Genomic DNA, 285,594 nt, shown 5'->3' with positions numbered 1-285,594 from the left:
GATGCGGAGTTTAGCAGGAAACAGCATACTATAAGGGATTTCTTGTGCTCTGAGTCCAGCTTTCACGGCGTTAAAGGTTGCACGCAGTTTTTGGACCTCAAGAGAGAAGTCCTAGTAAATCGATACTTTAACACCATTCACAGAAAGATCTGGGGCAGATCTAGCTTTCTTTAGAATTTCAACTTTGTCTCTGTAATTGAGCAACTTTGCGAGCATTGGTCTCGGTGTAGCTCCTGGTTTAGGGGGACCTCCTGGGACTCTATGGGCACGCTCGATCGAGAAAGTATGGGAGAGTTCAAGATCTGGGATCGAGTCTTTTATCCAGTCCTCCAAAAACAACTCTGGGTTGGAACCCTCACTTTTCTCAGGGATACCCACAAAACGTAAATTTGATCTGCGGGAATGGTTTTCAAGATCGTCCATTTTAAGGGAGTGTTCCTGTGAGGTTTTAGTGGACTGTGATTGAGCAGCGCGCATGGGGTTAACTGTATCTTCCAGGTCACTTATCCTGCGTTCGGACTCAGATGTTCTGTCCTTGAGTTTGCTGAAATCAGCTTTGACAAATGATATTTCAGTTTGAATGCTGTCTAATCTGGTGGTTAGGGACAGCTGCAGGGCCTGTATGGCCGCCAGTAGCTCTGCTCTGGTGGGTTCGGGTGCAACCTCCCCTTCCATGTTCTGATCATGGCGTCTTGTGGGAAGCGTGAAGTCTGATCTAGCCCTCTGCTCTTTAGGGGGTTCCTCTAAGAAAGGCTTACCGGACAGTTTGTGCGACCCCTCCAGCGCCGCGTTATGAGTGGTGAGGGCGGCATCCTCCTCCGAGTCGGAAGAGACTAATGTGTGCTGCTTCAGGCCGGCGCCATCTTGCCTGTCCTGGCGCGCATACTTTGCCAGCTTCTCGGCGGTTTTTGCCTCCATCGGAGGGCCGTATTTAGGCATCCTTGGGTGTAGGGGGTTTTTAGGAACCAGTAGGACCAAGTCTGGGTCACGGGCAGGTATAATCCAGCGCGGGTCTGGCAGGATTCAGTCTCGAGCCGGGAGAATAACAGGCAGAGACGTCCTCACGCTCACATGGCTAGCCACGCCCCCCTCAGTCATCTTGTTTACAATTAAATCAAAGAGGCACTTGTAAGTCAGACAACTATAACATAACATTTATAATGAAATAACCACAAATGTCTTTTCTGTGCTCACATCATTATCAGTTTTATTCAACTCCCAAGTGACATTCATTCTTAGTACTTAGTACAACATCCTTTTCCAGCCATCCTCTGAGGCGCTTAATTTGAATCCTTGTGCAGATTGTTTGATACTCCTCCCTATATTGCCTGATGAAGCGGGGTTGAACCTGCGAAACGCGTTGCATTTCTTTTTGGAGTTCCTAATAAATGTGTTTGACTGTCTGAATCGCAGTCGTTGTCGTGTCTGCTTGAGGGAGGTAAGACCACCACTTCCTCCTTCAATTTTGCCATTTAAGTTGGTTTTTAAGCTCATTTAATCTAATCTTATACTTTTGGCGCCTCTGTTCATTGTATACATTCTTAAGCTTGCATTCTGCAACTGCTTTCTTTAAAGAGAAACGCCAACCTAGAATTGAACTTTATCCCAATCAGTAGCTGATACCCCCTTTTACACGAGAAATATAATGATTTTCACAAACAGACCATCAGGGGGCGCTGTGTGACTGATTTTGTGCTGAAACCCCTCCCACAAGAAGCTCTGAGTACCGCGGTACTCTGGGCAAACTGCCACAATGTAACAATGTTCACAGACAGGGAATAGCTGCTTACAGCTGTCTCTAACAGCCAAAACAGCTAGAAACAGCTACATAACCTGCCCACAGTAAAAATGTCACCATGTAATAAATGTCAGAATGCAAATCAGGGAGAGGAAAGATTTTACAATGAGCAAACACTGACTAAATCATTTATACATAATTATGGTAAAAAATGAAGCACTTTTTTTACTACATTATTTTCACTGGAGTTCCTCTTTAAAGAGACTCTGAAGCGAGAATAAATCTCGCTTCAGAGCTCATAAATAGCAGGGGCACGTGTGCCCCTGCTAAAACGCCGCTATCCCGCGGCTAAACGGGGGTCCCTTCACCCCCAACCCACCCCCCGCAAAAGTGTGTCGTGAAAAGGTCGCTGGCTGTCTCTTCCTGGAGGCAGGGCTAACGGCTGCAGCCCTGCCTCCAGTCGCGTCTGTCAGCGGCGCATCGCCGCCTCTCCCCCGCCCCTCTCAGTGAAGGAAGACTGAGAGGGGCGGGGGAGAGGCGGAGATACGCGCTGACAGACGCGCGTGGGGCAGGGCTGCGGCGGTTAGCCCTGCCCCAACCAGGAAGCGCTCCCCCGGTGTATCGAGGGGGATTTGGGGGTGAAGGGACCCCCGTTAAGCCGCGCTATAGCGGCGTTTTAGCAGGGGCACACGTGCCCCTGCTATTTATGAGGTCTGAAGCAAGATTTATTCTCGCTTCAGACTCTCTTTAAGTCCCACCAGAGGTTCTCAATCGGATTTAAAGGATACCCCAACTGAAATGTGACATAATAAGATAGACATGTGTATGTACAGTGCCTAGCACACAGATAAGCTGTGTTCCTTTTTTTCTTTCTCTGCCTGAAAGAGTTAAATATCAGGTATGTAAGTGGCTGACTCATTCCTGACTCAGACAGGAAGTGACTACAGTGTGACCCTCACTGATAAGAAATTCCCCTTTTTTACCCTTTTCTTGCTCTCAGAAGCCATTTTCTGCTAGGAAAGTGTTATATAGTTGGAATTTCTTATCAGTGCGGGCCACACTGTAGTCACTTCTTGTCTGAGTCAGGACTGAGTCAGCCACTTACATACCTTATATTTAACTCTTTCAGGCAGAAAAATAAAAAAAGGAACACAGCATAGTTATCTGTGTGCTAGGCACTGTACATACACATGTTTATCTCATTATGTCACATTTCAGTTGGGGTAAGTCTGGTGACTGGGATGGCCACTCCAAAAAGTTCCAGCCTTTAATCTGCAACCATGCTCTAGTGGACTTTGAGGTATGCTTGGGATCATTGTCCTGTTGAAAGGTCCAACGTCTCCCAAGCCTCCGATTTGTGACAGACTGCATCACATTTTCTTCCAATATCTCCTGGTACTGAAGAGAATTCATGGTACCTTGCACACGCTGAAGCTTGAACTTCCCTGTACCTGCAGAAGCAAAACAGCCCCAAAGCATGATTGTCTCCCCGCCATACTTCACAGTAGGCAAGGTGTTCTTTTCTTCATAGGCCTTGTTTCCCAAAACTTTTGTGGTAGTGTTCTGTGGACTGATAAAACAAAATTAGCACCAGACTAATAGAGGCAAATAGCGGGCAGGCCCCGGGCAGTGCGGGCTCACAGCTAAGTGGAGGAAATCAATCCTGCGCCCATCAATGACCTCACTGACCAGCGGCCAGAGGCTGTAGCCTTGCTAGCCTATGTGTCAGCCCGGCCCTGGTTGAGGAATTATATCAGGAGTCCCATTCAGCTCAAAGAATTCTATTAAGGCTTCTTTAAGTTGTTGCATATTGCCAGGATGGTTTAGAAATGATTTATTTAATCTCCAAGGGGGGAGATGGTTAGTTTTGTTGTCAGTATCAATATTGATAGAAATTGGGTTGTGATCTGAGCAAGTAATAGAGCCTATTTAGATAGAGAGATATTTTGCAAAATGTATTTGTTGGTTAATGCAAGGTCTATGCGAGAGTAAGATTGATGGGTATGGGAGAAATAAGTATAGTCTTTTTCGGAGGCGTGTTGACAATGCCAGATATCATAAAGGTTCTCACTGTGTAGATATTTTTGTAAAGTAGTCGATTCTTACATTTTTGGATTAGATGAATCTAAATGGATGTCTAGTACTGAGTTGAAGTTCCCAATTAGTAGTAGCATGTTTCTTTTTTGTACCTTGTTTGCTAATGTTAAGGTTTGCTTGATAAAGGGAGTTTAATTTTTGTTGGGTGCATATACGTTAATAAGTGTCATAGGTTTATTGTCAAATTCTGCTACCAAAATAAGAAATCTAGCCTGTGAGTCCAATATTTCCTTGATAGGATTACATGTGATATAATAGACCCAATTGCTATGTTTGTACCTTTTTTCTTTGTGTCTGCAGGAGCTTTGAAGATGTGGGGGGGATTTCAGATGAGAACATTTCGGAGAGTTTTTCTTTACTGAAATGCGACTCCTGTATACAGATTATGTTGACTTTTTTCCTTAAAAGTGTCTTGCCAAAGTCTCGACCTCTATTAAGGCCTTTGGCATTAATTTACCATATTTTCATAGTGGTTAGTCAATAGTAAAGGACAGGGCCGGCCCTAGACTTTTTGCCGCCTGAGGCAAATTTAGGAGGCAAATCGTGCGCTCCACTGACGTCACTTCCTGCATCGCCGTCCACTTACAATACAGTGGGCGGCGATGCAGGAAGTGACGTCAGTGGAGCGCTCGCTGGAACGCGGATACGGTGAGTCCTCACCGCCCGTTGCCTCTTACGATCTGCAAGCGTCTGCTTCCTAATTACAGCTGGAGGGGAGCGCAGATCGGGGGACCCAGGCAAGGGAGGGGGGGTCCGACACCCCTCCCCACCGCTAGGTCCAATACCCCCGACCTGCCTGCTACCCCTTCGGCTCGGCGGCGCCCCCCCCCCCCCCGGGCGGGTGCCGCCCCTAGAAGTTTGCCGCCTGAGGCAAATGTTTCACCCCGCCTCATGAGCGGACCGGCCCTGGTAAAGGAATAGCACTAATTCTAATATAAGTAATATATTAAGAGTGAGATCATCAAGCTGAGAAAAACCTGATGTGACAAGACAGTTATAATATGTAGGTTCTGGATCAAAAAAAAAAAACCAGATGAATTAACAGAACTGAACAAACATAAGTAGAACTGCAAAAACGCAGTTTAAAGGAGGCCATCAGTTGAGATCTAATGATTTGAACACACATCTACTATGCACTCAATAGAGATCTTGGATTGATGGGGTGGATTCTTATTAATCGAGGTGGAAACAGGTGAAAGAAATATTCAAATGGAACAAGTAAGAGCACTATACTGTACTCATATAATTTATTTATTTTGATTTATTTATTGTATTTATAAAGCGCCAACATACTACTCTGCGCTGGACATAAGTTTAGGTTACAGACATTATTTAGGGGTCACATACAGCAATATGACAATACAGGAATACAAGAAAGACCAGGTCACACAGCACAGTATGAGTACCAGGTAATGCTTAGACAGTCTCTGGATGGAGCATGGAGATTAGGCAAGTTTGGTTCACTCAGATGCATAGCATGGGTCACAGTAATGGAGGTGCATGATCAGGTAGGACACAAAAGGCGAAGTTCATTGGAAGAGCGGAGTGAGCGGCTTGGTGTGTATCTCTGAGTAAGATCAGAAATGTAGGTTGGACAGGTTTTGTGGACGGATTTGTAGGTCAGACCAGGGGCGTCGCTAGCCCTGTTTTGGGGGGGCACGGGCCCCCAAACTATCCTGGGGTGCCACGGATCTCTGCCCGGCCCCCTCTGGCAGCGGCTCCCTCCAGCCGCCGCCGCCACGTCACTCAGACCTCAGGATCAGGCGGCGAGCCGGCGACCAATCGTGCGGGCGCTAGGACCCAGCGCCCGCACTGATATGCGGAAGTGACATCACTTCCGCATATCGAGCGGGTGCGTCCAGCGCCCGCTCTTACTGGTCGGGTCGCCGCTGATCCTGAGGTCTGCTACAAGGTAAGGGGGGTGGGGGGAGCGGCGGCGGCGGAGGGGGGCCTCCCTGGCACTCATTCACTCCCTAAAGGGGCTCCCTGGCACTCACTCACTCACTCCCTAAAGGGGCTCCCTGACACTCACTCACTCCCTAAAGCGGCTCCCCTGGCACTCACTCACTCCCTAAAGGGGCTCCCTGGCACTCACTCACTCCCTAAAGGGGCTCCCTGGCACTCACTCACTCCCTAAAGGGGCTCCCCCTGGCACTCACTCACTCCCTAAAGGGGCTCCCTGGCACTCACTCACTCCCTAAAGGGGCTCCCCCTGGCACTCACTCACTCCCTAAAGGGGCTCCCTGGCACTCACTCACTCCCTAAAGGGGCTCCCCCTGGCACTCACTCACTCCCTAAAGGGGCTCCCTGGCACTCACTCACTCCCTAAAGGGGCTCCCTGGCACTCACTCACTCCCTAAAGGGGCTCCCCCTGGCACTCACTCACTCCCTAAAGGGGCTCCCTGGCACTCACTCACTCCCTAAAGGGGCTCCCCGGCACTCACTCACTCACTCCCTAAAGGGGCTCCCTGGCACTCACTCACTCCCTAAAGGGGCTCCCTGGCACTCACTCACTCCCTAAAGGGGCTCCCCCTGGCACTCACTCACTCCCTAAAGGGGCTCCCTGGCACTCACTCACTCCCTAAAGGGGCTCCCTGGCACTCACTCACTCACTCCCTAAAGGGGCTCCCCCTGGCACTCACTCACTCCCTAAAGGGGCTCCCTGGCACTCATTCACTCCCTAAAGGGGCTCCCTGGCACTCACTCACTCACTCACTCCCTAAAGGGGCTCCCTGGCACTCACTCACTGCCTGAAGGGGCTCCCTGGCACTCACTCACTGCCTGAAGGGGCTCCCTGGCACTCACTCACTGCCTGAAGGGGCTCCCTGGCACTCACTCACTGCCTGAAGGGGCTCCCTGGCACTCACTCACTGCCTGAAGGGGCTCCCTGGCACTCACTCACTGCCTGAAGGGGCTCCCTGGCACTCACTCACTGCCTGAAGGGGCTCCCTGGCACTCACTCACTGCCTGAAGGGGCTCCCTGTCACTCACTAGCTAACCTGGGGGTCCCTGTCACTCACTACCTAACGTGGGGGCTACCATATTAAGGGGGGATTCTGCCTATTTATGTGAAATGCTGTCTATTTATGTGCCTCATGACTGCTGAATTTGTATTGTTGGGAGCCTTATGATTTGTTGGGGGCCTCAAGATTGCTGAATTTGTCTTGTTGGGGGCCTCATGATTTGTTGGGGGCCTCATGATTGCTGAATTTCTTGTTGGGGGCCTCATGATTTGTTGGAGGCCTCATGATTGCTGAATTTGTCTTGTTGGGGGCCTCATGATTTGTTCGGGGCCTCATGATTGCTGAATTTGTCTTGTTTGGGGTCACATGATTGCTAACTGCGAGACTATGGGAAAAGCTGAATCCTTATCATATGAGACAATAGCATTAAACCTACTTTTTTAGCTTTTTAAAACAGAAAATAAAACTGGGAGGTTCTAAAAAATTGAATACATTTTTCAGGAGTAGGATGGATGGATGGATGGATCTTCACAGTTTATTTTCAACTTGGATTTTCCATAATGTTCATGTATGAGTTAAAACGTTTGTACAGTATTTAGTTTAAATTGCGGTTGCCACTTTGCGATAGATAAGTGACTTTTGGGTTGCAGTTTGGGCACTCGGCCTCCAAAAGGTTCGCCACCACTGTCATAATCTATTGTCCCACCATTGCTAGGTTCATGTAAATTTGTCTCCACCCGTTACCACACCTATATTCTGGTCCATGGCCCACCCATTTTTCGGTGCGGCGCGATAAGCACGCCGCACAACGTGATCGTCATATTTTTGGCACGCTAGCTGCAGTGTGCTGAATTCTGCTGCCTACAGTATGTACAGTATAGGCTGTTCTCTAGTGCCTGCACTGTGTGCTGATTTACCTCCAGTGTGTACAGTGTAAGGTGTTACTCTGTGCCTTTACTGATTGTAAACCAGCTATATTGTATGCTGATCCCTGCTACTTTCAGTTTGTACAGTATTAGCTGTAAAGCCTGGTACACACATACAATTTTGATTAGCCAATTTTAGCTCTGTTCATAAAATTCATTGTCTGTTGGCCCACTTACTGCACGGGGGTGGTAAAATTGGGGGTCAGTAATTGACCAATCAAAATTGTATGTGCGTATACATCTTTGATCTGTGCCTATACTGATTGTAAATTATCCAAATAAAGGACAGGGGGCTCCATCCAATATTTTGATGGGCAGGCCCGTTATCTGTAGCTTACACCGCTGCTAAGTTCATGTACATTTGGCCCCACCCATGGCCACGCTCACTCACCGCATGGCCACGCCCTGCGCGCGCCGCATATAACTCCCCGCCTGGTGCCCACAGGTGCCCCCGATCTCCAAGGACCCTAGAAACGCCCCTGGGTCAGACACAGTATCTTGAATCTGATTCTGGACTGGATAGGAAGCCAGTGGAGGGATTCAAGGAGGGGATCCGCCGTGGTGGAGCGATGGGAAGAGTGGATAATTCTGGCTGCTGCATTCATGATGGACTGCAGCGGGGCAATTTGGGTCATAGGGAGACCAGACAGCAGGGCATTGCAGTAGTCAATGTCAATGTAGTGGGCAGCACGGTGGCATAGTGGTTAGCTCTCTCGCCTTGCAGCGCTGGGTCCCTGGTTCGAATCCCAGCCAGGGCACTATCTGCAAAGAGTTTGTATGTTCTCTCCGTGTCTGCGTGGGTTTCCTCCGGGCACTCCAGTTTCCTCCCACATTCCAAAAACATACAGATAAGTGAATTGGCTCCCCCTAAAATTGGCCCTAGACTACAGTACTTACACTACATAATATAGACATATGGCAATGGTAGGGATTAGATTGTGAGCTCCTTTGAGGGACAGTTAGTGACAAGATATATATATACATTGTACAGCGCTGCGTAATATGTCGGCGCTATATAAATACTAAATAATAATAATAATAATAATAGTCAAGGTGGGAAATTATGAGGGCATGGATGAGGAGTTTGGTGGTGGCAGAGGTCAAGAAAGGGTGAATCTTACAGATGTTACGAAGGTGGAAGTTGCAGGACTTTGTGAGGTTTTGGATGTGGGGAGTGAAGGAGAGTGCGGAGTCCTGGGTGACACCCAGACAGCGGGCTTGAGAGGTAGGGCGAATGGTAGTGTGGTCAACAGTGACCTGCACATCTGGGAGGTTCAAGAATGGCTGGGGTGAAAAGATCATACATTCCATTTTGTCTAGATTTAGTTTCAGGAACCTAGCGGACATCCAGGAGGAGATGGCTGATAGGCAGGAGGAGACCTTGTGGATATGTCAGGGGTGTGGAGGTAGATCTGGGTGTCATCTGCATACAGATGATAGTTAAAACCCATGGAGGAGATAACCTTGCCAATGGAGAATGTGTATAGGGAGAACAGTAGGGGCCAAGGACCGAGCCTTGGGGGACTCCCACGAGAGGTGGTTGGGGGTGGATGAGGACTCATTGAAGGAAGTTGTGAAGGAGCGGTTGGAGAGGTAGGATGAAAGTCAGGTCAGGGCGAGGTCGTGAATGCCCATGGACTGGAGGGACTGGAGGAGTAGGGGATGATCTACTGTGTCAAAAGCTGTTGAAAGGTCAAGGTCCTTTAAATGAATACATTTCTTCATTTTCACATGTTAATATGAAGGAAAATGAACCAGGATAGAAAGTACCAGTGTGATTTGATTTATAAAATAACATATTTTTGTTTATCGATCATTTTTATTGATTTTTTTTTGTCTTTTTTTGAGCAAATAAAACAACATAATTCATCAACATTACAAATTAGTGCATCAGTCAACATAAGAAAAATGATACATAAAGGAGTCCAACTACAAAATAGAACAAGCTAAAATAATTTGCAGAGGATTAGCCCCCCAAAAAATATTTTTGTTATGAAATCTTTGTTGTGTGTGACTTGAGGTGTAGTGAGGGTGTGATTAGGGGTGTGGCAGGGGCATGGATTAAATGTACGCCTTTCTTATCCCAGGAAGTTTTGACTTGAGGTATGCACATCTAACACACACACTGCAGCTGCTCTCAACTGCTTGCTGCTGTCCTCCAAAACACACCCCACACTAGCCTCTCACCATGGCCCACTCCCGTTGCACTCCCAGTGTCGCCCAGAGCCTGCAACATGCCCACATGTTGCAGCTTAACCCTGCGATTTGGGCGCTGCCGAGTGTCAGTGTTACCACAGCAACAGGACACTGAAGTCGGCTGGCCGCTTTATGTAGCGCAGACTTCCGTGTTCTGTTGCCATGGCAAAACTGACAAGTGATGGCGCCCAGAACTGCAGGAGTAAGCGTCGGCAGTGTGTGTGGCCGTGATGCGCACTCTTGGCAGCATTGTTGGGGCGATCTGCCGGGCAGATTGAGTTGGCCGATTGCTGGCCAAGAACATTTTCTCTCCGCTCACCCCGTCGCCGCAACACGTTACTCCTGCGCTGCCCCCCCCCCCCCCCCCCCCCCAACTGCAAACTAGTGATGCATTGTACAGTATCGGCAGTGCAATGTCGCCACAGGGATCAAATAATAATCCCTCGTTGGTGACTTTTCTTGTAAGAGCTTACCTGCTGCTCACAGTGGCACTGGTGGGTGGTGGCACCGTGTGCTGCTGCTGTCCCTGGAACTCAGGTCCAGCTTGCCACAGGTGAGGTTGGGCACTGGCAGGCAGGTGACTGAGCCTGCGGTGAGGAATGAGGAGGCTGCGGCTCACAGGCTGGCAGCAGCAGAGCATTAGGGCTGGTTCACATGGACATTTGGCTGGCATTAAACGCGCAACTTTCAAAGTAACATTTTTAGGGATCGAGCGTTGTCCTATGCAAGTGAATGGGAGCAACTAGTACAAGCTTCTGCAGGCTTTCATGAAAGCCTTATAAATAAAAAAGCACTATCTGGCATATGTGGATCGCACGCCACCTTGAAATACAAATAGCATTATTGATACACAATTCAGACATAAATATCTAGTATACTAGATGAAAATGGGACATGACAATAAGGTTCACTCATTTAACATAGGCATAAAAGAGCTAATGTAGCCATCAGGGCAGTCATCAAAAAAAGAATGAAAACCTGGCAGTTGATCCCGGCGTCTCATCTCAAAAGCAACATGCAGCTTCTAGAAGGCGTCTGCAGTTGCTGGGGATGTATTTGAAAGCCAGCAAAAGCCACTGAAAGCCAACAAAAGCCTAGCCCTTTCAATACACTTACTGCAAAAGCCACCAAAAGCCCAGAAAAACACAACGCTCTCCTGAGAGCCATTAAAAGCCTTCAAAATCCATTTAAAGCTTAGCTGTTAAACACTGGAATTCTTGAAAATAAAAACCACAGTGTTTGAACGAGATGCTGAGCAGAAGCTCAGCAGAAGCCCGTGTGAACCAGCCCTTTTTCATTTCCTTCTGCTGCTCACTGAGTTCCCGCAGCTTCTCTCTCCCTTGAACTTCCCTTCACTCTGTGTGCCCCATTGCCCCCTCTCTTGATAGCTGGGACCAGCCAGGCAGGTGGGAAGAGGGCGGGGCTACACCCAGAGCCGTGCGGGATGGCTGGGACTATGTGTGGGGAGGGCAGAGCTAAGTGTGGGAGAGGTGGAACAGCATGCAGCGCTTTGAGGAGGGGCGGAGCCACAACCAGGGCTGGCCTTAGGTTTCACAGCGCCCTGAGCAAAACCTGATTTTTGTGCCCCCCCCCCCCCCCCCTTCATCCTTTTCCCATGTGCACATACACACATGCACGCACGTATACACACACACAGGCCCATATGCAATTTCCCTTTTCTCCTGAGACACAGTATAGGTAGGTAGCCAGGTATAGGTGCCCCCAGTATAGGATCTCATGTGTAGGTGCCCTTAATATAGGTTGCCAAGCATAGATGGCCCCAGTATAGGTCAGTTGAGGGTCTCCATCCCCCCATAAGTAGCCAGGCGTAGGTGCCTCCAGTATAGGTAGCCAGGTGTTGGAGCCCTTTGTAAAGGTAGCCAGCTATAGGTGCCCTCAGTATAGGAAATCAGGTGTAGGTGCCCTCAGTATAGGCAACCAGCTATAGGCGCCCCCTTGAAAGCCGGCGCCCTGAGCGACCGCTCCAGTCGCTCATATCAAAGGCCGGCTATGGCCACAACCAGCGCTGCTCATCTGTGTTTCGGGCCAGGCACTATGAAGTAAGTATCGGGGAAATGTGCACAGAGGCAACAGGTGGAAATAATCCCATTTCACATGCCAGCATCTCTGCAATGAGCGACAGAGAAATAGGGAGCCGGGGGGGTTCACTCTGGCAATCCTGGACGGGCCCTGGGCCTATGACTGAAAAAAAAGGCAGAAAATAAAAATAGGCAGCCGGCCAGGCGGGCCCCCTACAGTGGCAAAGCCCCTGATGATTTATTCGAGAAAAGGTAAAGATTTTTAATGGAAAAGAGGGTATCAGCTGCTGATTAGGATGAAGTTCAATTCTTGGTAACAGTTCCTCTTTAAACTCCTGGGGACCGGCAGCCTAACCTCCATTAAAGTCAATGTTACCCAAACTAAAAAAACAAAAGTCAAATACTTACCTAAGGAGAGGGAAGGATCTGAGTCCTTCCCTCTCAGTGGCGTATCTGGGTCAAAAAGCGCCTATGGCAAATACTGAAATTGCGCCATCCTTCCCCCCACCCCCACCCTCCCCCTTCCCCAAGCAAAATCTAATTTCCTTGTTAAAAAAAACAGACAGGTGCCTCAAGATAGAACATTTTAGGAGAATGTAATGTCGCCAACTACTTTCCTGGGGCCTCTTCCAGCCCCCTGAAGTCCTTCTGGTCCCTTGCTGTCATTCTGTGCTGCTCCATCAGCCGCTTTGCCCCTCCCAAAAGCTGCCTGTGTGGCCCTGGCCCCATGCCTCCTCCATTGCGCTCTCATGGCTGGGAGCATCATGCGCTTGCGCAGTAAGTAAAAATTGCTGCTGCCCATGTACAGAACACTCCCAGGCACAGGAGTGTGATCAAAGAGGCAAAGGGCAGGGGATGTGTGGTGGGCAGCGACTGGTGGACTCTGCTAGCTGTTAGATGGGTGGGTGGGTGAACGGAGCAGCTCGGAATGAGAGTGAGGGCACAGACAGAATTCAAGGGGCTGGAAGAATCCCTAGATAAGTTAAACTAGCCAAATTCATTCTACTTAAAAGTCCCTTTTAAGGGAGGGACAATAGATAGAAAGAGGAGGAGGGGGGGGGGGGGGGAAGTGAAGCAGAGACAGGAGAGAGTGGGATGGGGAAATGGAAGAGAGTAGAAAGTGTGGAAAGCAGAGGGTGGACACAAAAGAGAGGGTAAAAACACAGTAGAGATAAAGTAAAGCTAAAGAAGGGGGCAGATTAAGTGGAAGAAGAACAGGAGAGAAAGACTGAGTGGAAATGTAGGAATCTCTTCTGTCCCGTTTGGCAGAGACATGGCCGTGAGCTGGAGGGGGTAACAGCCAGGAAGGGAAAGCAGTTGACACTGCAGTGGGGAGAGGGTCAGACCCTCCCCTCTCACCTGGGTCCCGATTCCACTCCAGGTATTAGCGCTGTGTAGAAGTGCCAGGCAGCGGGCTGTGAAGCAATGACTCACCTACTTCCATTCCGGGTGCTGCATTCCACCACTCGTCACTTCCTGCAGTGCCGTTCAATATACTTACAGTGCATGGCATTGCAGGAAGTGACGAGTGGTGGAACGCAGCACCCGGAACAGAAGGAGGAGAGTCATCGCTTCCCCACCTGTTGTCTGACACATATACACAGTGCTAATAGGTGGAGGGGGAGTGCAGACCAGGGGGACCCAGGTAAGGGAGGGGGGGTCCAACATCACTCCCCACTGCTGTGACTGCTGCCCCCCCCACCCCTTAGTGGCTGCTACCCCCTCCAAGCCACCTCTACTGGGGGCAATTATATTACCTATACAGGGGGGAATTGTACTACCTATACTGGGGGCAACTATACTAGCTGCCTATAATGGGGCAGCTATACCTGGCTACCCTGTACAGGGGGCACCCATACCAGGCTACCTACCTATAGTGAGTGAAAATTTTTGGGTGATGTGCAATCGTTTCAAATCGGGGAGGTCATCTTCCCAAGTTTGCCTCAGGCAGCAAAAAGTCTACAACCAGCCCTGTCAGCTGGCGATCATAGTGATCATGTGATCAGTGATGTAGGAGGTGGCATAAATCCTACACCATCGGGCTTAGGCAGCCACAAGTGCGGTGTAGGATTTACTACGGCAGTCCTCAGGAGGTTAATGTCTCCAGTTATATAATGGATTGATGACAGTTATCTATCCATCTTTCTGTCTATATGTATCTGCAGGTGAAACTCAAAAAATTAAGATAGCGTGCAAAAGTTCATTTATTTCAGTAATTCAACTTAAAAGAAACGGATATGTGAAATAGTCTCATTACATGCAAAGCAAGATAGTTCAAGCCTTTATTTGTTATAATTTTCATGATTATGGCTTACAGCTTATCAGAAACCCACAATCAAAATCTCAGACCAGTAGAATATTGTGAAAAGGTTCAATATTCTCGGCTCAAAGTGTCAGACTCTAATCAGCGATTTAATCCAACACACCTGCAAAGGGCTCCTATTTCATATATTAACTTCCCCTTTTATATTGAATTACTGAAATAGATGGTATTCTGATATACGATATTCTATTCGATTCGATTTTGTATTGTTACCATGACAAAGGGGACACCACAGGGCTCCGAAACAATTTGTTGGCATTACAAATGGATCTCGATCACAATTGATTCATAAACAAGGAACTGTGTATGATGGAGTGTGCGGACATCTTGAATTATATATTTCTGCACTTCCTGTCTTGTCAGAAACTATGTAGGCTGAGGGGCGGACACATTAAATACATATAGACATAGGATCAAGTCACAGTACTTACTTCAAACATTAGGGATGTATGGCCAATGATTAAAGGATACCCGAAGTGACATGTGACATGATGAGATAGATATGTGTATGTACAGTGCCTAGCACACAAATAACTAGGCTGTCATCCTTTTTTTCTTTCTCTGCCTGAAAGAGTTAAATATCAGGTATGTAAGTGGCTGACTCAGTCCTGACTCAGACAGGAAGTGACTACAGTGTGACCCTCACTGATAAGAAATTCCCTTTTTTTACCCCTTTCTTGCTCTCAGAAGCCATTTTCTGCTAGGAAAGTGTTTTATAGTTGGAATTTCTTATCAATGAGGGTCACAGTGTAGTCACTTCCTTGAGTCAGGACTGAGACAACCACTTGCATACCTGATATTTAACGCTATCAGTTAGAGAAAGAAAAAAAGGAACACAGCACAGTTATTTGTGTGCTAGGCACTGTATATACATATGTCTATCTCATCATGTCACATGTCAGTTCGGGTATCCTTTAAATACTGGTATCAAGCTTTATGGGTATAAGAGGTGGGATGTCAGCAAGTTGTTAATATAGTTTACAAGTAGAGATGGCTCGAACCTCCGATTTTCGGTTCCCGAACCTCGAACGTGAACATGCGAAAAGTTCGGGTTGGCGTGAACTTTCGAACCGCAATAGACTTCAATGGGGAGGTGAACTTTGAAAACTAGAAACATTTATGCTGGCCACAAAAGTGATGGCAAAGATGTTTCAAGGGGTCTAACATCTGAGTTTTTGCATGGAGGAGTGGGATACATGCCAAAAGTCCCCGGGAAAAATCTGGATTTGACGCAAAGCAGCGTTCTAAGGGCAGAAATCACATTGCATGCTAAATTGGAGGCCTAAAGTGCTTTAAAACATCTTGTATGTGTATACATCAATCAGGGAGTGTAATTAGAGTACTGCTTCACACTGACAGACCAAACTCACTGTGTAATACACCGCAAACAGCGGTTTGTGTAGTGACGGCCGTACTGGACTGGTGCGCACCATGGTTTTCAAGCCCATATGGTCACCGGGCTGAGGTAGCTCAATGACAGAACAACAGTGACTGTCCAGCTGATCCAATTTGGTCTGTCCACAATGAAGCAAAAACCTTATTATCTTGGGTGTGGACCCTATTGGTGGTGGTGGAGAAGGCAGTCAAGCGGCCTGCAGGCAGAGGTGCTGTGTGGGGACCAACTTAGTCTTAGGGCAGGCAGTCACACGGCGTGCAGGCAGAGATACGGTGTGTGGGGACTGACTTAGTCTTCGGGAGAGCAGTAGCCCTCCGGGATCCATGCCTCATTCATTTTGATAAAGGTGAGGTACTGAACACTTTTTTGACTTAGGCGACTTCTCTTCTCAGGACGCTTGAGGCAGGACAAGACAGAAGTTGGATGGCAAATTGGGACAGCTCTGGCCACAGGTCAAGCCTGCGCACCCAGTAGTCCAAGGGTTCATCGCTGCTCACAGTGTCTACATCCACACTTAAGGCCAGGTAGTTGGCTACCTGCCGGTCGAGGCATTGGTGGAGGGTGGATCCAGAAGGGCTAAGTCGAGGCGTTGGACTAAAAATGTCCGCATGAAACGCACGGAAGGTATGTATCTGCCCGCTGCTGCCCGCTGCCCACACTCTAACTTAAGCTGGAGGGGAGTGCAGAGGGGAGAGCCCCGAGGGTCATTTCCTTGCCTTTCATGCACTGAGTGCCAACACATGATTAAGGGGTTCACATTTGGGGACAACTTCCAGATCAGACACTTCCTCATCTGCCAGAGCTCCTTTGTGGTGTACATGTTAACATGCCTTTGTGGCTTACGATATGTGGGGGAAATCACACAAAAAGTGCGGGACCGCATTTGCCAACACAGGAGCTCTGTCAGGGGAAGAACTTCTGATCTTCCAGTAGCCAGACATTGTAGATCCGTGGGCCACAGGGATACGGATCTTAAGTTCATGGTCATAGATCATATACCGAAACCCAGAAGGGGGGGGGGGGGGGACCGAGTTTTGCTCCTTAAAAGGAGAGAAGTTATGTGGATCCATAAATTGGGGTCCCTACACCCACATGGTTTGAATAGGGACTTTGACCTGCATTTATATTTATGACATATTACTGTATTTATGGCATTACAGATTGTGTATCTACATGAATTATTTGGATTGGACGACATGAACTTGATATAAGGACTGCCTTTGGGAAAGATAAGTGTGAATCAAACACTATCTGCTGTTTAGAATCTATTGTTTTGCTGTCAATATTGATGGGTGGATACCTAGTATGTCACTTCCTGCTTGGGCGGGTATATATTTGATGATTTCACATATACTTATTTGGCATTGAGGAAGGTTGGACACAACCGAAACGTCTGCCTGTATCTATTTTTGTTTGCTCAATAAAGAGCAGTGTGCTGCAACTCCTCATTTCTTTCTATATGCCTGTGGGGAATTGGGCTCCCCCAGTTGCGGGCATACACTTTCTGATACCTGTGCGAGCTGCTGACTCCCCTCGGACTCTGTACAACCTGCCCTGAGTCAGCGTGCTTCATGTTATACATGGAACCTGCACCTACCGTTCCTGTTGGTGGTGTCTTTTCCTACACAGAAGAAGAGACATCCAGGATTCACACGGAGGTCACTGGATCGCGTGACTTTCTCACGCAAAAAAACATCTACAGTTAATACCAGATCTTGGGAGATGCTGCTTAAACGACAACTAGCCTTGGAGCTACATTGTGTGACTTTGGCAGAGTACCACCGGGTATGCTACATTCCACGTGGCTTGCGAGTCCGATTGACTCCCACATTGTTCTCAGACTCTGAGGAATTTAAAACCCTCTTTGCGCAGATACTTAATAAGTGTTCTTTTGATCTCATCACACTTACTATCCAGCAGATCCAGAAGGAACTGCCCGTTCTACAGACCAAAGCTGCAGCAGTAGAGGCGGAGCTCCACAACACACTCACAGCGGAGGAATTTATCGCGACCAAGGAGCGTCTTGATAAGACTCTAGCGGACCTTCGGGTTACGCTGCAAGAGTGCAAGCGCACAAAGTTTGACCAGGACCAAGAAGATTACCGCCGGAACCAAGTGCATCACTGGAATTCCACAGGAGGACGCAATTGGTGCACGGACCGTGCACCGTCAACATCATCAGTCCCCACTTCCGGTTCTTCATCCTCACCAGCTGGTCGTTTTTTAGGCCGTGGACAGCAACAACAGCGACGCCGCCGCAAAACAAGAGATACTACCACCGAGCCGGGCAGAAACACCGCCGAACCCGCTTCAGTTCCACCTGCTCCGCGCGACCCTCCGGAACGCAGAGTAACACAGAGCCAACAACGCTAGGAGCCATTATGAACTTTTCGGCCACAGAACTTACGAATGATGAGGTACGTGTGCTTTACAGGGGACTGGGATTTAAGACTGTACAAGAAGTGGAATCCGCACGATGTCGGTAGAAACTGCAAATCTTTATTGGATCATAAAACACGACAGGCTAACCCAAAACCACATGCTGACATGTTTCGGGCGTCACACGCCCTTAATCATAGCATAGGCGTAGGCGGGAGAAAGTGACTCCTAAATAGAGTGAGGTTACACCCGAAGTCACATGCCTAGTTGGCTCCACCCACAAAGAAAGGTACATGATAAAAAGTGCATATATAAAAAAACCACAAGTGAAATATCCTTCAAAAACGTGTGATCTGACAGATAAAATCACGCTACAAATAAAATTGTAAATACATATGGTTATATTCACTTATTTATTTGTAGCGTGATTTTATCTGTCAGATCACACGTTTTTGAAGGATATTTCACTTGTGGTTTTTTTATATATGCACTTTTTATCATGCTGTGATTAAGGGCGTGTGACGCCCGAAACATGTCAGCATGTGGTTTTGGGTTAGCCTGTCGTGTTTTATGATCCAATAAAGATTTGCAGTTTCTACCGACATCGTGCGTATTCCACTTCTTGTACAGTCTTGGATCCGAGGTTTTGGCAGCCTGCTATCCTGCACTGTCGGTAGACGGAGGTTGTGAGCGGAGTTCCACTTTCCTTGGGACTGGGATTTACCCCTAGAACTGTACTTGATACATTTACTTTAAAACAAGATGTGTATAGATTGTTTCGGCAAATTAGAATAAAAGCACACTTCCTACTGAAACCGGCCGTTACCAAGCTAGTCACATCTTTGGCCCTGAGTAGTAAACAGTTTCAGCTGTTTCTGAAGAGTTGCTTTGTACCCCCCAGTTCATACACTGGAGTTGAAATGTTTATTAACAAAGTCTCAGGGGACATTGATCGGTTAATCAACTCAAGTGGCAAAGACTATTCTGGTAATAATTTAAGTCTGGGAGAGAGGAATGCTTTATTTAATCTCAGTAAAAGGAGAGACATTGTTTTGCAGCCTGCTGATAAGGGCGGGGCCCTGGTAGTCATGGACTACAAGGACTATGAGGCAGAGATTATGTCTCAACTTTCTGTCAGTGAAGTCTACAAACAACTACCAGGTAACCCCGCCTCACAGCTCAAGACTGCACTACGCAGCATTTTGGATAGAGCAGTATTTCAACAAGTGATTACCAGAGATCTGAGTGACTATCTGTATGTTGCACACCCTATTACCCCAGTATTGTACACTCTCCCTAAAGTACACAAAAACCTTGAGAACCCCCCGGGACTCCCGACAGTGGCTGGCATAGGGTCGATTTTTACCCCGTGTGCCACACTATTGGACAAGGTGTGTTGTCCCCACTCATGCAAACCACGCCGTCCTACACCCGTGACACTTCTGACTTTCTCACTAGAGTGTCATCTTTGAAGTTTAATCCAACAGATGAGATCTGGTTGGTCAGTTGGGACGTCTCGTCCCTTTATACATTCATTCCACAATCCGAGGGTATACTGGCATGTTTGGAGTTGATTGAATCATGTGGGACATACTAACATCCGCAATTGTCCTTTTTTTGATACTTTGTTACATTTTGTCTTGGAGAATAATTATTTTCTTTTTAAGGACAACTTTTACTTGCAATTGCGGGGGACAGCGATGGGGTCCAATGTGGCCCCGTCCTTTGCAGGGGCATTTATGCACCGTTTTGAGAATATATATGTCTACAACAATGAAGCGTACGCCAGACACTGTGGCATCTGGTGGCGCTTCATTGACGACATTTTTGCGGTGTGTCGGGGACATATTGGATCCCTGCTGTCCTTCCATGATGACCTCAACCGGTTTCATGCCAACATTAAATTTGAAATTACGTACGATCGTATGGAATTGAATTTCCTAGACACCAAGATCAGACGTTGTGGGAACAGTCTGGTATCAGATTTTTACCAGAAACCAACTGACCGCAAACAATTACTGCGCTACAAAAGTTTCCATCCATCCACCTGCTGTCTTCAAGTCGGTAGCAAGGAGCCAATTGCTCCACGTTGAGAGAATAGTGACTGACCGTCAGGTCCTTAACAATAGGAGACAGCGGATGGCTGATAAAGTCTCTCAGCGTGGGTATCCCTCCGACTTGATTCAGGAGGAATTGGATAAGATCGAGTCTGTTGGTGATCAAATTGGGACAGCTGGGAGAGATCAGCGTGTGCGACTACCCTTTGTGTGCCAGTTCCACAGTTTATCCAACAAAGTCATGGCATGTGTTAGGCGACACTGGCACATTTTGGGCAGCGCATACCCGGAGATTCCTAAATTTTGTACCCCTCCTATACCAGCCTATAGGCGTAACGAGACCATAGGCAGTAGGTTGGTCAGAGCTGATACTTTACCTACAGTTAGTGAGATTACTAGCTTTTTGGGTCCTAGACGGAAAGGGTCATTTCCCTGCCTTTCATGCACTGAGTGCCAACACATGATTAAGGGGTCCACATTTGGGGACAACTTCCAGATCAGACACTTCCTCACCTGCCAGAGCTCCTTTGTGGTGTACATGTTAACATGCCCTTGCGCCTTACGATATGTGGGGGAAACTACACAAAAAGTGCGGGACCGCATTTGCCAACACAGGAGCTCTATTAGGGGAGGAACTTCTGATCTTCCAGTAGCCAGACATTGTAGATCCGTTGGCCGCAGGGATACGGATCTTAAGTTCATGGTCATAGATCATATACCGAAACCCAGAAAAGGGGGGGACCGGGTTTTGCTCCTTAAAATGAGAGAAGTTATGTGGATTCATAAATTGGGGTCCCTACACCCACATGGTTTAAATAGGGACTTTGACCTGCATTTATATTTATGACATATTATTTATGGCATTACAGATTGTGTATCTAGCTACATGAATTATTTGGATCGGGCGACATGAATTGGATAAAGACACAGGAACTTGATATATGGACTGCCTTTGGGAAAGATAAGTGTGAATCAAACACAATCTGCTGTTTAGAATCTATTGTTTTGCTGTCAATATTGATGGGTTGATACCTAGTATGTCACTTCCTGCTTAGGCGGGTATATATTTGATGATGTCACATATACTTATTTGGCATTGAGGAAGGTTAGACACAACTGAAATGTCTGCCTGTATCTATTTTTGTTTGATATATATAATTATTCTTATACATTAGCCTACTCTGTATGATTTCTAAACACCCTGGGTGATATTACAACCACCCTTCTACATTTCCTCCTCTGTATCCTTAAAAATTCCATTGCATTAAAAGAAACCAGAGAAGAACGAAGCTTAAAAATGAAAAAAATATGTTATACATACCTGGGGCTTCCTCCAGCCCCATAAGCCTGGACCGCTCCCAAGCCGCCATCCTCCGCTGCCTCTATCGCCGGTAGCGGGTCCCGTCACTTCCGGCAGACGTGGCCGCATGCACAGGGGCTCCCTCCGGCTCTGTACACATGCGCCTGTGCAGTACGGAGGGAAAGCACTGCGCTTGCGTCGACTGGTCGAAACGACGGGACCCAGTACCGGCAGACAGAGGCAGCGGAGAAAGGCGGCGTGGGAGCAAATCAGGCTGATGGGGCTGGAGGAAGCCCCAGGTATGTATAAATCTCTAATGTTTGTCATCTCTGGTTCTCTTTAAGTTGAAAGGGCTCCATTTGTCACCTAAAATGCTACTGTGTAGAGCAAACTCGCCAGGTCTTTGATGGCGATAACAACATGTTATTTATCGCTTCCTTACTCCCCCTTTTTTTTCATGAATACACTTTATTCAGTTTACCGACACAAACGTTTTCATTATCGCACTATTACCGCATGCTGTAAAACATGCATTACGGTTTATGGATCCACTAACAACAACATACCATGTGATAATTTACTGCTTGGGCGATAACACATGCGGTTATGCTTTATGAATCGAGGCCTATGTGTTTATGAGAAAAACATGGGCTGATTTAACAAGATGGTACCAAACCTAACTCAAACTCCAGTATACAAAATGGAACATTAAATAACGGTGCTGGAAAGTTAATATTAATGTTTCGGATAAACCGAGGAACTCTTCACAAGGATTTATTGCTGGGAATCCTTGAAAAAGGGTCCCTCTGTTGATCCCCCAAAAATTGAAGTTATATTGTAGCATGATCATTAAATGTTCCATTGATTACAGTGAAGTGTGAGCTAGATTTTCAGTAACCGCCACTGTCATGTTTTTTTAGCTGATCGACTAACCAGCATGGTGGCTGACTACATGGGGTCATTCAGCAGGCTCAATGACACAGACAGCCCCGTGGACCCCTTGGAGTACTGGGTCAAGAGACATGGGGCATCTGGAGGGAGCTTGCCCAGTACGCCCTGGAACTCCTGTCCTGCCCTCCTTCCAGTGTCCTCTCTGACAGATGCTTCAGTGCGGCCGGTGGCGTGGTCACCGAGAAGTGCTCTCGTCTCTCCAATGCCTCTGTGGACAAACTCACCTTCCTGAAAATCAACCAGGCATTGGTGGAATGTGAGTTCCTGGCCCCTATTGTCAGACACAGGGGGACATTAAGTGGCTGCTGCAATGTGTTAACCATGCCTGCCTTTCTAAAGAAAGTTACTACCTTCCTACCTTGGTTCATTTTTCAGCTGTGGTACTACCTGTGAGTTGTCATGGTCCTTCTGTGCTGCCGAATTACCGTCCGCTTTGTCCTCCTGATTCAGCCGCAACTACACTCTGCGTTCACACTGCCCGGGTCCACTGACGCATGTAATTTTTTGGGCAGCACAATTACACTGTGGTACTACCAGTGAGTTGTCATGGTCCTTCTGTGCTGCCGAACTGACCGGTCGCTTTGTCCTCCTGACTCAGTCGCTACTACTACTACTGCTCTGTGTTCACTCTGCCCGGGTCATCGGACACATCTAATCTTTGGGGCAGCACTATTACACTGTGGTACTACCAGAGACTTGCCATGGTCCTTCTGTGCTGCCGCACTGACCGGACGCTTTGTCCTCCTGACTCAGTCGCTACTACACTCTGCGTTCACACTGCCCGGGTCCACTGACAACTCTGCTGTCATGTCATTGCTAATCGCTGCAAAAAAAAAAAAATTACAAAAACCTCTCTGGGCCTTTTTGGTGTCAGCCACTCATCCTCCTCCAGTGGTACCATCACCGCCAAGTGCCATTGGGACTCACCTTCACCTCTGTGATTGCTTAAGGTGTATTTCCCTGTTTAAAACCACTTATTACCAATTAATAGTCCCATTTAAAGTGTTGATTTCACTGTAAAATCCATTTTCTCAAAAACAACAAATTATTTTGGGAATTTCTTTTGTTTAAGTTGTAGCCCCTTATCACCTTGATAATCCATGCAATTTGGGGGAATGTAGCATGTATGGGGGCTTCGCTGTTAACGTTAAAAGAAAATCCAGGATCCGGCCGTGATTGCTTCATTCACGACTGAAAATCGGCGCCGTGGTGTGGACGCATTTCATAATACGGAACCAATCACGCCGGAGGCAGATTTTTTTTTTTTTTTTTTAACAACCACCGTGGTTGCCGAATTTGTGGATCGAGACATCCGAGCATCACTAAGTCAGAGCAATTTTGGGTACCTGGAGTCGGAGTGAGGAGTCGGAGTCAGATGATTTTGGTACTGACTCCACAGCAAGGAAGGAAGCGGTGTCTTGCATTCTGCCTCTGTTCCTGATAGGTCACCAGCTGCGGGGTGGTGTCTTGCCCCGTGTCCTGACAGTATCCAATTACCCATTAGATCTGCCACTGCTCTGTGGGCCGTGACTTGATGATGTATTCCATCCTGTGGCGCTGATTGGCTGGTGGTAGGAGGTCGGGGATGGGCAGCTTGTACTCCACACCTGGTTGCCACCACACACGTTTGACACCATCTGAACCAAATACGTTTATTTTGGTCTCATCAGACCACAGGACATGTGTCCAGTAATCCATGTCCTTACTCTGCTTGTCTTCAGGAAACTGTTTGCAGGCTTTCTTATGCATCATCTTTAAAAGAGGCTTCCGTCTAGGATGACAGCCATGCAGACCAATGTGATACAGTGTGCTGTGTATGATCTGAGCACAAACAGACTAACCTCCCATCCTTTCACCCTTTGCAGTAATGCTTCCAGCGCTCATACTGTATGTCTATTTGTAAGAGACATCCTCTGGATATCACACGGAACACGTACACTCAACTTCTTTGGTTGATCACGGTAAAGCCTGTTCTGAGTGGAACCTGTCCTGTTAAAGGGGTAAAAGACAAAGTGAGAAGAAGATGAAGGCTGTCATATTTATTTACTTTTAAACAATACAGGTTGCCTGGAAGCCCTGCTGATCTATTTGGCTGAAGTAGTGTCTGAATTACACCAGAAACAAGCATGCAGCTAATCTTTTCAGATCTAACAATGATGCCAGAAACACCTGATCTGCTGCATGCTTGTTCAGGGTCTCTGGCTAAAAGTATTAGAGGCAGAGGATCAGCAGGACTGCCAGGCAAATGATATTGCTTAAAAGGTAATAAATATGGCAGCCTCCATAACCCTCTTCTAGGGCGGCTCAAATCCAGATCCGGGAGACATCCGGATAGTTGCTATCTCCCAGTAAACCTGTGCGGGGTGGGTGGGGGAGTCAATCTTACCTGTTCGACGTCTTCTTCGTCCGCCCCTCGGTGCCTCCCACGATGCGTGTCACGTGATTACAAACACTTCCTCCTTCAACCCGGAAGGAGGAAGTGTTTGTAATCACGTGACCGCTGCTTGGACCGCATTGTGGGAGGCGCCGAGGGACGGACCGAAGAAGACGTCAGACAGGTAAGATTGACTCCCCCACCCACCCCGCACAGGCCATCTACTGTATAACTAGAGCAACAATTTTATTTTATTTTTATTTATTTTTTTAAAGATTGTCAGAGTGTCTTCTGCCAGTGGATGCCCTTTGGTACTTCAAACTGACAAGCATAAAAGAGTGTGAGTTTAGTGTTTTAGGAGTATTCCAGTTTCCCAGCCTTATTAGGATGTCACAAATAGCGTTATAAATGATTCATGTAATCCAAGGATTAGGCTGCTGAAGGGGACAGTCCCTGCAAAAACGTCCTACTTCCTCTTGGCACACGTCATTGTGGCTGGAGTACCGTACACTTATTACAAATCTCATGTAATTATACCGGCACACAAACTAGGATAACTTGTAATTTCTTTCTTATTATTGTAAACAGCTGCTGGATGGCGACTGTCAGGGGCACTTCTATCAATAGGCAGTACAAGCCACTGCCTGAGGCGCTGTGGGAGGAAAAGGCGCCCTTCCCCCTCTCCCCTGCCGCTGCTTCCATTACGCTGACCAGCCGTCATGTATTTTACTTATAAGCTGAGCAGTCCCACCAGCAGAAAGCAGCACTCGCACACTACCACCATGTGCTTCCGCTTTGATACACACACCCCCCTCCTCTCTCAGCCAATAGAGATGCAGAACAACACTGCTCTTCTCCAGGCCTCCTCCTCTAAAGCCAGGCTGTCTGTACAGTACATACAGGACCACATGGTTGCTGGAGGGAAGAGGCCCCGCCCCCTGCCCGCACAGTGAGGGAGACTTGCCGGGAGATTTGAAAGACAGGCAAGGAGGATCATGGCTGGGAGAAAGCCCTCTGCTGATCCGAGGCTGCCTTAGTGCTGGGACTTGGAGGGAGATCTGATTGCAAGGCAAGCTGCCCCCAGCATCTCCCCCTTTCTAGAGAGCATCTGATATCAATTCCCACCAGTAGAGATGTCCCGAACGGTTCACCGGGCGAACAGTTCCTGGCAAACTTCGGTGGTTCGCGTTCGCCTGCCAAAGGCGAACTTTTCCGGAAGTTCGATTCGCCCCATAATGCTCTATGGAGCAAAACTTTGACCCTCTACATCACAGTCAGCAGGCACATTATTGCCAATCAGACTGCACTCACTCTTGGAGCCCCCCCCCTTATACAAGGCAAGGTCCTTGAGCCATTTGACTCACTTGTCTGCCTACACTAATTAGTTAAGGGACAGCTGCTGACAGACTCTGCTAGGGAGATTTTAATTAGCCTCCTGTGGGCTCCCTCTTACCCTCTTCCCTCCGGGAGCGTCTCATCTGCCAGGGCATTACAGTATTTCAAAAAACAGCTATATACCATGGGTGGGATTTGAACCCAGGTCTCACTGTGTGGTGGGCAAGTACCTTAACCGCTGTACCACAGCAGTACTAACTGAAGCTGGCCTAGCATTTACCATTTATGCTCAATCCAAGAGAAAAATTAGACAAGACAAATAACATTTATATCACGCTTTTCTCCTGGCGGATTCAAAGCACCAGAGCTGCAGCCACTAGGGCACACTCTATAGGCAATAGCAGTGTTAGGAAGACTTGCCTAAGGTCTCCTGCTGAATAGGTGCTGGGTTACTGAACAGACAGAGCCGAGATTCAAACCCTGGTCTCCTGTGTCAGAGGCAGAGCCCTTAACCATTACACCATACAGCCACTGGATTTGTAGCTAGACATGGCCTTGCCTTGTGGGTTCAACAATTGTCAAGAGAAAAATTAGACAAGACAAAACATTTATATCACACTTTTCTCCTGGTGGACTCAAAGTACCAGTGCTGCAGCCACTAGGGCACACTCCAGCTGATCTCTGTGACTGCAATAGTGGCTGAATCACACCCTGAAATAAGCATACGGCTAATCCAGTCTAACTTCAGTCAGAGCACCTGATCTGCATGCTTGTTCAGGGGCTGTGGCTAAAAATATTAGAGACACAGGATCAGCAGGCATTCAGGCAACTGGTATTATTTTAAAAGGAAAAATCCATATCCTTCTCAGTTTAGGTTCCCTTTAAGGATTTGTAGTATAAAAGCCAACTCACATTGGCTGGGAATTGAACCTGGGTCTCTCTGTGTGGTGGGCAAGTACCTTAACCACTGTACCACAACAGTACTAACTAAAGCTGGCCTAGCATTTACCATTTATGCTCAATCCAAGAGAAAAATTAGACAAGACAAATAACATTTATATCACGCTTTTCTCCTGGCGGATTCAAAGCACCAGAGCTGCAGCCACTAGGGCACGCTCTATACGTGATATAAATGTTATTTGTCTTGTCACACAGTGAGACCCAGGTTCAATTCCCAGCCAATGTGACTTGGCTTTTATACTACAAATCCTTAAAGGGAACCTAAACTGAGAAGGATATGGATTTTTCCTTTTAAAATAATACCGGTTGCCTGAATCGCCTGCTGATCCTGTGTCTCTAATACTTTTAGCCACAGCCCCTGAACAAGCATGCAGATCAGGTGCTCTGACTGAAGTCAGACTGGATTAGCTGCATGCTTGTTTCAGGGTGTGATTCAGCCACTATTGCAGTCACAGAGATCAGCTGGAGTGTGCCCTAGTGGCTGCAGCACTGGTGCTTTGAGTCCGCCAGGAGAAAAGTGTGATATAAATGTTGTCTTGTCTAATTTTTCTCTTGACAACTGTTGAACCCACAAGGCAAGGCCATGCCTAGCTACAAATCCAGTGGCTGTATGGGGTAATGGTTAAGGGCTCTGCCTCTGACACAGGAGACTCAGCTCTGTCTGTTCAGTAAGCCAGCACCTATTCAGTAGGAGACCTTAGGCAAGTCTTCCTAACACTGCTACTGTCTATAGAGTGTGCCCTAGTGGCTGCAGCACTGGTGCTTTGAGTCTGCCATGAGAAAAGTGTGATATAAATGTTATTTGTCTTGTCTAATTTTTCTCTTGGATTGAGCATAAATGGTAAATGCTAGGCCAGCTTCAGTTAGTACTGCTGTGGTACAGCAGTTAAGGTACTTGCTCACCACACAGTGAGACCTGGGTTCAAATCCCACCCATGGTATGTAGCTGGTTTTTGAAATACTGTAATGCCCTGGCAGATGAGACCCTCCTCCCTCCGGTAGGAGGGAATAGGTAGAAGGGGAGGAGGGAGTTCCAGGTATTGGAACATGTTATATAACGTTTTTCTAGCCAGTAGAAATTTTTTAAAATTATGAAGTTCGCCTTCCCATTGAAGTCTATTGGGGTTCGCTAACTTTTTTGCGAACCAAACTTTTCGCTGAGGTACACGAACAGGGTTCGCGAACCAAAAATCGGAGGTTCGCGACATCTCTACCCACCAGCTCTCGGAGTCCCAGGACAAGCTGCTCAAGTGTGATCTTCCAGAGGTAGGGAACATATTCTCTCTCTCTCTGCTCTCCAGGGGCTCACATTGCTTCACTGTGCTTTACTGATTTACAACCCTTTAACAATAGCTGAAGTTAATTGTGTTGTTAAAGGGAAGGTTCAAGCAAAATAAAAAAATGAGTTTCACTTACCTGGTGCTTCTACCAGCCCCATGCAGCCATCCTGTGCCCTCCTAGTCACTCACTGCTGCTCCTCGGAGGTCGGCAAGCTGCCAGCGGGGGACTGGAGCAGCAGTGAGTGACTACGAGGGCACAGGATGGCTGCATGGGGCTGATAGTAGCAGAACTAGCTGGTGGCGGGGGACTGGAGCAGCAGTGAGTGACTACGAGGGCACAGGATGGCTGCATGGGGCTGGTAGAAGCAGAACTAGCTGGTGGCGGGGGACTGGAGCAGCAGTGAGTGACTAGGAGGGCACAGGATGGCTGCATGGGGCTGGTAGAAGCAGAACTAGCTGGTGGCGGGGGACTGGAGCAGCGGTGAGTGACTGCGAGGGCCAGGCGCGGAGCTAGGGGGGGGTCGGGGTAGGTCAAGTGCCCCCGGGCGCCGGGTCCCTAAGGGCGCCCAGCTGAGCTGATTTTTTTTTTTTTTTTTTTCTGCGGAGGGGAGCAGCGCAGAGAAGAGAAGAGGGAGAGCTATGCGGACGGTGGAGAAGGGGGCCATCTCCCCCCCTTCTCTCACCTTAGGGCTCTCCCTCCCTCCATCGCTGTCCCCTCCGTTATTGTCCGGGTGCTGGCGCAGCGGGCGGGACTCACCTCCATCTCGCTCCAGCGCCGGCCGGAAGTTCGGATCCCGCAGCCGCTGCTCTGGTCTGGACTAGACCAGAGTAGCGGCAGATCCATCCGCGCTGCGACGAGACGGAGGTAAGTTCCGCCCGCCGCTGCCAGCACCCGGACATTAATGGAGGGGACAGCGAGGGAGAGAGAGCAGCTCTCCCTCTTCTCTGCGCTGCTCCCCTCCTGCTGGGGAGGCAGGGAGGGGGACACCTGGCTACCTACTCTGGGCATATATACCCCTGGCTACATCTACTGGGCATATATACCCCCTGGCTACATCTACTGGGCATATATACCCCTGGCTACATCTACTGGGCACATATACCCCTGGCTACATCTACTGGGCACATATACCCCTGGCTACATCTACTGGGCACATATACCCCTGGCTACATCTACTGGGCACATATACCCCTGGCTACATCTACTGGGCATATATACCCCCTGGCTACATCTACTGGGCATATATACCCCTGGCTACATCTACTGGGCATATATACCCCTGGCTACATCTACTGGGCATATATACCCCTGGCTACATCTACTGGGCATATATACCCCTGGCTACATCTACTGGGCATATATACCCCTGGCTACATCTACTGGGCATATATACCCCTGGCTACATCTACTGGGCATATATACCCCCTGGCTACATCTACTGGGCATATATACCCCTGGCTACATCTACTGGACATATATACCCCTGGCTACATCTACTGGGCATATATACCCCTGGCTACATCTACTGGGCATATATACCCCCTGGCTACATCTACTGGGCATATATACCCCCTGGCTACATATACTGGGCATATATACCCCCTGGCTACATATACTGGGCATATATACCCACTGGCTACATCTACTGGGCATATAAACCCCTGGCTACATCTACTGGGCATATATACCCCTGGCTACATCTACTGGGCATATATACCCCCTGGCTACATCTACTGGGCATATATACCCCCTTGCTACATCTACTGGGCATATATACCCCCTGGCTACATCTACTGGGCATATATACCCCCTGGCTACATCTACTGGGCATATATACCCCCTGGCTACATCTACTGGGCATATATACCCCCTGGCTACATATACTGGGCATATATACCCCCTGGCTACATGGACTGGGCATATATACCCCCTGGCTACATATACTGGGCATATATACCCCTGGCTACATATACTGGGCATATATACCCCCTGGCTACATGGACTGGGCATATATACCCCCTGGCTACATGGACTGGGCATATATATACCCCCTGGCTACCTACTCTGGGCATATATACCCCTGGCTACATATACTGGGCATATATACCCCCTGGCTACATGGACTGGGCATATATACCCCCTGGCTACATGGACTGGGCATATATACCCCCTGGCTACATGGACTGGGCATATATACCCCCTGGCTACATATACTGGGCATATATACCCCCTGGCTACATATACTGGGCATATATACCCCCTGGCTACATATACTGGGCATATATACCCCTGGCTACATATACTGGGCATATATACCCCCTGGCTACATGGACTGGGCATATATACCCCCTGGCTACATGGACTGGGCATATATATACCCCCTGGCTACATATACTGGGCATATATACCCCTGGCTACCTACTCTGGGCATATATACCCCTGGCTACATATACTGGGCATATATACCCCCTGGCTACATGGACTGGGCATATATACCCCCTGGCTACATGGACTGGGCATATATACCCCCTGGCTACATATACTGGGCATATATACCCCCTGGCTACATATACTGGGCATATATACCCCCTGGCTACATATACTGGGCATATATACCCCTGGCTACATATACTGGGCATATATACCCCCTGGCTACATGGACTGGGCATATATACCCCCTGGCTACATATACTGGGCATATATACCCCTGGCTACCTACTCTGGGCATATATACCCCTGGCTACATATACTGGGCATATATACCCCCTGGCTACATATACTGGGCATATATACCCCCTGGCTACATATACTGGGCATATATACCCCCTGGCTACATATACTGGGCATATATACCCCCTGGCTACATGGACTGGGCATATATACCCCTGGCTACATATACTGGGCACATATACGCCTGACTATATATACCGGGCACATATTATTCTCCTGGCTACATATACTGGGCATATATACCCCTGGCTACATATACTGGGCACATATACCTCTGGCTACATATACTGGGCACACATATCCCTGCCTACATATACTGGGCACATATACCCCTGGCTACCTGTTCTGTGGACATCTCTACCCCTGGCCACCTATTCTGGGGACATCTATACCGCTGGCCACCTATTCTGGGGACATCTATACTGCTGGCCACCTATTCTGGGGACAACTATAGACCTGGGGCTACCTATTTTTGGGGAACCACGTCAGATTGAGTGTATTTTGGAGAACTGCTGCCAGGTGAGAGGTGTCTACCATATTAAGGGGGCATTCTACCTATTTATGTGAAATGCTGTCTATTTATGTGACTCATGACTGCTGAATTTGTCTTGTTGGGGGCCTCATGGTTACTGAATTTGTCTTGTTGGGGGCCTCATGATTTGTTGGGGGCCTCAAGATCGCTGAATTTGTCTTGTTGGGGGCCTCATGATTGCTGAATTTGTCTTGTTGGGGGCCTCATGGTTGCTAAATTTGTCTTGTTGGGGGCCTCATGATTGCTGAGTTGGTTATGTTGGGGGTCTCATGATTGCTGAATTTGTCTTGATGGGGGGGGCTCATGATTGCTGAATTTGTCTTGGAACATGCTGGAAGGTACATACTGAGGGAGGGTGGGTGAGCGTGAGCCTGCTAACCTCCATATACATTTGGCTCCACCCATAACCACACCCACATTTATTATGTGACCACGCCCCTTTTTGGCGCGCAACCTTGACTTTGGGGGGCGCATTAATAGTCTTTGTCCCCGGGCGCTGAAAACCCTAGCTACGCCTCTGGCGAGGGCACAGGATGGCTGCATGGGGCTGGTAGCTGGCGGCGGGGGACTGGAGCAGCAGTGAGTGACTACGAGGGCAGAGGATGGCTGCATGGGGCTGGTAAAAGCAGAACTAGCTGGTAGCGGGGGACTGGAGCAGCAGTGAGTAACTATGAGGGCACAGGATGGCTGCATGGGGCTGGTAGAAGCAGAACTAGCTGGTGGCGGGGGACTGGAGCAGCAGTGAGTGACTGCGAGGGCACAGGATGGCTGCATGGGGCTGGTAGAAGCAGAACTAGCTGGTGGCGGGGGACTGGAGCAGCAGTAAATGACTAGGAGGGCACAGGATGGCTGCATGGGGCTGGTAGAAGCAGAACTAGCTGGTGGCGGGGGACTGGAGCAGCAGTGAGTGACTAGGAGGGCACAGGATGGCTGCATGGGGCTGGTAGAAGCAGAACTAGCTGGTGGCGGGGGACTGGAGCACCAGTGAGTGACTAGGAGGTCACAGGATGGCTGCATGGGGCTGGTAGAAGCAGAACTAGCTGGTGGCGGGGGACTGGAGCAGCAGTGAGTGACTGTGAGGGCACAGGATGGCTGCATGGGGCTGGTAGAAGCAGAACTAGCTGGTGGCGGGGGACTGGAGCAGCAGTGAGTGACTAGGAGGGCACGGGATGGCTGCATGGGGCTGGTAGAAGCAGAACTAGCTGGTGGCGGGGGACTAGAGCAGCAGTGAGTGACTAGGAGGGCACAGGATGGCTGCATGGGGCTGGTAGAAGCAGAACTAGCTGGTGGCGGGGGACTGGAGCAGCAGTGAGTGACTAGGAAGGCACAGGATGGCTGCATGGGGCTGGTAGAAGCAGAACTAGCTGGTGGCGGGGGACTGGAGCAGCAGTGAGTGACTAGGAGGGCACGGGATGGCTGCATGGGGCTGGTAGAAGCAGAACTAGCTGGTGGCGGGGGACTGGAGCAGCAGTGAGTGACTAGGAGGGCACAGGATGGCTGCATGGGGCTGGTAGAAGCAGAACTAGCTGGTGGCGGGGGACTGGAGCAGCAGTGAGTGACTGCGAGGGCACAGGATGGCTGCATGGGGCTGGTAGAAGCAGAACTAGCTGGTGGCGGGGGACTGGAGCAGCAGTGAGTGACTGCGAGGGCCCAGGATGGCTGCATGGGGCTGGTAGAAGCAGAACTAGCTGGTGGCGGGGGACTGGAGCAGCAGTGAGTGACTACGAGGGCACGGGATGGCTGCATGGGGCTGGTAGAAGCAGAACTAGCTGGTGGCGGGGGACTGGAGCAGCAGTGAGTGACTACGAGGGCACAGGATGGCTGCAGGGGGCTGGTAGAAGCAGAACTAGCTGGTGGCGGGGGAATGGAGCAGCAGTGAGTGACTACAAGGGCACAGGATGGCTGCAGGGGGCTGGTAGAAGCAGAACTAGCTGGTGGCGGGGGACTGGAGCAGCATTGAGTGACTGCGAGGGCACAGGAAGGCTGCATGGGGCTGGTAGAAGCAGAACTAGCTGGCGGAGGGGGACTGGAGCAGCAGTGAGTGACTACGAGGGCACAGGATGGCTGCATGGGGCTGGTAGAAGCAGAACTAGCTGGTGGCGGGGGACTGGAGCAGCAGTGAGTGACTGCGAGGGCACAGGAAGGCTGCATGGGGCTGGTAGAAGCAGAACTAGCTGGCGGAGGGGGGCTGGAGCAGCAGTGAGTCACTACGAGGGCACAGGATGGCTGCATGGGGCTGGTAGAAGCAGAACTAGCTGGTAGCGGGGGACTGGAGCAGCAGTGAGTGACTGCGAGGGCACAGGATGGCTGCATGGGGCTGGTAGAAGCAGAACTAGCTGGTGGCGGGGGACTGGAGCAGCAGTGAGTGACTACGAGGGCACAGGATGGCTGCATGGGGCTGGTAGAAGCAGAACTAGCTGGTGGCGGGGGACTGGAGCAGCAGTGAGTGACTGCGAGGGCACAGGATGGCTGCATGGGGCTGGTAGAAGCAGAACTAGCTGGTAGCGGGGGACTGGAGCAGCAGTGAGTGACTACGAGGGCACAGGAAGGCTGCATGGGGCTGGTAGATTCCCCAGGTAAGTGAAAGTCATTTTTTTTATTTTGCTTGGACCTTCCCTTTTCTCTATATGCATTGGGCCTGGCTGTCAGTGTACTTTAACCCTTCCTAAGCTGGAAAAGTCTGTGCTTGTAGTGCTATGGTGGAGGGGGCAGATTTGTGCAGCCACTTTTCCATATTAGGTGCTGAGTGCTGTTTTTGATTTGTCTGCATAAGGGCTCCTTTCCACTATTGCGGTGCGGAATCGCCTGGATTCCACCACTGATGAAATCGCATGCGGATGCGATTCTGCATGCGGTTTTTGCCGCGAATTCGCATAGGTGAGGGTATATGCGATTTTAACCATGTCACTGCCTGTGTGAATTTACATTGGTACCTATGCGAATTCGCGGCAAAAAACGCATGGGGAAAACGCATGCGATTTCCCTATTAAATACATTGCATGCGATTCACATGCATTCCACTCGCAGGCGAATTCTCTTTTGTGCGTTTTTTCACCGCTGGAAAAAAACGCACCTCAACAACGCTACAGTGGAAACAGGCCCATCCACTTGCATTACATGCGTGAATCCGCATGCGTTGAACGCATGCGGATTCGCGATAGTGGAAACGAGCCCTAAGGGGAGGCTTTGTGTGGAGTACTTGTTCGCAGAGAGGCAAAATAGACTGCAAGTCCATCAGAGTAACCAAGCAGCTCAGGGTGACCCAAACCACTAGGAGTGTATAGGGGGATAAAAGAGACCTAAAACCCTCCTACTAAAAAGCAATGCTTGGTGAAATTTGCCTTCTTAAAACGGAAGGCTTGCAAGTCCTGTCAGTCCCCTCCTGCTGTCTATCAGTCTGCTTCCCGTGTGTGTAGAGAGCCAACCTGGTGCCTTGTTAGTGCTGGCTACCTCCCATATATTTAAGTATTTATATAACGGCGACATCTTCCGCAGCGCTGTACAGAGTATATATAGTCTTGTCACTGACTGTCCTCAGAGGAGCTCACAGTCTAATCCCTACCATAGTCATATGTCTATGTATGAATCGTGTGGTGCATATATCATAGTCTAGGGTCAATTTTAGGGGGAAGCCAATTAACTTATATGTATGTTTTTGGGATGTGGGAGGAAACCTGAGTGCCTGGAGGAATCCCACAAGGACACAAGGAGAACATACAAACTCCTTGCAGATGTTGACCTTATCAACTTATCTGTATGTTTTTGGGATGTGGGAGGAAACCGGAGTGCCCAGAGGAAACCCACGCAGACACGGGGAGAACATACAAACTCCTTGTAGATGTTGACCTGGCTGGGATTCAAACCAGCAACCCAGCGCTGCAAGGTGAGAGCGCTAACCATTATGCCACCGTGCTTCCCACTATTATTTCTAATCAGAAGCTCAGACTGGCAGGGTTTATTCATGTACATACATATAAATATTTTATTAATCTAGCTCAGTATTTAGTTTTTCTGTTTGAAAACAACATATGTCTGCACCTTGAGGTATTGCAAGTCTCACCCTTTCTCCCACCAGCACTCATTGGTACCCTCTGTACCCAGTAGTACTCAGTGTAACCCCCCCCCCCCCACCTCCTTCCAGCAGCACCCAGTGTCACATTCACCCCCCTCCTTTCCCAGCCACAGGCAGAGCAACCCAACCCCCTTTCCAGCAGCACCAGTGTGCCACCAACCCCCATCTACAGATATGATGCCCATCTACAGATATGATGCAGCGTGCTTCTCACGTTCCAGTTTTGGGATGTAAGAGGATACCAGAAGACCTGGAAATATCTGTATTTGTATGCCATTGATATACACCTGTTGGTGCCATAAGGGGGGGAGGGCGCCACAGGTTTTCTTGCCTGGAGTGACGAAAAGGCTAGAGGCGCCCCTGGCGACTGTTGGTAAAAAAAAAAGTCATGTAAGGGCAACACAGGCCAAAAATGAAAATAGACAATAGAAATAAACAATTATATATCGATACTCTTATTTCTACACAGGACTTTCCTGGAACTTTCTATGGACTTTTACCTTGGTTAACGCAAAGAACTGCCTTTGCGTTACAATGCAGTGAAGGGCTCCGATGTGAAAGAGATATTCTAAGACCAGTACAGAGGCTCCTTTGATCCCATTTACTAGTTTACTCCTCTTTAGTAAGAGGTTGTTTTCACAGCTTTCAGCCCCCCCCCCCCCCCCATGCAGTTTTATTTCTAGCATGCTCTGTTCAAGGGATACCGAACACCAAAAAAAAAAAAAAACCATTTGCACTTACCTGGGGTTTCCTCCAGGTACCATGAAGTAGCCAGAACAAGCCCCCGCCACGCATACTACGCGTCATCACGCCGGCCACTACGTGTCATCACAAATGATTGAGTGGTACAAGTGCAAAGGGTTGCTTACCTGGATAGTATGTTGTGGGCACAATTAAAGGAAAAGTGGCACCCTGGTGTACATAAAATGCATTAAAACCAGTTTAAAATTAAAAAAAGTGAGGTGGCTTACCTCAATAACAGAATTTTATTAAGCACAAGCAACACATTTCGCAGATCCAAGCCCGCTTCCTCAGGCCAATGGAATAAAAAGCCAGCAGCATAACGAGCCTCTTCAGAGAATGACCATTTTGAGGTCCGGCTGGACTACCCAGAGTGGAGTCGGATTTGTTGTCTCTTGCCTAGGGCCCCATTTTTTTTTTTTATCTTAATCCTTATCGGACTAGACTTAGTCCAGGCCTGACGAGGCAGCTGCACCATCAGGTGGGAACAAGCCTCTAGTATGGGTGCGTACCATGCAGGAATGGAAGAAGCTGGAAGTTCTGCACTAGAGTAGCTGAACAGTAAGAGACCATGGATCAAACATGTCCACCTTCCAATGGCTGCACCGTCTCTGAGGTCTGTTTGTGTTCATAAAAAGTAGGGTGTCTAACAGGGAAGTGGGGCGGAGAGATGCTGAATGAAGGACTGTTATTGTTGTTGGAAAACTGATTTTTTTTGGGGGGGAGCTGGTGAGAAGGCATTTGATATGTTGCTTATTTTTCAACAATAACATTTCTATACCGCTTTTCTCCCATAGGACTCAAAGCGCTTAGGCTCTCTCAGATTCAGTGGTTGGTAGTAGAATGAGGTATTTACACAACAAAAATTACATTTCTGCAAATGCCAACCTGAACAGGTGGGTTTTCAGTCTGGATTTAAACATGTCCAGAGATGGAGCTGTCCTGATCTGCTGAGGTAAGGAGTTCCATAATGTAGGAGCAGCATGACAGAAGGCTCTTGGACCAAAAGTTTTCAGGTGGACTCTGGGTATGACTAGATTATTAGAACTTGTGGATCTGAGATTACGGGGATCGCTACGCAGCTGCAACATTTCTTTGAAGTATCCAGGGCCCACATTATGTAGTGATTTAAATGTCAGAAGGCCGATCTTGAATACGATCCTTTATTTCATAGGTGGCCAGTGAAGGGAGTGCAGGACTGGCGTTATGTGGCAGTGACAGAGTTCGATGGTAAACAGTCTGGCAGCAAGATTCTATATTAGCTGTAGGTGGTACAAGTCCTTTTGTGGAGGCCGGTGTAGAGAGCATTACAATAGTCTAGTCAGGATGTAATGAAGGCATGGACTAAGGTTGGCAGATCTTCTGCTCCGGATTGTCTTGGTACTAGCAACACCTCTGTCTGGCTACATCCATATCAGAAAGCTTGCCTGTTTGCACAGCTGGGTATCAGCAGTACAAAGATGGGATGGGGCATTTGGCTGCTTTGTTTTCATGAACAGATGAATAAATTTAAAATACAAATCAGGAAAACAGAGATTATTTCTTGAGTGATAATTTTATTTTTTTTTTTAAAAAGGAAAAATATCCTAGAAAAATCACACAATTTTAGTTTCCACACAGCTCTGAATTGAGTGGGAACGTTTGGAACAACATTCCAAAGCAGAAGCTTTTAAACATTCCATTCTTGACACGAGAGATTGTATACTGAAATTTAGCCACAAGATGGCAGCACTCCAATACAAAATAATTTCTATTTTCATCAGCTTTCTTCCGCTAGCCTAAAAATGTTCAGTCATTTTCTCAATCTACAGAAAGCAAATTCCCATGGGCTGAACTGCATCTTGGAAAAGGGATAATCAGGTTCAGAAACAAATGATTGGGAACTGTCGATGAGATGCCAATAGTCCCAAGCTGATGCAAATTTTTTACAAACTTTATGGATAAATGTTTAAGCAGCTAGGAAATAAACACTGGCAAGATTAGTTACAGAAGAAAGGCCCAGTGTGATTGGAAGACTGATTGTACATTGCTTGCTCTCCATGGCGTCCCTGACTGGAGGCGTGATGACTGGGGATGAGCAGATCTCCTAAAAACAGCCGATTGTTCAGAGAGATGCCCATGAATGGTTTTTGCAAAACAAACAATATAAAACAATATGGGTGCTTGTCTAGCTTGGGGGAACCAGCAGGAAACTTCATAGGGAAATCCCACTAATGTGATTGGGTGGCCAGCACTCTCTCGAACTGCTAGATTTCATATAGGCAAAAATAAACTACACCCACACTTTCCAGCCAATCACAATGCTTCATGCCCAGAGGGTGCTGGGATTGGAGAACTGTTCCCTATAAGGTTTCCTGCTGGGTCCCCTAAACTAGACCAATAGGTAAATACGATCCTACTGTTAAAATTTACATAAGATACTAATAAGAATGCGTTCATTAAGTTCTATACAGTTAAGTTCCTCTTCAAAAGGATGTGGACCTCAAATGTGTTTATTGCCATCATGTGTTCCCCCCTGGAAACATACCCACCCCTTCATGTCCCTACAGGACAGGGTGCAATAATCATTTTCCATTTCTATTCAGAGAAAGAAAGATAACCAGAAAGACGTTCTCTGTAACAATTTGCAATTCCCCCTTTGGTCCATGGGGTGGATTCATTAAAGTGGACCAAAATTAAAAATACAAAATGTCAGAAATAAAATCTATTTTCTAAATTATAAATAGCAGCATTTTTTTCAGTTGCATGACGACAAATATAAAATATTTTACATTTATTGGAGGAACCCCTCCCTTTCTTTCATATTGCCGGGACAGAATCCGGCAAACTGGTGGAGTAGGAAGTGTCCGGCAAAGGAGGAATTGCTAATGGCTGCCACCTGTATAACCCTAGTTATGAAAAGAGAAGGGTGAAAAGCATGCACTGAAATGCTCATAGGCTTGAAGGAGTGTTTATCTTTGTATGTGTCAGAGTGGTGCAACTAAATATTTTGAATTAAAAAAATTTTTTGGTTTGGGTCCGCTTTAAGCTGTGCTGCCACTTAAATTTGAGAAAAACAAGTTAAAATCTCTGCATGCACAGCCCGTGTGGTAGTGCTACGTAGTGTGCGCTGGTAACTTACATGCACTCCTTTGAAATAATGGCTGCTCCTTTAATCCTGCCCTGAGCCCTGTCGGGTCCAGTGGCTTATTAGGACGTGATCCCCGCACTTTGATTGGCCCAATAGGTTGCCTGTCACTACCGTGCAGAGATTTTAACTTGTGTTGCTCAAATTAAGGGATTTTTTTTTGGGGGGGGGGGGGGGGGGGGGGTGAATAAACTGGGAAATGTGCATGCTAACTTGGATGGATGTTTTGTTTTTCAACCAAACTATGTCTAGATTGTAAGCCCACAAGGGCAGGGACCTCCTCCTAGTGTTTCTCATACTGCTGTTATTTTAACATATGTACATGTACCAACTACATATCAACTATGTATGTATCTGTATTTATTCTATTCAATGTCATGACTGTACAGTGTCTTGTATTTATGTATATTTGTTCCCCATTATTTGTTTGTATTATGTACAGCGCTACTGAAGATGCTGGCGCTATATAAATAAAAAAATAATAATAATAACCATTTATCTATTCTTAACCACTTAAGTACTAGCAGACTCTGGCCCCTTAAGGACCAGAGGCTGTAGGTACAAAAGCCAGGCTTCCCGACAACATGCTGCACGGACTCGCCGCTACCACCAATCACGCCACTCTCCAATCACTGAAGCTCTAGGAACAGATTTCATTGGCTCCTGACCCAGAGATCAAAGTGAGCCAATAAGGCTCAGTGATCACAATTTCACTGGCTCCTGACCGACTCACAGAGTTCTGCTCTCATATCGACAGCAGGGCGAGTGAGCTGCAGTGGTGCGATCCGTGGTAGCAGCAGGTCTGTGCGGAAGTTAAAATCTACACCCTGGCAGGCTTAGGCTGATATTTCAACCAAGCTTGTCCGAAAAGCGGTTAACAGAGACTGTGATATGAGAGTAAGGAGATCTACTTGATGATCAGATTCAACTTTCAGATAGTTGTAGGAATTGAAAGTGAAACAAAGATAAGAGAACACAGGTCTTGTGGAGAACTGATGTGCGTGTAGCATCCAGGGCAGAATGAGACAGGATAGAGTGTGGTGTTTGCATGGATGGGAAAAGCCAGCAACAAGCTTTAAAAAGTCCTGTCTATTCATTTGAATGGACAGCGCTTGAATGACGAACACCGCATTTAACACTCGTGTGTGGAGGTGGAGCCAAAAAAAAGGACACTGACACCATTTTTATTGAGATCATTGTGGAGTTTATTTTTTTGTCTAATATTTTATCATCATCCTGTACAAATCATGGAATGACATCACAGAGAATTAGATTTCTTAAATATTTCAAGACACAAAAATTACACAAAAGTCTACGTTACAAATGTACCAATATTTGGCAGAATTCAGTGCAATTCATCATCCCAGAAGAGACTCGCAGAGGACCTGTCACAGAGCAAGCGACGCCAGCCATCTTGTAGCAGACGCATTACCCTGTTTTTCTATTACCTGGGAATGCCTAGCAGCCAGAAGACTAGTAATAGTTTAATCACCTCACAAAACGCTTGCTTAAATTCAGTCAACAGGTATTCTTTAAAGTGAACCAAAGGTGAGAAAGATATGGAGGCTGCCATTTATGTATTTAATTATATTATTCATTTATTTACTGACTAGATTAGCTGCATGCTTGTTTCTGGTGAAATTCAGACACTACTGCGGCCAAATACAACAGCAGGGCTGCCTGGCAACTGGTAGTTTAAAAGGAAATAAATTTGGCAGCCTCCATATTACTCTCACCTCGGATTCATAAGATCCCTCTCCAGGTAATACTGTACTGTTCACCACCTCTCCATTTAAGTTGTTGTTAAGTGGCAGCTCAGCTACTCTCCCTCCAAGGGGGCTAATGACATAAAAAGTCACTTTAGCCGACAGTGGAAAAAAAAAATAAAGTGTTGACTGGAGAGAGTCTTTAAACGATTATCCTACCTAAAACTAACTAATTTCCCTGGACTGCAGCGCTAACATCTTCGTTCTTCAGTCTGAACTCCGCCCTCTCTGTTGGGAAGAGTTCTTTTGCTGTCGTTATGAATATCAAACAGAACCGACCAAGACGACTGAATACAAGTCCTCTGAATCCTGAGAAAAGGGGAACATAAAGCACTTAACCAAAGCTATATGCACCATTCATTATACCCCCTACTTCAGACACCGATTTATATGCACTTTCCTGGATGTTACCTTAAATTAAAAGCATAACTACTGCACAAGTTCAGAGACCCTCATCTGCTCTCCAATGGCCTCCAGACTGCAGAGAGCCTCATGTGATCTCCAGACTGACTTCATCAGTCAGTCTTAGGCCCGGTTCACATTAGCGGTGGCCCTCCGGAATCGCCGTGCCGGAGCCGCACCGCCTGCAGAACGGACGGAACGGACGCACGGCATAGCAATTAAAGCCTATGCGTCCGTTCACATGGGTCCGTTCTGCAGAACCGGAGCCGGACCGGATCCGGGCCGGATCCGGACTCCGGCCTCCGTTCCAACATGCGCTATTTTTTCATCCGGCCCCTCCGGCAGCCGTATCCGGGGCGGAGCCGGACTGCACCATCCGGCCAATACAAACAAATGGGAACCGGAGGCCGCACAACACACTGGCTGAGAAATCCGGATGTTCTACCCCACTTCCTATGCGGATTTTTGCGGCGATATTGGCTGGGGACACATGGGCAAGCATTTTGGAGTGGAGCAGCACAGCTGGATCCGGATCCGGAGATGTTGGCAGCATGTCGCAGGTGGAGGTGAGTGCTAAACAGCAGAGGGCCTGATTCCACAGGTCCCCCTTCTGCTGACCTCCCAGACCCCAACTTTTTTTTGGTGTTTTACGTTACTTCTGCCAAACGGATCCGGATCGCATCCTGATGGACACCTGATGCAACCTGACCGGATCCGGATCGGATCCGGATCAGAACCGTACGGTTCCGATCCGGATCCGGTCCGGATCCGGTCAGGTCATCCGGTCCGTTTGGCAGACAACCGCAAGTGTGAACCGGGCCTTCACCTTTAGTCACATGACTGCGCTATCGCCAGACACCACAGCTCCCTTTGGAATAAGAGTCCAAGGCCAGTCTCTACCAGAGAGGCGGGAACACAAAAGGTGGTGGTGGGTGGAATGGAAGCTGGAGGTCACTGAGAGCGGGATCTATAAATTAGTACAGTCGGCATTTTTTTTTTTTTTTGGTATGCTTTAAATTTAAAATAATCTTGTTAGGGAAACATTCGCTACAACTGTGCCTGGGCGGGGGTTTAAATTCTGGAACGTACAGCACAATTCCAGTCATAATACTCCACACAATATACAGAGATGTAATACACTGTTTGATTGTTATACTGAAGCAGAAAAGATCCTCCCCACATCTGATCACACAGAGGAGCAGATTTATCACAACCGATGCTTGGAAAAGTGGAGAAAAAGTGTGCCAAAAGAATGACCAATCAGAACTCTAGATTTTGGGGTATCGGCTCCAGTTTTCCACACAATGGTTGAGATCGATCTGACCCACAGATGCTGGAAGTGAATTTCCGACATATAAAGTTTTGGCACTGCCCTTCACCGGCTGCTAAGCAGACTTGTGCGAATTGAAGCGGCTTTGTTGGGAGTGTGAACCCACGAGATTTCCTCAAATCAGTCCACCCAGAACTCTTACAGTATTTTATATTTTCGGAGGTTGAGAGTTTGGCCAGTATACACAGTCTGTTGCCGTACATTTTACTACAGCGGACAAAATCGGACGTGCAGGAAGTAGCCACACGTTCTTGTAGACCCTCACACACGTCTGATGTGTTCTGCTAAGGAAGATGCAGAGCTGAATTATACTGAATATACAGAACATTTTGTTGCCATTCATCTGATAAATGGCACACATTTGCCCCAGCGGCAAATACCTTGTTAACAGTACAGGGCAAAAGGTACAATACTGTACAGCTCCAGCATGGAGAAAATCACTATGTGCTTAGTTTCCGATACCCATGAGAAATTAGGTCACCCCCCCCCCCCCCCCCCAATTGGAATCTATGCTTGGCATAAAGAGTGGAAGTATGCTACTGAAGAGTAGTAGCTCCCTACCTTGAATGGGAACAGAACCAACACAAAAAGAAGCCAGGGAGAATATGCAGGAACTACAACTCCCAGTCATCAAGGGATGCCTCTGCCACCACCTCCTAATCTGAAGAAATGATCCGCTATGGCCCCACATTACAGCTTATTAAGGGGTGTGATAAGATTACTCTTGATCAATATTTATTGTATCGGTGGTTAAGCAAGACCAGGTTAGAGTCAGATGTGGTTCGTGTTAGCTCTTAGGCAATTATTACAGACAGTTTAGGTTATTAGATTAGGGAAATCAAGCTTTAAAAATACAAATACTGGGCTTCTCTCCTGGTCATGTGATTAAGCACAACATATATTGCATGCCAAGATGCATGTTGGGAAACTTGCATCCATCTGCTTCAATAGCTTTCAAAAACTGAAAAAAAGGCTTGTTCCCCAAATCCTTTAGGTAGCACAGAAAAATCCCTGAAATTAACAGATGGTTAGTGTTTAGGAGGCCAATTAGAAAATGTATTTGCTTAGTTCACAATCTATACTGGCCTCAAAGAAAATCACCATAAGGTGAGATCAGGCCTGTTGCTAGGTTGGGCTTCAAGAGACTCTGTAACAAAATGTTCAGCCTTATTTCTTCTATCCTAGAAGTTCTTATACCTGTTCTAATGTGCGCTGTCTTACTGCAGCCTTCCCTAGTTGCACAGTGGCTGTATTATCTCTGTTATATAATCTAATCTTTCCTCTGACAGCTTTGTCAGGCTCAGGCAGGAATGTGCTGCTCTGCTTGTGATAGGATAGAAGTTATACACACCCTCTCCACACCCCCTGCAGGCTCTGTGTGAGTCAGACTGAGCTCCTCTAAGCCTATCACAAGCTGGTTAGCAGACATGTCTTGTTTGTAAACACTGCCAAAAACTGGCAATTACAAGCCAGGATTGCAGCAGGGAGTAGCAGAAACAGCACAGAGGGGCACAGGAGAAAATAAGGAATAGAATGGTATGCTTTTTACTGTAAGAATTTTAGAGTACAGATTCTCGTTAAATGAAAGGCCAGGTTCAGTGTTGGTGATAAATGCATTTGAGTGAGAGGAAGGTAAAGGGGTAGGTGTTGCCCTGTCGGGGGTTAAAGTTAATATTGAGAAAAATAGATCACGGAGATTAAGGCTAGTAAAAAAAATAAAAAAGACAAGCGGTATTGCATTATAGGATATTGGAGTTCCATATGTAGCCCTGGATGCACTGTACCTAAAAGTCACCGGGAAACTGAAATATCATTTAGAACCAAAATGATGCAGGTGGTGTGAAGAGAAAGGTCCAAGCTTACAACTACCCAACATCACACCACGCAGAGGTTCAATTCCCGGCTTGCTCTATCAGCAAGGAGATCAGGGACTGAGAAAGCAAGAGCAGAGGACTCCTTTACTTAGAAATGGCTGCAAATGGAAGGGAATTCCAGGGGCCATAGCAGGGAGGTCCTACTGTTGAAGTACTGAAGATACCTGAAGAGCCTAAGAGGTGTTGGCAAACTTTCCCCCAAGCAGCATCCAGTCAATAGTTTTGGGTGGACTGCAATTTTTAGAGATACCCGTGCAATTCAATACGGAAGGCACTACTCTAGGGAACAGGTGGCTCTGCCAGCATAGCAGATGGCCACCACTAGGCTCAGTTGGCCACATCACAGTCAACCAGTGGTAGCTTTCCCGAGGATGAACGGTTAAAAACATTACATTTTCGTAAATAAAAAAAAAAAAAAAAGCTTCAGACCTCATGCACTCTTCTACCCAACAGAATCAGAATCATTCTGATTATGTTGGGTAGAAGAGTGCATGAGGTCTGAAGCTTTTTTTTTTCAACATAATCTGATAATGTATAAATATAGCAAGTTTCTGAGCTCATAAGACCTGGCACTCCAACAAATGCTCACGTCCAAGTGCCATTGAGAGGCCAAAATTGTTATCATACGTGATTCCGGAGATTGGGTGTGCGATGACTCCATGCAGTTTAGAGAGCATTGGCGCCTCGGCCACCACCTAATTTAGGCATATGCTCTGCTAGGGCCCCACATTAATATGCAGTATATACAGGCCGGAGCTGGTGGTCCTGTTGAAACGGTTGATGAAGTGGACAAGCTATAAAAGATTTCACGTATCATAGAAACGCCTTTTTCTACGGGTATCAGCCTAAGAGACACCCTGAGACAAGAAACTCCTCAAGACTCAAATTACTCAAAAGGTAGATTACACCTTGATAGACTATGATCCATGGCGAAGTTAAAGAGACACTGAAGTGGGGAAAAAAATGATGATATAATGAATTGGTTGTGTAGTATGTATAATTACTAAAACAGTCGCAAAGAAAATATTCTCATTTTTATTTTCAGTGTTTTTGTTTTTTTTTATAACATTGCATCATTCTGTAATATTCGCAGTTTAAACACTAATCAGCATTCTAAATGATTTTACAGAGCAGACCAGTGAACTATTGACCTGTTCTCTGCAGAGAAAAATAAAATACTGTTGACTGACACTTGAGATAGCAAGCTTCAGAAGACAGAGCTCTCTGCGACTTTGAAAGTCCTGGAGCTCAATGGCTCTTTTGCATAGAAAACAACTGGAGTTTCTTAACTCTTCCTGTACTGGAAACAATATTAGACTCGTATCTCTGCTCCTAATGTTTTATTTCTTAGCTGTACTACACATACAAATATCAATTTTTTTGCGCTTCAGGGTCTCTTTAAACTTAATAAAAACTACAGTAGCGTCTAATTTATTGTGCACAGGTGGGTGGGGACTGCCAGATGCCGGATGTTCGTTTTCTTCAGTCCTGCAGCTCCCAGCTGCTTTGCTGCGTCACGTGACCTGATGCGGGTCAGGTGACATGGCGGGGAGCTGTACAAGAACGCAGCAAAGCAGCCGAGAGCTGCAGGACTGATAAAGCCCGACACCTGGAGGATTTGTGAATCATTTCCTGCTGTCTTCTGCAAACTTTGAAAGGATGTACTTCTGGAACTGGATTTTAAAGTGACTCAAAGTATCGTTTTATCCTGGATGTGCCTAACCGATTTTTCTACTTGTATTGATGGACTGACAGTCTTCTGTCAACTGAGGTCAAAAGTAATGCACTCATCTCAGGGCCCATTTCCACTATCGCGAATTCGCATGCGTTTTTCGCATGCAAATTCGCATAGCAATACAAGTGAATGGGACTGTTTCCACTTGTCAGGATTCCTTTGCGTTTTTCTGTGCAGAAAAAATTCGCATGGCAGAGCCATCAGAATTCGCATGCCGCTATGCGAATCGCATATAATGTATTTAATAGGAAATTTGCATGCGGTTTGGGTATGTGAATTTTTCATGCGAATTCGCATAGAAACAATAGAAAATCACACCGGCACTGCCATAGTTAAATTCGGATACATCGTCATTCATGCGAATTCGCATGAAAATTCGCATAGAACCGCATGCGAAATTAGCATCCGCATGCAAATTTTTACCGCAGCGATTCCCACCGCACAAGTGGAAATGCAGCCTCAAACAAGATAACTCTATTTAGGCTGCTAATTGGTTAAACCATGCCAGCTGATACTCATAAAAAAGGAGGCACCGGAGGAGGATAAAAGTAATCTCTACAAACGTTAATAGAAATGTAAAATCTTTTAAATACCAGGCCAGTCCTTAGTGAGTCCTTGACTTTTAGACCAGCACAGCGTAGAGTGTGACATCATTTACAGGACGGACCCTCAACCAAAACTCCTCATCGCTCCTTTTGCCATATGGGGACCCCACTACTTGACTGTTGTGTACTCACATATGAGTCACACATTTGTTGACACAGGAATATCACATTTATCAGGTACTGTGAGGTGCCACCACTCTGCAGAGGCCAGTATCTACAAAATGTAGTCCAAGGAAGGACCACTGGTGGACTGGCAACACGGGGTCAGTGTTCTCCTCTTTTAGCCAGGTGCTCCACCGGGCTAGTTTTGGTGAGCACCCGGTTGTCATCAGCTCACCTCCTCCTATTCTGTAAGTACAGTTGCTCACAGAAGCACCGGCCCTGCATTCTCTCATAGCGCCCCACCCGGCTACTATTTCATGCCATTTGGTTGGTAAAAAAATTCTGGGGAGAACACTAGGGGTCATGGGTGGCCAAGGCTCACTAATACAACTGTGGAGTGAAAGCTAACCTTTCAGGTCCAATCCTACCAAAAAGGTACTTGTAGCAAAAATTGATGAAAAATGTAATCCTGGTTACAGGAGAGAGGTGTCAAGACACACAATGCATTGCAGCACTCCCCAGTCCCCATGATGTCTCCATCATGGAAAAAGATGGCCTGGTCTGAAAAATCCCAATTTCTTTTGCCTCCAATTTACCACAGAAGTCAAGCTGACCTAACATCTCTGGGATGTGCTAATAAAGGGGGGAAAAAATGAAAGCCCAATACATGGGGACTACTGCTCACAGGGATTGGGACTCAATATCTTGAGTGGCAGTTTGGGGCAACATTAACCATTAGAGTTGCCATCTGCAGTACCACTTTTTATCAGAGTGTGACCACCCCTCCACCTAAGTGGAGACGGATTAATGTTTTCTACTTGCTTCACGTGGTTAGTTGCCCCCTACTGCAACATATCTTTGCGAGGATATTTCTTTCAACCCATTCCCTCCACATACAGCACTGTTGGGCTCTCTATCTGTTTTTTCAAGGTGCGCATCCCATCTCACCCTTCCCTTAGTTTGGGGAGGAGTTCTGTACACACGTGTGACCAGCCTAGAGATGCGTCTTCTGCTATGGTAGGAAGAGGAGGGATGACCGCTTCCTAGAATAAGCGAGTAGGAGAACAATGCATGGGTTTTGCAAGCTGGATCTTTAGGAGATGTTGGGGGGGGGGGGGGGTTTACTCCCATAGACATGCTAGGTTCTAGTCCAAGGTGGTCCTTAACAGCCTCCGCAAAGTTTAATCCAGCACGTGTACTTCACTTTGGAGGATTCAAAGGATCTTCGAGGCACCAAAGGAAACCATCAGAGGTCTTGTGGAGTCCAAACCTCGATGGGTCAAAACGGTTTCATCACAAGCGGGACCGTCACAATCTTCTTTTTAAGGTTTTGGCTGATCGGTGCACACATCTTAACAGGTTGTCAAGTGGAGACAAGCCACAGATTCTCTTTATACCTCTTGGGGGGGGGGGGGGGGGGCAAAGCAGATTTATGTTTTATACATAAACTTATTTTATTGCTAAAAGTTGAAAACCTCTTTGTATAAAAATCTCTTTTACAAGAAAACACATCATTAAGCATATACATTTCTGCACATACATCAACAGATTATATTCATTATTTTAATTTGTAGAGATCTCTCAATAAATTATTCTTATTGGTCGATATTTTCGCCATTGGATGTCTACAATATGTACATAAGAGCACGAACATAACACCGCGCATAGAAGGCACAGAAGCTACCAATAGAAGTCACAAAACAAGTGTCGACCGAGACAGGCACACATACCAGATACAGGCACAATAATACAGCCCACAGCTCACAACTGTAAAAGGACTAGACTATTGTAAAACAGTATCAACAGTACAAAACTAAAAATAATCAGAGGAGGAAAAAAAAAAAAGTAAAAATACAGGCATTTCTCATCTTTTATTAATAAAGTAACGCAGTGGCGTAGCTAAGGAGTTGTGGGCCCGATGCAAGTTTTACAATGGGGCCCCCCAAGCACTCTATACATAGCAATTGATACGGTGCACCAAAACCTGCCAATGGCAACTACAGTGTCTGAGGTGCAAGAAGGGGATGGGGAGCAGTGTGTTAATAATTACCACTATTCAATGTATCTAAAGATATAAGTTATAAGTATGAGCACAGGACCAATAGAGAGCTAATACTGTAGTTGAGGGAGGACCCATCAGGGCCCCTCTGGCCCAAGGGCCCCGATGCGGTGGCTACCTCTGCAACCCCTATTGCTACGCCCCTGAAGTAACGTAAAAATAATCAAAAGAATATTTATTTCACAGCAGAGCTAATGCTACAAGTGTAGCACTGGCCTGCAAATTTCAACAGTCCATAACGTAGTGATGTGTGCTGCCACCTACTGGCAATTTATAGACAGGCAAGACCGCTTTGCTGTAGCAATAAGTCTGAATTATGCAAAAAAATTAAAAACAAAACAGGTGCTAAGGAGGGAGGGTAGCAGGTCTCACAACAAAAATATTCCACTTTGAAAGGGGAGACAAGCAGGGCAGTGAATCTCACAGCACTTGACCTGCTATCATTATATAAATTTGACTTGAAAGGAGCTTGGAAGGGAATGGGATATGGAGGCTGCCATATTGACTTCCTTTTTAAACAATGCACACTGCATGGCTGTCCTGCTGTTCCTCTGCCGCTAATACTTTTAGCCGTAGACCCTGAACAAGCATGCAGCAGATCATGTTCTGAATGAAGCCTACATGATTAGCTGCATGCCTGTTTCGGGGTTGTAACTAAAGAGACACTACGGCAGCTAGATTAGCAGGGCTGGCCAGGCAACAGGTATTGTTTAAAAAGAAATAAATATGTCAGTCCCCATATCACTCTCACCTCAGGTTCACTTTAAGGAGCACAGATGAGAAACAAGATGGCCAGTCTCAGAAACGCGACGCAGGAGGGGGAAGGCAGGACCCGGACCCATATTGTGGCCTTTCTTGTGCTTCCTTGCAGTGGTGTTAATGACAGGATGTGAGGCAAACTTCATCAAGAGCAATAAAACCACAATGATCAACTTACTCTATCCCAGATTCAACACAATCGCAGCCAATTTATTTAGAGGCTAGCAAGTACTCCAGGTCAATTTATTATAGCACATTAGTACTGCTGTAATGTATGTATGGCTACTTGTCACTAGGGGGCAGAGTGAGACAATAACAGAGGACTTCTGCTTTCAGTTTCACGATTATCTGCTAAGAGAGAGAGATCAAAGCATTCCAAAAATTTACAACGCAACAGGTTCTGCCAATTGAGGTCAAAAGCAGCTCACTTATCTCAAACGATCTACAAATTATCTATTGAATCTGCTAATGGGGTGAAGCTGCTAATGGGGTGAAGCTGCTAATGGGGTGAAGCCACCCCAAAAAAAAACCCACTGAGAACAAATTACTTTAAGATTTGGTCAGAGTAGTGGTGTGGAAACAGCCCTACCCCCTTTTCCGTATATGCAGCAGGAAGGGGGGGGGGCACATATATCATGACTGTGTGATACGGAGCACCCAAGCCCACCACCCATGAATAGCCACAGTGAGGAAGGTATAAGCAGAGAACAGCTCGTTCGTGATTAGCACCATTTACATATTCACAATAGAGGTGATTATTAATACTACAGTACTGGGAAGCTAACAGAGGGGGCGATAGAGCCCTCACTCCGCTCTCTGGTCCTTGTGTACTCGTACCCCGGCTGCAACCCCATTACACCAAAAGGGTTAGAACCTGTGATTTGGCTAGGGTGCCTGCCCCCCATCCTGCCCCCCCCCTGCCCCCCCCCCCCACCAGTCACAATACAAAAAGTGGGCGCAAGCAGCAATAACAACGTTTCAGAAACATGGAACAGTTGGCTTTTAGTGCTGTGCGTCTCTATGGAGATCTTCCTCTCTGTCTAGGTGACATCACAGAGGGCAAGTAGTAAGGGGCTCTTCAACAGAGAGATCGACAAAAGTTGTACAAAAAAAAAAATAATCTAATCCTTCCTTATCCGGATAAAATAAACCATTTCTTGAGTTACTTATGGCGATTAGCGGTGCTGCCGAGACCGCCGGTGCCTCATGGGAACTGCTTGTACGTGAACAGACATGCAGCGCTAAACAACCCAATACACAATCATATTACATGAAGGAACGCAGAACACACCTGATTGGCTGCTATGGATAATCTCATCACAGCTCGTTTCACCAACACTCTAGCTTGACGACCGACTGTTCACACTAATGGTTTGTGTTGAGGTAAGAGGTTGACTGACCCGACGTTTGAAATGAATACAGACCACGAGTCCTATAAATGAAGTCTGTCATTTAAAGTGGCAATTACAGATGGTTTACAGTGGAGAGACAATTGTATGCAGCTTGAAAAGTGGACCAATCAGATTCTGCTGCCGCTTTCAATTGGTCCAATCTCAAGCTGCACACGTTTGCATAAACATTTTGAATTATTTGCATCTCATTGACCGTCCCTACTTTCAATCTTAACTTTCAACAAATGGCACTTCCATGGCTGTAAAGGCCGCCCCTTCCTGTGTGATGACAACAGCCATGGTTCACTGGTACAAGACCACACGGCTGAGACCATTGGTGGACAACGCCAGCGATAACATGCAGCCCCTCGGTGATGCAAATGGTTGAAGCTGAGGCCCTTTATGACTAGCAAGCTACAAAGCTCTGTCCTGGAGATAACCGGTGAATAATCATGACAGTGCTTACAAGGACAGTACGGTAAATATAGAGGGCAGCAGCAACTTACACGCGACACAAAGACATTGGAGGTTTGTCATGACACCAGGTGCCATTTTGTACACCAGGTGCCATTTTGTACAGGCCTCTCTTAAAGGGAACCTAAACTGAGAGGGATATGGAGGTTTCCTTTTAAACAATACCAGTTGCCTGACTCTCCTACTGATCTCTTTAGCTGCAGTAGTGGCTCAATCACACACCTGAAACAAGCATGCAGCTAATCCAGTCTGACTTCAGTCAGAGCACCTGATCTGCATGCTTGTTCAGGGGCTGCGGCTAAAAGTATTAGAGGCAGAGGATCAGCAAGACTGCCAGGCAACTGGTATTATTTTAAAATGAAAAATCTATATCCTCCTTGGTTTAGGTTCCCTTTAACCTCCCTGGCGGTAAGCCCGAGCTGAGCTCGGGCTATGCCGCGCAGGAGGAGATCTCAGCCCCTGGTGGGGCGATTTTCAACCTGTAAAGTGCTGTACGCGCAGCTAGCACTTTGCTAGCCGCGCGTACAGCTTGATCGCCGATCGCAGCGGCGCAAGAGGCCCCCCCCCCGCCAGAGCCCTGCGCTGCCCTGACCAATGAGTTCCGGGGCAGCGCTATGGGCTGGATCGCAGACGGCTGACGTCCATGACGTCATTCCGATCGTCGCCATGGCGACAGGAGAAGCCAAACAGGGGAGCGCGTTATATACGCGTTCCCCTGTTTGCTATTGTTGCCGGCGACGATCGAACTAGAGGGACACATGCGCCCTCTAGTGGAGTTTCATGTAGCTACCACTCTGGTAGCTTTACATGAAACATAAAAAAAAAAAAAATTAAAAAAAATTGGATTTCTGCAATTTTTGCAGAAAAAATTAACCGCCAAGGAGGTTAAGAGCAAAAATAGTGTAATTGGAATGAACAAAACAGAATGAAGGAACAGGTTTGTGTGAAATAGGAAGCAACCAAACTGTGACCACAATACACCGCATCAGCTTACGTGCAGATAACAACACAAAGAAATAGAATCTATGACCGTGGGTAGCCAAGCATGACATTTCACTGTACTGGAGGCTGCCACGAACTTCCTGAATGTGCCAAAACATGTTAGGCAAATTTACTCAATATGATTGCATTTGCCTGAAACTGGTTGATTCTTTCTGATCAATTTTTTAGGGAAAGACCTGATTGAAACGGTGATGACAGAGTGAATGAACGTCTCAGCAGAGAATGGATGGTTCTTTTCACTGAGCAGTAAAGCATGGCAAAGCTACAGGTCTAACCACCAGTTTATGAGAGCTTATTTCACCATCTGCAAGCATTAATAAATAAGTGGGGGGGGGGGGGTCCATATGTTCCTCATATGCCATAGCCTATCAACAAAGGAGAAGACGGTATAGATGGGGAAAAAATATATATTGACAATTTTTTCCCCTTTTGGTTTTCAGTAGAACAAAAACATAAAATTACACCGAGGAACACCTTGACTTCTGCAAAGAAGGCTTTGCCTGGTAGAGGAGTGGATCTTCTGCAAAGAACAGTGGTCCTCACTCACAGTGTACAATGGGTGGTCACTTTGGACAATCCCGAGTCCAGCTCAGGAACACACTGAAATATACAGACCATCACTGGTAACCATTCACATCATACAAGTCTCACAGCAGTCGTAACTCTACGTACAAGTGGATAACTCAGAGGTGATCCAAACCAACAATATAATTGCCATATCAGTAAGAGCTTTCAGCCCGCTAAATCAGAGTCCTGCTCATACATGGATAACTTAGAAGTGAGGCAGGATTCCAAATATGGTGGCGACTGAAACCCCACCAAGGAGAGGTTATTTTACTCAGATACATTTATGAAACAAACCATATCTATGGAGAGAATTGGGAGGAGCAGGCAGTTTCAACATCAGTCATCTAGATCAGGGCTTCCAAACCCTGTCCACAAGTACCACCAACAGTACTTGTTTTGCACAAAACCACAAACATACACAGGTGAGGTAATTAGTGTCTCAGCAGAGCTGATTATCCACCTCTGTGGATTTCCACATAACATGTACTGTTGGTGGCCCTTGTGGACAGGGTTGGGAAGCCCTGATCTAGATGAGAGGTCCTCCTCAACACAGAGTTGGTTGACAGAAAGAACACGGCCGACCATTTGTGCTTGGTTAGATATCTGTCATATTGTACATAGCTAAAACAACATGATTTTACTAGTACACAAAGCCACCCCACCTTGCTAGAAAGCTGCTGGAAGTTTTTTTTTTTTTTGGGGGGGGGGGGGGGGGCATTTAGGCCATCTTAAATGGCATTTTAACAGTTCTCTTATTCCCAAAACAGCTGGAAATGTGTAAAGAAAAGGTATGTGTGGAATTGTCTTTGTGAAGGGAAGTCACTTGCAGCTTTACTTACAAAAAAATGTGACTCAGTTCAGGTGCGCTTAAAGGCGGTAGTCTAGGTGAAGGGATCCAGCAGGAAACCTCATGGGCCAACGGGTGCTTCCTGCTCGTGGCAATATGGTCACCACCACTAATTTGTAAGAAATAGGGGGCCCCGTAGGGAATGCTATTCACACCACCACCTGAACAGGTTTAGTAAACTTGCACGAGTGGAGGCGGTAGCTGAAGCAAGTGCCATCACTGAAGCCCAACGGTCCAAGGGGAGGGTCCTGGTGTTCAAATTTAGAGTTTATTTAATGTTGATCCGAGATGAACTTTTACTCATTGCATAATTGTGTTCCTTTCCTATTGTTTATAAGGCATTCCTCAAGCCAAATACTTTTTTTGTTTTTGTTTTAATACTCTAATTCCCTATAAACTAAAAAAGCCCCACCCACAGTTTTTCAGAGAGCCTTGGCAGTAGCAAGGGCTCATGGGAGCTCAGTCTGGGCAGGAGGAGGGGGAGGTGTTACTAGCCAGAGATTTCAGAGGCAGAGGGGAGGAGGGGGATTAGGTTTTTTCACAGTCTGAGTGCTGATGGTGCAGATAAGCCTGCCTCTGTGTAATGTTTACAAAGAACATGGCTGCTGTCATTGTATCACAGGAAGAAATAATCATATTCTATTAAAGCTGTTTGCAGATAGATTTGCTGTGTAAACTATCTAAACTTTAGATAAGATATATAGACAAGTTACTTGTTATGGTTAGTTTTTCATCTTGGATCCGCTTTAATGGATAGTTTCCTGCTGGGTCCCCCATTTCTTACAAATTAATGGTCGCTACCTAAATCAATGGTTTAATAAGTGGATAAAGGGCTGAAGCAGAGAATTGGGCAGGAACACCCAAAACTAACATGGGTGGGAAGCAACATGAACCTTGAGATATTCTACGGAATAACGTTTTTACAAGCTGCCAAGAGCCCTCCTGGTGTTTAAAGGGACTCAGAGCGGATAAATTAAAAATATTTTATACATACCTGGGGGCTTCCTCCAGCCCCATCCGCTCTGATCGCTCCCACGTCACCGTCCTCCGCTGCCTGCAGCTTCGGGAACCGGGTCCAGTCACTGACATCAGTCGCAGCCAGCTATGCAGGAGAAGTGCGCGCTCTACGTATCTCTCGAGCAGCTGCTGGAGAGATACGCAAACATCACACTTCCCTTATGTGAGACTGGCTCCGACTGACGGAAGGGTGGGGACCGGTTCTTGAAGCTCCTGGAGGCAGCGTGGGAGGAGCGATCGGAGCAGATGGGACTGGAGGAAGCCCCAGGTATGTATAAAATCTTTTTAATTTATCAGCTCTGGTACACTTTAACTCACTTGGTTGAAGAGCGAAGGTGGGAGGCAACTGAGAATAGAGAGACAGGAACAGAACAAAATGTGCCGCAGCTACTGGATGAGCAAACGCTATACAAAGGACCATAATATTTTTAACACAAGACCAGGTCTTCATCCATCTGGAATGGGCCCCTGCAAAATTAGAAGAGGTATACGTAGGACATTGGCAGGTTAGTGCCTCGGATTGAGGGACAAATAGTCAGCACAGCAAACGGTCTCTTTCTATGCATCTTACACTTGAGGACCCACTAGCAGCAAATGTTGGCAAGGGCCTCCAGGTTCCCTCACCACACGGACCAGCCGGCAGTCGTTGGAGGACACATCCCTGGGCGTTTTATCAGAGAGAAGTCTCCTGGACAATGTACGAGTGTCCAACATCAGGTCGAGAAAATCCAGAATAATTCTCTTCCATGTCTTCTTTCTCGGTGGGCTTCAAAGTCCCATTCAGAAAACCATTAGAGGATTTCTCGTCTACTAAGGGCTTCGGAGAATGGTGTTCATCCTGTTAAGAGAGAGGGAATGCCCATGCTAGATTAAAGAGAAACTTCTGCCTAAACAAACATACTGTCATTAAGTTACATTAGTTATGTTAATTAAAATAGATAGATAATATAATCTCTTACCCACTGTTTTAAAAGAACAGGCAAATGTTTGATTTCAAGAGGGCAGCCATCTTTTTGGTTAAAAGGAGGTGAAAGGGAGCATGAGACACAGTTCCAACTGTCCTGTGTGCTGATCACCCCTCCCAGTTGCTAGGCAATGTGAACAACAACATAGGTAATCCCATCATGCTTTGCACAGCATCAGGGGAAAAAAAGCCTGGGCAGTTTTCTTTGATGGGTGGAGCTTAGCTAAAAATTCAGCTAATGATGCTTTGCTAAGAAAAACAAAGTTCTGATGCTGTGAAACTGTTAAACACCTAACCTTTTCAGTTCTGCTGAGTAGATTTTTAGTCCGGAGGTTCACTTTAAGCTTCCATGGCTCTGAATCACAAGAAGTTAGCTGCTAAAAAAAAATATTTCTCCTAAATGAGTGGAGCTCCAACCAAATTTTTATTGTTCTTTTAGCTTTCATAATGTGTGTATGAAGGGAGGGTGAATAAACACCCTGCAATGAAATACACAGAGACCACGGGAGCCCCAATAGTGTAAAGTGTAACACAAGGGTCAGAACAGTAGTGTAAGGAAAGGTGGTACTCACAAAGGGAGGTTGCAGGAGGGGCAACCAACCACAAGAGGCAGGTGGAGATGTGTAACGACTACAACTGGGCGTCCAGGGCAAACTCCTCATGTAAAAGAATCCACTGCTCCTGGTGATGGCAGAACCCCAACAGGGGCCAGAGAACACCCCTCTAATGGACTGTGAACAAGCACAAAAGGGAGGAGAAGAGATGCCCAATGGTATACTAAAAATAGGTTTAACACCAAATAAATGAGAAAAGGAATGAGGTGGCTTGCCCTCAATGAAGACAAAACTCGTATGATAAATGAACTTTATTACACACTGTTCATTTATCCTGAGTTTTGTCTTCATTGAGGTAAGCCATATCATTCCTTATCTCATTTGCTTTTTTTTTAGCTTAGTTGTATTATTGCTTATAGCCCTGGGCGCCTCTTCTCCTCTCTTGTTTTCATAGAGTGAGTTAGGACCTCTGTCAGCTCTGGTAGGATGTGCCCCAAGATGTAATACAACATCTAAAAACTGTTTAGAAGGTAAAAGCTGGCTTACCTCAAAGACGTCACCAACAGCATATTGACTGAAGTAAACAATATTTATTAGGAACGCTACAGACAACACATTTCACGGGCTAGATATCACTTCCTCGGGTCACCAATTAGTGTGTTATATGTACAAGCAGATAGCTTGAAGCGCCTGCAAAACATGTCTGTAGTGTTCCTAACAAATATTGTTTACTTAAGCCAATATGCAGTTGGTGATTTATTTGAGGTAAGCCACCTTTCATCTTTTAAACTGTTTTTAGAAGTTTTCTTACACCTGTGGCTCCTGCTCCCACCCCCTTTATGTTCTGACTCCTACAGTCTGAAGACAAGTTGTTTAGGTGATACTTTTAATATTTAAACTGTACAAGACTTCTTTGCAAGCTTTCAAAACTTTAAAGGGTACCAGAGATGTACACTAGCTGAAAAAAAACAAAAACTAAGCTTGCACTTCTCCTACACTGAGACTGGCTCAGACCGACGGAACAGCGGGGAACCGGTTCTCGTAGCTGCGGGCAGAGGAGGACAGCGGCGTGGGATCGATCAGCGCGTATGAGGCTGGAGGAATCCCCAGGTATGTATAAAATCTCTATTTTTTCAGCTCTGGTTCCCTTTAAATTTCTTCTTCAGGCAAATGCAGAACTGGGTCAGAACTGTAAAAAGCATACTTTGGTTGTCATCCAGTTTTGTCTCATGCCTGATGAATAAACGTAAAGTTACAAAGGCTTGCAAAGAAATCTTGTACAGTTAGTCATTGAGAGAACCAGAGGGCCTAAAAGTTATTTAGGCGATAGGGAGTTCCTTTCTCCACAGAAGCAGAACTGTGGTTGCCGTTGCAACCACCCAGATTTGTGAGTATCATCCTTGCACAATTGTCCCATTTATCTGACATAGTATAATATATAGGGCTCCTGGTGTCTCGGTTTTTTGTTCTCTCTGGACGGCACATGTAACTTCAGGTACCCCTATGTGATCCCTGCCTTGTTCACAGATATAATCAAGAGAGGATGTTACAAAATCTCACTAAATTGAGATAGATCGCACTAATAATAAAAACACAGAACAAAAACAATATGCATTAACTTAGCAAAGTGGGGAAACTCCAGAAAAAGTTGGAAAATGAATCAAGCAATCCACCCTGACCAAAATAATGCAGGCAGAGACAGCAATACAAACCTAAGAGAGGTTCCCTCCTGCTGTGGAGCTGAAAATGTTGCTTTTTATGGCCTTTGCTGCACCTACTGCTCCCTCCCTCCCCAATTCCCAAACCTAATGGAGGAACTGTAGTGAAAAGAACACACTGAATATTCACTATTTAGTGAGTGTTTGCCCATTGTAAAATCTTTCCTCTCCCAAATTTACAGTCTGAGGGCCCGTTTCCACTATAGCGTTACAAAATCGCCGGCGAATCACCGCAGGCAAATCGCATGCGGGTGCGATTCCGCATGCGTTTTTTGCCGCGATTTCGCATGCGATTTCGCATAGGTAAGGCTGTATGCGATTTTAACCATGTCACTGCCTGTGTGAATTAACATGGGTACCTATGCGAAATCGCATGCGAAATCGCGGCAAAAAACGCATGGGGAAACGCATGCGATTTCCCTATTAAATACATTGCGTGCGATTCGCCTGCATTCCACATGCAGGCGAATTCTGAGGCTCCTACCCTGCAGATTTTTTCTGCACAGAAAAACGTGCGGGGAAACGCACAAGTGGAAACAGTCCCATCCACTTGTACTGACTGTGCGAATCCGCATGCGTTGCCCGCATGCGGATTCGCGATAGTGGAAACGGGCCCTGAAATGTATCTATACGGAATGTTCGTTACTAACAGTTCTATGCACAGAGGGAGATGCTGCTTGCCTGGCAGTTGGTAATAGCTGTTATTTCCCACAATGCAACGAGGTTCACACACAGCAAACTGTCAGGACCTAGATGCTGACATCACACTGTGGGAGGGGTTTCACCACAATATCAGCCACACAGACCCCCCCTGATATGCTATTTGAGAACAGGATACGGTTTCTTGTAGGAAAGGGCGTATCAGCTACTAATTGGGATAAAGTTCAATCCTGGATTACAGGTTCTCTTTAAGGGGCAGCACCTCCGAAGCCTTTTGAGTCCGGCAGTAGAAAAGCACAATATAACCGTTTTGTTTCTTGTCTTGTCTAATTAAGGTGACCCACCAGGAAACCTCAGAGAAGTGCTGCTGCTAATAATTAATTACGGCAAACTCAAGGCAAACACAAGTTGAAAGCCCCAAACAAGTGTAACCATTCACTGAACATGTTCCCCTGATTTAACATCCAATCATTGTATTAATTTCCAATTACCAGCTGTAGCTCTGAGACTTGTACAGAAGGTGGGCGTGTCATACAAGTGGGTGTCGCATGCACGTCTCCAAAAGAGTTAAATTGTGACTATAGCCGGCGCTCAGTAATCTCCCCCTAACTTAATAATGCATAAAGCTTATCAAAAATTCCATAGAAACACTTCAGCTTTCTTTTGCTGCAACTCTTGGAAAGGTTTTGTGAGTCTGAACTTGTAAGGTTATTTACTGAAACCGTTAAAGGTGCCTGTAAATCTAGCGATTTACGGGCAGATCTGTTTCCGATTGGAAAGAGATCTGCTGGTTGCCCCATACACTGTGGGAAAATTCCCAATCTTTCAGCATGAAATCTCTTGGGAATTGGACTTATGACACTGCACCTGCCGCCTGGCCGTCTCTGTCCCTGTAAATGTAACCCAGTGACACCAGCAGAAACATAACACTTGTAATTGACATGTAATACATGAATACAGGACAGCTCAACACAGACAATACAATGTACCTTTAACAGGGTGGACTCGTCATGCTGCCCTACCTCTGGTTTGTGGGGCACCCCGAACCGCAGCTTCTCCCGGTAGCTCTCCGGCAGGAAGAACAGCAGCTTGGGAAGGACGAGGTACACCGTTCTGGGGTTCACATCCTTCCCCTTCATTGGGCCTGAGAAGTACAGAAACAACAGTTATACAAGGCGACATGTGACAAAAATAAAGAGGCTAGGAGCAAGTTCAGCACATATTTTATTAAAGTGGTACGAAACTCAATATTTCCTCTTTGTTCTAAAAGATTATTTACAGCATAAAACCTATTACCACAAAAAAAAAAAAAAAATATGTAGAACAACAGCATTCAAACAGTTAAACGTTTTGTTCTTCAGTGGAAAGCTGCTGGCTGCATCCAAAGAGGTGATAACATTATCTTTTTGTTTACATTCCTTTCTCAGATGCATTTAGTAAACATTAGCAAAGTGCAGAAACTGAGAAGTAGAAAGAGCTGAGAAGTACGCTCTAGATAGATTTTTAAATATACAAATACAGCTGCTTTGCAATAAAATGCAATGACAGCTTTCAGAGCAGATAAACTGTACTTTGGGACCTTGTAGTTTGTAGACAGACAATATTACTGGTGCACAAAATAAAATATGGCAACTGAATGGATAATAAGTAGAAAAACAGGTTCTTACTGAATGTTATGTCAGAGTTTTATCCCACTTTAAAACCGAATTGCTCGTTTAGTGTAATTTTAGTGCAGTGTAATGCATGAAAAGATTTTGTAAACAAAAAAAAAAAAAAAAAAAAAAAGTTTTGAAAAAATAAATAGAACACCTTGCTACAGCAATTCATTAACCTCCCTGGCGGTACAATAAATCCGCCAGGGGGCAGCGCAGCACATTTTTTTTAAAACATGTAACGGTAGCTAGCCTAGCGCTAGCTACATGCTTCCCCCCTCCCTTCGCTATCCCTCCCACCCCTCCGATCACCGCCGGCACTTTTACCCTGCAGGGAATCCCGTTCTGAACGGGATTCCCTGTATGGGCTTCCCCGTCGCCATGGTGACAATCACGATGACGTCACTGATGTCAGAGACGTCATCTGGCATTCCGATCCACCAATCAGCGCTGCCTGGCACTGATTGGCCAGGCAGTGAAAGGGGTCTGGGAGGGGGGGGGGGGGCGGCGCGGATAGCGGCGAATCGGCGGCGATCGTTATGCACACGCAGCTAGCAAAGTGCTAGCTGCGTGTAGCAAAAAAAAAAAAAAAAATGTAAAATCGGCCCAACAGGGCCTGAGAGGCACCCTCCGGCAGTTTACCCCGTGTCCAGCACGGGGTTACTGCTAAGGAGGTTAAAGGGGTTCTTTCGTGAATGAGGAAAAAAATAAAAAAGTTGTTGATGCATAAACCATTAAGCATCCTTCTAAAATAGTGTAAAACGGTTTGTTTGTTTTTGAAAAAATGAATGGTTTCATCAATACAACATGTAATGTAAACAGTGACGGATGACAGACTTGGAGGCTAATAAATTTGTTAGGGTTTTTTTATTTTTATTTTTTTTACTTTCTTTTCACAACCATAACTCCTGCCTAAGTAGTTTTCAGTGGTATAACCCACTTCTTGCAGGAATCGCTGTTATAGCCCTAACAGCTGAGCTGCTCAATATGTGTTTACATTGTTGCTAGGCAACCAGAGGCCGCTGCAGAGACTGGTTTGTGAAAAGAGTCATAAGCTGCTGGGAGAATCAGTCCCATCTAGATTGTAAGCATTTGGGCAGGGTCCTCCTCCTTTTGTGTCCTACCTGATCATGCACCTCCATTACTGTGAACCCATGCTATGCATCTGAGTGAACCTAACTTGCCGAATCTCCATGCTTCCCTCCAGTGACTGACTAAGCATTACCTGGTACTCATACTATGGTGTGTGATCTGGTTTTCTTGTATTCCTGTATTGTCATATTGCTGTGTCACCTCTAAATATTGTCTGTAACCTAAACTAATGTCCAGCGCTGCGTAATATGTTGGCGCTTTATAAATACAATAAATAATAATAATCTACACCATATGATTCTTTGTCAGATTCGATTCAACGCCTAACATAACAAATGGATTAGCTTCCAAGTCCACCATCTGTCACGGTTTACATTACATGTTGCATTGATGAAACCATTCATTTTTTATTTTTAAACTGTTTACACTATTTTAGAAGGATGTTTAATAGTTTATACATAAACCACTTTTTATTTTTTTTCCTTATTCGCTAAAGAACCCCTTTAAAGAACCACTATCGTGAAAAAAGTAGGCATTTAAGATCTGACAGAACCAACAGGTTTTGGGCCAGTCCATCTCCTCATGGGGGATTCTCAGAGTTTTCTTTGTTTTCAACAGCATTTCCTGAACAGCAGTTGCTAAAGTCTAACTGACAGAATAGTGTGCAAGTGTGTCGGGAGGCTGGCCGGTATCTTACTATTTTGGCAGTTAAACTGCTTTTCAGGAAAAGCTGTTAAAGAGAAACTGTGACCAAGAATTGAACTTTATCCCAATCAGTAGCTGATACCCCCCTTTACATGAGAAATCTATTTCTTTTCACAAACAGACCATCAGGGGGCGCTGTATGACTGATATTGTGGTGAAACCTCTCCCACAAGAAACTCTGTGTACATACTCTTGGCAGTTTCCTGTCTGAACCTTGCTGCATTGTGGGAAATAGCTGTTTACAGTTGTTTCCATCTGCCAAAAAAGCATGCAGCAGCTACATCACCTGCCAACAGTAAAAATGTCAGAATGTAAATCAGGGATTTAAAAGAGTTTACAATGGGCAAACACTGACTAAATCATTTATACATAATCATTGTAAAAATGAAGCACGTTTTATATTACATTATTTTCACTGCAGTTCCTCCAACGAAAACGCTGAGAATCCCCCATGAGGAGATGGACTGGCCCAAAACATGCCGATTTTGTCAGATTTTAACTGCCTACTTTTTTTCAAGCTAGCAGGCAGACATGGCTTTAGCTGACATAGCAATCAACCACTACTTACTCACCAGCCTATGCCATTAAAGAGGAAGGACTTCAGACTGACTAGGCCAGGAGTGTCAAACTCAAATAATCTAAGTGGCCAAAATGTAAAACATAGTGTAAGTCTCGGGCCAAATTGTTTATTAACCACTTCACCCCAAAGGGGTTTTTACCCTAACGGACAACAGCGATTTTGCCCTTTCCGTGCTCATCCCTTTCATTTGCCAATAGCTTAATCACTACTAATCACAATAAAATGATGTAGATCTTGTTTTTTTCACCACAAATTGGGCTTTTTTACGGTTATTTGCTTTCAGTAATTACTTTGTTTTCTATGCATTGTAAAAGGGAAAAACAAGGAAAAAATGAAAAAAAAAAAAACACACTATTTCTCCAATTTCATCCCCTATAGTTTTAATATAAACCCTGCTACTGTGCATAAAACCCACACATTTTATCTGCCCGTTTGTCCTGGTTATCACATGATTTTAATTATGTCCCAAGTACTAAGTATGGTGACAATATATTATTTGGAAATAAAGGTGTATTTTTTCCATGTTTTTTCCCCCCACAATTTTCACGTGCACGAGCGCAGGAACGCACGTGCCCACGCGGGAGCGTGCACATGCACAGCGGCAGCAGCTCCACTAGACTTATAAAATGTCCTGGAGCCAACAAGAGGCTCTAGCAGGATGTTTTTGTAAGTCAGCTTGCCATTAAGTGGTTAAGCTTTAACATTTATTGAACATTCTCAAGTAAAGTGGCGTATCAATAGCGACCGTGTGTGGGGAGGTAGCCTGGATGACTTCCCCTCCCCCTCCAGCAGAATAGCGCAGTGGAGCAGTGTAACATTTACCTGCCCCAGTGTTTTGGGTCCCCTCTGATCTTCCTCAGAGCCACAAGCTCTATGCTTCACACCTCTGGCTCCTCACGCATGTCATGTGATCGAGAGCTGGAGGTGTGGAAGTACAGAGCGTGCAGCTGCTGAAAAGAATGAAAGAAAAAACACAGCACTGGAGCAGGTAAATATTACACTGATCCGATGTGCTACTCTGCTGGAGGGGGAGGTGCAGGGATCCAGGCCACCTCCCCACACACGGTTGCTATTGTTACGCCACTGTACTTGAGACGGTTTACTGAGACTGCTCTATGTGGAAAGAGGATGCCGGGGATGGGGTGGAATGGGTGTGTGGTTGTGTATGTGTTACTAGCCACACGGGGGCTAGAAACACAGTCATCCTCTAGATGGGAAGGCAGTGCATGGTTCTTTTACTGGCTACAATGATGTACATTTGAAGCTCTTGAGGGCCACATAAAATGGCAAGGAGGGCCTATGGGCCTTGTGTTTGCCACCAGTGGACTAGGCAGTGAGCAGGGCGGAGTCAGTCACAGAGTATGAACTGACTGGTACAGAAAGTAAGTTTCCTTTTTATACAGAGGAAAAAACAGTTTGTTGGAGCTGTAGAAATGACCGATATCTCTCCCAGGAACTAGAGATTCTCAATGAGATGCAAACACTGGCTTGCATGCAAATTCAAAGCAGCCTGGAACTGGGCCAATCAAAAGGCACTTCCTGTTGATTCCGATTGGTCCATTTCTAAGAAGCAAAAAATTTGCATTAGATCTGCAAGCAAGCCAAAATTCTGAGCAGCTCATTGGCCAGGTATGTTTGCAGCTCTGTGGTGGGAGGAACTAAATAACCACATGGTTTCTTCTACAACGTACATGGGAGGAGCTTCTTCCCCCACCCCCCTTACCTGTCAGCAGGCTGACGATGATGCCAACAATGACGACGGTGGTGGAGTTGTGCGCACTGTACCACATGTACGACAGACTGTAAAACTTCTGCAGACCAGTCACACTGCAGGGAGGGAAAACACAAGAGGCATAAACCTTCTGCAGGATCAGGAAGGGGAGGAGTCCAGCAGGAAGGGGAGGAGTCCAGACCACTGTGCTGAATCAAACCTGCTGTAAGGGAATGCTAGAGGCCAACATACCGAACCTCCTCCTGAAATAGTTTCTGCTGGGCACCTCCATAGGCCGTAATGTGAATAACGGCTATAGCGACACTCAGTCACTTGGCCTCATTAAAAGATGGAGCCCAAATTACTTTAAAAACATCAAATTAACTTAAAAGACTCCGGAGTTAAGCAGCGCTACAGTTCCGGTGCTCCCCAGCGTCCCACTGGCTGCCTGCAAGTGTATTGCAGACCCAAGGGCGGGGTCAGCCTTTCTGCACATGTGGACACGTGCGGGCGCTCATCACTGGGTGTGTGCAGTACACATCCGTTGACATGGGCACATACACGCACAGGTCGGCAATCTTTACAGCTGCCCAGCAGAACACCGAGGAGGACCGGAGCTGCCACGAAGGAGTCAAATGATTTCTAGGGGCTGAAAGAAGTGCCAGGTAAGTAAAAATAGATTGTGCTGTTCACTTCAGGAGTCCTTTAAAATCAGCGTAATTCAACCACTAGCCAGAGCTGGCAGCTGAATTACATTTTTCCCCCTGGGTTAGTGGCAGCCTGGAGGGGGAATAGTAATTCATGCCGACCAAGACTTTTGCAGCAGTAGGGCGAGCAGTTTTTCAGCTTCACACTGTACCCATATTTCCAGGCCCTGTTTTTGTATTTAAGCGCCACTTACACCTACAGCTGTTTTAGTCTCCACACCCGTGTCTGCCAAGTAAGTATAAAAGGCATTAAGTACAAAGTTTTGGCTCAGTTTCAACTTTCTACTTAATTTGAAATATGACAGTAATTCAAAGTTGATGCAGAAATATGCAAATGTTACTGAAACTTGAAAATGGACCAGTGAAAAGCTTTCAAAGTATTTGATTAGTCCATTTTACAATAGATTTTCATAATTAGCATAATTCTGTATCATAATTTGCATAATTCTTAAAATGATTTTTACTTTAAGGCCCAGATACCGAGATTTGTCCTCGCACAATCCCCACAAAGATATACACCTTTGCTATACCATCTATCTATATAGAAAAAGTAGACAAGGAGGTGGGACTTTAACAGTAAGGGGAGGAGCAATGGAAGCCTGTGATGCGAGAAGTCCATCCTGGATTACTAGAAGTCCTGCCTACCTCCTTACTACTTTTGAGTAGACCGGAAGTGACATCACTGCCATCAGGAAATTCAAAGCCTTTTTTTGAATTACATGTACATGCAAGATTTGTAAAATGGAAAGTGAACCTTCTTCAATTTGCACAGGACAGTCTGAGGCTCAGAAGCTGCAAGCCGGAAAGGTCTATTTCTTTTATCGTCTCAAAACATACTGGTAAATTATGGTAACTGGTGTCCAGCCAAGCTAGTCCCAGGCACTTTGTGGGACTGTGGTAAGGCCATTCCATTGGGAACTTTGTTTTTTTTGCAGTAGTTTATGCCTCTGCTCCTTGCACAAGCAGTTACACGCCGAGGCTTCCGTTGGTTAAGCAGGGCACTTCCAAGCACTCTTAACCACTTGAGGACCGTGGGCTTTCTACCCCTTAAAGGGAAGGTCCAAGCAAAATAAAAAAAATGAGTTTCACTTACCTGGGGCTTCTACCAGCCCCATGCAGCCATCCTGTGCCCTCCTAGTCACTCACTGCTGCTCCAGTCCCACGCTGGCAGCTTGCCGACCTCGGAGGTCGGCGGGCCACATTGAGTACATTTTTATGCATTTCCGCTAGTGCAGGAACATTAACACATACATTTTTACGCGTTAGTGATGCAACGCGTAAAAATGTACGCATTAAACCAGTAATGCGTAAAAATGTATGTGTTAATGTTCCTGCACTAGGTCGGCAAGCTGCCAGCGGTGGACTGGAGCAGCAGTGAGTGACTACGAGGGCACAGGATGGCTGCATGGGGCTGGTAGAAGCCCCAGGTAAGTGAAACTCATTTTTTTTATTTTGCTTGGACCTTCCCTTTAAGGACCGGCCACTTTTTTTCCATTCAGACCACTGCAGCTTTCACGGTTTATTGCTCGCTCATACAACCTACCACCTACATGAATTTTGGCTCCTTTTCTTGTCACTAATAAAGCTTTCTTTTGGTGCTATTTGATTGCTCCTGCGATTTTTACTTTTTATTATATTCATCAAAAAAGACATGAATTTTGGCAAAAAAATGATTTTTTTAACTTTCTGTGCTGACATTTTTCAAATAAAGTAAAATTTCTGTATACATGCAGCGCGAAAAATGTGGACAAACATGTTTTTGATAAAAAAAAAACCCATTCAGTGTATATTTATTGGTTTGGGTAAAAGTTATAGCGTTTACAAACTATGGTGCAAAAAGTGAATTTTCCCATTTTAAAGCATCTCTGAGTTTTCTGACCCCCTGTCATGTTTCATGAGGGGCTAGAATTCCAGGATAGTATAAATACCCCCAAATGACCCCATTTTGGAAAGAAGACATCCCAAAGTATTCACTGAGAGGCATAGTGAGTTCATAGAAGATATTAATTTTTGTCACAAGTAAGCGGAAAATGACACTTTGTGAGAAAAAAAAAAAAGTTTCCATTTCTTCTAACTTGCGACAAAAAAAAATGAAATCTGCCACGGACTCACCATGCCCCTCTCTGAATACCTTGAAGGGTCTACTTTCCAAAATGGGGTCATTTGTGGGGTGTGTTTACTGTCCTGACATTTTGGGGGGTGCTAAATTGTAAGCACCCCTGTAAAGCCTAAAGGTGCTCATTGGACTTTGGACCCCTTAGCGCAGTTAGGCTGCAAAAAAGTGCCACACGTGGTATTGCCGTACTCAGGAGAAGTAGTATAATGTGTTTTGGGGTGTATTTTTACACATACCCATGCTGGGTGGGAGAAATATCTCTGTAAATGACAATTTGTTAATTTTTTTTTACACACAATTGTCCATTTACAGAGATCTTTCTCCCACTCAGCATGGGTATGTGTAAAAATACACCACAAAACACATTATACTACTTCTCCCGAGTACGGCGATACCACATGTGTGGCACTTTTTTGCACCCTAACTGCGCTAAAGGGCCCAAAGTCCAATGAGTACCTTTAGGATTTCACAGGTCATTTTGAGAAATTTCGTTTCAAGACTACTCCTCACGGTTTAGGGCCCCTAAAATGCCAGGGCAGTATAGGAACCCCACAAATGACCCCATTTTAGAAAGAAGACACCCCAAGGTATTTCGTTAGGAGTATGGCGAGTTCATAGAAGATTTTATTTTTTGTCAAAAGTTAGCGGAAAATGACACTTTGTGAAAAAACACAATTAAAATCAATTTCCGCTAACTTGTGACAAAAAAATAAAATCTTCTATGAACTCGCCATACTCCTAACGGAATACCTTGGGGTGTCTTCTTTCTAAAATGGGGTCATTTGTGGGGTTCCTATACTGCCCTGGCATTTTAGGGGCCCTAAACCGTGAGGAGTAGTCTTGAAACGAAATTTCTCAAAATGACCTGTGAAATCCTAAAGGTACTCATTGGACTTTGGGCCCTTTAGCGCAGTTAGGGTGCAAAAAAGTGCCACACATGTGGTATCGCCATACTCGGGAGAAGTAGTACAATGTGTTTTGGGGTGTATTTTTACACATACCCATGCTGGGTGGGAGAAATACCTCTGTAAATGGACAATTGAGTGTAAAAAAATCAAAAGATTGTCATTTACAGAGGTATTTCTCCCACCCAGCATGGGTATGTGTAAAAATACACCCCAAAACACATTATACTACTTCTCCCGAGTACAGCGATACCACATGTGTGGCACTTTTTTGCACCCTAACTGCACTAAGGGGCCCAAAGTCCAATGAGTACCTTTAGGATTTCACAGGTCATTTTTGTTTCAAGACTACTCCTCACGGTTTAGGGCCCCTAAAATGCCAGGGCAGTATAGGAACCCCACTAATGACCCCATTTTAGAAAGAAGACACCCCAAGGTATTCCGTTAGGAGTATGGTGAGTTCATAGAAGTTTTTTTTTTGTCACAAGTTAGCGGAAATTGATTTTAATTGTTTTTTTCACAAAGTGTCGTTTTCCGCTAACTTGTGACAAAAAATAAAATCTTCTATGAACTCACCATACTCCGTACGGAATACCTTTGGGTGTCTTCTTTCTAGAATGGGGTCATTTGTGGGGTTCCTATACTGCCCTGGCATTTTAGGGGCCCTAAACCGTGAGGAGTAGTCTTGAAACCAAATGTCGCAAAATGACCTGTGAAATCCTAAAGGTACTCATTGGACTTTGGGCCCCTTAGCGTACTTAGGGTGTAAAAAAGTGCCACACATGTGGTACCGCCGTACTCAGGAGAAGTAGTATAATGCGTTTTGGGGTGTATTTTTACACATACCCATGCTGAGTGGGAGAAATATCTCTGTAAATGACAATTGTTTGATTTTTTTTACACACAATTGTCCATTTACATAGAAATTTCTCCCACCCAGCATGGGTATGTGTAAAAATACACCCCAAAACACATTATACTACTTTTCCTGAGTACGGCGGTACCACATGTGTGACACTTTTTTGCAGCCTAGGTGTGCTAAGGGGCCCAACGTCCTATTCACAGGTCATTTTGAAGCATTTGTTTTCTAGACTACTCCTCGCGGTTTAGGGCCCCTAAAATGCCAGGGCAGTATAGGAACCCCACAAGTGACCCCATTTTAGAAAGAAGACACCCCAAGGTATTCCGTTAGGTGTATGGCGAGTTCATAGAAGATTTTATTTTTTGTCACAAGTTAGTGAAAAATGACACTTTGTGAAAAAAAAACCAATAAAAATTAATTTCCGCTAACTTTTGACAAAAAATAAAATCTTCTATGAACTCGTCATACACCTAACAGAATACCTTGGGGTGTCTTTTTCTAAAATGGGGTCACTTGTGGGGTTCCTATACCGCCCTGGCATTTTACAGGCCCAAAACCGTGAGTAGTCTGGAAACCAAATGTCTCAAAATGACTGTTCAGGGGTATAAGCATCTGCAAATTTTGATGACAGGTGGTCTATGAGGGGGCGAATTTTGTGGAACCGGTCATAAGCAGGGTGGCCTTTTAGATGACAGGTTGTATTGGGCCTGATCTGATGGATAGGAGTGCTAGGGGGGTGACAGGAGGTGATTGATGGGTGTCTCAGGGGGTGGTTAGAGGGGAAAATAGATGCAATCAATGCACTGGGGAGGTGATCAGAAGGGGGTCTGAGGGGGATCTGAGGGTTTGGCCGAGTGATCAGGAGCCCACACGGGGCAAATTGGGGCCTGATCTGATGGGTAGGTGTGCTAGGGGGTGACAGGAGGTGATTGATGGGTGTCTCAAGGTGTGATTAGAGGGGGGAATAGATGCAAGCAATGCACTGGCGAGGTGATCAGGGCTGGGGTCTGAGGGCATTCTGAGGGTGTGGGCGGGTGATTGAGTGCCCTAGGGGCAGATAGGGGTCTAATCTGATAGGTAGCAGTGACAGGGGGTGATTGATGGGTAATTAGTGGGTGTTTAGGGTAGAGAATAGATGGAAACACTGCGCTTGGGTGGTGATCTGATGTCGGATCTGCGGGCGATCTATTGGTGTGGGTGATCAGTTTGCCCACAAGGGGCAGGTTAGGGGCTGATTGTTGGGTGGCAGTGACAGGGGGTGATTGATGGGTGATAGGTGATTGGCAGGTGATTGACAGGTGATCAGTGGGTTATTACAGGGAAGGACAGATGTAAATATTGCACTGGCGAATTGATAAGGGGGGGTCTGAGGGCAATCTGAGCGTGTAGGCGGGTGATTGGGTGCCCGCAAGGGGCAGATTAGGGTCTGATCTGATAGGTAACAGTGACAGGTGGTGATAGGGGGTGATTGATGGGTGATTGATGGGTAATTAGTGGGTGTTTAGAGGAGAGAATAGATGTAAACAATGGATTTGGGAGGTGATCTGATGTCGGATCTGCGGGCGATCTATTGGTGTGGGGGGGTGATCAGATTGCCCGCAAGGGGCAGGTTAGGGGCTGATTGATGGGTGGCAGTGACAGGGGGTGATTGACGGGTGATTGACAGGTGATCAGGGGGGATAGATGCATACAGTACATGGGGGGGGGGGGGTCTGGGGAGAATCTGAGGGGTGGGGGGGTGATCAGGAGGGAGCAGGGGGCAGGGGGGGGGGGGGGATAAAAAAAAATAGCGTTGACAGTGACAGGGAGTGATTGATGGGTGATTAGGGGGGTGATTGGGTGCAAACAGGGGTCTGGGGGGTGGGCAGGGGGGGGTCTGATGGGTGCTGTGGGCGATCTGGGGCAGGGGGGGGGGGGAGAAATCAGTGTGCTTGGGTGCAGACTAGGGTGGCTGCAGCCTGCCCTGGTGGTCCCTCGGACACTGGGACCACCAGGGCAGGAGGCAGCCTGTATAATACACTTTGTAAACATTACAAAGTGTATTATACACTTTGTATGCGGCGATCGCGGGGTTAACATCCCGCCGGCGCTTCCGTATAGCCGGCGGGATGTTGCGGCGGGCGAGCGGTGACAGGCGCCGGCGGAGGATCGAGTCACGGATGACGCGATCGCTCCGCCCATGCCCTTAGAAGGACCGCCGCCTCTGTGGGTGAGCCGGTCCTTCAGGGCTCCACTTCCCGGCCGCCCCTGTGCGTTAGGCGGTCGGGAAGTGGTTAATTTGGGTAACCAGAGGTCTGAAAGGGAAATCTTGTCCCTGGGGGCCCCAGATGATATATAAAAAAACACTGTGTCAAACACTTTAAAAGTGCAACCGAGATGAAGGGAAGAAAAGCATTTTTACTTACCTGTGACCCCCTCCAGCCCACTGTTGTCTGTCCGCTCCCTCAATGTCTTCCTGGTCCCCTCTGTTGTGCCGTTTTTCAACCCTGGTAAAGTCGGCGACTTTGTAACTCTGCAGGCACATAATGCTCCCTGCTGCAGGAACATGGAGGCGGTGCAGTACCAGGACCAGCGCATGCGCACTGACCCGCTACTCAGCTGGATTCCAGAAGCACAGCAGATTGGAATGAGAGGACCTCCAGTGAGCAGACAACATACAGGGGGCGGAAGGAAGCCCCAGGCAATTAAAAATCCTTTTGTTCCCATTATCCCAGGTTTACTTTAAAACCGATCTCAACTTCTCAACTTCTGAAGAAAGACCACCGTTGTTAATGCAGAACAGGACACTGACTTTTGTATCTGCAAGGTGGTGAGCGCTGTATCGTTTTGGTGCAATGCAGGACGACTAACCTTTTAGTAGCGGCCCCAGAAGTCAGCAGTGTGGTCATCACAGCAGTGGTGAGGTTCCCCACCTCTGGCGTACTCGTGACATTAAGCAGCGGTGCAGAGGGAGTGGCCGACAATCTGCTCAAGAAACTTCCCAGGCCGATCCAAAAAGCCATGACCAGTCCGACGATCAGACCACTGATGGCTCCCTGAGGGGCAGGAGAGAGAGGGACAAGAGATAGACAATGTGATCAGGTGCCAACTGAAGAAACGTGACATCCTATAGTCACTAACAAACATTACTTTATATGCCCTATTTGCCCAAGGTACCTCTATTCCAGCACATTCCTTCTTCCATAGGATGGCTGCCCAATAAGGTTCAGCGAAAATGTTGCCATACTATAAGCTGAACCACCACAAGAAGGGTTAACTCACCTATGTCGCTGCTGAGCTGCACTCCATCTTCCCGACACTTCCGCCTTCACAGCCAGAAGTCGGAGGATGGAGAGCGGCATGCAGTGCAACAGTGAGAGGCGGCAACATATGCAAAATAACCCTCTGCCACACCATCAGTCATATATACTACAATTTGCTGATTTCCTACATGATGAAATAAAATGCCGTCAGAGAGTGAGGCATTAAAGGGTTATCTCTAAGGGACCCATTTATAAAGCTCCAGAAGGCCTCAGCAGAAATAACAGCAGAAAATGTTCCAAGGACTTAAAGTGTACCTGAGACCAATCAAACGCAATGATTTGTACTTAACTAGGGCTTCCTCCAGCCTCCTGTAGTTTGTGGTCTCTTCGTGTCCATCCAGACCCATCTGTTCTCCTGTTGTCACTACTGTGAGCCTCGTTGGCTCCTGTGCAGTTACAAGCCTTAACTCACCGCACAGAACACTCCGAGACACTAGAGGGAGACCAAGGAGGAACCTGGCCAGGGCAAGTGTGCACAGTAGTCCCCCAATACCGGGGCTGACAGCAGAAGAATGAAGGGGACCGGACAGACACAGAGGGAGCCATGGACTAAAGGGGGCTGGAGAAAGCCCCAGGTAAGTATAAATCCTTGTGTTGCCTTGGTCTCTGGTTTATTTTAAAGAGATCTAAGAGGATCTATTAACTCTTTGTAGTCACCAGATAACATTTGGAAAAAGCAGTAAGGGCCCTTTTCCACTAGCGGTGATTGCGATGCTGAATTGCAAATTAGCTAGCAATTTCTAAATCGCTAGGGTTTGCTAAATAACATAGGAATTGCGGTAGGTCTTTTCCACCACTGCAATTCAATTTTTACCAAAGCGCGATTCCGCCTTGGAGCGATTTTTACCACGATTTTGCTAGGGAGCAGGCTGGTGTTGTACTTTATACTGGTTGAACTCGATGGACGTATGTCTTTTTTCAACCAAAATAACTATGTAACTATGCAATCAATAGCAAAAATGGAAAAAAAAATGGGATTTGCTGAATCACAAGAGCTTAGTGCAAGCGCTAGCGATTGCTAGTGGAAAAGGGCCCTAAGTGTCCGCTGGTTGTGTACAGCCGCTTTATCGTGTGCCATGTCACAGCTGCCGATCAGTTACTCCAGTAACGTTACTGGTGCATTTGTTCAATCTGTAGGGTAACTACCAGTGGCGTAGCTAAGGAGCTGTGGGCCCTGGTGCAGGTTTTACATGCCCCCCCCCCCCCCCCAAGAACTTTATACATAACAATTGATACAGCGCACCAAAACTTGCCAAGTACAACCACAGTGTCAGAGGTGCAAGAAGGGGATTGGGAACAGTGTGTTAAGTATTACTACTATTCAAAGCATCTATAGAAGTGATTATTACCAGCACAGGACCAGTAGAGAGCTAATACTGTGATAGAGGGTGGACCCTTCGGGGCCCCTCTGGCCCAAGGGCCCCGGTGCGGTCGCTACCTCTGCACCCCCTATTGCTACGCCACTGGTAACTACAGTAAGTGAGGGAAATAGTGGCGGCCTCTGTATAAACTCAGCTCCTTTGTAAATCCCAAAAATCCTAGAAGGGGGAAACTGATTTTAAAGAGATATGAAGAAAGAACAGCTGATCTTTTAGCCAAAGTCACCGTTTTTACCAGTTCAGACACTCACAATGCTATTGGTGAAAGGAAAGAAAAATCCCAGGGAGAAGAGGCCGAGAAGGGGTCCTCCGACTATGCCAAATATACTCAGCGCAGCCTAGAAAAGAGCAAAGAGAAGAGGACAAGGTTATTCTTTAACTGCTTAATATTTTAGGATGTAGATTCTGCATCCTAATTAGTGCTGCTGTAGGTTTTAGAACCTACATCCTGCATTAAAAACCGCCACCCACTGCCGTGCGTGCACATGATCGTGCATGTTCCCGTGCACAGTCCTGTATTAAAGTGAATAAATACTGCTAGCAAATAGCAACGATCATTCAATAAAGTTAGGCAAAGAAAAAAAGTTTTGCAAGTTTAAAAAAATAAAAAAAACTAATATGTATGTCACGAGGGTATATTGCTGTTAATTTTTTGCAAATAAGGGCTTGTAATTAGTGATATAGTGTAAACTCAATACTGGAAAAAAAAAAAATATGACAACTTTACCTCCAAATTAACTATGGTCACCATACATTGTACTAAGGACATAATTAAAGCATTGTAATAGCAGGGAAAAATGGCCAAATAAAATGAGTGGGTTTTATAAACAGTAGCACATTTTATTTTAAAACTATAATAGCTGAAAAACTGAGAAATAATTCTTAGCAAAATGTACTGTACCACCCACAGAAAGCCTAACTGGTGGTGGAAAAAACAAAACAAAACAAGGTATAGATCATTTTGTTGTTATAAGTAGTGATAACATTATTGGCGATTGAAAGGGAGGAGAGATGAAATGTGAAAATTTCTCTGGTCCATAAGGGAAAAAAACACTTAGTGGTGAACTGGTTAACGTGTACCTGAGGGGGCCACAAGTTCTATTATACTTACCTGGAGCTTCTTCCAGACAACAGTTTAGATCCCCCAGTTTCCTCCTGGTCAGCTTATTTGAACCGCTGCCCCTCCAAGAGCTTGTTGGCTAGACCAGTTGCGAGCTACTGCGGATGTGCGACTCTAGGTGAGCCCCTCCTCTATTGCACCCCCGTTGCTGGGAGTGCTCAGCAAATGGGAAGTTTGTAGCCTCAGGTACATAATACAGAACTTATCCCCCCGTCTCAGGTTTACTTTAAAGAGGAAAAAGTGTAAAAAAAAAAAAAAAAAAAGCGTAAAAAAAAAAAAAAAAAAGTGTAAAAAAAAAAAAAAAGTGTAAAAAAAAAAAAACAAACAAACAAAAAAAAAAAAACAAACAAACAAAAAAACCTCTCATATCGTGGTACAAGCAGGATTGCAGATCAGGGAACTCCAGTGCAGCGCGTTTACCAGCAGAATCACCGAGAGACACAGGATGATACTTCAGGGTAGCCAAGTCTATAGATGGACTGTCCTCTTACGTTAGGAAGCAGCTGAAGATCAAAAGAGCCCTACTAATAAAAGCAGCCAACCTCACTGGGCCGGTAAAGGCTCATACACACATCAGACTATAGTCTTTGGAAAATGAAAGATCACAGACCAATCTTACCACCCTTCATGTAGTATGAGAGCCATACCTACACAGTCTATTCTATGGAGCTGAACTCCCCATCAGACAGAAATCTTTGCAAGATGCTGCACACAAAGATGCTGTACACATGCAACAGATCATTATCTGCAAAAGATCTGTTCCTGCAAAATATCCATTCCTGCAAAATGCATTCATAGTCTATGAGATCTGCAGATCATCATACACACCTTGTTTAACTGACATTCATCTGCAGATCAGATCCACCAGGATGGATTGTCAGATCTGCAGATGAATGTCAGTAAAACAAGGTGTGTATGAGGATCTGCAGATCTCATAGACTATGAATGCATTTTGCAGGAACAGATCTTTTGCAGATACCGATCTGTTGAATGTGTACAGCATCTTTGTGTGCAGCATAATGCAAAGATTTCTGTCTGATGGGGAGTTCAGCTCCATAGAATAGACTGTAGGTATGGCTCTCATACTACATGGAAGGGGGTAAGATTTCTGTCTGATGGGGAGTGCAGCTCCATAGAATAGACTGTGTAGGTGTGGCTCTCACACTACATGGAAGGGGGTAAGATTTCTGTCTGATGGGGAGTGCAGCTCCATAGAATAGACTGTGTAGGTGTGGCTCTCACACTACATGGAAGGGGGTAAGATTTCTGTCTGATGGGGAGTGCAGCTCCATAGAATAGACTGTGTAGGTGTGGCTCTCACACTACATGGAAGGGGGTAAGATTTCTGTCTGATGGGGAGTTCAGCTCCATAGAATAGACTGTGTAGAGTATGGCTCTCATACTACATGAAGGGTGGTAAGATTGGTCTGTGATCTTTCATTTTCAAAAGACTATGGTCTGATGTGTGTATGAGCCTTTAGGCTGCAGAGTCCAGAGAAACTTACCACCTGCAGGGTACTGCAGAGTGACCCATCAGCAGAATAACTTACAGAATGTCACAGGAGCAAGAGAGGATTTACCTGCAAAACAGAACCCATCAGAGAGGAGATGTAGGCCATTCCCAGGCAGACCAAACCATAGCCAAGAGCTGTGAACAGACAGACAGTTAATGACTGCATGGAAGATCAGACAAGGAAGTGATGAGAGGGTGAATGAATTCAGGCCTCTCTGCATAACATTATTCTAGGGTAACATCACCTAAGTTCACCATAAATGTAGGAAACATTTCAGCCCTCCGTACAATACTGAACAATGATGCCAGGTCTAACCGTCAAACATTGTCAAGTTGAAACTGGAAGAAATCACTTGTGGTGATATTGAATATACAAATGCTCTATAAATGGCTGTGATATGCGAAAACTTAAAGCAAAAGTTCAGCCTCCTGTTTTATTAGTGCATTATGTTGCTTAATATTCTGTGACCAAAGAAGGGGCATGACAATGACACCCAGTCTCCAAGCCCCCCCCCCCCCCCCCCAAAGCACCACCCCCACAGGCATATGCTTGTGTGTAGCTGACTGCAGACCTCAGCTACTTCACTCCGTTTCGCTACCTATACTGAGGGGGGGGGGGGGGGGGGGGAACGTCTCTAGCTACCTATAGCATACAGAACAGGGCCTCTCTGGCTACCAATACTTAGGGGGCGGACTCTCTGGCTACCTATATTGGGGAGGGGGGGGGGGTCTGGGGACTCTAGCTACCTATAGCATACAGGACAGGGCCTCTCTGGCTACCTATGCTTGGGGAGGGGGGGGGGGGGGGAGGTTTCTAAGGCCACCTATACTGAAGGCTCCTTCAGCTATCTAGGTGTTGGATGGCACCTCCGGTAACCACGTCACAACAGTGTGCCAAAGTCTGCAGTGGGGGAGGTGGGTCCTTTTTGAAGTTCGCCCTGGGTGCTTTTAAGCCTAGAAACTGCCCTGACCCTCTTTTCTCATGAATCCTCAGTATACTTCCCCCCCCCCCCCCCCCCCCAAAAAAAAAAACACACACGTAGGATTCTTTCTAGATCTCAAGAGTCTAAAAGCGCTGCTTTTTTTTTTAGCACGCTTTTAGACCCCAAAACTGGAAAAAAGAATCATGCTGCTAGAGAGATCGGCAGCAGCCCCAGCACTTACCTCCCTGGGATCCAGCGTTGCAGTTCTCCCTCTGTCCTCCGGGTGGCGCTGTTACCCTGTAGTGAGATCGCGGCTGTTATGACAACAAATGGTGATCTTACCAGGGGGATGTGGAGCCTACATAGACAGGAAGTAGAATGGCTGCTGGTGTCTGGATCCCAGGGGAGGCGAGTTAAACGCCCGCTGATCTTCCGGTGGCTACCATGAGTCAGGCTCGGTGTTGCCGCTCCTGGCTTCTTTTTTCCACCCAGAGTCTGACTTGTGATAACCGGCAAGGAGGATAAACTGCTGCTATTCTCACATGTTTGATTGCAGAGTCCCCAGACTTTTATACTTACCCTCAACAGTATAGAGTACTACCGCATCACGTGTGACTTCATAAGGCCCGGCTCACACGGACGAACGAAAAATTGATCCGTGTGAAAACGCATCCTTGGAACGCATTGGTTTTTAAAAGGCATCAGATTTCCATCAGTGACCTCCGTTCCAGTAGAACATGGTCAATGCGACAGATGCGTCAATCTGGAAAAAGCAATGCAAACCCAAACTTGGGGTCCGTTTGGTGGAACGCACCAAATGGATCCATTCTAACTGAGCCATGTAAACGGATCCTCCTATTGATTAACATAGGTTCCACTCACCTCCATTAGGATCGGTTTAGGGCCAAAGTGAACCGGGGCTTATACATAGTTTCTTTTGCCTCAATTACATGACATGAGCTCCAATCACATTTGCCCATTGTGTGCACCCTTCATGCACGCAGCTGCCACCATCTCCCAGCAGAGGCCAACATGGAAATTCAAAGTCAGAAGTAGAATTATCCGCTACCTGCACATTTACACACGGAGGGCTGGAAGGTTTGTGCGTTTTGGTTACACGGGGGATTATAAAACACTGCCAGGTCATTGAAGTGAGCACTGAGGAGAATGAGAACACAAATGGTGAAAGAAAACAAAATGTGACATCATGCGCCACCAAGAACTCATACCCAGAATCCAATGGGGCATCAGGATACCTCAAACTGTGCGGAGGGGTGAAATGTCCGCAGTAGGCCGGGGACCTGGGCGGGACATGAGAGTTTACCACACAGTTTAGAAAGTATACACTGCTCTTCTCCACAAGATGGGGAAGGGGGGGTGCAGAAATTAGCAGCTGTAATTTTTGCAGCACATTGATGAGAGAAATGGATGGAGTGGCACATAAACACAATACAAGAAAAATACCAACTGTTTTCCTTTACTGCTGACTAGGAAATAGATTTATGTCAAATGCTACAATTCTGATGATGGTTTACAATGAATAAAATATTCTTACCACATGCAAATCTCCGCTAACACGGAGCGGGAATTACATAGAGACAGTCAAAGCTCTTTGTTGCTGCTTCACTAAAGGGCAACTGAAGTGAGAGGGATATGGAGGCTGCCATATTTATTTTCTTTTAAACAATACCAGTTGCCTGGCAGCCCTGCTGATCTATTTGGCTGCAGTAGTGTGAATCATACACCAGGTACAAGCATGCAGCTAATCTTGGCAGATCTGACAAGGTTAGAAACATCTGATATGCTGTATGTATGCAATCCAAGGAGAGTGAAAGGTGTGTGCTTCTGACCAGTTTCACCTGACTTATATACTGGCTGCCTCAAGTCTAATGACTCATTCAAATTTAAACTGACTCTCGTCTAATTAAAATGGCAAAGCGTTGCAAGCTGCAATCGCCTACCAGATAGTGCAGGATCTAAGGCTACCTTCCTGACATTCCTGCAGGAGTTGGCCCACGCAAATTCTTGCATCTCAACAGGGGCGCCGCGTGTAGGCCTCCTTGTACCCCCAGGAAATGAGGGGCAGCGCAAGCACCCCCACAAAGCATCCACCGCCCGGGAGCGCCGCAACTGCCCCCCAAAAGGGGGCGGGGGAGCGAGAACACATGAACGGTGTACTCCCCAGACACGGCCTACGCCCGGAGAGAACCATCCATGCTGCTCCCCCAAAGGATAGATGCCCTATTTGCGTGGGCCAACTCCTGCAGGAATGTCACCTTAGATCCTGCACTATCTGGTAAGCGATTGCAGCTTGCAACGCTTTGCCATTTTAATTAGACGAGAGTCAGTTTAAATTTGAATGAGTCATTAGACTTGAGGCAGCCAGTATATAAGTCAGGTGAAACTGGTCAGAAGCACACACCTTACACTCTCCTTGGATTGCATATGCTGTATGTATGTTCAGGGTCTGTGGCTAAAAGTATCAGAGGCAGAGGATGAGCAGGATGCCAGGCAACTATTGCTTCAGGGCTCGTTTCCACTATCGCGAATCCGCATGCGTCCAACGCATGCGGATTCGCACATGTAATGCAAGTGGATGGGCCTGTTTCCACTGTAGCGTTGTTGAGGTGCGTTTTTTTCAGCGGTAAAAAAACGCACAAAAGAGCCAACGAATTCGCCTGCGAGTGGAATGCATGCGAATCGCCGCTAATGTATTTAATAGGAAATTCGCATGCGGCTATGGTATGCGAATTCGCATAGGTACCAATGTAATTCAAACAGGCAGTGACATGGTTAAATTCGCATATACCCTCACCTATGCGAATTCGCATGCGAATTCGCGGCAAAAAACGCGCAAAAATTCGCATCTGCATGCTATTTCATGGAATTTCAACAGCGGTGGAATCCAGGCGATTCTGCACCGCAATAGTGGAAACGAGCCCTAAAGAGACTTAAAAAAAATTATAAATAAATAAAAATAAATAAAAAGGTCCCCCTGGGGGGGGGGGGGGGGAAACTTATCTCGGGAGGGAGAATCCTCTGGATCCAATCGAGGCTTTCCCAGTCTCCCTCTGTCCCATGGCGATCTTGCTGGGCCCCTCCAAAACCCCAGCCGACAATTTGTCGTGCTGTGGAGCAGACGCAGTAACTCCTGCAATATTTACCTTCCCTGGCTCCAGTATCGGCTGCCCGATGGGCTGCGGCAGAAATAAGACTATCCCAATCGGGTCCGCTCTACTGCGCAGACGACTTGTGCCTGCGCAGACGACTTGTGCCTGCGCAGTAGAGCGGACCCGATTGGAACCGGCTATTTTTGCCTCAGCGCGAGCTGAGAGCCGCTACTGAGCCTGCGCTGGAGCCGAGAAGGTAGATATTTGCATGCCCGCCGTTTGGGGATATCTAGCGAGACCACCGTGGGACGGAGGAGGATGGAGGAAGCCTCGATAGGATCCAGAGGCTTCCCCCTCCCGAGGTAAGTATCCCCCCGGGGCACTTTTTTTTAGGTTACAAGTTCTCTTTAAAAGGAAATAAATATGGCAGCCTCCATATTCCTTTCGCTACAATTGTCCTTTTACCAGCTGCCAGCGAATTGCTAGACGGCTGGTATCGTTGCCAAGTTAAGGCATAACCTCCATGAGTCAGGGGACTGATACAGCAAACTCCGGTAAAGTTGGCAGCCACAGGGAGCGCACATCAATTTTATCCTTACTAGCACAGGGAGAGCACTGGCCACTAAATTGGTAACACAGGTGGCGCTAATGGGTTAACCAAGGCTGTGGAGTCGGAGTTGAGGAGTCGGAGCAATTTTTGGGTACCCGGAGTCGGAGGTTTCAATAAACTGAGGAGTCGGATGATTTTTTTTATCGACTCCACAGCCCTGGGGTTAAAGGGGAACTTCAGCCTAAACAAACATACTGTCATCAAGTTACATTAGTAATGTTAATTAGAATAGTAGTAATCTTACCCACACTGTTTTAAAAGAACAGGCAAATGTTTGTGATCTGCCATCTTTGTCATGGGGGCTGCCATTTTTGTCATGGGGGCTGCCATCTTTGTCATGGGTTAGCCATCTTTTTGGTTGAAAGGAGGTGACAAGGAGCAGGAGACACAGTTCGAACTGTCCTGTGTCCTGATAACCCCTCCCAGCTGCATGCACTAGGCTTCAAATGTCAAATTCAAAATATAAATTTTTTGCACCAAAACAGCAGAACGAGAACAAAATCAGAAATCCCATCATGCTTTGCACAGCATCAGGGGAAAAAAGCCCGGGCAGTTTTCTTCTGTGCAGCTAAAAAATGAGGCTTGTATAAGAGAAACAAAGTTCTGATGCTGTGAAACTTAAATGAACACAAAGCCTTTTCAGTGCTGCTGAGTCGATTTTTAGTCCGGAGGTTCACTTTAACGGCTTCCCCTGTGCTAGCTCCAGTAACATTGCCATGTGCAGGGAGCGCACAGCCAGTTTTTACCACCTCAGCGCCAAGATTCATTAGGATCCTTTTACACTGGCCACATTTCTGGATCGCCGTGATCTACTGATCACAAGGGCACCGTGTTAACATGGTAATCCTGGCAGCCTTCCTCTAGCAGTGTGCTTCAATATTCTCAGAAAAACGCTACATGCTGCATTTTTCCTGCGTTTGATAACGGTTTTATTTATTTTGCATTCCCGTTTCGAATCGTGGTAGTAAATGTGCTCGGAGTAAATAAAAATTGTGATAGCATCACAGCAGGTTTGTGAGGTGGATCATTATTTTAGGTGTAAACACCCCTGCATCAGTCAACATAAACTCACTGCCCATACAGTTCTATGGGCCTGTTCACAGTACTGCGTTGTAACTGATCGCGTTATTCTAACTCACTGCCTGCAGGCTTTGTATTAAAAATCGTAAAAAGGTTTTGAGGAGCGCTAGAGACTAGTGGAAGTGAACTGTCTGATCTTAACGAGACTTCCCCCCATCCTCCTCCGACCCTCCGTTCAATTACCAGACCCCTGAATAGCGGCAATGTAAATATTTACCCACCGCACTAGCGGCTCTCCATGCAGGTTAAGGAGGAAATAGCCGAACCCAATTGTATCCGCTCTACAGCGCAGGCGCAAAGGACTGATGCCTGCGCAGTAGAGTGGATACAATCGGGTTCGGCTATTTCCGCTTACCCCAATTAAGAGCCACTAGTGCGCCTGTGCTGGACCGCAGAGAGGTACGTCTATCATCCCTAGTCAAGCTTGTCGGGGAAGCCAGCACTGGATTCCTCTAAGCTTCAGTTGTCGGGGAAGCCAGCACTGGATTCCTCTAAGCTTCAGAGGTCAGGCAAGCCAGCGCTGGATTCCTCTAAGCTTCAGAGGTCGGGGAAGCCAGCACTGGATTCCTCTAAGCTTCAGAGGTCAGGCAAGCCAGCATTGGATTCCTCTAAGCTTCAGAGGTCGGGGAAGCCAGCACTGGATTCCTCTAAGCTTCAGAGGTCAGGCAAGCCAGCACTGGATTCCTCTAAGCTTTAGAGGTCAGGCAAGCCAGCACTGGATTCCTCTAAGCTTCAGAGGTCGGGGAAGCCAGCACTGGATTCCTCTAAGCTTCAAAGGTCGGGGAAGCCAGCACTGGATTCCTCTAAGCTTCAGAGGTCGGGGAAGCCAGCACTGGATTCCTCTAAGCTTCAGAGGTCAGGCAAGCCAGCACTGGATTCCTCTAAGCTTCAGAGGTCAGGCAAGCCAGCACTGGATTCCTCTAAGCTTCAGAGGTCGGGGAAGCCAGCACTGGATTCCTCTAAGCTTCAGAGGTCGGGGAAGCCTCATTGGGACCCTGAAGTATCCCCCAGAGGGTTTTTCTTTTTGGCTACAGGGTCTCTTTAAGGTATACACTTCTCTGTGTGCAGCAGCGCATGGCTGAAAGTGTAAACAAAATAAAAAAATACAAAACAGACCCATTGGTCCAAATAGGCCTTATCACACTCGCTGCTGCAGCGCACCACGTACACACATTTTCATGTCCATCTCTCCTGTACATGTGAAAGATGATTACTTAAAGGACAACTGTAGTGAGAGGAACATGGAGGCTGCCATATTTATTTCCGTTTAAGCAACACCAATTGCCTGGCTATCCTGCGGTTCCTCCGCCTCTAATGCTTTTAGCCATAGCACCTGAACAAGAATGCAGCAGATCAGGTGACATTACGGTCAAATCTGACAAGATTAGCTGCATGCTTGTTTCTGGTGTGATTCAGGCACTACTGCAACCAAATAGATCAGGAGGACAGCCAGGCAACTGGTACTGTTTAAAATAAATTAAATACCGCAGCCTCCATATCCCTCTCGCTTCAGTTGTCCTTTAAGTGATGGTGACTAACATAATTTAAATCAGGTTTAAATGTATTTACAGAACAGACATTGAAAGGGAGTACAGATACATATACTATACATACTGAGGGTAGCAGAGATCTGCACACACTGCAGCTAGTTCACTATCAGTCCAGGCAAAGAGTAACAGTTCATAGTGTATATACTGGGAATAGCAGAGCTCAGCACACACTGCAGCTGGTTTATTATCAGTACAGGCACAGAATACCAGTCCATACTGTGCAGGAACCCCTCCCTCCCCCCGGGGACATGCTTCACCATACTCACCAAGGAATTTAGACAGCAGTGTGGCCTGTGACTCTGAGAGGTTGGGAAAGTGCGGCTTGATTAAATCCTCCATGGTGACTGTCGCCAGAGAATTAAACGCAGAGGAGATCGTACTGCGGGAAGATAGACGGCATTATTGATCTGTTAGAGCAGATTTCAAGACACTTACAAGTCCATCCTAAGCAAAGTTCTATCCTGCTCCCTGACTCCCCTACATAACATCAAGGAAGGCCCTGCAACGCCCAACACAGTCACCAAATCCCCAGTGATGGCAACATGCAATGCGCTGCATTGGCATGGGGAGGGGCCTGCCGCTCAACCATTTGCTATTTCTTACAAAATGGAGGTGTGGCCAAGAGACAGGGGTAGCATCAGGACAGCGGAATCTCAACATAGGTGATTGGGGGATCCAGATGGTCGACACCCCCAAGAGAATTCAAGCATTTAAAAATCAGAGAGATATGCCACTTACTTCCAAGGAGATTTGCATTAACAACTCTGCAATCACCTAAGACCAATTGGCGGCCGCAGAGTGGCTCCCCCAGGACCGCCTAATGCTGATCGACGTCAAGTCCTGTGGGCGGAGATTTGCGGGGGTCACACGTGCGCACCTCTGCCCTGATATCAGCCTGCTAGCTAGCGATCGCGGCTTGCAGGCTGTCAGAGTATTGAAAAAAAGAAAAAAAAAAAAAAACACACACACACGTTTGTTTTGGTTGTACAGTGCTGTGATCTCGGGGGGGGGAAGATGCTTTAAGCCTGTGGTCCTCGAGCAGTTAAACATTTGGCATAAAACCACCACATTTCGTGGGTCCCACAAACCTCTTCATCAGGTAAGTCTACTCCTGCCCGCCCACCTTACTTCATGTAGTAAGATACGTGTGCTGACTTATCAAATATACAAACTGTGGATGGGCTGACTAAGCTTACAGAGCATACAAAAATCACAGACAGGCAGAATTCCTTTATTGCATGCAGTATTCTCAGTCATAGAGGCATGGACCACCCATTCGTACACCTACCTGAGGGCTCCACTGAACAGGCAAGCAACAAACAGGCCCGGCAGGCCTGGATAGTCCCCCAGAATGTCCATAACAAAATATAGCACCATCTGAAAGTACAGACAAACAAGTAAAAAAAAAAAAAAAGAGGCCTCATCTACAAGTATGATCAATTTGGGGAATAGGAGCACAACAAACCTGAAGACTATGCCTTCTCTACAATATGTGGGAAACAAAACGGATATGGGAGAAAAGCCTTAAAGAGGAACTCCAGCCTAAACACACATACTGTCATTAAGCTACATTAGTTGTGCTAATTAAAATAGATAGGTAATATAATCTCTTATCCACCCTGTTTTAAAAGAACAGGCAAATGTTTGATTTCATGATGGCAGCCATCTTTTTGGTTGAAAGGAGGTGACAGGGAGCATGAGACACAGTTCCAACTGTCCTGTGTCCTGATCACCCCTCCCAGTTGCTAGGCAACGTGAACAACATAGGAAATCCCATCATGCTTTGCACAGCATCAGGGAAAACCGCCCGGGCAGATTTCTTTGATGGGGCGGAGCTTAGCTAAAAATGCAGCTAAAAATGATGCTTTGGTAAGAAAAACAAAGTTCTGATGCTGTGAAACTGTTAAAGAAAAACCAAGCCTTTTCAGTTCTGCTGAGTAGATTATTAGTCCGGAGGTTCACTTTAAGGTGTACCTAAGGATAAAATAAGTTAATATATACTTACATGTAACTTTCATCAGCCCCTTGTAGCCTCCATGCACCGGGAAAAACCGGTTCCCTGCAGCGTCTTACTTTCATTCCTATGTGCGGCCCTGGACCGCGTATCTCCTAATCGCGTATGCCCAGTACGAAAAAAATTCTACTGTGCATGCACAGAACGCTCCAGTCCATGGGAGCGTGATAGAGTAAGCGCATGGCCACGCATGAGCAGGGGCCCGTCGACTCGCCAGTCGGCCAAAAGAGAATCGCTGCGGGGGACTGGAGGGACACTTCGTGACAACGCAGGCACATGACAGCTGCAGGGGGATGGTAGAAGCCCGAGGTAAGTTAAACCAGTTTTGTATTGCAGTTAAGGTTCCCTTTAGAGCAAACCTGAACTCACAACGTCCTCTCTGCTCTAAAAGATAAACAACATAACCTCAAAAGAAAAAGATTTCTTTGTTAAAGCGGATACAAATACTAAACAAATCTGCACTGTTTCTACTTGAGCTTATCTGCCGTCTCTGCCATAGGCAGTCAGGTGACACTGGAGAGATCAAATTACAACTTGTGATTAGACACAAATGAGGGGGAATGACAACAGGCTAAACTCTCTAAATACACACAGCGTGCATTACTCTATATCAGTGATGGCTAACCTTGGCACTCCAGCTGTGACAAAACTACAAAACCCATCATGCCTCTGCCTCCCCGAGTTATGCTTCGAGCTGTCAGCGTATTGCAATGCCTCATGGGACTTGTAGTTCCACCACAGCTGGAGTGCCAAGGTTAGCCATCACTGCTCTATATTTTCCTTCTTTCCTTTGCAGGTCTACTTTAAAGGGAAGGTCCAAGCAAAATAAAAAATACAACATCCACTTGTCTGGGGCTTCCTGCAGTCCCTGGCTGCCGTCCTGTGCCCTCGCCGCAGCTCTGGTGAAGCAGACCTCGCCAGGTTGGCTTCCTGCGTGCTCCACGGCGTGGGTCACGTGGTGTTTTTTTTTGTGCGTTTTTTTTATTGCTTGGATGTTTCCCTTATATTCAAGTTTATACGGTATATCCTTCCTACTAAAAACCCACGGAATGTGCAAGTTACATAGGAGGTCCACTTTCCTTCAGATCCAGGTTTTCCTACATCTCCTCCACCTGATCACGACTACAGAGACGCCTGCAGGACTCACCTGATCCGGGACAGCGATGATCTCCGGGTTGCCGATTTCATTCTGCTGATAATAGGCGTACATGACCAGGCCTGTCAGACACCCCATGCCCAAGACCAGCTGCTGGCAGGGAAACACAGCATAGCAGGACCTGGGAAGACACAACCAATCCATTACATTCCCTCATGGGCATGACTCACAAAGCTTTGTCACCCGTTTTCCTATGTTTCCACCTTATCAAAGTTACATTTTTAAGCCCGCAAAGATCAAAAATATAATATCATTAAGATAAGAAAGTAATATTGAAATTAAGTTAATCAGGAACAACTAAAGGTGCGTACACACATGCGACTATAGTCGTTTGTAACGATCGTTCCCCGATCTTTACCAACGACGATCGTTACAAAAAACGAACCAACGACTATTAAGGCAAACGACGAACGAGGCAAATCGCTACAAAACAAAGTTCTGTCTTGGCGGATTTTTACCACCGACGATCGTTAGCAAAAGTGGTACATCGTTGGAAACGATCGTTCGTACCAGGCTGGACATGCGCATTTCACTTTTTCTCCAAGGAACTTTACAATTTTATGCGCAGGCGCATTAAGTGCTTTTACGTGGTGTAACGTTCGTTCTAACGATGTGATCGTTACACACTTTTTACAACTAACTTTACTTCGGTCGTTCTTTCGTCAATTAAAAGATCGTTCGTCGTTGACAACGAACGATCGTTGTCGCATGTGTGTACGTAGCATTACTGCGAGTGATTATTTTGCTTGCAAATGTATTTTTATCAATTATGTGATAAAGAAGTCATTTATGAGAAGTTTTGTGCATAGAGCCCAAAGTCTCCTGTACAATCCATATTGTTAGGAAGAGCTCGCCAAAACTACTCAAGCAGCCGTACGAGCAAAGGGGTTCTAAAGAGCACCACCAAAAACACTGACAGATAGATGCAAAATGTGCATCTGGAAATACAATCATATTGGGCTAAGAGAAAGAACCAGAGAAGGTTGCTCCAGATTACGAATATCAACAAATATTTTATTTCAGACTGACAGGCTCAGGCTCCGTAAGGACCAGAGGTGCTCCTTACAGGGTTAAGCTACTGCAGGACTGTTCATAGACTGATTGCTGTCACAACTTCCCTTCACTCACTTACTAGCATCCATCAGGGAAGGAAATGAGGAAACACCTTCAAGGACAGAGGATAGGAAGACTATCTTTTAAAGAGGCAGCAGCATTAGATCTATGGTTATATTTTTATGGTTGTGCTCGTTTTGTCTGTGTAAGGAAAGTACGAGGACACCAAAAACAATAAAACTTGACAGAGCCCCCTAACACTTCTTCTCTCCCTGCTGCTGCATAATGTCAGGTTCCACATCCCAAAAGCTTACTGGAAAGTTACCAGGCTTCATCCATAATGGCTCCTAAACTGTGGTGGGCCCAATACAGACTAGGATTGTGGTGAGGTTCCATCAGAAAACTATCAGAGACAGAGGCAGGGATTCGGGCTGCCGACGTTACCCCCGGGCCTGCCGACGCTACACCCGGGCCTGCCGACGCTACCCCCGGGCCTGCCGACGCTACACTCCGGCCTGCCGACGCTACACCCCGGCCTGCCGACGCTACCCCCGGGGCTGCCGTAGGGCAACTAGCTGAGGGACAGTTGGGGAGATCCATTGCATAAAAGGTGGTCACTAATAATACAATTTAGCAATTGCTCATATGATACATTGGGAATCATTGTTCAAGACCACTAACTGATGAAAATCTTACCAATCCGATTGTATTAATGAATTAGTTCTGATTTTTGGATCGATCCCATCAATCTGATTGTATTAGTTAGGGGATGTTTGTCCATTCATGGCCCTGAATGATCATTTCCGATTGACCATACAAATGATCAGAAACGATCATGTGGTGAATTGTATTGTTAGTGGCCACTTTAACACTCATGAAGTGGTTTGTAAGCCCAGTAACAAAACATTATTCCAGATAAATAACTGCATGTGCTGCCCGACCTCATTCGTGTCATTTCACAATGTCCCATCACTCCGGAAATCTGAAAATCCCCAATGAGCAGACCTAGAAATACAAATCTATAATACAGAAGCCAAGCACTCCCTCCCCCATCACTAGTGAGATGCCTCCTCACTCATCTCTCCAATGATTGGCTGGATGGACGGCAACACTTCCCTTTATCTTGGCGAAGTCCCACGGGGATTTCTAAAGTATCTAAGTTCTGTAAATGTAGGGGCTTTTGAAAAACAAGTTAAAGGAAATCTGAAGTGAAAATAAACGTATGATATAATGATTTGTATGTGTAGTACAGCTAAGAAATAGCACATTAGTATCACAGATATGAGTCTCATTGGTTCCAGTTCAAGAAGTGTTAAGAAACTTCACTTGTTTTCTATGCAAAAGAGCTTCCCGGAGCTCTCAGACTAATTTAGTCAGAAAGCAGTGCTATTTTCTGAAGCACTTATCTCCACCTGTCTCTCACGGTTTCTTTGTTTAAAGGAGAACTGTAGCGAGAGGTATATGGAGGCTGTCATATTGACTTCCTTTTAAGCAATACCAATTGCCTGGCTGCCCTGCTGATCTACTGCCTCTAATGCTTTTAGCCATTGCCCCTGAACAAGCATGCAGCAGATCAGTTGTTCCTGACATTATTGTCAGATCTGACAAGATGAGCTGCATGCTTGTTTCTGGTGTGATTCTGCAGGCAGATAACTCAGCAGGGCTGCCAGGTAACTGGTATTGATTAAAAGGAAATCAATATGGCAGCCTCCATATACCTCTCATTACAGTTCTCCTTTAAGGTTTTTCTGCCAAGAAGGTCAAATGGTCATTAGCTCTGCTCTGTTTCATCATTTAAAATACAGTGTGTGGTTTGTAAACTGCAAATATGACAGATTAATGCAACGTAAAAGCTATATGACTGAAAATATACATGAGACTTCTTTGCTACTAATGTTCCATTGTTTATCCGTACTACACATACAATTCATTATATCAGAAGCTTTTTTTCCTCTGAATTGTACCAATAAGAGAGTCACGCGGCGGTACTCACAGGACGGCCTCCCTCTCTGTGCGGGAACTGAGGTAGCGCTGCACCTGGGCCTGGTTCACCCCGTACAGGGACAACATGAGGAAGATGCCTCCGATGCCCAGGGACCAGATGGAATGACGGGTGTACGGATCAGGGTTGAAACTGCAACAAGAAAATGACAGGATACTGGTGGGAAACAGATTCAATTCCAGAAAAAGACAACACACTTTAAACCTTCATGCAAAATTATCATAGAGGCCACACAAGGTTACATGATGAGAGAGAGGTGCATGTACAGTGACAAGCACACACATAACTAGGCCGATTTCTTTTTTTAATTTCTCTGTCTGAAAGAGTTAAAGTGGATCCGAGAAACTTTTACTCCTTGCATAATTGTGTTTCTTACATACAGTTTATAGGGCATTCCTCAAGCCAAATACTTTTTTTGTTTTGTTTTAATACTCTAATTCCCTATAAACTAAACAAGCCTCACCCACAGGTTTTCACAGTGCCTTGGCATTTTAGGACAGTAACAAGGGCTTATGGGAGCTCAGTCTGGGCAGGGGGAGGGGAAGGTGTTACTAGCTAGACATTTCAGAGGCAGAGGGGAGCAGGGAGGAGGAGAGGGGAATGAGTTTACACACAGGCAAGCTGATAGCATCTCCAGCTCTCAGCCTGTGACAATGTGACAGACAGAACATGGCTGCCCTCATTGTTTCACAGGAATAAATCAAACTGTTGAAGCTGTTTGCAGCTAGATTTGCTGTGTAAACTATCTAAACTTTAGACAAGTTACTTGTTAGAGTTAGTTTTTCATCTCGGATCCACTTTAAACAGGTATGAAAGTGACCATTTCTGTCTGGGTCATACTATCATAACCCTCACTGATAAGGCATTAGGGCTCGTTTCCATTATTGCAGCACAGGAACCCTGCGTCAGCGCGATCGACACCCCCCAGATTACCTGACAGGGTTAAATATGTCACCGCCTGTGATACATTTTAGAATATGGGAGAGGAAATATTTCACAGTGAGCAAACAGCTTAGTTTATAAATAAATATTGAAGGGGAAAAAAGGAAGGAAGAGGAGGGAGAAGGAGGAATTTATTACATTATTTTCACTACAATTCCTCTTTTAAAGGGACTCCGAGCTCAGCCAAACAATGAAAGTTGTACTCACCTGGGGCTTTCTCCAGCCCAGTGCTGGTCGGGAGGTCCCACGACGGCGTCCTGGCTCCTCGCATGCGCGTTTAAAGTGCGTATGCGCCGTACTGCCATGCCGGCCGTTATGATGACGCGAGGCGGCCAGCGAGTGACGTCAGCCGCGTCATACGCGGAAGGAACAGCCCGACACTCGGCCGAGTGTCGCCCGGGCTGCAGCCGGTCAGCCATTCCGGAGCGGGGACATGGAGAGGAGCCAGGACGCCGTCGTGGGACCTCCCGACCAGCACTGGGCTGGAGAAAGCCCCTGGTGAGTACAACTTTCATTGTTTGGCTGAGCTCGGAGTCCCTTTAAGTAGAACAGTCACCGGTGTTGCTGATGCACCTGCATGTAGAAGAGGCACGTGTAGTTCCCTGCTATGTGCTGCACTCATGCGATGTGACAGCTAGGTGGCAGTGTGGCTGCAGTAATCACCAAAGAGGAGATAAAGGGATGACTGTCTGTAATGAATTGTTACAATATGTGGCAACTACTACAACCCCGGGCAATGCTGCTAGATGGCCTTTGATAATCTGCTGTTGGCACGTTACAGTCACTCCCATTCACTTACTTTACCCCTGAGATTTTATTACTATCAACCGCGATCTGCCAGACGTTCTGGATGCCGCCCACCTTGGCGGTGCCAACTATGATGACAGCGAGCTGTCCAGCGAACATCACCAGGGTCTGAATCACGTCAGTCCAGATGACTGCCTTCAGCCCTCCCTGATGGGAAGAAAAAGAAAGAAGTCAATCAAAGGATGGAACTATAGATATATAGTATAAATACTAAATAATAATAATAATAATAATAATAATAATAGAGACCGAAGCAGAACGACACACAAAACGAAACCAAAAACACCAAACGAGATAGCCCAATTAAAACAGAAATCGGTACTTATCCGTTAGCCGGGCGCATCCTCTAGGTGGCGACAAAACTCCACCAGAGTTGCATCTTTCCCTACTATCCATGTCAGCCTGGAGGGGGAATAGTAATTAGCGCCACCTGCCGGATGCGCCCGGCTAACGGATAAGTACCCAGAAATCTTTATAAAAGGCTTGGATCCACTACACCAGGGCTTCCCGAACCGGATTCAGGCAATTAACTTTCTCCTGTGTTTTCTCCTAGGTGAGATGTGTACAACTTGTCATTAAAATGCCTTTTAAACCACCTGCAAGCAAGAAAACAAAATAATTTTCATAGTACTTTTTCACCTAATTTTTAGTACTTTTTCAACTGCAAACTGCTGATAAGACTTTTAAAACGAAGTTGAAAAATGATCTCCTAGGATGAATCTAAGGAGAAAAAAAAAAAAGTTAATTGCATGAGCCCATGTCCTCAAGTACCAACATATGTTTTGTGGAAATCCCCAGAAGTAGTTAATCAGCTCTGCTGCAACACTAAAATTACCTCACAAGACTAGACACAGGCAAAATACAGAACATTTATATCACACTTTTCTCCCGACTGACTCAAAGAGCTGCAGCCACAGGGCGTGTTCGATAGGCAGTAGCAGAGTCTTGCCCAAGGTCTCCTCAAAGAACAGGCTTACTAAACAGAAGAGCTGATATTCGAACCCTGGAGACACAGAGGCAGAGCCCTTAGGCTACTTGCACACCAAGACGTTGCGTTAGGTGCTACGTTAAGGTCCCATAACGTGCACCTAACACAAGGCCTGGTGCTCTTCGATGTGGACGTCAGAGTGAGCCACGTTGTGCAGCTCACTCTGGCGTCCGTGATGCTGTGATGCGTACTCTTGGACGCATGCGGCATCACGTGGTCCCGCCGGCCAATCGCCGCACAGAGCGGCCGCACCAGGAAGTAAACACTGCACGTCACAATGTGCAGTGAATATTAATTAGCCATGTGCCTGGCCGCTCTCCGCTCCTCCCCAACATGACTGAGCATGTGCAAATAGTCTAACGCGGCTTAAGCCGCTGTAACCCCGTAGCATGCTGCACTTTCGTTACATGTAACGCAACATGGGCAGTGTGAACAGCCCACTTGTGTTACATTGCTGTACGTTGGGGGAGCGTTACAGGCTGCACTAGCGTGCGCCTGTAACGTCCCGGCTCCCTCCCTCCCTTTTTGGATTTTTTTAAAGTGCAGGTGATTTGTACAAATCGCCCTAAAAGCGCTTACACTATGCTTTCCAATGATATAGTTCTCATTGGGGCGTTCTGTTTGCTTGCCACTGACAAAAGCGCCGCATGTACCATTTTTCAGGTATAAGGAAATCACAAAGCGTTTGAAAAAGCGCTTTCTATAGCGATTTCCCCAGTGCTTTAATGAATAAATACATTGTATTTATTCATTCCTGGGGCAAAATAAGGACTTCCTGACTAACGTCAGGAAGGGATTTAAATAATTGCTCTGCTAAAGCACTTACAAGACACAGAGCAATTTTGGGAGGGGGGGGGGGGAGGAATAAAATTAAAAAAAGTAAAATCGCTCAGCGCGGGCAAGAACGCAACGCAATGTGAATGAGGCCTGAAGGTTTGTGTTTTTTTGCAAAACATGCACTGTTGATGGTACTTGAGGACAGGGTTGAGTAACCTTGCACTAGACATGAAACAAAATCGCTGAGCATTTTTCACAGCGATTTACAATGCATTTTAAGGACTTTTTAATTTAGTGCTGCGATTGTATAATGATTGCGATTTGGATATTTTGTGAGTCTCTGGGTAATAATAAAAAAAAATTGCAGCAATTTTGCTTCATTCCCATCATTTGTATTGGAGCACGATCGCTTCAAAAATGCTGCAGGACTCACGATTTCGATTTGAGGGAAAGCCATGGCGGCCATCCTTCCAAGTCAAAGTGATAGAGAATCATAATTCTGTGGCCAATTTCCAATCGGGAGCCCACGCAAATACATTTTTTTTTCCTGAGTTATCACCTAGGTGATAATTTCTATATTGTCTTTAAAATACTTTTAACCTCCTGGGCGATACAATAAAATCGTCAGGGAGGCGGCGCAGCACTTTTAAATTATTTATTTTTTTTAAATCATGTAGCTAGCCTAGAGCTAGCTACATGATAGCCGCTGTGCAGCGGCATCCCCCCCACCCCTTCCAATCGCCTCCGGCGATCAGAGCAAACAGGAAATCCTGTTCAGAATACCTTCCCGGCTCCAACGCAGTTGCGGCTCTCCGCTCGGAGATAGGTGGAAATAGCCGATCTCTGTCGGTCCGCTCTACTGCGCAGGCGCAAGTCTGCATTTTACATTTGAAAACGTACCTAAAAGTTGGTGAAAAAGCACTATCAACATTATGTTGAGTATTTTCTTGATATTGGTGGGTTAAAAGGCCTTTTAGGGCAAGGTGTGAAAATTTCACGTTAGGAGAAAACACAAGAGGAAAAAGTGAATGGCACGTGGGCCAGGAAGTCATCACTTTCTAGAGGAGGCCATTATTGATTTGTGAATGGAGAGATGAATTCTAGCAGAAGTCAGGCTTGCACATCAATCACATATCTTGTCTGGTGACCTATTCTTGTGTCATTTCTACCAGCTCTGGGCTGCATCCTCCACGGCCAAACCGAAATGATTTACAGAATCAGGCCGGAGTGAACGTCTTACCAGTGTAGTGTACACAGTGCAGACCAACCCCATCGTCAACACCACGCCCCACAGGCTGAAGCCCGTCACTGCGGAGACAAGAGACAACAAATCCACTCAGCTTTATCAAAAACAGGAGGGGGGGTTATAGGTCAAAATAGGTTACCGAATAAAGAGGTCCTGTATATTAGTACATCATAATTTACAAAAATGTTTCAAAACACACTCTAAAAACAAAAAGTAAAAATGTAGAAATAAATCAGAACAACCGCCCGACAATTGTATAAAATATATTCTAGATCCGAATTATCATCATGAACCATATAAACCTCGTACAGTTCTTACCTGCATGAAAGGCCAGTGCTGGAGCGTACAGGACGACCCCCATGTAGATCACCTACACAAAGCAGAAGATGAAAATCACTATGCCATTTATATACACAGCAATGTCATCAGCTTAAAACGGACCTTACACTAAAAATGAGGCCATGCACAGTAATTACTATATTTTAATATGAAATCCTGTTCTTTTTTACTTTCTAAATTATAAACACTCTTCGTACTGGACAGCATGGTGGTGCAGTGGCTAGCACTCTCACCTTGTAAAGCTTGGTCCCTGGTTTTAACCCCAGCTTGGGCCCCATCTGCATGGAGCTTGCATGCTCTCCCCATGTGTGGGTTTTCTCTCAAATACCAAAAATAAATAGGAAAGTCAATTAGCTTCATCCTAAATTGGCCTTAGATGACAATGGAAATATGACCATATGACTATGGTAGGATTAGATTGAGAGCTCCTCTGAGGACAGTCAGTGACATGACTATGTACTCTGTAATGTGCTGCAGAAGATGTCAGTGCTATATAAATACATAATATGGTAGGACATTAGACTATGGTAGGATTAGAGTGTGAGCTCCTCTGAGGACAGTCAGTGACATGTAGTCATTGTGAATTCCCCAGACAGCATTCACCATGAATGACAGATTTTGACCAGAGTCACACTTACCATCTGAAAGATGAAGGTGATTGTCCCGCAGATCCGCACGGCTTTACTGAAGCGCAGCTCGAGGTACTGTATGTGTGAGAGAGAACGCCGTGTCACATGGGAGGTCCACATGTACAATGACAGGTACATCACATCTCATACAGGCGGGATCAGGAGGAGGTGCTGCTCAACCAAATAGCTCTGAAGGAACCAGACACAGCTGGCCAATCACTGACTGTTTAGCAGAATATTTATTACCCCAAATTCCATTTAAAGGGCAACTGAAATGTAAAGAATATGGAGGTTGCCATATTTATTTCCTTTTAAACAATACCAGTTGCCTGGCAGCCCTGCTGGTCTATTGGGCTGCAGTAGTGTCTGAATCACACCAGAAACAAAGCATGCAGCTAATCTTGTCAGATCTGACAATGTCAGGACCACCTGGTCTGCTGCATGCTTGTTCAGGGTCTATGGCTAAACGTATTCGAGGCAGAGGATCAGCAGGACAGCCAGGCAACTGTTATTACTTAAAAGGAAATAAATATGGCAGGCTCCATATATCCATTGGTCTATTGCAAACCAATTGTAGTGGGAGGGAGGATTCCCATTGGTCTATTGCAAACCAATTGTAGCAGGAAGGAGGATTCCCATTGGTCTATTGCAAACCGATTGTAGCAGGAGGGAGGATTCCCATTGGTCTATTGCAAACCAATTGTAGCAGGAGGGAGGATTCCCATTGGTCTATTGCAAACCAATTGTAGCAGGAGGGAGGATTCCCATTGGTCTATTGCAAACCAATTGTAGCAGGAGGGAGGATTCCCATTGGTCTATTGCAAACCAATTGTAGCAGGAGGGAGGATTCCAATTGGTCTATTGCAAACCAATTGTAGCGGGAGGGAGGATTCCTATTGGTCTATTGCAAACCAATTGTAGCAGGAAGGAGGATTCCCATTGGTCTATTGCAAACCGATTGTAGCAGGAGGGAGGATTCCCATTGGTCTATTGCAAACCAATTGTAGCAGGAGGGAGGATTCCCATTGGTCTATTGCAAACCAATTGTAGCAGGAGGGAGGATTCCCATTGGTCTATTGCAAACCAATTGTAGCAGGAGGGAGGATTCCCATTGGTCTATTGCAAACCAATTGTAGCAGGAGGGAGGATTCCAATTGGTCTATTGCAAACCAATTGTAGCGGGAGGGAGGATTCCTATTGGTCTATTGCAAACCAATTGTAGCGGGAGGGAGGATTACCATTGGTCTATTGCAAACTTATTGTAGCAGGAGGGAGGATTCCCATTGGTCTATTGCAAACCAATTGTAGCAGGAGGGAGGATTCCCATTGGTCTATTGCAAACCAATTGTAGCAGGAGGGAGGATTCCCATTGGTCTATTGCAAACCAATTGTAGCGGGAGGGAGGATTCCCATTGGTCTATTGCAAACCAATTGTAGCGGGAGGGAGGATTCCTATTGGTCTATTGCAAACCAATTGTAGCGGGAGGGAGGATTACCATTGGTCTATTGCAAACCAATTGCAGCCTGTGGTTTCTGATGGGTCTCTGGGACCAGTATTATGGCGTTTCTAGGGTGCGGGGACCTGAATGGAAAGCAGAAGGGTTAGAGGATGTGAACAGATGGTGGCAGGCATTTTGCAAAACCTATGTGAGCAGCCTAGTGAGAATTGACACCGTCCGTTCTCATAAGCTAGCATTGATCCTGTCAGCCTCATTTTCCTCCTGCCGTTCTGTAAAAGTCGTGCAGGACCAAAAACTGCGTTCTGCTCACCGGAACAAACCTAACGAATCTGTTCTGAACAAGTCCTATTGCTTTATAAGGGATTGGTTCGCATTCATTCCATTCTGCTAAATGGAATGTTTTTAGTGCCAGCATGAGCAAAGCCTTATTTCACACATGACAGTGAAATTCCTTTCTTTTATCATCAGGAGTGTTTGTAAGTTTCTGGGGAGACGCAAAAGCACATCCTGAATGTTTGACCTTGCTGTGACCTCCAGTCTAAAAATGATGTCCTATGACCTGCAGGGAGGACCTAGAAGATGCCACCTGTCCTCAGTAACCCAGGTCTGCATTAAGATAAAGCAGAGATGGCAGCTGCCATGAATACAACAATTCTGCAGCTCTGGCCACCAGGATAAGACACCGTACACCATTTAGGCATGTAGGCCATTGCAAGGAGGGTTGAAGAGAAGAAAAAAAAAAATAGATGGTTTACAAGCCTTTACTCTGTTTTTCCCTACTTTCTTATGGAGTTTAGGAACCATCTTACCTCATAGGTACTAGTGAGTCGTAGTCGGTAGAAGACCGGAATGAAGACGTAGGCAGGAATTAGTAACCCAATGATATAAGAGCAGCCCAGGAACCAGTATTCTGTACCAAACCTGTAGATCTCCGATGGCACACCAAGAATGGCCACGGCGGATTGGAAAGTGGCCAGAAGAGATAGGGCCACCGGGAAGAAGCCCATGTTTCGATTGGCCAGAAGGAACTCCTGTGTGGTCCGTTGTTTTCCTCCACTCAAGGCATAGTAAAGTCCGATGGCTGAGGAGAGGACTAAAAGTAGTGCAAAGATGATGTAGTCCACCGTGGAGAACCTCATGGTGGACGAGCTCGTGCCCACCAGGACCTGGACTAGCTGTGTTAAGAACCTCAAAGTTTAGAAGGTTCCACTATCGTCCTAATTCATTCATCTTGTCTCCAGTGTGCTGCTGAACTGTGCTGCCCTTGTGTACATCAAAGGCACAGTTACAAAGTCCTTCGGTTAGGCATCCAATCATCATCATCATACCGATGAAACATTTCTGCTGTGTGAGGGAACCAGCGGGGCAGAAATGTCTAATCCAGACTAATCCTTTAAGAAGCTGTAATAAAAAAAAGCCAGGATTTTAACCAGTTATTCTATAATAAAGGCGATTAATTTTTCACTGTAGACACAGAGAAGGCATAAAAATAAGTAAGTAAAAGAACAATTAGTAGATGGGGTGAGAGGAGTTTACCAGACTTGGGATAAAGTGCACATTTCTTGTGCATTGCACTCTGTGGCACTAGTTGCCCCATAGTCGGTCAGTGGAGGCTTCTACGATGGAAGGTGACCTTGTTGCCCCACTAGTTAGGTACCTGAGCCATCCAATACTGTATTGATTAGCAACCTTTATAGTGATAGAATTACCATATATACTCGACTAAGTCTAGAAATGTAGGTCTGACTCACTAAATAAAAGTATAGGGTTAGATCTGTCCTCAAGCTGGACCAAATGTTTGACTTAAATAAAAACCAGTAACCAAAAAAAAATTTCCCCTGGGGGTACTCACCTCGGGTGGGGGAAGCCTCCGGATTCTACTGAGGCTTCCCCCATCATCCTGTGTCCCACGGCGGTCTCGCTGTGCCCCTCTGAATAGCGGGATGTAAATAATTTACCTTCCCGGCTCCAGCACAGGCGAAGGCCGCTCTTCGCTCGGCGATGGGCGGAAATAGCCGATTGCTGTCTGTCCGCTCTACTGCGCAGGCGCAAGTCTCCTGCGCCAGCATAGTAGAGCGGACCAGACAGAGATTAGCTATTTCCGCCTATCTCCGTGCTGAGAGCCACAACAGCTCCCCCGCTGAAGCCAGGGAAGGTAAATAAATCGAGCATTGTCAGCCTTGTCGAGGGTGGATTCCGGGACACTTCGGGGGAGCCAGCGCTGGACTGCCTGCAGCTACAGGGGAGGGGGAAGCCTCATTGGGACCCTGAGGCTTCCCCCTCCCGAGGCGAGTACCCCCAGGGGAACTTTTTTGTTACAGAGTCTATTTAACCACTTAAGGACCAGGGTATTTTCTTCTGATCGGTGCTGCGTGGACTCTCCAGCCCGCAGCACCGATCAGGAAATAGCCAGGGCGATCAGACTTTCCCCCTTTTTTCCCCACTAGGGGGATGTCCTGCTGGGGGGGTCCGATCGCCGCCGGCTACCCGCACTTTCCGGGGGGGGGGGGGGGCTCTTCAAAGCCCCCCTCCGGAGAGCTTTCCGCCCTCCCCGGCTTTCCCTCCCTCTCCCTTACCCTGTGAGTGGCGCAGGACGGAGTTCCGTCCTGCGCCTGATAGGATAGGCTTCTGCCTATCAGATGCCGGCGATCCCCAGCCTCTGATTGGCCGGGGATCGCCGGCATCTGATAGGCAGAAGCCTATCCTATCAGGCGTCGCAGCAGCGCCGTGTGATGTAAACAGTGGGGATTTCTTCCCCGGATGTTTACATTATGCGTGCGAGCCGCGATCGGCGGCTCGCACACTGTTCACGGAGACAGTCTCCGTGAACTGGCATGGAAAGGCCGCTCGATCGAGCGGCCGTTTCCATGCTATACCACTAACGACCCGCCGACGCCTATCGGCGTTAGGCGGTCGTTAAGTGGTTAAAGCAAAGTTGGTGGGGCCCACCTGTCGCTCAACCTTTGTAGAGTAAGCCCCAGTATCCAGCATGCTTTATAATCCTCCCTCCATCACCTTTTGCTTGGAAGAGCACTACCCTGTATAGTATAAGGGGGTGGGAGGGTGGGTGGGGGGGCCGGGGGAAAGATACTGGGCTGAAGGTGGGGGAATGAATAATTGCAGCACTCGGGGGCCTGGGGGAGGTATTGGCTGCACATAAGGGACAGGAGAAGTTAATGGCTGCAATACTGTATGCAGTGCAGTCATCAACCCCTCCTGATCCCCAAGTGCTGCCATTAACTTTGCTGGGTAGACTTATATTTGAGTCAATAAAAAATTCCAGCTTCAGAGGGTCAAATATTGGAGTTGACTTATACACGAGGATACACGGTAGGTTTTGGAATTAGAAATCAGCTCTATCATGCTGCTAAAATTAGGGATTAGAAAAATTCTAGATTGGCGATTAGGGATGATCAATGACATGACATTGATGCAGGATTATGGTTATTGTATTCAAATGTATGTAGCTTTAAAAATGAACCAATTGAATTCTGTTAAGGAGGAATTAAATAAGCCCATTTTCAAGCTACATAAAATATGTATAACCATACATCAACTTGGAACCATTACCACCTCATTGACCATCCTTACTGCAGATACATGGTGCCCAACTGTGTATGAGCAGTCCGAAGTCACATTTCTATGGACTTCTGGCTAAAGTCTGAATTGTTGCCAACCATGCATTGAACTCGAGGTAATCAGAGAAGAACAACCCCGACTGTAGTCATAAAGGAGAAATCTGCTGGTTTTCCCCACGATTTTGTTCATTTCCGATGATTACACAAAAGCCCACTGTCAGTAAACGTTAGTCATGCATTCCAATAGATTGCCACGTTCGGTATTACAACTTTATCATTTTAAGAAGGAAGCTCAGCCTTTTGCAATTTCATACTATTTTAACACACCAGAAGTCATGTGGCAGCTTGTTAAAGAAAACCGGAGGCGGTTCCATGGGGGGCAGAGAGCAGCAGTGTGGGGACAGAGGCGTGTCCCCACACTGCTGCTCTCTTCCCCCCCCCCCAGCACTATAGCCCCCCCCCCGAGATAAGCGTTCGGTATCTCGGAGGTAAACATGTGGGAGAGTGATTCCCTGTTCAAATGCCCGCCAGGGGCATTCCTGCAGGGTTTCCAAAGCTGCCATTGGGCAGCTCTCTCTACCTGCCCACGCCCCCTAACACTCCCCCGCCTCCCTGCACGCTGTGAATGAGGATAGGTAGAAGAGATCAGCAGCACCACGTAGATGTATTCAAGCTCTTTATTGCATAAAGATAACGCCCAGGGACAGCTCCTCAAGCTGTATGAGCCTATTCAGCTTGAGGAGCTGCCCCTGGGCGTTATCTTTATGCAATAAAGAGCTTGTATACATCTACGTGGTGCTGCTGATCTCTTCTACCTATGCTTTGGGAGCTGCTGGACTACAGCGCCATATCAGCTTAGCACACAGATACCCTCACTAGGGTGCCTATCGACTGTGGTGTAACGCTGTGAATGAGGGACAGTCTCTCAATCCAACGTCGTGACCCAGAAATCGAATACCACTGACGTCAGCGATTTGGATTTTTGATGTGAACAAAGCCTAACAGGGAAGAAGCAACTCCGAAATGCTGGCATTCAACACAAAGTTGCCAACATAAGGTTGCATCTTAGAATAGCCAATATATAGAGATTGAGGTGGGCAGAAAAGCACAGACGCCGGACAGAAGAGTACTGGAGAACAGTTCTACATGTAATCACATTAGTGTGGTGCACAATGATCTACAGTATGCACAGGACATAACTTCTGAATAGTTGGATAATGTCGCCATTGTTTACATCCACCAGCATTGTATGTAGGAGGTGGAGAATAAAAGGCTGCCCTGCTCAGATCTCTGCACCCGCATGGCACATGTAGCGGGTTCAAACAGGTTATAGGGAACCCGAGGTGAGAGACACGTTGAGGCTGGCCTTTCTTTCTTTTAAAAACCATGCAGATTGCCTGGCTGGCCTGCTGATCCACCGCCTCTAATACTATTAGCCATAGACCCTGAACAAGCATGGAGATCGGGTGCTCTGACTGAAATAGCTGCATGCTTGTTCCAGGAGTGCGTGCCGCTCAAGAGGCACTGACATCACCGATCCTCCGCATAGAGAAGACCGGAGCTGTGCAGGGAGGCTGCAGCGATCGCTGGATAGAGGCTTGGTATGTATATAGCGGTTGGATGGGGAGGGGGGGGGGGGGAATCAAGGGCGATCAGAGGGTGGTGGGCACCTATACTAGCCTAGTGCTAGCTAACATGTTATGCAGCCACATAACCTAATAGATTTATACTGGGGGGACACTGAGGCCAGCAAAACCTCCTGAGCGGTGTGACAAAGCGTTGCAGAGCGTTACATTGTAACACATCTGGGAGCTTTTAATCGTCCACCGCTGGCGTTTTCCCGACAGGTGAATCAGGACTACTGCCGCTGATATGCCTCGAACCACAACTTCCCGACATCACGCCTGTCAGGAACCGGCCCGCGGCACGCCTGCGTATACGGTTCCCGACTGCGGGTTTGACCAGATTGAGAAAGGAAGCAGCCTTAGTCAAGCTAAAACAAGGCTGGGACCCCTCAGAACACCTCTCACTGCCACCACTAGCGGTTCGCTAGACACTTTCACTCTGCTGTCGAGTCCTCAGCGCGCACTCCGCGTTTTCGTATTTGGGTCAGCTTTGCGCTTAGGCCAAATACGGGAACGCCACGCACCCACACACACACACAGTTGCAATCTTACACTGTCGTGAAGCAAAGACCCACTAACAGTCGTTCCGAACGATACTGTTAGCCACTCTGCTGTCGCTACTCGCACTGGCGTTGTTCGTACGTTGGGTCAGCTGCGCGCTTAGGCCAACGTATGACAAACGCCCCCACACACAATGCAATTACAATTTCATACGGTATTGTTGCTCAAGCGTACAATTAGGCATGAACTTATACACGGTTACACTTCAGTCTCTTCTAGGCTATGAGTGTTAGTTTAGTACGGCAGAAGTCAAACTTATTAAATAATAATTTAATATTCTAGAAAAACATAGAACAGTGCAGAACTTAATATATACAAAAAGATTACAAAAAACAAAGTAAAAATAGTTACAAGATAAAAGTTACAAAGATAACACACACGGATATTTGCGTAAAATAAAAATGGGGATTAAAAAAAACGTTACCAGCTTAGGTTAGAACGTTGTTTGACGGGAGGACGCCGGTTCGACCAGGAGTCGCGATCCTCCCTAGCTATTCGCTACCTCCGAGAGAAGACAGTCACTAGGCATCCGCCTCGGCTTTTTATACTCTGAGCTACGCCTGTAGGCTGCAACTTCCTTGGGGAGGGGAGGAACTAGGTTTTAATTAAATCTCAGACATATTCCATTTCCAGGTAAAAGTCCTATACATCAAAGATTGTGAAGTGAGTCTTTCAACTCCAGGTGAAAACTTGATTACGGCTTTTTCCTGTCTCAGTTCTCAGACATAAATGGGATTTCCAGAGATCCACATACATGAAAAGGGTACTATAGCACCTCCACTAATGATTTAATTTCCACAGGTAAAAAAATGGTATCAACAGGACTTCACCCATTTCTAATAGCCTGTCATGTACATTTCAAACGTTCCTGTGTTAGTCTCCAGACTCTGGTCCTCTGGCTTTGTGTATTGAGACAATGGGCCGTCTCCTGAGTTCAAACAGTCAGGCAGATAATCCCATTAGCACTCTCAGAGGAACTGCATACAGACTCAAAGCACCTCATATGGCCAAGACAATCACCCATTTCCTTGCCCCAAGCAACTCAAGGTAACCTGCTCCCTTCTGGCAGAAATATGAAAGAATATGTTCCTGTTATCCTTAATATCATAAGCACCCCAATATATTCCTGACAACGCCGTAATTCATAACTCTTGCACTAAATCGGGTTATCTAATGTGAAAGAGCCCTTCAGGTCCACTTTAAGCTAGTATGTGGCACCTGCTGGATGAAGAAACAAAAGGCACAAGCTGAAGGAGACCCGACCCATCTGATCTCCTGTGTTTGATGCAGGTGAATAAATATGTACATAAGCCTCATTAGGAATGGAATTATAACAGAACCATACACAGAAAAGAATGCTACCCATTTATCTTAGTTTCCCATCCCTCCCAAGCTGTGGGAACTGGAACAGCTGCCGAGTGTGACATTTCCCAACAGCACACAGCAAATAAACCATGAAGCCAACCGGAGACGCCCCCAATATCATCCATCACCAATGCACAGACTTCATACCGGAGGCGCTCTGTGGTCGTCACTGCACTAGTACCAATACTGCTGCCAGACACCATCTCAGGGCTGTGGAGTCGGAGTAGTTTTGGGTACCTAGAGTTTGAGTCAGAGTCAAGGGTTTCATAAACTGAAGAGTCGGAATCAGGAGTCGGATGATTTTTGCACCAAATCCCCAGCCCAGGTAAGTATTAAGGCATTGATCTGGAAACTTGGCTCTCCAGCTGTTAAGGAACTACAAGTCCCACAATGCATTTGCCTTTATGAATCAGGACTGTGGCTGTCAGACTCCTGCAATGCATTGTGGGACTTGTAGTTCCTTAACAGCTGGCATACTTGCCAAATATCAATAAAGCCATTTTTTTCATTCCCTTTACCTACCAGACTGAACTAGTTTCAGATTACACCCTGCACTTTACAGACAACACACGCTGGAGAGGCGCCAAAGAGTATTAAAAAAAAAAAAAAAAGTTAAAATATAAAAACAACTTGATGTAGCTTACCATGACCAGGAATGTTCCGGGGGAAGATAAACATCTAGCATTGGGCGACTGATGCTAGATGATTATCTACACCTGGCACAGTAACTGGCCTGATGAAGAGAGATGGATCTCACGAAATGCGTTGCCTTGTGCTCAATAACTTATTTTTCTTACTGTACCGTAAGTGAATTCTTGGTGGAGGTAAGCTACCTCACGTTGTTATATTTTAAAAAAAAATGTATACTTTTGGGTGCCTCTCCACCGTGTGTTGTCACAATATGCCCCTCTTTGAGGGGAGTCCTTCCCGGGCCCCTCGCCTCCAGGTTCTTTATGCAGAGTGCGGTCTGTACATGCAGCGACCTGTACCCATTTGGAGGTGGTTATCTTCCTCAGGCGCAGTTGATAGTTGCTAATTTTGCAACCCATCCTTATGAGTACTGACCTGTTTTTCCCAATACCTCCATAATTGAAGTTGCTTTTCTATATTTGGGTCTCTGGGGGTTAAATGTATAGGTTTTGTCAAACCATTTCCCGTGGTAAAATATTCCACATTTTAACAACTCTGTAGAGAACCCCCTTCTTAAGTGGACCTCAAAAACGTTTTCCTCAATACGCAAATTAAGTTTCCTTGTCCTTTGTACAAGCCTAGGGACAAAAAGCAGATCTACCAAACTCATGTATTGACCTCTGATTTATACAGGTTTATCAGGTCACCCCTTAGCAGCCAATAAAGTGACAGAAGAAAGCTTGACAACGTTTAATTCAAGTCTTGTACTAAAAGCAGGGGAAAAGTGAGCGGCAGCTCTGTTTCCCAATACCCTGTAAGGCTTGGCACTGCCACCCTGCTCAGTTACTAACAATCAACCTCTGCCATGCTTAGGCTGATCCTTATTTTGTGGATTATTGGTACTTTTCACATGACAAGTCACACAGCTCTGTAGTAAAGCTTACTTTAACCATTTCAGCCCGAGATGGTTCAGCGAGAGGAATTTTAACATTTCAGCGCTTCTCCCACTCAATCCCTAATAACTTTCTCACAATGAAATGAACTATATCTTGTTTTTTTCACCACCAATTAGGCTTTCTTTGGGTGGTACATTATGCAAAGTATTATTTTATTGTAAATGCATTTTATTGGGAGTAATAATAAAATGGAAAAAAAAATTAATTTCTCTGTTTTTCGGCTATTAGTTTTAAAATGAAACGTTCTACTGTGGATAAAAGCCACACATTTTATTTGCCCATTTGTTCCGTTATTGCAATGTTTCAATTAGATCCCTAGTACATGGTGACAATATATTTTTATTTAAAAAAAAATAGTGCATTTTTTCAGTTTTATTTTCATCACTATTTACAAGCCTATAATTTTAAGAAAAAAAATATATATTTCAGTCCCTAATGTACGTACAGTAGGTGTAATTTTACCATTTGATGTCCTCACATTACTTTCTATTATATTATATCCATTTATAGTACGCAAATAGGAAGTAATGCGTTACTTTGGAAGTGATGCAGTCATCTCATTGCTGCCGGCAATCCCGGGGACCTGAGGGGAGATAAATGAATGGGAATGAAGTTACCATTCATTAATTTAGTGATCCGCAGCAGCAGGGCTGTTTTGGGTGCCTGGAGTCGGAAAAAAATGCACCGACTCCGACTGTGAATGAATTTTTTAACTGTAATTAAAATAGAAAATATGATAAAATGTTCTATTTCTCAGATAATAGTCATTAAAAATAATGTATATATACAGTAATAGCTGTGTTCAGTCCACAAAAATGAAATAAACCAATCAAAATTAGTTACTTGTGCTGCTTCAATAAAGCAGTCCCTGTATTTTTAAAGGATACCACAACTGACATGTGGCATAATGAGATAGACATGGGTGTGTACAGTGCCTAGCACACAAATAACTGCTGTGTTCCTTTTTTTCTTTCTCTGCCTGAAAGAGGTAAATATCAGGTATGTAAGTGGCTGACTCAGTCCTGACTCAGACAGGAAGTGACTACAGTGTGACCCTCACTGATAAGAATTTCCCCCTTTTTTATCTCTTTCTTGCTCTCAGAAGCCATTTTCTTCTAGGAAAGTGTTTTATAGTTGGAATTTCTTATCAGTGAAGGTCACACTGTAGTCACTTCCTGTCTGAGTCAGGACTGAGTCAGCCACTTACATACCTGATATTTACCTCTTTCAGGCAGAGAAAAAAAAAAGGAACACAGCCTAGTTATTTGTGTGCTAGGTACTGTACATACCCATGTCTATCTCATTATGCCACATGTCAGTTGTGGTATCCTTTAACCACCTTAGCGGTATGGATGAGCTCAGCTCGTCCATTACCGCCAGAGGGTGCCGCTCAGGCCCTGCTGGGCCGATTCTTACCAAATAAAAAGCAGCACACGCAGCCGGCACTTTGCCAGCCGCGTGTGCTGCCTGATCGCCGCCGCTCTGCGGCGATCCGCCGCGAGCAGCGGCGAAAGAGGGTCCCCCCAGCCGCCTGAGCCCTGCGCAGCCGGAACAAATAGTTCCGGCCAGCGCTAAGGGCTGGATCGGAGGCGGCAGACGTCAGGCCGTCGGCTGACGTCCATGACGTCACTCCGCTCGTCGCCATGGCGACGAAGTAAGCAAAACACGGAAGGCCGCTCATTGCGGCCTTCCGTGTTACTTTTGGCCGCTGGAGGCGATCAGAAGAACGCCTCCGGAGCGCCATCTAGTGGGCTTTCATGCAGCCAACTTTCAGTTGGCTGCATGAAATAGTTTTTTATTAATTTAAAAAAAAACCTCCCGCAGCCGCCCTGGCGATCTTAATAGAACGCCAGGGTGGTTAAAGTCAGATATACACATCTGATTGTGACTGTATATATGATGTGTACACGGGAATCTCTTATATATACTAAATAACATCTATGCTGTAAGTATAAAGCCTGATGTGTAGCTGTGTCACTAATTGAGATGGTCAACGAGATGGAAATAATTCTGCGTTGATGCTGGTTTATGCAAATGTATGCACTCTCTTTGCTCATGAAATCAAATAATTTGATATGTTAAAATTTGGTTTGGTGACTACAAATTAAAGGGTACCTGAGAAGGATGAAAAGAAAAGTGTTATACATACCTGGGGCTACTTCCAACCCCCTTCAGGCTAATCAGTCCCTCGCTGTCCTCCTCCACCACCTGGATCTTCTATGAGTCCAGGTAATTCAGCCAGTCAGAGCAGTCTGGCCACGTGCCGCTTCCACAGCCAGGAGCATTCTGCACCTGCGCAATAGTGCTGCGCAGGTGTAGTATGCTCCCGGCGGCGGAGTGTGTGCATGCGCACTACGCCCGACTGGCTCAAGTACCTGGACTCATAGCAGAAGATCCAGGTGGCGGAGGAGGACAGTGAGGGACTGATTAGCCTGAAGGGGGCTGGAGGAAACCCCAGGTATGTATAAAACTTTAATTTCATCTTTCTCAGGTTTACTTTGCTACACAGTAGTACTATACCCTACATATGCACTCCCCACAGAGCTGCAGAGAATCCACTGAGAATGTTGTGCACATTGAACACAGAGGTGTTGTCTATCACCCATAAACCTGGTTCAGATTGTACATGAAGGATGTGTAATAGAGGAAGAATCTCCTCATTCCCCTGCAAAGTACCTGCACATCATTCTTACATGTACCCACAGTTACATTGCCTAGGGCCTGATAGATGTTCTTTGTTCCGGTCTGTACCTTTTACAAGTACTTACCAAGGACTAGTTTTAGTCTAAAGGGAATAAATATAGTAGTCTACATATCCTTCTCACTTCAGTTGTCTTGTAAAATTCCTAAGCGTTGGCAGCTAAGAGACGAATTTCACGTTACATACTGTTAATCAACAAAAATTGTAATATGCAAATTAGAGGAGTCGGAGTCGAGGAGTTGGAGTCGGTGGAATCCTAAACTGAGGAGTCGGAGGATTTTTGGACCGACTCCACAGCCCTGCGCAGCAGGAGCAAGCGAGCGGGAGGGAACGTGGGCGCACAATCTCTACCAAATCTGAGAATGAATACCGTTTTTGAACAAAAAGTTATTCTCGCTGCACAAGAACGGATTGGCTCAGGAGATCATTGTCCCCTGCCAGCAATCCCCCGTCCCTGGAACAATCGTAAACAAGGGCTTCCGCCCGCACAATCGCACGCGGAGCCCCCATCCATGCGGCTGAAATGTTCAAGGACAGCTGATGTGAGAGGGATATGGAGGATGCCATATTTATTTCCTTTTAAACAATACCAGTTGCCTGGCAGCCCTTCTGATCTATTTGGCTGCAGTGGTGTCTGAATCGCACCAGAAACAAGTATGCAGCTAATCTGGTCAGATCTGACAAGAATGGCAGAAACACCAGATCTGCTGCATGCTTGCTCAGGGGCTATGGCTAAATGTTTTAGAGGCAGAGAATCAGCAGGACAGCCAGGCAACTGGTATTGCTTAAAGGGAAAGATAAGGCAGCCACCATAACCCTCTTGCTTTAGTTGTCCTTTTGGATTTGAAATAAGAATAAAATAATCTATATAAAAAATATTTGCAAAGTGCGCTCCTCACTGTAAAATTAATTTACTCGGTACTATTACTTTCCTGGTGCGCTATACTCAGTGGGGGTTGTGTGTACCCTATAAATGTTTCAATCTAAATCAAAGTTAGCGCTCAACAGGTACTCCTCATAGCATGTAACCTAACAAACATCAGCCTTTGCGTCAATATACAATATTGGATGGCTATGCCACAACAATCCACATATTTGTGCTCTTATGGCAAGAAAAAATTGTCCTTATTTTGTGCCTTCCACCCTCCCAATATCAGTAACCCAAACTTCAGTGTATGAATTTGTATCAAAAGTCCAAGTTTCCAAGTCCCACTCTAGTATGAGCTGAGGATATCATACAAAACACACTGATCCTTTGGAATCCACTATTTGTGCAACAATTACGCTCACCAGATTGTAGTGCCAATCGTGACAGTTGGCATAAATCACATTCGGCCCAGCCAGTTGCAATCCTCAGGTCTCCTACACTTGCATCGATTTTTCCAGCATCATTTCCCTCAGTTCATGCAAGAAAAGGAAAAAAAGACGGCTCCTTTGGTGCAATACGTAATCCTCAGTTTACACCACCTGTGTACCACACACTCCTTCACCATTAAGCACCCGGTGCTCACACTGCGCTTCCCAGGCACCAGTATCAAATACTAGCCCCTTACCAGATATTGTGGCTGACCCTCACGACCAGCATCAAAATTTGTCAAGCTGTACTGCAATCCTCAGAACGACTTTCTCAGCAACACTGCACCTTGAACTCAGACAAATGCTTCCATAGTGTAATACCGTTTATTCTTAGTAAAAATCGTATAAAATTGTACTCACAAACATCAGTAAAATCTGCGCATATCAATAAAATCCTCGAGGCTCAGCGTCCCTCTCCGTGGATAGGCTCCGCCCAACTAGTTTCGTCGAGATGACTCATCAGGGGCATGGCTATCCAGTGGAGGGGACGCTATTTATCCTAAAACATCCTCCTTCCTTCATGTTAAGGTGCCGCCCATTGACTTCCTTTTACCTCATTGGAGGTTTTGATTGGCCCAGAATCATGCCACTCTAACTCCCCTTACTTCCGTATATCTATAATCAATCTCCGCCCTGTGCAATTCCTTAGTGATTCCGTGATGTTACGGACAGGGATCCTGCGCGTGCGCCCCGCTTCCCACCTCTATGCGTGCGCAACCTCTATTAGGAGAGACCAGTCTATTTTCCGTGCGTGAGGTTACCACCCCACTTTCTTCCCATTGGCCCTACATTCTCCTGAGCGCAGCCCGGGGCATTTCCAAGGTAACCATATACATTGAAACCCGCTGGTGATGGGTACAGTCATATTATGTCAGGTGATAATTAATGCATGCCAGCACAGTAGCACGGTAGCTCCCATACCACTTTACCCCCCATACTATCCTTAATAAGAGACTACACAATTCGGTATACTCTCTTTACCTTAACTGTACAGCAGTTGCTGCAAGTAAACATAAGATTTGTAGTCCACGTGCCCACCTTAACATATAAGGTATTCATGTACAATAATAACCCCACATATACAACCACAACATAACCTTTTATACCGCCCATTAAATGCAGAATAACAATAAACACAAATTTCCATATACTCTTAATGCTTCTAATCATCAGATATAAAGCAATTGATATCCAACTCGACATTCAATCCCCCTGGTTTCATCGTCTTTAGTTCATATATCCAACGGGTTTCCATTTTGGAGATCTCCCTCACTTTGTGACATCCCCTCCAATTGGTAGTTAATTTCTGGATACCCTGGAAGGTGAGTAAACGAGGGTCTCTGGAATGTTTTTCATCAAAGTGTTTAGACACGCTGTGGCCCTGCAGGCCTTTGGCAATATTATTAATATGTTCCCCTACCCGTGCCTTTAGGGACCTTTTTGTTCTCCCCACGTACTGTAGTCCACATGGGCATCCTAATAGGTATACCACATGGGTACTACAGCAGTGTATGAACTCTCGAATTTTATAATTTTTTCCAGTAATCTGACTCGTCGTGATCTGTGTCCTAATCCCCCGTGCTCTTTCACATACAGTGCAGTGCCCACAAGGGTAAAACCCCACCTGTCCCCACATATCTGTCCTATTATGCACCCTGGGACCCTCTATATAAGTTTTCACCAGTTGACGCTGCAGATTATCTGCTTTCCTGTAAATAAATTTGGGTTTTACTGGTAGAGCAGCCCCCAAGACTGGGTCATTTCTCAATAACCCCCAGTGTCTATTAATTACCTTTTCCATTTCTCTATATTGGGAATTATAATCCATGATCATTGCATATTCAAACCTACTATTACTTACATTGTCCCTCCCCATTCCTCTTCTCCCCATTAAGAAGTTATCTCTATTGCACTGCAAGACCTCATCTGCTGTTCTTTCTAGTTCAGTTCGCTCATAGCCTTTTTCTACAAATTTCTCTATCAACATTTCGGCCTGCATGATATAGTCAGTATCCCTAGTGCAATTCCTGCGAATTCTACACAGTTGGCCCTTAGGGATATTCTGAAGCCATCTCGGGTGGTGGCAGCTTTCAACTGGGATATAGGAGTTTCTATCAGTTTTTTTAAAAAACGTTTTAGTACCCACTACCCCATCCCTTTTCATGATCACAATATCAAGGAACTCCAGCTCCCCCACATCACTTTTGGCTGTCAGCTGAATGCCTAAATCATTGTTGTTGAGCCAGCTAATATATTCTTGCAAACTATCTTCTGTTCCCTCCCATATCCAAAAAAGATAGTCTATAAAACGCTGCCAGTTTCTTACTTTAGAGCTTTTAGGGTGGGCCAGCATCCTCCTTTCCCACTGATCCATAAAAATATTTGCTACGCTGGGAGCGTATTTTGCCCCCATAGCGCAGCCAAGGATCTGTAGGAAAAACTTCCCCCCATACCAGAAATAATTGTGGGTTAAGGAGAAATTTAACAATTTAATAATGAACTCTATCTGCTCCCTCTTGATCGTTCCTTGATCCAAGAGGGCCTGTTTCACAGACCTGAGTGCCTCAGCATGGGGAATAATCGTATATAACGAGGTTACATCTGCTGTAACCAACAAACTATCCTTACCAATACCAAGCCCATTAGTAATTTGCAGAAAATGTTTGGTGTCTTTGAGCAAATGGGGTAGGGACTGAACTACTGGTTGTAAAAATTGATCTATATATTCCCCCACCCTCTGATTCAATGATCCAATCCCACTGATTATGGGTCTCCCTGGAGGGGCCTGAAGGTCCTTGTGTATCTTAGGGTTGATATACATGACGGGAATTCGCGGGGCATCTATGACTAGATACTTAAACTCTGCGTCCTTCAGAATACCTCTTTCCAAGCCACCCCTCAAAATATTCCTTAATTCTTCTCTGTATTCTGCTGTTGGGTCTCCCTTTAATTTCCTATATGTGGTTGCATCCCTAATTATTTTTTCTATCTCTCGTTTATATTGGTCCTCGTGCATAATGACCACCCCTCCCCCTTTGTCAGCCGGTCTGATAAGTACTTCTTTCTTTTTACTCAATGACCGAATCTGTTCTAACTCCACATTGTTTTTCCTCTTCTGTATTTTTTCAAGATCTGCGAGAACCACATTTCTGAAATTTTGGACCGTGCCATCCTTGGATTGATCAGGGGGATTGAATGTCGACCTATTTCTTAGTCCCGTATGTTGGAACTCATTCGGAGTACCTCCCTTATTCATTCTAGATGTGGGGCCTTCCTTTGATAGGAAATATCTCTTTATATTAAGCTTCCTCACAAATTTGTGTACGTTAATATATGTATTAAATTTATTGAGGCCCTGAGTGGGGGCATATTTCAGACCCTTATCCAAAATCCTTATTTCCGCATTTGTCATGGGAATCCCGCTAATGTTGAATATCCCTTTACCCTCTACTCTCTTCTTTTCAACTCTCCCTCCTCTCCTTCCTCTTCTATTCCTCTTTTTCGTGTATTCCTCATCTGATATTCTACATCTTCCCATTGGTTCCTCCCCCCTCCCCTCCCCCCTAAAAAATGATGGTGTATGGTTTCCTCAGTAGCACTATTAAGGGGTTCAAATCGGTTGTAAGTGGGTGGGTGGGATTCCAAAGGATCAGTGTGTTTTGTATGATATCCTCAGCTCATACTAGAGTGGGACTTGGAAACTTGGACTTTTGATACAAATTCATACACTGAAGTTTGGGTTACTGATATTGGGAGGGTGGAAGGCACAAAATAAGGACATTTTTTCTTGCCATAAGAGCACAAATATGTGGATTGTTGTGGCATAGCCATCCAATATTGTATATTGACGCAAAGGCTGATGTTTGTTAGGTTACATGCTATGAGGAGTACCTGTTGAGCGCTAACTTTGATTTAGATTGAAAGAATAAAATAATACTTTCCTCCATAGTATGACACCTCTGGATAGTCCAAATGCCTTCCGCTATTCCCACCAATGCAGCACTGGATCCCTTTAAGCCTATTAGACAAGGGCTTGTCAAATACGGAGCAGTGCTTTTCAGCGCTGCTAGCTTTGGGCGCAGCCAGCGCCGCCATAGACTGTAATGGGAATCAGTCTATAGCGGCGCTCAGTGAGGAAGGTCGGCTCCGTTAGAAGACGGAGCCGAAGTTGTTTAAAAAAACACAGTAATTCGGCCTCCAGCAATCGCTGGAAGCCGAATTATTTCATTCCCCCACTATCCATGTCGGCCTGGAGGGAGAATAGTAATTAAAACGCCCCGGACTTGTGCAGAAGCAGGACCAGCCATTTAACAGCTGGATCCTGCGCCCAAGTCTACCAGCGCCGTATTCAAATGTACGCTGTCAAATATGCTCTCGCAGCCTCGCTCCAGTTTCACCGTACTGCACATGTGCGAGTACAGACTGCACATGCCCAGTGGAACAATACCGCTCATGCACAAGCAGCTTAGTGCTACTGGGTATGCATGGACCTCACTTGCGCATGGGCAGGACGGTTGGGCTTGTACACGGATGGAGCATAGCCAGTGTTCTCCCCAGGCTCTTTTACCCGGATTCTCTACCTGGCTAATTTGGGTAAGCACCCAGCTATCCTTGCCTCGCCGCCTCATCCTCCTCTTATGCTGTAAGCAGAGTTTCACCAGCTCCGCACCCTCCCCCCTTCCCCAGTGCGCCCCACCCAGCTACTTTTTCATGACACCCAGCTAAAAAAAATTCTGGGAAGAACACTGCATAGCCATGAAGAAAAATAAGGTCTCTGGCAGCAGCAGTGGGCTAAAGGAGGGTCTGGAACGGTCAGAGGCGTCCAACTGGGCTTTCTTCAACTACAAAAGTAAACAAGAACTGTAGAATCAGCTGTGACTGGCTAATGGTCATGGGACAGCTGTAAACCATCTCCTAAGTTAAAGGATAACTGTAGCCAAAGATTAAACTTCATCCCAATCAGTAGCAAGTGATTTACCCTCCCCCCCCCCTTTTCTCCCCACCAACAGAGCTCTCTGTTGGTGGGGTCTGATCGCCCCCCCAGTGCTTATTTTTAAATATTGGTTTCTTTTTTATTTTATTTTTTTTATTTTTTTTTTTTTTTTTGTAAACTCCTCCTCCCCCCCAGCCAATCCTGCAATCGGCTGTCATAGGCTTCCGCTTATGAGAACCGATCGCTCTCGTGTCCCAGGGGGACAGCCGTGTCACATGGCTGTCCCCAGTACAGTGCTGCTGCCGATCGCAGCGCTGTGCTAACTGCAAAGACGGCGGTTTCGCCGCTTGGAGACTGAAGGCGGGCAGAGCTCCACCCCTCAAGCAGGAGATGCGCGCATAATCTCCTGCAGTAGCCGGCCCCAGGACTTGACGCCAATTGGCATTCGGCGGTCCTGGGGCTGCCGCCGCTGCCACTCCCATTGGCATGGGGAGGTTGTTAAAGGGAGTCTGAAGAAAAAAAAAAAAATAGATATTCACCTAAGTAGAGGGAAGGCTCTGGTTCCTATCGCGCCTTTCCGTTCCTCTCACAGATCCCTCATTCCAGCGCTGGCTCCGCCGTTAGCAGTCATGACCAATTGGTCTTGGGCTGCCCTCTTCCACAGGGCTTCAGCAGTCTGAATAAGCACGCGGACCGCTGCGTATTGTGCGAGCGCGTTCTCATGCACTTGCACAGTGCAGAGCCGCTGGCCCGAGTCCTTCTGAAGACTGCCGCAGCGGGAGATTAAAACGGAGGAGCCTGCAGGGGGAACGCAAACTCCGTGACGAGAACAAGAAGGCTCTATGGGACCCAGAGCCTTCCCTATCATTGGGCATCAATTTTTGTTTTTAATTTCGCTTCAGACTTACTTTAAGATCTAACAACTAACATGGTTAGAGAGGACTGTTTGGGAGTCTGTTTGCTTGTTTGTTACTTTTTTACCAATAATACATATGCTTTGTAACAGACATTGATTATACTATGCATTGGTTTTGTTGCTTAGTACAGAGATGATATACTGCCACCGAGTCATACGTTGCTTTTGTTATACGGTCTTTTGTTGCTTAGTACTGATAATACATACGCCCTGTATCAGACATTACTTGTGTTCTAGATTTCTATTGTTGCTTTCTACTGGGAATACATGGGCTGGTTCAGAGGCTGTTGGACAGGGTGTGAGGACTGCAGATGGTAGAGCCAGGTGTAAGTGTTCCCACAGCGATCATTTGCAAAATACCAGTCTTAAAAGGACCAAACTGTCAAACTATATACAGTGCACACCATAGATATGAATTTTATATTTCCCCTAGAGTAAAATGCACAATAAATGACTTGTCCCAATGTTACTGTCACTTAGGCCACATACACACATCAGACTATGGTCTTTTGAAAATGAAAGATCACAGACCAATCTTACCGCCTTCCATGTAGTATGAGAGCCATACCTACACAGTCTATTCTATGGAGCTGAACTCCCCATCAGAAAAAAAAAATCTTTGCAAGATGCTGCACACACAGATGCTGTACAGACACAAAAGATCAGTATCTGCAAAAGATCTGTTCCTGCCAAGAATCCATTCCTGCAAATTGCAATGATAGTCTATGAGATCTTCAGATCATCATACACACATGATTTAACTGACATTCATCTGCAGATCAGATCCACCAGGATGGATTTTCAGATCTGCGGATAATTGCTTGATCTGCAGATGAATGTCAGTTAAATCATGTGTGTATGATGATCTGCAGATCTCATAGACTATCATTGCAATTTGCAGGAACGGATCTTTGGCAGGAACAGATCTTTTGCAGATACTGATCTTTTGTGTCTGTACAGCATCTGTGTGTGCAGCATCTTGCAAAGATTTTTTTTTCTGATGGGGAGTTCAGCTCCATAGAATAGACTGTGTAGGTATGGCTCTCATACTACATGAAGGGTGGCAAGATTGGACTGTGATCTTTCAGTTTCCAAAGACCATAGTCTGATGTGTGTATGAGCCATTAGAATACGCTGTAAAAAGCTGACAGATCTGACAGGTTTTGGACCAAGTCATCTCCCCATGGGGGGGTTGTCAGTATTACCTTTATTCTTTAAAAACACACTCACCGCAAATGATTTATCCAACGACATCAGTCACCTTCTCTAATAGTTTCCACACTATTTTGGCAGTTGAACTGAGCAAATGCAGTTCAGCAAGTGCTTTTGTAAAGAAATAAGAAACACCCATGAGGAGATGGACTAGTCCAAAACCTGTCAGATTTTTACTAACTACTGTGATGGCAACATAAGGAAAAAAGTCATTTATACGTATGCATTTTAAATGTTAAAAGCTTTTGTGATCATTAATCCGGCTATAAAACATGTAAAAAAAAAATAATAATATGGAACCAGCACTCCCCAATTCAATCACCAGACCCCTGAGCCTTGTACACAGTAGACCAGAGTTCCCCAACCCTGACCTCAAGGCCCACCAACAGTACAGGTTTTGCAGAAAACCACAAACATTCACAGGTGAGGTAATTAGTGTCTCAGCCAGCAGTGCTGATTATCTACCTCTGTGGATTTCCACAAAACATGCACTGTTGGTGGGCCTTGAGGACAGGGTTGGGGATCACTGAGTAGACCATACATGTCAAACTCCGGCCCGTGGGCCAAATCTGGCCCTTAGAGCCATAAAAGTTGGCCCTCCAGTGGTTTCCCCACTGTGCATTATGTTTGGCCCACTTTAACCACTTGCCGACCAGGAGATTTTTCAATGATCGGTGCTGCGTGGGCTCTACAGCCCGCAGCACCGATCAGGAGTGCAGCAGGGCGATCAGACTACCCCCCTTTTTTCCCCACTAGGGGGATGTCCTGCTGGGGGGGTCTGATCGCCACCGGCTGCATTTGCTTAGCGGGGGGGCTCTTCAAAGCCCCCCTCCGCAGCGTTCTACGCCGTCTCGCCGTTCCCTCCCTCTCCCTCCCCCTGTGAGCTGCGCAGGACGGATTTCCATCCTGCGCATTGAAGGATAGGCTTCAGCCTATCATTTGCCGGCGATCCCCGGCCAATCAGAGGCCGGGGATCGCCGATCTGCCTTACGGCGCTGCTGCGCAGCAGCGCCGTATGATGTAAACAGCGGGGATTTCTTCCCCGCCTGTTTACATTTTGCCGGCGAGCCTCGATCGGCGGCTCGCACACTGTTCACGGAGACACCCTCCGTGAACTGACATAGAAAGGCCGTTTCCATGATAACCCGCAGACGACCAGTTTACGCCAATCGGCGTTAGCTGGTCGTCAAGAGGCTAGACCACCAGGGAAGCTATATTGGAGGTAAAGCCCTAGATCACCAGGGAAGCACTAAACACCAGGGAACTGTATAGGGAAAGGTGGGGGCCTCTAGCCACTTTACCACCACAGGTGCGTATAGCTACGCTCTTTTAACACCCTTTCCCCAACAGACGCACCCCCGCCGCTATTCGCGCTCCCGCGCACGCCGCCGGCCCGGAGATCAATGAACGGGAAAAACCGTTCCCGTTCGTTGATCTCAGCCCCCCAGCAATGATCGGCTGCTTCTATGAGAAGCAGCGCGATCATTGTGAAGAGAAAAAAAAAGCCTCATTGTACTTCCTGTAAGCGTACTTCCTATGCTTACAGGTCGCATGCACAAAAAGTTACTGTGGCCAAATAGTAAAACTACACCCAAAAGCCTTTTTCATATACAAATACATTAGTTTTACATTATAAATTAACTCATTACCTCCCACACTCCCCAATTTTCTTTTTTTTGTAATAAAAAAAAAAATACAATTAAAAAAACATACCAAACCAAACCTGAAGCGTGTTAACTTTCTCTAGGCTTACTCTAAGGAAGCTAGCGGTAGCACCTCAGGTCCACAGGTGGTGTCCAAGCGCCCTCATGACTTAGGCCCCGTTCACACCTGCATTTCGGGAACGCGTGCGGGAGGCCGACACGCACAACGTCAAGACAGTGCATAGACTGCACTGTCTGATGTTCAGACTGCATGCATTCCGGAGCAGTGCGGTCCGGGAACGCATTCTGCATGCATTTTTTGCAGAAACGCACGGCTGACCCATTCACTTGAGTGAATGGGATCAGCCACACAACGCATAGAAACGCGGATGGTGTGCATTGTGTTCCAAACGCACGGCCATCCGCATTTCATAATGTGAACGTGGCCTTACACATGCACTTCATGAGACAAATAACTGTGCTTTTACTGCTGATCTGAGACAGGGATTGTTGCAGTCAGCTGGCAGCCTCCTGCAGAGTCTGCAAACAATTTGCAATCAAACAAATACAAATTGCATGCAGTTTAGAATGTGGCCAGTTGAATGCACTTCTTGAGGCATCCAATCCTGAGCAGCATACAGCCTGCAGGCAAGAATAACATCCCTAGACAGGTTTTATTGACAACCTTAGGCCCTGTTCATATTATGTGCGTGTGGAAAACGTGCAGAACGCATGTAGTAAACGCACTGGAAAAACGCATGCGTTTGTACGCGTTTGTACGCGTTTTTGTAATGCGTTTGTATGCGTTTTTTCCTTATGCGTTTTTGATCATACCTGGAAGAGTCCTACACTTCCGACGAGAAACGCACCTCCGAATACGCATACAAAAACGCATGCCATGCGTTTTTAGTGCGCGCCCATTGACTTTCATTATAATGCGTTTCTGTGCGCGACGCACAGAAATGCATCCAACTATGCGTTTCTGCCACGCATACGTTTGCCACGCGTATATGTGAACGAGGGCCATACCTTTGCATTGATTTTTCTGGCCCTCGCAAAACGCACACAAAACGCGTACCTTAAAAACGGACACAAACGCGTGCAGTGTGAACGGGGCCTTACTGGACTTTAGTGGCCTTTTCCTGTACTGCCTGTTCCTCCTCACAGCTGACAATGGTGAATAGGCAACATGCCCAAGCTTAATTGGAAAGTCCCTTATTTATATATTTATTGTATTCATAAAGCGCCAACATATTTTACGCAGCGCTGAAGTGGACCTGAACCCAGAACTTTCTTTCTGCTCTAAAGCATAAGCAACAGCATATCAACCATTACAGAAAAACATTTCTTTGTTACAGCTGATTGACACACTGCAGACTTATTTTCAGGATTTGTATTTCATGCTTTCATGGAAGCAGAGAAAGAGTTAACATACAATGTTCAAATAATAGCTGTGTCTGCCAGGACTGCCAAATTTCTGAGCGGACACAGCTGAGAGATCAAATTACACTTGTGATTACTTACAGACAGGGCTGTGTAGTCGGTACAAAAACTCCAACTTTTCAGTTTATGAAACCACTGACTCCAACTCAGACTCTGGGTACCCAAAATGGCTCCAACGTCCGACTCCTTTGTCTAATACTTAACCGGGCTGAGTATTTGGTAAAATTTCATTTATATTTCATTTATATAATAATAAAACCACCGACTTCAACTCCAGGTATCCAAAATTGCTCCAACTCTGACTCCACAGTTCTAGTTTCCCTTACCTGGGGCTTCTACCAGCCCCATGCAGCCATCCTGTGCCCTCAGTCACTTACTGCTGCTCTGGTCCCCTGCCACCAGCTAGCCGACCTTGGAGGTCAGCGGGCCGCATTGCGTACATTTTTACGCATTCCCACTAATGCAGGAACATTAACACATACATTTTACGCATTAGTGGTGCCATGCATAAATTTGTACGCGTTGCACCACTAACGCATAAAAAAGTATGTGTTAATGTTCCTGCACTAACGGGGAATGCGTAAAAATGTACGCAATGCGGCCCGCCAACCTCCAAGGTCGGCTAGCTGGTGGCAGGGGACCAGAGCAGCAGTAAGTGACTATGAGGGCACAGGATGGCTGCATGGGGCTGGTAGAAGCCCCAGGTAAGTGAAAAACTTTTTTTTGCCTGGATATTCCCTTTAACCACTTAAGCCCAACTGGACGAGATTTCTCGTCCAGTTGGGCTGCGCGCGCTCCCGCGGGCCCCCCCGTGCGTGCCCCCGCTGCTGGCCGCTAGCCCACCGATTCGCTGATCGGACCCCCCCGGAGAAAAGCCGACAGCGTCTCTTCAGACGCTGCGGCTTTTCTGAGCTCTGGTCTCCTTTCTTCTGCCTGGGAGCGAGATCGATCGCTCCCAGGACTTTTTGATTCTGGCCATCTTGTGGCCAAATAGCAAATTACACCTAAAAAAAAAAAAAGTTTTAAAAATAAACATATAAATATATTAAAAAAAAACCCCTGTTTACCTCCCACACCAAAAAATACCCACATACAAGTTTAAATTAAAAAAAAAAAAAAATTACAATAATAAAAAAAAAAAAAAACATAAATAGTTACCTAAGGGTCTGAACTTTTTAAATATGCATGTCAAAGGAGTATATCAATATGATTTAATAAATTATGGGCTTCTAAACAGTGATGGACGCAAAACGGAAAAAATGCACCTTTATTTCCAAATAAAATATTGTCGCCATACATTGTGATAGGGACATAATTTTAACGGTGAAATACCCGGGGCATATGGGCAAATACAATACGTGAGTTTTAATTATGGAGGCATGTATTATTTTAAAACTATAATGGCTGAAAACTGAGAAATAATGAATTTTTCCATTTTTTTCTTATTCTTCCTGTTAAAATGCATTTACAGTAAAGTGGCTCTTAGCAAAATATACCACCCACAGAAAGCCTAATGGGTGGCGGAAAAAAACAAGATATAGATCAATTAATTGTGATGAGTAGTGATAAAGTTATTGGCAAATGAATGGGGGGTGAAAGTTGCTCGGATGTAAAAAATTTCAACCCTTCGGGCTTAAGTGGTTAAAGGACACCTGATCTGAGAGGTATATGGAGGCTGCCATAATGATTTCCTTTTAAACAATACATGTTGCCTGGCAGTGCAGTGTTCTCCCCAGATATTTTTTCCAGCCTGGTGGCATGAAATTGTAGCTGGGTGGCATGAAAAAGTAGCCGGGTGGGGCAAGATGAGAGAATGCAGGACAGGTGCTTCTGTGTGCAACTCTGCTTACAGAATAGGAGGAGGTGAGCCGATGACAGCCGGGTGCTCACTAAAACTAGCCGGGTGGAGCACCCGGCTAAAACAGCCTGGGGAGAACACTGCAGTCCTGCTGATGCTCTGCCTCTTAAAGGGAACCTAAACTGAGAAGGATATTGATTTTTCCTTTTAAAACAATACCAGTTGCCTGACTCTCCTGCTGATCCTGTGTCTCTAATACTTTCAGCCACAGCCCCTCAACAAGCATGCAGATCAGGTGCTCTGACTGAAGTCAGACTGGATTAGCTGCATGCTTGTTTCAGGTGTGTGATTCAGCCACTACTAAAGCCCAAGAGATCAGTAGGACTGCCAGGCAACTGGTATTGTTTAAAAGGAAAAATCCATATCCCTCTCAGTTTAGGTTCCCTTTAAGACCATCACTAATGATCCAATTTCCTGATTGACCGACCAAACCAAGGTCGTCACTAACAGGAAGTGAAAAACTTGCCAGATGCAATCTCTGGAATCGATCTATTTTTTTTTTTTACACTGGATTCCACTAATCGTACAAGTTTTCACTTATCACTAGTTTTCCTGATCAATCTTTTCTGGCTGATTTTCGCCAGTTGATCATTCAGGAAATTGGATCATTAGTGGCCACTTTAATACTATAGACCATTTAATACTATATAGACTGAACAAGAATGCATATGAGAGCTTTCTGACAACAATCTGACTGGATTAGCCAATTGCTTGTTTTAGGGCTGTGATTCAGACACTACAGCAGCCAAAGAGATCAGCAGGTTAGCCAGGCAACTGGTATTGTGTAAAAAGCAAATAAATATGGCGGCCTCCATATACCTCTTACTTCAGGATCCCTTCAAGGGCTGGGGCACACTACGAGTGCTTTTCCCACAACTGCCGATCGCACAAAGCGCTGCAATAGTGGAGCGCTAGGAGGGTAATTCCACTATGCTGATTGGGCAGCGCTTGCGATTAGTGCTCGCCGATTATCAGCCTGCAGCTTTCTCTGAGCGATTTCATTTGAGAGGAAGGAATGCAGGTCCAAACACATTCCCTCAAACCACTGAGAGATTTCTGTGATTCGCGATTCTAGCAGATCTCAGCCCTGAAGGACTTTATCAAGCCCGATAACCCCTGAGGTGCTGGAGAGGAGAGCAGACCTGATCGCATCTCTGTACTGCTGATAATCATGGGAGGACTCTCATCAATGCTAATGGCAAGTTACCCAAAACAATGCTAAAGGTCACACACAGGGACAACCTCTCACAGTCACTGAGTAACAAGGTCATTCTCATGGTAACTTATTAAATATGTCTCTCACAGTCAATTATTAAAATCTGAGCATTTGTGAATGCCTATTTTTATGGAGCCAATAAACAGCTAGATGGTGGTGTTTTGCTGTTTAACCTCCCTAGTACCCCACAGCTGTGAACCCCAAGGCCTCTTACACGGTACGCTGAAAAACTGATGCGGAATAACTTTCCATAGCAGTGCATTGTGAAAAAGCTTTCAGTTAAAACGTGTATAGTGTGAACTGTGCCATAGGAAAACATGGGCATTAAATCAGTTGTCCTTTCAGTTATAACTGAGAGCAACTGATAACAACCCCCCCCCCCCCCCCCCCCCCGGGCCCTGTAACACTTAATGGGGCACTATGGCAAAAAAAAATTGTAAAAAAAATTAAAATATGTGCAAAGAGACAAATAAGAAGTAAATTTTTTCCAGAGTAAAATGAGCCATAAATTACTTTTCTCCTACGTTGCTGTCACTTACAGTAGGTAGTACAAATCTGACAGAAGTGACAGGTTTTGGACTAGTCCATCTCTTCATAGGGGATTCTCAGAAAGGCTTTTATTCTTTATGAAGATATTCCCTAAAAAGGATTTAAACAATGATGCTGGCCAGCTTCCCTGCTCGCTACACGGTTTTTTGGCAGTTGGACAGAGCAACTGCAACTCACTAAGGCCTGGTGCACACCAAAAACCGCTAGCAGATCCGCAAAATGCTAGCAGATTTTGAAACGCTTTTTCCTTTTTCTGTAGCGTTTCAGCTAGCGTTTTGCGGTTTTGTGTAGCGTTTTTGGTGTAGAAGATTTCATATATTGTTACAGTAAAGCTGTTACTGAACAGCTTCTGTAACAAAAACGCCCGGAAAACCGCCCTGAACTGCTGTTTTTCAGAGCGGTTTGTGGTTTTCCTATAGTTTACATTGGAGGCAGAAACGCCTCCGCAATCCAAAATCTGCAGCAGCCCGGGAGTATGCGTTTCTGCAAAACGCCTCCCACTCTGGTGTGCACCAGCCCATTGAAATACATTACCCAAGCGTTTCCACATCTGCAAGCGGATCGCAAAACGCTGCCGAACCGCTCTGGTGTGCACTAGGCCTTAAGTGCTTTTAAAAATAAAGAAATCCCTGAGACTCCCCCATGACAAGATGGATGCTTCTGTCAGATTTCTACTACCTACTCTGAGTGACAGCAACATAGGAGAAAAATTTATGGCTCATTTTACTCCGGGAAAATGAGTGACAGCAACATAGGAGAAAAATAATTTATGGCTCATTTTACTCCGGGGAAAAAAAATAAAAATTTAAAAATAAAAACTTATACTTATTTGTATGTTTGCACATATTTTAAATTTAAAAAAAATTATATAGATAGATAGATAGATAGATAGATAAAAAAGACAGATGAACTGGCTGTAACCCTGAAGTTTATATTTTTCTCATAGTTCCCCATATTTCATGTAATTTCTAGCATTCAGAAAAAATGTGAGCAGCCCAATATTTTCCAAAGTTGTTGGGCTCGACACGTGTTCTGGGAAATTCCCACACAAATCAGAGAGTCCCATCCCGAGATATAAAAGGTCCTCAGGCCTACTTTATTGTTTCCTAACCATATTTTATATCTGCACACTAGTACCCTTCTACTGAAATTTGAATATGCATTCCATTTCTTAATATGGCCTACGGGGGAACAGAGACTGGCAAAGCAAGAATTCTGTAAAGAAAAATCTCTCCCGTGAAGGGGGAACTGCCCCCTGTTCCAATTACACAGAGCTGGACTTGTGTGTCATAGCCACTCCCAGCTGGCGAAATGAGTAAAACCCAGGGACACGCCTGGTCCAGGATCCTTGTTCACTATCTGTTGTCAAATTTCATCAATCGACAGGCCAACAGGACACTATCGCTTTCTGGACTCAGCCAAACACAGTATTTTGAACTTTCAGACATTCTACTTCATCTCATCTCTTGCTTATTCTACCCAACCAATCTGTTCTGCTGCCAGATATACAGTATTTGCAAGCTCCTATGTATATTTTTGGATTTTGCTGCTGGAGGAGGCAGAGCTTTGGGCTCTCCGCCTCTCCCCGCCCCTCTCAGTGAAAGAAGACTGAGGGGCGGGGAGAGGCGGCGATCCGCGCTGATGGACGCGTGTAGAGGCAGAGCTACAGCCCAAAGCTCTGCCTCTATACGGAAGCGCTCCCTGCAATGTGCCCCGGGGAGTTTGAGGTGATTAATAGAGTTTTCAGCCGCGGGAATGCGGCGTTTTAGGAGGAGCAATTATGTAAAAGAGGTTTTTAAAGGTAAAAACATGATTTTTTGGAGACTTCAGAGTCTCTTTAAAAGGAAATAAGTGTGGAAGCCTCCATGCCATTCTCGATTTATGGAATGTATGCGGCTGTCAGCGATGTAAGGATTGCAGGATGTCAAAACGGTTACCATAGCCACCTTTTAGCTGTCAGTTAGTGCTTGCGTTACCACCAATCACTGCACAGAGCGTTCCCACAGAGGCTTAGCAACGCGGTATAATCAGCAGCTGCAGGGAGAGATAAGCTATAGAGCGAGGCTTCGGCAGTTGCCATGTGAGCACATTCTGCTGAAAATAGAGGAAGTGATTGCTCCTCCGGCTGCTGGAAGCACAAAGGCTGCAATTATCTCCACAATTACCGTTATAATGACGGCACGACAGCCACGCTGCACAGAGGAGCAGTCACACTCCTCCCGCAGCACTGGCTCCCAGATCCTTCCTATGTGTTATGAAGATGTACAGGATATTCACTGAAGAGCACCTGTGTCAAACCAGCCAATCACCTCAACGGCCACCAGCAACAGGACTGCAATAATGAAGGCAGCCATACACCTACTGATTATTATTGTCTCTGCTCAATGACACATTCATTGAAGTATGCCAGAGATAAAATCTATGAGCTATTGCCAGTTTATCTCTTTTCTTCTCTCAGAAGCTATAGTCTGCCAGGAATGTGTTACAGGTTTTATGGCTGTGACTCCTAATCAGTGAGTGTTACACTATAGTCAGACCCGGTACTGACCCAGGCAAAACCGGTCACTTGCATACCTGATTTTTAACTCTTTCAGGCGGAGAAAGTAAAAAAAGGAACACAGCATAGTTATATGTGTGCTTGGCACTGTACATACACATGTCTATCTCATGTCACCTCGTGTGTCCTTTAAAGGGAATGTAAAAGTGACAGAAAGGCGACAAGAGGCTTCTTCCAGCCCCGTTGTCATCCTGGTCCCTCACTCTGTCTTCCCACTCCTCTCCTTTCAGCCACTGTGCCCCTCTGAAAGCTTGCCGACCCGGGCCGCGCACGCCTCAATCATGCTTAATGGCTGGGAGCAATTGTAAGGTTGACTAACTGCGCAAGTGCAGAACAATCCCGGTCATGGGCCAGCGAGCAAGGGGCATGTGGCCCGGGGGTGCACATGCAGCTTTTGGAGGGGCCAGTGACTGAAGAAAGAAGAGCAGAAAGACAGTGAGGGACCAGGACGACTATAGGGGACTGGAAGAAGGCCTGGGTACATTAAAGAGAGTCTGAAGCGAGAATAAATCTCGCTGCAGACCTCATAGATAGCAGGGGCATGTGTGCCCCTGCTAAAACGCCGCTATCCCGCGGCTTAACGGGGGTCCCTTCACCCCCAAATCCCCTCGGTGCAGCGGGGGAGCGCTTCCTGGTTGGGGCAGGGCTAACCGCCGCAGCCCTGCCTCCCGCACGTCTATCAGACACGTACCTCCGCCTCTCCCCTGCCCCTCTCAGTCTTCCTTCACTGAGAGGGGCGGGGGAGAGGCGGCGATGCGCGTCTGATAGACGCGACTAGAGGCAGGGCTGCAGCCGTTAGCCCTGCCTCCAGGAAGACATTTTTTCACGACCAACTTTGCGACCAAGTCTTGCGGGGGTGGGTTTGGGGCTGAAGGGACCCCCGTTTAGTGGCGTTTTAGCAGGGGCACACATGCCCCTGCTAACTATGAGCTCTGAAGCGAGATTTATTCTCGCTTCAGAGTCTCTTTAAAGGGCAACTGAGGTGAGAGATGTGGAGGCTGCCATATTTATATACTTTTAAGCAATACCAGTTACCTGGCTATCCTGCTGATTCTCTGCAGTTAAAGTGAACCGGAGGTGAGAGACAGAGAGGCTGGCATATTTATTTACTTTTAAACAATACCAGTTTCCTGGCAGCCCTGCTGATCTATCTGGCTGCAGTAGTGTCTGAATCACACCAGAAACAAGCATGCAGCTAATCTTGTCATATCTGACAATGTCAGAAACCCCTGATCTGCTGCATGCTTGTTCAGGGGCTATGGCTGAAAGTATTAGAGAGAGGATCAGCAGGACAGCCAGGCAACTGGTATTGCTTAAAAGGAAATAAAGATGGCAGCCTCCATATCATTCTCACCTCAGGTTAATTTTAATACTTTTAGCCATAGCCCTTAACAAGCATGCGGCAGATCAGGTGTTTCTGACTTTGTCAGATCTGAAGATTAGCTACATGCTTGTTTCTGGTGTGATTCAGACACCACTGCAGCCAAATAGACCAGCAGGGCTGCCAGGCAACTGGTATTGTTTGAAAAGAGATAAATATGGCAGCCTCCATATCCCTCTCACTTCAGTTCCCCTTTAAACTGAGGGCCCAACTGTCACTTCAGGGTCCCCATAAGATTCAATATCCTTCGACCGATTGGAGGAGTTGATCAGTCTGGCTGCTGCATTCATTGCACACCAAAAAGCGCTAGTGTAAAAGCAAACGCTTAACGCTTTTTCTAGGCGATTCTAGGCATGTGCCTAGCGATTTTCTAAGCATGCCCAGTGATTTTTGGAGCGTTTTGGGGTAGCTTTTTTATCTTTTGTTACAGTAGAGCAGAGTTCTCCCCAGAAATGTTTTCCAGCCGGGTGGCATGAAATAGGAGCCGGGTGGGGGAGAACGCAGGTTCGGCGCTTCTCAGCGCAATTCTGCTTCCAGCATAAGAGGCGGATGAGGAGACGAGCCGATGACAGCCGGGTGGTCACCAAAATTAGCCGGGTGGAGCACCCGGCTAAAAAAGAGCCTGGGGAGAACACTGTAGAGCTGTAACTGAACAGCTTCTTCAACAAAAATGCTTGGGAAACCGCTCTGATCTAGAGGTTTTCAGAGCGATTACCGTATTTTTCGGAATATAAGACGCTCCAGAATATAAAACACACCTAGGTTTAGAGTATAAAAATCAGAGGAAAATAAAACAGACACTTTACCTAGGTGCGTCCAAGTTCCAGGAGCGTCTTGTGGATATTGCCCCCTTCCCAAGATCTCTATCTAAGCTACACTAACTCCTACTACCTCACAAGCTACACTAACCCCCTGCCACCCCCAGCAGCTCCATTAACCACATTAATTATGCTTTGCCGGTTTTTATGACCCCCTGTTGGTAGCCAAAGAGACCCCTTTAGGCAGCCAGTGGGTCTCAGCCAGGCAGTATGTGCGGCCATTTGTCCCCCTCTTATGCGCAGCCCTGGAGTTATATGAGCCACCAGTCAGATGCGGGTCAGTGCAGAGCGGCAGGTATGGCAGTATACTGTGGCCGCGATCGTTATGGATGTCGGTGAGGCGGCCGGAGATCAGCCTGCTTGGCTGTAAGTAAGAGGCATGCTATTCATGCAGAGCGCAGCGGAAGGCGTTATTACCGATCCGGGATCCAACCGACAAGTCCTCCATCTGCTTCTCTATCTTCAATACCGGCTCGCGCAGATCCCCGTCCTGTTACTTCCTGGTCTGACGCTCTCTCACTGTGTGACCCTGACGCACGTAAGCCGCCGAGGTCACGGATCGGTAATAACGCCTTCCGCTGCGCTCTGCATGAATAGCATGCCTCTTACTTACAGCCAAGCAGGCTGATCTCCGGCCGCCTCACCGACATCCATAACGATCGCGGCCACAGTATACTGCCATACCTGCCGCTCTGCACTGACCCGCATCTGACTGGTGGCTCATATAACTCCAGGGCTGCGCATAAGAGGGGGACAAATGGCCGCACATACTGCCTGGCTGAGACCCACTGGCTGCTTAGAGGGGGACAAATGGCCGCACATACTGCCTGGCTGAGGCCAATATACCACTTTTGGGGGAGAAAAAGTGCGTCTTATATTCCGAAAAATACGGTATCCACTTTCCTATACTTAACATTGAAGCTGAATTGCCTCAGAAATCAGCAGAAATACTGCAGGAGTTTGCGTTTGGGAAGAATGACCAGCACTCTGGTGCGATCCATCCCATTCAAATACATTAGCTAAGCGCTTTTCAAAATCATGGCGATTTTAAAAGTGCTCAGAAGCGCTCTTGGTGTGCACCAGCCCTTACTTGCTGTCTTACAGTGGCTGGATGGTGTAATGGTTAAGGGCTCTGCCTCTGACACAGGAGACCTGGATTCAAATCTTGGCTCTGCCTGTTAAATAAGCCAGCACCTATTCAGTAGGAGACCTTAGGCAAGTCTCCCTAATGCTAGGTACACACCATACAATTTTCTGTTAGATTCTTCTGTTAGATTTACCTGCCAGATAGCTTTTTTCCAAGTTGTAGGTAAATCTAACAGAAAATTGTATGGTGTGTACCTAGCATAACTCTGCTACTGCCTATAGAGCGTGCCCTAGTGGCTGCATCTCTGGCGCTTTGAGTCCGCCAGGAGAAAAGCGGTATATAAGCGTTTGTCTTTTACATAATAATGCGGGTGAATAAGCCTGACACGGAACTATATAAAGAGCAGACACCCTCTCAATTCTCTGAGACAAGATCCCCCTCTTCACCAAATCGTGCCCAACCTCTCCACAACCAATGTCCATCATACAGCCATCCAGGCTTACCTCGGTTCAGGACATTTTATGGCGTACCAGCAGCTAGCTGGTTGGCATTCTTGCCTTGCACCTCTGGAGTCCTTGTTCCACTCTCTGCCAGGGAAACGATCTGCATGTTATCTGCTCTCAGAGTTGGAATGGGTTTCCTCTGGGCAGTCCGGTTCCCTCCCACATACTGGAAGCTAAAACATACGGGTGGATTCATCCATTTCCCTCCAGACACATGATGTGTGAAGCTCGCCGTAAGGTGCCGCATGATCTTAGCGCTACGCAAACACTGGGGACAAACATCTAACGCACTGGGGAGTAAAAGAAAGAGGCAACAACAAGCCCTCCCCAGCAGGTTTACAGTATCAGCTTTTGGAGAGTGGAAACGGAGATCAATATAAATGCTTGCTTATCTTGTGCCTGAAAAGCTAAGTGCAACGACCCCTGGCAACCTGCGCAGGACTCACCTATGTCAGCACAGTGTGAGAAACGCACGCTCTACACATCACCTGGGGAGTTGCCGCAGTAGTGTGGGAGCGGTACGCAGCACAGATCCAGTGACAACATGTGAGTGGTGGTAGGACTGAACGCAGCACAGATACCGTAACGTGTGAGTGGTGGTGGGACTGTACAGGCAGATACTGTAGTAACATGTGAGTGGTGGTGGGACTGTATGCAGTGACTGTATGGAGCAGATACTGTAGTAACATGAGTGGTGGTAGGACTGTACAGGCAGATACTGTAGTAACATGTGAGTGGTGGTGGGACTGTACGCAGTGACTGTATGGAGTAGATACTGTAGTAACATGTGAGTGGTGGTAGGACTGTACAGGCAGATACTGTAGTAACATGTGAGTGGTGGTAGGACTGTACAGGCAGATACTGTAGTAACATGTGAGTGGTGGTGGGACTGTACGCAGTGACTGTATGGAGCAGATACTGTAGTAACATGAGTGGTGGTAGGACTGTACAGGCAGATACTGTAGTAACATGTGAGTGGTGGTGGGACTGTACGCAGTGACTGTATGGAGTAGATACTGTAGTAACATGTGAGTGGTGGTAGGACTGTACAGGCAGATACTGTAGTAACATGTGAGTGGTGGTGGGACTGTATGCAGTGACTGTATGGAGCAGATACTGTAGTAACATGAGTGGTGGTAGGACTGTACAGGCAGATACTGTAGTAACATGTGAGTGGTGGTGGGACTGTACGCAGTGACTGCATGGAGCAGATACTGTAGTAACATGTGAGTGGTGGTAGGACTGTACAGGCAGATACTGTAGTAACATGTGAGTGGTGGTGGGACTGTATGCAGTGACAGTATGGAGCAGATACTGTAGTAACATGAGTGGTGGTAGGACTGTACAGGCAGATACTGTAGTAACATGTGAGTGGTGGTGGGACTGTACGCAGTGACTGTGTGGAGCAGATACTGTAGTAACATGTGAGTGGTGGTGGGACTGTACAGGCAGATACTGTAGTAACATGTGAGTGGTGGTGGGACTGTATGCAGAGACTGTATGGAGTAGATACTGTAGTAACATGTGAGTGGTGGTAGGACTGTGCAGGCAGATACTGTAGTAACATGTGAGTGGTGGTGGGACTGTATGCAGAGACTGTATGGAGTAGATACTGTAGTAACATGTGAGTGGTGGTAGGACTGTGCAGGCAGATACTGTAGTAACATGTGAGTGGTGGTGGGACTGTATGCAGTGACTGTATGGAGCAGATACTGTAGTAACATGAGTGGTGGTAGGACTGTACAGGCAGATACTGTAGTAACATGCGAGTGGTGGTGGGACTGTACGCAGTGACTGTATGGAGTAGATACTGTAGTAACATGTGAGTGGTGGTAGGACTGTACAGGCAGATACTGTAGTAACATGTGAGTGGTGGTGGGACTGTACGCAGTGACTGTATGGAGCAGATACTGTAGTAACATGTGAGTGGTGGTAGGACTGTACAGGCAGATACTGTAGTAACATGTGAGTGGTGGTGGGACTGTATGCAGTGACTGTATGGAGCAGATACTGTAGTAACATGTGAGTGGTGGTAGGACTGTACAGGCAGATACTGTAGTAACATGTGAGTGGTGGTAGGACTGTACAGGCAGATACTGTAGTAACATGTGAGTGGTGGTAGGACTGTACAGGCAGATACTGTAGTAACATGTGAGTGGTGGTGGGACTGTACGCAGTGACTGTATGGAGCAGATACTGTAGTAACATGTGAGTGGTGGTAGGACTGTATGCAGTGACTGTATGGAGTAGATACTGTAGTAACATGTGAATGGTGGTAGGACTGTGCAGGCAGATACTGTAGTAACATGTGAGTGGTGGTGGGACTGTACGCAGTGACTGTATGGAGTAGATACTGTAGTAACATGAGTGGTGGTAGGACTGTACAGGCAGATACTGTAGTAACATGTGAGTGGTGGTGGGACTGTATGCAGAGACTGTATGGAGTAGATACTGTAGTAACATGTGAGTGGTGGTAGGACTGTACAGGCAGATACTGTAGTAACATGTGAGTGGTGGTGGGACTGTACGCAGTGACTGCATGGAGCAGATACTGTAGTAACATGTGAGTGGTGGTAGGACTGTACAGGCAGATACTGTAGTAACATGTGAGTGGTGGTAGGACTGTACAGGCAGATACTGTAGTAACATGTGAGTGGTGGTAGGACTGTACAGGCAGATACTGTAGTAACATGTGAGTGGTGGTGGGACTGTACGCAGTGACTGTATGGAGCAGATACTGTAGTAACATGTAAGTGGTGGTAGGACTGTATGCAGCACAGATACTGTAGTAACATGTGAGTGGTGGTAGGACTGTATGCAGCACAGATACTGTAGTAACATGTGAGTGGTGGTAGGACTGTATGCAGCACAGATACTGTAGTAACATGTGAGTGGTGGTAGGACTGTATGCAGCACAGATACTGTAGTAACATGTGAGTGGTGGTGTGACTGTATGCAGTGACTGTACAGATATGACAACGTGTGACCTTTACACAGATATGTAGTACAGAGCTGCCAATAGGAAGGTCGCTGGATCCTCCTCTGCACTTTGCCTTCTAAGTTCTTACAGAGTAGAGCCCTAATGATGGAATTTACAGCTGTTTACTGCAGGAATCAGAATCGTACGAAAACAAGCTGCAGCACTGTGTACAAACAACCGTCACAAAGGTCAAACAGATTATTCAACACCGAATCTGATAAGGCCCTAAAAGCACAGGCCCAAATTATCCCATTTTTAAAAAAATATGTATTATAATCTGAGGCCTTGCTTTGCAGGCGTGCAGCGGTGAACATTCAGGGGGCCCCGGTATCCAGCGGTGGTCTGGAGGACGTGGGTTGCCTCTGGAGTTCTACGCAGTATCTGATTTTTTTTTTTTCCTAAAAAAGGGTGAGGGGGGGGGGGGTACTGACCTCGGGAGGGGGGAACCCTCTAGATTCTAATGAGGATTCCCCTGCCTCAGCCCTAACGACAGCCACTAGTAGGCCTGCGCGAGGCTCTCAAAGGATTGTTCTGATCCTGGAGCCCTCACCACCGACAAGCGGATATTCGTGGGCTGTCAGGAGAGAACAGGGGGAAGCCTCATTAAAGGGAACCTAAACTGAGAGGGATACGGATGTTTCCTTTTAAACAATACCAGTTGCCTGGCAGTCCTGCTGATCTCTTAGGCTGCAGTAGTGGCTGAATCACACACCTGAAACAAGCATGCAGCTAATCCAGTCTGACTTCAGTCAGAGCACCTGATCTGCATGCTTGTTCAGGGGCTGTAGCTGAAAGTATTAGAGACACAGGATCAGCAGGAGAGTCGGGCAACTGGTATTATTTTTAAAAGGAAAAATCCATATCCTTCTCAGTTCACCTTCTTAGGTTCCCATTAAGATCCAGAGCCTCCCCCCTCCCAAGGCAAGTACCCACCAGGGGCTCTTTTTGCTCGCTACAAGTGTTCTTTAAAGCGCATGTCCAGCCACAGAAATCAAACAGTGTTCACTTCCATGTGGCCCGTCCTGTTAGTTTGGTCCTCACATTGCAGGACGAGATCAGAGGTTCCTGACTGATATGTGACAAGCTGCATGCTCGATTCACACTACTGTTGCCACAAAGATCAGCAGAACTGGTTTCGGACAAAAGGAAATAAATATGGCAGCCTCCACATCCATCTCACTTCAGGCATCCTTTAAGGGCCCGTTCACACCAGAATTGGTGCACCAAAATTCAGCGCTAGCCTAGGGGGGATGCACAGCGCACACCAATTCATGACGATGGCATTCTGTCAAAATGCATGCAGCAGTGCGTAGTACGCAACGCATTGGTTTGTCCTGCCTGCAAAAAAATGTAAGTGGCTTGGAAACGAGCATATCATTATATTAAAGTGAACCTGTAATAGGAAAAAAAGTAAAGCCCGACACTTGCCTCGGTAGATGGAAGCCTCTGGAGACCACAGATCCAGCGCTGGATTCTCTGGAAGTCAGCAGCCAACGGACGGGAGAACAGCTAGCTGCACTGATTGTAAGGTCCTTGTCAAAGGGGGTCCCAGCTCGTTGGAGGATTATACAGTGGCTCCCTCTGCTGAGGCAAGTACACACTTGGGGCACTTATCTTCCCCTTCAGAATGATTAACCACTTGCCGACCACCTAACGCAGATTGGCGGCGGCAGAGTGGCTCATGCTCCTGCTCACTGCCATATGGCCTCATCTCGCGAGGAGCTAGATTGGACAGGAGCTCACGCTCGGACAAGTGCAAGCTCCTGTCACTGTAAACGGGGCACATCGATCAGCCCGCCAGAAGCTGATCAGTGCTGGCAAGCTGTTTTTTGTAATGATAAAAATATTTTTTTTTCATTAATAAAAAAAATCGTTTAAAGAGAACCAGAGACGTTGGAAAAAAGCTTTTATTTATACATGCCTGGAGCTTCCTCCAGCCCCATAAGCCTGGATCGCTCCCACACCGTCGTCCTCCGCTGCCTCTGTCCGCCGGTACCGGGTCCCGTACTTTCGGCCAGTCGACGCAAACGCAGTGCGTCACTTGCGGCGGACGCGGCCAATTGTACGCAAGAGCAGGGACTCCTCCATAACCATACACATGCGCCTTCATACTACGCAGGCGCATGCGTAAGGATATGGAGGGAGTCCCTGCTCTTGCGTACAATTGGCCGCGTCCACCGGAAGTGACGGACCCGGTAGCGGTGATAGAGGCAGCGATCCAGGCTTATGGGGCTGGAGGAAGCCCCAGGTATGTATAAGCTTTTTCATTTTTTCAGTACTTTTCGTCTCTGGTTCCCTTTAAGTTGTGAAGTGCTGAATTGTAAAAAAAACGGCGTGGTTACTAGGGGGTGTAAATCTCTGGTCCTCAAGTGGTTTAAGAGGAACTCTAACCAAGGATTGAACTTCATCCTACACAGTAGCAGATACCCCCTTTCTCATGAGAAATATTTTCCTTTTCTCTAACAGATCTTCGCGGGGTGGGGCGGTTACAAATAATGGCAGTTGGCGCAGTCTAGTTTTCTTCCTCATCTACCAGCAGTAAAGATGATGACCTGCAGACTCATCACGGATCAAACAACATGAATAAATGACAACGCGAATATCAATCATTTCTTGATATTCCATATTTGTAAACTTTTCACTTCGCAATGTACTCATTTAACTATTACCCCCTTTTCGCTTAAAGAGAATCTGTACTCTAAAATTCTTACAATAAAAAGCATACCATTCTATTCCTTATGTTGTCCTGTGCCCCTCTGTGCTGTTTCTGCCACTCCCTGCTGCAAGTCTGGCTTCTAATTGCCATTTTTATGCAGTGTTTACAAACAAAAAACATGACTTCTAACCAGACTGAGAACAGCTCACTGTGTGACTCATGCAGAGCTTGGAGAGGGTGTGTATAGCTTCTGCCAATGACAAGCAGTGCTGCACATTCCACACATTCCAGCCTAAGCCCGACAGAGCCAACAGAGGAAAGGAGATAAGATTTATTACAGAGACAGTGCAACTAGAAAAGGCTGCAGTAAGACAGACCACATTAGAACAGGCATAGGAACTTATAGGACAGAAGAAATAAGGCTCAACATTTTGTTACGGAGTCTCTAAGTTCCTCTTTAAATGCTCTCAAAACTGTCCACATGAAGTGACCCATATCGTGATGTGTGACTTCACTACCCAACAGAAGCAGAGAACCAAAACTTGATTCACTCTTCACTCAGAATTCCCACTCATGCCGCTGCTGAACGGGTTTTCCTCGTGCGCAACTTGTGATTATGTCGTTTATCATCATTAAGTTGTTTTCATTGCTCAAGGTCGCTTCAGGGTAACTAAATAAACAGTTCATGCAGTGATAATAAACATTTATGTACAGATGAAAGACACTGGTGGGGCAAGGGTTAAACAACGGCATGACCACACACACAAAAAAAAAAAGTCAGGTGACAGAATAATCCGCTCAAATCAGATTAACATTAATGACAAGTTAAATGGATTTTATGGAAAAACAAGTGGAACGAAGCCAGTTCTAGGAGCACTCATGTCCATCAACATCAGAAGCTTGCAAAAAGCACAAAAACATGAGCAGGGGCCAGCAATCCAGAAACCATGAGCGGGGAACGTCAACTTTCACCCCCACCAAAAAAAGGGCAAAACTGTTCCTGCTCACTAGCTGTACAGCTGGCCACAGAGGGGATGCCGGTGTTCGTTGAGATAACACAAGTCCGGGTACTTCCACACCAACACCATGGCTTCTATATATAAAAGCATTCCCGCAGGCGCTAATGCTCAAAACAGCTGACTTTCCCGACCATTTAGCAAAGTGTCCATTCATAAAAGCTGTTTCCGCATGAAAAGCTACAATTCCTGAGCAGTGCGGGAAATTACCGCCTTGTGCGGAGATTATCACAACACGTCACTGAAGGTTAATTCATAAGGTTGCATACACACATCAGACCATAGTCTTTGGAGAGTGAAAGATCTTAGACAAATTTTACCCTCTTCCATGTAGTATGAGAGCCATACTCTACAGTCTATTCTATTGAGCTGAACTCCATCAGATAAAAATCTTTGCAAGATGCTGCACACAAAGTTGCTGTACACATGCAACAGATCAGTATCTGCAAAAGATCTGTTCCTGCAAAATGCATTGATAGTCTATGATATCTGCAGATCCTCATACACACCTTGTTTAACCACTTAAGTACCAGGCCATGGTTGCAGAATCTGTGCTGCGTGGGCTCTCCAGCCCACAGCACAGATCAGGAGGCACGCAGGGCGATCTGATTTCCCCCCTATTTCCCCCACTAGGGGGATGACCTGCTGGGGGGTTCTGATCGCCGCCGCTCTGTTGTGCCTTGCGGGCGGGTGGGCTCCTCAAAGCCCCCCTCCGCAGCGATTTTCCGCCTCCCTGTGTTTCCCTCCCTCCCCTTCGCTCCATGGGCGACACAGGACGGCGATCCGTCCTGTGCCGCCTCTGATAGGCTTCAGCCTATTAGATGCCGGCGATCCCTGGCCAATCAGAGGCCGGGGATCGCCGATCTCCTTTACGGCGCTGTATGATGTAAACAGCGGGGATTTCTTCCCCGCGTGTTTACATTTAGCCTGCGAGCCGCGATCGGAGGCTCGCAGGCTGTTCACGGAGACACACTCCGTGAACAGACATGGAAAGGCCGTTTCTATGGAAACACCACTGCGACCTGTGTCTGCCTTTCGGCTGACGTTCGTCGTTAAGTGGTTAACTGACAATCATCTGTAGATCAGACAATCATCTGCAGATCTGAAAATCCATCCTGGTGGATCTGATCTGCAGATGAATGTCTGTTAAACAAGGTGTGTATGATGATCTACAGATATAGACTATGAATGCATTTTGCAGGAACGGATCTTTTTTAGGAACGGATCTTTTTTAGGAACGGATCTTTTTTAGGAACGGATCTTTTGCAGGAACGGATCTTTTGCAGGAACGGATCTTTTGCAGGAACGGATCTTTTGCAGGAACGGATCTTTTGCAGGAACGGATCTTTTGCAGGAACGGATCTTTTGCAGGAACGGATCTTTTGCAGGAACGGATCTTTTGCAGGAACGGATCTTTTGCAGGAACAGATCTTTTGCAGGAACAGATCTTTTGCAAAAACAGATCTTTTGCAGGAACAGATCTTTTGCAGGAACAGATCTTTTGCAGGAACAGATCTTTTGCAGGAACAGATCTTTTGCAGGAACAGATCTTTTGCAGGAACAGATCTTTTGCAGGAACAGATCTTTTGCAGGAACAGATCTTTTGCAGGAACAGATCTTTTGCAGGAACAGATCTTTTGCAGATACTGATCTGTTGCGTGTGTACAGCATCTTTGTGTTCAGCATCTTGCAAAAATGTCTATCTGATGGAGAGTTCAGCTCCATAGAATAGACCAGTGTTTCTCAACATTTCATTGGTAAGTACCCCTTTTGTAACCCTGTACTCACCAAGTACCCCCTAGTATAGTAGACATTATCACAAGTACCCCTTGACAAATATATATTTAATTGTAGTACATGATAATTGGTTTGAAACAATTTCTAAGCATTTACTAATGCTTTTAATTAACTAAAATACTAATTTGGTGTTTAAATAAGATGTATCATTTTCTAAAACTGTAAATAGGTTATTCTTAGTTAAGTATATCAAGCCCAAGTACCCTCTGGAACCATCAGAAGTACCCCCTGGGGTACGCGTACCACACGTTGAGAACCTCTGGAATAGACAGTGTAGGTATGGCTCTCATACTACATGGAAGGGGGTAAAATTGGTCTGTTATCTTTCATTTTCCAACGACTATGGTCTGATGTGTGTATGCACCCTAAAGATTAGAGCAGGCGGAATGTGAGTGGAGAAACTGGCTGTTTAGATAATGTGATCGGCCAGCAGATAACAGCAGAGCTAATGGAGAGACAGACCTCCCAGGCAGCTGCAGTGAGAGCAGAACAAAAAACTGCATTCCAGAATACCCAGGCTGTGTTTAACCCCTTGGGAACCTGTTTTCAGATACATTTCACATCAGAAAGCCTGCATGTGTAACATTTCTTGAAGTTCTTCTAAGCTGCAGCAATTAAATAGATTGTTTAGAAAGACTATTAGACAGATTCAGCGCAGATCAGGCAAGGAGAGGCAATATAAAAAAAAAATAATAATAATAATGCACATGTAAATGGATGCTGGGGCTGCCTCCTTTATACTAATTCTGTCTCTGCACAGAGAAAATGTATCCACTCAGCAGCACTGTTAGTTTAGTGCGGGAATTCCCCGACCTATTATCGCAAGCAGTGTTCTCCCCAGGCTCTTTTAGCTGGGTGCTCCACCCGGCTAGTTTTGGTGACCACCCGGCTGTCATCGGCTCACCTCCTCCTATGCTGTAAGCGGAGCTGTGCAGAGAAGCGCCGGCCCTGCATTCTCTTGTATTGCCCCACCCGGCTACTTTTTCATGCCACCTGGCTGGAAAAAAAATCTGGCGAGAACACTGCGCAAGTGTAAACTTTTTTTATGAATTAGCACACAAAAGTCTAAAATACCGATGAGGTATTTATCCTCCAAGATTTTTTTCCCCACAAAATGTTTTATGAATAGAGCCCATGTGTTCTAATGGACAATGCTTTGCACGGTGTTATGTGCTGCGATTCAAAATCTATGCACAGCTCAAACCTCATCAGTAGAGATGACCAGTGAGATGCAAATAATTTTGAGTCAATGCAGGATTATGCATATTTTGCATGGAGCAATCAAATTTTACCTCAGCAGGATTTCATTTGCATAATGCTGCATCAGATCAAGATTTGCATCTCACTGACCATTCCTACTCATCAGTTGAGACAACGGATTCTGTTATTACAGCTCAGAACATACATTACGTTGCTAGAAATTGCACGCGCTGCTGTGCGCACGGATAGTCAACGAAGGTGCACATTGGTCAGTTGCTTCAGTGCACGTGTGACATGGGCAGCACGGAGGAGCAGTGGTTAGCACTCTCCCCTTACAGTGCTGAGTCTCTGGTTCACATCCCAGCCACGGCACTATCTGGACAGAATTTGTACGTTCTCCCCGTGTATGCGGGGGTTTCCTCCGAGCACGCCTCCTACATCCCCCCAAAAAACATAAAGATAATGTATGTTAATTGGCTTCCCCCTAAATCGGCCCTAGACTAGGATACATACATCATACAATACAGAGACATGACTATGGTAGGGACTAGACTGAGAACCTCTCTGAGGGACAGTTAAGTGACACAATATACTCTGTACAGCACTGCGGAAGATGTCGGTGATATATAAATAACAAATGCATCCCTCCACAAAGGTTATTGGCTGCCATGTGTTATCTGTACATTATAATGCAATGCAACCTCCTAATTTCTTTATAATGTAATGCAACGTTCTTATTTGAAAGAGGGGTGGCCAATGAGTGTCAAGACCTCCAACCACTGCGTCTGAGGGCGCAGGAAGTACATCACAGGGATTCCGGTCGGTCAGCCCATGTGCGCCGCTCCACGCTCCGTCGTGCCCACAGTGTGTCGACCAAAGATTTCCATTACCCCAGCATCGTGCGTTAAGCGCGGTTCTTGCGGTAACGCGCATTCTCTTTGCATCAGCTCGGATACTTCGGATGCACCACAAGAAGTGTGAAAGTCTCCATAGACTTTAAATGGCTTTTGCAGCCCCTTGTGGCAAAATAAAGTAACGCAACGCAGGTTTAGCCTGCGAGTGTGAAAGGGGCCTTCAGCAAATCCTGCCATGGTCTGATATAAACACATGTAAAAGATGGCCACTAACGATACAATTCTCTGAACGATCGTTTGTATAAACAAACAACCACAAGCAATTGCTCGGGACCACTAACTGATAACAACGCCTAACCAATCCGGTTCACAAAATAGATCTGATTTTTTGACTGATCCCGTCAGTCTGATCAGATTGGTCCCGAACGATTGTTTGCAATGATTTATACGAATGATCGCAAATGAACAATCAATCATTAGTGGCATCCTTAATAGTTTTGTTTTTTTCACAGAACATGCCCTAATAGACATTTATGTAACAACTTCAGGACAGTTTAATTGGGACACTAAACGTTTATTAATATTCTCTAGCTGAGGAGAACTACAGCAAGCAGTCTTCAGTGCAGTCCCAGCAGCCCAGCGCTCATAAGAGTGGAAACTTTATGCATTTAACCTCCTGGCAATGCCAGTAAGGATGGAAGAAGGACTGAAGAGTTTAGAAGCAATTATTTGGTCCTTTATGCTCCTCCCCTTCCCCTAGTGAGCTGACAATCACTCCCATTCAACCAAAACAATCAGATGGGCTTTTAATTGTTTCAGAAGCACTCCGACAAAAATCGATTTCATTGCTGTGACGTGGGACTTACTGGTAATCCTGACTGGTCCTGTACACGTACCAATCACAAATCAATCTTAACCAGGACCCGTGGGAATCTCTATGGGAAAAAGACTGGTCAAAGAAGCCAAACACGTACGTGTGTACAGTACCTAGCCGCTTCCAGCTGTTTAAATTATGATTTGGAAATGGACTGGAATGATCGAGTACCCAACGGTCTCATACCCATAGCATTGCATTAGCAAGAGCTGTTCAAATCACAAAGCGCTCAGAAAAGCACTCCAGGCCTTAGGGTGGGTTCCCATTTGACAATCAATTACAAGGATAAATAAAGTTCAAACAATGCCAGGAAACCAGCAAAATTGACCATCAGACCTTTTCCCCTTTTTAAAGGGAAGGTCCGCGCTGAGAAGAAAACAAACAAACACCACTTACCTGGGGCTTCTTCCAGCCCCTGCCAGTCGATCTGTGTCCTCGCCGCAGCTCCTCTCACTCCCGGCATCCTGCGCTGAAGAAGCCAACCTCGCCAGGTCGGTTTCCGGGACGGCTTCATGTGCGCTCCACGGCGCGGGTCACGTGTACGTGATGTTATTGGGTCTCTACTGCGCAGTAGTAGTTCTGAGCCTGCGCAGTACATACCCGATGATGTCACGTACACGTGACCCGCACCATGGAGTGCACATGAAGCCGTCCCGGAAACCGACCTGGCGAGGTCGGCTTCTTCAGCGCAGGACACCGGGAGTGAGAGGAGCTGCGGCGAGGGCACCGATCGACTGGCAGGGGCTGGAAGAAGCCCCAGGTAAGTGGAGTTTTTTTTTTTTTAAGAGCGGACCTTCCCTTTATTATGCAAAAAGTGTACAAAAATCTTCAAAGCATCAATTCATCCATAGACATATTCAATACAATACAAGTGGAGAACAATTATTTAAGGCAGGCGACTTGTTTCGAGTCGCAATAACTCTTCTTCAGGCCTTTATAAATGCAAAGTGTATCTAACTATCATAAAATGACAATATGAGAAACAAGACCTATGGACAGTAATTAAGCCACCAAATAGAGGCCTAACAGGGTAGCCGCGTGGAAGCAGGACAGCCTAGGACCAGGTGGTGACCAGGACTAGAATTATTTCCAGAAAATGCAGAACAAGTGACACCTATGCTAATTTAGGAAAAAAAAATACATATATAGAAGTAGATAAATACTAGTTCTACTTACATAACAGATGCATTGCACTGTCCACATTATGATTCCTGTGAATTTTATAAAAAGGAAAAGCAGAGAATACTATTCTAGACAGTTTCCATCTTTACCATTGAATGAAACTAATCCTGACATCATTTCCTCCCTCACTCTTTTTTTCTCCTCTTGCTAATTGTGTATTCGTTACCCGCCCTCCTCCCAGAGTCTTCAGACACCCCCACTGAAGTCTATACCAAGAAGTGCACTGTCTTATGTCATTAGGAGAGTGAAATAACGGGGATAGGAGGAATATATTATAGATAAAAAGACGCCCCAGCATGCAACTGTTTGGTGATGGCAATTAAAGGGCCAGTGCTCCTAAGGTATTTAATAACTCCAAAGCACAACAGCAGAAAAAAAAAAGTTTGGAATTCAGGATTAGCATCTTTATCACAAAGTGGAACTGAAGATAGATATAAAACAAACAGTTTCACTAACCTACAACCCCCCACCAGCCGCCCTGTCCCGCGCCGGTCCTGCCGAGCCTCCGTTCTCCCGCCGCCGCACCGTGCCGTAGATTTCTAAGTCGACACCAGCGCAGCCCTGCCAAGTGTATCTTTTCTCCGCGTTCCCCTCTGCAAACACAGGGGACGTGTAGAAAGGATACGCATGGCCAGAGCCACGCAGGCGCAGTGGCCCGACGGCGAAACCGAAAGTAGCTGGCGGTGGGAGAACGGAGGCACGGGCAGGACCGGCGCCGGAACAGGACGGCTGCTGGGGGCTTGCAGAAGCCCCAGGTAAGGTAAACTGTTTTATATCCATCTTCAGTTCCACTCTAATACATACAGACTAGTTGCTGTTGAAATTTGATTTTTATGGTGACAATCCCAAATCACTGAACAACTATTGGTTATTTGGATTAGCAACCAGAAGCTTTGATTTGTACATTCCACTTGCTGCCTCCTGGATGGAGGCTACTCCTTGTATTGGCAGAACTTCTGCTCATCACATGTTTACACTGCTGAACCCAATGTCCTCGGTTTAGCGAGACATCACCGCAATGTACCAGGTACTCCCTGCACACATGACGTTACCAGCGTTCCTTCCGACTGACTCACCCCTAGTGTGGGGAGTCTGAAAAACATGCTGCTGGACCCCAGAGACAGAAAACTACTCAGCCCTGCATAAACATGTTGCACAACTGTATGCAAGTTCGGTGCCTACAGCATAGCGGTCCTATTAGCAGATGTCAGTGATTACTCAATACACTGGATTCCTATAAAACTCCATACAACACATTCATACAAGTACCAGCAAATCAGGTAATCTCTAGCGAGATCAGAAGTACGATGCTGCCATGTGAAACAGAAGACAGAAGAAGGTTTCAGCATGAACAGGGGTTGTAGAGAGCAGGGCTGTGGAGTCAGAGTAGTGGAGTCGGAGCAATTTTGGGTGCCTGGAGTCGGGAAAAATGCACCGACTCAGACTCCTAATGAATTTGTAACTGTAATTTAAATAAAAAATATGATAAAATGTTCTATTTCTCAGATAATAGTCATTACAAATAATGTATATATACAGTATATACAGTATATATATGTGTGTGTGTGTGTGTGTGTGTGTGTAGGTGTGTGTGTGTGTGTGTAGGTGTGTGTGTGTGTGTGTAGGTGTGTGTGTGTGTGTGTAGGTGTGTGTGTGTGTGTGTAGGTGTGTGTGTGTGTGTGTAGGTGTGTGTGTGTGTGTGTAGGTGTGTGTGTGTGTGTGTAGGTGTGTGTGTGTGTGTGTGTGTAGGTGTGTGTGTGTGTGTAGGTGTGTAGGTGTGTGTGTAGGTGTGTGTGTGTGTGTGTAGGTGTGTGTGTGTGTGTAGGTGTGTGTGTGTGTGTAGGTGTGTGTGTGTGTGTAGGTGTGTGTGTGTGTGTAGGTGTGTGTGTGTGTGTAGGTGTGTGTGTGTGTGTAGGTGTGTGTGTGTAGGTGTGTGTGTGTGTGTGTGTGTGTGTGTGTGTGTGTGTGTGTGTGTGTGTGTGTGTGTGTGTGTGTGTGTGTGTGTGTGTGTGTGTGTGTGTGTGTGTGTGTGTGTGTGTGTGTGTGTGTGTGTGTGTGTGTGTGTGTGTGTGTGTATATACAATAATAGCTGTGCTCAGTCCACAAAAATGAAATAAACCAATCAAAATTAGTTACTTGTGCTGCTTCAATAAAGCAGTCCCCGTATTTTTAAAGTCAGATATACATGTCTGATTGTGACTGTACAGTATATATGATGTGTACACAGGGATCTCTTATATTTACCAAATAACATCTATGCTGTAAGAATAAAGCCTGATGTGTAGCCTTGTCACTAATAGAGATGGTCAATGAGATGGAAATAATTCTGCATTGATGCTGATTTATGCAAATGTATGCACTCTCTTTGCTCATGAAAGCAAATTTGATATATTGTTAAAATTTGGTTTGGTGACTACAAATTAAAGGGTACCTGAGACAGATGAAAAGAAAAGTGTTATACATACCTGGTGTCACAGGAGCCCTAGTGGTCAGACCGCAAATGGTCTTCCAAACGGTGCCAGCGCACGTATCGTGCAAACTCTGGTCGCAGTCAATGCGCAGGAACCGTTGGGAATTGGCCGCAGACAAACCAGAAGGGAGCCTGTGAGGTACGGTAATTACCGGTACAACTTACACACTAGTTCAGGGTATAACTGCCACCACCTCTGTTACCATGGGACAGAGGAGCCCGCTGACTGTCTGAGCGTAGATCTACTAATAAAAACAGTTAAAAACACGCTGTATTCTGTCTAGCCAACAACAAACAATAGTAGCGTCTCGTCAGAGATCTGAGTTCAGTTCCTGTGTATGCTGAATAATAGGGCAGCTGGAACAACAACTGACGATAGCGTTGGTTTATTGAAAGCAATATAAATAATTAATATATACAGAAAATTATTAAAATCAACAATTATTGAAACATTAATAGCCAGCATGAAATAAAAGGGAGAAAATACTTAGGATTTGTGGAAAGATGTCCTATTGTGGGGAAAACTTGAAGAGTTCCTTTGTTTCAGTTCAGAGTTCAGACCAGGTGGATGTCAGCATATCCTCAAGCTGGCACAGATAAGATCAAGATGGGGTTTCAGGGTGGATGACTAAGGGCCCGCCTGCCAGCCATGTGCTTTTGATGAAGCTGGTTTGGGGGTGTGGCAATGCCGGCCCCCTCTGAGTCACCCACCAATGACAGTTCATTCCCTCTGAGAGATTTTAGGACTAAACTTATAAAATGCCGTAACTCATGAACGATACACGTTATATTTAGGGGGATAACAGATTCATGCTTGTCGGAAAATACAGATTAATATGACATCAGACATGGCTAGGGCAGCGGGTCCAGTTCTTGAGAAGGGTCATACCTCAATAACCGGATGGACTATCACAATGAGTTTCAGATTAGCACGATGGCCAGATTTTACCGAACAAGACGATATGAATTTTATAGCTGTGCGAGGTATGGTTGCCATATAATCGTCAAGAAACCATACCCCACTTGCATTCATATTTGGCCTGGTCGGAGCCGCTTCGGCTGGCTTTCTATGGCCCCCCCTGTGGAGATTAGCTTCCTGAACTCAAGGGTTTGTTCCTGCTCATTAGCATATCAAAAGAGCCATCCTGCAGTTATGGTGATGTCTTCTCTCTGCTGAGAAAATAATAATAATAATGGCAGTATTTGTATAGCGCCTTTCTCCTGTCGGACTCAAAGCGCTTGCGAGGCAGCCACTAGAGCGCACTCAGTAGGCAGTAGCAGTGTTAAGGAGACTTGCCCAAGAAACTCCTTACTGAAATAGGTGCTGACTTACTGAACAGGCAGAGCCGAGATTTGAACCCAGGTCTCCTGTGTCAGAGGCAGAGCCCTTAACCATTACACTATCCAGCCACTGCCAAAAGACAGATGCTCCTACACAATCAATCCAGATTCTATTGATCTGAAGCGTAATCGATGCAGAGAATCGAGTGCGATCGCTTTTTCTTCACGGGCGGTTCCAGGACGCGTCTGCGGCCCCGCAACCGTCCGTGACACCTGGGGCTTCTTCCAACCTCCTTCAGGCTAATCAGTTCCTCGCTGTCCTTCACCACCTGGAACTTCTGCTATGAGTCCCGGTAATTCAGCCAGTCAGAGCAGTCTGGCTACGTGCCGCTTCCACAGCCAGGAGCATTCTGTACCTGCGCAATAGTGCTGCGCAGGTGTAGTACACCCCCGGCGGCGGAGTGTGTGCATGCGCACTACACCAGACTGGCTCAAGTACCTGGACTCATAGCAGAAGATCCTGGTGGCGGAGGAGGACAGCGAGGGACTGATTAGCCTGAAGGGGGTTGGAGGAAGCCCAAGGTATGTATAAAACTTTAATTTCATCTGCCTCAGGTTTACTTTGTTACATAGTAGTACTATACTCTACATTTGCACTCTCCACAGAGCTGCAGGGAATCCACGGAGAATGTTGTGCACATTGAACACAGAGGTGTTGTCTATCACCCATAAACCTGGTTCAGGTTGTGCATGAAGAATGTGTAATAGAGGAAGAATCTCCTTATTCCCCTGCAGAGTACCTGCACATCACTCTTCTATGTACCCACAGTTACATTGCCTAGGGCCTGATAGATGTTCTTTGTTCCGGTCTGTACCTTTTACAAGTACTCTTACCAAGGACTAGTTTTAGTCTAAAGGGAATAAATATAGTAGTCTACATATCCTTCTCACTTCAGTTGTCTTGTAAAATTCCTAAGCGTTGGCAGTTAAGAGACGAATTTCACGTTACATACTGTTAATCAACAAAATTGTAATATGCAAATTAGAGGAGTCGGAGTCAAGGAGTCGGAGGATTTTTGGACCGACTCCACAGCCCTGGTAGAGAGTCCACTGGCCTCCAGACACAGAACGTCACAGATTGGCAAGAGGCAGGAGGAATATAAAACATCCATTATCAACGCAGCACACTTTGTTGGGTCAAGCCATGCTTGTTGGGACACAGGACCTTCAGGCCGATTATAGGCCTCGTTCACATTGCATTCCACTCGCGGTAGCGCTGGGAGTTTGTCGCAATCTTTTTTTTTTTTTTATTCCTGGCACTTGGGTGGGCGTTTCGTTTTTTTGTGAAAAGAGCTTTTCCCGAGCGTTTTTAATTCACTCCCTGACACAAGTCAGGAAATTAATAATAAATATAAGTCCGGAAAATAAATACAAAGGGATTTTGTGAGCATTTAGCGCTCTTTCTATACCTTCCATTGTGGCGGAATCAACCCAAAAAATGGTCCAGGCGCCACTTTGCCGACCGCAAAGCGGGCGCAACGCGCCGATATGAACCTTTTCATAGAGATTTATTGCAGCATTGTTTTGAGGGCGATTTTGAAAAGCGCTTGTGCTCGAAAAAAGGGCAAACACACCCCTAGTGTTAACGAGCCCTTACACTTGTCGATTGCAAAGGGCTGTGGAGTCCGTGGTTTCATAAACTGAGGAGTTTGACGATTTTTGTACCAGCTCCATAGCCCTGGTAAGTATTAAACTAAAGCTAAATACTTAATGAAAGATTGGGGAACCTCACAGTGATGCCTCCTGACAAACAATGTGCCCTGATCCCTCCTCCTACCCGCGGGAACACAACGAGAGCTAGCGAGAGATCAAAAGATTATAGTACTTTGCACGGGAGTCACGGGGGATCATAAAGATCCAATCCATCACGACGGTCGTTATTGCGCATTGCCAAGCATCGCTTGGAAGATTGCACGTCTGTACCCCTACCGCGAGATCACTGAAACGATCGCTCATCCCTGGCGGTCCGTTGCGAGCACCGCAGAAACCAGCTTATACGTGACCCTGCACCTCCGTGTGGTGATAGAGCAATTTGCATAGCTACGCCCCCTGCTCAGCGATGCACCTCCAGTTGGGCAGGAAATAGGTCACTGGGATTCCAGTCGGTCCCACATGAACGCCGCATCCAGTCATTTATATGACAACTATTGACTTGCATTGCTTCATAATCTGTGCAGTAGTGCTGCATGCTTGGCATCAGGAATGCAGCGGTTTGGATACTTCCAGCGCACCGCGTCAAGTGTGCAAGTAGACTTGCATTGCCCTTGCGGCGAGGAAAGCCTACCGCGGGCAAACGCTGGCCACAAGTGCAGAAAGGGCCTCACACTGAAGGCTGAACTGCGTGCTTAGCTGGTAACCTCCCACCTGCCGCCCACCACACCTTCTAAATGCAATTCAGTGCAGGTGAACGGCAGCGTTTGCAACCCCACACGTCAGCTTTTGACACACGGCGCAGTTACCCATCAGCAAGAAACCGCATCACATTGGCTATCATTCATAAAGCATTTCCGCATGCGGAAATGCTTAAAACAGCTGTCTTTATTTACCGCACACGTAGCAAATTCTGCATTCATAAAGGCTCCTTCCGCATGAAAAGCTGACATTACCGAGCAAAGCGATAAATCACCGCCTTGTGCGGTGATTATTGTAAAAAATGTAGCAAAATGTTAATTAATAAAGATTACAGCAAGCGGTATGAAGTCAGGAAGTACCGCTCCCTTGGATGTGGCGATAACAATGTAAGTGAATGGAGAGACAGACCTCCCAGGCAGCTGCAGTAGAGCGGAACACAGAGAAATGCATCAACTTGGCTGCTTCCTGTGCTACCGCAAGCCTACCGTCTGCCTACCGACAGCCTAGTACGGGGAAGCTCCGCACTGCTATCGCAACTGGATACATTTTTATGAATGAACAGCCAGAAGTCTAAAATTCCGCCAGCGGCGGTTTCCTGCATAGATTTACTGTGCCGACAACAGTTTTATGAATGATAGCCATTGTGTCTGAGTGGCACTTCCAGCTCTGAGCGCTAGAAAGCACCGAGCCAGTGCATAGGAGCAGCTGATGGGCGGTGGATTCACTGGACTGCCGTGTGAAAGAGGCCTTTGTGCTAAGCCTCCTCTCACTCCCGCATCCAAGACTTCTCACAGGCTGTCACTTTCCTTTGGAACTCACTCCCTCAGCCGGTTCGTCATGCTACGAGTCTGGAAACCTTCAAACGTACTCTGAAAACACACCTGTTCAGACAAGCCTATAATCTGCTATAGGCAGCACTGAAGGCACACTGGCTCACCCACTAACCCTTGTGTTTCCTTCCCTTTTGTTTCCTCCCCACTACCCTCTAGATTGTAAGCCCGCAAGGGCAGGGACCTCTTCCTAGTGTTTCTCATACTGCTGTAATTTTAACATATGTACATGTACCAACTACACATCAACTATGTATGTATTTGTACTTATTCTATTCAATGCCATGTCTGTACAGTGTCTTTTACTTATGTATATTTGTTCCCCATTATTTGTGTGTACTATGTACAGCGCTACGGAAGATGCTGGCGCTATATAAATTTAAAAAAAATTATAATAAGCCACACATGCAGATTTCTGGTAAACCTCTACCATAGCTGCAGTTAAAGGCACTTGAGCACCTGTAACCAGGGCTGTGGAGTCGGTCCAAAAATCCACCGACTCCGACTCCTCAGTTAAGGATTCCACCGACTCCGACTCCACGACTCCGACTCCTCTAATTTGCATATTACATTTTTGTTGATTAAAAGTATGTAACATGAAATTCGTCTCTTAACTGCCAACGCTTAGGAATTTTACAAGACAACTGAAGTGAGAAGGATATGTAGACTACTATATTTATTCCCTTTAGACTAAAACTAGTCCTTGGTAAGAGTACTTGTAAAAGGTACAACCTGGAACAAAGAACATCTATCAGGCCCTAGGCAATGTAAGTGTGGGTACATGTAAGAATGATGTGCAGGTACTCTGCAGGGGAATGAGGAGATTGTAAACAGACAACACCTCTGTGTTCAATGTGCACAGCATTCTCAGTGGATTCCCTGCAGCTCTGTGGGGAGTGCATATGTAGAGTATAGTACTACTGTGTAACAAAGTAAACCTGAGACAGATGAAATTAAAGTTGTATACATACCTGGGGCTTCCTCCAGCCCCCTTCAGGATAATCAGTCCCTCGTTGTCCTCCTCCACCACCTGGATCTTCTGCTAGGAGTCCAGGTACTTGAGCCAGTCAGGCGTAGTGCGCATGCACACACTCCGCCGCCAGGAGCATACTACACCTGTGCAGCACTATTGCGCAGGTGCAGAATGTTCCTGGCTGTGGGAGCGGCATGCGGCCGGACAGCGCTGACTGGCTGAATTACCAGGACTCATAGCAGAAGATCCGGGTGGTGGAGGACAGAGAGGGACTGATTAGCCTGAAGGGGGCTGGAGGAAGCCCCAGGTATGTATAAAACTTTACTTTTCATCCGTCTCAGTTACCCTTTAATTTGTAGTCACTAAACCAAATTTTAATAACATATCACATTATTTGATTTCATCAGCAAAGGGAGTGCATACATTTGCATAAATCAGCATCAGTGCAGAATTATTTCCATGTCATTGACCATCTCTATTAGTGACACAGCTACACATCAGGCTTTATTCTTACAGCATAGATGTTATTTAGTATATATGAGATTCCTGTGTACACATCATATATATAGTCACAATCAGATATGTATATCTGACCTTAAAAATACGGGGACTGCTTTATTGCAGCAGCACAAGTAACTAATTTTGATTGGTTTATTTCATTTTTGTGGACTAAGCTATTACTGTATATATACTGTATATATACATTATTTTTAATGACTATTATCTGAGAAATAGAACATTTTATCATATTTTCTATTTTAATTACAGTTACAAATTCATTAGGAGTCGGAGTCGGAGTCGGTGCATTTTTTCCCGACTCCGACTCCAGGCACCCAAAATTGCCCGACTCCACGACTCCGACTCCACGACTCCGACTCCACAGCCCTGCCTGTAACTGAAAAGAACGGTATATATAATGAGCCTTCCCATAACAGAGATTTGTAATAGAGTGGGCTGAGCTTGGGCAGGAGTTGAGCTGAGCATCATTACTTATGTACAGAGTGCTGCTCCCCTGGTCTCATCCATATAGGATCTGCCATCTTTCCCAGGAGAGAATGCAGCGGTGCCGCATTATGAAATTCCTGACGAAGACGCACGCACGCGCCACAACACTTGCCGGGAGATGTAGTCCATGGATGTGAGTACAGAGAGATGACCCCATCCCCTGTATGGCATTACATGCAGACGTTTTTGGTGTTGGTGTCCTTAAAAGGACACATCAAAGCTGGAATAAAAAAATAAAATCTACTTACTCGGGGCTTCCTCCATCCCCTACCAGCTGATCTGTCCCTCGCCACAGCTCCACTCTCTGCCGCTGGCTCTCGGACCCGACGGCACCTCGCCAGGCCGTCCTCTACTGCGCCACTGTCAATCAAATCCACTGGAGTGTACTGTGCAGATCTACTGCGCAGTACACTCGAGCCACGTGGACTTGATTGACAGAAGCGTTGGCGCAGTAGATGATGACCTCGTGAGGTCATCCTCGGCACCAGGAGACAACGGCAGAGAGTGGAGCTGCGGCGTGGAACAGATCAGCTGCTAAGGGCTGCAGGTAGCTCCCTGGTAAGTAGATTTCATTTATTTTAATAGCTCGGACCTTCCCTTTAAGGGGACCCACGGACAGTTCCTGCTCAAAGCAATTTGGTTGCCACTACCTATTTGTAAGAAATGGTTGACACAGCAGGAAAAAACACCCACACCACCAACCAAATCAAGTTAAGTAAAGTTGTGCATGCGGAGCCAGAGCAAGCGCCACGTTGGAAGCCCAGCATCTGGAGGGCACAATGAGTTGTCCTGTGTACAGCGGTAGTGTCCAACCCCCCCCCCCACCATCACCACCACGGGTCAACCATTTCTTATGATTTCTTCAAATTAGTTGACATAACCAAAATTGTTCCAGGCAGGAATCAGTTGCTGAGCTAGGAGATTTCCCACTGGGTCCCCCTCAAGTAGACTAGCGCCATATTTTTAACCACGCAGTTACCTCCTCATGTGTCACCACTGGCACCTGTGCTTGTACTGCATCGACTGATACAAAGCCAGCGGCGGCAACTTTCTGGTTGGTTTCTGATCAGCTTCCTACTGAAATTTAACAGAACATATAGTGGGCAAAAGCAATTATCCAGGTTAAAAAAATAAAATAAAAAAAGGGAGATATTATTTTAGTGGTCAAATATACATCTGATTGTGCATTTCAGGCTTTACAGTAAGTAAATCTGGGCCTAAAACACATGGGCAGATTCAGTTCAAACAGTCGACAGTTTCTATTGATCTATGCATTTGAGATGGCATGGTCTTCACTATATATACATGGGTACAATGACACTTAATCTTTTCTTCAACACAAGTGTTTAAAGGAAACCTGACCTGAGAGGGATATGGAGGTCGCCACTTTTATTGCCTGGCTGCCCGCTGATCTTTCATGCATCAGTGTCCGAATCACATGCCTGTAACAGGCATGCGGCAAATCTAATCAGACTCCAGTCAAACATGTGATCTGCATGCTTCTTCAGGGTCTATAGCTAAAAGTATTAGAGACACAGGATCAGGAGGACAGCCAGGCAACTGGTATTGCTTAAAAGAAAATAAATATGGCAGCCTCCATATGGCTCTTACCTCGGGTTCCCTTTAACCAGCTACCATGCTATGCATGCTCTGGCATAAGAGCCTCTGTGCAGTAAATGGAGGAAAAAGGCAGAAGTCAGCACTGCAAGCAGATCGGTTTAATGCACCTTTAAAGATGTGCACTTAAATGTCGATCTGCTGCACCTGTTCGCACCTTACAATGTTGCTGTTTGCACTTGGAAAATTGGATTTAACCGATCGGCTTGCAGTGCCAACTTCTGCCTTTTTCCTCCATTTACTGCTAAATGAGGCAGAGGATCAGCAGGATAGTCTGGCAACTGGTATAGTTGAAAAAGGAAATAAATCTAGCAGCCTCCATATCCCTCTCACGTCCAACGTCTGCACAGGTCAAATAGTCTTGTCATGTGCACAGAGAAGTTTCAGGCCCCTTTTACATTTGCAGATGAAACCTGCATTGTGTTACCCTATTTCATCGCAAGAGCATTAAAAGTCTATGGAGACTTTCACACTTATAGCGGCCCGTGGCAGTGCACCGTAAGTATCTGATCTGACGCAAGTGTTGCAGTGCATTACCGTAAGTCTATGGACAATGTACATACCGGCTGTGTAGTCAGTACAAAAATCATCACACGCCTCAGTTTAGGAAACCACTAACTTCAGGTACCCAAAAATGACTGAATGAATTTATGGGGACGATTACCTTTTTCCACATACAACAATCTACACTTACCGAGAGCCCGGCACTTGCCAACGCTTATCGTTTTGGGTGTCACAGAGTGTTACCTACCTAACGACAGCATCACGCCAATGGGAGTAAACACAGCGGCAGCCCCAGGACCGCCTAACGGCAATTGGCGTCAGGTCCTGGAGCCGGCTACTGCAGGAGATCGCGTGCAGGCTGCGCGCGCATCTCCTGCATGGGGGGCGGAGCTCCACCCCACCTTCAGTCTCCGAGCAGCGATGACTGTTAGACGGCATAATCGCCGCCTATTTACATGTACAGCGCTGCGATTAGCAGCAGCGCTATACTGGGGACAGCCGTGTGACAAGACTGTCCACCTGGGGACAAGAGAGCGATCGGCTCTCATAGGCAGAAGCCTATGGGACTTGGGCGCAGGATACAGCCGGTATATGGCTGATCCTGCTTTTGCACAAGTGCGGCCCATATTAATTACTATTCCCCCTCCAGGCCACCATGGATAGTGGGGAATGAAATAATTCGGCTTCCACCGATTGCTGGAGGGCAAATTATTGTGTTTTTTAAGCAGCCTCAGCTCCGTCTTCTGACAGCGCCAACGTTACTCACTGAGCGCCACTATAGATGTGATTCCTATACTAATCTAGCGTCGAAAAGCACTGCTCCGCATTGGAGGAGGTGCACAGCACAGAGCCACACATCCAGCATTGGAGGGGGGGGGGGGGGGAAACACAGGTACAGCTGAGCGCGTAGTCACAGCGGGGCAGCAGGAGGTCTTCAGGGAGCTGGAAAAAGCCCCAGGTAAGTAAATGACGACTTTTTTTTCCGCTTTAGATTTCTTTTAAGCTAAGTACCCACCAGAAAATGGATTGGTCAATCTATAGCAAGGGGACGTATAATCATTCCCCAATCCATGATCTGGAATTGCGCACCACAGGAACAAACAATGGGCACCAATCATGGCAATTTGTATGGGAGTCCACAGGTATCTGAACGATTGGCCATTCAGTGATCCAACATGACGGTCGCTATTACCACATATCACTAAACATGATCGTGAAATCACAGAAACTTACCCACAGTCATAAGATCATGAATACAATCCTTTGTCTATACAGAAATGTGTAATATGTCAAGCGCTATATAAATGCATTTGTCACAAGAACAGTCACCCACCGCAAAAAAAGTCACTGCAAAAATCTTTTGGGAGTAACAAGGATAGTAACATGCTCTGATAGCAAGCTGACATCAGCTGTTGCTCTGTCCAACTGTCAACTAACTGTGAAGCGAGCAGGGAAGCTGGCTGGCATCATTGTTTAACCTCCATTACGCCGCTCAGGAGGTTTTGTTACTTTTTGCCCGATTTTACAATAATTCTGCAAATTGACTGTAAATCCTCTAGCTAGCACTAGGCTAGCTAGAAGAAGACCACCTCGATCCCCCGTTACCCAGCCTGGATCCAGCGATCGGCGCAGCCTCCCCTGACAGCTCCAGTCTTCTTTATGGGGAGGATCACAGATGTCATCACCGAGGTGATGCACAAACCCGATTGTCCCCATAGAGATATCTGAGCTGTGCCAGGAGGCTGCGCGATTACTGGACGGGGGGGGGAGGGGGGGTAACCTATAAACAGGGGGGGGGGGATCCAAGGGTGCCCGATACTCTTACTAGCTAGCCTAGTGCTAGCTAAAGGATTTACAGCCATTAGGCACAATTTATTTATGGGGTACTCCTGGGGCTACAGAGCAGTATGCCCGACACAGTATCAGGCATACCGCTAAGGAGGTGAAATCCTTTATAGGGAATATCTTTATAAATAATAAAAGCTTTGCGGAGAATCCCCTATGAAGAGATGGACTAGTCCAGAACCAGTTACTTCTGTCAGATTTCTACTACCTACTGTAAGGGCCCCTTCACACTTGCTGATCACAAAACGCTAGCGATTTTGCTAGCGTTTTGCTCTGGTGTTTTTTGGCAATTAACACCAAAAAAAAATAAAAATCACCATTAACACCGGTCGATTTTTTAGCATCGCGTTTTGCACTTCTATAGCACTAAAACGTGATCACCGAGAAATCGCCTGAAAATGATACAGGCTACGCGTTTGCGTTTAGCATTTTTGGCCGATTAACGCAAATCACCCAAATGAGAACGAGCTCATAGACTTTTATTACCCTAGCGCTTTGAAAAGCGCTAGCATTTGAGCGTTTTGCCAAAATTGCCGGCAAAACGCTCAAGTGTGAATGGACCCTTAGTGACAGCAACATAGAAGAAAAGTAACGTATGGCTCATTTTACTCTGAAAAAAAATGTACTTCTTATTTGTATATGTTTGCATGTATTTTACATTTTGCAGTTTTTGCTGCACTGCCCCTTTAGAGGCAGCAGCATGTCTCCTCTCATAGCTCAGCCTGCCTGGTGTGGAGGTATAAGAGGCAGCAGCATGTCCCCCACACGCCAGGCACGTGTATAGAATATGCCACACTGCACACTTAAAGGGTGACCCCAGCAGTGTCCCCCCACTCACCCTCCATGCAGCACCACCCACCTCCTGGCTGCCCTCCGCACGTGGAGCGCACAGTCCACCGCACAGCGCGACCTCAGCTCCGCCAGTCCTCCTCGCAAGGACAGCTCTGCCTTCTGACGTCATCCATCAAGGAACACAGCGAGCGCTGGACGGGCGTGGAGATCTGTCTGTCCCACCAGCCAATGGCAAGCCTTCCCTGAGGAAACAGCGAGGGCTGAGGGGCGGGATCGGGACAGACAGATCTCCACGCCTTCCAACACGCGCTGTTTCCTCAGGCAAGGCTCGCCATTGGCTGGCTGGGGTGACCTATCCCGCCCCTTAGCCCTCCCTTGTTACTCACGGAAGCCTCGCCATTGGCTATCGGGGCTGATAGTTCCCGCCCCTCAGCCCTCGCTGTTTCCTCAGGGAAGGCTCGCCATTGGCTGGCTGGGCTGACAGATCTCCGCCCACTACGCTCGCTGTTTCGTCAGGGCAGGCTCGCCATTGGCTGGCTGGGCTGACAGATCCCCGTGTCGTGTCAGCTATTGCAGCCTCTCAGATTTTGCAGCCCCGCATGCGCAGTAGGAGCCTTCGTCCCATTCAATTGTGCAGCCACGGTAAAACGTCATAAATATCGCCGCTTCCGCACCAGGTACACCCCCGAAATTTTCAGGGGAGGAAGGGGACCCCCAGATCTAGCTCTGTGCCGAATTGCAGCCCCCGAGCCCCGCTGGTTCCCGAGACTGATTGCAGCAAACCTATCTCGGGAACTAGCGGGGCTAGGGGGCTGCAATTCGGCACTGAGCTAGATCTGGGGGTCCCCTCCCTCCCCTGAGAATTTCGGAAGTGTAGGTGGTGCGGAAGTGGAGATATTTCAGGTAAATAATGTCTAACTTCTCACTGAGCATGCGCGATACTCAGTGATTAAGGCTGCTTCCGGGCTGCAATATCTGACATTACACCGGAGTTTCTTCTGCTCGCTCTACCTGCTGTGGCTGCTGTGCGGTACACGGCGCGCTGAGGCTCTGGTGACATAATATGGTCTGTGCAACGTCGCCACCTAGTGGCCGGGGGAAGTGGCGGCGCTTGTAATGTGAAAAAGCGGAATCCTGGCTGTACAGTCGTCTTGGGGGCCATAAACTAGATGACCAATCGACCATCCAATTCGATTATTATAATGTATGTAGTGTGTGTGCATTTATACATTACCTGTCCGGTGTCGGCCTCCACGCGGTTTCGTCCATGTCGCTGGGTTCCGCATACACGCCAGCGGCGCTCTGACGTCACGAAGGCGCATAGCAGCTGATGTCAGACACTAAGCGCCGCTAGCGTGTATGCGGCTGTTACCCGGCGAGATGGACTGACACCGTGCGGAAACTGCTACAGGACAGGTAATGTATAAATGCACTACACTACACACATTTATACTTTTTGAGGACAGTGGCGGCTCTGCCGATTCCCTGATGATTTCATGCTGAAATCGGACGGGAATCGTTCTGTAGTGTATGGGCAGATTCGATTAGAGACATATTTATCTCTAATCAGATTCGATTAGAGATAAATTTGTCTCTTGGTCGAATCTGCCCATATTCGTTCTAGTGTATGGGCACGTTTATTCTATCAGTACCTGCGGCAGCGTGGGAGGCTGGAGTAGTTATCTATCTGAGGTCTAGTGGGCGGGACCATTTCTTGCATTTGGTATACAGATCTCTTACTAACTGGGACAGATGACATGTTCTGGGGGTCTTACCTCCCCCCTGCAAACCTGGGCAGAACCACAGACAGCCAATCAGATCTCATCCATTCATGGGAAAATTTAGAAGGCTTGCCATTCTCACAGTAAAAATAAACCAAGAACCTCAAATTTGTCACAGTTGGTCCGGTGTGGGACTGGGGGGTTGGAAAAGCTAAGCAAATCTACCTGCTGGCCAAGCAGCAGTAAGGCCTGGTGCACGCCAAAACCCGCTAGCAGATCCGCAAAATGCTAGCAGATTTTGAAAGATTTTTTCTATGGCGTTTTGCTAGCGTTTTGCGGATTGCTGCAGCGGATTTCAGTATAGTACATTTCATATATTGTTACAGTAAAGCTGTTACTGAACAGCTTCTGTAACAAAAACGCCGGCAAAACCGCTCTGAACAGGCGTTTTTCAGAGCGGTTTGTGTTTTTCCTATACTTAACATTGAGGCAGAAACGCATCCGAAATCCAAAAAATGCCTCACCCCGGCATTTTTCGTTTCTGCAAAACGCCTCCCGCTCTGGTGTGCACCACCCCATTGAGATACATTGACCAAGCGGATCCGCAGCCGCAAGCGGCTGCAGAAACGCTGAAAAAGCCACTCGGTGTGCACCAGCCCTAAGGCCTAGTGCACACCAAAAACCGCTAGCAGATCCGCAAAATGCTAGCAGATTTTGAAACGCTTTTTCTTATTTTTCTGTAGCGTTTCAGCTAGCGTTTTGCGGTTTTGTGTAGCGGTTTTGGTATAGTAGATTTCATGTATTGTTACAGTAAAGCTGTTACTAAACAGCTACTGTAACAAAAAACGCCTGGCAAACCGCTCTGAAGTGCCATTTTTCAGAGCGGTTTGCATTTTTCCTATACTTAACATTGAGGCAGAAACGCATCCGCAATCCAAAATCTGCAGCAGCCCGGGAGTATGCGTTTCTGCAAAACGCCTCCCGCTCTGGTGTGCACCAGCCCATTGAAATACATTACCCTAGCGGATCCGCACCCGCAAGCGGATCGCAAACTGCAGCCGAACCGCTCTGGTGTGCACTAGGCCTAACTGAAGATTTGATACTTACCCAGCCCCATAAGCACATCTGAGTCCCTCGCTGTCCTTAGCTGCGATCAGCCCCGCTAACTGGCTCAGTCACGTCAGTCCGTGCCTTTTGGGCTCATGCAGCTGTCCGTGCATCCGCAAAAGACCCTGACTCAGTGGCGTAGCAATAGGGGTTGCAGAGGTAGCGACTGCATCGGGGCCCTTGGGCCAGAGGGGCCCTTCCTCAACCACAGTATTAGCTCTTTATTGGTCCTGTGCTGGTAATAATCACTTCTATAGATGCTTTAAATAGTAATAATCATTAACAAACTGTTCCCCATCCCCCTCTTGCACCGAATCAATTGTTACATATAGAGTGCTTGGGGGGCCCAATGTAAAACTTGCAACGGGGCCCATAGCTCCATAGCTACGCCACTGCCCCGACTGATGCGACTGAGCCAGTTACTGGGGCTGATTGCGGCTAAACGGCAGACAGAGGGAGGATGGCGATGGACTGCTTATGGGGCTGGAGGAAGCCCTGGGTAAGTATCAAATGTTTAGTTACTGCTCTCTTTCAGGGCAAGTGGGTGGAGCATAAAACAGCCATCAACAGAATCAAATTTCAGCAATTCATTTTATATGGGGAAATGTAAACTGCTGCCATTCCTAGACTATAAGGCCTGGTTCACACGGACGGCTTCCCGACTTTCGTCAGGCATTGCGTTCGGTGGCGCCACATCCAGGCTTTCAGTTGTGATCGGGGTGTTTCATCCCCACAGGGGACATTGGCCGCAGCGGTTAACCGTCCCAGGACACTGCATGTAGCGTCCATGGTCGTCTCGAACACCAGGGAAAATCGGGATCCGGACGACGCGTTTTTGCAAACACCGGTAAAGTCTGGTACAAATGCTCCCACTTGAATGGGAGTGTTTAAAGGGGTTCTGTGGATGGGATTTAAAGAGAACCAGAGACGAAGCATCCTCATGTATTTTATTACATTTATCAGTGGGAACATGACAGTAAACACCTACCCTGCTTTTAGTTTCATTCTTATCTGCTTAATTAGTCTATTAGCAGCTGTGATAAGAATCCCCACTGGCTTAGTCTAGGTTTGACCTGGAATCATTATAGCTGAGTCACTCTTCTGTGGAGTCTTTTCAAGACCAAGCCCGCCCCCTCCTGGCTCAGATTTCCAGCTTTGCATACTGAGAGCTGTGATGACATGGGAGGGGCTGCTCCTGCTGAGAGAGAAGCTCTGAAACAGATAAGTTTTCAGAGCAATATGCAATATGATCTGTGTGCACTCTGTCTGCATAGATACTGATGATGACTGCAGTTTCATTCCTATGAGAGAGACTTCCTACAGGCAGCTGCACATCATACCAAAATGAAAGCACATAGATGAAAGGCAGCATTTAGCCTAGATAGCAGCCTAGACAGCACATCCAAAACAACTCATAACCCGGAAGCAGAAGGGATATGAGTCGGCGGCCATATTTGATTTTTCCTGGAGCAATAATGGATAAAAAACACTAAAAAAGGCACACCAGAACGGCAAAATTATCAGGTAGAGCATTTATTCTTTACAAGCTATCAACTGATATGTTTAATTTGTGTGAAACGTTCATCTCTGGTTCCCTTTAAAAACAAAAACTGACACTTACCTGGGGCTTCTACCGGCCCCTGCAGAATGTTCCATTCCCCGCCATCGGTCACGGTCCAATTATTCGTCTAACTAGACGAATATAACTACGGCTGCGCAGCCGTGGCTCCTATGCATGCTTGCTCCCGATCGCGTCTCCAGGAGCTTACTGTGCAGGTGCAGTACAGGAAAACCTTGTACTGCGCCTGCGCAGTAAGCTCCCAGAGACACGAGCGGGAGAGTGGACTTGCGCAGGTGCAGTTGTATTCATCTAGTTAGTCAAATAATTGGACCATGATTGGCGGCGGGGAACGGAGGATCGTAGGAGGATGCCGCGGGCACATGACAGCTGCAGGGGACCGGTAGAAGCCCCAGGTAAGTGTCAGTTTTTGTTTTTAAATCACATCCACAGAACCCCTTTAACGCCGAGTACCAAACGCCTGTGGTAAACACGGGGCAGACGTCTGTGTGAACCAGCCCTTAATCACAGGGTTCTCAGACTTGGTGACTGGGATTAATATTTAGGAAAGTGAGTGGAGCCTACAACAGCCAATCAAAGTTCCACTATTGATTTTCAAGGGGAATGTTTAAAGAGAACCCGAGGTGGGTTCTAAGAATCCAATTAGCATACAGAGGCTGGGTCTGCATATAACTCCCAGCCTCTGTTGCTATACTGTTTGCCCCAGTCTCCCCCCTGCACTATGCTGTACCCCCATAAATCAATTGCCGTGCTGGCGACACGCAGTGTGTCGCCAGCCAGCTGTTTACATCTGAAGTGTCAGTCTCTGCCGCTCCCGCTGCCGTGTATAATAACCTTGATCCACACTATAAGTGCTTTTGGGAGCATTTGCCTTTGATTAGCGCTATTTAAAAATCGCTCCCATTTACTTTCTGTAAAATCGCATAAAAATTACTGCAATTTTTACCGCGATTTTAATGAAAGTGAATGGGAGCGATTTTTAAATAGCGCTAATCAAACGCAAACGCTCCAAAAAACACTTATAGTGTGGATCTGGCCTCTGTGGTTGTTCACACTATGAGCCATTTCGCTCTTTTTTTAAGCGCTGGCTTTTTAAAAAATCGCCTTAAAAGCGTTAGTGCAATGGTCACTTATGTGAGTGTTCTCGCATAAGCGATGAGCTTTCTATCCAATCGCAAATGCTCCTGCACCATTTTCTGAGCGTTTGCCATTCAATAGAAAGTATAGGGAAATCACAAAGCGCTTGAAAAAGGCGTCAGTCAGAAAGTGAACTCTTTGATCCGGAAAAGATTAAATACAGTGTATTTATTCTTAAAGGGAACGTTCAGGGTGGCTCTTAAAAAAATAAAAATGCCCATCCACTTACCTGGGGCTTCCTCCAGCCCGTGGCAGCCAGGACGTGCCCTCGGCGCCGCTCCGCAGGCTCCCGGTCCCCTCCGGTGGCCGACCTGACCTGGCCAGGCCGGCTGCCAGGTCGGGCTCTTCTGCGTTTCAAAATGCGCCTCACGGGGGCGCGCTGACGTCATCGGACGTCCGCCGGGCTGTACTGCGCATGCGCAGTAGTTCTGAGCCTGCGCAGTACAGCCCGGAGGACGTCCGATGACGTCAGCGCGCCCCCGTGAGGCGCATTTTGAAACGCAGAAGAGCCCGACCTGGCAGCCGGCCTGGCCAGGTCGGGTCGGCCACCGGAGGGGACCGGGAGCCTGCGGAGTGGCGCCGAGGGCACGTCCTGGCTGCCCACGGCTGGAGGAAGCCCCAGGTAAGTGGATGGGCATTTTTATTTTTTTTAAGAGCCACCCTGAACCTTCCCTTTAAAAATGCGAATGTGATCGCTGCACAAATCGATTTTGTGAGCGTTTTGCGTTTCTCCTATACTTTCCACTGAGGCGGAATCGCCTCAAAAATGGTCCAGGCACCGCTTTACTGAACGCACAAGGCATGCCCCGCTCTGATATGAACCTTCCCATAGACATTCCTTGCACAAGCGTTTGGGGATAGATATTAAAAATCGCACGCTAGTGAAAAAAGCCTGAAAACGCCTCCAGTGTGAACGAGCCCTTATAGTATTTTCTTATACAACCTACCACACACTATATCATTTCACAAACATTCACCCAGATTTTTTCAACGTGGACGATCAGATCTTTATTGAAAAAAAAAACAGAATAAGGCCTTGTTCACGTCTAAGAATTGAAATCTCTGACACCAGCGATTTTCGATTTTGTGTGCGATCTTTTTTTTTTTCCTCCTCCCGGTGCTCGGGTGGGCGCTGCGGTTCTTTTAAAGGGACCCTGAGCATTACTTTAAAGGGGAACTGAAGTAAGAGGTATACGGAGGCTGCCATATTTATTTCCTTTTAATCAATACCAGTTGCCTGACAGCCCTGCTGGTCTATTTCTCTGCAGTAGTGTCTGAATAACACCAGAAACAAGCATGCAGCTAGTCTTGTCAGATCTGACTTTAAAGTCTGAAACACCTGATCTGCTGCATGCTTGTTAAGGGGCTATGGCTAATAGTATTAGAGGCTGAGGATCAGCAGGACTGCCAGGCAACTGGTATTGCTTAAAAGTAAATAGACATGGCAGCCTCCATATACCTCTCTCTTCAGTTCCCCTTTAAATCAAAAATGTCACTTCCCTGGGGCTTCCTCCAGCCCACCGTAGGTTGCGAGGTCCCCCGGCGTCCTCCTGGCTCTTTTGCGGGTCCCGCTGCTGGCTCCATTACTGGCGACACCCGGGCTGCGTGTCAGGCCGACACTTCCTGGGCCTAGAGGCTTGGCGCCCGCTACACGTTATGAAGGCGCCTGCGTGACAGTACTGCGCATGCGCGGTACAGAGTTAGAAAATGGCGCATGTGCAGTACTGTCACGCCAGCCACCGTGATGAAGCGTAGCGGCCGGTGTGATAACATTTAGCAGCCGCCAAGCATCCAGATCCAGGAGGTGTCGGCCCGGCCCGGGTGCCGCCTGTAACGGAGCCGCCAGCGGGACCTGCAGAAGAGCCAGGAGGGCGCCGGGGGACTTTGCGGACCTACGGTGGGCTGGAGTAAGTGAAATTTTTGATTTAAAGTAATGCTCAGGGTTCCTTTAAAGCACTCGTCTAAGCGCCTTTGCAGAGCGATTGCGTTTTTTCACTCCCTGACACGAGTCAGGAACGCTCTGATCCGGAAAATAATAAGTACATTGTATTTATTCTTAAAAACGCGAACGCAATCGTTGTATAACGCGATTTTGTGAGCATTTTGTGTTTTTCCTATACCTTCCATTGAGGCAAAATCGCCTCAGAAATGGTACTGGCAGCACTTTCCTGAGCGGATCAGAAACAGACCGCCCAGATGTGAACTCTCATAGGGAATCATTGCACAAGCGTTTTGAGGGCGATTTTGAAAATTGCCTGCGCTTGAAAAAAAAGGGCAAAAATGCACTTAGTGTAAATGAGCCCTAAGGGCCCTTTTCCACTGGGAAGCGTGATCGCAACTCCAATCGCACTGCGTTGTGATCACACAACCCACAATTTCCACTATCCACGATTGTGTAGTAAGCTGCCAGGAGCGGACAGCGACCCCAGCAAAAATCGTGCAGCCCCGCGATTGCGATTCAGGAAAAAAACAACGCGCAGAAGTGGGAAATGAGCACCGCGATTTACATGTTATCACGGTGCTCATTGCGATCTGCAAAGCAACTGCAATCCGTTTACCGAAGCAGAACGCTCCCAGGGGAAAAGGGCTCTAATTGTTCAATTTTCATTTATTTTTTATATCAGAGAAAAGATACTTTTCGATTTTCACTCTATTTGATTGTTTTGGTTGAATGTTTTAGTTGTACCGTGTACGGGCAACCAAATATCCAGGCCTGGATTTACATCACAGGAGCCTATAGGCAGCGCATGAGATTTATAGTGCAGCCGGCGCCACCATAGGCCGTAATAGGAATTACAGCTATAGCGGCGCTCAGTGAGTAACTTCAGCGCTGTCAGAAGACATAGCTGAAGTTGCTTTTAAAACACTGTAATTCGGCCTCCAGCAATGGCTGGAAGCCGAATTACATCATTCCCCACTATCCACGTGGACCTGGAGGGGGTATAGTAATTAATGTCGCCGGGACTTGTGCAGCAGCAGGATAAGCCATATACCGGCTGTATCCTGCGCCCAGGTCTTTCATATGCATGCCCTATAGGCACAGATGTCCTGGCATCTTACACTTCCTCCTCTATCAACCTAAGAACCCCCACCACACTGCAACAAGTGTGCTGGCTGTCCCAGCTGTCACTTCTCCCTCACTTCTATTGCCCAAGTATTAGGTAGCTAGGGGAACCTCAGTATTAAGTAGCTAGAGGTACCCCTGACTGAAGATCTTGTCAGTGGAATGCAGAGAGCTGGGTGTGTAACCTCTCATTAACACTCTCATCAGGAATCTGCATAGGGAAGGAGGGAGGGAAGCGCCTTCCCCTCATCAGGCGCCTGTAGGCACATGCCTACACTGCCTTATGGTAAATCCAGCCCTGGTAATATCACACGACTGGTGGTGACAGTTGGCCAATGAGAGCAGCTTAGGGTGGGCAGCCACAATTTACAGACCTGAGTTCTCCCGCCACAATAGGATTAGGGCTCATCTTTTCACAGCCTCGGTGATTTGGCACACGGTGGTGGGAACTGGTAATGCGTTTTGAACGCTGGACTGCAGGAAATGCCTTTTTCCATTTTGGACGACCATTTGACAAACATCCGCTTATTACTGAATCAGACTGTATGAGAAATCTCTCGAGCATTTTGTATTTTATTTTTCCTTGATCTTCCCATTCATCTCTGGGGAAATGTTATCAGCGGCCGTCTCCTCTTCTCCCGTCGGTGCTCGGTGTTCCGGACGTTCTGGGGTGCGGCACTGAAGCCGTGGGAGTGAGACTCTTGTCCTGAGTGAGAGAAGTGTGGTGGCTGCTATCTTGTCTCTCTGTGTTTTATGTACAAGCTGTTCACTGGCCCGGCCAAGTTATTCCAAGATAAAGACACAACTGCTGCCTGCTTATTCTAAGAATGTAAAACAAGGACTGGAATGACAACATCCAACGTGTAAGAAAATGTGATCATCGCCCATTCCTCAATATAAGCATACAGGCTGCCCAATAACAGATAAAGTCCATGCCTGCTGGTACAAGAAGCACCCCTCAGATTCATACACGACAAGGACTTCCATCGAACTTATTTCATATTCCTTACCTTGATTTATAAGCAGAGCTAGAAACAGCCACTCCACAGTCTTCCTGATTGCACAATACTGCAGCAGTGCTGATGGAACCATGAGGTGTCAGGGAGTGGTGACAAGAGGTGTCAGGGAGTGGTGGCAGTGGCAGAAGGTGTCAGGGAGTGGTGGCAGTGACAGGAGGTGTCAGGGAGTGGTGGCAGTGACAAGAGGTGTTAGGGAGTGGTGGAGGTGTCAGGGAATGGTGGAAGTGACAGGAGGTGTCAGGGAATGGTGGAAGTGACAGGAGGTATCAGGGAGTAGTGGAAGTGTGAAGGCCCGTTTCCACTATCGTGGTTTCCGCCGCGATTCTGCAGTTTCCCCGCACATGAATTGCACGGGGAAACTCTGCCATAGGGGATAGCGGCGCCGCGGCCGAATCGCTTGCGGGAGCGATTCGCCGGAACCCCCCCGCAGAATTTGCGGTGGAAGCTGCGAATCCCATAACCGTGCATGGCACGGCTCATGGGATTCGCCTGCGATCCCGCTCAGTGCCGGCGTGCGTCTGCGAGACGCACGCCGCACTAGTGGAAACGAGCCCTCAGGGAGTGGTGGCAGTGACAGGAGGTGTCAGGGAGTGGTGGCAGTGACAGGTGTCAGGTAGTGGTAGCAGTGACAGGAAGTGTCAGGTAGTGGTGGCAGTCACAGGAGGTGTCAGGTAGTGGTGGCAGTCACAGGAGGTGTCAGGTAGTGGTGGAAGTGTCAGGGAATGGTGGAAGTGACAGGAGGTGTCAGGGAATGGTGGAAGTGACAGGAGGTGTCAGGGAATGGTGGAAGTGACAGGAGGTGTCAGGGAGTAGTGGAAGTGTCATGGGGTGGTGGCAGTGACAGGAAGTGTCAGGGAGTAGTGGATGTGTCAGGGAATGGCAGAAGTAATAGGAGCTATCAGGGAATGGTGGCAGGGACAGGAGGTGTCAGGGAGGGGTGGCAGTGACAGGAAGTGTCAGGGAATGGTGGCAGTGACAGGAGGTGTTAGGGAGTGGTGGAAGTGACAAGAGGAGTCAGGTAGTAGTGGCAGTGACAGGAAGTGTCAGGTAGTGGTGGCAGTCACAAGAGGTGTCAGGGAGTGGTGGCAGTGACAGGAGGTGTCAGGGAGTGGTGGCAGTGACAAGAGGTGTCAGGGAGTGGTGGAAGTGTCATGGAGTGGTGGCAGTGACAGGAAGTGTAACGAAGTAGTGGAAGTGTCAGGGAATGGCAGAAGTAACAGGAGGTATCAGGGAATGGTGGAAGTGATGAGGTGTCAGTCAGTGATGGCAGGGACAGGAGGTGTTAGGGAGTGGTGGCAGTGACAGGAGGTGTCAGGGAGTGGTGGCAGTGAGAGGAGGTGTCAGGGAGTGGTGGCAGTGACAGGAGGTGTTAGGGAGTGGTGGAAGTGGCAAGAGGTGTCAGGTAGTAGTGGCAGTGACAGGAGGTGTAAGGTAGTGGTGGCAGTGACAGGAAGTGTCAGGGATTGGGAATAGTGAAAGTGACAGGAGGTGTCAGGGAGTGGTGGAAGAAGGGGTATGGTACCCCACTAGAGTAGTGTCAGGGAGAGATGATAGTGACAGGAGGCATAAGGAAGTGATGGCTGTGGCAGGAAGGGTATTCATATGAAGATAATTTAAAATCACAAACACTGGTTTACACGACAGCCGGGGGCCCCAGCCTCTCGTGCGAACCGGTGTTTGTGATTTTAAATTTCTGTTTTGCAGCTTCCAGGATGCGGTTGCCAGGTGAGTGGTTAGGGAGGGGACTGTGTGGGAGATGCCTACACGCGGCGGTCCCTGTAAAAGATGTAATCAACGATTACGTCCAACCAAGCCTCCCACCTGAATGCTAATTTGTGCTGATCCTGCTAGATCGGTATGGCAGGCGAAGGGTGTATGACCGTGCACCTTATTGGCTGACTGGCGCCTGCTGGCCAGATATACTGTAAGTAGGAAATTGCCTGAACTGGTAGTGAGCAATTGTGTGTGTTGCAGTTTGCATTCAGTTTAGAGGCAGTGGGGGTGAAGTCCCTGGAGGTGAGAGAGCCAGGATTCGCCCACATTTCCCTCTAGGTATCGCATGGTGGTTTGGGGGCCCCAGCTAGTGAGAGAGACCTCGGCCCCCGGCTGTCGTGCGAACCAGTTTGTGATTTTAAATTTCTGTTTTGCAGCTTCCAGGATGTGGGTGACAGGTGAGTGGTTAGGGAGGGGACTCTGTGGGAGATGCCTACACGCGGCGGTCCCTGTAAAAGATGTAATCAACGATTACGTCCAACCAAGCCTCCCACCTGAATGCTAATTTATGCAGATCCTGCTAGACTTGTGGACCCTCCCAAGATTTTACAGACAAGGGCTTGTTGGTAATCTTAGTAGTAAGTCCAGGATAGGTTGCAATAAAGTTGCTTTTATTCCAATCAGTTAGGCCCGGTGCACACCAAAAACCGCAAGCAGATCCGCAAAACGCTAGAGTTTTTAGCTGCGTTTTTTCTTCTTATTTTGAAGCGTTTTGCGGTTTTGTGCTGCAGTTTTTGGTACAGCAGATTACAGATATTGTTACAGTAAAGCTGTTACTGAACAGCTTCTGTAACAAAAACGCCTGGCAAACCGTTCTGATGTAGCATTTTTCAGAGCGGTTTGCGGTTTTCCTATACTTAACATTGAGGCAGAAACGCCTCCGCAATCCAAAATCTGCAGCAGCCCGGGAGTATGCGTTTCTGCAAAACGCCTCCCGCTCTGGTGTGCACCAGCCCATTGAAATACATTACCCTAGCGGATCTGAAAATGCGACCGAACCGCTCTGGTGTGCACTAGGCCTCAGTTCATACTGCTAGCTGGACTTACTACTTATGACATTTTGGTGGTTGGCTCGCCACCTTGTCTATACACCCAGAATGCTCTCAGTAATGGTGTGCCACTTTGTGCCTATTACCTGCATCGTGTCAGGAATCTTATCGGTCCTCTTTAATGGACCACTATCGCAAAAAAAATGAAAATACATGTTAACATAGACAAATAAGAAGTACGTTTTTTCCGGAGTAAATTGAACCATAAATGTATTTTCTCCTATGTTGCTGTCACTTACAGTACGTAGTAGAAATCTGACAGAACTGACAGGTTTTCGACTAGCCCATCTCTTCGTGGAGGATTCTCATTATGGCCTTTATTATTTTTAAAGACACTCCCTGAAAATTATTTATACAATGATGCCCGCTAGCCTCCCTGCTCGCTGCACACTTTTTTGGCAGTTGCACGGAGCAATTATCATTCACTAAGTGGCAGTAAGTGCTTTTGAAAATAAAGAAAACCGTAAGAACCCCCATGAGGAGATGGGGTAGGCCAGAACTTGTCGCTTCTGTCAGATTTCCACTACCTACTGTAAGTGACAGCAACATAGGAGAAAAGTAATTTGTGGCTCATTTTACTCTGGAAGAAACGTACTTCTTATCTGTATGTGTTTACATGTATTTTGAATTTACAATTTTTGCGATAGTGCCCCTTTAAAGGGGCACTATGCCGAAAAATTGTAAAATGTAATATATGTGCAAACATAAACAAATAAGAAGTACATATTTCCAGAGTAAAATGAGCCATAAATTACTTTTCTCCTATGTTGCTGTCACTTACAGTAGGTAGTGGAAATCTGACAGAAGTTTTAGACTAGCCCATCTCCTCATGGGGAGATTCTCAGGGATGTATTTATTTTCAAAACACTTAGTGAATGGCAGTTATTCTGTCCAACTGCCAAAACACTGTGTAGTGAGCAGGGAAGCTGGCCAGCATCATTGTTTAAATCCTTTTTAGGGAATATCTTTATAAAGAATAAAAGCCTTTCTGAGAATCCCCTATGAAGAGATGGACTAGTCCAAAACCTGTCACTTCTGTCAGATTTCTACTACCTACTGTAAGTGACAGCAACGTAGGAGAAAAGTAATTTATGGCTCATTTTACTCTGAAAAAAAACGTACTTCTTATTTGTATATGTTTGCACATATTTTACATTTTAAACTTTTTCACCATAGTGCCCCTTTAAGCACGAGCTCAGCCAGACTGCGCCTGCGGGAGAAGAGCTAGGCTTGTGCAGTTAATCAGAGCCACTCGTGATCCAAGAGGAGCTTTGCCCCAATCAGCTTGCAATGTCTGGTTATGCCTTAAAGGACACCTGAAGTGAGAGGCATGTGGAGGCTGCCATATTTATTTCCTTTTAGGCAATACCAGCTACCTGGCTATCCTGCTGATTCTCTGCCTCTAATACTTTCAGACATAGACCCTGAACAAGCATACAGCAGATCAGGCGTTTCTGACATTATTGTCAGATCTGACAAGATTAGCTGCATGCTTGTTTCTGATGTGACTCAGACACTACTGCAATCAAATAGATCAGCAGGACTGCCAGGCAACTGGTATTGTTTAACAGGAAATAAATATGGCAGCCTCCATATCTCTCTCTCACTTCAGTTGTCCTTTAACACAGAGATGTTGAACTCAAGGGCTGAGGTCCTCACACATTTTTGGCACAACCTATATTAGGAAAGTTGTGGCACACCAAGTAGACCAGGTTTCTCCATTTCCCTGCTCATCCTATATCCTGTCCTGGATCTAGCCCTGGAGGGCAGGAGTTCAGCACCTGTGCTTCAGCAGATCAGCACCATCAATGCTCTCTTATCCAGGCAACGTTTGGTCTGTGGATGTATGTAAAAATCTTTGCATTTTTTATTTTGCAGCAATATCGGGTTACAAGAGAAGTGCCAGAACAATCATGTTGGATGTACAGATGGAGAACAAAGATCAGATTCAGTATTACAATCCATAAGAAACAACAGAAATCAGAAAGTGTCAGGGCAGCACCCTGTAGGGATGGCCCTGCTTAGGAAAACTCATGGAGAAACATGTGATCAGTTTGATCAGCTGATGGATTAGTAAGGTCCTGATTTGCTGTGATGACTGCCTGGTTTAGCACATGATCAGAATCAGAGGCGGGGCAAGGTCCTCCAGCACCCAAGGCTGAGACAGCAAAGTGCGCCCCTCCATCCCTGCCACCCGAGCCGTCACACACTGATTGCTATTAGACTAAGCGGGCCACAGGGCCCACAACCTCCCCAACACCTTAATATCTAGTTATCTGGCTTGCAGTCACTGCTATGTATCCCCTTTTCTTATTTGTTTCTGCTTCAAACACAATTAGGAATGACAGCTGAATGAATTGTGCGCCCCCTCCTACACTGCGCCCTGAGGCTGGAGCCTCTCCAGCCTATGCCTCGGCCCGGCCCTGATCAGAACCAGCAAATAAGATCCTTACAAGTCTATCAGGTGATCAAATTGATCACATGCTTCTCCATGAGTTGTCCTAAGCAGGGCCATCCCTAGACCGTCCAGTCTGTAGCAAACCAATATAAAACTGCGATGTTGAAGTGAATAAAACGTAATTACCTAAGAAGTGGGAAGCCTCTGGACGCTCGCGGGCGGTCGGCTCCTGCTCAGTCTGCAGTCATGGCTGTTTGCGCAGGCGCAGTAAGGCCACGCCCATGCATGAACAGGAGCGCAGCCACGTAACATATCTGACAAGCTTTTGTGGGATATGTTCCGGAGACCCGCGTTCTGCAACAGTGGTCTTCCAGGAGGATGTGGCAACCCTCTGCAGGAGGGTATCTGTTTTTTTGTTTTGTTCGGTTTTTTTGGAGGGGGGGAATCGGCTCTGGTACATTTTTGGTGGTCACGTGCATTAATGCCGTGGGGCTGGGGGGAATTCCGGGCTGCTGTTGACATTTCTTTTTTGCTCTCAAATCCATAGTCCTCAGAGGAAGTGATTTATAACCATGAGGCCTCTTGCACACTACATGCAATTCCAATTTGCGATTTTTCATCGTTACTGCACGCTGCGTTTTTTTCTGCGTTTTTCTGTTTTTATAGCATCCAGGGAACATTGGAATCGCAAATCGGAATTGCAGTGTGCAGAGGGGCCTGACATGCATCAGTCTCTTCCCTGGAATTGGCAGTTGGGCCTAATCACACTGATTGCAGTTCTTGAGTAAAGTAATGGTGTACCTGTACGCTTCCAGCTGTGTTCTGATGAACTGATGTATGGCAAAATTATCCAGGCGTTTTGTTTTTAAAAACTATTGTATACGTTTGTCATTCTTAAGGGTCACCTGAAGTGAGCGGGATATGGAGGCTGCCATATCTATTTCCTTTTAGGGCCCGTTTCCACTGTAGCGGAAACCGCTCCGAATCAGCAGAGTTTCCCCGCAGCCAAATCGCACGGGGAAACTCTGCCATAGGTCGCAATGGCACCGCCGGCCGAATCGCTTGCCCTAGCGATTCGGCTGACACTGGCCACAGGTTTCGCGCGGGAGTCTGCGAATCCCATAGCCGTGCATGGCACAGCTTCTGGGATTCGCCAGCGCCCACGGAAGTGCCGCCGCGCGTCTCACTGACGTGTGTGGAAACGGGCCCTTATACAATGCCAGTTGCCTGGCTGTCCTGCTGATCCTTTGCCTCTAATACTTTTACCCATAGGTGTCGAACTGCAGTGCTGAGGGGCCATATCCATGCCTTTGCTTGGGATGGACTGAGAAATGGCTTCTACTTGATGAGCCGCACCTTTCCTGATTCAGTTCCATCAATTAGTTTGAGCTCTGCCAAATATATGAGCATCTCGGCCCTCCAGGACTGGAGTTCAACATCCCACTCTGAACAACAACAACAACAACAACAAATAACATTTGTAAAGCGCTTTTCTCCCGTGGGACTCAAAGCGCATACGCATGGCTCCGACCATCGTGGTACAGAGGAAGAATTTTATAAATCTGGAAATGCCAGGCTAAACAGGTGGCTTTTCAGTCTGGATTTGAATAGCTCCAGGGATGGTGCTGTCTTTACCGGGTGTGGTAGGGAGTTCCAAAGAGTAGGGGCAGCATGACAGAAGGCTCTGTCTCCAGATTTTTTGAGGTGCACTCTGGGAGTGACCAAGTTTATAGAACTTGCTGATCTGAGGTTGTGAGAGGTGTGGTGCAGCTTCAGCAAGTCCTTCATGTATCCAGGGCCCAGATTGTGCAGGGATTTGAATGTCAGCAGTCCAATCTTGAAGAGTATTCTCCATTCTACTGGTAGCCAGTGCAGTGAGCAAAGGATCGGTGTAATGTGACAGTGGCGAGGCTGGTTTGTTAGCAATCTGGCAGCAGCATTCTGCACTAATTGCAGGCGACGCAGGTCCTTTTTGGGGAGGCCAGCATAAAGGGCATTGCAGTAGTCCAGCCGTGATGTGATGAAGGCGTGGACTAGGGTTGGAAGATCCTCTGGGGGAATCAGATGTTTAATCTTTGCAATGTTCTTCAGATGAAAGAAGGAAGATTTAACTACAGATGAAATTTGGTTTCTGAAACTCAATTCCCCATCGATTAGTACGCCAAGGCTGCGCACAAGGTTGGAGCTGTTTATGTCTGAATTCCCAATCCTGATTGGTGTTGCTTTAGGATAGAGCTGTTTTGATGGCGGGCACTGGCTTTGGACAAACAGGACCTCAGTTTTGTCAGCATTCAGTTTCAACCAGTTATCATTCATCCATGCCTGAAGCTCAGCTAAGCAAGAGTTTATTTTTGGGGTAGGGTCTGTTCCACCAGGTTTGAAGGACAGGTATAGCTGTGTGTCATCGGCGTAGCAGTGGTACGTCAGGCCATGTCGTTGGATAAGTGTACCGAGTGGCAACATGTAGATTGCAAACAGCAGAGGGGATAGGATTGATCCTTGTGGCACTCCGAATTGTAGAGGTGCAGGTTTGGACATTATAGGTCCTAGGCATACTCTCTGTGTTCTGTCAGTCAGGAATGATCTGATCCACTGATGCCACAGTACTCCTGCAGTCTGTTAAGCAGGATTTCATGGTCAACTGTATCAAAAGCAGCTGAGAGATCCAACAGGATTAGGATGGAGCATTCCCCTCTGTCCCTTGCCATGAGCAGATCGTTGCAGACTTGGATGAGGGCTGTTTCACAGCTGTGGTGTTTCTTAAAGCCAGATTGTAGAGGGTCCAGGATGTTGTTTACTGACAGCCTGGTTTCAAGTTGCAGATAGACAGCCTTTTCAATAACTTTACCTAAGAAGGGGAGGTTGGAGACAGGTCTGTAGCTGCTCATAGCATCTGGATCCGTGGAAGGTTTTTTAAGAAGGGGCTTGATGATTCCTTCTTTTAGAGAGGTAGGAAACCTCCCTGCTTGCAGAGAGCAATTTACTATTTTGTGAAATGCTGGACCAAGCAGGTCAGGACATTTCAGCATATGTTTAGTTGGTCCAGGGTCCAGGTCGCAGGTTGTCTGGCGGAGACGACAGAGGATGTCTGAGATCTCTTCCTCACTAATACTTTTGAAGTCAGTCCAGGGTGTTAGGCTGTTTTTGCAGCTATTTCCATTAGTTGCATGAGTCTTGGGTGCTGTGGACTGAATGAGAGACCGAATAGAAGATACTTTGTCAGCAAAGTAGCAAGCAAATTTCTCGCATAGCTCCTTTGAGGGAGTTATAGTAGGTTTTAGACAGGATGGATTACATAGTCTATCAAGCATGCAGATCAGGTGCTCTGGCTGAAGTGTGACTTGGATTAGCTGCATGCCTGTTTCAGGTGTGTGATTCAGACACTACTGCAGCCACAGAGACTAGCACAACAGCCAGGCAACTAGTATTGTTTAAAGCGGACCTGAACTCAGAACTTCCTCTCTGCTCTAAAAGATAAGCAACAGCATAATAACCTTTACAGAAAAAACATTTCTTTGTTACAGCAGATACAAATCCTGCAATAAATCTGCAGTGTGACTACTTCCTGCTTTCATGGGAGCAGCCATATTGTTAACATCCTGTGCTTACAAATTAGCTGCTCTGCGTGTCAGAGGAGAATTATGAGCTGACACAGCTGAGAGATCAAATTACAGTGGTAATCAGTCACAGATGCGGGGGAAATAGATAGGCTAAACTCACTAAATACATACAGGGTGCATTTCTCTAAGGGCTGGTGCACACTAGAGCGTTCTGGAGCGTTTTTTAAAACGCTTGCAGGGGGAAGCCGCTTGGCTAATGAAAGTGAATGGGCTGGTGCACACCAGAGCGCTCGTTTTTTCCACAAACGCAAACTTGGGGGCTGCAGCATTTTTTTTTTTTGTTTCTGAGGCGTTTCTGCCTCAATGTTTAGTATAGGAAAAACGAAAAACGCTCTGAAAAATGCCAGATCAGAGCGGTTTTCCAGACGTTTTTGTTACAGAAGCTGTTTAGTAACAGCTTTACGGCAACAATATTTGTAATCTGCTTCAAAAAAACGCTCGGCATGTTTAGAAAACATGCCTAGAATTGCTCTGAAATCTCCTTAAGGCCCCATTCGCACTTAAAAGCGCGAAACGCTTGCGATAATCTTGCGGGAGGGATTTTTACGCGATTTCACGTGGAAAAATCACTGGACACTGCGGCAATTTTTCCGCGATCGCGTTTAGCGCTTCTATAGCACTGAAGCGTGATCGCCGGGAAATCGCCTGAAAATGGTGCTGGCTACACGTCGCCGGTGATTAACGCAAATCGCCTGAGTAAGAACGGGCCCATAGGGTTTCATTGCACTAGCGCGTTAAAAAGCACTAGCGCTTGAGCGTTTTGCCGAAATCCCCGGCAAAACGCTCTAGTATGAATGGGCCCTCAAAAACCTCTAGCGTTTTGCAGATCTGCTAGAGGTTTTTGGTGTGCACTGGGCCTATGTTTTACTTCAATCCTGTGCAAGAGTTCAGGTCCAGTTTAAAATGAGATAAATATAGCAGCCTCCATATTCCTCTCGCGACAGGTCCCCTTTAATTCCATATTATATGTGTGTATACCGTCTTTTCCCGAACATAAGACAGTGTCTTATATAAATTTTTGCTCTAAAAGATGTACTAGGGCTTATTTTCAGGGGATGTCTTATATTTCTATTAGGATGTGTCTCTCAGCAGAACATTTCCTGTTACTTTGTACTGTGATGTTCATGGATTTGAACATATGCTTCTGTACTGATCAGGCACCTGACCTGTCTTTCCTGCATACAGCTAATAACCTTGCTGTGTGCTGGGATGACAGGATCAGTGTCCGATTGGCACTGCACCACTGTGTCCCCACTTACTGGCTGCCTCTTCCTCCTCTTTAACTTCCGCTAGGGCTTATTTTTGGGGTAGGGCTTATATTTGAAGCATTCACAAAATTCCAGCTAGGGCTTATTTTCAGGGTAGGTCTTATTTTCAGGGAAAGAGGGTACATGTCTCTGTAGTTCTTAGAAGCTCTCATTCCGTTGTAAAGCTGGAAGCAGTTGGAGTGCAGTGATTCTGTAGCCAGGGTTGGTCAGACGGAACTCTCCATCTCTTCAGCGTCGTGCTCTTGTCTCCATGCCGTGATCTCTCGCTCTTCAGTGCTTCCCCGGGGCACAGGCAGCAGATATCTCACTCTCTATGGCCTCTGCGTACAGACGGGCTCTCATCGGCCACTTCTGAAAGACAGATCAGTAATAAAGTGAATAGTGAGTACGTTCCCATCGCACGTCCATCTGCGCGTCATGATGTGAATGTTCTCTTAGGCCTGGAACCCACGACGAATCGCAGTCTCTAATCACAATCGCTAGCATTTGTAATAAGCATTTTGTAAGCGATTTCATGAGCGTTTTCTGACGATTTTGGTAGCGGTTTTATAAAGTGTAAGCATTTTGCCAGTGATTGTGTAGCGATTTGTGATTAGCGGTTTTAATTCTGATTGTTCCTTTCAATTCACTTTAATTTTTTTACAGTGTGCAGTCATTTAAAAATGGTAGCAAACCGCTCTGCATAGCGATTCATGAACGATTACGCCAGCGTTTATATACTTTGCAGAAACGCTAGCGCTCAAAAAATGCTGCATGTCCTGCGTTTGTGATTTTGGTCATCGCAATCGCTCCAGTGGAATTTGGCCCATCCATTTACATTAGCTGAGCGTTTAGGGAAATCGCTAGCAGTTTGAATCACTCCCTAAACGCTCAAAAAATCGCTCTAGTGTGTTCCAGCCCTTACTGGTATTTCACCCAAAAGGTGGCAACCCTAACCTCCACCCAGAGCACAGATCTAAATATACCATTTGACAGCTAAGTAAGTGCAGTGCATATTTTTAACCTTTGGGGCCCATTCACACTAGAGCGTTTTGCCGCGATTTCGGCAAAACTCTCAAACGCTAGCGCTTTTTAAAAGCGCTAGTGTAATAAAACCCTATGGGCCCGTTCTTACTTGGGCATTTTGCGCTAAACGCCGCAAATCGCCCCCAAAATCGCGAAACACAAACGTGTCGTCTACACCATTTTCAGGCGATTTCCCAGCGATCGCGTTTCAGTGCTACAGAAGCGCAAAACGCGATCGCTGAGAAATCGCTACACTGTCCAGTGATTTTTCCGCGTGAAATCGCGGAAAAATCACTCCTGCAAAATGCCGGCTGAAATCGCCAGCTTTTTGCAAGCGCAAGTGTGAATGGGCCCTTCAAGTGTGTCAACCAAGATGTCTGCAGCCATAAAAAATATGGTTATGTGATGCAAAGCATTTCCCAGGTGACGGCGGTAATATCGGGACATGTGGGTGGGACTGCTGCTGCTCATCTACACATCATCATGCTGTTTGATCTGCAAGGGGTGGGGGAGCCTTTAGGAAGCAGCAATAGAAGGGATTGTGACCAGGTGTTATAACCCTTTAGCATCCAATTTATTTAGAGGTTTGCAAGTGCTCCAGTCCAATTTATTTTGGCACTTGTCACTAGGGGGCAGTGTGATACAATACAAGAGGACTTTCTTTTAGTTTATGCTTGGAGAGAGAGATCAAAGCAAGCCAAGAATTTACAGCACAATGGGCTCTATTCTCAAAGACTTTCCACATGCGGTAAAGTACATGCGGGAAGTTTGCACCCAAAATAACGTCAAGTTTGCATTCTCTAAATTCTCCGCATGTTTTTCCCGCATGCGGAAAAAGTGTGGTAAAAGTGCGGGATTCATGCGGAAAACTTTCCGCAAAAGTCGGTATTTTCCGCAATAAAAGATCAATTCTCAAAATTGTTCAGGCGCATCATTTCGTCGTTATTTACCGATTTTTTTTTTTTTTTTTTTATCACCTACAAGTAGTAGGTGATATATTCCGCATCCCATTGACTTTAATGAAGTCTGGAGGCTTAAGGGCTGTGCTTGCTGGACTTTAACTTTTTTTTTTTAAACACTTTTTCATGCGACCTTTTTACCGCATGATTCCCGCATGAATAATGGCTGTTTCCGCATCTTTTTTCCCGCATGCGGCAAACATACGGAAAATGTTAGTGAATGCTGAAAAAATGCGGAGTTTACCGCTGGCGGGAATTTAGCGGTAAAATTTTGCGGTACTTTTGGCTCTTTGAGAATAGAGCCCATTGAGTTCTGCCAGCAGAAGACTGTGCATTATCTTAAAGTGAGATAACTCAATTGTATCTGTTAACAAGTTAAAAGTGATTTATTCAATATCAGCTAGCCTAGGAGCTTGAAAAAGGCCCTGCCGTACAATACTGGAAAAACATTTCTGCTGTTAAGTAATTTGATCCATTTGTACCTTGACAGGATGCAGGTAGCCGGGTCCTCTCCCGATGTGGGCCCTGTCTGGAAGGCTCCCCTCCTGGTTCAGTGTCTGGGTGAGGTGAGCGATGTAGCTGGTGGCCAGGACCAGAACGTCCAGCTTAGATAGCTTTGTGTCTGGAGGAACGGAGGGCAGTGCGGCCTGCAGGGACAGGAAAGCCTGCCGTAGAGTACGAACCCTGTTCCTCTCCCGGGCGTTGTTCTCTGGAGAAGGCTTCCCCTCGGCCAACCTGCTGGATTTACTGACTGGAGAAACCTGCGAAAGGTAAATGGAGTCAAGCTACTTGTAAGGAGAATGACTGTGAAACTAATATAAAAGAAAAAGGGGGACACCAAGAGCCCAGTATAGTGTAGTATGTACTGGTAATGAATGTATAATAACAAAGCAAGTATAGATATGCTCACAAACCAGGGTTACCACTCGGACAAGCACTGTAAATGCAGGTTGGGAGTTTAGACCTGATCCCAGATTAAGAACTCGCTCTCCATAGATCAGAAAGGGGTAACACCCCTCCACCACGGGTGGAGGACTCGGACAATATGCAATTGAAGGCGCCAAAAGAATAACATTAGCTAAAGAGGTTAAAAATAGAGGAGGCAGTGGTGGACTTTCCTCCTTCAAGTAGACACAAGATTGTTGTATTACAAAGCAAAGTCGTTTGTTTACATACTCCATTATTCAGTGCTGCAACGTGTTTCGTAGGCGAGACCCTGCTTCATCAGGCAATATAGAAAGCGCATATAGCAAACGCGGGTCTAATTCAAACCAAGCGCCTCTGTGCTTCCAACAGAGGTGCTTGGTTTGAACTAGACCTGCATTTTGGCACCTCTGTTCAATTGCATCGTATAGTGTATATACTAATATACAACTACACACAGGTGAAACTCAGCAAATTAGAATATAGTCCAAAAGTCCATTTATTTCAGTAATTCAACTTAAAAGGTGAAACTAATATATGAAATACTCATTACATGCAAAGTGCGATATTTCAAGCCTTTATTTGTTATAATGATGATGCCGGGACGGTCTGATACCCAAATGGACGGTCTGATATCCAAAATGGACTCGGGGCCTTTACCTGCACCTTATTACTAGTCACTAGGATTGTATTTGCACAGCAGTGAAAGGGCCGATATGAGATACGAACTGGTTAATGCATTTCTACTGTACGTGTTGTTCGTCTGTCTCATACTCTGTCTATGCCATGTGAACCACAAATAATTCCGATTACAGCTCTTGCTGTACTTGGCGAAATAAAGTGATTCTGATTATGGCTTACAGCTTATGAGAACCCCAAAATCCAAATCTCAGACCATTAGAATATTGTGAACAGGTTCAATATTCTCGGCTCAAAGTGTCAGACTTTACTCAGCTAATTCATCCAAAACACCTGCAAAGGGTTCCTATTCATATGTTAGTGTCACCTTTTAAGTTGATTTAGGACTCTTTTCCACGGGCAGTTGATAGGCAGTGAAATGCCTCTCCAACTCTCACAACTGCTCACTACTGCCTGGTAACTGCTCACTGCTGCCTGATAACTGCTTGCTGCTGCCTGGTAACTGCTTGCTGAACAGGAAGTCGCGTCAGAGGCTAGCGAGAGGAACGCAGGGTGGAGCGCACGGAAGGTATGTATCTGTTTCCTGCCCGCCGCTGCTCACCGCTGCCCACGGACACAGTTAAGCTGGAGGGGAGCACAGAGGGGAGAGCCCCGAGGTGAGGGAGAGGGGGGGAACTTCCCCTCTCCCCACTGACTGTGGCTAAGGCTTTCCCCTCATGCTGCCACCCCTCCAGCCCCCACAAAACAGCCCCGAGCGGGCCCCAGGGGAGGAGGGGGCCCGCTCTGAAATTCTGCAGGGGGGGTTGTGTGGCCTAGTTGCAGTTACCAGGCGGCAGCAAGCAGTTACCAGGCGGCAGCAAGCAGTTACCAGGCGGCAGCAAGCAGTTACCAGGCAGCAGCGAGCAGTTACCAGGCACAGGCGGCAGCAAGCAGTTACCAGGCGGCAGCAAGCAGTTACCAGGCGGCAGCAAGCAGTTACCAGGCGGCAGCAAGCAGTTACCAGGCGGCAGCAAGCAGTTACCAGGCGGCAGCAAGCAGTTACCAGGCGGCAGCAAGCAGTTACCAGGCGGCAGCAAGCAGTTACCAGGCAGCAGCAAGCAGTTACCAGGCACAGGCAGCAGCAAGCAGTTACCAGGCGGCAGCAAGCAGTTACCAGGCAGCAGCAAGCAGTTACCAGGCACAGGCGGCAGCAAGCAGTTACCAGGCACAGGCGGCAGCAAGCAGTTACCAGGCGGCAGCAAGCAGTTACCAGGCGGCAGCAAGCAGTTACCAGGCGGCAGCAAGCAGTTACCAGGCGGCAGCAAGCAGTTACCAGGCGGCAGCAAGCAGTTACCAGGCGGCAGCAAGCAGTTACCAGGCGGCAGCAAGCAGTTACCAGGCGGCAGCAAGCAGTTACCAGGCGGCAGCAAGCAGTTACCAGGCGGCAGCAAGCAGTTACCAGGCGGCAGCAAGCAGTTACCAGGCGGCAGCAAGCAGTTACCAGGCAGTAGCAAGCAGTTACCAGGCAGCAGCAAGCAGTTGTGAGAGTTTGAGAGGTATTTCACTGCCTGTAAACAGTTCGTGGAAAAGAGGACTAAAGAAAACCATGAGAATCCCTCATGAGGAGATAAACTAATCCTGTGCCTGTCAGATTTCTATGAGCTATTGTAAGTGACAGCGACAAAGCAAAAAAGTAATTAATAGTGGATACCACTCTGGGACAAATGTACGTTATCAGCATATGCATACACATTATTAACATACAGGCTAGGTTCACATATAACATAACGTTTTTTTCTGGCATTTTCCGCAGGTGCGTTTGCGTTAGGGTAATGCATTTTTACTGCGTTTTTGGTGTGTTTTTTTTTTTACGCAGATGCATTTTTCATGCTTATTGCGAGAATGTGTACGCGTTTGCGGATCGCTAATACAAAATGCATATGCATTTTCTATTCGTTTTTTAATTAAATGTATGCAAATCATTAGGAAGACAACAGGAAGTGGAAATACATCAGAGAGCTTTACTTTTAAATGGTATCATCCTGATTTCAAACTTCTTGCTTTTACTTTTTAATTAAAAACGCTGCAGAAAACGCATGGAAGACGCAATACATATGCGTTTCCATAGACTTTCATTATGTGCGTTTTGGCAGCCAGCCTGCATATTATGCGACACTGCCAGCGTCTGCAGAACGCTTACTGTAAATACGCATAGAAAAAGCGTACGTGTTTTTTTACATGCGTTTTTCCTGCGGCCCATCGACTTGAATTTCTGCATAAAATGCAGCATTTTACGCTCCGCAAGCGTTTCTGCCATGCGTGCACCCAGCCATATACGTGTTTTTTACATTTTACAATTTTTTTGCGATAGTGATAAAACGCTACACCTCTTGTGCTTAACCAATTAACCCTTCTGGACGTAAAAGTTACGTCCAGGAGGCTATGTGCGCTCCTGCGGCCGATCGCGTGCGTGCACGCGTGCTCCCGGCCCGTGGTTCGTTAGCCAGGCAATCAGTGAATCGGGCTGTGGTGCCCAATCACTGATTCCTCTCCCCCGCAGAAAAAGCAACAGCTTCTCTCGGAAGCTTCGCTTTTTCTGGCTCTAGCGTCCCCATGCGTCCCTCTAAGCGTACATGTTACGCTTAGAGTGACGTCACGTAAATAAACTCATGACTGCCATCTTGTGGCCAAAAAGTAAAACTACACCTAATTGTAAAAAATATCAAAATAATCATATATTTACATTAAAAAATGACAATTTACATCCCACCGTCCAAAAAATACCCACATAAAATGTTTAATAAAAAAAACAAAAAACATTACAATAAAAAAAAAAGACTTAAATAGTTACCTAAGGGTCTAAACTTTTTAAATATGAAAGTAAAGATGAAATATTTCTATATTTTTTTTTTAATTATAAGCTTGTAAATAGTGATGGATGCAAAATGGAAAAAATGCACTTCTATTTCCAAACAAAATATTGTCGCCATACATTGTGATAGGGACATAATTTAAATGGTGTATTAAGTGGGACAAATGGGCAAATACATTACGTGGGTTTTAATTATGGAGGCATGTATTATTTTAAAACTATAATGGCCGAAAACTGAGAAATAATGATTTTTTTTCCGTTTTTTTCTTATTCTTCCTGTTAAAATGCATTTACAGTAAAGTAGCTCTTAGCAAAATGTACCCCCCAAAGAAGCCTAATTGGTGGCGGAAAAACAAGATATAGATCAGTTGATTGTGATAAGTAGTGATAAAGTTATAGGTGAATGAATGGGAGGTGAACATTGCTCGGATGCATAAAGTGAAAACGGCTGAATGCGAAGTGGATAAAATATGCTTTGAAACTGAAAACACTGTAATTCTGCATTAAGTCTGAATGTTTTCAGAGTGTGCTATTTTCACCCCTTCTGTCATGTATGTTTCTGTATTTTTCTGTGTGTTTTTATGCAATTGCGGTTTTTCATGTGTTTGCATCTTTCTAATAATCTGTCTTTTTCAAGAGAGAAAAATACAGTATCCTATGTGAAAACGCTTGCGCAATGCATGCATTTTTTTCCCCCATAGGAAAGAATTATATGCTAATCACAAGCAATTCACTTACAGTGTGCAGGAAAAATGCAACATGTTGCCCCTACATTGCAAATCAAAGGTAGCTGGGATTTGCAGTGCAGCCTATAGACTGTGCATGCATTTCTGGTACCCGTGGGAAACACACGCGATTCAAACGTGCTCCCATCATAATCTTTTCGCCTAATCTGAAAAAAAATCTTTCTCAAAGCCCAGTGCAGGCACCAACAGCTGCACAGGGAATGGGAGGGGGCTGCTGTACTTGGCCTTTGGCCTCTTTTCCATGGACAGTTGATAAGCAGTGAAATGCCTCTCAAACGCTCACAACTGCTCACCGCTGCCTGGTAACTGCGCTCACCGCTGCCTGGCAACTGCTCACTGCTGCCTGGCAACTGCTTGCTGAGCACACAGTTCAACAGTCCATGGAAAAGAGGCCTTACAGATGGAACTGCACATGGAATGGGAGGGGGGCTGCTGTACATGAGTGATGCACATGGATGAGGGGGCTGCACATGGAATAGGAGGGGGGCTGCTGTACATGAGTGATGCACATGAATGAGGGGGCTGCACATGGAATGGGAGGGGCTGCTGTACATGGATGTTACACATGGAAGAGGGGGCTGCACATGGAATGGGAGGGGCTGCTGTACATAAATGTTACACATAGAAGAAGGGGCTGCACATGGAATGGGAGGGGCTGCTGTACATGGATGTGACACATGGAAGAGGGGGCTGCACATGGAATGGGAGGGGCTGCTGTACATAGATGTTACACATAGAAGAAGGGACTGCACATGGAGTGGGAGGGGCTGCTGTACATGGATGTTACACATGGAAGAGGGGGCTGCACATGGAATGGGAGGGGCTGCTGTACATGGATGTTACACATGGAAGAGGGGGCTGCACATGGAATGGGAGGGGCTGCTGTACATGGATGTTACACATGGAAGAGGGGGCTGCACATGGAATGGGAGGGGCTGCTGTACATGGATGATACACAGGGAAGAGGGGGCTGCACATGGAATGGGAGGGGCTGCTGTACATAGATGTTACACATAGAAGAAGGGACTGCACATGGAGTGGGAGGGGCTGCTGTACATGGATGTTACACATGGAAGAGGGGGCTGCACATGGAATGGGAGGGGCTGCTGTATATGGATGTTACACATGGAAGAGGGGGCTGCACATGGAATGGGAGGGGCTGCTGTACATGGATGATACACATGGAAGAGGGGGCTGCACATGAAATGGGAGGGGCTGCTGTACATAGATGTTACACATAGAAGAAGGGACTGCACATGGAGTGGGAGGGGCTGCTGTACATGGATGTTACACATGGAAGAGGGGGCTGCACATGGAATGGGAGGGGCTGCTGTACATGGATGATACACATGGAAGAGGGGGCTGCACATGAAATGGGAGGGGCTGCTGTACATAGATGTTACACATAGAAGAAGGGACTGCACATGGAGTGGGAGGGGCTGCTGTACATGGATGTTACACATGGAAGAGGGGGCTGCACATGGAATGGGAGGGAGGCTGCTCTACATGCAATGCCTACTTACAGCCTGGCCGGTGGTCGCTCTTTGTCGCCTTCTCCACCGACTCGGTCGCGGTCCCATCTCCTCTTCTTCCCCATCCATGGCATCTCCTCTCCGGCCGGCCTCCTCCGCATGGCAGATCTCCCAGCCGGGCAGAACCACTTGTGCCCTCAGCATTGTGACCGTCTACAAGTGTCTCCTCATCTTCCTCTATCACCTCTTCACCAGTCTATGGTCCGCACTGCTCAGACCCTCCTTCCCGGCTCATTAGTGGATTCTGCGGAGAGGAGGATTCCTCAGGGATAATTTATGTTGCTGTTCCCAAACTGTTGCATCCCCCAACTTGTGCTCATAATGAGAGTAGCGTGCCAGGAGAGCGCCTTATCTGCCTCAGACGTGTAATGAGGGGATATTTAGGCACGTTTTCCTCCTGCTTTTATCTGCTCGTCCGGCAAACATTTTATTCTTCACTCCGGCCACCGCCAAAATACCAGAAGAGAACGCGGCATTATTCAATGCGGTATTTAATATCAGAGAACCTAGGTGGTCAGTGCGTCTTATTAAAGCCTGCATTCAGATAGAGGATTTTTATAGGAGTTCAATGGAATATTATTTAAGATTAAAAAATAAAAGCAAACTATCTGCTCCACCAGTTCATAGATCCTCAGCAACTGACTACTGCCTCCTTACACCCAGCCAGCCTGGGTAGGGCCCCCCTTTATTGGGAACACTATACTAATACTGGGTAGGACCTCCCTTTATAGGGAACACTATACTAATACTGGGTAGGACCTCCCTTTATTGTGAACACTATACTAATATTGGGTAGGGCCTCCCTTTATTAGGAACCCTATACTAATACTGGGTAGGGCCTCCCTTTATTGGGAACACTATACTTATACTGGGCAGGGTCTCCCTTTATTAGGAACACTATACTAATACTGGGTAGGGCCTCCCTTTATTAGGAACACTATACTAATACTGGGTAGGGCCTCCCTTTATTAGGAACACTATAGTTATACTGAGTAGGGCCTCCCTTTATTGGGAACACTATACTAATACTGGGTAGGGCCTCCCTTTATTAGGAACACTATACTAATACTGGGTAGGGCCTCCCTTTATAGGGAACACTATACTAATACTGGGTAGAGCCTCCCTTTATTGGGAACACTATACTTATACTGGGTAGGGCCTCCCTTTATTGGGAACACTATACTAATACTGGGTAGGGCCTCCCTTTATTGGGAACACTATACTTATACTGGGTAGGGCTTCCCTTTATTGGGAACACTATACTTATACTGGGTAGGGCCTCCCTTTATTGGGAACACTATACTTATACTGGGTAGGGCCTCCCTTTATTAGGAACACTATACTAATACTGGGTAGGGCCTCCCTTTATTGGGAACACTATACTTATACTGGGCAGGGTCTCCCTTTATTAGGAACACTATAGTTATACTGAGTAGGGCCTCCCTTTATAGGGAACACTATACTAATACTTGGTAGGGCTTCCCTTTATTGGGAACACTATACTTATACTGGGTAGGGCCTCCCTTTATTGGGAACACTATACTAATACTGGGTAGGGCCTCCCTTTATAGGGAACACTATACTAATACTTGGTAGGGCTTCCCTTTATTGGGAACACTATACTTATACTGGGTAGGGCCTCCCTTTATTGGGAACACTATACTAATACTGGGTAGGGCCTCCCTTTATTAGGAACACTATACTAATACTGGGCAGGGCCTCCCTTTATTGGGAACACTATACTTATACTGGGCAGGGCCTCCCTTTATTAGGAACCCTATACTAATACTGGGTAGGGCCTCCCTTTATTAGGAACACTATACTAATACTGGGTAGGGCCTCCCTTTATTGGGAACACTATACTTATACTGGGCAGGGCCTCCCTTTATTAGGAACACTATACTAATACTGGGTAGGGCCTCCCTTTATTAGGAACACTATACTAATACTGGGTAGGGCCTCCCTTTATTGGGAACACTATACTTATACTGGGCAGGGCCTCCCTTTATTAGGAACCCTATACTAATACTGGGTAGGGCCTCCCTTTATTAGGAACACTATACTAATACTGGGTAGGGCCTCCCTTTATTGGGAACACTATACTTATACTGGGCAGGGTCTCCCTTTATTAGGAACACTATACTAATACTGGGTAGGGCCTCCCTTTATAGGGAACACTATACTAATACTTGGTAGGGCTTCCCTTTATTGGGAACACTATACTTATACTGGGTAGGGCCTCCCTTTATTGGGAACACTATACTTATACTGGGTAGGGCCTCCCTTTATTAGGAACACTATACTAATACTGGGTAGGGCCTCCCTTTATTGGGAACACTATACTTATACTGGGTAGGGCCTCCCTTTATTGGGAACACTATACTTATACTGGGTAGGGCCTCCCTTTATTAGGAACACTATACTAATACTGGGTAGGGCCTCCCTTTATTAGGAACACTACTAATACTGGGTAGGGCCTCCCTTTATTAGGAACACTATACTAATACTGGGTCGGGCCTCCCTTTATTAGGAACACTATACTTATACTGGGTAGGGCCTCCCTTTATTGGGAACACTATACTAATACTGAGCAGGGTCTCCCTTTATTAGGAACACTATACTAATACTGGGTAGGGCCTCTCTTTATTAGGAACACTACTAACACTGGGTAGGGGCTCCCTTTATTAGGAACACTATAGTTATACTGGGTAGGGCCTCCCTTTATTGGGAACACTATACTAATACTGGGTAGAGCCTCCCTTTATTAGGAACACTATACTTATACTGGGTAGAGCCTCCCTTTATTGGGAACACTATACTAATACTGGGTAGAGCCTCTCTTTATTAGGAACACTATACTTATACTGGGTAGGGCCTCCCTTTATTGGGAACACTATACTAATACTGGGTAGGGCCTCTCTTTATAAGGAACACTACTAATACTGGGTAGGGCCTCCCTTTATTAGGAACACTATAGTTATACTGGGTAGGGCCTCCCTTTATTGGGAACACTATACTAATACTGGGTAGAGCCTCCCTTTATTAGGAACACTATACTTATACTGGGTAGGGCCTCCCTTTATTGGGAACACTATACTAATACTGGGCAGGGTCTCCCTTTATTAGGAACACTATACTAATACTGGGTAGGACCTCCCTTTATTAGGAACACTATACTAATACTGGGTAGGGCCTCCCTTTACTGGGAACACTATACTAATACTGGGTAGGGCCTCCCTTTATTAGGAACACTATACTAATACTGGGTAGGGCCTCCCTTTATTAGGAACACTATACTTATACTGGGTAGAGCCTCCCTTTATTAGGAACACTATACTTATACTGGGTAGGGCCTCCCTTTATTGGGAACACTATACTAATACTGGGCAGGGTCTCCCTTTATTAGGAACACTATACTAATACTGGGCAGGGTCTCCCTTTATTAGGAACACTATACTAATACTGGGTAGGGCCTCCCTTTATTAGGAACACTATACTAATACTGGGTAGGGCCTCCCTTTACTGGAAACACTATACCAATACTGGGTAGGGCCTCCCTTTATTAGGGACACTATACACTAAACTATTCTAAGTATTTTCTTGCTTGCTCTGGATTTTACCCCTTGAGCACCAGAGCAACTTTCACCTTTCAGCGCTCCTTCCATTCATTCGCCTATAACTTTATCACTACTTATCACAATGAAATGAACTATATATTGTTTTTTTTCACCACCAATTAGGCTTTCTTTGGGTGGTACATTATGCCAAGAATTATTTTATTCTAAATGTTTTTTTAACGGGAAAATAAGGAAAAAAATGGAAAAAAATACTATTTTTCAGTTTACGGCCATTATAGTTTTTAAATAATGCATGCTACCGCAATTAAAATCCACATCATTTATTCGCACATATGTCCCAGTTATTACACCGTTTAAATTTTGTCCCTATCACAATGTATGGCGCCAATATTTTATTTGGAAATAAAGGTGTATTTTTTCCGTTTTGCGTCCATCACTATTTACAAGTCCCATGATTTTAAAAATAACAGTAATGTACCCTCTTGACATACATATTACAAAAGTTTACTCGCTAAGATAGCTATTTATGTATTTTTTTTATTGTCTATTTGTTTTTTTTATTATGAAAAAAAATTGATTACCTTGGGGAGAGTGTGGGAGGGCAATAGTTAATTTTAAATAAAAAAAAAATGCTTGTAATGTAAAAAAAAAGAAAAAAGGTGTATTGATGTCATTTTACTATTTGGCCACAAGATGGCCTCAGTCATGTTTTTTAATGCATCCTGTAAGCGTACATAGCATGCTTACAGGAAGTGCACTGTGAATGGGAAACTTTTTTTTCACAATGATCACGTGGCTTCTCATAGAAGCCGCAGATCATTGCTTCAGGGACATAGATCAATGAATGCACATTCATTGATCTCCGGGCGAGCGGGTGGCGACATGAATAAACACAGGAGCGAGCAGGAGCGCGGACAGCGGCGGTAGCAGTGGGGGTACGTGTATCTACGCTCCTGGCGGGGACGTGAAGTTTAAGGCTTCTTGCACACAGGGACGTTACAGGCGCACGTTAGTGCAGCCTGCAACGCTCCGCCAACGCACAGCACTGTAACACAAGTGGGCTGTTCACACTGCCCACGTTGCGTTACATTGTAACGCAGCAAAGTGCTGCATGCTGTGCGTTCTATGCGGCCAAGCCGCGTTAGACTGTTTGCACATGCTCAGTCATGTTGGGGAGGAGCGGAGAGCGGCCGGGCACATGGCTAATTAATACTCACTGCACTCAGTGACGTGCAGTGTTTACTTCCTGGAGCGGCCGCTCCGTGCGGCGATTGGCCGGGCGGGACCACGTGATGCCGCATGCGTCCAAGAGTACGCATCACGGCATCACGGACGCCAGAGTGAGCTGCACAACGTGGCTCACTCCGACGTCCACACCAGAGAGCACCAGGCGTTGCGTTAGGGGCACGTTATGTGCCCTATAACGTCCCCTAAACACAACATCCTGGTGTGTAACTAGCCTAAAGAGGCTTAGATTTACTGTACCCGGGTGGGGGTCTGGTTAAGGGCATTTTATTGACAAGTTTGAAAAGATCACCTGGGAAAACTCAGGAGAAAAAGTTAATTGCATATCGGCGCAGGTCCCACATGCAATTCATTTTTAGATGATATTTTCACACCTTGTCATAAACTAAATAATAATAACTGATAACGGGCAGTTTGCCCAATCCAAGTGGAGGATCAACCTGCACAACTATCGTGCAGGTTGGCCATGTGTGTACTAGTAGTATTAACGACTTTGTTGTTTTTGAATGCGGACTTGTTGCTGCGGCACACAGTATTTATATATTTGAATGAGTTGGTTGTTTAGTTGATCAGCACGTGTGTGCGTACTTGTCGTGTAAATAACAAGTTGTGCGGCTGATCAAGTTGTTCAGTTGGTTGTGCAGTAAGCTGCACGTGTGTATGAGCCTTAAGAACAGGGCCGGGCAGAGGCGAGAGAGGCTCCAGCCTCAGGGCACAGTGTAGGAGGGGCGCACAACTCACTCAGCTACCATTCCCCTATTGTGTATGAAGCAGAAAGAAATAAGAAAAGGGGATACATAGCAGTGACAGCAAGCCAGATAACTAGAGATTAAGGTGTTGGGAGTATTGGGGGCCCTGGGGCACCTCTTACTCTAATAGCAATCAGTGTGTGACAGCTGGGGTGGGAGGGATGGAGGGGCGCACTTTGGTGTCTCAGCTTTGGGTGCTGCAGGACCTTGTCCCGGCTCTGCTTAAGAATGCCGATGCAAATGGAAGTACAATTTTCACTAACATTAGATCATAAAAAGCCCTGATATACATTCATGGCCATTTTATAACTAAAGTGGTATTTCCATTTGAAAGTGAGGACCCCCCCCCCTGCCGCCTTCTTTTTGTCAGATGTGTTATATACACCCGACCAGTTCTTCCTCATAAATCTGGGACAGGAGACGGCAACCTTCAAGGACAGCTGCGTAATTAAAGAATTGCGGGTTTGGATGGAAGATTCAAAGTAAATAAAATATATATTGTGAGAGCCCTCAGTGTCTCTGAATACAGATGTGTGTCCTTGATTTCACTTCCTTATCCTTTCCTGGTTCCAAGAGACCTTTCTGAACCATCAACAAACATGTTCATAGTGGGATTGTTGTCTACTTTTCTTTTGTAGAAAATGTATGTGAGGCAGAGGATCAGCAAGACAGCCAGGTAGTGTACATTGTTGTGGTGACTAGATAATACTGATTAAAGGATACCCGAAGTGACATGTGACATGATGAGATAGACATGTGTATGTACAGTGCCAAGCACACAAATAACTATGCAGTGTTCCTTTTTTTTCTTTCTCTGCCTGAAAGAGTTAAATATCAGGTATGTAAGTGGCTGTCTCAGTCCTGACTCAGACAGGAAGTGACTATAGTGTGACCCTTACTGATAAGAAATTCCACTTTTTATTTCTTTCTTGCTCTCAGAAGCCATTTTCTGCTAGGAAAGTGTTTTATAGTTGGAATTTCTTATCAGTGAAGGTCATACTGTAGTCACTTCCTGTCTGAGTCAGGACTGAGTCAACCACTTACATACCAGATATTTAACTCTTTCAGACAGAGAAAGAAAAAAAGGAACACTGCATAGTTATTTGTGTGCTAGGCACTGTACATACACATGTCTATCTCATCATGTCACTTTGGGTATCCTTTAAGGGTCGGTGCACATTTGTTTAAAAAACGTATCCGTGGCTCAGTTTTTTTTGGCCCGGACCAAAACCGGAGCCACGGATACCAATGTTAAAAATAGCGGCCGTCTTCACACACTTTAAAAAAATGGATCCGCGGGGTCCGGTTTGAAAAACTGAACAGAGAGTCTGGATTTGCTGGGACTTCACGGGCCCCGGATACATGGAGGGGTAATGAAAGGCAATATAAAAACGGATGTCCCTCTTCACAGGCAGCTGTGCACACAAAAATAGAGGGAGTCCCGGATTGCCTTGCCTGGATCGTGTAGCAGCCAGGAAGAAGGGCAGCGGGCACAGAGGGCTCCCCCTCCAGCTAGTTTCGTTAAAATCAGTCAGCTTGTGGCGAGCAAAGAACTCTGTACTTCAGTGGGCGGCATTGCAGGAAGTCACGCCATGAGCGGTGGAACAAGGAAGGAAGTGAGTGAGTTCCCCGCTCGCCGCAAGCTGATTGATGATTTCAACAAAACTAGTTGGAGGGGGAGCGCAGAAGTGGGGACCCAGGTAAGGGAGGGGGGGGGTCCAACCCCCCTCCCCGATGCTGTGCCCGCTGCCCCAATACCTGGCTGCTACCCCCCTCCAGCTTGCCCCTCACCCCACACTCACCCACGGCCAACGGACACAGACACATTTTTTAAAAACGTAAATGGACTGGAAGTGTGCTGCTAAATGGCAGCGCAGATCTGTTTGTGATCCGTTTGCGTTCCAGTTTTTGAAAACCAGACCGCGGATTGCGTTCTGCAACCGCACCTAGGGGTTGATTCACTAAACCGTGATAACTCAAATATCACACCTTATCAAAGTTAACACGCCTCATTAGAGTAGCGTAGCAAGCGCTACAAACCCGCAGGGGCTCAGGACAGGATGAGTACCATTGTCAATTAGCAGGCATAAGTTCGTAGCACTCGCTATGCTATTCTGATAAGGCATGTTACATTTGATAAGGTGTGATATCTTTGATAAGGTGTGATATTTGAATTATCACGGTTTAGTGAATCAAGCCCATAGTGTGGACAGACCCTAAGGGCTGGAACCCACAAGAGCGTTTTTTTGAGCATTTTGGCAGCGCTGCGATACGCTAGCGCTTTGCCAAAACGCTCATCTGATGTTAATGGATGGGGCAACTTCCACAGGAGCGTTTGCGTTTCCAAGAAACGCAAACGCAGGACATGCAGCATTTTGGGAGCGCTAGCGCTTCAATGTAAAGTATTGAAACGCTAGCAGAAACGCTCAGAACTGAGCGGTTCTGCTAGCGTTTTGCGGTTCAGCACACTGTAACAAATTGAAAAATAATTCACAGGACCAATCAGGAAAAAACCGCAAAACGCAAACCGCAACGAAAAAAAAAAAATGTTGCAAAACGCGCACGAAAACCCGCATGAAACCGCTTGCAAACTGCTCATACAAAACGCTACCGCTTGCGATTAGCGATAGCGGTTTGCAGTGGGTTCCAGGCCTAAAGGAGAACTGTAGTGAGAGGTATATGGAGGCTGCCATATTTATTTCTTTTTAAGCAATACGAGTTGCCTGGCAGCCCTGCTGATCCTCTGCCTCTAATGCTTTTAGCCATAGCCCCTGAACAAGCATGCAGCAGATCGGACGTTTCTGACATTGTCAGATCTGACAAGATTAGACGCATGCTTGTTTCAGGTGTGTGATTCAGACACTACTGCAGCCAAATAGATCAGCAGGGCTGCCAGGCAACTAGTATTGTTTAAGCGGAAATTCATATGGCAGCCTCCATATTCTTCTCACTTCAGGTGCCCTTTAAGGGTTCTGCTTCTGACACAGGAGACCAGGGTTGAATCTCGGCTCTGCCTGTTCAGTTAGCCAGCAACTATTCAGTAAGGAGACCTCAGGCAAGACTCCCTAACTGCTACTGCCTATAGCACACACCCTAGTGGCTGCAGCTTTGGTGCTTTGAGTCCGCCAGGAGAAAAGTGAGATATAAGTTCAGTGTTTTGTCTAAAAGGAAATAAATTTGGTCTCCCTTTAACTGCAAGCTTTAACAGACAACTGAAGCGAGGAGAATATGCAGGCTGCGATATTTATTTCCTTTTAACCTCTTGATGACTGCGGTGTTAAACCCCCCTAGTGACCAGGCTAATTTCTGCTTTATTGGCCACTGCAGCTTTAAGGCCAAGCTGCAGGGCCGTACAACATAGCACACAAGTGATTCCTCCCCCCTTTTCTCCCCACCAACAGAGCTCTCTGTTGGTGGGGTCTGATTGCCCCCCTGTGTTTGTTTGTTTATTTTTTTTAATAAATATTTATTTGGTTTTTTTCTGTAATATTTTTATTTATTTATTTATTTTTTTCAAAATCCCCTCCCTCCCCCCAGCCGGCCAATCACGGCGATCAGCTGTCATAGGTTTCTGCCTATGAGAGCCGATCGCTCTCTTGTCCCCCAGGGGGACAGCCGTATCACACGGCTGTCCCCAGTGCAGCGCTGTTGCTGATCGCAGCGCTGTACATGTAAATACACGGCGGTTTCGCCGTGTAACAGTCTTCCGAGCGGTCTTCCGAGCGGCGACTGCATGACGCGGTCGGCAAGGGGTTAAACAATGTCAGTTGCCTGGCAGCCCTGCTGATCTATTTGGCTGCAGTAGTGTCTGAATCACACCAGAAACAAGCATGCAGCTAATCTTTTCAGATCTGACAATAATGTCAGAAACACCTGATCTGCTGCATGCTTGTTCAGGGGCGATGGCTAAAAGTATTAGAGGCTGAGGATCAGCAGGCCTGCCAGGGAACTGGTATTGTTTAAAAGGAAATAAATATGGCAGCCTTCATATAACTCTCACTACAGTTATCCTTTAATCGCCTGCATAAACTAGCACTGAGACCAGCGGTGATACTAGTGTGGCTGGAAGTAGTGAGGAGGTTATTGTCTGCCTGCTGGAGGAGTGCAGCCTGCGTGACTGACTCTCCCCTGCTCTCCCCACAGAGCACACACAGCCCAGCACAGCGTGTGTACTCTGCAAACACCGGCCACTCGCCTACTGCAGACCTCTCATTTCCATACAGTGTGCGGACTGCCTCTGCATGCCCTGCCATCCGGGGAATACGCAAATCACAGGAACGCATAGGAACAGATGGACAGCCAGACACAGAGCCCATCTTCCCTCAGAAACAGCAAAGCCCTATATCAACCCACCCCTCCCATCTAGAGTGTCAGCTCATGAGGCCAAGCCCCAGCTCCTGCTGTTGTTTCTATCTTTGATGTAAACATTCTTCAAATGTGTGTATATATATATATATAATATTTTATACTTTATATGTGTATGTAAGTTTTATTGTTATTATGTATATATATAGCACTGACATCTTCTGCAGCACATTACAGAGTACATAGTCATGTCACTAACTGCCCCCAGAGGAGCTCACAATCTAATCCTACCATAATCATAGTCTAATGTCCTACCATATTATTATTATGTATTTATATAGCACTGACATCTTCTGCAGCACATTGCAGAGTACATAGTCATGTCACTGACTGTCCTCAGAGGAGCTCACAATCTAATCCTACCATAGTCATAGTGTAATGTCCTACCATATAATTATTATGTATTTATATAGCACTGACATCTTTTGCAGCACATTATAGAGTACATAGTCATGTCACTGACTGTCTTTAGAGGAGCTCACAATCTAATCCTACCATAGTCATAATGTAATGTCCCACCATATTATTATTATGTATTTATATAGCACTGACATCTTTTGCAGCACATTACAGAGTACATAGTCATGTCACTGACTGTCCTCAGAGGAGCTCACAATCTAATCCTACCATAGTCATAGTGTAATGTCCTACCATATTATTATTATGTATTTATATAGCACTGACATCCTCTGCAGCACATTACAGAGTACATAGTCATGTCACTGACTGTCCTCAGGGGGGGCTCACAATCTAATCCCTACCATAGTCATAGTCTAATGTCCTACCATATTATTATTATGTATTTATATAGCACTGACATCTTCTGCAGCACATTGCAGAGTACATAGTCATGTCACTGACTGTCCTCAGAGGAGCTCACAATCTAATCCTACCATAATCATAGTCTAATGTCCTACCATATTATTATTATGTATTTATATAGCACTGACATCTTCTGCAGCACTGTACAGAGTACATAGTCATGTCACTGACTGTCCTCAGAGGAGCTCACAATCTAATCCCACCATAGTCATAGTCTAATGTCCTACCATATTATTATTATGTATTTATATAGCACTGACATCTTCTGCAGCACATTACAGAGTACATAGTCATGTCACTGGCTGTCCTCAGAGGAGCTCACAATCTAATCCCACCATAGTCATAGTCTAATGTCCTACCATATTATTATTATGTATTTATATAGCACTGACATCTTCTGCAGCACATTACAGAGTACATAGTCATGTCACTGGCTGTGCTCAGAGGAGCTCACAATCTAATCCTACCATAGTCATAGTCTAATGTCCTACCATATTATTATTATGTATTTATACATAGCACTGACATCTCCTGCAGCACATTAGAGTACATAGTCATGTCACTGACTGTCCTCAGAGGAGCTCACACTCTAATCCTACCATAGTCATAGTCTAATGTCCTACCATATTATTATGTATTTATATAGCACTGACATCTTCTGCAGCACATTACAGAGTACATAGTCATGTCACTGACTGTCCTCAGAGGAGTTCACAATCTAATCCTACCACAGTCATAGTCTAATGTCCTCCCATATTATTATTATGCATTTATATAGCACTGACATCTTCTGCAGCATATTGCAGAGTACATAGTCATGTCACTGACTGTCCTCAGAGGAGCTCACACTCTAATCCTACCATAGTCGTAGTCTAATGTTCTACCATATTATTATTATGTATTTATATAGCACTGACATCTTCTGCAGCACTGTACAGAGTACATAGTCATGTCACTGACTGTCCTCAGAGGAACTCACACTCTAATCCTACCGTAATCATAGTGTAATGTCCTACCATATTATTATTATGTATTTATATTGCACTGACATCTTCTGCAGCACATTACAGAGTACATAGTCATGTCACTGACTGCCCTCAGAGGAGCTCACAATCTAATCCTACCATAGTGATAGTGTAATGTCCTACCATATTATTATTATGTATTTATATAGCGCTGACATCCTCAGCAGCACATTACAGAGTACATAGTCATGTCACTGACTGTCCTCAGAGGATCTCACAATCTAATCCTACCATAGTCATAGTCTAATGTCCTACTTTATTATTATTATGTATTTATATAGCACTGACGTCTCCTGCAGCACATTACAGAGTACATAGTCATGTCACTGACTGTCCTTAGAGGATCTTACAATCTAATCCTACCATAGTCATAGTCTAATGTCCTACCACATTATTATTATGTATTTATATAGCACTGACATCTTCTGCAACACATTGCAGAGTACATAGCCATGTCACTGACTGTCCTCAGAGGAGCTCACACTCTAATCCTACCATAATCATAGTCTATTGTCCTACCATAATAATATTATGTATTTATACAGCACTGACATCTTCTGCAGCGCATTACAGAGTACATAGTCATATCACTGACTGTCCTCAGAGTAGTGTTGGGCGAACAGTGTTCGCCACTGTTCGGGTTCTGCAGAACATCACCCTGTTCGGGTGATGTTCGAGTTCGGCCGAACATCTGATGGTGTTCGGCCAAACTGTTCGGCCATATGGCCGAACTAAGAGCGCATGGCCGAACGTTCCCCGAACGTTCGGCTAGCGCTGTGATTGGCCAAACGGGTCACGTGTAGTGTTGGGCGAACATCTAGATGTTCGGGTTCGAGCCGAACATGGTCGCGATGTTCGGGTGTTCGAGCCGAACTCCGAACATAATGGAAGTCAATGGGGACCCAAACTTTCGTGCTTTGTAAAGCCTCCTTACATGCTACATACCCCAAATTTACAGGGAATGTGCACCTTGGGAGTGGGTACAAGAGGAAAAAATTTTTTAGCAAAAAGAGCTTATAGTTTTTGAGAAAATCGATTTTAAATTTTCAAAGGGAAAACTGTCTTTTAAATGCAGGAAATGGTTTTCTTTGCACAGGTAACATGCTTTTTGTCGGCATGCAGTCATAAATGTAATACATATAAGAGGTTTCAGGAAAAGGGACCGGTAACGCTAACCCAGCAGCAGCACACGTGATGGAACAGGAGGAGGGTGGCGCAGGAGGAGAAGGCCACGCTTTGAGACACAACAACCCAGGCCTTGCATGAGGACAAGAAGCGTGCGGATAGCAATTTGCATTTTGTCGCCATGCAGTCATAAATGTAATACAGATGAGAGGTTCAATAAACAATAAACAGTAATTGGTGTTGTCCAGAATGCGCACAATGCGTGGGTCGCGTTCAATGCAGTCCTAGGCCGAAGAGGTCATAGCCTAGGGTCACAAAAACCTGTTTATTTGGGCAATTTCAATGGTGGCGAGTCTGACGTACATAAATCGCAGCAATGGCCGTTAGCAACGTCTGAATCTCACGAAATGTCTCATGCAGGTAGAAGACATATTGTTAGACTTGGGCTCCAAAGATGGGTTCCCTACGTCTCTGCAAACCAGAGTTACAGGGCTCCAAATTTGGTAAAATCCCCCATAGGCTTTCATTGGGCCTCCTATTTACAGTTCCAAAATCTCACATCTTTTCAAAGGGCAATTGCTCAGCAGTGGCAAATTTTCTAGCATTGTACGGACCCTTAGGGGGAACATGACTGGTGAGTTTCGGGCCCCTAGGCCAAAGAGGTCATAGCCTAGGGTCACAAAAACCTGTTTATTTGGGCAATTTCAATGGTAGTTATGCTGACGTACATAAATCTCAGCCATGGCCGTTAGCAACGTCTGAATTTCACGAAATGTCTCATGCAGGTAGAAGACATATTGTTAGACTTGGATTCCAAAGATGGGGTCCCTACATCTCTGCAAACCAGAGTTACAGGGGTGCAAAATTGGTAAAATCCCCCATAGGCTTGCATTGCCTCCCTATTTCACTTTCCAAAATCTCACATCTTTTCAAAGGGCAATTTCTCAGCAGTACCAAATTTTCTAGCATTGTAGGGACTCTTAGGGGGATCATGACTGGTGAGTTTTGCCACTGCTGAGCCATTGCCCTTTGAAATGGTGTGAGATTTTGGAACGGTAAATAGTAGGCCCAATGAAAGCCTATGGGGGATTTTACCAATTTTGGAGCCCTGTAACTCTGGTTTGCAGAGATGTAGAGACCCCATCTTTGGAATCCAAGTCTAACAATATGTCTTCTACCTGCATGAGACATTTCGTGAGATTCAGACGTTGCTAACGGCCATTGCTGCGATTTATGTACGTCAGACTCGCCACCATTGAAATAGCCCAAATAAACAGGTTTTTGTGACCCTAGGCTATGACCTCTTTGGCCTAGGGGCCCGAAACTCACCAGTCATGTTCCCCCTAAGGGTCCCTACAATGCTAGAAAATTTGCCACTGCTGAGCAATTGCCCTTTGAAAAGATGTGAGATTTTGGAAAGTGAAATAGGGAGGCAATGCAAGCCTATGGGGGATTTTACCAATTTTGCACCCCTGTAACTCTGGTTTGCAGAGATGTAGGGACCCCATCTTTGGAATCCAAGTCTAACAATATGTCTTCTACCTGCATGAGACATTTCGTGAAATTCAGACGTTGCTAACGGCCATGGCTGAGATTTATGTACGTCAGCATAACTACCATTGAAATTGCCCAAATAAACAGGTTTTTGTGACCATAGGCTATGACCTCTTTGGCCTAGGGGCCCGAAACTCACCAGTCATGTTCCCCCTAAGGGTCCCTACAATGCTAGAAAATTTGCCACTGCTGAGCAATTGCCCTTTGAAAAGATGTGAGATTTTGGAACTGTAAATAGGAGGCCCAATGAAAGCCTATGGGGTATTTTACCAAATTTGGAGCCCTGTAACTCTGGTTTGCAGAGATGTAGGGAACCCATCTTTGGAGCCCAAGTCTAACAATATGTCTTCTACCTGCATGAGACATTTCGTGAGATTCAGACGTTGCTAACGGCCATTGCTGCGATTTATGTACGTCAGACTCGCCACCATTGAAATTGCCCAAATAAACAGGTTTTTGTGACCCTAGGCTATGACCTCTTCGGCCTAGGACTGCATTGAACGCGACCCACGCATTGTGCGCATTCTGGACAACACCAATTACTGTTTATTGTTTATTGAACCTCTCATCTGTATTACATTTATGACTGCATGGCGACAAAATGCAAATTGCTATCCGCACGCTTCTTGTCCTCATGCAAGGCCTGGGTTGTTGTGTCTCAAAGCGTGGCCTTCTCCTCCTGCGCCGCCCTCCTCCTGTTCCATCACGTGTGCTGCTGCTGGGTTAGCGTTACCGGTCCCTTTTCCTAGAACCTCTCATCTGTATTACATTTATGACTGCATGCCGACAAAAAGCATGTTACCTGTGCAAAGAAAACAGACATTTCCCGCATTTAAAAGACAGTTTTCCCTTTGAAACTTTAAAATCGATTTTCTCAAAAACTATAAGCTCTTTTTGCTACATTTTTTTTCCTCTTGTACCCACTCCCAAGGTGCACATACCCTGTAAATTTGGGGTATGTAGCATGTAAGGAGGCTTTACAAAGCACGAAAGTTCGGGTCCCCATTGACTTCCATTATGTTCGGAGTTCGGCTCGAACACCCGAACATCGCGGCCATGTTCGGCCCGAACCCAAACATCTAGATGTTCGCCCAACACTTTCTCAGAGGAGCTCACAATCTAATCCTACCATAGTCATAGCTTGATGTCCTCCCACAGTCTTAACCTCCTGAGTAATCCCGAGTTGGATCCATGGGAGGTGTGTAATGTGCAGGGCTGCCGCAGATCTATCTAGCGGTATGATTTTTGGGGTCTAAAAGCTTGTGAAAAAATTGCACCGCTTTTAAACAGTAAAATCTGGAAGTAATCATACCGCCAGGGAGGTTTTTAAAGTGGACCTGAACTCAGAACTTCCTCTCTGCTCTAAAAGATAAGCAACAGCATAATGACCTTTAACCACTTTATGACAACCTGACTTATAAAAACGTCCTGCTAGAGCCTCTTAATGGCTCCAGGACGTTTTTACAAGTCGGACAGTGCTGCTGCCGCTGTCCGCGTGCACGTGCGGGCTCCCGTGGGTGCACGTGCATCCCCGTGCACGTGCACGTGAAAATTGTGGAAAAAAAACACCCAAAAAAATTACACCTTTATTACCAAATACTATATTGTCACCATACTTTGTACTAGGGACATAATTAAAATCTTGTGATAACCAGGACAAATAGGCAGATACAACGTGTGGGTTTTATGCACATTTGCAGTGTTTGTATTAAAACCATAGGGGATGAAATTGGAGAAATAGTGTACAGGGAGTGCAGAATTATTAGGCAAGTGGTATTTTTGAGGAATAATTATATTACTGAACAACAACCATGTTCTCAATGAACCCAAAAAACTCATTAATATCAAAGCTGAATATTTTTGAAAGTAGCTTGTAGTTTGTTTTTAGTTTTAGCTATTTCAGGGGGATATCTGTGTGTGCAGGTGACTATTACTGTGCATAATTATTAGGCAACTTAACAAAAAACAAATATATACCCATTTAAATAATTTATTTTTACCAGTGAAACCAATATAACATCTCAACATTCACAAATATACATTTCTGACATTCAAAAACAAAACAAAAACAAATCAGTGACCAATATAGCCACCTTTCTTTGCAAGGACACTCAAAAGACTGCCATCCATGGATTATGTCAGTGTTTTGATCTGTTCACCATCAACATTGCGTGCAGCAGCAACCACAGCCTCCCAGACACTGTTCAGAGAGGTGTACTGTTTTCCCTCCTTGTAAATCTCACATTTTATGATGGACCACAGGTTCTCAATGGGGTTCAGATCAGGTGAACAAGGAGGCCATGTCATTAGTTTTTCTTCTGTTATACCCTTTCTTGCCAGCCACGCTGTGGAGTACTTGGACGCGTGTGATGGAGCATTGTCCTGCATGAAAATCATTTTTTTCTTGAAGGATGCAGACTTCTTCCTGTACCACTGCTTGAAGAAGGTGTCTTCCAGAAACTAGCAGTAGGACTGGGAGTTGAGCTTGACTCCATCCTCAACCCGAAAAGGCCCCACAAGCTCATCTTTGATGATACCAGCCCAAACCAGTACTCCTCCTCCACCTTGCTGGCGTCTGAGTCGGACTGGAGCTCTCTGCCCTTTACCAATCCAGCCACGGGCCCATCATTCTGGCCCATCAAGACTCACTCTCATTTCATCAGTCCATAAAACCTTAGAAATATCTTGAGATATTTCTTGGCCTAGTCTTGACGTTTCAGCTTGTGTGTCTTGTTCAGTGGTGGTCGTCTTTCAGCCTTTCTTACCTTGGCCATGTCTCTGAGTATTGCACACCTTGTGCTTTTGGGCACTCCAGTGATGTTGCAGCTCTGAAATATGGCCAAACTGGTGGCATCTTGGCAGCTGCACGCTTGACTTTTCTCAGTTCATGGGCAGTTATTTTGCGCCTTGGTTTTTCCACACGCTTCTTGCGACCCTGTTGACTATTTTGAATGAAACGCTTGATTGTTCGATGATCACGCTTCTGAAGCTTTGCAATTTTAAGAGTGCTGCATCCCTTTGCAAGATATCTCACTATTTTTGACTTTTCTGAGCCTGTCAAGTCCTTCTTTTGAACCATTTTGCCAAAGGAAAGGAAGTTGCCTAATAAGTATGCACACCTGATATAGTGTGTTGATGTCATTAGCCACACCCCTTCTCATTACAGAGATGCACATCACCTAATATGCTTAATTGGTAGTAGGCTTTTGAGCCTATACAGCTTGGCGTAAGACAACATGCATAAAGAGGATGATGTGGTCAAAATACTCATTTGCCTAATAATTCTGCACTCCCTGTATTTTTTTCATTTTTTCCTTGTATTTCCCTTTAAAATGCATAGAAAATAAAGTAATTACTGAAAACAAATATCAACCCCAAAAAGCCCAATTTGTGGTGAAAAAAACTAGATATAGATCATTTCATTGTGATTAGTAGTGATTAAGCTATTGGCAAATGAAAGGGATGAGTACTGAAAGGTGAAAATCGCTCTCGTCTGTTAGGGTAAAAACCGCCTTGGGGTGAAGTGGTTAAACAAAAACATTCCTTTGTTACAGCTGATACACATCTTGCATTAAATCTGTACCGTGTCTACTTCCTGCTTTCATGGAGGCAGACATAGGGTTAACCTCCTGTGTTGATAAATTAGCTGCACTGCCGAGGCAGCCAGTTGACACAGCTGAGAGTTCAAATTACAACTTGTGATTAGTCACAGATGAGGGGGAATTGGGCTAAACTCTCTGAATACATCATACAGGGTGCATTTCTTTCTGTTTTCCTTTTGTTCTGTGCAAGAGTTCAGGTCCACTCTAAAGATAGCCATACATCTCGATCAACCATCCGATTCAATCATTATTATTGAATGGGATGAAAATCGGAGCCGCCAAAAGCTTGCCCGATCAACGATGTCACTAATATCAGGTCGAAATTGGTTGCACGTGGCGGTAACGGTGTGCGATTATCATGAACGACAACCGCGTCGGAAACCCCTGACCGTGTCCCCCCAAATGTTACATGGTCCCTCCGATGCCCGTGCATTACTACTTCACCTGCGCCATGCCATCTCCGAGTGTCTACCGCTGTGCCCGCATTCTTCTTCCTCATTGGAGCCCCACGTGGTCGCCGGCATATTACATGTGGGGCGCATATGTGATGTCACGGACACGCCTCAAGTGCAAGACACCGGCGACCACTCATGGGACGACACAGGTAAAGGGTCCATCTAACATTCGAGGCGGACGCAGCCAGGGCCGGCGGGGCAGCGTCATGAGGCCGACTCCCAAAAGATTTCATACTAAAATTGATCAAGAATAGAGTTGGGTCGAACCTCCGATTTTAGGTTCGCGAACCCTGTTCGCGAACTTCCGCAAAAGGTTCGGTTCGCGAAAAAGTTCGCGAACCGCAATAGACTTCAATGGGGAGGCGAACTTTCAAAGTTTTAAAACATTCTATCAGCTGGAAAAATGATAGAAAACATGTTTCAAAAGCTCTAATACCTGGAGCCACACCTAATTGAGTGAAATACACATCACTGCTGGAGGACCCACCCTCCTCCAAGCAAGGTCCTTTATACCATTTGCCTACCTACACTAATTAGTTATGGGACAGCTGCTACACACTCTGCTAGGGAGATTTTAACCTCCCTCCTCCCTTCTACCCTTCTACCTATTCCCTCCTACCGGAGGGAGGAGGGTCTCTTCTGCCAGGGAATTATACTATTTTAAAAACCAGTATACATCATACCATAGCTGGGAATACATACATGAGTATACATCATACCATAGCTGGGGATACATACATGAGTATACATCATACCATCGCTGGGAATCGAACCCAGATCTCACTGTGTGGTGGGCACATCACCCTAAGCACTGTACCACTACAGAAGTAAGTGAAGCTTGCCTAAAATTTAACATTTATGCTCAATGCAATAGAACCATTAGGTTGCTTAAAGGAGAACTGTAGTGAGAGGTATATGGAGGCTGCCATCCATATTGATTTCCTTTTAAGCTATACCAGTTGCCTGGCAGCCCTGCTGATCTATTTGGCTGCAGTAGTGTGAATCACACCAGAAACAAGCATGCAGCTAATCTTGTCAGATCTTACAAAAATGTCAAACACCAGATCATACCATAGCTGGGAATCGAACCCAGATCTCACTGTGTGGTGGACACGTCACCCTAAGCACTGTACCACTACAGAAGTAAGTGAAGCTTGCCTAAAATTTAACATTTATGCTCAATGCAATAGAACCATTAGGTTGCTTAAAGGAGAACTGTAATGAGAGGTATATGGAGGCTGCCATCCATATTGATTTCCTTTTAAGCTATACCAGTTGCCTGGCAGCCCTGCTGATCTATTTGGCTGCAGTAGTGTGAATCACACCAGAAACAAGCATGCAGCTAATCTTGTCAGATCTTACAAAAATGTCAAACACCAGATCATACCATAGCTGGGAATCGAAAGGTATATGGAGGCTACCATATTGATTTCCTTTTAACCACTTGAGGACCCACCCTTTACCCCCCCTTAAGGACCAGCGCTGTCTTAGCTGATCTGTGCTGGGTGGGCTCTGCAGCCCCCAGCACAGATCAGCGTGCAGGCAGAGCGACCAGATCGCCCCCCTTTTTTCCCCACTAGGGGGATGATGTGCTGGGGGGGTCTGATCGCTCCTGCCTGCCGGGTGTTGCGGGGGGGGGGGGGCACCTCAAAGCCCCCCTCCGCGGCGAAATCCTCCCCCTCCCTCTCCTACCTGGCCCCCCCTGGAGATCCGGGCTGCACAGGACGCTATCCGTCCTGTGCAGCCAGTGACAGGCTGTCTCCTGTCACATGGCGGCGATCCCCGGCCGCTGATTGGCCGGGGATCGCCGATCTGCCTTACGGCGCTGCTGCGCAGCAGCGCCGTACAATGTAAACAAAGCGGATTATTTTCGCTTGTGTTTACATTTAGCCTGCGAGCCGCGAGCCTGCGAGCCGCGGCTGCTTCCTGATTAATCAGCCTGCAGCTGGCGACGCAATACTGCGTCGCTGGTCCTGCAGCTGCCACTTTGCCGACGCACGGTAAAAGCGTGCGGTCAGTAAGTGGTTAAGCAATACCAGTTACCTGGCTATCCTGCAGATCCTCTGCCTCCAATACTTTTAGCCCTAGACCCTGAACAAGCATGCAGCAGATCTGGTGTTTGACATTTTTGTAAGATCTGACAAGATTAGCTGCATGCTTGTTTCTGGTGTGATTCACACTACTGCAGCCAAATAGATCAGCAGGGCTGCCAGGCAACTGGTATAGCTTAAAAGGAAATCAATATGGCAGCCTCCATATACCTCTCACTACAGTTCTCCTTTAAGCAACCTAATGGTTCTATTGCGTTGAGCATAAATGTTAAATTTTAGGCAAGCTTCACTTACTACTGTAGTGGTACAGTGCTTAGGGTGACGTGCCCACCACACAGTGAGATCTGGGTTCGATTCCCGGCTATGGTATGATGTATACTGGTTTTTAAAATAGTATAATTCCCTGGCAGAAGAGACCCTCCTCCCTCCGGTAGGAGGAAGGGGAGAAGGGAGGCCAATTAAAATCTCCCTAGCAGAGTGTGTAGCAGCTGTCCCATAACTAATTAGTGTAGGCAGACAACTGAGTCAAATGGTATAAAAGGACCTAGCTTGAAGGGTGGGAGGGGTCTTTAGCACTGAAAGCAGTGTGTTTCACAATAACATGTCTGCTGACAGTAAAATGGAGGCGAAAATTTTTGCTCAATACAGCTTTATGGGGCGAATCGAACTTCCGCAAAAGTTCGCCTGATGCAAGCGAACGCGAACCCCCAAAGTTCGCCTGGAACCGTTCGCCGGCGAACCATTCAGCCCAACTCTAATCAAGAATTGGCCTGCGGTGTGTGGGCAACCAACAGATCTCTCTCCTATCAGATTCGATCAGAGAGAGATCTGTCTCTTGGTTGATAAGCTGCCAAAATGCCCTACACATGTTCAATGGCAGTCTGTGTGTGCAAATGGAAGTGATAAATCTTATTTAAACAGCACTAATTAGTGTTTTAACTAATTAAAAGCAATAGAATACTTGAAAATTGTTTACAACCAATTATCATGTACTACGATTAAATATATATTTGTCAAGGGGTACTTGTGATAATGTTTACAATGCCAGGGGGTACTTGGCAAGTACAGGGTTTTAAAAGGGGTACATACAAATAAAATGTTGAGAAACACTGCTGTAGAATAGTGTTGGGCGAACAGTGTTCGCCACTGTTCGGGTTCTGCAGAACATCACCCTGTTCGGGTGATGTTCGAGTTCGGCCGAACACCTGACGGTGCTCGGCCAAACCGTTCGGCCACATGGCCGAACTAAGAGCGCATGGCCGAACGTTCCCCGAACGTTCGGCTAGCGCTGTGATTGGCCGAACGGGTCACGTGGTTCGGGCCCGAACGCGCTCTGATTGGCCGAACGGTCACGTGGTTCGGGTAAATAAATACCCGAACCACGTCATATCTCCGCCATTTGTCTGTGGGTTTAGCTTTGGGTAGGCAGGCAGGGTAGTTCGCTCTCCAGCCACGCTAGCCAGGGTCCCCCCCAGTCATTGTGTGTCGCTGCTGGGAACAGTAGTACACCGCTCGCTCAGCCACACTATATATAGCATTGTTTACTGCCACTGTGTACCTCGCTCAGCCACGCTATATATATAGCATTGTGTTTTCTGACACTCTGTGTACACGGCTTAGCCTGACTAATATAGCATTGTGTGTACTGCCACTCTGTGTACACCGCTCAGCCAGACTATATAGCATTGCGTACTCTGCCAGTCAGTGTGTATATTGCTGGGATCAGTAATACTCCACTCACCGCCAACCACTATATGAGCTCACCATGAGTTCCTCAGAGACCTCCGCTGTGAGCAGCACTCCCAACAACAGCAACAGCCAACGCCCCACGCAAGCTATAACATCCACTACAGCAGCCAGTGGTCAGCAGCAGCCCTCTCCGGAGGAGAATGTTGTGTCCATCGGTCCGTCGCCAGAACGATTAATGAGGGCTGCCATTGAGGAGATGATGGGGCCTGATGTGGAGGAGGAGGTCGGGCTCAGGCCAGCATCCCAAGTTAATGTTGAGGACGATGAGGGGTCTGTGTCTGGGGATGTTGGGGTGGCAGAGGTGGTGGGTGGGTCAGACTCAGGAGAAGAGTTGTATGATGAGGATGATGATCGGGACCATCTGTATGTGCCTCAGAGTCCGACCCCGGAAAACATGTTGTATCGTGTGTTTAGGTACTAAAATCTGCGTTCCCACTTCCCAGTACTGCCCGCAGTGCCCGGGTCCACGGATCCATATAATTTTTTGGGCAGCACTATCAAACTGTGGTACTATGAGTGAGTTGCCATGTTCCTTCTGTGCTGCCTGTCACACTCACCGTCTGTCTGCAGATGGATTGTTCAACACAGCTACGCCATCTGACATGTAGTCCTGGACCTTGACCATCTTCTCTAGGCGATTGGTGTTGGAGGACGTGGAACTGCCCGATTGCTGTTCTGTGGGCTGCTGCATGGGTGTCAGAAAATGTTCCCACTCCAAGGACACTGCCAATACCATTCCCTTTTGGGCACTAGCAGCAGCTTGTGTTCTTTGCTGCCCTCCTGGTCCTCCTGGGTTTGCTGAAGTCAGTCTGTCGGCGTACAACTGGCTAGAGAAGGAGGAGGATGTCAATCTCCTCTCTAAAGTCTCCATCCTCAAGGGCCTGCTGGAATTGTTCCATTTTTGACCTGTCTGACACTTTCTTCAATCAGTTTTTTAACATTGTGTTTGTATAAACTGGGTATAAACCCAGTAATTGGTGTTGTCCAGATTCCAGAATAATGAATAATAATGAATAGTGAATAATGCGCGGGCCGCTTTCAATGCAGTCTAGCATGAATTGAGCCATGTGTGCCAGAGAGTCCTGCCAGACTCCTCTATCTTCATGTTCTTGTGAGCGAGACTCCTCTGTCTTCATGTTCTTGTAAGCGTTGTGATTGTTGTGATGCACCATATTCGTCACCAGCATCACTTTCTTCCTCTTCTGCTGTCCTTTCCCGCTAAATTGTGGAAGTCCAACGTGCACCGCTCTGTCCCTCGGCAGTGTGGGCATCCAATTCCTGCTCCAACTCCAGCTGTTCCTCGTCCTGTTCTTTGTCATAGCTGGGACCAGCGTTTCCTGAGGCAGGTTGCCTGATGTTGGTATCATCACGCTGATCGTTTTCATCTTCAGAATCCCCCACTTGCATCATGCCAGCGGTTTCCATCTTCAACATTGATTTCTTCAGTAAACACAGCAGTGGTATTGTAATGCTGACTGTAGAGTTGTCACTGCTCAGTCACGCAACGTGGATTGCTCAAAATTTTGGAGGACTTGGCAGAGATCCAACATGGTGGCCCAATCAGATCCACAGAAGCTTGGTAGCTACTAGCTGCTGGAATGCGCCTCGGCACTGCGCAAAAGCGTGCTAGCATGTGCAGCGTAGAATTCCAGCGCGTAGGCAGGGACATCACCCAGCGAGCGATGGTGCGCTGGATTGAAGCGCTCCTGTATCTCTTGGTGAGTCCTTCAGAAGCGGTACTGGACTTTTAACAATGTTTTTTTTTTTTCCTTCAACAGAAGATCTGCCACGTTGGAGTGAGGAGGACGCCGCCGACCCCGACACCAAGCTGAACCCCGGCGAACTCCAAGCAGAAGATCTTCAGGAACCCTCAAGGCTTTGAGCAAGCTGAGGAGGATCAGCAGTCCCGACGAGACCTCTCCTCATATGCGACTGAGTGCAGTGGAGCTCCCCAGAACAACCTCTCAGTTGTCACTTTGTCACTGGTCACTTTGTCACTTTGTCATTTTGTTACTTTGTCAGTTGTCACTTTGTCACTGGTCACTTTGTCACTTGTCACTTTGTCATTTTGTCACTTGTCACTTTGTCACTTGTCACTTTGTCACTTTGTCATTTTGTCACTTGTCACTTTGTCATTTTGTCACTTGTCACTTCTCACTTTGTCACTTGTCACTTTGTCATTTTGTCACTTGTCACTTTGTCATTTTGTCACTTTGTCATTTTGTCACTTTGTCACTTTGTCACTAGTCACTTTGTCACTTGGTCACTTGTCCAGATGATCTCGGTACACCTCCTGAGATTCAAATTCCTGCACACATTGCTCTGGGATTTGGGTGTGATGAATGATGCATCTAACTGGCCACCGGAGGCAATTAAGGCCTTCAAAACATTGAAAGCAGCTTTCTGTTCCGCCCCCATTTTGCGTCATGTTGAGTTGTTGACGTCATGTTCATCCTCGGCCTCGCCTTGCATTTCAGTGCGAGGTGCATTTTCCACAGAAAAAGGTTGTGAATCCGGGCACAACATTTGTGGCTGTTCCATTGACCTTTCACAGGTAGAAGATTGTGGGGGTGGGAATAGCTCCTCCGAATAGCCCATTGTGTCCTGAAAACTACTCATTGCATTGCTTTGCGCACACATTTTTTTGTCCTCATGCAAGGCCTGAGTTGCACCTGAAAGCGTGGCCTTCTCCTCCTGCGCCTCCTCCTGTTCCATCACGTCTGCTGCTGCTGGGTTAGCGTTGACGCCCGGTCCCTGTTTATTGAACCTCTTATCTTTATTACATTTATGACTGCATGGCGGTAAAAAACATGCTATCCGCACGCTTCTTGTCCTCATGCAAGGCCTGGGTTGTTGTGTCTCAAAAAGCATGGCCTTCTCCTCCTGCGCCTGCTCCTGTTCCATCACGTGTGCTGCTGCTGCTGGGTTACCGTTACCGGTCCCTTTTCCTGGAACCTCTTCTCTGTATTACATTTATGACTGCATGGCGACAAAAAGCATGTTACCTGTGCAAAGAAACATGACATTTTCCACATTTAAAAGACAGTTTTTCCTTTGAAACTTTACAATCAATTTTCTCAAAAACTATAAGCTCTTTTTCAAATATTTTTTTTCCTCTTGTACCCACTCCCAAGGTGCACATACCCTGCTAATTTGGGGTATGTAGCATGTAAGGAAGCTTTACAAAGCACGAAAGTTCGGGTCCCCATTGACTTCCATTATGTTCGAAGTTCGGGTCGAACACCCGAACATCGCGGCCATGTTCGGCCTGTTCGGCCCGAACCCGAACATCTAGATGTTCGCCCAACACTACTGTAGAACAATGGGCTTGATTCACGAAACCGTGATAAGTAACTCAAATATCACACCTTATCAAAGATCACACCTTCTGAAACGATAACACACCTTATCAAAGTTAACACGCCTTATCAGAATAGCATAGCGAGTGCTACGAACGTATGCCTGCTAATTAACAATGGCACTTGTCCTGCCCTGAGCCCCTGCGGGTTTGTAGCGCTCGCTATGCTACTCTGATAAGGTGTGTTAACTTTGATAAGGTGTGATATATTTTCATAAGGTGTGATATCTTTTCATAAGGTGTGATATCTCTGATAAGGTGTGATATCTTTTCATAAGGTGTGATGTCTCTGATAAGGTGTGATATATTTTCATAAGGTGTGATCTTTGATAAGGTGTGATATCTTTTCATAAGGTGTGATATCTCTGATAAGGTGTGATATTTGAGTTATTACGGTTTAGTGAATCAAGCCCTATGTCTGTTGAATGACACTGCACATCTGGCCGCCTGCACGATATTTACCCAGCAGTTGTCTAAGTTAATCTGCTGGATGGATCAGACAAAATTCCCGATATTGGTTGCTTGTCATTCTGCTACATTTTTTACACAACTGCCTTTTGAAATCGGACGTTACAAAAGACTTTTGTTGTGTGTGTGTACATAACTTTACAGAAGGGCGTACAGTGAAGTTAAAGTAAACCTGTAAGTTTAAAAAAAAATTAAAAAAACAGATACTTGCCTCGGGAGGGGGCTTCCCCATCCCTCCACTCCAGCGGTGGGACCCCCAAACAAAGGTAAATATAATAACATCATGTGCTGCTGCGCATATGCACCCTAGCGGCCTTCTGCTCGGACGGAAATAGCTTAGCCCGCTCTGGTTGAGCGGACCTGATTGAGCTCAGCTATTTCTGGCAAAGCCCGAGTGGAGAGCTGCTAGTGGACATATTTACAGCGGGTATAAGTCCAGACAAGGGGGTGTTGGGGGTGACAGCGATGGATCCCCTCTGCTGAGGAGGATGGGAAATCCTCTTTAGGATTAGGGGCACTTTTTTCCCTTCAGGTTTACTTAAAGGATACCCGAACTGACATGTGACATACAGAGCTGCCAAGCTGACACTTGACTGTTTGCTGTGTAATACTCCATTTGTATGTTGCCTGATGAAGCGGGATTGTGCCCGTGAAAACGCGTTGCCCGTTACCTATAGGAGTATATGTAAATAAATTGTTATTATCAGAATCGACAAGCATTGTGTCTGTTTCGAATAGCCGGTCCACCACCTCCTACTGAACGTTTTAACGATTTTAGTCTTTTTTTATCCTATTGGTGCCTCTGTACAACCTTGCTGATCAAGTCATCCACCCTGGGTGGAAGGGTGGTACACCCTCCTTTTCCTCTATCTACAGAGAGCGACGTCTTAATCCTGAGTGGGGACAGGTCTTATCTCCCCACCTGCCTATACAGTGGTTGCCTTTGCGGTAACCCAGATTTGTAAGTATAATACTTACTGTTCACTTTTATTTCATTGTCCAGTACATACTACACTATATTGGTTTTTCTGCTTTGACATGTGACATGATGAGATAGACATGTGTATGTACAGTGCCTAGCACACAAATAACTATGCTGTGTTCCTTTTTTTCTTTCTCTGCCTGAAAGAGTTAAATATCCGGTATGTAAGTGGCTAACTCAGTCCTGACTCAGACAGGAAGTGACTACAGTGTGACCCTCACTGATAAGAAATTCCAACTATAAAACACTTTCCTAGCAGAAAATGGCTTCTGAGAGCAAGAAAGAGGTAAAAAAATATTTATCAGGGAGGGTCACACTGTAGTCACTTCCTGTCTGAGTCAGGACTGAGTCAGCCACTTGCATACCTGATATTTAACTCTTTCAGGCAGCGAAAGAAAAAAAGGAACACAGCATAGTTATTTGTAAATACACATGTCTATCTCATCATGTTACATGTCAGTTTGGGTATCCTTTAAGTTCCCATCATCCACAAGGCAACCCTAGGCAGTTGCCTAGGGCCTGGAGGGAGTCTAGGGGCCTGGTGGATGCTAGTCCCCACCCATTTCATTGTCATCCACGAGCTAAGTGCTCGTTCACACTGTGAGCGTTTTCTGTTTTTTTTTTAAGCGCAAGCAATTTTAGAAATCTCCCTTAATGTGATTGTGCATTGTTTTCCTATGAAAGTGTTCACATGGGAGCGTTTAAATTCCTTTGAAATAGCAAACGCGCTACATTTTTTCCGAACGCTTTGGCTCAATGGAAGGTATAGGGAAATCGCAAAGTGCTTGCAACAGCGCTTTGTATAGCAATTTCCCGAGCGATTCTATGAATAAATACATTGTATTTATTCATTTCTGGGTCAAAGAGTTCACTCCCTGACTGACAACAGGAAGTGAAAACACATCGCTCAGAAAAAGCGCTTTTCTAAGCGGAAAGCGCAGGGAAAAGCGCTTAAAAAAAGCTCAATAAATCGATCAGTGCTTGCAATAGCGCTGTCGATATATAATGTGAGCAAGGCCTTCTAGAGGTAATATAATAATTTTATCCAACAATGCTATTCCTACTGCAGCTTCTGTTCCCCCCTATTCCTTCTAATGGACTGTTCCTGAAGCCCTATATGCATATTTACTACTATAGTGATGTGTACATCATAAGTTGTGACATGTTTAAATTAAATCAATATTACTAATGCCCAAAAATATACTGAAATTCAGCCGATTTTGGTTAGGACTTTATTAAAATGTCATTAACCTTCCTAGCGGTATGGATGAGCCGGACTCGTCCATAAAAAATAGCTAAGGACGAGCCGGACTCGTCCATAAAAAATAGCTAGGAATGGTAAGGACGAGTCAGGTCAAGTCAGTCAGCCAGTCACCTGCAGCGTTGATGGCATGCAGGACCCCTCGCCGGAACCCTGCGAGCACTTTCCCGATGTCTTGTCTGCGATCTCCAATCTTCTTTGTGTGTAATTTGCAAGGACCGCACACACCTTAAAGTGTACCAGATGTATACATACCTGGGGCTTCCTCCAGCCACATCTGCACGGATTGCTCCCACGCTGCAGTCCTCAGCCTTCTCTTGCTCCGGTACCGGTTCCCGTAACTTCAGCCAGTCACAGCCAGTCTGCGCAAGAAAAGTGCGCCCTCTACCAGGGCCGGCCCGCTCATGAGGCGGGGTGAAACTTTTGCCTCAGGCGGCAAAGTTCTAGGGGCGGCATCCGCCCGTCCGTGGGTGCGGGGGTGCCGGCCGCCGAGCTGGAGGGGTAGCTGGCAGGACGGGGGCATTGGGCCCAGCGGTGGGGAGGGGGGTCGGACCCCCCCCTCCCTCGCCTGGGTCCCCCGATCTGCGCTCCCTTCCAGCTTTAAATGTAGCGTAAGCTTGCGACAGACAGTAAGAGGCAGTAAGGTGAGTGATCCCCCACCCGTGCCTCTTACTGTCTGTCGCAAGCTTACGCTACATTTAAAGCTGGAAGGGAGCGCAGATCGGGGGACCCAGGCGAGGGAGGGGGAGTCCGACCCCCCTCCCCACCGCTAGGCCCAATACCCCCGATCTGCCAGCTACCCCTCCAGCTCAGGGGGGGGGGGGGGGGGGGCGGCTACGGCGATTTTTTTTAAAACTTGCCTCAGGCGGCAAAAAGTCTAGGGCCGGCCCTGCCCTCTACATATATCTCTTGTTTCTGGTTTCCTTTTAAGAGCGCACGCTATGCAGCCAGCAGCACGTGTAACCTATACCCCGCGGTCTTTCATTTACCTCCTGCTGAACGGCGCGATAGTGATTACTGAATCAACCCAATTGCCTTTTATCTCCAGTTATTTGTTGTTAGCCGTGTATAACCGTACGTTTGCTGTGCATCAGAATGTGATGCTGACACAGCTGTTTAAATAGAAGTCAAAAGACAGTAAACAGTAATACTGTGCTCTCACCACTGCGATAGTAAGGTCACCCCTCAATAGAGTAACAGCGATGGGCTTGAGATGGTGATTTGCATCTCGCCTCTCCTGTGCTCTGAGGGATGCTAGGCTGAGCTTAGTTTGCTGTTTGGATGGATGATGACAACCTGCGATGGACTGGCCAGTAAGGATCTCGTATCTCCTACTCCTTGTGGGTTACTTCTGCCTGCACAGCGAGGGGATTGTGAGTCATGTGAGTATAACTAAGAATCTTCATACTTCTGAGTTCCTCTGGGCTCTGGGCTATGAGGGATGCTCTGAGGGATGCTAGGCTGAGGTTAGTTTGCTGCTTGGATGGATGAAGACAATCTGTGATGGACTGACCAGTACAACTAAGAATCTTCATACTTCTGAGTTCCTCTGTGCTCTGAGGGATGCTCTGAGGGATGCTCTGAGGGATGCTAGGCTGAGGTTAGTTTGCTGTTTGGATGGATGAAGACAATCTGTGATGGACTGACCAGTACAACTAAGGTTCTTCATACTTCTGAGTTCCTCTGTGCTCTGGGCTCTGAGGGATGCTCTGAGGGATGCTAGGCTGAGGTTAGTTTGCTGTTTGGATGGATGAAGACAATCTGTGATGGACTGCCCAGTACAACTAAGGTTCTTCATACTTCTGAGTTCCTCTGGGTAGGGATGCTCACTTGGATTCTGCAGAATTGAAATTTCCGCCTTTCCAATCGGAATTCAGAAAACAGAAATCGAATTCTGCGTAAACCCGATTTACTGTAACTCTGTAATTTTATCCCAGTCACAAAACTCGAAAGCATTGGACCAATCAGAGAATGTAGAATTTTTCAGCAAAAATCAGATCACCATGGTAATTTTAGACCAATCACAAGAGTTTGCACAAGAAAAAGCACAAGATTTTCCGTTTTACCGATTTTTTTTTTCCCACTTGTTGCATTCTCTGATGCAAAATGACTAATAAAATATTACTCGAAAATCGTAAAAACGGAAATGAGAAAAACGGAAATGTGAAAATCGGAAAAAAACGGAAATTGGCATTTGCGAAATCGGAATTTTCGGCGGAATCGGAAATGGGTACTTCGACCATCCCTACCTCTGGGAAGCAAGAGTGAATAACTAAGAAGCTCTTGAAGAAAGGGAGCCATCTTTTCAGTTTTTGTGTGTACATATAAGTTGTTTGGGGACATGACTAAATGGTGCCTATAAATTATACATACATTTTTCCAATTTTTTTCGATTAGATAAACTTGTTCGATTATCCCATTAGATCGAAAAAAATTGCATAGTTGTTTTCGAGGCACCAAACACGAACGCTTGATTAGGCTGAAAATCTGGGCAAAAAGATAAAATATACCAAAAAGTCAAATTGAGAAATAAGATTGAGACAAAAAAGGTGCGTTTTACCTCACAGTGTTTTTGTTTTTTGTGCTGAGGGAATTTTTACCGCAGAGCAATTACAAATGGCTCTATTAACTAACAGGATGAAGGCCAAAATTGCATTTGCATTGTATAAATGGACTCTCTTTGATGAGGACAAACCGAAATGGAAATGGTGCTAAAATTGGCAAAAGAGAAATATTCCAATGTGACACTGTTAAGAGAATTAAGGGAGAATAATCCTGAGGATTTCCATAATTATCTACGATTGGATAATGCAACTTTTCACAACACAACAATGATTAGAACAAAGAAATAAACATTAAAGAGGAACTGTCAAAATTTAAAACCCATACAAATAAGAAACACGTTTCTTCCAGAGTAAAATGAGCCATAAATTACTTTTCTCCTATGTTGCCGTCACTTACAGTAGGCAGTAGAAATCTGACATTACCGACAGATTTTTGGACTAGTCCATCTTCTCATAGGGGGGTTCTCAGGGTTTTCTTTATTTTTAAAAGCAGTTAGTGAATGGTAGTTGCTCTGTCCAACTGCCAAAATAGTGTGCGGCGAGCAGGGAGGCTGGCCAGCATCTTTGTATAAAGATTTTTTGAGGTATGTACTTATGAAGATTAAAAGCCATGCTGAGAATCCCCTATAGAAAGATGGACTAGCCCAAAATCTGTCGGTAATGTCAGATTGCTACTACCTACTGTAAGTGACAGCAACATAGGAGAAAAGTAATTTATGGCTCATTTTACTCTGGAAGAAAAGTACTACTTATTTGTATGTGTTTTAAATTTTAAGAGTTCCTCTTAAAGGACTTACGAGGTGACATGTGACATGATGAGATAGACATGTGTGTGTACAGTGCCTAGCACACAAATAACTATGCTGTGTTCCTTTTTTTCTTTCTCTGCCTGAAAGAGCTAAAAATCAGGTATGTAAGTGGCAGTTCCTGTCCGGGTCGGGACCGGGTCGGACTCTAGCGTAACCCTCACTGATAAGGAAGTGCAACCATAAAACACTTTTGTGGCAGTAAATGGCTTCTAAGAGTAGGAAAGAGATGAAAAGGGTCAATAGTTCATATATTTTAGCTCTGGCATACTTCAATGAATGTGTCATTGAGAAAAGGCCATGAAACAGTAAAAGCTTAAAAAGTTGATTGAAATATAAAATAAAACCGTGGGATAACTTTAAAAGTCTTTTTAGAAGTAGGATGACAGATACAATTGTTTATCTCAGTTTTTTTTTCACCTCGGATGTCCTTTAAGGGCCCGTTTCCACTACTGCATAAACCGGGCCGAATTTGCAGAGTTTCCCCGCAGGCTGACCGCGCGGGGAAACTCTGCCATAGGAAACTATGGTGCCGCTGGCCGAAATGCTTACCTTAGCGATTCGGCCGACATTGCCGTCAGTTTCCGTGCGGGAGGCTGCGAATCCCATAGCCGTGTATGGCATGTCTTATGGGATTCGTCAATGTTCCTGCTGACCAGGAAGTGCCACCGTGTGTCTCGCAGCCACGCGCAGTGGCTAGTGGAAACGGGCCCTTAATCTTCAATCATGTTATTTTTAACAATACAAATAAAACAGATAAAAACTTTGAAACAGTTCTAACAATTTAAATCTAAAAGATCTTTTCATACAATTTAACATACATGATACAATTACAACACACAATCATCAAAAATTTTCCAGCATGTCCGATCAGATTTTTCTCGAAAAAACGGGATAATCGTTCGAATTTCTTGATCGACTTTCATTTGATTTGATTGTTTAGATTAAATAAATGGGAAAATCGAACGTTTTTATTGTACCGTGTCTGACTTCTTTGGGGCTTTGGGTGGGAAACCCCTACTGTCACCAACACTTGATCTTTGGAAAGCAATAGACGTACTAGTATACCAGGACATTTCAAAGGCTTATGAATGATGACAATGTTCCTCTCAATAGCCTGGCGCAGAGGCTGAGGATACAGGGACCAGTAGAAAATGTGTGTGTGTATGGGGACAGAGAACTGGTTAAGGGATAGAATGCTAAGAATGGTGGTAAATGATTCATACTCAGAATAATAAACTGTAGGCAGTGGGGTCCCACAAGGGTCAGTAATGGGTCCATTTCTCTTCAGTGTGTTTATTTAGTTTTAAACAATTAAATGCAATACAAATACTTCAAAATTGCAGGATTTTATGCCACCAACAACAACCCAAAGGACTGCCTATTATTTAAGATGTATCATGTGAGCCATTTGCAGTCTAAATGGCTAGGGTGGCCACCAAAGTATGGAAAAGGGCTTGTCCAAAAGGAGACTATCAGTGCATACACCCTGCAATGTATTTTTATTGTATTTAATAGCTTGATATACCTTTATCAAACAATTGTCAAAAGTATGTATGTATGATTAGGGAGGGTCTCCTTTGATCCATTTTTAGTTTACATCATACAAAAATACTCCAATCAATACAAATGTCAGCTTTCCAATGCTCAAGATGAGCTTCTGAATTTCATGGAATTCCAAAATTACCAGTTTACAACAGGAAATCGGCTTTTAGTGGGGGAAACCAGTACAGGGAAATTGGAGTGTGAAAATCGGAACTCAGCGGTATACCACATTGCTAAGACTTACAATTTTTAGACCAATCACAAGACTTGGAAGTATTGAGCCAATCAGAGAATCAGTATTGTACCACGGAAATCAATATTTGGCCAGAAATTCACTAGGAAACCACTTGCTGATGTAATGTAAACTCTTGCTAATGTAATGCTATGGGTGTGATCCCACTGGAGCGATGTGATTTTATTAAAATCCTCCATAGCATTGCATTAGCAAGAGCTTTTTCAAATCGATAGCAATTACAAATCGCTCCTAGTGGGTGTCTAGCCTTCCCGCAGAATACAGAGCACCAAGACTCAAAATGTTTAGGCAAATCGCAAGATTCAGAAGTATTGGGCCATTCAGAGAATTCAGAAGTGTACTGCGTTTGCCAATCAAAAATGCAAATTACGGATAATAGCGTACATCCACAAAATACAGCGGATTATAACAAATATTACTTCCTTAACTGCTTGCCGTCCGTGTGACGCTGATGGGCGTGGCGGCAGCCCCAGGACCACCTAACGCCGATCGGCGTAAGGTCCTTGGGGCTTGCAGTGCAGGAGATCGCGCGCAGGCTGCCCGCGCATCTCCAGTTGGTAGGCGGAGCTTCAGTCTCCAATTGGCGATCGCCGCTCTGGAGACTGTTAGACGGCAAAACCGCCGTCTAATTACCTTGTACAGTGCTGCGATCTGCAGCAGCGCTGTACTGGGGACAGCCGTGTGACATGGATGTCCCCCTGGGACATTAGAGAGCGATTGCCAAGTTTGGCTGGGGGGAGGGAGGGGTTTGAGAAAAAAAATAGTACAAAATAAAGACATAAATATTTATTTTAAAAAAAATCAGACCCCACCAACAGAGAGCTCTGTAGGTGGGGAGAAAAGGGGAGGGATCGCTTGTGTGCTGTGTTGTGTGGCCCTGGCCTTAAAGCTGCAGTGGCCTATTTTGTGAAAATTGGCCTGGTCTTTAGGGGGGTTTAAGCCCGTAGTCCTTAAGAGGTTAAAGGGAATGTGCGAGCTTAAAAAAAATAAAACGAGCTCTACTTTACTGAGGCTTCCTCCAGCCCCTGGCAGCCGATGTGTCCCTCGCCGCAGCTCCTCTCCCAGTCAGTGTCCTGGGGTCCCCTCTGTTACAGACGCCGAGGTCAGCATGTTCTGCACTCGCGCAGGCGTGGAGGATGCCGGTTGGCATCTGCAACGTAGGGACCCCGGCCCGGGCCACCGGCAGGGAGTAGGGCTGCAGGGAGGGACACAAAGGCTGCCAGGGGCTGGAGGAAGCCTGCAGTTGGAGTTGGACAGCAACTACGTTAGGTGAGCGCAATTGTTTTGCATTTGGTGCAGGATCGCACGCCTGGTGTTTTTGAGTGTACCCCTAGAGGAACACTTGGTGATAGTGGGCCCTGGCTAGCACAAGTGCTGCACACTGACGGAGAGGCTGGTCACAGTGTTCACGGTTGCATTGGTGCAGGGATGCTAAATGCTGAAGGATACTGCACTATGTACCTTTTTATTGTCTTTTATCTGAGGGACTGAAGCAGGGTCGGACTGGGCCACAGTAGTACAGTTTTTTCTCTTGGTGGGCCCCGCCTCCAGGTCTCTGGTGGGCCCCCCCTCCTTGTCTGACAGAGCTCCAATTGCTGCCTGCAGCACAAAAATTCTCTTCTCAGTGCTGTAATCACTCGTGCTGAGAGCAGTGGCGTAGCTAAGGAGCTGTGGGCCCTGATGCAAGTTTTACAATGGGGCTCCCCCAAGCACTCTATACATAACAATTGATACGGCGCACCAAAACCTGCCAATGGCAACCACAGTGTCAGAGGTGCAAGAAGGGGATGGGAAATAGCTTGTTAATGATTAATACTGTTCAAAGTATCTATAGAAGTGATTATTATGTGCAAAGGAACAATAGAGAGGTAATACTGTAGTTGAGGGAGGGCCCTTCGGGGCCCCTTTGGCCCAAGGACCCCGATGCGGTCGCAACCTCTGCAAAGTAGGACATTACTTTATATTGAAGGAGGGGACTCTATGCAAAGTTTTGCTGGGCAGCAGTGTCTCTGAATTACAATGCTGCTAAGATCATGTACATTTGGCCCTGTCCATAATACATCATGACCACGCCCACCTTCTGGTGCATGTTCACGCCCTTTTTTCACCGCAATCATGGGATGTGTGGGCCCCAGGTTGAAATTTCTTTGGTGGGCCCCTAGTGTCCCAGTCCGACCCTGGACTGAAGCCTAGTAATAAAAAGAAAGAAGATGAACTGAGTGCCTATGCGATACAAAGCTTTTTGTGAGTGAGCAGCATATCACTCTGGTGAGCGCACTGCATTGTATGTGCTGGTATTCGCATGCTAATATACGTGTCACCCTAGCTAAGGTGGAAGTGCAAGCAGTGAAAAGGATACCACACTGTTACGATTTTATTTCTGTCTTATTCTCTTTCCTGAGGAACATTACTACAGGTGGACATCCAGATTGGCATACAAGCTGGGACTGAGTCAGTGTTGGACTGTGTTACATGCCCTCAGGTTACCGTATAGAGCGCAAACACCCCTGTATATACAATACTATATTTACTATGTAAACCATCTAAACTTTAGATAAGATATATAGACAAGTTACTTGCTATAGTTAGTTTTCATCTTGGATCCGCTTTAAATACTTAAACGCAAGTTTATATGCCAGTGGAGTGCTTCTTTGTTTTTATCTTGTATTTGCCTGGTTAAAACAAGTACTTAAATCATTAAAGCAGTTTAAAACTCTGACAAAATTTTCAACAAAAATGTGTTTTCCTACTTTTTATAACCCATACAATTATCATATTTGCTTTTGTGCACAAGTATTAATATTCATTTAGATATTATAACTTCCCAAAGTTCAGTTAATTTACTTTGAAAGCTGCTGGTGCATTTTATTTATAACTGTTGTCATTCTGTTGTAAAAGCTGCCAGCAGTTATTTCTGATCTGTTTTTCCCTTCAGCACTCATCAGCTGAAGTCCTGCACAGCCAGAGAATGTTTAATGTATCAAGTAAAGAATGTGTACACAAGATAAGATTATAAGCAGTTCGGATGCGGGTTCTCCCTGCAGAAGAGCCAGCCCTGTGATGTAACCCTTTGAATGCTATTTTACTAAAAAAAAAGCATTGTGTTAGTATATTATATGCTGTAAATAATCTTTTAGAGCAAAGAAGAAATTCTGTGTTATATTCCGCTTTAATAGCCCCCAATATAACTAATGTGAAGAAACCTGAGCTTCCATATGATGTATTGCTGTGATCTCCCCTGTACTGCGGCTGTGACAGACACCGTTCTCTTCTATCCATCCTGTAGGGAAACGGGAGCATTATTAAGGAGGGCTCTCCATGGCGTGTGGAGTCACGGAGGAGGAGAGTGGCTGCTGGTAAGCACACAACACAAAGAATTCTAACAGGGAAAAACGAAAGCTGGATTTGCCTGGCTTAAAGGACAACCGAGGTGACATGTGACATGATGAGATAGACATGGGTATATACAGCGCCTAGCACACAAATAACTATGCGGTGTTCCTTTTTTTCTCTCTGCCTGAAAGAGTTAAACATCAGCTATGCAAGTGATAGTTTCTGTCCGAGTCGGACTGGGTCAGACTATAGAATACCGCTCACTGATAAGTAATTACAGCCATAAAACACTTTCCTGTCCGTAAATGGCTTCCGAAAGCCGAAAAGAGATAAATAGGGTCAATAATTCATAGATTTGAGCTCTGGCATACTTCAATAATTGAGCAGAGACAATGAAACAGTAAAAACTTAAAAACTAGTTATAAATATAAAATAAAACTGTGGGATATCTAAAAAAAAAAAAAGTATTTTTAGGAGAAGGAGGATAGATACAATTGTTTTTCTCATCAGTTTGTTTTCACCTCGGATGTCCTTTAACACTGATGCCTTTTTTGTCATGTAAAAAAAATTTAATTATTTCAAAACTTTGAAATTTGTAGTGTTGGGTATGAAGGGAGCCCCAGTGGGAATATGTCCTTAGAGGGGGAAAAATAAAAATAAATAAATAAATATATATATATATATATATATATATATATATATATATATATATATATATATATATATATTTATTTATTTACACAATATATATAAACCAGCACTGGACATCCATTTCCCGAACTGGGGAATCATTTTTCTAGATTAGTGTACGAAGAAGCACATTTGTAAATGTGTTTGAGGCAAGGAGCACACTTAGTGGAATTGCGTGCGTTATACTAGCCTTTGAGCCACACAAAAATCACATTGCGATTTTATGTGCATTTTGAAGTCACACAGCAAGCTCCTTCTTCCGGCATACTGAATGGCAGTCGAAAAATAATAAGAAAAGAAATATGGAAAAAATGCATCTTTTTTTTAGTTTTCAGCCATTATAGTTTTAAAATGTAACATGCTACTGTAGATAAAACGCACACATTTTATTTGCTCATTTGTCCTGGCTTTTACAACATTTTAATTGTGTCCCTAGTACAATGTATGGTGACAATATTTGGATTTATTTGGAAATAAAGGTGTATTTTTTGGGGGGTTTCTCATTGTTTTTACAAGTGTGTTATATGGGGGTGGAAGAGGAGGCAGAAGAGTTAATGGGCTTGGTACAGGTATAGGACATTTATTTTTTAATATTTTTTACTGAAATATTATTTTTGTATTCTCTCGATATCCCCATAAAGCATTCTAATCTACTTAGAACATTGAATCACAGCCTTCTGAGTTAGTAGGAAGTGATCATTTGTTTTGTTTACAATGAAAGATAATGATTACGGGTTGCAGCAATGATCATTCATTCATCAGACACTTTGATTGGCTTTGGGAACATATGTTCCCATTCACCAATCTGTGCATCGCGTGACATCAGAGCATGTGCGATGCTTGTAAATATATATAGACGAGTATCTTTGCCCCTAAAGTGAAGTTTTTAGGGGAGTAAATACTCATCCCAAGGAAGAGCAAGTGATGAATATGATTAACTGTAAAAAATGCAAAACTGAAATGCACGAAAAAAAGCATAAAAAACACAAAAATGCAGAAACGCATACGGCAGAAAACTCATTGTTTTCTGCACAGACAAGTGTGCTCCCAGCCAAAAATTAGAGATGATAAACGAGGTGCAACTTTTCTGGGTTTATTGAAATCTTATTGCAAATTGCATTAAGGTTGGAAATGAGCCAATCCTAACCATCAGCTCCTGCCCATGACTGGTTTATTTCTATGCTGCATGCAAATTGCAATACATTTGCGATAAACTTATTCAGAGTCGGACTGGGACACTAAGGGCCCACCAAGGAAGTTTCACCTGGGGCCTGCCCCCCTCTCCTCCTTCTCCCCCCCTCCCCTCCCCCCCCTTTTGGGCTCACATACACATGTATTGTAGAAACTTTGCATGATTTTATGGTAGGGAATAGATTGCACTTCTGAGGACAGTCTCCAATAGGGATATGTCCACATGCGGCGCACGCGGCACGCAGCAGCAAAAATAAATGAGTCACCACGCACTGGAACATGGGCGTGGTCATGATGAGTCATGGGCAGACTTTAAAATTTAAAAAAAAAACACAAAATAAGTAGCGATGTTATTCACAGACCTAATGTCTGTGACCAGATACATTTTAGATAAAATAATCAAGTAGTTACATGCCTCAGATAATTCATCAAGTAGTCAAATGGCAGCAGATTTCCTGACAAAATGCAATTAGATTGGCGGCAGATTTCCCCACAAAATGCAATCAGATTGGCGGCAGATTTCCATACAAAATGCAATCAGATTGGCAGCAGATATCCCCACAAAATGCAATTAGATTGGTGACAGATATCCCCACAAAATGCAATTTGATTTATGGCAGATTTTTCCCACAAAATACAATCAGATTGGCGGCAGATATCCCCACAAATTGCAATTAGATTGGCAGCAGATATACCCACAAAATGCAAATAGATTGGTAGCAGATATCCCCACAAAATGCAAATAGATTGGCGGCAGATTTCCCCACAAAATGCAATCAGATTGGCGGCAGATATCCCCACAAAATGCAAATAGCTAGGCGGCAGATATCCCCACAAAATGCAATCAGATTGGCGGCAGATATCCCCACAAAATGCAATTTGATTGGTGGCAGATTTCCCCACAAAATACAATTAGATTGGTGGAAGATATCCCCACAAATTGCAATTAGATTGGCAGCAGATATCCCCTCAAAATGCAAATAGTTTGGCGGCAGATATCCCCACAAAATGCTATCAGTTTGGCGGCAGATTTCCCAACAAAATACAATTAGATTGGCGGTAGATATCCTAACAAAATGCAATTAGATTGGCGGCAGATATCCCCACAAAGGCAGGTCCCCAGTTAGTCGGGGCCCCAGAGCTGAGAAGGAGGGGGACACAGCGCAGGAAGGGGGGAACTTGTGCACAGAGCAGCGGGGAGGGGGGGAAGCCTCCCCCCTCCCTCACCTAGGGTCCCCCTTCCGCGCTCCCCCCCCCCCTCCAAAATTGCAGCTAGCCAGGCAGCAGCGGGGAATCACTTACCGGGATGATCAGATCCATAGCTCTGCGTCCCGCTGGCTGGTCTGGTCTCCTGCACTGCACTGATCAATCACGCTCTCACAGAAAGTACTGCGAGAGCATGATTGGTCAGTGCAGTGCAGGAGACCAGACCAGCCAGCGGCACGCAGAGCTATGGATTTCATCCCGGTAAGTGATTCCCCGCTGCTGCCGCTGGTTGGCTAGCTGCAATTTTGGAGGGAGGGAGCGCAGAAGGGGGGGGGCCCTAGGTGAGGGGGGGGAGGCTTCCCCTCCCCGCTGCTCTGTGCACAATTTCCCCCCTTCCTGCGCTGTGCCCCCTCCTTCTCAGCTCTGGGGCGCCCAGGAGGCGGAGCGGCCAGGGCCCACCGATGGAAAAATCGGTGGTTCGGTGGGTCAGTCCGAGCCTGAAATTATTGCTAGGGATGCCAAATTTTTATTGCAAATTAACCACTTCCTTCTGAATGACTATAGTTCCCAGTGGCATTTAAGCGGCGGTGATTGGTGAAGAGGAACTAGTGTTCCCTGAGCCAATCACAGTGCTTGGAATGAATGGACATGACTCCGATCAGGAGCCATGTCCATTAATAATAGTGAAAGTAAAATAAAGTTTAAAAAAATATTGAACGCTTCATGGTAACCCAGGATAGTGTTTGTAGCACCAACTAGTGGTAAACAAGTAAAAATACAGTCAGGGTACATTTAATTAAAAATTGATAATGTTAATCCCTTCTAAACCCCTCTTAAGGACTCAGCTTTTTTAATATGTATGTCATGAGGGTATATTACTGCTATGTTAACAAATAAGAACTTACTGACCGGATACAAAAAAAAACATGCAAAACAAAAAAAATACACCTTTATTTACAAATAATATATTGTCGCTATACATTGTACAGGGAACATAATTTTATCGTTATAGCCGGAACTAACAGGCAAATAAAATGTGTGGGTTTTACTAATAGTAGCATTTCATAAAAAAAAACAGTAAAAAAGTGACAGCGCTCAAGGCTGCACCTGAATTGCAAGCCTACAGAGGCAATGCAGAGGCCCTCTGGAACTAAATACATGCCTTGAATGCAAAACAGATGCAAATTATGTGCTAATTCTAATCTAAAAAAATGTTGAAAGTGGATGTGAAGCAGTGAATGCAGCTAGCCAGAAGAATACTTACATTCAATTTGCACAGGGGGAGACATGGCAGTGCTTTCAAACAATGCTATAGTAGCATTGCTTATTTTAAAACTATATGGGATAGAATTGGGGAAATTGTGTATTTTTTTCTTGCATTTTCCTATAAAATGCATAGAAAATAAAATAATTACTGAAAACAAGTATCACCCCCAAAAAACCTAATTTGTGGCATTAAAACAAGATATACAGTATATCATTTAGATGTAATGAGTAGTGATAAAGTTATTGGTGAATGAATGGAAGGAGCTCTGACAGCGGAAAACTGCCTCCGTCCTCGAGGTGAAAACACCTGTTGGTCGAAGTGGTTCATTCTTCTTGAAAACGGACCAAATGAATGGCAATTTGCTGGGAATCGTTTAGTCCATTTTCTAACTACATACATTTGCTTACAAAATGTGCATAATCCTGTAGTTACTCAGAATGATTTTCATCTCATTGACTATCCCTAATAAGTTTTACTCAAAATTTAGGATGAAAATAGTGTACATACACTATGCATATCTTTTAACCTCTTGCCGACTGCGTCACGCCGATGGGTGCAGACGCGGCAGCAGCACCAGGACCGCCTAACGCCAATCGTGGAAGGTCCTTGGGGCGGGGTTTGCAAGATATCGCGCGCGCTGATGCACGTGGAGCTCTGCCATCAGTCTCCCAGCAGCGATCGCCGATGGGAGACTGTTAGACGGCAAAAAAATCTAACGCCGTCTAATTACCCTGTACAGCGCTGCGATCTAAAGCAGCTCTGTACTGGTGACAGCCGTGTGACACGGCTGTCCCCTCCATTGGCTCAGGGGTGATCCGCTGTCATAGGCTGAAGCCTATGACAGCCGATCACAGTGATTGGCTGGCGGGGGGAGGACGGGAGGGGCGGGAGGGAAAAATAAATAAAAAAGATAACATTTATTTAAAAATAAATAAAAAAAAATATTTACAAAAAAAAATAAACAACCTGAGAGCGATCAGACCCCACCAGCAGAAAGCTCTGTTGGTGGGGAGAAAAGGGGGGGGGGGGGAGAATCACTTGTGTGTTGTGTTGTGCAGCCCTGCAGCGAGGCCTTAAAGCTGCAGTGGTCCTTTTTGTGAAAAATGGCCTGGTCTTTAGGGGGGTTTAGCACTGCGGTCCTCAAGTGGTTAAAGGAAATAGAAAAAAGTAAGCCCCCCTCATGCCACTTCTTATAAATGTTGAGGCTTGCATTTGGTTGGAATATGAATTATTCCCATATGTCTTAGTTCAGTAAAATAATTCACATTTTTAGACCAATTTTTGCTGTTTTTTTTGTTTCTGTTTCTTTTTTTGGGGGTGAAGGGAATTGGGTGTAAAGTAAAGGGGGGAGGGGGAAAAGAAAACCTTAAAACAGCATGCCTAACATATTAAGTTAAACAATGCAATACAGTTAGCAATGACAAATCATGAACGACACAGAGAGCCCGATATAGTGTAGTATGTACTGGTAAGGATGAATTGATGATAGAGTAAGTATCTTTATACTCACAAGACAGGGTTACCACCAGTCAGGCAACCACTGTAGATGCAGGTGGGGAGATTAACCTCCTGAGTGTTACGCCACTCAGGAGTTTTGCAGCCTCATAGTCCCCCAGTATAATTATAATAGATTTATTGCTTTCACAAGGTTTAGTCAGCACTAGACTAGCTAGTATATGTTGTCAGAACCCCCCGATTTCCTCTGATCCCCTGATCCAGCCACTTAATATATTACCTAGCCTGGATCCAGCGAGTGGCTCAGCCTCCCTGCACAGCTCCGGTCTTCACTATGGGGAGGATCGTACATGATGTCATGATGTCATGATGTCATGAGCAGACCCGATCCTCCCCATAGAGCAGGGTTCCCCAAACGTTTTGGGTCGAGGGCCAGGTCAACATACTTCAGACTGCTGGGGGGCCGGAGTATACATAAAATGATGTAGAAGTCTTTGCGGACCAGACATTGAAGCATACCCAGGTGACAACCTGCAGTGGACAACACTGTCGCCTGATGTGGAATTTGATTGGAAACCAGCGAATTACTGCTTTCTGCCTTCCATGTGGATGGGTGGTGCCAGCACTGCTATACTATATGTGGACCACCAACATTTAATGATGTAGCTGACCGCATCTATAAGTAATACATTTTGTGTGTGGGGGGCCAGTAAAAAAGCCTCAGGGTCCACATTCGGCCCACGGGCCTTAGTTTGAGGACCACTGCCATAGAGAGACTGGAGCTGTGCAGGGAGTCTGCACCGATTGCTGGAACCAGACTGGGTAATTTATAAGCGGCTGGATCAGGGGATCGGGGGAAATCGGGGGGGGGGGGGGGGGTTCTGCCAACATATACTAGCCTAGTGCTAGCAAAAACTTGTGGAAGCAATACATTTATTATATTTATACTGAGGGACTCGTGATGCTAGCGAGTGGTATGCCCGGCACAGTGTCAGGCATATCGCTCAGGTTAAGCCTGTCCCCACTCAGGGTTAACACTCCTCCACCAGGGGTGGACTCGTATAGTACAAGGTGAACAGAAACACCAAAAGAGTAAAAACAGATAAAACTTTTAAAACATGGGAAGGCAGTGGTGGACTTACCTCCTCCAAGTTGACACAAAACCGTATTAACGTTTAAAACATAGAAAATGTATTTATACACTCCAAGGTTTTGCAATGCATTTTGGAGGTATGACCCTGCTTCATCAGGCAATGGGTTAGGAGTATATGGCAAATTCAGTTCTCAGTCTGGGCCAAGCGCCTCTGTGAGGCCTGCAGAGGCAATTGGCCCAGACTGAGACTTGCATTTGCCATATACTCCTAACCCAATTTTCTATGTTTTAAACGTTAATACATTTTTGAGTCTACTTGGTTAAGTCCACCATTGCCTTCCCATGTTTTAACAGTTTTATCTATTTTAAATCTTTTGGCACTTCTGTTCACCTTGAGCTATGCAGTTAGTTCACAGAGCCACTAGGAGCCACGAGGAGCTGAAAGAAGCAAAACACACCCCTTGCTAAGCTGTATCATACCTCCTGTTTTCAGAAGACAAAAGTAGACTAAGCGAGTTGCAAATATTGTCTTGTTTTAGCGAAGCCTCCATCCTGCTACTTCCCTTTTACTGCTGCTGGGCTGACATATACCTCCTGTACAATGGTGGGACAGACCAGAGGCTACTGGTGCGCCACAACCAGCAACTTTGACGTGGATGGACTGTGGAGCTGGTGCACCGGGCCAGGTACTGTACAGCTTCTGTTTGTTCTGCCGGCTGAGCAGGGCCGGCCCTAGACTTTTTGCCGCCTGAGGCAAATTTAGGAGAAAATTGCTGCAGCCTCCCCCCCTCCCGTCCGTGGGTGCGGGGGGGCCGGCCGCCAAGCCGGAGGGGTAGCGGGCAGGTCGGGGGTATTGGGCCTAGCGGTGGGGAGGGGGGTCGGACCCCCCCTCCCTCGCCTGGGTCCCCCGATCTGCGCTCCCCTCCAGCTGTAATTAGGAAGCAGCCGCTTGCAGATCGTAAGAGGCACGGGCGGGGAGGACTCACCTTATCCGCGTTCCATCGTGCGCTCCACTGACGTCACTTCCTGCATCGCCGTCCACTTACAATACAGTGGGCGGCGATGCAGGAAGTGACGTCAGTGGAGCGCTCGCTGGAACACGGAAAAGGTGAGTCCTCCCCGCCCGTTGCCTCTTAGGCTCTGCAAGCGGCTGCTTCCTAATTACAGCTGGAGGGGAGAGCAGATCGGGGGACCCAGACGAGGGGTGGGGGGTCTGACCCCCCTCCCCACCGCTAGTCCCAATACCCCCGACCTGCCCGCTACCCCTCCGGCTCAGCGGCCGCCCCCCCCCCCCCCCCCCCCGGGCCGCCCCTAGAAGTTTGCCGCCTGAGGCAAATGTTTCACCCCGCCTCATGAGCGGGCCGGCCATGCAGCTGAGGAGAAATGTACAAATATACACTCTAATCAATGCCTCTACAGTACAGATGTCACAATAACGGTTCTTCCATCACCAAGTTTAGGGTTTTTAGATTTCTAGAGGTGGATGTAGAGTTGGTGCGGACCTCAATCGATTTCTTTCAGTTCTGGATCCTGACGGTACCTAGGTGGGAAGTCCTGCACACCTCACCTGTTTTGGGATACAGCCAAGAGTGCGTTGCTAGTGGCTCACATGGGAACAAAGAAGGACGCGGCACAGTGCAGGGAGTACCCATCATCACAGTGGGTTCAGGGGTTCATAGCAGCTGGCATTTGTAAGTCAGGGCTCCCTGTATTTGGACTATAAGATGCAGACGCAACCCATATTGTCCTCTGGTCCTCCACCCCTGCCCGGGCCCCTCCAGCTGATGTGGGGTGAGCTACCCTTCTGGCACGAGTGGCTTCCGGTACAGACACAGCCATACTCAGACAGGCACAGTATGGCAACGCTTGTACTAAAAGATGAATGCGGCCCAGATCAGATTACTGACAACCTTTTGAGGGTCTGCAAGAGGCGAGCGGTGATGACTGACCGGAGGAAACCGTGGGAAGCCTCTATAGAAAGGCCCCTTAGTTTTTCCTCCTTGTTGTCAACTTCAGCTATAGTTTGCTCACTGTTTGGTCACAGGAGGGTGTAACCTCCCCATCCCCCCCATCCCCATAATGATTGAGGTTTTAAGGTAGATATCATATGCACTATAGTGTAGATTTTTTAATCGTTTTACATCTATATACAATCAAGTATGGTTTAAAGTTTCACATCTATAATAAAGTCCCACTGGCATTTCTTGCCACATTCAGCTGTGAGATCTCTCAGTTCTGCAGCATCCTTGTCTTACATGATGCAGAGATCATCATACAATGCTTTTTTTATTTTCATCCAGAAGTTTCCATTAGTCCCATACAAGGAGACGGGGTAGCTTGGTGTGTTGTGCTGAAGGACACGTCGTCCCTTCAGCTTCCTGTGTAGGCATATCAGACATCACTAGTCACACATCAATAACATAACCCCAGGCATTTGTAGCACATCAGGGGCGTCGCTAGCCCTGTTTTAGGGGGGCACGTGCCCCCAATCTTTCCTGGGGTGCCACGGATCTCCGCCCGGCTGCCCCCTCTGTCAAGACAGCGGCTTCCTCCAGCCGCCGCGTCACTGACACTCGTCTCAGACCTCAGGATCAGGCGGCGAGCCGGCGACCAATCGTGCGGGCGCTAGGACCCAGCGCCCGCACTGATATGCGGAAGTGACATCACTTCCGCATATCGAGCGGGTGCGTCCAGCGCCCGCTCGTACATCTGGTCGGGTCGCCGCTGATCCTGAGGTCTGCTGAGAGGTAGGGGGGGAGCGGCGGCGGCTAGAGGGGGGGCCTCCCTGTCACTCACTCACTCACTAAAGGGGCTCCCTGGCACGCACTCACTCCCTAAAGGGGCTCCCTGTCACTCACTCCCTAAAGGGGCTCCCTGGCACGCACCCACTCCCTAAAGGGGCTCCCTGGCACGCACCCACTCCCTAAAGGGGCTCCCTGGCACGCACTCACTCCCTAAAGGGGCTCCCTGTCACTCACCCACTCCCTAAAGGGGCTCCCTGTCACTCACTCACTCCCTAAAGGGGCTCCCTGTCACTCACTCACTCCCTAAAGGGGCTCCCTGTCACTCACTCCCTAAAGGGGCTCCCTGTCACTCACTCACTCCCTAAAGGGGCTCCCTGTCACTCACTCACTCCCTAAAGGGGCTCCCTGGCACGCACTCACTCCCTAAAGGGGCTCCCTGGCACGCACTCACTCCCTAAAGGGGCTCCCTGTCACTCACTCACTCCCTAAAGGGGCTCCCTGTCACTCACTCACTCCCTAAAGGGGCTCCCTGTCACTCACTCACTCCCTAAAGGGGCTCCCTGGCACGCACCCACTCCCTAAAGGGGCTCCCTGGCACGCACCCACTCCCTAAAGGGGCTCCCTGGCACGCACTCACTCCCTAAAGGGGCTCCCTGTCACTCACCCACTCCCTAAAGGGGCTCCCTGTCACTCACTCACTCCCTAAAGGGGCTCCCTGGCACGCACTCACTCCCTAAAGGGGCTCCCTGGCACGCACTCACTCCCTAAAGGGGCTCCCTGTCACTCACTCACTCCCTAAAGGGGCTCCCTGTCACTCACTCACTCCCTAAAGGGGCTCCCTGTCACTCACTCACTCCCTAAAGGGGCTCCCTGTCACTCACTCACTCCCTAAAGGGGCTCCCTGCCACTCACTCACTGCCTAAAAGGGCTCCCTGGCACTCACTCACTGCCTAAAGGGGCTTCCTGTCACTCACTCACTGCCTAAAGGGGCTCCCTGGCACTCACTCACTACCTAAAGGTGCTCCCTGTCACTCACTATCGGGGTCCCTGTCACTCACTACCTAACTGGAGGCGCCTGTCACTCACTAGCTAACCTGGGGGTCCCTGTCACTCACTACCTAACTTGGGGGGGCTACCATATTAAGGGGGCATTCTGCCTATTTATGTGAAATGCTGTCTATTTATGTGCCTCATGACTGCTGAATGTGTCTTGTTGGGAGCCTTATGATTTGTTGGGGGCCTCATGATTGCTGAATTTGTCTTGTTGGGGGCCTCATGATTTGTTGATGGCCTCATGATTGCTGAATTTGTCTTGTTGGGGGCCTCATGATTGCTGAATTTGTCTTGTTGGGGGCCTCATGATTTGTTGGAGGCCTCATGATTGCTGAATTTGTCTTGTTGGGGGCCTCCTGATTTGTTGGGGGCCTCATGATTGCTGAATATGTCTTGTTGGGGGTCACATGATTGCTAACTGCGAGACTTTGGGAAAAGCTGAATCCTTATCATATGAGACAATAGCATTAAACCTACTTTTTTAGCGTTTTAAAACAGAAAATAAAACTGGGAGGTTCTAAAAAATTGAATACATTTTTCAGGAGTAGGATGGATGAAATTGTTTATCTTCACAGTTTATTTTCAACTTGGATTTTCCATAATGTTCATGTATGAGTTAAAACGTTTGTACAGTATTTAGTTTAAATTGCTGTTGCCACTTTGCGATAGATACCGGTAAGTGACTTTTGGGTTGCAGTTTGGGCACTCGGCCTCCAAAAGGTTCGCCACCACTGTCCTAATCTGATGTCCCACCATTGCTAGGTTCATGTAAATTTGTCTCCACCCGTTACCACACCTATATTCTGGTCCATGGCCCACCCATTTTTTGGTGCGGCGCGATAAGCACGCCGCACAACGTGATCGTCATATTTTTGGCACGCTAGCTGCAGTGTGCTGAATTCTGCTGCCTACAGTATGTACAGTATACGCTGTTCTCTAGTGCTTGCACTGTGTGCTGATTTACCTCCAGTGTGTACAGTGCAAGGTGTTACTCTGTGCCTTTATTGATTGTAAACCAGCTGTATTGTATGCTGATCCCTGCTACTTTCAGTATGTACAGTATTAGCTGTAAAGCCTGGTACACACATGCAATTTTGATTAGCCAATTTTAGCTCTGTTCATAAAATTCATTGTCTGTTGGCCCACTTACTGCACGGGGGTGGGAAATTGGGGGTCAGTGATTGACCAATCAAAATTTTATGTGCGTATACATCTTTGATTTATGCCTATACTGATTGTAAATGATCGAAATAAAGGACAGGGGGCTCCGTCCAATATTTCGATGGGCAGGCCCGTTATCCGTAGCTTACACCGCTGCTAAGTTCATGTACATTTGGCCCCACCCATGGCCACGCCCACTCACCGCATGTCCACGCCCCGTTTTTTTGTATGTACCTCCCCTCCTGGTGCCCAGAGGTGCCACTGATCTCCAAGGACCCTAGAAACGCCCCTGTAGCACATTATTACTGGATCAAAGCACAGAGGCGTCGTTTGTGAACACTACATGCAGGGAGACATGTAACAATGGAGTTGGAGTGTTTTGTAGGAGCAAAGCATAGCAAGACAGGAGTAGCAGAGCAGGAAGTGGCTGGGAAGATGTGTGAAGGTGGAGCTGGATGGTTTAGCAGGAGCAGAGTGGAGCAGGACAGAAGTAGCAGAACAGGAAGTGGCTGGGAAGAGGCATAAAGGTGGAGCTGGAGTGTTTAGCAGGAGCAGAGTGAAGCAGGACAGAAGTAGCAGAGGAGGAAGTGGCTGGGAAGATGCGTGAAGGTGGAGCTGGAGTGTTTAGCAGGAGCAGAGCAGGAAGTGGCTGGTAAGATGCGTGAAAGTGGAGCTGGAGTGTTTAGCAGGAGCAGAGTGGAGCAGGACAGAAGTAGCAGTGCAGGAAGTGGCTGGGAAGATGTGTGAAGGTGGAGCTGGACTGTTTAGCAGGAGCAGAGTGGACTGGACAGAAGTAGCAGAGCAGGAAGTGGCTGGGAAGATGCGTGAAGGTGGAGCTGGAGTGTTAAGCAGGAGCAGAGTGGAGCAGGGCAATAGAAGCAGAGCATAAAGTGGCTGGGAAGATGCATGAAGGTGGAGCTGGAGTGTTTAGCAGGAGCAGAGTGGAGCAGGACAGAAGTAGCAGAGCAGGAAGTGGCTGGGAAGATGCGTGAAGGTGGACCTGGAATGTTTAGCAGGAGCAGAGTGGACCTGTACAGAAGTAACCGAGCAGGAAGTGGCTGGGAAGATGCGTGAAGTTGGAGCTGGAGTGTTTAGCAGGAGCAGAGTGGACCTGTACAGAAGTAACCGAGCAGGAAGTGGCTGGGAAGATGCGTGAAGTTGGAGCTGGAGTGTTTAGCAGGAGCAGAGTGGACCTGTACAGAAGTAACAGAGCAGGAAGTGGCTGGGAAGATGCGTGAAGGTGGAGCTGGAGTGTTTAGCAGGAGCAGAGTGGACCTGTACAGAAGTAGAAGAGCAGGAAGTGGCTGGGAAGATGTGTGAAGGTGGAGCTGGAGTGTTTAGCAGGAGCAGAGTGGAGCAGGACAGAAGTAGCAGAGCAGGAAGTGGCTGGGAAGATGCGTGAAGGTGGAGCTTGAGGGTTTAGCAGGAGCAGAGTGGAGCAGGACAATAGATGCTGAGCAGGAAGTGCCTGAGAAGATGCAGGAAGTGTTTAGCAGGAGCAGAGTAGAACAGAGAGGAGATGTATTAGAGCCCTTTTCCATTGGCCGTGTTTGCAGAGGCACTGCCAGGGTAGAAGCAAGCCAAGCCCCCCTGTCTCTCCAAGCTGGTTTGGCTACCCTGCGTCCCCTGGCTTCCCCACCTGTGTCACCTCGTCCTCCCGCTCTCCCTTTGCTCCGAGTCCTTCTGCAAAAACTCACACGGCTCTGATCCAGCGATGAACCTCGCTGCTCTCTTGCCGGCCATTTGGTGTCCCGTCTCCATGGTTACTTCCAGACTATGCCTTTAAAGGGAGCCTAAACTGAGAGGGATGTGGATGTTTCCTTTTAAACAATACCAGTTGCCTGGCAGCCCTGCTGATCTCTTTAGCTGCAGTAGTGGCTGAATCACACACCTGACTTCAGTCAGAGCACCTGATCTGCATGCTTGTTCAGGGGCTGTGGCTAAAAGTACTAGAGACACAGGATCAGCAGGAGAGTCAGGCAACTGGTATTATTTTAATAGGAACAATCCAGATCCTTCTCAGTTTAGGTTCCCTTTAAAGATGTCAGAGGCACCAGCCAGAAGTAGTCATAGCGACAGGAGCTGTGGCCGGCAGGAGAGTGGCAAGGTTCAGCACTGGATTGGAGCCATGTGAGTGACACAGAGGGGGAGAACACAAATGTGACACAGGGGTAGCACAGAGGTGACACAGAGAGGGAACAGAGGTGACACAGAGGGGGACAAGAGGTGACACAGCTGGAACAGAAGTGGCAAGAGATGACACGGGGCAAGAGGTGACACGGGGGAACAGAAGTGAGAGGCGATGACACAGAGGGGGACAAGGGACAAGAGGTGACACAGGGGGAACAGAGGTGACACGGGGGGCAAGAGGTGACACGGGGGAACAGAGGTGACAGAGGGGGACGAGGTGACACGAGGAACAGAAGTGACAAGAGATGACACAGAGGGTGAAAAGAGGTGACACAGGGGGAACAGAGGTGACACAGGGGGCAAGAGGTGACATGGGGGAACAGAGGTGACAGAGGGGGACGAGGTGACACGGGGAACAGAAGTGACAAGAAATGACACAGAGGGGGGCGAGGTGACACAGGGGACAAGAGGTGACATGGGAGGACAAATTATGTGTCGCTTGGGGACACAAAAACCTTAGCTGTGCCCCTGCGTGTTTGAATCTTATAAGTCAGAGAAACCCATGATCATGTCACAGCACATTTGCTAATTTACAGAAACTAGGGCTTATGAGAAGTGTGAAGACAACAAAGGTAAAGTAAACCTATAGTAAGCAAGAAAAAAAAAGTTAGATACCGTACACACACACACCACACACACACACACCACACACCACACACCACACACCACACACTACACACCACACACCACACACTACACACCACACACACTCTCTTTTACCTTAAAAAGCGGTCAGAAGTTATTAACTCGAGTATAAGCCGAAGATGGGAAAGTGGTAGCATGGGGTTTTCTTTTCAAAAAGATAAAGTTGGCTGCAAGATGCAGCTTCCATCACTTGATACCAGCTGTGACAGACATATGCAGATTATGTCCCTCCCACCCCCCTGTGTTCCCCAGTACACAAACTGTGTCCATTTCCGAGTGCCCCCTCTGCCATATGGGGCCACAATTATGTAGCTAACGGCATTTTAGTGCAGGGTGCAGTGCCTTCCCTCCCCCACCACCACGTCAGACTGGCGCAGCATTTGTGTAATGACTGTATCCCCCCTCCTCCCCTTTTACTTACCGGTGCACACTGCCAGGGTTCCTCATTAACTTGTTTGCTTGTCGCAGTCTCTTTCCAATTAACTATTCTCCTGAGTTTTCTCCTTGGTTATTTTATCTTCACTACAAATAACTTTTTCAGCATTCAGCAAGTAGGTAAACGTAAAATTAAACTTATTTTGATTATTTTATTGCTACCTGGGGGCTTGAAAGGTACTTTACAGATAAGGTGTAAAAATGTCTCCTGTGGGAAAACTTAGGAGAAAAATGTATTGAATAATATACATTTTTGCATTTCTTGCAGGCACTAATAGCTACCTGGCCTGCGTCTTCCCATATCTCTACAAAGGAGTGCTCCGTTCTACATGTGTCCTGGACATCAATGGCGACTCCTGGTGCGCCTACACTGCAGACTATGACCGCGACAGCAAAGGGATCTACTGCCTGGATGGTGGTAAGGTGTCCCTGTGCAGGAACTCAGGGAATTATTTATTCTTATTCTCATACATGCAGGTCTCTGTGTTCATCAATGGAGGCTTCACTAAAGGTCCTATCTGAAAAAATAGACATTCAATCCAGGCTGAAGCCACGACACCTATTTAGCAAAACTCATAGTAAAAGTATGCTGTCTGCATGCCTGGATGAACCTTTATGACATTGAATTTCTTCATGGCGAGAGCAGGAGTAGAGTTCCCTACAGACCTTTTGGAATGGGTCCGCCCTGTTTATGCAGGGCATCCATGTGGCCGAAGCCACTGGGACCTCGTACAGCTCAGCGGTAAAGAGATGAGGTTTTTTTGGTGGTTCTAAAGTCCATAATAACTTGGTCTTTTTTTTTGTATTTAACAACGGGTTGTTAATGTCACACCATTAAAATACACAATCTTACAATAAACAGAGGTAGAATAACAGCAAAATAGCAATAAGACATCAGATAATGAGGACTAGAACGGAAGATAAACCATAAAACCAAGAATGGGTTGACGTAAACTGGGAAAGGGTCTGGATCTTGAATTGAAGTAAACTAAGTCTAAACTTAACCATTTCAGCCTTTTGGACATACGGTAGCTGCTACAGTGGGATGCGAAAGTTTGGGCAATCGTCATGATTTTCCTGTATAAATCGTTGGTTGTTTTAATAAAAAATGTCATTTAAATATATCATATATGAGACACAAACAGTGATATTTGAGAAGTGAAATTAAGTTTATTGAATTTACAGAAAGTGCGCACTAATTGTTTAAATATCATTAGGCAGGTGCATAAATGTGGGCACTGTTGTCATTTTATTGATTCCAAAACCTTTAGAACTAATTATTGGAACTCAAATTGGCTTGGTAAGCTCAGTGACCCCTGACCTACATACACAGGTGAATCCAATTATGAGAAAGAGTATTTAAGGGGGTCAGTTGTAAGTTTCCCTCCTCTTTTAATTTTTCGCTAAAGAGTAGCAACATTGGGTTCTCAAAACAACTCTCAAATTACCTGAAGACAATCATGGTTTAGGGGAAGGATACATATAAAGCTGTTTCCACAGTTAGGAACATACTGAGGAAATGGAAGACCACAGGCTCGGTTCAAGTTAAGGCTTGAAGTGGCAGACCAAGAAAAATCTCAGATAAACAGAAGCGATGAATCGTGAGAACAGTCAGAGTCAACCCACAGACCACCACCAAAGACCTACAACATCATCTTGCTGCAGATGGAGTCACTGTGCATCGTTCAACCATTCGGTGTACTTTACACAAGGAGATGATGTATGTGAGAGCCTTTTCTCCGCCCACAGCACAAACAGAGCTGCTTGAGGTATGCTAAAGCACACTAGGACAAGCCAGCTTTATTTTGGAATAAGGTGCTGTGGACTGATGAAACTAAAATTGAGTTATTTTGGCATAACAAGGGATGTTATGCATGGAGGAAAAAAGAACACAGCATTCCAAGAAAAACACCTGCTACCTACAGTAAAATATGGTGGTGGTTCCATCATGCTGTGGGGCTGTGTGGCCAGTGCAGGGACTGGGAATCTTGTCAAAGTTGAGGGACGCATGGATTTCACTCAGTATCAGCAGATTCCGGAGACCAATGTCAATGAATCAGTGACAAAGCTGAAGCTGGATCTTTCAACAAGACAACGACCCTAAACACTGCTCAAAATCCACTAAGGCATTCATGCAGAGGAACACGAACAACATTCTGGAATGCCCATATCAGTCCCCAGACCTGAATATAATTGAAAATCTGTGGTGTGAATCAAAGAGAGCTGTCCATGCTCAGAAGCCATCAAACCTAAATGAACTAGAGATGTTTTGTAAAGAGGAATGGTCCAAAATACCTTCAACCATAATCCAGACTCTCATTGGAACGTACAGGAATCGGTTAGAGGCTGTCATTTCTGTAAAAGGAGGATCTACTAAATATTGATTTCATTTCTTTTTTGTGGTGCAGAAAAAAATTTACAATTAAAAAAAACCATAAATAATTACCTAAGGGTCTGAACTTTTTTAATATGCATGTCAAGAGGGTATAATACTATTATTTTTTTAAATGATATGCTTGTAAATAATGATGGACCCAAAAAAGAAAAAATATACTGAAATCAAATATTGGTGCCATACATTGTGATATGGACATAATTTAAATGGTGTAATAACCGGGACAAATGGGTAAATAAAATACGTGGGTTTTAATCATGGTAGCATGTATTATTTTAAAGCTATAATGGCCGAAAAATAATGATTTTTTTACACTTTTTTTCTTAATATTTTCGTTAAAATGCATTTAGAAAAAAACAACTCTTAGCAAAATGTACCACCCAAAGAAATCCCAATTGGTGGCAGAAAAAAACAAGATATAGATCATTTCATTGTGAAAAGTAGTGATAAAGTTATTGACAAATGAATGGGAGGTGAACATTGCTCGGATGCAAAAGGTGAAAAAACACTGAAGGCTGAAGTGGTTAAGCTGGAATCAGTGCGCTTTCATCAAGGATCTGGCAGCTCCCTCCTTCAACATTTTCAAGAAGGCCCTCAAAAATCACCTTTTCACTCTGGCCTACCACCCCTCACAAGTGCTCTAAACCTACAGCTGCAGTCCGGGCCCCTACCTTTCATGTCCCTACCTCTCCCTCTAGATTGTAAGCAATTGGGCAGGGTCCTCCTCCTTTTGTGTCCTACCTGATCATGCACCTCCATTACTGTGCACCCATGCTATGCATCTGAGGGAACTCAACTTGCCTAATATCCATGCTCCTATCCAGTGACTGACTAAGCATTACCTTGTACTCATACTGTGCTGCATGATCTGGTCTTTCTTGTATTGTCTTATTACTGTATGTCACCCCTAAATATTGTCTGTAACCTTCACTAATGTCCAGCGCTGCGTAATATGTTGGCACTTTATAAATACAATAAATAAATAAATGAAGGGATCCGTGTGGAGTCCCAAAAATAGGAGTTCTAAACAGCACAACTCCCAGGTCTACAAGAAGACTAAAATTAACTGATCCTGTTGACATGAGATGGGGAATTGTGGAGGGTAATGTGAATGTCAGGTTTGCCTAGTAACTGCTTTTGGTCAGGCTGAATACACATATAACTGACAGAATGCCTCAGTCCTGACACCTGCTCAAACTCCTACCTAACCACAATCTAAACCCCTGCAGGTAGATGTTGTATACAGACTGGCCAGACAGCAATTTACCAGTACTATTAAACAGAGTAATGATTCAGCAGTCACCTGAGGAATTATGCAGAGATGATCAGGACCAGACTCAGAGTCCAGGTTGCGTGGTCAGACAAGCCAGAGTCGGGACAGGCGGCGTTCATGCGGTTCCTTTAACAAATTAACAAAGAAAATTTCCCTCCACTAGGGGATAAAACTTAGCATTTATTAATTACATCTAAAAAATAGAGTTACTGTCAAGTTGGTTACTTCAAGAAAGTTGATAAAGTAGTTTCAGGTACATGTGGAGTAAAACTCACACCTACTTCAACTTCAATATAAGCATTAATAACAATTTTCACAGAAACCTCCCCCCCCCCCCCCCCCATAACTAAACAACCCGACATGTTTCACTTCCTGAAGGAAGCTTTTTCAAGGGAAAAAGTGCAGTGCATAAGTGCATACAGTGCAAAGGTGTATTACAAAGTCATTAAAATCAAAACATTATATAAGTAACATAGCGTATAGGCCTATGACAGTAGCCTAAACATCATGGCTGGCAGGGCCTTCTTTTATACTGATCAGGAATCACATGGGGTGGTGGTGGAGTCCATCCTCGTTACCACCCACCAATTCCCCATTAGTAATTGGTCCAAATTCCTGTCAGTCAATCATAAACCAATCAAAGAATGGCCCCATCAAATCCCATTATGTCCTTTAACAAGCCAGAGTCGGGGCAGGCGGCGTTCATGCAATTCCTTTAACAAGCCTATTCAGCAACGTGTAGACAGATGAGCGAGGTCGGAGACAAGCCGGGTCAGGAAGCCAGAAGACAGAGTAATCAGGAACAGGCCGGGTCACAATAGGAATATCTATAAGATAGGTCAGAGACTGCACAGCACAGTATTAGTTTTAGACCCTGCACAATTTGGCATGCGAAAGCAAATGCATATTTGCATGAGCAATGCCTTCGTGAGAAGCCAATTAGGCCAAATTTGCAAAGCCAGAGTTGATAGGTTTTAACTTGGTTTGATGCACACATTAAATTCTCTGTGTAGTGTCTGAACTTATGGATACTGAGTGTAGAGAGTCAGTATTGTTGGGTGTGGAGGTGTGGAGGATTAGATTTGTTGTGAGTATTTTATGTTCATGCATTAATATTATTTGTATTTCTAAATTTTGAAGTCATCAGTGTTGCAGTCCTGGGGACCGAAACCACCTTCACCACAGCAATGACGGTCCCAGCTAAGACCTCCATCTTCTCTACCATGACTTCAGGGCCCACTACCCAGAATGCTTCAGCACACACAACCATATCAGGGGAAACCAGTGTACGCACAACTCTTATTGGCACCAGCACATCATATGCTAGTAAATCTGGCCCTGTGTCCCCAACCATGTCTACAACTGGAGCTGCCACAGCTGTGCCAAGTAAGTGGTCAGTGGTCTGATTTCTTCAATCAGTCATTTTTTATTTTTTTTTACTTTTTTTTTTTAAGTAAAATTTATTTAGTTTTTTTGTTTTTATAACAAAATTTCTTGTATTGAGGGTGTAAAATACAATCCATTCAATGCAGCTCAATATGGTTCAAGGATTCATTATAAACTTTATCTCTGCTTATTTATATTGTTTATTTGTTTTGTTTTTTTGTTTGTTTTAGAAATTAAACTGCCATTCCAAAGTGGCCCTAACATAAATTAAGAGATGGGGATGTCAAAGTTTGCAGGCGGTCAATGGATTTATGCAAATTTTTAAAATTAGTAATAATAGATCTAGCTTTGTGCACCCTCAAGCAAGGTCGAAGTATATCTACACTTTGTACTCCAAACAGGGTATTGTTGCCATAGTAAGCCCCTTCCCCCTCCTTAGTGTGTCTTTCTTAATCTTGCTACCCCAGCAATGACACCCTTTTCATGGACTAACTATCTGTAAAACAAATTGTATACCCTGATTAACCTTGTGCTATGTTGTATAACCATTTGCTACCTCTCTGCCACCCCTTGTTTCCAATGTATGTATCCCTATTTATAGTCCAGCGCTGCGTAATATATGTTGGCACTTTATAAATACAATAAGTAATAATTCCGAAGAAGGGAATCTAAATTTTATATTGATCCAAAATGTACTGATATACTGCATGTATATTAATTATTTTTTTATTATCAAATTCTTGTAAATAATAAATCAATCGCTAAATTCTTAAAAGTAGTAAATGTGTCATTCAGATATTGCAACCAAATTCAGCATCTCAATTCTTCACTCTGTATCTGTATCAATGCATTATTTGCATCACTACTAATCATTTAATGTAACATCAAGTCGTCTCACTAAACATTAAAAGGGCACTACAGCGAAAAATTGTAAAATGTAAAATATGTGCAAACATATACAAATAGGAAGTACGTTTCTTCCTGAGTAAAATGAGCCATAAATTACTTTTCTCCTATGTTGCTGTCACTTACAGTAGGTAGTACAAATCTGACAGAAGTGGCAGGTTTTGGACTAGTCCATCTCTTCATAGGGGATTCTCAGCAAGGCTTTTATTCTTTATAAAGATATTCCCTAAAAAGGATTTAAACAATGATGCAGGCCAGCCTCCCTGCTTGCTACGCAGTTTTTTGGCAGTTGGACAGAGCAACTGCCATTCACTAAGCGCTTTTGAAAATAAATATATCCCTGAGAATCCCCTGTGAAGAGATGGACTAGTCCAAAGCCTGTCACTTCTGTGAGATTTCTACAACCTACTGTGACAGCAACATAGGAGAAAAGTAATTTATGGCTCATTTTACTCTGGAAAAAATGTACTTCTTATTTGTATATGTTTGCACATATTTTACATTTTACAGTTTTTCGCTGTAGTGCCCCTTTAATAAAAAAAAGTTCAAGGACATAAATAAATATAATTATAAATAGATGTGTCAATCCTTTAGTAAATAAATACATAAACATACAATTATATATATTAATTAATCAGAGGCCTCTTTTCATTCAAACCATGCATAGCATAAGTGGGATCCCCTAAAAATATATTTTTTTAAATTGTATGTAAAATATAAAATATTTTACATACCAATATTTAATATTTTTATATTTTATTTTGACCCATTGAATGACATATATTAAAAAATATATTTATTTATGCCCATTATTTTTTTTATTAATGTTTAATGAGACAAGTTGATGTTTTATTAGTCGATTGGTATTAATGGAAATTATGAATTGATACATATATACAATGAAGAATTGATATGCTGACCCCGAGGTTGTACATTTATACAGTGGCTCGCAAAAGTATTCGGCCCCCTTGAAGTTTTCCACATTTTGTCACATTACTGCCACAAACATGAATCAATTTTATTGGAATTCCACGTGAAAGACCAATACAAAGTGGTGTACACGTGAGAAGTGGAACGAAAATCATACATGATTCCAAACATTTTTTACAAATAAATAGCTGCAAAGTGGGTGTGCGTAATTATTCAGCCCCCTGAGTCAATACGTTGTAGAACCACCTTTTGCTGAAATTACAGCTGCCAGTCTTTTAGGGTATGTCTCTCCCAGCTTTGCACATCTAGAGACTGAAATCCTTGCACATTCTTCCTTGCAAAACAGCTCCAGCTCAGTCAGATTAGATGGACAGCGTTTGTGAACAGCAGTTTTCAGATCTTGCCACAGATTCTCGATTGGATTTAGATCTGGACTTTGGCTGGGCCATTCTAACACATGGATATATTTTGTTTTAAACCATTCCATTGTTGCCCTGGCTTTATGTTTAGGGTCGTTGTCCTGCTGGAAGGTGAACCTCCGCCCCAGTCTCAAGTCTTTTGCAGACTCCAAGAGGTTTTCTTCCAAGATTGCCCTGTATTTGGCTCCATCCATCTTCCCATCAACTCTGACCAGCTTCCCTGTCCCTGCTGAAGAGAAGCACCACCAGAGCATAATGCTGCCACCACCATATTTGACAGTGGGGATGGTGTGTTCAGAGTAATGCGCAGTGTTAGTTTTCCGCCACACATAGCATTTTGCATTTTGGCCAAAAAGTTTTATTTTGGTCTCATCTGACCAGAGAGCCTTCTTCCACATGTTTGCTGGGTCCCCCACATGGCTTGTGGCAAACTGCAAATGGGACTTCTTATGCTTTTCTGTTAACAATGGCTTTCTTCTTGCCACTCTTCCATAAAGGCCAACTTTGTACAGTGCATGACTAATAGTTGTCCTATGGACAGATTCCACCACCTGAGCTGTAGATCTCTGCAGATCGTCCAGAGTCACCATGGGCCTCTTGATTGCATTTCTGATCAGCGTTCTCCTTGTTTGGCCTGTGAGTTTAGGTGGACGGCCTTGTCTTGGTAGGTTTACAGTTGTGCCATACTCCTTCCATTTCTGAATGATCGCTTGGACAGTGCTCTGTGGGATGTTCAAGGCGTTGGAAATATTTTTGTAGCCTAAGCCTGCTTTAAATTTCTCAATAACCTTATCCCTGACCTGTCTGGTGTGTTCTTTGGACTTCATGGTGTTGTTGCTCCCAATATTCTCTTAGACAGCCTCTGAGGCCCTCACAGAGCAGCTGTATTTGTACTGACATTAGATTACACACAGGTGCACTCAATTTAGTCATTAGCACTCATCAGGCAATGTCTATAGGCAACTGACTGAACTCAGACCAAAAGGGGCTGAATAATTACGCACACCCCACTTTGCAGCTATTTATTTGTAAAAAATGTTTGGAATCATGTATGATTTTCATTCCACTTCTCACGTGTACACCACTTTGTGTTGGTCTTTCATGTGAAATTCCATTAAAATTGATTCATGTTTGTGGCAGTAATGTGACAAAATGTGGAAAACTTCAAGGGGGCCGAATACTTTTGCAAGCCACTGTAATTTGATGGTAATGTTTGAATGACAGATTTACTACTTTTAAAAATGTAATGACTAATTTATTTATTCACAAGAATTTATAAGAATTTATTTGATAAAGAAGTAATTTATATAAATATATCTGTACATTGTGGATCAATATATACATTTGGAAAAACTAAAGCTGCTATTTGTGAGTGGCAGCCCATTCCACAGTGCAGCTTGTGAGGAGTACCATACAGCACCACCTACATAAATATAGGAAAAAGAAGGGATTTCATCTGAGCTTAGAAAGTTTCGAATTTTTTTAGTTGGCCACCAAGTAGAGTAGAACGTTTATTTGTAACAGAATTAATGTAATGTTTTGTCTTTTTTTTAATAGTTCACGTAAACATAGTACACATTCCAACTCTATTACTTTACATTAGTTGTGATACAAAAAAAATCGGTGAAGGTTTTCACTCCAACAACAACAGTTGGGCTGCGATTGGAGCCTGGATAAGTGGACTTGATTTTTTGGGGGGCATGACCAAGTCCTTTATCAGTAGCACTATGTGAAGAACAAGCTACAGAATATTATATGAGTGGTATATAATCCCCTCCTTATTATAGAAATGGGGGCTTGCCCCAGTTCCGACACTTGTTTTAGAAGCTGTGGCCTGCAGACAGATCAGTTTCACAGTTGGCCCTCCTGCTTCCTGGGTCCTGGAGGAGCTGCTTTTCCAGGCCCATTGGTGGCTGTAACTCACAAGAGAGCTCTCCAGCTCTCACTAAGTCCCAGAATTCTCTCCTAACTCAATTTTACAATGCTGCAAAGGTGCTGATCACTAAATTATGGAGATCCCCAGATATAAATCAATGCAGATCTTCTGACTAGGGCAAATCACGTGCTCACTGTCCAACTGCCTTTACCCTTTCAGGAAAGTCTGTTCCCCTCCATCAGCTGGATCCCCTCCATCAGACCCACCCAGATGTAGATCTATGGTCAAATAAAGTTAAATAAGAAGGGGGAAGTCCCTGGTCCTGTAGATACTTGAGCACAGATCCACCAAAAGAATCTGAAAAGAGCTTGTTGGATTCCAAGATCGCCACCAAGCTCCACTTCAAGCACAGGCATTGCTGTAATGTGCCTGCACAAGTATGGCTGCACCTGCTAAGTAAGCCATTGTGTAGGAGCAGCTTGGCTGCACTAGTGCATGAAGAAGAGTGCAGTTGCGATGTGCAGGAGGTTCCCAGGTGGAGCAGAGGTCTGAAGGACAGCGTGGGAAGCTGGAGGATGTGGAGGAACCGAGAGGCTTTCCTCTCCATAGGTACTGTACGTTTTTGAGGTTCCCCCCAGATTTACTTCAAGGTTTTTTTCAATTTTTATTTATTTTATTTATTTAAGTATTTATATATATATTTATAGTGCCGACATATTACGCAGCACTGTAGAGAAGTATATTGTCTTGTCACTTACCTGTCCCTCACAATCTAGTCCCTAAAATTCAAGAATTACAATCATTTTTTCTAATTGATTTTAACTTTGGAAAATGTGACCAATGTATCACACAGCTGTGCCCAATTTATCCTCAACTAGCTGATGGCCCGGCGTTACCCAGGTATGTATTTGGCTGGTGTTGGCTCCACCCACTTTTTCTAACCCTAACACACAATTACTCAATGACCAGGTTTGTGAGCTTGGCGGTCTTTGACATCAATAAATAATTTGCATTGAAATGAAACAAATCTGATTTGCTGTTTGTGGCTCCACCCCTTTTCTGATTTTGAACCCCAATCACCCAATGACCAACTGTACCAGGTTTGAGGCTTGTGCCATTAACAGTGCAATCATGGCAGCAATTAAATATTTCCCTTGAAAATCAACAGGTGAATTTTGATTGGCTTTTGTAGGCTCCACCCACTTTTCTGAATATTAATTCCAGTCACCCAGTGACCAACTGTGCAAAGTTTGAGAACCCTACTGTTAACAGTGTAAGAATGGCTGCAGTTTACATTTTCCCAGTGAAATTTGTATTGGTCTCAGCCCACTTTTTGGTTATGGGGATAAAAAGTATCCTATATGTTATTCCAGGTAATGTACTATGTGTGTGCCAAATTTCATTCAAATCTGTTCAGCCATTGTTGCTTGATTGAGTAACAAACATCCAAACTTTCGCATTTATTGTATAATATTAGTGAGATTATGATCAAAAATATTGCTTGGGTCTATACATCAATAAATTGACACTTTATCCTACACTAATTAACTTACATAAAGATGAATCAGAAAAATCAGCCACTCACGTATTTTAATAAAAAAAAAAATTGATCAGTTTTCTCACTTGATTGAAAAAAAAATTGAATTGTCATAAAATCAAATATTTTTCTTGGATGGTGTGTGGACACTTTTAAGGTGACCACCACACACATTACAACTTTTTACATTTCTTTTGAATTCCAGAATTACAATCATTTTTTTCTGATTTATTGTAACATTTGACAAATATGATCAGTGTATCACAAACGTGTTCAATTATTACCCATTAAAAAGACTGAAAACTGTGAAAAAAAATTGTTTAGGTTTATTAATCAAGAAATTGACTATCCATCCAAAATCATTCAATTTGCAAAAAAAAATGATCAAAAAAGTCAGCAATTCCCGACTGACTTATATAGCTAAAAATTCAATCAGAGTTCTCGCTTGAATAAAACAAAAATTGATTTTTTTCTGTATAACCACTCGCTTTTATCAACTTTCAATTACATAAAGTATTTTTATTGTATTGTATGTGGCCACTTGTGCTTTCTTTTATAGTTATCAACACCTTATTGAGGGCTTATCCTGTTTTATTTAGCATTTAGAGTAATTTTATTTATAAACTAGATGAATACCCAGCATTGCCCGGATTTGTATTTGGTTGTTGTTGTTGGCTCTGTCCACTTTTTCTGGCTTTGACAAACAGTCGCTCAATGACCAAGTTTGTGAGCTTTGGGGTCCTTGGCATCAATAATGTGAGAATGAAAGCAGTTTAAATTTTCCCATTGAAATCAAACACATCTGATTGGCTGTTTGTGGCTCTGCCCCCTTTTTGAATTTGGTGAGGCAGCCGCTCTGCAGATGGGCAGGATAACTCTGTACCCCCTCAGGTCCGTTGATTATACTTTGGATTTTGGTAGATTCCAAGAAACAAAAAGTGTTAAGCGCTATCCGACCACTCCATTCCAATTGACGTGAAGTGCTAGGGGTGGAGATAGCAGGGTATCGCGCGCGCCGGTCCACGTGCATCCCCACTTGAATGACGGAGCTCTGCTCCGTTATTAGCCTCCCAGCAGTGATCGCCGCTAAGAGACTGTTAGACGGCTGTCTAATAACACTGTACAGCACTGCGATCTAAGGCAGCACTGTACTGGGGACAGCCATTTGACACGGCTGTTCCCTCTGGGTGGCAAGACAGCGATCTGCTGAAGCCTATGACAGCCGATCGCACTGGTTGGCTGGTGGGGGGAGGGAAGGTATAAAAAAAAAATATATATATATATATATATATATATATATATATATATATATATATATATATATATATATATATATACATAATAAAGTATATTATTAAAAAAATAAACAAATAAATATTTATAAAAAAAAAAAAAAAAAAACAGGAGCGATCAAAGCCCACCAACAGAGAGCTCTGTTGGTGGGCAGAAAGGGGGGGGGGGGAATCACTTGTGTGCTGAGTTGTACGGCCCTGCAGCGAGGCCTTAAAGTTGCAGTGGCCTATTTTGTAAAAAAAAATGGCCTAGTCACTAAGGGGGTTTAACCTCCTTAGCATTCTGGATGAGCTGAGCTCGTCCAGTGACGCCAGAGGGCACCGCTCAGGCCCTGGTGGGCCGATTTGAATAATTTTTTTTGAAACACGCAGCTAGCACTTTGCTAGCTGCGTGTTTCTCCGATTGCCGCCGATCCGACGCTACCCGCCGCGTAATAGGGCCCCCCCCGAGACCTCGTGCGCAGCCTGGCCAATCAGTGCCAGGCAGTGCTGAGGGGGGGATCGGGATTCCCTGTGACGTCACGACATTGATGTCTTCGATGACGTCATTCAGTTTGTCGCCATGGTGACGGGGGAAGCCCTAAAGGAAATCCCATTCAGAACGGGATTTCCTGATTGGCATGATCGCCGGCGGCGATCGGAAGAATGGGTAGGATTCAGCAGGGAGGGGGGTATCGTGTAGCTAGCGCTAGGCTAGCTACATGATTTAAAAAAAATGTGGTTAAAAAAACCACCCGCGGCCGTGCGGCCGCGGGGAATCAAAACGCCAGGGAGGTTAAAGTGAACCTCCAGACTAAAAATATACTCAACAGCACTGAAAAGGCTTGGTGTTTCTTTAACAGTTCCACGGTATCAGTACCTTGTTTTTCTTACCCAAGCCTCATTTTTAGCTGCACACAAAAAAACTGCCCAGGAATTTTTCCCCTGATGCTGTGCAAAGCATTATGGGACTTCTAATGTTGTTGTTCTCCTTCTGCTGCTTTGGCGCAAATGTTTTTAATTTTAATTTTGAATTTGAGATTTGAAGCCTAGTGCGAGCAGCTGGGAGGGGTGATCAGGACACAGGACAGTTGGAACTGTGTCTCAGGCTCCCTGTCATCTCCTTTCAACCAAAAAGATGGCTGCCCCCATGAAAAATATGCCTGTTCTTTTAAAACAAGGTGGGTAAGAAATTATATTACCTAACATAACTAATGTAACTTAATGACAGTATCTATGTTTAGGCTGAAGTTCCCCTTTAACCCTCCTGGCAGTAACCCCTTAGTTCGGGCTATGCCGCGCAGGAGGATTTCTCAGGCCCTGCTGGACCGATTTGCATAATTTTTTCTTTTGCTACATGCAGCTAGCACTTTGATAGCTGCGTGTGCACACTGATCGCCGCCGCTCCAATGCCGATTCGCCGCTACCCGCTGTGCTGCGCCGCCCCCCCCCCCCCCCCCCCAGACCCCTTGCGCAACCTGGCCTATCGGGATTTCCTGATTGCAGATCACTGGAGGCGATCGGAGCAGGTGGGGGATGCCGCTGCACAGCGGCTATCATGTAGCGATCCCTAGGCTCGCTACATGGTTTAAAAAAAAAAAACTTCTACGCTGCCCCCTGGCGGTTTTTTAATAGACCGCCAGGAGGGTTAAGACCACGGTCCTCAAGAGGTTAATGAACAGGGAAACGAAAAAAAAACCCACCTACCTCTATGAAGTCTAGATATCAGACAACTGGATAAAATTGCCCAAAAGATGATACTGTAAATGTTTAAAGCGGATCCGAGATGAAAATCTAACTATAGCAATTAACTTGTATATATATATCTTATATAAAGTTTAGATGGTTTACACAGTAAATCTAGCTGCAAACAGCTTCAACAGTATATGATTATTTCTTCCTGTGATCAAATGAGAGCAGCCATGTTCTGCTTGTCATCATTACACAGGCAAACTGTTCAGCCTGTGAAAACTCCACTCCTCTCTCCTCCTTTCTCCTCCCCTCCTCGCCCCCTTACCTCTGAAATCTGGTGCATGCTTCAGCAAAAGCCGCCTCCTCCTTCCCAGGCTGAGCTCCCATGAGCACTTGCAGCATGGGACTCAGAATGCCTCGAGGAGCTGTGGGCATGGATACATTCATTTACATGCAATTAGGTAATAAATCACATAACAAAAAAAAACATGTGGGGAAAGAATAAACTATATGTAAGGGGCAAAAAAATGAAGGCAACAAAAATTTGTCTCGGATCCACATATCACCATAGGTAGAAGCAACCAAATGTGTCATGTAGCACTTTCAGGCAACACTTTTCACAAATATTCTTCCTGTTTCCTCAGCTCTCGTTATATTTTACATGCCATAAAAATATTATAAGAAAGTAACAGTCATTTCCAATTACTGTAATCATTTTTCTTTCACACCAATATCAATAAAACGTCTTTTAATCCACCAGCAGGCAAGAAAATTATTTTGACTTTTTCATCTACTTTTTGGAGCCTTTTCAAATGCAGCGTGCTGAAGTTTTTTTTAACAGAAGATGAAAAATTATCTCCCAGGAGAAAACTCCTCTTCTTCTGATGATTTCTCAACATAATTACCTCCTTTATTTACGAATTTATCATATATTTTTACAATGTTTTCAGTCTCTTTCTATTAGTAGCATCAAATTCCTGGAAATTAGAGGAATTGGGGATGGGGCGAGGCTTCATGTTAATGCTGCTGAACAAACAGTTACTGGCATTCTGCAGTCACGTCACAGAGAGAGAAGAGGGTAAACTGACAGATGTAAGTTACTGTAACGAGTGGCCATGCAGATCGTGGTCGTGACTGGAACCAGACCGGCAGATCCACGATCTCTGCATGGCCATCGTTTTGGTTTAAACAAAACCAGAAGATCACAATTGAAATACTGACGTCTGCACAACAGAGTAGAATAATAAATGTGTTTATTTACAATAACGCAAGTGTACAAATGCAGATCACCATACACATACAATCGTACAATCAAACAACGCGTGGTGCACCACAAATACCAGAACCCTGACTATCTATCTATCTATACAAATATATACAGCAACACACACAATATGAGAATATATACAATAATACAATATATACAGACACGCCTCAGCACAATCAGCACACAGAAGAATAGTCAGACTAGCAAGGATCAATACCAGGAGTTCAGAATATAAGAACAGAGTTCAGGAGCACAGGAAGGTTGGCCAGAGTCACAACCCTGCAAGGAATCAAACAAAATGACCTAGCAATGTGCTGCTAGGAAGTCTGGTCTTAAATATGCAGCACATTGCTCAGGTGACTGACCAGAATCTTTCACAGTTCCATCTGCTGGTGAGCCGAGGAATTGCACTGCTCCCAGCAATACGAGAGCCATCTGCTGGTAGACAGCGGAAGTCCACCTCAAGTTCCTTAGTGCTGCCACCAGCAGGATGACACAGGCACAGATCATTACAGTTACATTACACTGAAAGAATACCTTGCGTTTACGAAATAGATAAAAGCATGGTATTTTCTGGATGACTCTCGTATCATTTTTATCGTATGTAAAATGTAATATAGCAGCATTTATCACTGAAATTGTTTTTAAAGAATATAAACACTTGAAGAAGTGGGAAGAATACTGGCAAAAGTGCTATAATGAAATTGGTTGCTTTTACCTATGGAGATGGTTCATATGGAGAAAGGAGGGAAGAGGGTGTTCTGCACATGAAGGGGGGGAGGGGGGCTGCTGTAAGTGGATGGTGATCTGCTCAGCAAGGCTACACATAGATAGTAACAGTATGCTTCTGTTGTTCATTGGGGGCTGCAAGTGGAATATGAGTGGGAGTGCTGCTACTGCACATAGGAAGTGTGTGGAACGCAGTGGAGGGAATTTCTACAAAGAGGAGGGAGCTGCTGTAGTTAGTAGTTGGTCGGATAGGGGTTTAATAGAAGAAGGGTGAGCGTTTGTGACAGTTGGCCTGCAGGGGGGCAGAAAATATAAATCTGGCCCCACTTTGGCCTCTGTATCATTGGAGTCACACCCTGGAACAAGCATGGAACCAGAAGAATCAGACCACCTGATCTACACACTCATATACAGAGTTAGTGACTTAGAAAATAGTAACGGTTATAGAAGGAAGTCAGCTTTGACACTGTCCCCATTTCTGTTAGTACAGGTTACTTTTACTCAAGCCAACAGAAGTCTATAAATAATGTTTCTTTTTGTAGGGACATCAACGATGACCATGTTATCTTCACATATGACCAGTTCTGTGATGGCCAGTTCTGTGAAGATGACCAGCTCATCCACACAAATGACCAGCTCTCTCACACAGATGACCAGCTCTCTCACACAGATGGCCAGTTCTCCAACACAGATGACCAGTGCTCTCACACAGATGGCTAGTTCTCGGACACAAATGACCAGCTCTCTCAAACAGATGACCAGTGCTCTCACACAGATGGCCAGTTCTCCCGCAAAGATGACAAGTTCTTCTGCACAGATGACTACTTCTCCTGTATGGATGACCACTTCTACTGCTCATATGACTACATCTCCTGCACAGATGACCACTTCTCTTGGGCAGATGACAACTTCTTCTACTAAGATGACCATTTCTCTTGGGCAGATGACCACTTCTCCTGCTCAGATGACTACTTCTCCAGCTGAGGACACCACTTCTGCTCAGATGACTACTTCTCCAGCTGAGGACACCACTTCTGCTCAGATGACTACTTCTCCAGCTGAGGACACCACTTCTGCTCAGATGACCACTTCTCCAGCTGAGGACACCACTTCTGCTCAGATGACCACTTCTCCAGCTGAGGACACCACTTCTGCTCAGATGACCACTTCTCCAGCTGAGGACACCACTTCTCCTGCTCAGATGACCACTTCTCCTGTGCCTATGACTACTACTTCTACACAGAGTAAGTAACATGTTTTCTATAGGAGAAATCTTATGTGAAGCACAAACAATCACCTAGTACAGCAAGTCATTAGACGTAAAAAGTAAATAAAAGAGTCAGTAAAAACTGAGCTGCTGGCCCTTGTCCGTGTCTGTATTTATGGTACATTAAGTACCATAAATACAGATATGAAAAGACCTTACATAATAGAGTCATCCAAAAAGTAGCAACCATTTGGTTTTATTATCTTCCACGCAAGGTATTCTTTTTGCGTAATGCAACTTGTCTCTGTCAGGTTACTCTTTTCTCTCCTTGCACTGCTTGGCAACATGACTGCAGAATGCTGGTAACTGTTTGTTCAGCAGCATTAACATGAAGCCCCACTTATCAGTTCCTCCAACTCATAGCTGAGTTGTGTGATGCTACTACAACAAAGGAATTGGAAACAGTGCAAAAAGATATGATACATAAATGCTTAAATGAAGAAGGTCATTATGTGGAGAGATCATCAGAAGATACAGTGACCTATATGCAGTTCTTTTTTTCTTCTAGGTAATATTTTCAACCTTTTCTATGAAAAAAAATTGTTTGAACCACCAGCAAGCAAGACAATGCTTCAAATAATTGTGATAGTACTGTATATTCCTGCGTATAAGAGTACTTTTTAACCCTTGAAAATCATCTGAAAAGTCAGGGGTCGTCTTATACGCCGGGTGTCAGTGATGCCGGGTGATACGCCCTATCCTGTTACCGACTCTCAGATCTCGCTGCTGAGGGCTGTAGTGAAGCGGCGCAGGTGCACATGTGTGAGATAAGAGGGGCAGAAAGGAGGTAAAGAGGATACAAGGGCAGGGCCAGACGGGTGAAAGAGGCGTGTTTTATGGACACAGCGCAATCTATTCTTTAAATAGAGGATGACAAATTATCTCCTAGGAGAAAACTCAGGAGAAAAAGTTAATTGCATATGGGCCAGTGTGTCTAACATAAAATAAATTAAATGTTTCCTTAACTGGAATAGAACCCTGACATAACATTCAATAAAAATGTGTTTCCCTACTTTTTAGTACCCATTCAGTTACCATATTTGCTTTTGTGCACACGTAATATTGCCTGTTTACAAATGACAAGATCCCAAAGTACAGTTTATCTTCTCTGAAAGCTGCTATTACATTTCATTAATAGATTTTAATATATAAATACAGCAGCTATCTAGTGAAAATTGTTTATCTGTCTCTGCTTGTCAGCTCAGTACAGTTCTGTGGCTGGCTGTAACTAATTGTAGCAACTGAGGAATGTAAACAAAACATAATGTTATCACCTCTTCAGATGCGGATCACAAGCTGCAGGAGCGTTCCACTGCAGAACAAAGTGCTGTTTAATGTGTGTAAATGCTGATCTGCTACAAATGTATTTAGTGATAGTAGGTCTAAGGCTGGAAATAACGTTTTAGAGCAAAGACACAATGCTGAGTTTCAGACCACTTTAATTAATTAGATGAAAGGCTGTTCATTTCCGGATGATTAATTTTCTTTACATTTCTGCAGGTACTACAGCAGTGATGAGCATTTCACAATTACAGACACTGAGTGAGTAAAGGGGCTCATACACCGAACGATTTTCCCACCGATATACAGCAGATTCAATCACTGTGATAGAATAGATTCGACCACAGAACGATCGATTTCTGTCTGAATTCAATCGTTCCCATTGAGCCGTCCGTGCGGAAGATTTTTCTCGATAGCCGGCGGATCGGGAGTGCGTCAATAACGGCGTTCGAATGCCCGATGACCGACGCAATACATTACCTGATCCGGCCAGCATGTATCCCCACTGTCACCGCTGCTCCGTCTCCGCGCTGGGCTTTGAGTCCATCAGGCTTCACTTCTTCCTGTCCCGGCAGGAAGTTTAAACAGTAGAGCGCCCTCTACTGTTTAAATTTCCCCGGACAGAAAGAAGTGAAGCCAGCCGGAACCCGGAACCCAGCGGAGAAGAAGACAGCAGTGACAGCGGGGACACGCGCCGGTGGAGCAGGTAATGTACGAGGGCGGGCAGCGGCAGCACCACCACAGATTGTGATTGGTTTCATGCTGAAATCGATTCACAATCTGTTTGCAGTAAAGGCAGCCATACCTCTTTGATCAGATTCGATCAGAGAGGGATCTATCTGTTGGTCGAATCTGATGGCAAATCGACCAGTGTATGGCCACCTTAAGACTTTCTTTAGAAGTTATTCTGTAATCCTAAAGAAACATGCACAGCCTCAGTCTGGTGGAGAGCACAGGTAATACAATTGTGTATTGTCTACTTTAGAGACTAAACGACCCCACTCATCTAACTCTACCAACTCTACGGAATGGCCCCAATTGATGGAATGGCTGCAATTAGCTAATCAGGTGGGTCTTTGCCTTTGCCAAACAGCATTCTCAGATTGTGTTGGAAGTGTTATAAACTGTGTAAACAAGGTAGAAAAGCTCCTGTTGTGTCTGGGGGAGGGGGGGAGGAGATATAACTTTATCTCCTTTATTTGCTCACTAATTACTTAATTAGGAGATATTCTGATCATTTGTCCTGCAGCAGGCAATGATATCAGCTAGCTTCTGATGCATTGCTCTGTACAGCACAGGGGGCCCAGAACTGTCGCACTAGCAGTCACATCCAATCACTACAGACGCACAGGCTAGGGATAATGGTCTGCTGCATGCCCAGCTAGTAGTGAAGTAAGGCATGTATGGTATCATTTAGCAGTGGCTGGATAATGTTATGGTTAAGGGCTCCGCCTCTGACATACAAGACATGGGTTTAACTCTCAGCTCTTCCAATTCAGTAAGCCAACACCTATTCAGTAGGAGTTTTGGGCGAGACAGCCTAACCCTGCTACTGCCTACTGAGTGCGCTCTAGTGGCTGCCTCGCAAGTGCTTTCAGTCCGAAAGGTGAAAAGCACTGTACAAATACTGGAATAATTATCTAAAGAATATATACTGTATATCACTTGGATGCTATAGATAATGCAAGAGTTATTACTCTTCGAATAGCGACAAGCGTCAAAATTGTCAGCAACGTACGGGATAAAAACCCAGAAATGTGAAGTGGTTAAAGAGAATCTGTATTGTTAAAATCGCACAAAAGTAAACATACCAGTGTGTTAGGGGACATCTCCTATTACCCTCTGTCACAATTTCGCCGCTCCCCGCCGCATTAAAAGTATTCAAAAACAGTTTTAAAAAGTTTGTTTGTAAACAAACAAAATGGCCACCAAAACAGGAAGTAGGTTGATGTACAGTATGTCCACACATAGAAAATACATCCATACACAAGCAGGCTGTATACAGCCATCCTTTTGAATCTCATTCTCAAGAGATCATTTGTTTGTTTCTTTCCCCCTGCAGCTCACTGAAGAGTTACAAGCTGATTGTTTGTTTCTTCTTGCAGACAGCTCTGCCTGGTTGTCTGTAATTCTGCAGTATGTGACTCATCAGTATGTGAACAGAGGATTTATCCAGCTTGTAAAAGATAAGAGAGCAGAGAAAAGCTGGCTAATGTAAATAACACACACACACACAGGGGAGTGTGCATAGAGGGGGCATGCATAGCAGATCACACTGAAGAGTTGGCAGCCTTCCAGACACAGGAGACAAGTCCGACAGGGGAAAGATAAGCTGATTTATTACAGAGATGGTGATAGTAGAAAGTGCTGCAGTAAGCCAGAGCACATTATAATAGGTTTAGGAACCTGTAGGATGGTAGAAAACACAATGACATTTTTGTTACAGAGTCCCTTTAAGCGAGAATGGACTTTCCTTCATCATTATTGTAGTGGCAGTAACAGTGGCAGCACTAGAAGTAGTAGAGTTAGTAACAGCAGCATTGTAGTAACAATATCAGCAGGTGTAGTGGCGGTAATAGTAACACCACTTGCAGTAGTAGAATTAGTAACAGCAGCATTGTAGTAACAATATCAGCAGGTGTAGTGGCAGTAATAGTAACAGCACTAGCTAGCAGTAGTAGAATTAGTAACAGCAGCATTGTAGTAACAATATCAGCAGGTGTAGTGGCAGTAATAGTAACAGCACTAGCAGTAGTAGAATTAGTAACAGCAGCATTGTAGTAACAATATCACCAGGTATAGTGGCAGTAATAGAAACAGCACTAGCAGTAGTAGAATTAGTAACAGCAGCATTGTAGTAACTATATCAGCAGGTATAGTGGCAGTAATAGAAACAGCACTAGCAGTAGTAGAATTAGTAACAGCAGCATTGTAGTAACAATATCAGCAGATGTAGTGGCAGTAATAGGAACAGCACTAGCAGTAGTAGAATTAGTAACAGCAGCATTGTAGTAACAATATCAGCAGGTGTAGTGGCAGTAATAGGACAGTTAATGACATGATGGCAGGGTTTACATTAAAAGCTCCTCTGAGGACAGTTAGTGGCATGATTGGCAAGGATAAGATTGTAAGCTCCTTGACGAGCAGCACATTCGGTGAGTGACAGGCAGCTCAGAGATCACTGTAAGGGCCCTTTTCCACCTGCAATCGCTAGCGTTCATGCTGAACGCTAGCGATTGCTGAATCGCAAAACCAGCGATTCCCCCGACGTTTGCGGCCGCGATTTTGCTATGCTATGCACTGCATAGCAAAATCGCGGCAATTATCGCTCCGCCGCGCGTTCGCGTTCCCGACAAAAGCGAATCGCGGTAGTGGAAATGACCTACCGCGATTCCTATGTTAAAAAGCAAACCGTAGCGATTGTAAAATCGCTAGCGGTTTGCGGTTTTGCGATTCAGCCAGCGCAAACGCGCTGGTGGAAAAGGGCCCTAAGTGCCTGATCGCTGCCCCTTCAACCCCCGAGTGCCAGATCCGGCTGTTGGTAGCCACCCACCGCTTTGTGCGAACTCTTTGTAGCAGGATGAATGTTCAGCAAGCTAACTGCTACTGCCACTCTGCTGTCCCCCAGCCCGCCCCTTACTTTCTTGGTGCCCTAGGCCATGGCCTTTGAGGCCTTGCCAGAAATCCAGCCATGGGACTAGCCCCTTCCCATTCCATGTGCAGGTCAAGCCCGCTGGGGGACGGGGCAGGCAGCCTGTTTGTGGTGCATATTTAGAGGACATACCTGCCTTGGCATTGGTTTATGTGTAAAAAAGCCTATTGTGTTGTTCTATACACTATACATTGCTCACTGTAATGTTTCTGTCCCCAACAGAGCAGCTCTGCGGTCACTGGGCTGGGAATTATCCCAGAGTTACAGATATACACCTCTTCTGTTGGTCCATCTGGCCTACACGTTGATGAAGTGGCGCTTATTGTCTATATCCTCAGCAACATCACAGAAAGTGCCGTCCAATCAAACTGGAGCTTTTCCATCAGTACATTCCTGGTAAGTCCGGAGTCACAGCATACGACGAGTCCTAAGTGCAGTGGTGCAAATCATGTACGTTCAGCATTCAGCTGAAAGTAGTACAAGGACAACATGGCACAAGTCCAAACATCCTACCTAATAAAGAGCAAGTGTCCCTGCGTCCCATGTCCGTGTGTCAGTGCTGTTGTGCTACTGCGCATGTGCAGGGAGGGACGCAGAGACACTGAAGAGAGCTGGGGGAGGGCGGGGCCAGAAGGGGCGGGTGCACTGAAACAAGCGTTGACAGACCTAGCCCGTTTTTAAACAGGCTAAGTTCACTAGTAAAATATAATTTGTTTTTCTAAGAAAAGAAGCTGCGTATTTTGAATTTGATGCCAGCAACAAGTTGGAAAAATCTGTAATAAAGGCATGTTTACCGCTGTGTTGCCTCATCTCACCCCTCTTTGTAAATATTTCAGAACTCAAGATACCAAGGGGGGCATTCAGCAAATGTCAGTAAAACTTTAGTGATACTACTGACAGTGAGGTAGCGCAATTAGTACAACCCACGTTACCTAGGTAATGCTAATGTATAGTGTACTACACAAGTGATATAGGGCATGGTGCCTTGGTAACATATGAATTGCCTAGGTGACGCATTGCGCTACCACGTAACCAGTGACTAGTGTTGGGCGAACAGTGTTCGCCACTGTTCGGGTTCTGCAGAACATCACCCTGTTCGGGTGATGTTCGAGTTCGGCCGAACACCTGACGGTGCTCGGCCAAACCGTTCGGCCATATGGCCGAACTAAGAGCGCATGGCCGAACGTTCCCCGAACGTTCGGCTAGCGCTGTGATTGGCCGAACGGGTCACGTGGTTCGGACCCGAACGCGCTCTGATTGGCCGAACGGTCACGTGGTTCGGGTAAATAAATACCCGAACCACGTCATATCTCCGCCATTTGTCTGTGGGTTTAGCTTTGGGTAGGCAGGCAGGGTAGTTCGCGCTCCAGCCACGCTAGCCAGGGTCCCCCCTGTCATTGTGTCACTGCTGGGAACAGTAGTACACCGCTTGCTCAGCCACACTATATAGCATTCTGTTTACTGCCACTCTGTGTACCTCGCTCAGCCACACTATATAGCATTCTGTTTACTGCCACTCTGTGTCTGCTGGGAATAGTAGTACACCGCTTGCTCAGCCACACTATATAGCATTCTGTTTACTGCCACTCTGTGTACCTCGCTCAGCCACACTATATAGCATTCTGTTTACTGCCACTCTGTGTCTGCTGGGAATAGTGGTACACCGCTCGCTCAGCCACACTATATAGCATTCTGTTCACTGTTCTGTGTCTGCTTGGAATAGTGGTACACCGCTCGCTCAGCCACACTATATAGCATTCTGTTTACTGTTCTGTGTCTGCTGGGAATAGTGGTACACCGCTCGCTCAGCCACACTATATAGCATTCTGTTTACTGTTCTGTGTCTGCTGGGAATAGTGGTACACCGCTCGCTCAGCCACACTATATAGCATTCTGTGCACTGTTCTGTGTCTGCTGGGAATAGTGGTACACCGCTCGCTCAGCCACACTATATAGCATTCTGTTCACTGTTCTGTGTCTGCTGGGAATAGTGGTACACCGCTCGCTCAGCCACACTATATAGCATTCTGTTTACTGTTCTGTGTCTGCTGGGAATAGTGGTACACCGCTCGCTCATCCACACTATATAGCATTCTGTTCACTGTTCTGTGTCTGCTGGGAATAGTGGTACACCGCCCGCTCAGCCACACTATATAGCATTCTGTTCACTGTTCTGTGTCTGCTGGGAATAGTGGTACACCGCTCGCTCAGCCACACTATATAGCATTCTGTTTACTGTTCTGTGTCTGCTGGGAATAGTGGTACACCGCTCGCTCATCCACACTATATAGCATTCTGTTCACTGTTCTGTGTCTGCTGGGAATAGTGGTACACCGCCCGCTCAGCCACACTATATAGCATTCTGTTCACTGTTCTGTGTCTGCTGGGAATAGTGGTACACCGCTCGCTCAGCCACACTATATAGCATTCTGTTCACTGTTCTGTGTCTGCTGGGAACAGTAGTACACCGCTCGCTCAGCCAGAGTATATAGCATTGTGTTTACTGCCACTCTGTGTACACCGCTCAGCCAGACTATATACCATTGTTTACTGACACTCTGTGTACACCGCTCAGCCAGACTATATACCATTGTTTACTGACACTCTGTGTACACCGCTCAGCCAGACTATATACCATTGTTTACTGCCACTCTGATTCTGCTGGGAACAGTAGTACACCGCTCGCTCAGCCAGACTATATAGCATTGTGTTTACTGCCACTCTGTGTACACCGCTCAGCCAGACTATATACCATTGTTTACTGACACTCTGTGTACACCGCTCAGCCAGACTATATACCATTGTTTACTGAAACTCTGTGTACACCGCTCAGCCAGACTATATACCATTGTTTACTGCCACTCTGATTCTGCTGGGAACAGTAGTACACCGCTCGCTCAGCCAGACTATATACCATTGTTTACTGCCACTCTGATTCTGCTGGGAACAGTAGTACACCGCTCGCTCAGCCAGACTATATACCATTGTTTACTGACACTATATAGCAGACTATATAGCATTGTGTGTACACCGCTCAGCCAGACTATATACCATTGTTTACTGACACTCTGTGTACACCGCTCAGCCAGACTATATACCATTGTTTACTGCCACTCTGATTCTGCTGGGAACAGTAGTACACCGCTCGCTCAGCCAGACTATATACCATTGTTTACTGACACTCTGTGTACACCGCTCAGCCAGACTATATACCATTGTTTACTGCCACTCTGATTCTGCTGGGAACAGTAGTACACCGCTCGCTCAGCCAGACTATATACCATTGTTTACTGACACTCTGTGTACACCGCTCAGCCAGACTATATACCATTGTTTACTGCCACTCTGATTCTGCTGGGAACAGTAGTACACCGCTCGCTCAGCCAGACTATATAGCATTGTGTTTACTGCCACTTTGTGTACACCGCTCAGCCACACTATATAGCATTGCGTACTCTGCCAGTCAGTGTGTATATTGCTGGGATCAGTAATACTCCACTCACCGTCAACCACTATATGAGCTCAACATGAGTTCCCCAGAGACCTCCGCTGTGAGCAGCACTCCCAACAACAGCAACAGCCAACGCCCCACGCAAGCTATAACATCCACCCCAGCAGCCAGTGGTCAGCAGCAGCCCTCCCCGGAGGAGAACGTTGTGTCCATCAGTCCGTCGCCAGAGCGATTAATGAGGGCTGCCATTGAGGAGATGATGGGGCCTGATGTGGAGGAGGAGGTCTGGCTCAGGCCAGCATCCCAAGTTAATGTTGAGGACGATGAGGGGTCTGTGTCTGGGGATGTTGGGGTGGCAGAGGTGGTGGGTGGGTCAGACTCAGGAGAAGAGTTGTATGATGAGGATGATGATCGGGACCATCTGTATGTGCCTCAGAGTCCGACCCCGGAAAACATGTTGTATCGTGTGTTTAGGTACTAAAATCTGCGTTCCCTCCCAGTAGTGTTGGGCGAACAGTGTTTGCCACTGTTCGGGTTCTGCAGAACATCACCCTGTTCGGGGTGACTATATAGCAGACTATATAGCATTGTGTTTAATGCCACTCTGTGTACACGGCTCAGCCACACTATATAGCATTGTGTTTACTTCCACTCTGTGTCTGCTGGGAACAGTAGTACACCGCTCACCCGCCACTGTATAGCATTGTGCTCTGTGTCACTGCTGACAATAGTGGTACACCGCTCACCCACCACTGTATAGCATTTCTGTACTGCCACTGTACTGCTGCCAGTCAGCGTGTACTTTAAGGATAAGTGAAATGAGGAAGAAATCCGGTGAAAGAGGGAGGGGCAAGGGAAGAGGTGTTTCCCCTGACGGTTCACGTACAGGCCACAGGGGAGCACCCAAGAAAACCCACTCAATACTGCCCATGTTGTCCAGGACAACAACCCTCACAGATCCAAAAGAACAGGACCAGATAATTACTTGGATGACCTCTCAAGCGTCCAGCAGTGGGTTAAGCAGCACCAGCACATCACGCACGAGGTCCGAGTCCTCAGCCAGTTAAAGTCTGGGCTTTCTTTGAAGACTGCACTGAGGATGTTACCATGGCGATTTGCAAGGTGTGCAAGACCCGCCTGAGCAGGGGGAAAAGTATTAACAACCTCTCCACCACCAGCATGAGCCGCCACATTCTATCCAAACATCCCACTCTGTGGGCAAACGCGGCAGGACAGGGTACCACCAGCAACACTGCCTCCCTTGGGTTCACCAGACTCACCACCAGACCCGCCTCAGCAGCAGCAGTAGCCCAGCCATTGCGTGGTTCACAACATTCACAAACATCAGACGATGCTGACACTGTCACTTTCCGGACTAGTGCTCTTGAGGTCTCCCAGTGTTCATCAAACACAACAACCAACAGCCCTTCGGTGTGCAGCGCTACGGTTGAGTTGTCTGTCTCTGAGATGTTTGAGCACAAGAGGAAATTGCCAGCAAATGACCCCCGGGCCGTGGCAGTAACAGCCAGCCAGCATAGCCAAGCTTCTGGCCTGCGAAATGCTGCCATATCGAGTGGTGGAGACAAACAGCTTCAAGGGCATGATGTCAGTGGCCATCCCACGTTACGTGGTTCCCAGCCGCTACCACTTTGCGCGCTCTGCAGTGCCTGAGTTGCATGAGCACGTGGTCAGCTAAATAACCCGAAGCTTGAAGAATGCCGTTGCCTGCAAGGTTCACCTCACCACTGACACCTGGACGAGTGCGTTCGGCCAGGGTCGATACATCTCCCTTACCGCGCACTGGGTGAACCTTGTGGAGCCTGGCAGCGATTCCTCACCTGCTACGGCGCGGGTGTTGCCCACGCCGCAAACAGCTGGATAACAACAGCAGCACCTACCTCTCTGACTCCTTCTCCTCCAACGCATCTCAAAGCTGTACCTCATCCGGAAATGCTAACCCAGCACCAGCAGCAGTAGGATCGTGGAAGCAGTGCAGCACAGCTGTTGGCATGCGTCAGCAAGCGTTGCTGAAGCTGATCTGCCTTGGGGATAAGCAGCACACAGGGGAGGAAATTTGGAGGGGAATAAAGGAACAGACGGATTTGTGGCTGGCACCGCTGGACCTGAAACCGGGCATGAAGCTAGACACCTGGCACGAACTGGCAATGTACGCAATAGAGGTGCTGGCTTGCCCGGCAGCCAGCGTTATGTCGGAACGCTGTTTCAGTGCTGCCGGAGGCATCATCACAGATCGGCGTATCCGCCTCTCCACAGAAAATGCAGACCGTCTGACTCAAATTAAAATGAATCAATCCTGGATTGGAAACGACTACGCAACACTCCTGGACCCCAACCAAGTAACATGACCGATGAACATCTGGGATGGTTTAGCGTTTCCGGTCCCTGTTTATTGAACCTCTCATCTGTATTACATTTATGACTGCATGGCGGCAAAAAGCATTGCTGCTATATCCGCACGCTTTTTGTCCTCATGCAAGGCCTGGGTTGTTGTGTCTCACAAAGCGTGGCCTTCTCCTCCTGCGCCTCCTCCTGTTCCATCACGTGTGCTGCTGCTGCTGCTGCTGCTGCTGGGTTACCGTTGCCGCGTGGTCCCTGTTTATGGAACCTCTTATCTTTATTACATTTATGACTACATGGCGGTACAAAGCATGCTATCCGCACGCTTTTTGTCCTCATGCAAGGCCTGGGTTGTTGTGTCTCACAAAGCGTGGCCTTCTCCTCCTGCGCCTCCTCCTGTTCCATCACGTGTGCTGCTGCTGCTGCTGCTGCTGGGTTAGCGTTGCCGCGTGGTCCCTGTTTATTGAACCTCTTATCTTTATTACATTTATGACTACATGGCGGTACAAAGCATGCTATCCGCACGCTTTTTGTCCTCATGCAAGGCCTGGGTTGTTGTGTCTCACAAAGCGTGGCCTTCTCCTCCTGCGCCTCCTCCTGTTCCATCACGTGTGCTGCTGCTGCTGCTGCTGCTGCTGGGTTACCGTTGCCGGTCCCTGTTTATGGAACCTCTTATCTTTATTACATTTATGACTACATGGCGGTACAAAGCATGCTATCCGCACGCTTTTTGTCCTCATGCAAGGCCTGGGTTGTTGTGTCTCACAAAGCGTGGCCTTCTCCTCCTGCGCCTCCTCCTGTTCCATCACGTGTGCTGCTGCTGCTGCTGCTGCTGCTGGGTTAGCGTTGCCGCGTGGTCCCTGTTTATTGAACCTCTTATCTTTATTACATTTATGACTACATGGCGGTACAAAGCATGCTCTCCGCACGCTTTTTGTCCTCATGCAAGGCCTGGGTTGTTGTGTCTCACAAAGCGTGGCCTTCTCCTCCTGCGCCTCCTCCTGTTCCATCACGTGTGCTGCTGCTGGGTTAGCGTTGCCGCGTGGTCCCTGTTTATTGAACCACTTATCTTTATTACATTTATGACTGCATGGTGGTACAAAGCATGCTATCCGCACGCTTCTTGTCCTCATGCAAGGCCTGGGTTGTTGTGTCTCAAAGCGTGGCCTTCTCCTCCTGCGCCACCCTCCTCCTGTTCCATCACGTGTGCTGCTGCTGGGTTAGCATTACCGGTCCCTTTTCCTGGAACCTCTTATATGTATTACATTTATGACTGCATGCCGACAAAAAGCATGTTACCTGTGCAAAGAAAACAGACATTTCCCGCATTTAAAAGACAGTTTTCCCTTTGAAACTTTAAAATCGATTTTCTCAAAAACTATAAGCTCTTTTTGCTAAATTTTTTTTTCCTCTTGTACCCACTCCCAAGGTGCACATACCCTGTAAATTTGGGGTATGTAGCATGTAAGGAGGCTTTACAAAGCACAAAAGTTCGGGTCCCCATTGACTTCCATTATGTTCGGAGTTCGGGTCGAACACCCGAACATCGCGGACATGTTCGGCCTGTTCGGCCCGAACCCGAACATCTAGATGTTCGCCCAACACTACCAGTGACGTAGCCATAGGGGATGCAGAGGTTGTGACCGCACTGGGGCCCTTAGGCCCACGGGGCCCTCCTTACAACGCAGTATTAGCTGTTTATTGGTCCTGTGCTGGTAATGATCACTTCTATGGATGCTTTAAATAATTGTAATCAGTAGCAAATTGTTCCCCATCCCCATGGCCTCAATTCACTAAGCAGTTTAGACTAATCTACAGATGGTTTTTAGTCTACTGATGGTTTGGTGTCATGTTTTAGACCTGTTTTGAGACCTGGTCTAACATTCAGTAATTACACAATTCACAAAGGCAAACAAGGAGTTACCACGTCCACTTTTTCTGACAGAGATTAGACCAGCTGATTTCTGTAGATAAAGTAATTCTGTGAGGTATTTTAGATGTGGGGAGGGAACCTTTTGAATGGATTATGCAGGAGTTTAAAGCAGGCCATACACTGGCTCGATTCACGGCCGTTTCGACAGCAGATCCGATCCTGGGATCGGATCTGCTGCCAATCGCTTGCGCCAAACGCACCCGCCGATCCGATTCCCTCCCGAAATCGGATCGGACCGTCGATCGCGCCGTGCGGGAAATTACCCTCGATCGCCCGGCGGTAGGAGCGCGTCGCTTGCGGCGTACGATTCGGGCCCGATCCGAGCATGTATACATTACCTGAAGCTGGCTCCGGGGTCCTCTTCTCCTCGCTGCACCGCATTTCCGCATCTCCCAGTGTACGCTTATACTTCCTGTGTCACTCCGGTGACCAGGAAGTTGAAATAGAGGGCGCTCTATTTGAACTTCCTGGTCACGGAGTAACACAGGAAGCGCCGGGATGGAGCAAGAACAGCAGTGCGGTGCAGTGCGGAGAAGACGCCCGGGAGCCAGCCTCAGGTAATGTATACGGGGGGGGGACAGGCGGCAGGAGCAGCTGAACAGATTGTGATCGGTTTCAGGCTGAAATCGATTCACAATCTGTTTGCAGTAAAGGCAGCCATACGATCCCTATCTGATCAGATTCGATCAGATAGGGATCTGTCAGCTGGTCGATCTAATGGCACATCGACCAGTGTATGGCCACCTTAATAGTATGCAGAGGAGAGCTCATCAGAGGAGAAGGATGTCAATCATAGCTACTCATTTGTGAATTGCATCTTTTGATCATTTCCCCTGCTTTACTGACCTAATTACCAAATGGTTTAGACCAGGTATAAAAACAGGTCTAAAACATTTGGTAATAGTGAATTCCCCTTTGATGCAACGGACCAAACCACCAGTAGACTAGTCTAAACTGCTTAGTGAATTGAGGCCCTTCTTGCAACTCTGACACTGTGGTTGTCCTTGGCTGGTTTTGGAGCACTATATCAATTGTTATATATGGAGTGCGGGGGGGCGTAATGTAAAACTTACAGTGGGGACCATAACTCCTTAGCTACGCCACTGCACATATCGTACAGGTTACCAAGTACATGGGTAACGTGGCTTGCGCTGATTGCACTGCCTCACAGTCACTAGTGCTAGTAAAAAATGCCATACAGTCTTCTTGTTTGCATACGAGAGTTTTACCGCAAAGGCAGAGGGGAAGCAACACAGAGGTAAACATGTCCCTGTCCCGGACAGCGCACGTGGCGGTGTTACCAGCATTTGTTGAATACACCACTATGACCTTTCAAAGTGAAATGTCCCACTCCAAAATTTTTCTTGTATATTTTTGTAAATACGAGTTTATCGGGAAGAAGCCTCACGTACTATAGAGCAGATAAACTCTATGTCATCGCCAAAGGCCGGGATTCACTGTAGTGGACTCCTGCACAGCCATCATCAGCTGCTCATCATACCCAGGTTTTGCCGTCGGCATCTTTACGATGCTTTAGTGAATTAGTCCCCTTGCCTGCCAATATCATATTATCCAATGTCTTGTATTACACGGATCTGCTTATATATTAGTCAATGTTTTTGGGTCACGGAGTTTAACGAGACAGCAGAACATGACACTGAAACAGTTGTAACCGACCATTAATTATCAGAACATTTGAGAAAACCCAATGTAAGTATTTTATTTTTCTTCCTTCTAGGACATTTTGAATATCACCGATCAACTTCTCAATGAATCATCTTGGACGCCTGTCTCCAGTGTTGACAACACGCTTGGTTCCCAACTTTTGCAAAGTGTTGAAACCATCTTAGAAGGGGTGACCATGACCAATGCATCATTCAATGTTTCCTATGAAAATATTGATTTCCATTGTTTGGCTGCTCCCTGCTCTAACCTGACCAACCAGACGGCACTAAAAATCGTTCCACACGCTAGCTTTGCATTAGATGAAGATGACCTCCATCAACACTTTGACTCCACATGCCTGGTCAACATCATGTTACTGTCCTACAGATCCCTAAGCAGAGGCTTTCCCAGCCATTATGAGCAGGAGTTGGTTTCAGGTAGCGTCTTCCAAGTGGAAAGCAACATCTTAACAAACGTTATGTTCCTTGGCAATAAGACTTATCATAAACCAAACGTCAACTTGAGCTTTAAGTGTAACAGCAATGAATGTGACCAAACAGCTGTTTGTGCCTTTTGGAATTTCTCTACCAACAGTTGGTCTTCTGATGGATGCACTAGTGAAGTTATTGATGGCATCACAAACTGTTTTTGCAACCATCTTACCTCATTCTCTGTGCTGATCGCCAAATTCATACCGCAAGCCCTCCTAAGGTCCGCTGTGCTTGACTACATCACAGTCACAGGTCTTAGTATCTCTATCGTCTCTCTTATTCTTTGTATGTCCTTTCAGGTATATGTTATGAGGATTCCAATGAATCTCGTGTCTTACTACCGGCATTTGGTCATCCTCAACGTCTCTGTGTTCCTACTTCTGAGCAATGTGTCCTTTATAGCTGCAGGTTATATCACACCAAAAGACCACCTAAGACTTTGTGCTGGGCTGACCTTCTGCACCCATTTTTCGCTTTTAGCCTTTTTTTGTTGGACCTTAGTCCAAAGTGGCTACTTATTCTGCCGCCTGGTGTTTGTTTTCCATCATATAACCAAAAAGGAATTTATGACCCTCTCCGTTGGCTTAGGATATGTGTGTCCTACCATAATTGCTGTAGGAACCTTCATCTACTACACACCAACTAATGATTACAATAAGGACAACGTCTGCTGGCTTAACAGTAGCTCTGGAGCCTCTATGGCTTTCATAGTCCCAACCATCATTACCATATCCACAAATTTCCTTGTCCTTCTCGTTGTGATCCGTAAGCTACTGAGACGGTCCATTTCTGAAGGAAACACTGAGGATGAGGAAGTTATTAAGAAGCTAGTGAAGGCCATAGTCTTCTGCACACCACAGTTTGGATTGACTTGGGCTGTCGGGATTCCACTGTTTTCAGATGGGAGTGTGATAGCTTTACACTATCTCTTTGTCCTGCTCAACCCACTCCAAGTAAGTAATGCATGAAATGACTTGTAGCTTGTTTGAACCCAACAATGGGACTTGATAAAAGTTAATAAAGCTTTAACGCTGTCCTTACTGACCACAAATGTTTCTTGAGCATTGGTTACTCAGTGCAAAAGTTTATTAGGAAATGTCACTGTGTACTTTTAGAACATAGACAAGAGAGTTATGGAAAACCAGAAATACCAGGATTTTTGCAGTAAGTAGAGGCCATACTGGCTTGTGATTGGAAAGGAGAAGTAAATATTGAGGGATCAGCGACTGCGGTTGCTTGGTGAACAGTGTTGGTGAAGCGGATGGGAGGTTGGCCCCACCACTTGACCCTGTCTTGCATACAGGAGTCCCCCTCTGCAGTAGGTGTTATTGGGCCACACTTGTCATGGGTGGGGAAGTAATGGTCTCTGAACTTTTAAGACATGATGACAAACAATTGTATTGCGCTTTTCTCCTGGTGGACTCAAAGTGCCAGAGCTGCAGCCACTAGGGCATGCTCTATAGGCAGTGGCAGTATTAGGGAGTCTTGCCCATGGTCTCCTACTGAATAGGTGCTGGTTTACTGAACAGGAAGAGCTCAGATTTGAACCCAGCCCCCTTGTGTCAGAGGCAGAGCCCTAAACCAGTACACTATCCAGCCAGAGGTGGATCATGGTGGTCACACTTGTAATTTAACCCCTTGGTATGAGGGTTAAAATGAGAAGATGAGGAATGGGATGTGAGCATTTTGCTCAGGGGGTGGGGCGAGGCAGATGATTTGTAGATATGCCACTGGTTTGGACTTAGCAATGATGTGAATTAGGGCCCAAAGCCGACAAAAACCTCCATGCAGCAGTGGTCTGAAAGGTGGTTTAACGCTGGACCCCACAGCTTTTAGGTAAGTGTACTGAGCACTTACCATGCTGCATAGCAGGGGTGCAGCTAAGGTTTTTGTGGCCCCAAGCGGACTGTAGGAAGTGGCCCTAAGGCGGAAAAATGGGTGTGGCTATTCCGCATAAGTGGGCGTGGCCATGACATGAGGGTGGAGCTGGAGGGTGGATTGGGGCGGGGCTGTTTGCGGGGAAAATGGATGTGGGGGGCGCCGAAAGATGGATTTGGCCATGACATTGTATGGGCGGAGCTTAACCGTAGCACAGCAAATTAAGCCAACTATGACCATTAAATAATAAATGCAGCAACAGTTACCCCAGACACCAGAAAATTAAAATGCAATTTGTGCAACATTTCAACAGAAAACAAACAGAATTTGGGCCACATTTCAGCAGAAATCAAACGCAATTTGGGCCACATTTCAGCAGAAATGAAACGCAATTTGGGCCACATTTCAGCAGAAATCAAACGCAATTATGGCACATTTTCAGCAGAAATCAAACGCAATTATGGCACATTTTCAGCAGAAATCAAACGCAATTATGGCACATTTTCAGCAGAAATCAAACGCAATTAGGGCCACATTTCAGCAGAAATCAAACGCAATTATGGCACATTTTCAGCAGAAATCAAACGCAATTAGGGCCACATTTCAGCAGAAATCAAACGCAATTTGGGCACATTTTCAGCAGAAATCAAACGAAATTAGGGCACATTTTCAGCAGAAATCAAACGCAATTTGGGCACATTTCAGCAGAAATCAAACGCAATTTGGGCCACATTTCAGCAGAAATCAAACGCAATTTGGGCACATTTTCAGCAGAAATCAAACGAAATTAGGGCACATTTTCAGCAGAAATCAAACGCAATTTGGGCACAGTTCAGCAAAAATCAAACACAATTAGGGCACATTTTCAGCAGAAATCAAACGCAATTTGGCCACAGTTCAGCAGAAATCAAACACAATTAGGGAACAGTTCAGCAGATATCAAACGCAATTAGGGCACATTTTCAGAGCTGCAAAAATAAAAGAATTTACTCACCTGGCACTGGCAGAAGTCTTCTCTCCCCGTCTCCTCTCCTGGCCGGCTCCTCAGGCGCGCAGTTCCCACGGAGCTCCCTCCCTCCTCCAATCTTCCGCGCTGATTGAATCAGGGCTACGGGAAGATGGCCACCCGAAGCCCTGTACTGGAGGCATAGTCTCCAGAGCAGGGCTTCGGCGGCGGCCATCTTCCCAAAGCCCTGCCCTACTCTGCTCTGCCAGCCCCGTGGGGCTGCGGGAAAACAGTGACGTCACGCCGACGTCACTGAGCCGCCGAGGCCCCTACGATCTTGAGGCCCCAAGCGACCGCTTGGTTCGCTTTATGCCTCGCGGCGCCCCTGCTGCATAGATGGCGGCTTTTCCACCATTTTGTTGTGCTGCATACAGTCAGCGTATCAGTGAGAAGCTTTGTAGTGTGTATCGCTACAAGACAAATAGACTTCTCTGGTTAATGTGCGTCTCATACTGCTGAATAAAAATGGTCAGTGACATGCAAATAATTCTGACTTGCAATGGAAATTTATTCCAAATTGAATGGAGCTTGGGATTGGGCCAAGAAAAGTCAGCATTGTACATTTGATGGGCCCAGTTGAAGGCTACATACAATCTGGTACAGCAATATTGGACAATTAAAAAAAAAGATCATGGGTTTCAAAAGAGAGCAAGTCTAGAGTTAAGCATATCTTTTAACTTACACCAATAAAACCACAAATCATGCATGATTAAATAAAGAAAGAAAGAAAACACACACGTTCAGATTGCGTTGGGGTCAGACACGCGTTTCACGACTCACAAATAGAGCTTCATCAGAGGCTTAATGACCTATATAAGCCTTGCAGTGATCATGTTACAAACATCTACTAGGTGATCATTTTTCAGCTTCGGTTTAAAATAACTTTTCAGCAATTTGCAATTGAAAAAGTACCAAAAGGAGGTGAAGAAGTACTGTCAAAATTATTCTGGTATTTTCTTGCTTGCTGGTCGTTGGTCGTTATTGATAAGCTGGGAAAATAACACCTAGGAGAAAACTTAGGAGAAAACGCAAATTTGAATAAAGGCCAGAGAATCTGAAGGCAACAGACTTCCAGAGCCACAGAGCTGTGATGTCAGTTGTCAGTGTTGGTGTCCAGAAGGGAATAAGTAGCCCTTATGGCCAAGGTCACTACCGTCATGATCTTACTGCATTTTCTAGTTCACACACTTGCTCCTGCTGAATCTATGTGTCAGTTTGTCCATCCGGTGATGTATTTGACCTGCCCTCCATTCTTGGAAACTTTGTTGAGCTAATCTGTCCCCAATTGCCCCACATCTCCCACAACCTCAGATCAGATCAAAAGGATCCAATAACCTTACCATCCCCAGAGTCCAACTAAGAACCTTTGGAGCCAGAGCTTTCCATCATGCTGTCTCTACCCTCTGGAATGTCTTGCCAAACTTAATCAAGACAGTTTCAACTCTGAACACGTTTAAATCGAAACTGAAAAGCTACCTATTTAGTTTGGCATTTTTAATCACATAACTTTTTTACACATCACTATGTACTGATCTGAGACAAGCTTATGCACTTTGGGTTTTACGAGAGAAAAGCACTTTACAAATGTTTTGTTGTTGTAACTCTGTTGGCCCTGGGAGATGGTCCCACAATGAATACAGAATCTGAACACCCCGTGGATCCTCACCCTGGGCCAACACAGTTGTAAGGTCGGTTGTCAATGTTGTCATCCAGGCAGGAGTAAGTTATGGGTATGGCATCCGGAGTGCTTATCCTTGAGTTGCTCCCTATCGGCCCTGGCCCCTGGGAGACTGTGCATGGTGTTCCAGTTCTGTATTCATTGTGCAACCTGACCATAATATGATTGACGTTTCTAACCTGATTGACCATCTCAGCAGCTGAACAAAGAACCATGGGTCAGAGCTAGTTCAAGAGTCTCTCCTTTATTCCCACAGGGGTTCTTCATCTTCATCTTTGGCTGCCTGCTGGATAAAAAGGTAAGTGAGCTCTTCATTCAACCCAGAATGTTATGCCTGGATTTTAGAACACAGTAATGTTCCAAGATGGAGTAGTGAACAACAAAATATGAATGTAAGTCCCGTTCTAGTAAATACAATAAACAAAAAGGACAAAGTCTCTAAAGCTTCACTAAAAAAAAAAAAAGTTGACAAAGCATGTTATCTCTTTAGCAGCCAATTTATTTAGAGGCTTGCTAGTGCTCCAGGCCAATTTATTTTACCACATTTTTCTTCTTTGTTACATTCCTTGCTTCTAATTAGTACTGCTGTAATGTGTGCTTATGGCCACTTGTCACTAGAGGGCAGTGTGAGGCAATAACAGAGGACTTCTGCTTTCGGTGTGTATATTTTCTGCTAGTAGAGAGAGACCAAAGCATTCCAATAATTTACAGCACAGAGTTCTGCCGACTGAAGCCAAAAACAATGCACTTATTTCAAACTAGATAACTCTATTGAAGCTGCTAATGGGATAAATCTCTGAAGTATACATTAAAAACCCATCTTGTACAATATAGTTGTATCTTGGATTATAGTATATAAATAAACAAAATATGAAATATATGGAGATTCCCAGATTCCAAATATTTTACCTAAGGATCTCCCAGGATTACTTTAATGAATAGCTGTGTGTCAAGTCATTTTGATGAGACAGCCAATTTACACTGTTATACACACTGTACACTGACTACTTTACACATGTCTCCCAAACTCGGAACAGTTCAGGCGAAATCGGAATGGTTGGGAGGCATGGAGCCAGTTGTGTGGGAAGCCCTCTTGGGAGCAGACACACATGAAGGAAATGGAGATGAGGTGAAGGTTTCTGATAAGAAGAGAGAAGTGTAGAGCAAAGTCACCGTGGGGCATAATTCTGCTTTTTAAAGGGAAGGTCCGAGGAATTGAAAAATTAAAAATCCACTTACCTAGGACTTCTTCCAGCCCCTGGCAGCCGTCCTGTGCCCTCGCCGGCACCGCAGCTCCGGTGGATTTCGGTCCCCTCCGGTGGAGAAGCCGACCTTGCCAGGTCAGCTTCCGCGTCGTCTTCCTCTGCACTGCAGCGTGCAGTTCATTGGTTGCGCCGATGTCATCTGGACTGTACAGCGCAGGCACAGTAGTTCTGCGCCTGCGCTGTACAGTCCAGATGACGTCAGCGCGACTCTGAGAGCCGCTCGCGCAAACGAAGTAGGAATCTTGCATCGGAGGGGACCCAGGACCACCAGCAGCGAGCGGAGCTGCGGCGAAGGCACAGAACGGCTGGCATGGGCTTGAGGAAGCCACAGGTAAGTGGATTTTCTTATTTTTAAATTGCTGGGATGTGTCCTTTAAGTGAAGTCATTGATCACTTCTGTATGCCCCTGCTCTCCTCTGTAATCCTCCCACCTCTCTCCATCCTGACTACTGCTGCTGCTCTATTGGGATGCTGTAGCGGGCGCCGAGACATGGGATCATTTCTCTCTACCCGGGACAGTCCTGGTGAAATCGGGACGAATGGGAGGCATGGTGACAGTTGTGCAGGGAAGCCCTCTTGGGAGCAGACACACTTGAAGGCAACGGAGGTGAGGTGAATGTTTCTGATAAGAAGAGAGAAGAGCAGAGCAAATTCACCGTGGGGCATAATTCTGCTTTTTAAGTGAAGTCATTGCTCACTTCTGTATGCCCCGCAGTAACTGTGCTCTGCTCTCCTCTGTAATCCTCCCACTGCTCTCCATCCTGACTTCTGCTGCTGCTCTATTGGGATGCTGTAGCGGGTGCCGGGACATGGGATCATTCCTCTCTACCCGGGACAGTCCTGGTGAAATCGGGATGGATGGGAGGTATGACTTAACATTGTATCAAAGTGTCTTAATTCAGTGGTTTTCCCATGAAAAGATATAACAAAATATTTTCAAAAATGTTGTTGGAGATACTTTACTAAAGTAATAGTAGTGTAAACCTTCTTCTCCTTTTCGGTGTAGGTGATGGATCTGGTGAAGAAGCGGATATCAAAGTCATCATCAGTCTTCAGCAGCACTGTGAGTGTATTTTACATTAAATTACACCTGCGGTTTTAACCATAAACGATACCAGAGATGACAAAATTTAAAAAAATCAGTGGAGCAGCCATGTATGGGAAGCAGTCCTTATGCCCATCGCTCTCCCCGTTCTCCTCCGCCCCTCCACTCTCACCTAAATGCCCCTCTCAGCCTCTTTTGGGTCGGCCGGGTTGGGTAGGCGCTGTCCCGGGCGACGCGCATCCTTAAACGCATGCCCGCAGCTGGGAGCACTCTGCACATGTGCATAACATCACAATTGGAGGAGGCTGAGAGGGGCACTTGGGTGAGAGTGAAGCTGAGGTCAGAGGAATTTTAAAAAATTGTATTAGCTCTGTAGCAGTTGGCTGATGGTGTAATGGTTAAGGGCTCTGCCTCTGACACAGGAGACCAGGGTTCGAATCTCGGCTCTGCCTGTTCAGTAAGCCAGCACTAATTCAGTAGGAGACCTTTGGCAAGTCTCCCTTACACTGCTACTGCCAACAGAGCGCGTCCTAGTGGCTGCTGCTCTGCTCTGGCGCTTTGAGTCCGCAAGGAGAAAAGCGCAATATAAATGTTATTTGTCTTGTCTTGTCTTGTATTATTGTCCTGTAAGGAACATTGTCTGTGCTACTCATATAGTCATTTATGGAATATCAGCAGAATGATATTGTCAATCCTAAAGGTGCCTATTAGTGGTACAATTTTTAGTGAATTATCGTGGTTTCCAATCATATTATTACAATATTATTATTATTATTATTATTTTTTTGGTGTAAAGGTGCCCATTAACAATAAAATTTCCTGAATAATTGACTGGCCAATCCGATAATTGCAATCGGTCAGAAACGACCATTCAGGACCAATGGGAAGCGAACTACAACCACTTTGATGATATTCAGTGAGAGCGATTCCTAAGACGGATAGACAGAACAGTTGATCCATCGATCATTGATTGGCTCGATTAACGCTGCCCGATCGAACATACGGAAAATTGTATAATAAATGTGCACCTCTAAAGAAATGGTCGATGGGAGTGGCAGATGTTTTATGTATATAACTATAACTCATTTAGATATGATCGCAAGTTGGATTCCTTAATGCTGTGTATCAACTAACTAAGGTCTTTTCTGTTGATCTGAATGATCTTATCGTAAATAAGATTTTTTGCTAAAAATCACAACGTTATTTGGCACCTTAAAGAGAACCAGAGATCCTTCAAAGAAAATAAGTTATACATACCTGGGGCTTCCTCCAGCCCCATAAGCGCTGATCGATCCCACGCCGCCGTCCAGCGCTGCCCGCAGCTATGAGAACCGGGGCCCTGCTCTGCCACCAGTCGGAGCCAGTCTAGCGTAGCAGAGGTGCGCTCTTTGTGTATCTCTGCAGCACTGTATGGAGAGATACATAGAGGGTGCACTTCTTCTGCGTAGCCTGGCTCCGATGACGTCAGTGAAGGGACCTGGTTCTCGTAGTTGCGGGCAGCGCTGGACGGAGGCATGGGATCGATCAGCGCGTATGGGGCTGGAGGAAGCCCCAGGTATGTATAACTTCTTTTCTTTAAAGGATTTCTGGTTCCCTTTAAGGGTCATTTGCAGTTGCAGCAAAGCTTTCACTTGGTTCCCAAGGCTTTTCTACAGCTACATGGTATGTTACTGCCAGGGCAGTTTCTAGGCTAAATTGCACCCAGGGTGAGGGTGTAAAAATTGTGCCCCCTTCCCCCCTCCCCCTGTGAACTCACGTACCCCTACTCTGTAGGGACAGTCACACAACCACAGGTCACAAGTAGAGCTGCCTACTTACTAGTGACCAGCCGCTCATCCACACAGGTGAAGAGAGCCCGGAAAGCCGACTCCTCCATGGGCGCCGCACACTGACAGCCTGCAGTACCGCTACAGGGCATCAGGTGTCATCATGCGGTGGTGACGTCATGATAACTTGACGTCGGATGCAGGCAGCCCAGGAGGAGTGAAGGAAGGTGATTGAGCTGGTAATCTTCTTTCTTATTCCATTTGGCTGCGCCACACATCACCAGATCCCTAGCGGTTATGTCCTTTTGCCTGCGTGCCCCCTTCTACTACTTGCTGGTCTGCGCCCAGGGCGGTCGCCCTGCCACACTGCCCAAGAAATGGACGTGGTTACTGCCACCTGCCAGCTGGACTCTCCCCCAGACATCTATGACTGACTCCATTAGAAGGAGCAGAGTGAATCTGTGGTAATTCCCACTTTCCTCATTAGGGTCTGCACCTGCCACTCACTGTACTTATTTTGAGAATGAGGAGGCCAAATTAACCTAAAGTGTGCTTAAAGCAGTTTAAAACTCTGACAAAATTTTCAACAAAAATGTGTTTTCATACTTTTTATAACCCATACAATTATCATATTTGCTTTTGTGCACAAGTATTAATATTCATTTAGATATTATAACTTCCCAAAGTTCAGTTAATTTACTTGGAAAGCTGCTGGTGCATTTTATTTATAACTGTTGTCATTCTGTTGTAAATGCTGCCAGTTATTTTTGACTTGTTTTTCACTTCAGCACTCATCAGCTGAAGTCCTGCACAGCCAGAGAATGTTTACATAAATGTATCAAGTAAAGAATGTGTACACAAGATAAGATTATAAGCAGTTCGGATGCGGGTTCTCCCTGCAGAAGAAACGGTCAGCCCTGTGATGTAACCCTTTGAATGCTGTTTTACTAAAAAACAACAACATTGTGTTAGTATATTATATGCTGTAAATAATCTTTTAGAGCAAAGAAGAAATTCTGGGTTATATTCCGCTTTAAAGTGAAAAAAGTGCCCAATTTGGGTAGTTACCTTGGTAGAGGGAAGTCTCTTGTCCTCCTCCACCAGACAATTCCAGCGCTGGTAGTCCCCAAAGCCCAACAACAAGGGCTTGTGAATGGAGCCCAGCCACACTGTGCAGGCATCTCACGCCTGCACACTAGCATGGAGCCAAACGAGCTCTGCTTTATCCGCTGAGCCTGGCAGCTCCTTGCTATTGTGCAGGCGCAAGTCGTCCTCACACGGGAGCATGCCTGGGAACTTCAGAGGTCCCGGTGCTGGATAGGGGGGGGGAGGTGGAGGAACCAGAGGCTTCCCTCTACTGAGGTAAGTATCTAAATTTGTGCCCTAAGCATCCCATAGGTTTGCTTTATAGGATACACAAGGTGACATGTGACGAGATCGGATATGATATATGTACAGTGCCTAGTAGCACACAAATAACTAGACTGTGTTCCTTTTTTTTTCCTTTCTCTACCTGAAAGAGTTAAAGAGACTCTGAAGCGAGAATAAATCTCGCTTCAGAGCTCATAGTTAGCAGGGGCATGTGTGCCTCTGCTAAACTGCCGCTATCCCGCGGCTAAAGGGGGGGGGGTCCCTTCACCCCCAAACCCACCCCCGCAAAAGTTGGTCGTAAAATTGGTCGCTAACAGCTGCAGCCCTGCCTCTAGTCGCATCTATCAGACGCGCATCGCCGCCTCTCCCCCGCCCCTCTCAGTGAAGGAAGACTGAGAGGGGCGGGGGAGAGGCGGAGATACGCGCTAACAGACGCGCGTGGAGCAGGGCTGCGGCGGTTAGCCCTGCCCCAATGCGGAAGCGCTCCCCCGCTGCACGGAGGGGATTTGGGGGTGAAGGGACCCCCGTTATGCTGCGGGATAGCGCCGTTTTAACAGGGGCACGCATGCCCCTGCTATCTATGAGGTCTGAAGCGAGATTTATTCTCGCTTCAGTCTCTCTTTAAACATCATGCGTGCCAGTGACAGTTTCTGTCCGGGTCCGCACAGGGTCTGACTATAGCCTAACCCTCACTGATAAGGAATTACAGCCATAAAACACTTTCTAAGCATGAAATGGCCTCTGAGAGGAAGAAAAGAGATAAAAAGGGACAACAGTTCATAGATTTTAGCTCTGGACTACTTCAATGAATGTGTCATTGAGCAGAGACAACGAAACAGTAAAAACTTAAAAAGTCGATTTAAATATAAACTCAAACTGGGAGATAACCAAAAAAAATTATTTTTAGGAGTTGGAGGAAAGATTCAATTGTTTATCTCATCTGCTTATTTTCACTGTGTGTTTCCTTTAATCAGAGGAAAATCAGGTATGTATTTGTTTTGAGAGTTTTGGAATTGGTGATACAGCTTATTTCTCAAAAAATGGCAAATTTCCACTAATGTCGATACAAATATATGAATAGCTGGAGGAGCCCAGAATGAAGTCATTCACCTTCTGGGGTATAGATAACAGTGACTGTAGTTTACTTGAATACACCTCATATAATCCTGAGATATTCTTTCTCCTCTCATTCTCTCCAGGCTACAACTATGAGTTCATACTGATGACCACCACCCATGGTAAGAAGACAGCAGCTCCATCCAAAGGTGACTTTTCAGCCTTTCCCAGATTCTGTTCTTCTGGGTCACCTATTGGGATAGTCAATGAGATGCAAATATTTCTCAATTGATGAAAACGTTATCATATTCAGATTCATGCAGCTTGGAAATGGACCAATCAAATGCAGCAGAATTATTAGCATTTTACTGGCCGCCGCTATTCACCCAATGATCATTTCCGCAGTTATTGAGGAACTCCAACGTGATATCTCCCCACTACTGTGCCGTAATTCCAGGCTTAGTTCCTGCCCAGCTTGAGGCCTCGTTCACATCTAAAAACGAAAACGCAAACACAATCATTTTGCGTTTTTATGCGCTTTTTTTTAGTGCCTCCCAGCGCTGCATTTTTGTTAAAAGCGCTTTTCCAGAGCGTTTTTTTTCCATTCACTCCCTGACGTAAGTCAGGAAGAGAACTCTTCGACCCGGAAAAGAATAAATACAATGTATTTATTCTTAAAAACGTGAACACAATCACTGCACAAAGCAGTTTTGTGAGTGTTTAGCGCTCTTTCTATACCTTCCATTATAGCAAAAACGCCCCAAAAATGGTACCAGCACCACTTTGCGGACCGCAAAGTGGGCGCAATGCGCTGATATGGACCTTCTCATAGAGATTCATTGCACAAGCGTTTTGAGGGCGATTTTGGAACCGTCTGCACTTGAAAAAAAGGGAAAAAAACCCTTAGAGTAAACTATCCCTGAAAAGGTTCTCTATGTGTGAGACATAATAGATGTCACTGGGCACTAGACCTCCTCCGGCTGTAGTCTCTGTAATACAAAATAAGTCAAACATCTGAGAGGCACAGCGCCAGGATCAGATTTACAAAGCCTTTAAGTCTCTGTTACAGGCTTGGTGTTGTGACAGTATGCCCTAAGTAATGATGAGCACACATTTTGCATAACTGTAATTTCACATCATAATTTGCAATTACGATACGAAATTGTAATGCAAAATTTCGGGGAAAAATTGTAATTAATTTCGTTTGTAAATGTAATCTGGAACCTACATTTCCCAATTTAGTGTAATTTTTGCATAACTTTGTGCCAACTGCCCCTCTACATGCAATTTTGTGCAAAGCCCCTCTACATTTTCACTGACATTGCTACATATGTGAAGGGGAATAGTGGGAACAAGGCAACAAAATAATTTCTCAAATAGACCTCGTAGTTTTTGATAAAATCAATTTTACAAAAGGAAAGGGGAAAATGTTTTTTAAACTGTCATTTTCCTGAGTTTAAAAACCATTTTTCATTTGCATTTTTCAAATCAGTTTTCTCAAAAACTACAAGATCCTTTTTGAATTTTTTTTTTTGCCTTATTCCCACCCTTCAATGTAACATGTGTAGCAATTTTGGTGATGATAGCTGTGATAGATGTGGATACGCTTTTAACTTCTAAATTCTGCACCAACATATCTGAAAATTACACAAATATACAAATGGATTACACAAAATCAATGAAATGTCCAAATCGTAAATATGTATGGCCATAATTGTAAACATTTACGTGAAATTTCATGTAATCGTAATGAGCAGATTACGATTGCCACTAGTCCTAAGGTGACACTGTTACATCATAAGGGTTATCCACTATAAATTAAGTTTGGCCTCGGGCAATGAGTGATTTCTACATTTTTGTCATAATTTTATTAACAAGACCTGGTAAGTGCCACAAAGTTTAGGTGCTTTTCTCATAGCAACATTTTCCTTCAAAGAGAGCCTTTTTGCCACTTCACAGAGAACCCTGTCCCATCTTTCTCTGGAGCCAACTCTCTTCATGATCACCTCTGGGTCAAAATCACTTTAAAATTGAAAAAGAACAAAGTAAGAAAAACTGAACATACTGTTAGAGGGGTCTGTGAGATCCCTTCACCAAGTTCCAATAAGTTGACATAGAAGGGCCAGTCTCTAGTTTTCTAACTTACCCCCCACTTTGATGCTGCCCTTGTTCTGCTTATGAAATTACTCCATTATGTTGCTGGCGTCATGTCTTCTTTCCCTCCACCTTCCCAAACATAACAGAATCCTCCTCCAGGGGAACGTATGTAGAGAGCTGTGAGGGGCCGAAAGTCCACTTTATACAACATGGAGGGGAACTGTGAATGACAATTCTTCAGTTTACAGTTATAAAAACAGACCTCAATGATAACCAAGGCACTGTCTGATGGTGCTACAATGGTCAGGGCCGGATTGCTGGAAAGGCCCCAAAGGCCCAGACCTCGGGTGGTTGCAGCCCAAGGGGGCACCTGAACATGAAAGAGGGATTGTAACATATAAAAGTGGAGGCTGAAAATGGGGAGCAACTCATGAAAAAGGGAAACTGATGCCCAAGGGAGCTGTTCATGAAAGAGAGGGGCTGCTGTACATGGAGGATACACATGGAAGAGGGGGCTGCACATGGAATGTGAGGGGAGGGGGGAGTTGCAGCTGCACAAGAAAGGGAAGCCAAAACATACTTGCCTAGGGGCTCAAAAAGTATAAAACCAGCCTTGACAATGGTAACAGTCATTACAACGATGGGGTTTCAGTAGTAACCAAGACAAAGCCTAATGGGTTTTCAGTGGTAACCAAGTAATTATCTGATGAGGCTTCATTGGTAACCAAGTCATTGCCTGATGCGGTTTCTGTGGTAACCAAGTAATTGCTTGATAGAGTTTAGCCATTGCTTGATGGGGTTTCAGTGGTAACCAAGTCATTTTGTGATGGGGCCAGAGTAGGTAGAAAACACATACATGATTTTTGTATTAGTCACTACTGACACAAAAATGTATTGTATGAAACTGAGTTTTTTATTGCATGCTTGACTTGCTTGACTTTCATTTCATATAATTTTTGGTACTCTGCCAGAGATGTTGTTTTCTTCCTTTACAGATTTCAGAAGTTCAGATTTGAGGATCCTTCCATATCACAAGCCTTCAATGTCTGTTCCTTAGTCCACCTCGCACATTGTAGCTCAGAGTTAGACAGGATCTGAGTTGGTGATATTTACACACCACAGATACGGTCACCTGTAGACCTATTTCTTACAAACATGGTTTAGTGTTGGCATTCCAGTTCACTGGCCACACATGGTAAGATGTAATTGTACAGTAAAGCATTGCATTTGATAAAACAATCACAATGAATCTGTAAGGAAAGAAAGAACATACCCATCTCTTCAGGATTGGTCTCCGGTCTTCTTCTTCCCTCCTCAAGTTCCTTCTTCATTGGCACCCCTGTGACAGTGGTGAAGACCCTACAGAAACAACATCTTTAATGGCTGCCACATACCACCCATAATCGTGACAGGTTGTAGAGGAAGGTTAGGGGAACAGCTCTGATTAAAAATAACCTGCAGGTAAAGTCTGTACTCTTTGATTTCCTGTGACAGATAGACATCGGAGGAGTAGGACACTAACCAGACAGCCATGTCGGGCAGGAGGAGCAGAGACCAGCAGGAGCCTTCCTCAGGAGCTGAATGTGAACTTTTCTCCCTGCGGAACATTTTTTTTAACAACACAAATTATAAAGAAACTTGTTTACTGGTGATTTAGGCAAAATGGAAATATTTGGGTCACGCCATTGTGGTTTTTAGATACTTATGGTGGACTGAGTTTTGATTGCTGTGGGGGAACCAGAAGTGGGGGGCAGGGTTGCAGTTGCAGTACCCTGAAATCGCAAAAAAAAAAGTATGTTTAACCTCTTCTTAGAACATTATTTTGGAGCCTTTCTTGGAATGTATTTAAAAAAAAAGAGGTCAAAAAGAGGTCCTAACACACTTTCACAAAAAAATTAAGTAAAAATGTTGGCCTGTGCCCGGCCTTTATAAGGGAGAGAAACGTCTTCCCTTGCCTGAGAGCCTCCAATTGAACTCTAAGTTTCCCTGGAAAATGACAGTGAGGGAATAAAAGTGTAATAGTAATTGCCAACTGTAATACAGGAGTGAAGCTATTTTGCTGATGGACTCTAGATGTTGAGGTCCTCCAAAGATGGGACTTTTTTTTACTTATCTTCTTTATAATATGAAGTAGAAGCACTGGGCCTGATTTGCTGTGGTCCTTGTGGGCTGAGAACACCGGAGATCCTATGTGACCTAGCAAGCCAGACCTTGATTTATTCAAAATTCAGTACCAAAAGTTGACAACCCTCACGAGGTTGATAGCAAACCACAGCGAGGATTGCCACAAAATGAGTAAAATGGCAGTTGTATGACTGCAGTTGCAAGCACACACCCAAAGGGATTTTTATGTATTTATTTTTGTAACCAGAGTCATAAGTAGAGATTATGGGGCCCTATAGCACAATTTTGATGGGGCCCTCAGACCTAGACACTCAAGAACAATGCCACCTGCCCCTATCCTATTGATATAAGATGACTGGCCAATGTACATACCTGTGCAATGTACACCGCAAACAGTCTATGGGCCCTGAAATTAAGTCAGAGCATGGAGAAAAACAGGAAAATAAATAGTGAACACATTACCGCTTGGGCCCCCTTTGCTCCAGGGCCTGAAAGCAGTTGCTATGGCTATTGCTACGCCCCGGTTTGTAATGAATCCAAGTTGTGTATATTGCATAAAGTTCTTCCTGCAGGTGCTGCACAAGACTGGGGCTGTATTGCCTCTCTCCCAATTAACCATAGTCTCCTACGACTTAGGTGAGGGTTGCAAACTGTTGCAACCCAATAGCAGACACATTTCTTTTAATCCAGGCCATGTCTGCTGGCTCAATTCTGTCCTTCCCTGTTGTCCTGTCCCTGGAGATCATTATCATTCCAGCCCATGTGTACTGCAGTGGACCTCGGGCTGTGGAGGCATCACCGGTGGGATGCAGACATGTGTTATGTGGCCCTAGGGACGTAACTAGAGGGGAGTGGCCTCTGCAACCACTGGGGGTGGGCGGGGCAGAGCTGTAGGGATCCCCAACTACTAACCTTCCCTTCTTCTGATACAAGGGACCATCCTTCAGATCAGGTGTTTTTGTAGCTACACTTGTTAGGGGTGTAAAGCTCCTGATGGCCACCTTTGTTTTATGACCTTTGAAAGGCAAGGGAAAGAATGTGAAAATTGGGAGTTTTGCTGGGTCCCCATGATTTGCAGTAACTCCCCTGTGTGCCCTCAGCCATGAGCTGTGACATCTGGTATATTTGCATGTTCTGTTTACCTTTCTTAGTGAGACGTGATTGTGGCTACCGTAGAGAATAAAGTTATGTTGTTTGCTTTGCACTCTATTTATTTCCACCATGCTTAATACAATTCTGACTCCTATTTCATAGCGCTTTACAAAGAGT

General features: G+C 45.9%; 3 protein-coding genes across 7 annotated transcripts; 1 reads left to right on the top strand and 2 right to left on the bottom strand.

Annotated features, from left to right (window-relative positions):
• Positions 1 to 54,288: 54,288 nt before the first annotated feature.
• SLC5A6 (solute carrier family 5 member 6) lies at positions 54,289 to 157,022 on the bottom strand. Of its 2 annotated transcripts, none has more exons than XM_068279931.1 (16): positions 156,917 to 157,022; positions 98,483 to 99,074; positions 96,223 to 96,288; positions 95,564 to 95,615; positions 95,240 to 95,307; positions 92,227 to 92,381; positions 90,477 to 90,617; positions 87,422 to 87,551; positions 85,549 to 85,637; positions 84,527 to 84,639; positions 77,055 to 77,122; positions 74,606 to 74,692; positions 72,524 to 72,708; positions 65,096 to 65,199; positions 60,333 to 60,487; positions 54,289 to 56,285 (listed from the first exon to the last, which is right to left on the bottom strand). In XM_068279931.1, exons 2-16 carry the CDS (start codon positions 98,810 to 98,812, stop codon positions 56,121 to 56,123), a joined length of 1,908 nt encoding a protein of 635 aa, XP_068136032.1. In that variant the 5' UTR covers positions 98,813 to 99,074; positions 156,917 to 157,022; the 3' UTR covers positions 54,289 to 56,120. The 2 variants fall into 2 exon arrangements, with proteins under 2 accessions (XP_068136032.1, XP_068136034.1); XM_068279933.1 differs by having other exon boundaries at positions 60,366 to 60,487.
• Positions 157,023 to 174,095: 17,073 nt separating this feature from the next.
• LOC137571154 (transcription factor 24-like) lies at positions 174,096 to 185,473 on the bottom strand. The gene is made up of 3 exons (XM_068279930.1): positions 185,232 to 185,473; positions 179,031 to 179,309; positions 174,096 to 176,935 (listed from the first exon to the last, which is right to left on the bottom strand). Exons 1-3 carry the CDS (start codon positions 185,382 to 185,384, stop codon positions 176,855 to 176,857), a joined length of 513 nt encoding a protein of 170 aa, XP_068136031.1. The 5' UTR covers positions 185,385 to 185,473; the 3' UTR covers positions 174,096 to 176,854.
• Positions 179,045 to 285,148, top strand: LOC137571152 (adhesion G-protein coupled receptor F1-like). Of its 4 annotated transcripts, XM_068279929.1 has the most exons (15): positions 179,045 to 179,318; positions 222,084 to 222,153; positions 229,572 to 229,718; positions 237,529 to 237,678; positions 242,069 to 242,314; positions 253,484 to 253,773; positions 253,885 to 254,185; positions 255,709 to 255,750; positions 256,475 to 256,557; positions 259,364 to 259,537; positions 268,622 to 269,992; positions 273,858 to 273,899; positions 275,873 to 275,929; positions 280,248 to 280,313; positions 283,197 to 285,148. In XM_068279929.1, the coding sequence occupies exons 3-14, from the start codon at positions 229,634 to 229,636 to the stop codon at positions 280,269 to 280,271; spliced, it is 2,865 nt and encodes a 954-aa protein (XP_068136030.1). In that variant the 5' UTR covers positions 179,045 to 179,318; positions 222,084 to 222,153; positions 229,572 to 229,633; the 3' UTR covers positions 280,272 to 280,313; positions 283,197 to 285,148. The 4 variants fall into 4 exon arrangements, with proteins under 4 accessions (XP_068136030.1, XP_068136028.1, XP_068136027.1 ...); XM_068279927.1 differs by having other exon boundaries at positions 253,484 to 254,185; positions 280,248 to 280,286; XM_068279926.1 differs by having other exon boundaries at positions 253,484 to 254,185.
• Positions 285,149 to 285,594: the final 446 nt, after the last annotated feature.

The sequence above is a fragment of the Hyperolius riggenbachi genome, chromosome 4 (genome assembly GCF_040937935.1).
Source record: "Hyperolius riggenbachi isolate aHypRig1 chromosome 4, aHypRig1.pri, whole genome shotgun sequence".
NCBI lineage: Eukaryota > Metazoa > Chordata > Amphibia > Anura > Hyperoliidae > Hyperolius > Hyperolius riggenbachi.
Note: the sequence above shows the minus strand (reverse complement) of the source record. Positions and strands in the feature narration are given on the sequence as shown.

Excerpts from the sequence above, each read along its gene's own strand:
- SLC5A6 (XM_068279931.1), bottom strand. The coding sequence starts at position 98,812 with ATGAGGTTCTCCACGGTGGACTACATCATCTTTGCACTACTTTTAGTC. Across the intron at positions 85,638-87,421 it reads TCATCGCTGTCCCGGATCAG|ATGGTGCTATATTTTGTTAT; the intron begins GTGAGTCCTGCA and ends CTGTACTTTCAG. Across the intron at positions 84,640-85,548 it reads CTGTTCAGTGGAGCCCTCAG|TACGATCTCCTCTGCGTTTA; the intron begins GTAGGTGTACGA and ends ATCTTCCCGCAG.
- LOC137571152 (XM_068279927.1), top strand. The coding sequence starts at position 229,634 with ATGGTGGGACAGACCAGAGGCTACTGGTGCGCCACAACCAGCAACTTT. Across the intron at positions 255,751-256,474 it reads TTCACAATTACAGACACTGA|AGACTAAACGACCCCACTCA; the intron begins GTGAGTAAAGGG and ends TGTCTACTTTAG. Across the intron at positions 256,558-259,363 it reads GGCTGCAATTAGCTAATCAG|AGCAGCTCTGCGGTCACTGG; the intron begins GTGGGTCTTTGC and ends TGTCCCCAACAG.
- LOC137571154 (XM_068279930.1), bottom strand. The coding sequence starts at position 185,384 with ATGCTGAGGGCACAAGTGGTTCTGCCCGGCTGGGAGATCTGCCATGCG. Across the intron at positions 179,310-185,231 it reads GAGCGACCACCGGCCAGGCT|GTTTCTCCAGTCAGTAAATC; the intron begins GTAAGTAGGCAT and ends TACCTTTCGCAG. Across the intron at positions 176,936-179,030 it reads GCTACCTGCATCCTGTCAAG|AAGTGGCCGATGAGAGCCCG; the intron begins GTACAAATGGAT and ends TCTGTCTTTCAG.